At 39.0% G+C, this 288,358-nt stretch overlaps 1 protein-coding gene across 1 annotated transcript; it reads right to left on the minus strand.

Moving 5' to 3' along the window:
* Nucleotides 1-57,274: 57,274 nt before the first annotated feature.
* On the minus strand, nucleotides 57,275-219,342 carry LOC149289629 (docking protein 6-like). The gene is made up of 10 exons (XM_089490430.1): nucleotides 219,277-219,342; nucleotides 147,488-147,595; nucleotides 145,949-146,063; nucleotides 133,872-133,991; nucleotides 116,410-116,599; nucleotides 96,703-96,841; nucleotides 66,910-67,027; nucleotides 60,445-60,518; nucleotides 58,528-58,680; nucleotides 57,275-57,358 (listed from the first exon to the last, which is right to left on the minus strand). Exons 1-10 carry the CDS (start codon nucleotides 219,340-219,342, stop codon nucleotides 57,275-57,277), a joined length of 1,167 nt encoding a protein of 388 aa, XP_089346556.1.
* Nucleotides 219,343-288,358: the final 69,016 nt, after the last annotated feature.

Consider the following 288,358-nt stretch of genomic DNA (forward strand, 5'->3'; position numbering starts at 1 on the left):
GCATTGCTGTTTCAAAGATACAGACAATCTATACCTATAAGGTATTTCCAAACTCAAGACACTTATATTCATATATTTTGGGATATTTTGATCAACCCAGCTACTTACAGACATTAATTATCATAGCAAAATCAGACATAAAATTTGGCATTTTCTTAACGTTTGTTTTTAGTATTTTAATGTATTATTCATATTAAAAGTTACACAATACATCTAAGCAAGGTTTTAAAAAATGTGAAATTTATGTGGGTACAGTTAAAATAAATGTAAAAACGCAAATACCCTCAGTAAAAAATAGGCTTTATTCCATGGTCTTTGTTGTTATCTCTCTAGTTCTTTTAAATTGAATCCTTCCCTTTACAAGCTATGCAGGTAACAATAGCTTTAAGTCTTCGATTACCCTAATATTAGCCTAACATTTTTTTTAACACCAGACAATTGCACTACATGGTAAATTATTTAGAAAAGGTGTTAAAGTGTTACCAACTATGTATATTCTGGTTTGTTTAAAAACCACATCCCTTGTTGTTTTTTCTTCTTCTAGTTAAAAGAGGGTAAAAACTTGTGTGGAGCAATTCTGTTATTGGTTACTAAGTGTAAATGCGTAAGAAGCTGTGAAGGGAAATATTATGTAATTTTAGTTTCTTGTATTAGATTTTTTGTACTTTATTGTCTGGCTGAGAAGATGGAAATTTTTATTGAGTTGTTTTTTATGCACCTGTGAGAGAAAACTTATTTCACCTGGGTTTTTATTCATTTACTGGCAATTTTCTACACACACACAAATATATATATATATATATATTTTTTTATATTTTTTTTATTATTTTTTTATTTTTTTTATTATTATTATTTTTTTTCAAGTGATACAAGGAAGTTTATTTAGTATTTAATGCAATCAGGATATGGAAAGAAATATATATTTTTCAGCCTGCCTACTCCAAATTTTACTTCTTGCATCTGCCACTGAAGTGGATACCATAGTGAGACTCAAAAAGCATTTGACCTTGGACTGCCTATATTCTGGAAATGCAACTGTACTTCAAAATTGGTGGGTTAAAGTCAAGGGATCATCTGAAGAAACACTGTGTTCTGTTAATCCAACCTTTGGTAAATATATTTCTGAAAAGTACAAGGATAAAATTGCATTTGTAAACAAGAGCTTATCTTCTTTGGACATGTCAATAACATTGATTGAAGCCACGGAAGATGACATTGGTACTTACCACTGTTATATAAGTCTACTTTTTTATGGAACACTGAAAAAAACTGTAATTGTACAAGCAGGTAAGACTAATATTACTTTTTATATTTTCTATCCATTGTATGTAAAAAATCATATGTTTAAGACGACCAGATGGTTGCTTAAACTGAACACTGCTTTAACTGCAACCCTGCAGTATATGTTTTTCATAATCTTTTTAGGTTAATAGAACAATTTCGTCATCCTGTTAAAGCTATACAATCGTATATATTCTCTAACCCTTGTGTTCTATACATAACATACAATGCCAATCAACTTACTCCATTATGGGGGACAGTTTAATCACCACATTATTCACAAAGAACATTTGTTTTTATCTTAGAGTTTAATCATAGCTTTTAAATACTGGTGTTTCAAATTAAGTAATGATAATAAAGTGATAAATTAAAAAAAAAAAACTAATTAAAAAAATAAGATTTCCTACAAGGTCCTATTAGTCAAGGGGATCCAACAATCACTGTGAGGGGTGTGAAGCAGAATCAACTACGGGGTATAGTATTTAAAAAGAATCCTGTGGGATGGGGAGTTAAAAGTAAATTTTACTGTTGACAATTTCAGCTCTAGTATTACTTTAAATAAGCACCTTTTTCGTGTAGCATTGTTTTGGCATTTTAAGGATAGGCTTTAAACGGTTATTTCCAACTGTTATAATCTAACTGTTGAGACAAATGGTAGAGGAGTTTCTCATAACCGTTATATTGATTTCTTATGCCTCGATATTGGCGTATCTTGCAATATGGGAAATGATATTAGATTTTTATACACTTGTAATGCGTAAAATATCTGGACAAGGGAAAAGCCAGCTTCCGTAGAAATTGCAGTTTGACTTGACGTTACAAATCCTGTAGTCCAATAATTCATCATTCATGTTTGCTTCCTATGTTGATTCGATCAGGGTAATATAATAACATTTTTAAATAGATACAGCATTACCCTTACCGGAATTAAAACTTTAATCATGTCTCTGTCACATTAAAAATACGCATTTCTTTAAAAATCACAAACACAGGCACTGAGACGTTGTTGCTATAGAAACTGAAAAGTATTCATAGATGGTTCTGTGTTTGATTTTACGTGATTAAACATTAGGAGAAACATATTTGACAGACCTAATAATGTTTTGCGTGGTATATAGAGAGCAATTAATGTTTTATCTTGAATAGCACCTCTTAGTAAGGGTTATTCAACAAGGGATATAACTGTAGCACTTATCTCTTCTTCATTTAAATGAATCAACCTTTTCATATCAGCAAAGCTAAACTTTTTGGATAACATATTCGCTTGCGTCATAGTATGGATTTTGGGAGTAAAGCTATAAAACTTATGGGAACTCAAAGGACAAATTAACTGTTCACGCAGCAACACCCCATTCCCTTCCTTGAAACAAATGCTTTTCATGGGAGAATGGAGAGTCTCAAGTAAAAAGAGGGTTTCCCTTGTAAGCAGGACTGAGTTTTACCAAGGGGACAAAACGAAATATGAAGCATAACTATAATTTGCTAATTACTTTTACCTCTCAAATGTCCTTACTTAGCAGGGCTTAGTCCCTAATTTGAATTCAAATTACGTTGACCCGCTTCATTGTTCATTTCCTGGAGTTCAAAATGTTTGCTGAGAATGAGTGTTCTACACTCTGAAAAGTCTCACTTATGTGTAAACAAAACAGCAGATAATCAGTTTATAAAATTGTGTAAAATGCTATTCACATTTTTCACAATAGTTCACAGAGCCATAGAGTGGGTACAATAATAATGCAATAATGAGCAATCAGTTTATTGCACACTTAGATTTATTCAGTTTTGTAATACATGGGTACAAAAAGGCCAGGTATATGTACGGTTATATTTTGCATTGTTTTCAAATACCTGGCAGATAGGATTAAAATAAATATTTGATGATTCTCTTTAACTATTCCATTGGTTGTTGATGCTACATTTTCACAATCTAATTACCTGGTCACATTTTACAGACAGCTGTTCACAAGTGCAGAGTAACAATGTGATGTGATAACACACCGCCACACCTATTTGATAGACTTGTGTACATGGACAAAAAACAATACTTTTTTTTTTCCTCAATGTCTCCCAACCTGTTCCAAAGTGACAACTAACAACAAAAATTTAAATTTTATGGAATCTGAATGCACAAGTCTACTATCTTGTACGTTGCTATCTCCTGATTTTCAATAGTGAAGTGGGAGATTGTTGACTCTCCAGGGCCTCTATCTAATATATAAAATCTCTGGATGTCTTCTCTTTTGAGTTGACAGGAGAGTTTGTGGGAAAGTTTCTCTGCTACTACACTATACATTATGAAGGGGTAATCATTATGAACCTCGGATTTAAGCTATAGTTAAATTAGTAAGATTTCTCCTAGGTCTCCTCACCCATTTAAAATATTATCCAGAGACATCTGCAAAAACTTACTGTTTCTTAACTTAATGGCCACGCTCCAGCTGCCCTAAACGTCTATAATAATGTCCCTCCGGGTGCCACAACACTTCAGGACCCTTTGTTTTGTGTGTGAGCATGTATGTGTAAGTGAGGTGATATGGAGTGTGTGTTAGTGAGTATGAGTAACTGTAATTAGTGTGTGTTTACGTATGTTGGAAAGGGGGCAAGGGGCAAAGAAGGCCCAGACAAGTTGTTTGAGGGCAATGAAGGCACAGACCAGCTTTTGAAGTTGGGGAGCCCCAGGACAATTTCTGTGGTTGTTGTTATGCCCCTGGCCAATACCTATTACTAGCTCCCTGACTCACAAAGTGAGCTCATTAGGTCTGAATTTCTTAAAACCAACCTTTTCATCTTTGATATTCAATCTCAGCTGCCAAGAGCTGCCAAAATTACAGCACATATTTGTGTGCCTCATGTTCCTAGTGGGTCTTTAGTCAAAGTTCATACATTTTGTTTACAACATACAAAAAGGTGTAAAGATACACAAACTTTAGGGATCTCAAAGATCTTTTCTTCACATAGAATAAAAAAAAAAACACCTTTGTTCACAAAAGTCATGCTTTTAGCTTATGAACGTATTGAGCATTGGACTCGTGACTAGAATCAAATCTAGTGACTAGATTTGGTATAATTTATTTGAAGGGTGTTGGGTGTTGGCTGTCCTATTTGTGCCCAGGAGCATAACGGAGAACAGTGAGCCAATTGTTTTAGATCACCACACTTCGGAAAGGTTGTAACACCTCACGTTCTACCTCTCCCACTCCTTATAACAAAGAGGAAGATGGTGTAGCTGAAGATAAGATAAACACCCCACCCCTGGTTCTGATTTCTGAAGCCTTCATGCCAAATCCAAATCACATTACCATCTGCGGCTCACCTTCTCTAACAATCTCCAGTGCTATTTGTGCTTCTATATTAATAGGAAATAATAACTATTCATTTTAAGTATGTTAACAAAAGATGTTTATTATCCCACATATAAAAGATGGTTTGTATATTATGTTATCATTAAGAAATACAATGATTAATTTCTACTTCATAACAGAAACATAATGACTATAATATTTAGTACAAGTAGTACATCATGCAGCTGTGAAAAAGGCATTTTATTGGACATTCTTTTCATTTTCTATACAGCTAAATAAATTCCAACATAATGCAGTTTGAAAACAATAATTAGATGAATTTCCTAAAGGAAATTAAATTTATAAGACGTACCATCAACAATGATTAAAATGGTTAGGTTTAAATTACAGAAGCTGTAGAATCACAAGAAATTGAAGTTATTTTAATTAGAAAACTAAGATTGTATGCAAACATTTAGTTCAGGTTTGTGCAATCTATTTCTCTACAAGTTACAAATCGTATAGAGGTACATTATTACTGATTTATATAGTACCATAATATTCCGCAGCGCTGCGCAGTGGGCAAACCGCACATAACAAACAGTGCATCGCATAACAACTTGGACTTCCAGAAACAAAATGTGAGACGGGCCCTGGTCATGAATTTCTATTCCATTGTATTTCATTCTGGAATGAAAACTGGATTAGCTCTACAAAGTATGACAATTGCACAATGATTTGACTTCTACTCATTCCCACCTAGATCTAACCCTTTTCCACTCACAGCCGGTGCCACTTCCATTAATAATTGGCTTTGGAGCTTATGAAAATCATCCAGCCACCTCCAATACATTGTTTTATAGTACATAAAAAAAATATTTTGAACTAAATTAAAAGAACAAATGTCTAGGAGATGATCCTGAAGCGCAATGAATAAAAATATGTAACAATAAAATCTAACCTTTTACTGAACGTTTGAAAACACTTAAACTTTACAGTATTTCACACTAGTAAGAAAATTACACATGGGTATTCAAGCGTCAAGAAATGAAGTAAACTTGTAACAAACAAATTGGGGCTAAAATTCTCAGGGATTCTAAACTGAAAGGAAAAGGAAAACATATCGGGGTCTGTGATTATTGCTGGGATACAAAATATATTTTAATTAATTATATTGATATAATACTTGGAACAAGTAAAATGAGAAAAAATAGACACCGTTTGATACTGACTTGATAATTATGGTAAGTCTTAAGGCCACGCGTTCGGGTAAATCTTTTCTGAACTATCTTTCATGTTTATTTACAAGCCTTTTGGATAACATGTTAGATACCAAAAGCCACTTTTTTATTTCTCACTTTTGTGAAATAAAGGGTTTTCATTTTAGCAAAATATTGCATTGAATTCTAGATGAAATATGTTAATACCTATGTGGGTAATATAGAGACCCGGAATTTTAAATGTAAATTTAAATTCTTCATCCTCTGTAATAGTACATTTTAATGAAACGTATGATCTGAAAACATTCTGCATGCAACTTAAAAGGCTATATATCATTGACTTCAATCCTGTCATATGTGACATCACATTTTTGTTACTTTGTATTTTTTTTTTTGTGTAGGTAACACTGACAATATAATTCCATCATCACATCAGTTATTTATGGAGAATGAAAATATCAGTATCTACTTCAGATACAATTTGAATGGAAGTGTGATGCAAATGATTTTGGAAAAGTTCACGACAGATAGGAGGGATCGCATTGCTTCTTGTACACCAGGGCATGGAGGCCCACTTTATGGTTTTGACTATAAAAACAATAAACACAGATTTGTAGATTGCTCTAAAGATTGTAAAAATGTTACCCTCTTAATTTTGAATACTTCCAGAATGGACAAAGGTCACTACAGGGGTCTTTTCAAAACAAACAAAGGAGAAGAGACAGTTGTAATAAAGTTGGATATATATAAAGGTATGGGTTTTTTATAGTTCATAATCCCATAGATTTTTTTTTGTTATTGAGCATAAAGTAGTAAATTGCGTCTCAAAAATTACCAGCTTTTGTCCTCAGAATATCTTTGTTTAGCTACTTACAAGGGCATTATTTTATTTTTCAGTATTTCCTGTTTCAAAGCCCATGTGTATACAATGCAGGTTTAAATTCAAATGTAAATTACCAACGCGTGTAATGCTTGTAAAATTGGGCCAAAACATTTATAATACAAAAATGCTAACTAAATTTATGAATTGTGCTGAAACTTGCTTTCTACAGCTGCAAAAAGGAAAAAGTACTAATGGGTTGTAAAAATCACTAAACGTCTATGCATTGAAACGTAAGTATAATAAAGTTTCTAATTAATAATTGGCAGTATGCTGGGTGGACCGGATATCTCTGGCTATAGCTATTATGATTTATATCACTACATCTTTGTCCACAATATACAGGTCCTTCATGCACGCAAATATGTATTAATGAGAATGACGCATACTACCTTTTTACTGTGGTACAGATGATTAGTTTACTAATAAAATGAATAGCTGTTTGTATTAAGATACTATGCAACCCACAATCATATTGTTTTCTTTCTGTAATCTTCCACCGCCCCCCAAGCATTCTTGTGGTGCTTACAACTATATTCTGTATGACAAGATAAAAAAAATGTGTTTTTTTGTTGTTGTTTTTTTTTTTTTTTTTTTTACATTTTATACAACAGACAACATATACACTATTGTACTAAGTCCTGGCATCAATGATCCAGTCAAAACAGCATATTACTATAGCAGTGAGACGTTACACAATGTTCGCCTTTTAGACAGTTGGAATTTTAACCCCTCAAATTTTACAAGCCACATACTTTTATATGGTTTACAATTCCAGGTCTCTTGATTACCCACATAGGTCTTAACATGATTGATCTGGAACCTGTAACATTACCTCCCGCCTCTGTTTCCATGCCATCAGGAACAATGCTTATTAGAATAAAAAATGAACCCCCCTGAGAGAGATTGTCATTTGCAAATATGGAATTGTTATCAACCTGATATAACATTATTACATTTTCTTGCAAGCATATTGATGTGTATCCAGCTTAAATTAGAATAGCTCCAGGCCATTTTGTTGATACTGTTGTCAACCACATTTCAAGCTGTCCTTTTTTCAATGGTTTGAGGACTGGTAGTTTCAAGAACTTCTCACTGCTCCAGCAGCTTTATCTCCGGCTGCTCGCTCAGAAAGGGTCACATCAGGTCAGAAGGGCCCTTCCTAAACTACTTTGAACCCCGCATAGGGATACACGAGTGTAACAGGGTCACGTGGCATCACGGGACCCCCTGGTGAAACAGTGGCTCCCTGTGCCGGTTCAAAGTAGTTTAGGAAGGGCCCTTCCAACCTGGTGCGACCCTTTCTGAGCGAGCAGCCGGAGATAAAGCTTCTGGAGCAGTGAGAAGTATGCAGGGGCAGGCAGGATGTATGTTGAATGCGTAATGTGTGTGTGTGTGAGCATGGATGTGTACTTGTGTGTGGCTGTGAACATGGATGTGTAATTGTGTGTGTGTGTGTGTGAGCATGGATGTGTAATTGTGTTTGTGAGCATGGATGTGTAATTTGTGTGTGTGTGTGTGAGAGCATGGATGTGTAATTGTGTGTGTGTGTGAGAGAGCATGGATGTGTAAGTGTGTGAAATGGAGTGTGTGTTAGTGAGTATGAGGAAATGGGGCAATTTACGCACCAGGGCCCTGTGGTTTCTAGTTAAGCCCCTGGTTTCAAGGATCAGTTTCAGAGATTAGCTTTAGATCAAGCAGCTTGCTTTAGATTTTAATTAAATAACCCCCTTGTCTATTTGACACAAGTGTCAAAAACACATCACATGGCAGGGTCTTTTTTATTGCTAGTCCTGGAGCTAATCTTAATAAATTTAACCAGGATCTCCATCAATCTGCTTGCAAGGAAATGTAATAATGTTATATCAGGTTGTGAATGGCCTTGGTAATTGATAGCAATCCCCATATTTCTCCACTTGTTTGCAAATGACAATCTCTCTCTCAGGAGGGTTCATGTTTTATTCTAATAAACCGTGTGCATTAAATTATGGATGGATGGATGGAGATAACATAGTACATCTAGGTATTACATTGTTTTTGTACTTGACCTTCTTAAAACATAACTAATTTTGCTAAAACCGGTAATCAAATAATGTTTTTACATGTTTTACATGTCACATATTAATGTATTGTAAACTAGCAGTATTTTTCTACTCTAACAAACAGGTTTAAGGATATCTGTGCCTTAGCACAAGTAAATTGATTTTAACTTGCAAACCAATTATTTTCTAACAGCCAGGGATAGTCTTAGAACTATGTCTGTTAGAGGTACTTGGAGAACCGCTTTCTTAAACACTGTTCTTGTACATGGGTCATAACACCATTTAAGGGGAAACTCTGAACATATATTGTAAGCGCTGCTCTAGTATATGGACCATAACATCATTTAAAGGGAGACTCTGAACATATATTGTAAACATTGTTCTAGTTTATGGACCATAACATAATTTAAAGACAGGCTCTGAACATATATTGTACAGATGAAGCTCTGCGCAGTGTTCAAGCACTATGCAACATTAAGGTTAAATTAACAAAAATAACTGCCTGGTGGCCTGAAGTTTGTCAGATTTATCCCAATGAGTTATCTTACAAATGGCTTATTTTATGCATCCTTTCGCCAGAGGTTTTATCAAAAGCTGCAAACATATATCTAGTGGAAAAATTGCATTTAGCCTTTTGCCTGTAGGGTTGTATCTATATACATTTTTATTTACAAATTCTGAGCATTACGGTTGATCTTGAAGAGCTTTATAGTATGGCAGTATCATAATAAATGTAGTAGATATACTGACACTTCATTAGAAAGTATTGTTAAGTTGGAAGGCATTTTGGAAAAGGTTCTTGTGTATTTTACAATCTAGGTTGGAAGTTGTAAACTTAATTTAAAATAATTGTTTATTTAGTATGGATCTCCACGGTATTGAAGTTTAGAGTTTGGTAGATGGTATAAGTCTTTAGCTTATATAGAGAAATAAAATGAATCTCTTATTAAAGCTGTTGCATGTTCTTTAAAATACATTTATTATATTTTTATTTTTTTTGTTAAGAGATTCCTTATCTTGCTGTCCTTATTTATGGAGTATCTGGAGCATTCACTTTGATTATAGTCATCATCATCATCACATCGCTTTGTATTCAAATGTAAGTACTTTTTAACAATCATAGTGAAGCACACGGTGCTATAGACGGTAAGGTAATTTAAGGATGACACAATTATTGTACCATACAAATGTATACACTATATTTGTTTGAGGTTTTTTTTTAAGGAAAAAATCATCTGAAAAAAGGACCTTGTCTTAAAACTGAGGTACTCCTTTATTCAGATCTCAGATGGCACCGCTGCATACCCAACTATGCCTAGGGACTTGTCACTCACACGCTCTCTCTCACTCTCACTCATGCTGTCATTCACTCTCATACTCTCATTCACACTCTATCACACTCTTATCCGCACTCTCTCATATTTCTTTCAATGTCTTCTCTGTCTCCTTTCCCACTGCTCCACTTCTCTTGCCGCTTCTTTTTCTTCTGTCCTTTTTTCTTCTCTCTTTGTTTGTCTTCTTACTATGCAATAAAACTGTGGATGTATTACATTGCATTACATTTATTTATATAGCTCCAGCAGATTCCCGAGCAGTTCTAGAAAAGGGCAGGGTGCCTGGCCACATGCTCTCCCGCGAGAGAAAAAGCATAATATTCTTCCTTTCAGTGTTCGTGTGTACTGTTATTAAGTTCTTAACAAACAAATACAATATTACAGAACCAATTAATTTTCTGTTGACTCTTGTGTTACTATGTAACAAGCATAGGCATATAATCTGTCACCTCTGGGTGACTTTTCACTAAAGCAACGTGGTTGCTATGCTACCAACATTGTAAAGTTTCTTTCTAAAGCAAATACCCAGCATCTGCATGAATATAAGGTGAAATATGTATATTGTAATCTTACTGCCATCACCAGTTTAGGCCAGCTAGTTATACATAAAGTGTGTGTGTGTGTGTGTGTGTGTGTGTGTGTGTGTGTGTGTGTTCAACCACATCCCAAATGTGTTCTATTGGATTGAGATGTGCCATTGGAGTACAGGGAGCTCATTGTCATGTTCCAGTTTGAGATGATGTAAGCTTTGTGACATGGTGCATTATCCTGCTGGAAGTAGCAATCAGAAGATGGGTACAATGTGGTCATAAAGAGATGGACATAATCAGCAACAATACTCGGGTAGGCTGTCACATTTAAACAATGCTCAATTGGTACTAAGGGGCCCAAATTGTGCCAAATTCCCCCCACACCATTACACCACCACCACCAGCCTGAATCATTGATAAAAGGCAGGATTAATCAATGCTTTCATGTTGTGTACACCAAAGTCTTACCCTGCCATCTGAATGTCGCAGCTGGAATCGAGACTCATCAGACTAGGCAACATTCTTCCAGTCTTCCATTGACCAATTTTGTGCAAATTGTAGCCTCAGTTTCCTGTTCTTAGCTGACAGGAGTGGCACCCGGTGTGGTCTTCTGCTGCTGTAGCCCATCTGCTGCTGTAGCCCATCTGCTTCAAGGTTCGACGTGTTGTGCGTTCAGAGATGGTATTCTGCATGCCTTGGTTGTAACAAGTGGTTATTTGAGTTACTGTTGCCTTTCTGTCATCTCGAACCAGTCTCCCCATTCTCCTCTGACCTCTGACATCAACAAGGCATCAACTGACGCTCACAGGATTTTTTCTTCTTTTTTGGACCGTTCTCTGTAAACCCTAGAGATGGTTGTGCTTGAAAATCCCAGTAGATTAGCAGTTTCTGAAGTACTCAGACCAGCCCGTCTGGCACTAACAACCATGCCAAGTTCAAAGTCGCTGAAATCCCCTGTCTTCCCTATTCTGATGCTTGGCTTGAACTTCAGCAAGTTGTCTTGACCATGTCTACATGCCTAAATGCATGTGATTGGCTGATTAGCTATATGTGTTAACAAGCAATTGAACATGTGTACCTAAGAAAGTGACCAGTGAGTGTACAGTATATTTTTAATATTTGGATAACTAGTTGTGTATTTACTTTAGGAAAAAACTTCTCAATATTGGTAGCATAGCAACAACATTTCTGTATCGAAAAGTCACCTAGAGGTGACAGATTGTATGCCCTTCCTATGCTTGTTACATAGTAACACACATGAGTAAACAGAAAATTAATTGCTTCTGTAATATTTAATTTGCTTGCTAAGAACTTAATGGTAAGCACAAAAAACTGAAAGGAAGAATATTATGTGTTTTACAGAAAATGTACTTAACCCTAAAAACTGTTTATAATTCACAAAAAATACAATTAAATATGAATGTGTGATTGGGGTCATTTTTCCTCCCACAACATTATCAATTATCATTTTTTTTAATGGTAAGAGAGACTTAAAATATGTTAACTGTGTGTTTAAAATAAAGCATGCCATGACAAAAATAATAATAATAATATTAATAACTTTTATTATTATCATCATCATCATAATTATCAAAGGCAATATGCAAATCTGGCAGCACAATTTCAAATGGTAGTTTTAATACAGATCTCTCGGCCATGATTCTAGAAGGTACACTCTTCATATAAGTTCAAGCTATTTAGATTTTTTTAAATATTACACATTTTTAATATGTTTTTGTATAAAGCAAATGTGCAAGACAATAAGAAATTGGGGGGAAAACATGCAATCACTCCAGAATGAAATCCCCACGCTACCTGATATCCCTTCTAATTTATAAGACCTGCAATTGCTCATCTTATGTCCCTTCAAACCCCATTTCCTTATTGACTATTTTAGCCATAATAGTCTTGCCAAATGGAACCTATGCAATTGCTGCATATTTATCAGAAGATTTACTGTATATCCTTGGTTACCGTCTGTAAAATAAGTTAAAATCTAGCACCCTTAGTTTCTGTAATATGTGCAAGAATCATCAGTCATTATTATCAGGTTACATGTCTATACATGTAAAGATTCTAAATCATACTATTTACTAAAATAATCTAAATGGGAGGCCTTTAGGGACGTGGTCTCAAGTCATTCTACTTTTTTGTAGAATTTGGTTTTGAAACTAAGGACATTAATGGCTCAATGTTTAATATATAGCATTGCCTGGGTGTATTTACTGTAGTAATTTTATATGTGATTTACAGCAGGTAGAGTGAGCTCTTATCTGGTTGAGGGAACTTTTAGGTTTAAAATTTCCAGTTGAAGATGATCTGAGCCAGTGATTGATTAAAAATACCTGGTCCCACTAATGACTTAACACAATAGCAGGTACCATCTTGTCTCTTCTGTAATATCCACAGTGCAGTTACAATGCCTGCTCTAGCTCAGATTTTGTCTCTTCTTGTGTGTCTCTGTAGTCTGCTGGTTGGCCACTGGAGGGAGCTGGTGATGAATACACTAGATTAAATATAACTTTCAAAAAGTTTTTATGCAAAACAAAGTTCAAAGTAATAACTGATGTTAATTCTAAATATGTTCGAATAGGAAAAAAAGGAAGGCTGTGTCACCAAATGCTTGCCAAAGTATGGTAAGTTGGTATCAGGTTTTCATATACCTCCTGGTTTTTATTACTTTTAGCCTACTTGTCTTCTTTTTTGTTTTCTTGCTAAGGCTCACTTCTGTTTTTTTGGGGGGTTTTTTAAACAACAAATTTAAATAGCCAATACAGCAAATTATTATTTTTTCATTAGTATCTGTTCAATTATTGTATACCTCATCTTGATACCTGTTAAAAAAAAATGTATGAAAACAACACTCAAAACAGTATTTTCTTTGTTTAACCCCTTAATGACAATTGCCGGTCCTGGCACGGCACGGAAAAGCATGTGCTTTACGACAATTGACGTGCCAGGACCGGCACGTCTTTAAACGGGTGCAGAAAGCGATCTACTATCGCTTTCTGCACCCAAAAAGCGTTGCTGAATGCCTCGACCTCGAGGCATTCAGCAACGCCGCGATCGGCACGAAGGGGCCATCTCTGGCCCCTCCACGGGGCGTCAACATCCGCCATACTTTGTATGGCGGCGGACGCCCGTTTTAAAAGCGTTTAGGAGGCGATCGACGATCGCCTCCTAAACTTAAATGGTGTCGCTGGAATGCCTCGATCAGGAGGCATCCAGCGACACCAAACACTAACCTTTTGATGGGCTGTGACCGCTCCGGAGAGCGGTCACAGCCGCAGCTGCCGGCAATCTTCGCCATCAAGGAAGATGGCCGCCGTCCTGTAACAGGAACCACAAATTTTAAAAGTTCGCTAGATAGTCCAGACCATCTAGAGAACTTTGGCTCCACTTGCAGGTTGAATACAGGTACTGCATTCACCATGCAAGTCAATGGAGCCCAGCTTTCTAATCACAGTGTGATTAGTAAAAATAAATTAAAAAATAAAATAAAATTAATAATAATTAGAAAAAAATAGTAAAAAAACAGTAAAATGTAAAAATCATTTCCCACTGATGTCACTATCAGGGGAACCTCCAAGTTGAAAAAAAATGTAACATTTTTTTTTTTAAAAAATAAAAAAAATATATATATATATAAAAAATATATTTTTGTGAGCAAGTCCTAAAATTAGCATATTAGCTTAAAACAATTCTCGCATGGAAAGAGTTAAAATACTGGCATATTAAATGCCCGTGGGGTGTCTACTTTTAAAAAATGTATGATTTGATGGGGTAAATTGAATGGGCCAGGTTCAACAACGTCCCAATTAACACGGGGGGAAGGATGGCCACACATCTAATTTCCAATTAGAAAAATGCACACGTACCAAATGTGGCCTTTTAGTTCCCCCCAAAAATGACACACCCATGCATGTGGGGTATCACTGCACTCAGGAGATGTTGCTGAACACATTATGGGGTGTCGTGTGACAGCGGCATATACCAGGAGCTGTAAATTCATACATAAAGTAGGTGTGTGTGGGAAAAATACACACACAAAAATATTACTGCAAACTTTGAAAAAATGCTGGTGGTAAAATATGTGCATGCAAAGAGTTAAAATACCAGCATTTAAAATACCCTGTGGTGTCTAGTTTTGAAAAATATATGGTTTTGTTGGGCACACTGAAATGGCCTGGCTCAAAGATGTACCAAATAGGGCATGGGCAGTGGATCCCAAATGCCAAAGTTCAACATTGAAAAAAGCGCATGCCCCAAATGTGGCCCTTTTGCCCCAAAACAGCCAGGCAAAATCATTCATGTGAGGTATCGCTGTACTCAGGAGATGTTGCTGAACACATATTAGGGTGTTTTGTGATAGTGACATATACGAGAACATTTTAATTCATACCTGAATTAAAATGTGTGTGGAAAACCAAATGCAAAAAAATGACTACCACAAAGTTTGACAAAGACTGGTTGTAGATATGGTGCATGGAAAGAGTTAAAATACTAGCATTTGAAATACCCTGGGCTGTCTAGTTTTCAAAAATATATGACTTGATGGGGTAAATTGCATTGGCCGGGTTCAAAGATACCCGAAATGGCACATGGGGGGAAGAATTACCAGATTTGGAAAAAATGGCTTTGAAATAGCAAAACGCTACCTGTACTTATTGCCCCATAATGGGTAGAAAAAAGCAAAAAAAACATAAAAACATTGGGTATTTCTAAACTCAGGACAAATAGTAGAATCTATTTAGCAGGTTTTTTCATTACCTTTTATAGATGAGTAAAAGATTTTTCAACTAAAAGTTAGAAACAGTCATTTTTTTCTAAATTTTTCACCATATTTTATAATTTTTTTAATAGTAAATAATATGATACAATCAAAACAATGTCATCTAAAGAAAGCCCTTCTTGTCCTGAAAAAAACAATATCTAATGTGTGTGGGTTCAGTAAACGGGAAAGAAGAAAATTACAGCTAAACACAAGCAGCGCAGAAATGTTAAAAAGGCCATTGTCACAAAGGGTACAAAAAGTAAAATCAGCCTTTGTCTCGAAGGGGTTAAACAAAACATTTAACCAATCTCATGAAATTACAGGTTTAGTATATAAATCAGTAGTGAGAATCATTTTGTTTGTAATAAAAGCACCTATTTTAAAAAGCTGAAGTGTCATATCAATATTGGTGAACTTCTGTTGGAGAGTGCACAATTAATCTTTCACTAGAACATTCTAGGCTACAGAAATATATTAGGCATGATTTATCAAAGTGGCATAAAGCACTGCACTTTGTGTAATCTAGCACTGTTATATTGTTTTGGTGTGTCGTGTCTTAAATAATAACTACAGTTGTAGTAGTGTAGCGTTCATAGCCCTGGAACATGTGGGCTTAGATATTTGCGACACTATTCCCTCAGTTGATTGGAAGGAACCATTGACATGAAGTGTATAAGACATAATTTCTTAAACCCAAAGTATTGAGGCAGAACAGGTCTAGGTACCAACTGAGGATGCTGCATGCCAGTTGCTGCCAGCACATTTTGTGGCGTCAGTGTCATGGATGAAGATATGTTGCGGCACATCACTTGCTATATGTAGACTTTTGCAGGCAGATGAATTTGACTTGATGTGTAAGCATGTGTGCTGCATGTGTTGAGCATGCTTGATGTGACCCATCTGGAGACCTTTCATACCTCATCTCGTCATTCATCCTCCTGCAGCATCCATGTGATATCCCCAAAAGTAAGAGTCAGAAAATACATCAATTCTGTGTTAAAAGCACTTGAGAATTGTTAATTTTTATCAGAAGACTATCACAATATACATTTGCTATATATATATATATATATATATACTGTACTTTTTCTCTCCTTGTTACATTATTTATTTTTACTTCCTCAATACTCTTGTTGCACAAATATCTTTCTCAGTGTCTCTATGGATTTTTCCATTGTCTAATCCAGTTGAGTTTACTATATCTTCCTCTCATACTCTTCTATGATCTTTTGTCTTTACACACTTCTGTCTCTGTAATGTTCTTGGAATTATTGCTTACAATGCTTGTTTATACTATTCATTTCAGTGCCCAGGACAAAATACTGAAGCAGTTTCTGAAGACCATGTTTATGCTAACGTGATGTTCAAACCATACCATGGATGATAAGACAGTCTGTCCACTTTAATGATCTTTCATATGTTTTATGGAGTATTTAGTTGAGGTGGATACTTTTCCTTGGCCAACACAGAAAAAGATCTAAAGTTTCATAAGCTTTTGAAAAAATCGGAGATCTCTAGCTCAAATGGAAGAAGAGACATGATCAATACAAACTAGTTTTATAAGAAGTTAATTTGTCAGAGGTTTATTTTTTTTATTTATGTCAGTAAATCTTTTTTATTATGTCATTATGCTTTTGTGAATACATATGTATGGCTATTATCATACCTAAGAACTCTGGATTTCACAGGGCGAATCGGAACTGATTGCCCAGGCCTATGGATCTGTCTACTTAATCTCTGTTTGGGTGAAGCGGGGCTGTGTTTGATTCCACTCTTGAACTGTATTGATCCTGCCTCCTCCCAGCCCATATCAAGTCTTTTCAGTGCTAGTTATGCCTGTTTTTTTTTAATAATCACATTAGGTTAGGATGCTGATACATATTTACTACCTAAAAATGGCCAGAGAGAACCTACAAAATTGATATAATTTATTCAAATGCAGCACTATTGTGAGATAAAAGTGTAACATGGGGTAACCTGTGAAAACAGTAATGAAAAATCAAAATTGATTGGAGTCACTATAATAAATCAGTTAGATTAAATCTTAACTTTTAATAACTTCATTACTAAAAAGAATTACACTCACTATATCCATTATAATGACTGTGATAAATAAATACCGGCAAAGAAATGGTTGAAGCAACGCTGGTATAAGTTATACATCATCCTAATGTTGAAGTACGGTGGAGGGAGCAACATGATTTGGAGCTGCTTTGCTGCCTCAAGGCCTATACAGCTTCACATTAGCGAGGGGACAATTAATTTCCAAGTTTATGAAGGTATCATACAGGATAATGTAAGGATGGCCTGCTAGCTGAAGCTGGGTAGAAGTTAGGAATGCTTCTTTCTCAGCAAATCTGTGTTCATTATTCTGGTCTCCCGGTGAACTTCGGCAAAAGGGTGGAGCCTCAGGGTGCCCGGAAGCTCCGCCATTCTCTCATTGATAGCACTTGTACTTTTAAATCGGAGACTTGCAAACAAGGAAACCTGACAATGACCCAAAACACAAATCATACAATTTCAGTAGTAATTCGCAAACCTATATAAAGTGTTCCAAATGGTACATAACCTACATTTCAGTACCAAGATACATCCCAATCTTGATACTAACATAATGAGCACTTTAATAAATATATATGTAGCACATTATATAATATTAAATTCAAACATTCACTGGTAAAGATACATAATGATCAAAATAAAATCAAAGTTATACATTAATGGATGGCTTTAATATATCCACCTCATACCACACAGTATAACAATTATGAATGACAGAAAAAGATCAAATTATATCTTTTCTAAGAATTAAGTATAATTAAACCTTCATTCATTTCCTTAGATGTCAGAGTTGAGAGTTTATATGCCCAGTATGATTCTCACTGTAGTAATTTAGCATTGATCTCCACTTTCTTGGGACCTGACCATGCCTTTCCACAGAATGAAATAATTCAAAATGCCATGATGGAAAATTTTTACATGTCTTGAGAGAAAGGTATCAATAATCACTTAAATAGAAGTTCAAGAATCCTCCTCCTATACAGGTTTTTCCCAACATAGTTAGCACCAGATACACGTGTGAACAACATATGTGGAGGAGAAACTTATGAATCATCCCTATTAACGTTTTGGAAAGTGTTTTAGTTTTACTATATGTACATGCCTTCCGTTTTACACAGAATATTTGCCAGAAGGATGTTTAAGCCAAATGTCTTGGGTTTTTTTAACCATATGATGTTGAACTAAATAGTCCCATTTGTTTCTACCTCTTCTGAAGGTGATCTTTGGTGGTTGGGGCGTCCTTTAGTAGCGAATAAAATTGCCCAAAAGTGATTGATGACTTGCTGTATATTTTTCCAAGCTTATTGTTTAAACATGCAATATTTTCTTACGTTGTGTCAGTGCCCTGTGATGGACCTCCATTATTAATATCAGGCATTGCTCTAATGTTGGGCAGCCACAGTAGGCACATTTCTGGTAAGGAGTGTCTACTGTGCAAGTCAGCTGTTTTATGCAGCAGTGGTTAATTATTTACTTCACATTCATTCCACTTGGATACTAAAATGTGTAGATTATAAATCACTGGATACAGATGGAAATCCTTTAGTTATAGATTAATTCAATTTACACCAGTGTGATTTTAAGCATTTCTTTGCAGGTATCTATCACAGTGATTATAATGGATATACAGAGTGTCATTTTTTAGGTAATTAATTTATTAAAAGTTACATTTTAATCTAATTGATTTATGTTAGAGACTGCTATCAATTTTGATTTTTGATTGCTGATGAATGTTTATGATGGTTGGTTCTATAACAAAGAGTATAACAACAGGAAATTATTTAAGCTACCTAATTCACTCTATTTATGTTCTCCTTGATGAAGATGTCTGTTGGATTGCCGCTTTGGTTGTTATGAGACCTCTGTTGGCATCTGGGATTGAAATAAGAAGAAATGTAGATGATGCAAACGATCTCATTGCATGCTTTTGGCAATTACTGATTGTACATGCTGAGTTTAAATTGGCTAATGCCTTATGTACAGATGTTGTTTTCAAAAAGAAAACTAGAATAACAAATAATTTTGTAATTTGAAAAGTGTTAACAACTGATATGTCTTTACCAGGTATTTTTAAACAACATCCATTGCTTCTAAGAGCTTCATTAGTTCTATCAGATCTGCTATATTGCTACAATCAAAGCGAGATACTGGTAACCAAGAAGGGCATTATCAGATGCTTGGAATGGGTGACTTGTTCACATGCACGGCCACACATTTCACACATCCCCAAATGTCTAAAAATATCTTATACAACGCAGAATTACTTGCACCACAGAATATGTGATATATATATATATATATATATATATATATATATATAATGGTAACATGCCTTTGCAGTCTTTTGTTTGTCGGCAAAACAAATGTAACCCTTCTTGACAGAACACATGGCCACATATTCTCAGAACAGCATATGAAGATCAGAAAATGGACAAACCTGGTGCTAAACAAGTTTATTACTCTTGCAGCTACTTCCCTCAACAAGACAATTAAGATAGCCCATCTTCCACCGTTATCCAGGTGACCGAGGAAGAAAACTACTCTACTACGAGAGACATTGTGGATAAGAACTTTGGTTACAGTAGCCCCCGAGGTTTTAAATGAAGGTTAAAGGAAGTTTTTTGTTTTTTGAATAGAACACTGCAAAACTCAGACTACCACACAGAGAAGAGTGATTCACCACTCCACAGAGCACATTTCCAATGCTCCAAAGTCCAGTGGTGGTGTGCTTTACACCACTCGATCCAATGCTTAGCATTGTACTTAGTTATGTGAGGCTTACATGCATGCAGCTGCTCGGCCATGAAAACCCATTCCATGAAGCTCCTGCTGCACAGTTTTTGTGCTGATATTAATGAAAGTGGACGTTTGAAACTCTTTAGCTGTGGAATCAGCACAGCGTTGGCGACTTGCACACCATGCGCCTCAGAACTCGGTGACCCCGCTCTGACTTTAGGTGGTCTTCCTCTTTTTAAAACATAATGGCAACACTCGTAGCAGTTAATTCAATTAACACAAAGAAATAAAAAAAGGCATGCAACAAGAACCTTGTCATGTGTGCAGCAGTTTGAGCTGGAGTATTTGAGATAGATTGATAGAAAGATAGTGTTTTATTGATCTAAGCATTTGATATTGCCTGGTTTGCCTGACTGAAGGTTTGCTGTTATAGTGAGCACTGCAAAAGTGTTCAATCGGACAGCAATTAAAAATACAATGTTATGTTTACCTAGTTATTAAAATTTGCAGAAATAATGCAAATAAGCATTGAATATAAAGACTTGCTGCAAATACATTTAAAGATTTATGCAGGATATCATCTTACAGTACAAAGCGGTATTAAATTAACTTTCTCTGATTAATATTAATATGTTGGTGTAAACTAGCTTAAGTCCATCTCACAAATAAATAAAATAATATAAATAATATATTAATTATATTAAGTAAATATTAATGTGACAAGCCATGGTCTAAGGGTATGCCAAGATGATGTTTAAAGAGCCATTAAACATTATTTCTAACACTTAAGGAAACTTTACTTGTGTGAAAAGTAGCATTTCTACAATAATTACCTTAAAGTGTGAGTACACAAAAAAAATCAGTTACCCACTTCAGATCACTTCCAGCTAGGCCTTGTGCACCAATGGCCAACAGCGCATCATAGTCAGTTGACTTGTCACTCCAGCAGTAGAGTGCTGCAGTGTGCATCTTCTGGCTGGATGTGCCCGTCCACATGATACATATGCATAAAAATGTAACATGCTGCATAGGCCACACTTTTGACAGCCACCAGCTTTAAAGTGCCAGCGACACCTGGTTATCCCCAGTCTGGACAGAAAGAGATGCCTTTTTTGCACCTCTATCTGCATTATTCTGGCCTCTGTGCCTTTCCGCAAATGGGCAGAGCCATGGGTGCAACTTCTCCCCTGTTCTGCCGAGAGGGTTATACAGTATATGTTTGTATATATTTGTGCATGGATGTCTATGTATAAGTGTATGTGTGCATGGATGTCTATGTATAAGTGTGAGTATGGATGTCTATGTTGAAGTGACCTAGATGTACCACTCTTCATAGCTACATTTGTATATTTTTTAAGAGCTAGCTTAAGAAAACACAAAATAATAGTAACACTACCATTACAGATAATACCTGCATTCTTACATAGGATTCAGTAGGATAGTTTCATCTCACTTTAAATAATGATTGGGCAACTTCATTGAGCTTCTATTCCAGGAATAGCTTGAATAGCCCTGTATAAACCAAATTTAAATCAGTGGAAATTCTTGTATGTTACATCAGGTCAATCCTTCTGGCAGAGATATTTGTGAGGGATAGTCCTATCTAATAAATAGTGAATTTGGGTAATTTAAATCTTACATTTTCCTGCCACCCCTAGCATTAGTGAAAAGACACCATAGTGTTTTATGTGGGAGAAAACATTTCAGTACTTTTCTACTTGCTGCAGTATACATTCACGTCCTGAGCATGACTAAGTACCCAAGGGAAGAAAGTTATGAACAACTAATTAAATACAAACTCTATATTCTCTTGTGCACATCATTCAGCACTCAGCTTTTTATTGAAACATTTAGATAAATGAAATGACACCTGCTCATAGCAACACCACTGCTCACAGATCTCCTTCCTCCCAGACGCTAATAGCTGCCATGCTGACTGCTCGGTAATGGATGGTAGCTTGTATATTACTTGTTACTGTTGGAGTTCCTTTTAGACTTCATTTTCTAAACCACAAAAGCGTGCAAGTGAAAGAATAACAAGGTCAGAACGACATGAAATATATATCAAATTCCAACATTCCTGATGAACTGTCTTAGAATACTTTATGTAATATGATGCAGAGTTTTAAACAGAACATACATACAGTTCCAACAGATATGACTAAAAATGGTGATAATGGTCATACTAATAAAACGCAATATTAAAATTGTATTTGCAAATGCAATGTTTGTTTTGAAGAAAAGCTTTTAAATGGGTACACAATTAGTTTGAACAAATCCACAAAATATGAGACAAGAGGATACGATGTACTTCTAACATCAGGTAATATATAAAATAATAAAAAATGAACCAACACAGACTTTGAGAAGTCTTGTATATAACTTGATGTACTGTGCCAATAACCTGCTGGCAAGAGCAAACAAACAATAAACTGTAAAGTTTAGGTAGTAAAAAACAAAAACAAATATCTATAGAGATATCAGGATGCTCCAGAGATTTGGACACAGACAAGCAATAAAGTAAAGACCGAAACAGCTACAGGAACCAACTTTACTTTCTAAAGCACAATATCATACATAGAACCACAACTAAATCATATACGGTATATTGGAAGTGACTTTATCTTTGCTGTTTCCCACGATGATCTTATATTTGGTACAGAGAGTAAAATGGATAACCTCATACTGTGTGCCAATGGATGTGATGAGGATCTATTGACCAAAATAATTATTATATTAAATTTCTACCATCAAGGGTCGTACAGAAAAGATGGGCCTAGATGCCACTGCTTGGTATACAACACAGGGTGCAACAGGTTCTTAAGTTAACCTGTAGGATTTATATTGAACAACAATTTAGTTGTGTGATAAACAGAAAGGCAGACCTGGAAACAACTGGGTGTAAGGGCAGCATGACAAGGCTAGCCATAACAAACTACAGGTTAATGTTTTGTGTATGATGGAGGCTGCAGGAAGGGCGCAAGGTCAGGAAAAGGACACCAGATCATGTTGAGGATTGTAAATATAGTACCAAGAGGTTGGAACCCAGTCTCTTGATAGACTAACACTGAATATACCGCCATCCGCCCTAGTTATTGGTAGGTAATTGTAATTTCTCACAGCAGCAGAGGGAGTGGATAGAGGACGAGATCCAGCCTAAATATGGTATGTGGACAGTAGTTGATGGGTTACATTATGGTACGGATAGCCAGAAGGTGGTGGTAAATTGAAGTTATGGTAAGAGTGGGCCTTCTGAGCAGGTTGGCTAGGGGATTAATGGTGATTTATGGCTGGCTTAACAGTGAATGCTCTGGCTGGATCTCCAAAAAAGCTAAAGTTCAACCCCAGCCAGGTTGGTTATGAGCGGTCATGGTAAAAAGGGGTTTGTTAAAATGTATATCCACCCTGTACTTCCTGGTAAATAAAGCTGTGGCTTCTCAATCCTAATAGGTGATTTGTGTCTTATTTAAGGTTTTTGCGGTTATACTATGATACTTGACTGCAGCAAGTACATATGTATGAACCTCATCCTCTGGAGGGGGCACTTGTGACCCCAAATTTCCACATTCATGCACTCTCCTACATCCTACATAAATAATGATGAATTGATTTCAAGGTAGGACCAGGATGGGGTGGTGTAGAAATGAGCATGAAAGTTATGCAATTTTTGCTAGCTTATAATCATTTGGCATCTGGCCCTGCAAATTCCAATGTTGTTATCAAATGGATTGCAATGTTATTGGCATATTTCCAGAGGAGTTGCAGGAAGACGTATGCAAATGAACAAAGCTATGCCTGTAATGCAAGCCCTGGTGACTACAGGACATTCATGACAAAGCATGTTACTCCGCATGCTGGGTATGCACTTCACAAACACTACGCTAAAGTGAATCTGCTTTTTGTATCTTCTCACATGGTTCACGATTCTGTTACTTCTAAAATTTGAGCAACAAAGCTTGGATGTGTATAAATCTTAATTCTAAGTAAACTAATTTAAATAAAAGTAGATTACAGTAAATTCGCTGTTTTCTGTTGTAATCATTTATTATCCCCAAAAAGTGCAAACAATCCTGCAGGATTCTATTTTTCTCAAATGAATGCTAAATAGAAATGAGAACACAATCATCAAAATTGCTGCATAACCAAAAGTGTAGGTTACAAATTAAATGCTGATAGTGTCATCCTAATGATTACATTTATGTGATAATTCTGGCTTACACGGACATTTCAGTATTTTTAAAAGAAATCATGTTTTGCTTGATTGATGTCTAGATTAATTTGCTCAATTTAGACATGTATAGGTCAACATAAAAGTGAAATAATTTATAGGAACAATTATTTTCTTGAAACTCAGAAAAGGTTTGGGTATAGATTTGCGACATCTACATTACTTAATAGCATGTGCTTTAAAAAAAAACATCCAAGAAGCAGTGTGTATACTTAAATAAATACATATGGTATAACATACTTACGTGCTACCAGTTTTATTACCAGCTGAACTTTACATCTACCACACTAGAGATGTGTTACAAATGATTGTATTTATTATTTTTATATAAATCATAAATTACATAAAAATAATGTAAATGGGAACATATTGACACATAATGCAAAATGTATATAAGTAACATAAAGTATGTTTTTTAGACATAAGAGTAACACAATTGTCAAGATCTAATGTTTACAGCTGAAAACTACTGCTGAAACAAGATCTCCAACACATTAGACAACTCTTATTATTATATTATGCCCTTGGCATGTGTGAGCATTTGGATGTTTTGGTTTCTTTCTGGGACAGGAAAAATTGAACAGGAATGAAACAAAGACAAATAACTCACAAGACCAGGTACAAGGAAATGCTTGATTTGAATATAACATTTACTCTCTTTGTGCTGTTTGGAAGAGCAACTTCCAGCTACTTTGTGGTGTTTGGAAACCTTGTGACTAGATATCAAGCCTGATCAAGAATTTTACATTCCTACCTTAAACATTATGTTTATTAATATATATATATATATATATTTCTATCCATATCTATATTACTTTTTGGACCTTGGAATAGTGATTATAAAATGAATGTTTTCTTATTTTCTTTCATTTTAAGCTATCACAAATGTACTTTTGGAGCAGAAGTGTAATTGATCCTTGGTGCAAGAAACAAAAACATCAGGCTATACAATTCAAATAATTGCTTCTTTCCTTCAGCTGATTACATTACCATTTAATTTAAGCTCACTATGCACATTGAACATCAGCCTTGAATACTTTTTCAAGTGAAAGGATACATAATCAGGTATAAAATGTAACACAATATACTGTCTTATTAACCTTACAACAAGAATCATATTTTACCTAACTTATTTTCATCCTTTTATATGTGTTTCTTTTGTTTGGTATGGATACAATTTAAGTGCTTGGCTATCCTATTCTTGATAATATGTTCTCTCCTTGACATTTTTTAATAATTTACTGGTCTGCTTGTATGTTTTTACGATGTGTTGATAACCATCCAGAAAGAAAATTATTGAGCTTAAACTGGTTTTCCAGCATATTCTGCACACTAAAGTTCAGTGTATTCTATGGGCTTTCGTGACAATAAGGGCAGTACATTTCTAGGACCACCTACTGCATGTGGAAGTGGTAATCATAAGTACCATGGGTACTTTTAGAATGGACAGTATTCCTTTTTTGAAAGGAAAGATATGATTTAGTATATCAATTGACTAATATGACTTCTATTGGAGTCATGAAAGGGTCTTTCTTTCCAGAAAAAAACATGAATTAAGATGTTTTTTTACTTCCATCAGACTTCAGTGTCATTAGGTATGTCCTGGAATGGCTGGCCATTGTATTTTTAACTATAGCCAAGACATGTACCAGAAATGCACTTTATCTGTATTCCACTACACACAGTCATTGCAATTACCTGTCTCGGAACATTCAAATCTGGTTTTGGCAGGTTTAAAAATGGAAATGGGGGTGTTAAAATATAGCTACCTTCAGAATTGGGCTAAAATCACTGGACCAGCCCTATTGAGGCTTAACAATCTCACATTTGACTGGGGTCAAACATCTTACACAGAACATGATTTATAGGTAGATTTGTTAAGTACAAGTAATGATGCTGATGTAGGCAACAGGATCATTTTAATCATTTGCCTTATTGATTTATTCACTGAACTGTAATTTGTAATTAAGTTGAAATATCTCATAACCTATAAATGCATTGCCTACAGGGACCTCCCGTGTGTCAATAACTATTTAAAGTCAAAATACTTAATTGGAACAAGGATATCTCTAAAAATCTCATGAGTGTTGTGCATTAATGAAAGTGAGTTTGTGAAACATCTATTGAGATTTACTTCCTTAAAGCAAATGAGGATATATGTACTTGCGTGCCTCTAAAGGTATAAAACACAAATTATGTTTTGCCATAGAAGATTCAGTTTTAAGAGCATAATGGGGTTTATCAATGTACACACCCATGCAATGTGTACCAGTTCAGAAATACCATTTGATTGTTTCTGATAAAATCATGCATAATATATACCAGTGTTAACCCTTTCATTTCTGAAGCGTCAGGAAATACTTGGCACACAGTCTGGCATTAAATGTATACATCAGTATTTTGAAGCTAATAGACAAAATTCGTTTTTCCCATTTTTGTTCTGTACCGTGAGTTTTACCCCTGCAACGTGGTGATTATTTTTTTTGAATGCATCCAAGGATGAGTATGCGGAGTCTAGTATTAATGCACTGCAGGTAAAACATTTTTTATGAGGTAGTTAACAGCATTTTTGCATCTACAATGCAAAAACGCAACATGAAATACACCCCCCCCTCTGTATTACATATGGTAAGAGTTTGGATACATGTCTGACTACATAAAGAGACAAACAAAAATGTTTTGTTCTCAATTAAGAAAAAAGTAATGTTTTAGCTTAAGTTCACCATATATAAAATATCACTCTTTTTCAAATATGTATGTAAATGTTATGGGCCTGGGGATTTATACTTTTATTGTAGAAAGGAGGCTGCCATCAATATCTTTGGATTTTATTGCAAATATTCCAGATTTATTTTTGCATATGTTTTTCTTTCATTCTCATTGCTTGCTTTCTCTAAAACACAGCAACAATAAAAGTAGAAATGTCAAGTCTCAGAACTTTTCCACACTTGCTTGAATATTTCTCAGTATCCAATGAATATAAAACGCTGACCCTTCAATGAGTTATTTTGTGAATTACTTTCTGCAACTATATTTGAACTTGTAATGTATAGGACCAGCAAAAGTAAAATCATTTAAATTTGTTTAGAATTTCCATTGTGTGAACTATTTAGGTTTATTCACGGAAGAGGATATTGGCAGGAGACTTACTATTTCATGTCATTGAGGTCACTTTCAATATAAAGCATATTTAAAGCATTAAGACGTGTCATGAGTTGAACTATGCATTATGCAGGGCCAGCTCAGCCCTTAATGCAGAGGAAATATGCTGATGATGTTCCTTATAATGCATAATGTATTCAGGGAGTGAAAATCACAAATGTCTTGCATATTAACAAATCCTGCTGAGAAATGTTTCTACTGATTTGTAATTGAGCATGTTTTCCATTTCAGAATAAGAGTTGCATTAATATACTCTATTACCCTATATGTAAAATTGCGTTTCCAAAATTGCAGATGAAGCAATAAAAATATTATTTAAAGATTATAACCAATTTTAGAAGAACCTTTTTTATTAACAGTATTTTATAATATTATACTAATGTCATATGAATTTTAATGTTGGTGATATAAGAAAATTACTTCTCATGATAATAATTTCTGAGACAAATTTTAACACATTTTTATGACATCAAATGACATAAAAATGACTTATTAAATGTAAAAAAAATGCTATACTTTACATGGCCATTAGGTCTTTGGAAACAATAGTTTTAAATTTAATACAATCATTAGCTACAATTGAAAAGATGGGATCTTGTGTACTGTTATAATTATGGGGGTGTTACTCACATTATACAAATTGTTATATCTAAAACAAACTGATAAAGTGTATTTAAGTGTTGCTGCTAGTTACTGCTTGTTGGAGTTTGCTTATTATCTATAGGTACAGTAACTCACAAAAATGAGTACACCCTCACATTATTGTAAATATTTTATTAAATCTTTTCATGTGACAACACTGAAGAAATGGCACTCTGCTACAATGTAAAGTAGTGAGTGTACAGCCTGTATAACAGTGTAAATTTACTGTCCCCCTCAACACACAGCCATTAATGTCTAAACCTTGGCAACAAAATTGAGTACATCCCTAAGTGGAAATTGTCACGGAAGCCTCCATGCCATGGGCTCCTGGAGGGGACTGAGTGCCAGCCTCCTTACTACAGACTATGGGCCCTGGTGCCACGTTATCCAAATCATAAGAGACTCTAAAGACTGTGGAGCTCGGAAACAGATTTGGGGTTCCTGCATTTTGAGACTGTGACGGCTCCTAGAGTCACCCTACCCCTCAGGTAATGTTATCCTTTTGTATATTATTAATAAAAAAATATTTTATTATTTCCTTATTTCCTAACTGTTTACACACAGCACACTAAGGTCTGGGAGATAATCTAATGAAGACAATGTGTATTCCTCATTTTAGCGGCGTCTGTATCCTTTTGTATTGTTAATCGCTTCACTGCCCCTGTTGTCTCTGGGAGGCAGATTAAAGGGGCGGTTATCCCAATATCTTCCTTTATGTTAATGTGTGATTTTGCTGGATATATCCAGCCGTCTGTGTCTAAAATAAATCAGTTCTTCTCTTGTTGTACCTAAAGACTAGTATTGCCTGGTTATTTGGGTACTGGATAGCAATATCTCTTTACTTTGCTTGGGGATATTGCCTACGGATTGCGGGGAATTATTGTCCTGAAAGGAAAAGTCGCTCTTGGCGGAGAGGGACAACCTGAGGTCTCTGGTCAGTCCATCACAGAAATGTCCAAATTGGGTCCAATTAGCCATTTCCCCTCTCCAGTGTCATGTGACTCGTTAATGTTACAAGGTCTCAGGTGTGAATGGGGAGCAGGTGTGTAAAATATGCTGTTATCGCTCTCAAACTCTCTCATACTGGTCACTGGAAGTTCAACATGGCACCTCATGGCAAAGAACTCTGAGGATCTGAAAAAAAGAATTGTTGCTCTACATAAAGATGGCCTAGGCTATAAGAAGATTGCCAAGACCCTGAAACTGAGCTGCAACCTGTCACAGGACAGGTTGCACTTAGAACAGGCCTTGCCATGGTCGACCAAAGAAGTTGAGTGCACGTGCTCAGCGTCATATCCAGAGGTTGCCTTTGGGAAATAGACGCATGAGTGCTGCCAGCATTGCTGCAGAGGTTGAAGGGGTGGGGGGTCAGCCGGTCAGTGCTCAGACCATACGCCACACACTGCATCAAATTGGTCTGCATGGCTGTCGTCCCAGAAGGAAGCCTCTTCTAAAGGTGATGCACACGAAAGACAGTTTGCTGAAGACAGGCAGACTGGAACTGGGACTGGATTACTGGAACCATGTCCTGTGGTCCGATGTGTCCAAGATAAACTTATTTGGGTTAGATGGTGTCAACTGTGTGTGGCGGCAACCAGGTGAGGAGTACAAAGACAAGTGTGTCTTGCCTACAGTCAAGCATGGTGGTGGGAGTTTCATGGTCTACAGTTCATTGAGGGAACCATAAATGGGAGGGCATGATCCCCTCCCTTCGGAGACTGGGTCACAGGGCAGTATTCCAACATGATAACGACCCCAAACACACCTCCAAGACGACCACTGTCTTGCTAAAGAAGCTAAGGGTAAAGGTGATGGACTGGCCAAGCATGTCTCCAGACCTAAACCCTACTGAGCATCTCTGGGGCATCCTCAAACGGAAGGTGGGGAGCGCAAGGTCTCTAACATCCATCAGCTCCATGATGTCGTCATGGAAGAGTGGAAGAGGACTCCAGTGGCAACCTATGAAGCTGTGGTGAACTCCATGCCCAAGAGGGTTAAGGCAGTGCTGGAAAATAATGGTGGCCACACAAAATATTGATACTTTGGGCCCAATTTGGACATTTCCACTTAGGGGTGTACTCATTTTTGTTGCCAAGGTTTAGACATTAATGGCTGTGTGTTGAGTTATTTGGAGGGGACAGCAAATTTACACTGTTATACAAGCTGTACACTCACTACTTTACATTGTAGCAGAGTGTAATTTCTTCAGTGTTATCACATGAAAAAATATCATAAAATAGTTACAAAAATTTGAGGCATGTACTCATTTTTGTGAGATACTGTATAAGATTAATTATGTTCCACAGGAGCAGCAAGAACTTTACGATGTCTTCTATGAACTATAAAAAACTGAAGGTCCATTATGTAGTGCATTTTGAAACGGTAAAGTTTACATATGTTGTTGGTATTATAATAAAATGTAACATTCTGCATAATGTCAAATATAGTTCAACTTTCAACTGCTGTCTTTAGATACTACCAAAGGATATCATTTCACGCATGTGACAATTGAACTTCACTGTATTGATGTAGAACCAATATCCCCATGAGAGGTCTTCAATTTCATATATTTGGATGATATTACAATAAACGGTATCCATTTAAACCATACATTTTCATGACAGGAGTCCAACAGGCTGGGATAAAAAGTTAAAACACACATCTTGTATTTGTGGTCTTTTAATTGTCTCTTTAAAAACCTCTGTCTCTGTTTTAATTGTAATTTACATTCCGTGAATGACGTGAGTACAAATGACTGGCGGAGCCGACTTTTAAATTCCAGTTTACATTGTCTCTGTGGTCTACGGCTGTCTGGAGATCATTAGAGGATGCATGAGCAGTAGATAGATTCATACCCACTATACAGCGGCAGGGACTGCTGGTGCTTCTTGCCCGGCTCAGTGGAGTATCTGGAAAACGTTTGTGCACCAAACACCTTTGTTGAACGGAAACGGTTACCTGGAGAAAACAGAGCATGACACTGAAGGGTATCTGCAATTGCACACACACTATATATATATATATATATATATATATATATATATATATATATACACATATATATATATATATATATATATATATACATATACACACATATATATATATATATATATATATATATACATATACACACACATATATATATATATACACACACACACATTATAGTCACAAATGGGAAGAAAATGCAAAAAAAATAAAAGAAAAGTACTACTTATACAGATGTGTAATAAAGGTTTTTTATTCCCCAATGGTTTAGGCCACTTTTGATTTAGGAACATTTTACAGGTAAATGAGGTACAAGAGTATTGCACTTGTTTACTTTCTAACTTTTCCGCTATATTTTCTACTTCTTTTCTTTCTCCCTTTTTCCACAAAAGCAACTAAAAAGAAATCAGGCATCTTGAAAACATGAACTTAGCTGATGCACTGTTGTTATAATTTGTAAGGACGCAAACTGTCTGACATCTAGCACAGATATATAAACAATAAGAATGCTATTTTATTTCAGTTTTAGTCACATTTGGTATATGGCATCATAAGCTTTATATGAGACATATGTTGACTTGCAAAATAAACAAAAAATAATGTATATAAGCAATGTTCCCTCTAATTTTTCTTAGGTGGTGGGCGCAGAAAATTTCTCTTGTGCAAAAATTTTCCCAGAGCCAAAATTTTGTGCGCACAATATGCTTCTGCAAATGTTAAATTTAAATTGTTATTCTATATTTTTGGTATAGCTCGCTCATGGTTAATAACACTACATTATAGTGTGATAATGTAGTATTAGTTACACACCATTATTACTTACTGTAATGTTTTTTTAAAGGTGAAATTCTCACTGCATAAGTAAATTATGAGCGAATCACGAGCGGAGGCTCCAGGCCACATAAAGGATAAAAAAAAAATTGGGAAAAACTGTTGTCCGCAGGGGCGTACCTGGAGTATTTGGCACCTGGGGCGGATCCTGTACGTGGGACCCCCACACACACACACACACTTTAAAACTGCATAGCTTCTATCATTAGGCAAACATTGACAGGGGTACCGCATAACTGTTATCATTATTTACTAAGGCAGACATTGACGGTGGTACAACATAACACCTATCACTATATACTGAGGCAGACATTGACGGTGTTACAGCATAACTGCTATCATTATATACTGAGGCAAACATTGACGGTGGTACAGCATAACTGCTAACATTATATAGTGAGGCAAACATTGACAGTGGTACAGCATAACTGCTATCACTATATACTGAGGCAAACATTGACGGTGGTACAGCATAACTGCTATCATTACCGTATTTGCTCGATTATAAGACGACTAGGGCTGCAACAACTAATCGATAAAATCGATAATAATCGATAATGAAAATCGTTGCCAACGAATTTCATTATCGATTAGTTGAATCGATTATTATCGATTATAAAATGAGGGTTTTTTCAGAGCAAACGCTCTGAAAAATCCCCCTCATTATATAAACCGTTTAGTCTGACTCACAGCAGCAGCTCCTACTTACCAGCCCCTCCCTGTAATCACTGTGACAACTGGCCCCGCCCCCTTCCTTCTCCCAGAAGGCCAGAACCACATGGCTGTGACACTCATCTAACTGTAAGTATAACATTAATATTTGGGCTGCTGAAAGTTAGGGGAGGTGGGGTTAATTTAGGGGCAGTTATGGTTAATGGGGTGTTTAGGGTTAATTTAGGGGCAGTTATGGTTAATGGGGTGTTTAGGGGCAGCTATGGTTAATGGGGTGTTTAGGGGCAGCAATGGTTAATGGGGTGTTTAGGGTTAATTTAGGAGCAGCTGTGGTTAATGGGGTGTTTGGGGTTAATTTGAGGCAGTTGTGGTTAATGGGGTGTTTGGGGTTAATTTAGGGGCTGTTGTGGTTGACAGGGTCTTTAGGGTTAATTTAGGGGATGATGTGGTTAATGGGGTGTTTAGGGTTAATTTAGGGGCAGTTATGGTTAATGGGGTGTTTAGGGTTGATTTAGGGTAGTTGTTTTGATGGGGTATTTAGAGTTAATTTAGGGGTAGTTATGGTTAATGGGGTGTTTAGGGTTAATTTAATGATGAGGACTGAGGGTTAATTTAATTAATTTATTAAAGTTAACTTAAGGTGCAGTTAGAGATAAAGGGGGGCCAAACTAAGGGGAATCTAAATCCTGGGGGCAGTGAAGATTAACCCAGTACTTATTTATTAAAGTATGGTGTCAGTGTGCTGTGAACGGGTCTGTGACTCTATGAGGGGACTATGAGATATCTGGGGGTATAAGGCATATCAGGGGAGGACGGAGTGACATATCTGGGGGTATAAGGCATATACAGTATATAAGGCATATGTGGGGAGGGCAGTGTGGCATGTCTGGGGAGGACAGAGTGGTGTATCAGGGTGTATAAGGCATATCTGGGGCCACAGTGGCATATCTGGGGGTAGAGTGGAGTGGCAAATGTGGGGAGGGCAGCGTGGCATGTCTGGGAGGTAGTGTGGCATGTCTGGGGAGGATGGAGTGGTGTATCAGGGGGTATAAGGCGTATCAGGCACAGTGGCATATGTGGGGTGGAGTGGCATATGTGGGAGGCAGCGTGGAGTGGCATATGTGGGAGGCAGCGTGGAGTGGCATATGTGGGAGGCAGCGTGGAGTGGCATATGTGGGAGGCAGCGTGGAGTGGCATATGTGGGAGGCAGCCTGGCAAGCCTGGGCTCAAATGTGCATCAATTGGGGGGGCTGGTTGGGAAATAAAGACAAGAAATGTATTTTATCAAAGTTTTTCTTTTATTCTGCTGTTTGTATTTAACATAATTTGTTTATTAAAAAATTTACATTCATTTTTTTTATCCGATTAATCGATTAATCGACAAAATAATCGGCCAACTAATCGAAAATAATCTAACTAATATGAAAATAATCGTTAGTTGCAGCCCTAAAGACGACCCTGATTATAAGACGACCCCCCAAAATCTGAATATTAATTTAGGAAAAAAAGAAAAAGTCTGATTATAAGACGACCCTATAGGAAAAAAGCTTTACTAGTAAATAATAATTCATGTCTATTTTTTTTTGTTTTTAATTTCCTTTTATTTACCAACCTGCCCCCAGTTATGCTCATCTGCCGCCAGTTATGCACATCTGCCCCCAGGCATGCCTTATACCCTCCTATATGCCACTCTGCCCCATGTTATGCCTTTTAACCCCCTATATGCCACTCTGGCATATAGGGGGTTAAAAGGCATATCATGGGACAGAGTGGCATATAGGGGGACACTTACATACCCAGACACTAATATACCCACCCAGACACTTACCTACCCACTGAGACACTTACACTTACCTACCCACCCAGACACTAACCTACCCACCCAGACACTTACCTACCTACCCAGACACTAATATACTCAGGCACTTCACTCACCGCGATGCCTCAGCAGGCGCTTGCTGCAGCTTCCACGGGATTTCAGCATGACGCTGTGTGACCCCGCTAGGCCCCGCCTCCTCCAGAAATTGAAGAGGTCTACCGGATCTGCTTTGGGACGGCACAGTGCTGCCGGGTCCCGGTCCTGCAGCAATCTCCCCAACCAGCTCTGCTTCCCCACAGTGGGCGGGCTATCCCGGGAGCAGGAAGGTACGCGCGTATTCAACCTCGGCTGCTGCCGGCACTTTCGCCGGCGCTCGGTGATAGACACCGGCAGCAGCTGAGGTTACCGCACAGGAAGATCCAGGTCCCCTGCAGCGATGCGGGGGATCTGGATCTTAGTCTAATAGTCAGACCTCATTTGAGGTCTGATTAGAAGACGACCCCGATTACAAGACGAGCAAATACGGTATATACTGAGGCAAACACTGACAGTGGTACAGCAGAACATCTATCACTATATACTGAGGCACGCACTGACAGTGGTACAACATAACACCTATCACTATAGATTGAGCCAGGCATTGACAATAATGCAGCATAACCCCAATCACTAAATACTAAGCCAAACATTGATGTGGTGTAGGCCTACCACTTTAGTGTCTGGCCTAGTGTATATATATATATATATATATATATATATATATATATATATATATATATATATATATATATATATATATATACATACACATGTATATATATATATATGTGCACCGAAATGAAAATTCTGGACCTGAAAATTTAGCATTCACTTGACTGAAACTGAAAATGACCCCCCCACCTTGAAAAAAACCAAAACACTTTTAATAAAACACACCAAAATTAGACAGAAAAATCAATAACAATATATATATATATATATATATGATTAACAGCAATTACACTCCTATCATGCCCAGGTTCTAGCATGTACTGGTTGCTTGGGCATGATAGGAGTGGGATTGCTGTTAGCAATCATATATATATATATATTAATATTTTTATCGAATTGTTCTGTCTAATTTTGGTGTGTTACTTACTTTTAATAAAGGTGTGGTTAACATACCAAAATTGAACAAAAAAATATATAATTGCTAACAGCAATACTATCATGCTCAGGCAGCCAGTACATGCTGGAACCTGAGCATGATAGGAATATGATTACAGCTTCCCTATGTCATGCTATCCCCCCCACACACTTACACATCCATGCTATCACACACACTCATTCACAAACATTCAGTTTAAACTACAGCATAACACCCATCACTATCACACACTTACTAATTCACTCTCACAGAATGTTTTCCTACCTGTCACTTTTCCTCCTCTTCGTTCTTCCCTCTTCTGTGTCCTCTCCTTCCTTTGCAGTGGAGGCAGTGGGCGTGGCTTCAGTGCTGTGCGCCAGGATATGACAACAAATCCCGACGCACAGCATCAGTTGCCGCGCGCATCGAAAGGACGCAGGATCGGAGGTCTGCATTAACAGACCTCCAGCTCCCTTGATGTTTTTAAAGACGGTTAGAGGGAGATCCTTGATCTCCCAACCGAGCTTGCTCCTCTAGCAGCGGACATTACTGTCCGTCTCTGGAGGGGTGCCGTGCACACAACCAGTAGCGGACCGCCCCCCTTCGGTACGCTACTGGTTGTGCGCACAATTTTTGTTCGTGTGCGCTCCCTCTGAAAGCTATGTGCGCCCGCACAAGCGCACAGCTTAGAGGGAACACTGTATATAAGACAGGAATTTAATTTCTATGAGATGCATAGAAGGTGTTTATTCTCAAACTTACCATTTTGGAATAAATCACTTATTGTTTTGCCAACTCCCCAAAATTCAATCCATATAATTACCGTATAGTCCACAGAATTGTAAATCTTAATTTAAACTGAAATTTAAAAAAAATATATATATATCAATACTCCTTGATCACAGAAGTGGAGTCAACGGTCAATAAGAAATCCGTTACGTTGCCCATTAAACTTGTAGAGGCTAAATAGTCACTCAAAGAAATTCCATAGTAGGTTATATTATTAAATATTATCTTTTTAAATGGAGAACTAGTGAACCATAAGCCATAAATGTGCAGAGCACAACAAGATAGCAAGCGGAAATATTTAAATACTGATTTTATCTCACAAATATATTTCATACATTTTATGGTTTAATTATTCCTGAAAAAAATACATAATTAAAATTATTACTGATCCTGTTAATTTTAACTGATGAAACAAGATGTAACTGCATATTCAATGAATTCAATAGTACATCTGGACACAAGATGAAATGATATTTCCATGATGTGACAAGGTTGTAAGTGTTGTATAATATATTGTTGGAGAGGTCAGGTCCAAGAGTGTAATAGGTAGAGCATTATAAAGCATCTGTACTGAGTACTGTTAAAATGAGTGTCATCAATCAAGTAATCAATATTGCTTTTACTGTTAATAAAAAGGAGTGGAATTTTGTAACAATAGTACTCAATTTATCTTAAACAGATAGGCAAACCTAGCATCTATAAGGTCTAAAGAAGGAGCTAAAGATGAATCCACTGCTATAGGATAACTGTATTCATAATAATACTTGCTATTTTAATGTTTAAAAAGCATTGCAAATGGGAAGAGCAAGACATAATGGCCACACAACTTTGGCCACAGGTGACATCACTTTCACACTTAGTTCTGGCAGCCTGGGAAAGAATGTTATCACATTCATAACATTATATGATTGATGAGGTTTGTTTAATTACATATATAGGGTAATAGATACATTTAATGACATGAGCAGAACAATATTAAAACCTTTTGTGAATACATTTTTACAGTTTGGTTTGCTCTGTATACAACTTAATGTTTTACATTACACAGTAATGTCATTACTTTGTTACAGCACTGATCAAATCCTGTGACCATTCACTATAATAAAGTACAAATTGACCTCAGTTTATTTAATTACAAGTAACCCTATGTCTCACACTCCCATCTTTAGCCTTTACAGACCACATTCAATACGTTTCAATCACTGTACTACACTTCAGTAGTGATTTTCCCCAAACTCATATTATTGGCTCAGTTTGTAAATTCTTACTAAAATGCGCAAAATGTTTTAATCTATGTGTATTAGTCATTATATGTGGTTTAGGTTTGTTGTCTTAGCCTGATCTATTAGACAACACACTGACTCCTTATCATGCTGCCTTGTGGGAAACAATATAGTGGCTCAGTTTTAAACACTCAGTCTGACAATATGACCATTGAGAATGAAAGGACATTTGTGAGAAAGAGAACTATGAGAGAGAGTAGGTGTATGGTGTTTGTCTCTTGGTTTATGGTGTTAGTGTGTGTGTGGGCATATAGTGTTAATATGTTACTGTATCTATCTATCTATCTACTGTGTGTTACAATGGGTAGCACAGATGGAATCTAATGGAGGCAGGAAAGTAGAAGGAATTGTATTTTTGTGAAATGGGAGAAAAAAATACAGCAAAATATATAAAAGTTTCTTTACCATTTTTAAGACACATAATATTGACATAAAAAATGTTCATTATTTGAGTTACAGCATAATATTTCGGCATAGTGACAGAACTGACAGATGTATTGAATGGAATATGTTGGAGCTTTATGAATAATTTATAATAAAAATATACACAACATTAAAATCCAATATTCTGGTATTATTGGCAAGATAAGCAGAAAAATGTGTGAGATCTGCACTTCTATACAACATGTAATAACTGGTATCTGCATAATATACACTGACTTAATATTCTTAGTATATTTACTGAATTTGCTACTATCTTTAAATACAATAAATTGATGAATAATAACTTTAGAATTTTAACGGCATTGACTAAAATGTTATTTATCTATACATATATTTCAATTTCGGTACATTACTATTACAGCAATTGCACAAATGTTTCACTACTATATTATTCTTCGAGTTTGCTTGGGAGTAATATTTTATGGGAGTAAAATCTGCGACATATCCAGGCTCTAGAGCAGGGGTGTCCAACCTGCGGCCCTCCAGCTGCTGCAGGACTACATCTCCCATACTCCTTAGCCAGCCCCTTAGCTAAAGGGGATTAGGGGCAATGTAGTCCTGCAGCAGCTGGAGGGCCGCAGGTTGGACACCCCTGCTCTAGAGCAATAAGGCCTGCTGGTACACAAAACACAAAGTATTACCAAACCCAAATCACAAAAATAAAGCCTAGCTCCCACTGGAACCCTATCTGGCTATACTTTGTTGGACCAACCTCAATACTCACTACACTTCCCTGCTGGACCCAGTAAAGCCGGACTCTGGAAACCTCTACACAGTACACACGGGTCCAGGCAGATTTGCCACACTTGGCTCGGGGGTCTTCTTTAGGGCCTCTTCTTACCCTGGGAGCACAAGTGAACTTCCTCTGATTTTCAGGATTCGAGCCATTTTTATGCCCAGCACCTGTGCCTGATGTAGACTTCAGCAATTTACCTGGGAACTCTCCGTATTTCACCCAGAGACTCTGAGAGAAGCACTGCTTCTCCGGTTGTCTGGGTCGACACCAGAATCCTCCTTGTCAACACCCTGGGAACAGGGCCCCGACACTCATTGCCCATTTGTACCTTTAAATTAGAGTGCTTCCTGTGATGTCAGCAGAAACGCCCACTGATGTCAACGGGAAGTCCCCAGGTATGTTCATCAAGATTCATCCAATCTGTTCAATACTGGAGTTGGAGCAGTAAGGGGCTGTAAGGTTAAGCAATTAAAATCCCCTTTTTATCATATTAGTAAGTGCTGAGAATAGAGCAATACAAACTTTTTACAAATAAATTACAAATTCAACCCTTAGTCTATATGGTTTCTTCGTGTGATAATACCTTTGTACATAGAATGTTTTTGCATTCATGCTATAAATATGATTTTTGAGTGTCTCACTAAAACCGATAAGTGATCATATTGTGTTTTTTAGAAGGTGACAACATACCAATGAACAAGTAGAAGAAGGCTGAAATTGCCAATCATTTTATCTAGTGCTTTCAAAATGATTATTCTTTTTTCTTGTCTTGATCTTTTATTTGTCTTAACGTTACATTAAATAACCTGCCTTCATTTTCAATTCTTTTGAAATGAATGCTTTGGTGCAGTGGAAAAAACAATATACTATCTGGCTTACTATCTTAATATAATGTGTTTGCCTGCTGCCCGAGAAAAAATTATGTTCAAGAGGGATTTCTAACATTTTGTTTTGTTTGTTTTTTTTCTCATTACTATAGCTGGTTTGGCTGTACTGCCAGAGGGCTTGTTCATTTTTTTAAATCTAAATCTCAAGTGTACCACTTATGTGAGTTTAAGTATTGGACATAAAATATAAGTGAAGGAATGGATCTCAAAAAGTTTATAGTGACATCTGAGGTCCTTTGTTTGGGCCATTTTGGAGCTTCTTAATTTCCTTTGGGAAGTAAGATGCTAAATTTATTGCAGGATGACTATAGGTAAAAAATGAAATAGTGTGGTTTCATTGGCTCTAACCTAAGACAACAATAGTTGTGAGACACATATCTCACAGCCTGTGCGGCAGGGTGCTAATCCTCCGCAAGATGGGGAAGGAATGCCTTTTTCTTTGATCAGCTTCTATGATAAAGCGCACAGGGTGGAGCTTCCAACATCACACCTGACAGCCCTAGAAAAAACCCTAGAGTCCCTGGGTCCGGAGCTCAGGTATTTATATACTCTGTCTAGCTGCTGCTGTCTACCTTGCCCTAAGTGCGTCCTTTGTTCTTGGCTCCTGACCCCTTCCTGTCTTCTGGGTTTTCCTTTTTGTCTGCCAACTACCTATTAATATCATACTGTGACCTAGATTATTCTATTTGCCTGCCACCAGCCGCCTGCCTCGGACCTTTTGGATTGTGACCCAGAATTTTCTATTGCCTCTGTGAACTACTGGTGAGTCTACCTATATTTATCTTCTGTGCAGCTTTACTGTGTTCTCTGTGTGTATCAATAGCTGTGTTCTCCTGCATATTGGGCTCTAACTTACGACATACCCCAGGGTCCATTACAGAATACTTGAGCCTAACGTGGAGTCAGCCGGAACTATTAGGGTCATGACACGCTGGTCATCAACTTGCTGCCTTAAAACAGAAGTTCCACGACTTGCATGGCAGACAAAATGACCTCTGCCGCAAGTTGTAAGATACGTTCTGGATGTCCAGCCCCAGAGCCAGTTCATCACTATCAACAACTGGCAGCTCTTCTAGAGGGTGTCACTGACCCAGAACCACAAATCTCCCTACTTGATCAATATACTGGGAATACCAGACCTTCATAACCCTTTCAAGTAATGTTTACATTGAAACCTCGAACCTACACCACCGATTATGTAAAGGTCCAAACCGTGATAACTCTGCTTACGGGAGAACCACAACAATGGGCACATCGCCTTTTGCCCAACCTGGATTCCTGAACTTCCTTTTAGCAAGTCATGGAAGCATTATACGATGATCACCACAGGACCTACACTGCTCAGTGTACTCTACGCTGCCTTAAGGAGGGGGCGTGGTGGGGACCGCGTAACGGAATTCCACCAGTCCGCCGTAGAGACCAGAATGAGTCTGCATTCTTTGATCAATTCCGGCTGGGTCTTTCTAGTACTTTGTAAGGACAAATTGGCCCAGATAGCGTGAACACAAATATCAAATATAACAAATGTAAAAACGTCCTTGGTAAACCATAGCCACCCACTGATGCACTTCTCGCAAATGCCCAAACCTGCGAACACAAAACCAAAATAGGGATGACACAGGGACACCAGGACAACTTGAAAACAAATGAAATAGGAAATAGTTGCACTCACAAATAGATGAGTAGGAATGTGCTCAATATGACAAAAGATGAAACTCTGGCCTGGATAGTTAGTTCTTTCTTCTTCTTTAACGAATATTTCGATAAAAACACAAAAATACCACCAGTGGTATATTATCTAAGAACCACAGGCATACCTCTATGGGCCAAAATGCACAATGTCATGTTTGGTGAAAACCAAACCCAGCATATCAGCATGAACACCTCATACCAACGTTCAAGCATAGTGGTGGAGGAGTGATATCTGGGCTTGGGACGTGGGAAACTTGCAGTCATGAAGTCGATCATGAACACCTCTGCATATATTGAAATGCCGGGTCATCTGTCTGAAAAAAGTTAGTTTGGCCAAAATTGGGTCATGTAACAGCACGCCAGCAAATCTACAACAGAATGGCTGCAAAAGAAACACAACTGAAATGCTGTGGTGGGACCTTAAGAGAGCTGTGCATAAACCTCAATGAAATGTAGCAAAGTTGTAAAGAAGAGTGGGCCAATTTTTTTGCACAACAATGTGAGAGACTGATAAAGTCATACAGAAATGATTACTTCAAAATATTGCTACTAAAAGTGGTTCTACAACATGTTGAATCACAATGTAATATGTCATGTGTTATTTATCTGTGGTTGTATTTATCCAATTTTTAGACCTGCTAAGGAACAGATGATTGTTATTATGCCCTGATATTTAAAAACATAGAATCAAAGAGAGTGTACTGTACTTTTTCACATGACTGAATAGTGTTCCAAAAAGTTTCCAATTGTGTGTTTCTTTTTTAACCCCTTAACGACCTTTGCTGGTTCAGGACCGTCACGGAAAAACGGTCACTTAACTACCTTTGACGGTCCTGAACCATCAAAAAATTAAATAAGCTTAGAAAGTGATCAACGATCACTTTCTTCGCTTAAACGGCGTTCCTGTAATGCCTCGACGTCGAGGCATTCAGTAACGCCGAGATCGGCATCAGGGGCCATGTCTGGCCCCTCCCCGGGGCGTCAACATCCGCCATACATTGTATCTATTTAGCTAGTTTTTTTACTTCCTTTTGTAGGCGAGTAAAAGATTTTTCAAAGAAAAGTCAAAAAAAGTGGTTTTTTTTCAAATTTTCACCATGTTTTATTATTTTTTTTTATAGTAAATAAGGTGATATGATCAAAACATATGGTATCTGAAGAAAGCCCACCTTGCCGTGAAAAAAACAATATATAACATGTGTGGGTAAATGCTTCCAAGCATTTAGTGCAATTCTTTTATTATTGTGTATTGACTGTGATTTCCATAGAATAAAAAATATTTTAAACATTGTGGAATTGTATACACTCACTGGCCACTTTATTAGGTACACCTTGCTAGTACCAGGTTGGACCCCCTTTTGCCTTCAGAACTGCCTTCATTCTTCGTGGCATACTTTCTACAAGGTACTGGAAACATTCCTCAGAGATTGTGGTCCATATGGACATTATGGCATCACCCAGTTGCTGCAGATTTGTCGGCTGCACATCCATGATGCAAATCTCTCGATCCACCACACCCCAAAGGTGCTCTATTGGATTGAGATCTGGTGACATGTTCAAGAAACCAGTTTGAAATTATGTAATCTTTGTGACATGGTGCATTATCCTGCTGGAAGTAGCCATCAGAAGATGGGTACACCATGGTCATAAAGTGATGGACATGGTCAGCAACAATACTCAGGTAGGCTTTCATGTTTAAACAATGCTTAATTGGTACTAAGGGGCCAAAAATTTTCCAAGAACATTTCCACCACACCATTACACCACCACTGCCAGCCTGAACCATTGTTACAAGGCAGGATGGACCTATGCTTTTATGTTTACGCCAAAGTCTGACCTTGCCATCTGAATGTCACAGCTGAAATCAAGACTCATCAGACCAGGCAACGTTCTTCCAGTCTTCCGTTGTGCAATTTAGGTGAGCCTGTGCAAATTGTGGCCTGTTTCCGGTTCTTAGCTGGCAGGGGTGATACCAGTGTGGTCTTCTGCTGCTGTAGCCCATCTGCTTCAGGGTTCAATGTGTTGTGCATTCAGAGATTGTATTCTGCATACCTTGGTTGTAACAAGTAGTTATTTGAGTTACTGTTGCCTTTCTGTTATCTCAAACCACTCTCCCCATTCTCCTCTGACCTCTGACATCAACAAGGCATTTTTGTCCACACAACTGCCGCTTACTGGATATTTTCTCTTTTTCAGACCATAGAGATGGTTGTGCATGAAAATCCCAGCAGATCAGCAGCTTCTGAAATACTCAGATCAGCCTGTCCGTCACCAACAACCATGCCACGTTCAAACCTACTTTCTTCCCTATTCTGATGCTCGGTTTGAACTTCAGCAAGTTGTCCTGTTCATGTCCACATGCCTAAATGCATTGAGTTGCTACCATGTGATTGGCTGATTAGCTATTTGTGTTAACAAGCAATTGAACAGGTGTACCTAATAATGCAGCCAGTGAGTGAGTATATATATATATATATATATATATATATATATATATATATATTATAATACAGGTAACTCTTCAATATTAAACTACAGAATCAAGTATGACAGGAGGGGAAATAAAGCAACAGATGAATAATTCTATTTCACATTGTCAGAGCAGGAGGTGAAAGGCCAAAAAATGAAAAATTTAAAAACATCAAATCTCTATGGAGGTTAAAAAGAAATAAAAACAGAATGGACAAAGAAAAATGGTTTATTGAATTTTTATAGCTACAAATAAATTTAGGAGCAGAGCAAAAACAAACTGAAATAGTTTTATATCCATCATATAAAATAATGTATTATGTTTTTTTTCTATTGCAAATCCTCAGAAATAGAGATATTTGGTTGTAAAAGATGGACATTGTGTACCTTGGTCTTATGAATAAGAACTCCCATATATTTAGTAAAGGATAATAACTCTACTCATAACATTTTCAAAATATCAACAGGGCAAATTAACAGAAATACTTAAGATGACATATTTCTAAGTGCACCCTAGGGCAGAAAAAGTAAGTCTTAATTTAAGTAAAAAAAACCCAAAACACTAATAATACTAAACTGATAGCATACTGAAGTGCTGCTAAGCACTGTGTATCTCTACTATATCAGTGATACAGTGAATATTCTGCCTTAAAAGCTCCTCATTATTCCTTTCATTATTCTTATCTCTTGTGCTTGTTTTAAGGCAGTTAAGGAGGGGTTAAAGCCTCTGGGGGGAAGGTATAGGATGGTCTGCTATTATATAGTGCCAGGTGTACCATTATGAGGAATGTTGTTTGTTGATTCGTCCCAAATAACACATGGGGGCAGAATGACCAGATTTGTAAAAAAAATGGTTTTGAAGTAGCATTACGCTAATTGTACTTATTGCCCTATAACTAACAACAAAACCCTGAAAAACATAAAAACATTGGGTATTTCTAAGCTCAGGACAAATAGTATTTAGCGGTTAGTACAATAGGCACATTTGTACAATTTGTAGCTCAAATACATCTCTGAACGGCATATGCGTAGTCTCAAGCCTTAACAGTACAGTGCTGGTTTCTACTAGAAATCCATAACCTTTATTTATAGCCAGAGTTTTCTTGTCATTTTTCTAATTCACAGTTATGTTTACAAAACGTGTGCACAAGGTTGTGCGGTTATTGCTTCTTGTTTGCTTATGTGCCCTGAAAGTTGAATTGCTTACTAGCGAGTGTGGTTTAAGTATGTGTGCTATTTTTTCATTAGTCTAGATTTTACATGACCTATTGAATTAAGCACACTACTTTACCAGAGGCATATAACCCTGTATTATTTAGAAATGACTGTAGGTATAAACTTGGGAGAAACTATTTGTTGTTTCCATCTTAGCTCTTAACACAGTGGCCTACAGAATATAACTGGATTGCATTCTAAGAGAGTGGACAGGGTGCAATACAGCAGGGTTAATACACAAAATATAATGATGGCAGCGCAAAGTAGCTACAAAACATAGCAGACATCCATTACATTCTCTTTATAGTGACAAGCCATTAAAATTTAGTTCATTCAGCAGAAATCTACTGCCAAGCTGGCAGGATCAGTTTACGTGTCTTTGATGTAAAAGACCTTTCATGGCATGATCTCTGAAAATACTACTTAATTCAATAGGATAATGATCTCATTATGAAATAAGATTGCATGCAAATTGAATTTTTGTCTACATTGATTTTGCTACATTTTAATTAGTTGCAAGCATTTAGCAGACTGCAAGCAGGCCTTCAGAGATATCGTTGACTGTTTCCCTGTCATTAAATGCTTACATACAGACATGTTTGATCTACTACATTATAAACAGGGCTAATATAACCTACAGTTTTGGCTAAAGGTGCATGTCAAAGTGATATTATAAGATATTTCTACCCCTCAATAATGTTATCTTTTTTCTGCACATTTGTTTCAGATTAATAAACATTTGCCAGGAATTAGATTTAGAAATCTTCACCAGGAATTATAGATTTGAGACAAGAGTTGTTGAGGGAAAAGTTATCAGTGCTTTTGTGCCACATAACTATGTATTCATTGCAAAATGAATAAATTGGATAATGACATGATTCAAGATTAATTTCTAGGAAAAGTTTGGGCAGTCATAGTAATAGGCGTGATTAGTAGGTGGAAGTGCACCTTTAATCACATCTGTATCTACATAGTTATTTATGGCAGAACACATCCAACTATATTTATAGAGCATGTCTGGGGAAACATTCTTTAGCCAGATGAGATAATTTACACTGTTCTATGAATGATGAATTAAATGAGAATTCTAAGTAAGACTACAACTGTCAGTGTAAGATAATCATCTTCACTGTGCTATTAAATGTCGTATCAACTGAGAGCACAATTTCTTTTAGCTCATTTATCATGCACAAATAATATATATCCTGCAGCAGCTCAGCCTGACCCGAAAGTTAATTCATAACCACGATATAAAGCAAAACTCTATTTGTCTATTTAAGCGTTAACTAGGTTCAGTAAAATTCAAAACATATTGATTACAGGTCATGCATTTAATTTAGATGCCTTTATAATGAAAATTATAATTGTGTGGCCTACAGTTCATGGCTACTTTATTCCTGGACCATATGCCTAGACTCACCTTGCCCCTCAAATTAATGTTGCCGACCCTTCATTAAGTGTTGTGAGAATGGGGGCTCTGTCAGAAAAAGCTTGCTTGATTAATCTCACAGCATAAGAAAGTTTAATGTAGCAGTGCATTTTTCACATACATGTAATCCCTTTCAGTATATAAAAAAGTTTAGTGTAAAATTTATTGTAAAAATAGTTGTCAAAATATGCAATAATTAATCAATCCTTGTGCTGTTATTCATATATTTTCATTACCTTCACATACAGTAAAATTGTAACTCTTACACGCTTTGGTTTAACTAAAAATCACATTGTAACAAGGGGAATGTGATTTATAACGTTAATTATACAGCAGCATTAAAATATTTATGTGCTTTTAAAAAGTACTTAATAAAATACATATAATCTGTATTTCGATTTTAAATTGCTTGTAAATTTAAAAATGTGAGTTTCAGGTTCACTTCAGTTAGGAAAAAAATGCATATTTAATTGTGTCTAGCTGCCATTATCTTTTAACATTATGTTTTATGATACATTCTGGCCTAGAATAATTTAATTATATGGTTTTTCTTTTAGGATGGAATAACTTTTGAGTATTTATGCTGACACTTTGTTTTATGTTGACATACCATTGAAGCAGCTGGTGTTAATAAATTGTTACTATATCCAACAGACAGTCATAAATGTGATCATGTATCATATAACTACCACTTATAATGTCACAAGGGTCTCAGGAATTTTTAGGCATCATTTTATACTGTGGATTTTTAATGGAACTTTGTACAATAAAACATTAATTACTTGCTGGGGAAGATTATTTTTGTGTTTTTTTACCTATAATAATTAATCAGATCGGGCGACTTGGAAACTAATATTTAGAAAGGCACAGATGGTCTGACATAAACAATAAATTAGCTGAAATATTCATAAACAAAAGTGCATGGGAAAGATTAATTTTTTAAATAAAGAATGCTTTTTATTATATTGCATATGTTAAAGTTTCCACCAATTCGCAGCATCTTATCAGATAGTATGATATGACCTGACATATTATTACAGCCATACTTCAAGGTCAGCTATGGATTTTCAGGAGTACTTTTAAATAGTAAGCATCCATTGAGACCTTTAAAACATTGTAGCAATATTTTGAATGCATTCCAGGCAACAAAAAATATTGATGTCATTATTATTTCCCTAATTCCAAAGAGGAGGCAAAGTTGAGAGGGGTCACATTGTGTTGTGTGACCTCGCAGTGGCAGCTTCCATTGCAAGGCTTCACAATGCAGGCTGAGGCTTCACAATGCTAAGTGAGCTGTGTGAGACTGTGTGTGTGTGTCTGGGTCTGTTAGTGTGGGTGTCTGGGTATGTTAGTTTGTGTTTATTAGTGTGGGTCTCCAGTTGTGTTGTTAATGTGTGTGGTTGTGTTATCAGTGTCTGGGTAGGCATGTGTTAGTGTGAGTGTCTGTGTATCTGAGTATGTTAGTGTGTCTGGGTGTGTTACTGTGTGTCAGCTTATGTTGGTGTGTTAGTGGCTAGACTGTGTTTGTCTGGGTATGTTAGTGTGCATGCATGTTAGTGTGAGTGTTGAGTGGCTGAGTGTGTTAGTGTGAATTTTAGTATATTTTAGTGTGAGTACTCTTCCCAATATCAGGCTCCGGATCTGCACTTTTTTTCAAGATACAAAGTTTCTGTAATCATGTTTTAGTTGCACAGCAGCAAGCTGACAACCCTTACACCTGTTTACAATTATGTTGCAAACTGGAGCTTGAGTGGCCTTAATAAAGACCCTGAAGGGTTGAATATATTGCCTTCTTTTTTATGTTACGCTAACCGTTTAATAACTGAGGACAATAGAGCTTAGAGTACATAGAAGCTTGGGGCGTTTAAAAAATCCTGAACAGCAAAATTGTAACAAACATAAAGCAATTTTTTAATGCTTTACCAATTTATTTCATTTTCTGAGATAGTGACAAAAGATTAATACATTGTTAAACAAGGGAAACTATTAAGGCCTGTTTTAAATTAAAAACATTGACTATGTCCTCCACTGATACAGTGAAACATGTCGGTGCCTATACCTGATTTTAAGCAATTCGGTGTATGGACAAGCTAGACAAATTTTCCTGAACTATGGTACAAAAATACTCCAAAAATACATGTTTTAGGTGGCTGTTGGGTTTTAGGCACTCTACAACAAAAGATTTATTGTGGGGCAAGAAAAAGAATAACTATCCGTAAACGAAGAAGTATAATATATATTATACAGATCCCTTAGAGTAACAGGGAACCTAGGGAGCTGCTAAATATGATTATGTGCACCATACCTGCTTTTCCTAAGATAAATGCATAGGGATCCATCACTGTCAGTTGCTAAACACTAATTCACATTAACATCCTCATGTGCTTATGTCACAAAAAACGGAAATCCTGCACTGTTCGGAAACTTCACATTTGGAATTTAAAGATTCTGGACTAGATGATCCTGTTAGTGCTGGTCTGTTAGAATAATCTTTACTGATATGTTATGAATCAGCCCCTTCCCCCCTAGAATTTAATATGTTTTAATGACTTGGCTGCCAGTTTTAAGTGCCAATCTTGCTATTCTGTACACCATTTTTTTCAAGGTTGTTTACAAATGCACATATTTTATTATTATTCAATTTGTTATGCTTTATTTTAGCAGAACAGTCTGTTCTAACACTTTATATCTCATCTGAGTATTTCTGTTGCTAATAGCAACATATTTGTTTTCACCGCAAGGCTCCTTGAAGCCTGTCAGTATATTACTTATTACAATAGAATACTAGTATACATAGAACATTTTCATGACTGCAACATCTAACATTCTTAAAAATATACTGAACTGATTGCATAACAATTGATGCATTTATACAATGGCTGAGGATATTTATGGATAGATAATTGAGTTATGTTTGGTCTTTAGGTATTAATTTATACTTACACTTTATAATATTTAATTCTTACAAAGGTGCTACATTTGATCATATCAATCACAACAAATCATGGTCCAGGGCAAGTTTCAGGCAGTTTGAGGCAGTCTCAGTTGCCAGATATTTCAAGGGCAAGAGCAGAACATTTCTTCTCTGACCTTACATTTTGAATTAGAAAGTGAGCTCACTGAGTTATGTCAAGAGTCAAAACTGATTACTAGGTCAGTTTGTTTGGATTGACCACAGTCCCCTTCCCAGGTTCTGCCCACTCCCTGTCCCATAAGTATGCCACAACCTTTCCTAGATCTTATAAGCAGTAGAAGAGGGATAGCTCCAGGGCACAGGTCTAGACGTTTCCAGGTATGGCTATGACCCACAATGAGAAAGACACAGGATGTAAGAAGAGCATTTTCTGAACCAATTCTGTTATGGGCTTAAAGGGATTGCATGCCAGTCTACTTATCTGGGACAACCTACAACTTATTTGTTACAATGACATCATTCAGGTAATAAGATTGCTGCAATAGAATGTGTATCATGTTATTTTTTTTGAATTATTAAATAAATCTTAAGACAATAAAAAGTGCATATGCAAGGGAAATGTCATGTAAACTGGAGTGTGTTAACATATTTGTGTAAGCCAACCAGGAACAGAGGGCTGATATCATTGAGCTTGATGGGCTAACCCAGACACTGGTCCAGTGAGATAGTGGCCCAAAACATATTTAGTAGACATGTCCAGTGTTCTGTATAACATATCCAACTCACAAGCAGCAGGGGAAGGAACTAGTTATATTGTGTCTTAAGTCCTAAGTACACTTTGGATACACTTAAACAGTGGCTATATGTGATACTGCACAACAGGGCTTCTGCTAGGGTATAAAATGTTCAACGAAGCACTCCAGTGACCCATACAACACTACAAAGACTGCGTAGTATACTACTCTATAAAACATTTTCATATGCATTATTTCCCTTTAAAAATTAAAAAGGACTTATCTTTAAAGGAAGTTGCAGCTCCAGAGCTGCCGAACACCATTGCTCTGCTGGTTGCAGTTAGCACTAGTTCAAGGTAACGCCCTCCAATTGAAAATTAATTTGTCTCATCAGTGTCACTTTCAAATTTCCCATGAACCAGCATGATAAGTATTCCACATGTGCGCACTGGAAACAGGAGTTGTGATCAACCAAACCAAGTAGGGGGCCAGGAAATAGGGAAAATGCATGGCGGGGGTTCTTACGAATACCTCCATGCACTTGCAAGGCAAAAATGTTAATTTAAAAGGGACATTTGGGTATCATATGCATCAAAGTGCATCTGATAGCTGGAGTGCCCCTCTAACTCACAAAACCGTGTGTTGGTGAGATGGAACATTTTACTTACTTAACAAGGCATTATTAAGGGAAAACCCTGGCAAGTTTTTCTAAGGGTCAAATTGGTTATGCATACTTTAATTGGTAAAATAATTAGTGAATAAATCCCTTTGTCACCTAATGAAATGAGTGGTGTATTAGCTGAACTTTAGTTTCATTGCAACATGACTTAAAGCCATGTTTTTACTGTTTGATAGCATGACAATAATGGCTTCAGATAACAACTGTTTTGTATCCAAAGAAGACCCTGTCTTTGGATTTTCTCTGATTTTTGGTCACATAGCCACTTGTATGTATCCCCAAAATAAACTTGGCATTAATTAACTGATATATGCAGCATTAGTTTTTTCAACATATTATAGTAAAGTTCAGATTTGAAATAAAAGATTTAAGTCTACCTGTTGTCAAACACAGTTTCTTTGGTCACAGTTTGACATTCAGCTTAACCTCCTCCTATACCTGTCACGTTTCACCATGCGCTAGCTGGACTTGTTCAAACTTTGTTGTTTGTTTTTCATTTACCGACCACTAGTGGCCGCCCTTGCCACTCAGACCACTCTGACTAATTATCAGGTCCAGCTGCAGTGGCTTACCTGATCAAGTCAGCCTTGATAAACCTGCCCAGCCCTGCAGTCTGGGCCTTGACATTAATGTTTGAGGACTACCTGTTTGGTTCCTGCCTTGTTCCAGTACCTGCCTTGTTCCAGTACCTGCCTTGTTCCAGTACCTGCCTTGTTCCAGTACCTGCCTTGTTCCAGTACCTGCCTTGTTCCAGTACCTGCCTTGTTCCAGTACCTGCCTTGTTCCAGTACCTGCCTTGTTCCAGTACCTGCCTTGTTCCAGTACCTGCCTTGTTCCAGTACCTGCCGTGTGCCCCGCAAGTGGGCTTATCTGCCGTGTGCCCCGCAAGTGGGCTTATCTGCCATGTGCCCCGCAAGTGGGCTTATCTGCCGTGTGCCCCGCAAGTGGGCTTATCTGCCGTGTGCCCCGCAAGTGGGCTTATCTGCCGTGTGCCCCGCAAGAGGGCTTATCTGCCGTGTGCCCCGCAAGTGGGCTTCCTGCCAAGTTGAGTGACTTTCTTTGTATTTATTGATGTACCATTGCAGTCAATACAACTCTTAATCCAGATCTGTTGTCTGTGGTTTAATCCTGCGCCTGTCTGTAACAACCCCAGACCATAATGCATCGTGGGGTACAGACAGAGCCCCTCGTATCCCCTGCACCTGGGCTCCTTATCAACCTGTGTTCTCAGCTCGTGACAATACCCTATTTTATGTATTAGTTAAAAATATATAACAGATTTTAAAAAGCCATTAATGTGGGGATTCTTGATCAGCAAAAGAGACGGGAAAGTAAGTGTAGCTCTTTTATTGCAAATATCTTTAAATCTACCATATGGTGCATTCCAAAAATGTAAACATAAGTGCAGTTTTCAAGTTTATTTAGCATATAATGGGCATACCGTTAAACCGATAGTATTATAGAAACTGTGCTTTTTCAGCATGTTGAAATGTTAAAGGACATCATACCAAATACACCATCCTTTCTTATAATCTGCATACAAAGGGATATTTCTTATTTTAGGGAAGACAACTGCCATTTATAGCTGTGGTTTGCTGAATAGTTTTCTACTGAACATTTTCCACTGTTTATTAAATGCTGTGCTTCATACTGATGATTATCTAGTACATGATTCTAGGTAATATTAATCATATTCATCCATGGGCATCCACAGGATTTTTACCAGGGAGGGGGCAAAATATCCTCTTCACCTTTCCCCTTTCCCACACCAACACCACCCTGCCTCCTCACCATTGCCTTCCTTTGTTAGCTCAAGAGAGGGGTTTTCTGGTGGGATGCAAACATTAGTTAAAAAAAAAGCATGTACCTGGAAACATTAGTTTACAATAGCTGGGGCGATAAAGATAAGCCAAAAATACCCCAGTTGACAATTCCTATGGTGTTCAGCAAATAATCATGGGAGCTGCAGTCAACAACAAAAAATGTTAGTGTGTAGTGAAGGCCACAGCAACCACAGTCTGGGGTTCACCTAGCATTATGGCTGGCTTAATGTTATTGTAGATGCAGTCAACAAAATGTAGAGTTTGTACTGTAGACTTAGGATACCCCCCACCACAAAGCCCATTTTACAGTTACTAGCTACTATTACTAATCAACTAGCAGTTTTGCTTGAAACAAACAAACAAAAGAACAGTTGTGGCAAAAATTTTCTTTTACATTTCACATGATGTTCAACTAACCAAATCGATGGCTGAGAATCATGAGACTTTGTAGAACAGTGAATTATTAAAGTGGCACTGTTGATTGGACAATTATGATGGTTGCTATGGTAATAAAGCCATTTTTTTAACAAAATAATCATACAATAGAATCAACATTAATAGGATAATGGAATTACAAAGCAATAATAGTACATTAACATTTTGTGTAGAGTTATACTACATGTTTATAAAAAAAATTACAATATTCACACATCTATACTTTAATGGCTATTTAAAAAAAATAAAAAGTAAAAATGGCTTAAATCATGGTAAATATTTAAATAACAATCACCTCATTCCATATGCATTTCATTCATTTTAACAGGACTGAAATCAATTTTTTGCTGAACTTTTTGGACAACAGCATGACAGCAAGGAAAGAAACTAGATAAGATTTGTGTAATTCAATCATTGGGATTTGAGCCATAATCTTAGTCAGCTTTCTTCACACTTTCTACAGCCAAATAATTGGTGTGACATTTCATTTCTCCCCTCTGCAAATTATTCCCAGCCAGGGATCCAGTTGTTTACAAAAGCCTCTGTTCTAGGATAACAAAATAATTACGGTTCGTGTTTTAATAAATAGCTATATTACAGTAGTTGTTCGCTGTTATAAATGTAATTTGTGATAATGAGTGATTAAACTATATAGAGCACTATACATTTTTTCTATTGTATGATATTTTTATAATTAATTATTAATTGGCTTGCCATGAGTCATAAAAGATAACTTGTGAACTGTGCACAGGAGTCAATTTAATATAACCACAGAAATTGCCGCTGATCTTTTCAAGTGGCTTTGAAATGTTTTTTTTTTGTTTTTTTTTTAATTGTCTTTAAACATTTACTTAGCACTTTGTTTTAATTGTATGAGCATGCATGACATACGTAATCTTAAAAAATATATTAATATTAATAAATGTTACCTTGGTCCTTCATTTAAACTCGCTGAATAGACCCCCCTGACATTTCCAGCACAATTGTCAATCAGACAACTCTAAGGAGTGTAAAAGACTGATATAATCATGTTAACCCCTTCAAGAGAAGAGGCAGGGAATCCAGATTTGGAAAAACATAATGTGCAATCGTTTATTGGGTTTACAAAAGATGTAGAAATCTTTTAGATTCAAACCTTGGACTGTTTTGCCTTCAAAAATCTAAAGAATCAAACAGAGGACAAAATGTACCAAGATCTTAAAGAGGAACTCACTTTTGGGATTTAACCCAGCCCAAATTGCAACATCTACATACAACACATTAAACATGACCTGCTATTTTTTTTTACAGAGGTATATGCGAGCTATCATCTTGCAAAACTATGTAATTTTAAAATTGGGGATAACAGATTTACTTAGTAGTGCGAATAATGTCTAGTGCTAGATGATCAAACAATGCAAATAGAGACCTGGCCTTGTTTTGCAAGTCAGTAACCTGGTTTAAATTGGCGTTCCAATGTGGTTTTTCACACATTCAAATAAAGAAAACTTGTCTGTATGCTTTTGGTGAATCAAATCTAAATAATGCAATGATGGAAAATAAAAAATAAAAACAAATAGGTGAAAGAAGCATTTAGTGCTAAATTCAGTTATTCTGTTCTACTTTTAAGGCTTAATCTCTATTTGCAATATATGAATAATTTGTATTGTACTATCAAACTAAAAACCTAATGTACATATAATGTTTATATATCTGAATTTTAAGGCATTCACCACTTCCCCACAAAGTATAATGTAGAACAAAGGAAACAAAAGATAAATGTTGAAATAGTCATAATCTAGTATGTTAGGTAACTGAGTTTGACACACAATCGATTCCAATATATCATGTTTAAAGATTCTACTACTGAGATTTTGAGGAAGCTGTTCAAAGCATGTCTCTATAAAAAATGAATATAATACTTATCTTTAAAGTCTAATCACAGTCAGAATTCTATCAACCCATCTAAGGATAACAAAACCTAAAACTGTCAGGGTTCTGTAAACATACTCTTTATCCAAGAACATGGCTAGTACAGACTACTCTTGAAGACAACTGATCTTTTCATTAAATGGGGAATCTAGAAAACATGGATTATCTCTTACAATGTGAGGTGAGAAAATTTCCACAGAATTGTAAGAATAGTAAAGATTTGAATTCCACTATGCAATTCCACTATACAATAGATATATAAAAAAAATTGTTAAGAAGGAAATAATCCCATCTGCATTTTTCTTTCTTTATTTTGGGAACAAAACCAGTAATAAGAGATGTATGACAACTTGATTTTAACAATGATTTAATGGTCAGTCTTGTCGTTATTACATATACTGTACATCATGTAATTTATAAAATGTGGGATTTACAAAAGTATCATATCTTCAACAGGATTATCAGGGATATGTTATTAAGATTTCTCTTCAAAATCAGGATTCTAAGATAAGGAGTGCATTCATAAAACATGGACATAGGACATTGCTGTCACCAACATGCACTTATATGATTCTATTTTCTATGTGTTTGGAAAAAAATCAGTGTGGTAATTGAATTTATTTTATAGAGGACCATATTTTGCATATACATTTCAAGGTAAGATGAGTGAAGGTTCCTCCTACCTGTTGGGGATGTATAAGAGGGTGTTTTTTGGGGGGAGGCAGTTGTATTGTTGGGTTTAACAACCCATAAAATGGGTGGGAAGTGGACACAGCTAAATACTAAACCTTAAACCTTGTAACCAAAAAGCTATATCAGAGGTCTGTAAATCATCTGTGACATCCATAGCCAGAGAGTTCTTACTTATGACCATGTGCACGCAAGAAACATATTAAATAATCCTGTCCTTAAGGAGCATGAATGGGGATAAAAGCTCAATAGGCCTGTGGAATCAGATGGTGCTGTATAGATAAAATGTAAAGTAATGGGGACAGTTAGGACTGAAAAATTCAAATAGGTCATTAAGCTAAAAGCAGTAAATACTAACTGCCTTGATTTTAACAGCACTTTTATCTGCAACAGTTTTTTAGTGCCCAGTGTAAGACAAATCCAGTGCTTATGCACCTGCATAATCAAAAGAAGGGTTTTCTAAAGGTAGAACAGGTAATTTCAGTGCAAACCATATAATAGGAAGTAGTTAATGTTGAGGTTACAATAAAAGAAATAGGTCACAGAATACAACAAGTTCTTTGGTTATAAGTACCCAATAACTTTGCAAATGATATCCAAAACAAGATTCCACCATCAGCTTTTTATATGCTTATTCATTAAAGTGTAAAATATGCAATCATTGGCAGCCCAATCATTAATGATAAATGGTGCATCCATTTTCAGTTATTTCTTTTTATGTTAAAGGAAGTTGGTTTGCCAAGCAAAAATCTGCTTTTTTGACACTAATGCTAATGTATCTCTATGCTGCTTGAGAAATGAGCCTGATAGATTGCACCAAGCCATTTATTGACATCTGCATTATTGCTTCGCTGCCATATACTTTGTCAATTACCCTTCCAGCATAATGTATGTGTCTAGTATCAACAGTAAAATAAAATAGAAAAAGATCCACTAATATTTAAAATGCAAGGGAATTTAAGTAACCCCTGGACAAAGTAAAGTAAAATATGTCCTAACGCATTCATTGAGCTGTTTTTCTAAACGTAACCTAATTATGTGTATAGAAATAGAAGAAAATGCGTTTACAAATTAAATGGCATAAACTACATTATTCCTCTTCAACAAGTGTTACTAAGTCACAAAGACTTCTAAACATCTTCTAAAGCCCTGTTCCCTAGGGCAGTGAAAACTATAGGGCTAGCCAGGGGACATATGGCATCTTTTGGTCTGGAGGGGCATGTACATTTTTAATACCAATGCTTTATGAAAAAAATCATAATATGCTGTATTAAATAGATACACATTTAACTTTTCCGGCTGATGGCCTCCCTTCTGCATGCAAATGATGCAAGCTGTCATGCTACTACTGTGGGGTCATATAATATTTCATTATATAGGCCTACTGAGCTCAGCCTCCCAGACTGGGCAGGTCCATTCTGATTTGTCCTTTTCAACTTGCCTACACATTAACTACTAACGGTGGGACATAAAACACTGTGTTGGCAGGCATTAAAAACTGTTAACTGAGAAAATATTGGCAATACATCTGTTACTATGCCTTGTGTTTTTTTATGTCCCTGAAAGATTTGTTGTATTGTTCTTTTTCTTCACTGCACCTGCGATATTGCTCAAAACTCTAATACAAATAATTTAGAAGAAAAAGAAAAAAAGTTAAACCGAAAGCCTTAAAGATGCACACAGACCAGGAATTTTCTTTATTTATTTATTTGCTTGAACACAACTGATTCAATCTATTTAATCAATCAATGAAAAAGTTTTTGACTGAGTGGCCTGTTAGCATGATTGTACATAGTACAGTTGGGCAGACTGGATGGGCTGAATGATTCTTATCTGCCGTCACTTTCTATGTTTCTACTTACATTTTGGTAATGCTTATTTTCTTTCTTAAGGTATTTGAGCTGCATGTTACTTTTTTTCTTGAGACCTCATTTGCACTCTAAAAAAAACACTTGCAAAATAAATTTAAAATTATTTTTTTTCGTGCAAGGTCCCCAACTTTTTTTTGTAGAATATTTTATCCAAATTAGCTAGTTATTAATAATTCATTTCATAGGTTTATGTATGAGATACCATGAATCATTAAACAGAGATTGTGCAAGCAGACATGGAGAGGATCAACTAATTCTTCAAGAATTATAATCCTGGTTATGTTCTTAATTTATTTTGACAGGATCCTGCAAGTTTAGCAAAATCCCACTCAGTCTCAGTAGTCCCTGTTGCTCAATCAGTAATACTCTTTTACTACCCTGACTCAAGATGAAGAAGAATGCATTCTGATTGCAGTGATTTTTATTAATATTTAATTTTAGTTTTATACAGAACCATCATATACATGATGGGGAAGCAGGATATAACAATTGGTGTATGACATGTTGACTCACAGAAATGGTGAAAGAGAAGCTCAAACAAGTTTACAATCTAGAAGGAGTTAGATTAGATTACACAAAAGGTAAAAGTGCCACCCTTAGGGACCACCCACAATAGTTAAAAAAAAATAATATTTTTGGGCATAAGTATTGTGGAAAGGCAGGACTGGTGAGTTAAAGGTAGATGGGCGGAAGAGAGTTAACGTGTTCATATATTTTTTGAAGGACTGAAGGCAGGGGTGAACGATGGATTAGCAGAGGGGACAGCCCTTGAGAAATCTTGTAAGCATGCATTAAAAGAAGAGGTCAGGAGATTTTGTATTTCTATTTGGAGATGAGTGAAAATATACAAGTAGGGGGACCACTATGAAGAGCTTTGAAAGTATGAAAGTAAGAGTTAGAAATTGTAAACGAATACTGAAGCATACATGCGCCCAGTAAAGCGATTGACAGAGGTGTTAGTATAGCGATGGGTGAAGAAGATAGGTTTGGCAGCAGCATTCATGATGGATTGTAAAGAGGCAAGAAGGGTATGAGGGACACGAGCTAAGACACAGTTACAATAATCAAGCTGAAAGATAACGAGGGCATGAACAAGAGCCTTAGTTTATATCCTGTGTTAGGCAGGGGCGAATGCGGGCAATGTTTTTCAGATGGAGATGGCAAGTTTTTGAATGGATGTGAGGGTAGAATGAAAAGTGTGAGGCAAGGATGAAACCAAGGCAGTGAGCATGTGGGGAATTGTTGAAGGAATGTTAGCGTTGGAGGGAGGGAAAATAAGAAATTCAGGTTTGGAGAGATTATGTTTTAAGAATCGTGCAAACATCCAGTAAGAAAGATGTCATACAGGTGGTACTGAAAACCAAAGTATAAAATTAGTTTGCCAATGGATGTAAGTGTAAAATGAGAACAGAGGTGTTTGTAGAACTGAACCTTGCGGTACACAAACTGAGAGGGGAAGGGGAGAGGGATTGTTATTTGAAAGGGAGACACTGGAGGTGCGATCCAGTGGTGTAACATGTTCACTGCGTCTGCCACTGCTGCGTTTGAGGTAAGGCAGTGTGAGGGAGAGTATGTATGTATGTATGTATGTGTGTCTGTTATAATGATAATGTACGCATAAGTGTGTATTAACATGAATGCGTAAGTGTTTGGGGGCAAAGATGGTGCAGGCAAGCTTTGTGGTGAGGACTGACAAGCTGTTTGGCAAAGATGGAACAGACAGCGTCACTTTTACAGCAAGGTTTTTACCTCTAGTTGTTTCCTGCTTCCATTGGGCGGATCCAAAATCGCTTTGTAAACAATTTTGGACCAGCACAAGGAGGCAGAAATACAGCAAGGTAATGTTATATGCAAGCCCCATAGATGTAAGCTGTGGATCCTTGCTGTGGAGAGCAGCTTTAAAGGAGCATGTAGAGTGAAAGCTGCGTTTCAGGTAAGGGAGTGCAAAGGAGAGTAGGTATCTATGTATATTTTATGAGAATGTTCACAAAAGTGTGTTTCAATAAGAATACATAAGTGATTGTGTGTTAACACAAATGTGTAGATGTTTGGGGGGCAAAGATGGCCCAGGCAGGCTGTTTGGGGCACTGACAAGCTGTTTGGGGCAAAGATGGCACAGACATGTTTGGGAGCTAAGATGGCACAGGCAGGCTGTTTGGTTGCAAGGATGGCACTGACAAGCTGTTTGGGGGCACAGTAAAACTGTTTGGGGGCAAAGATGACACATACATGCTGTTTGGGGCTAACATGCCACAGACATTTGGTTTGGGGGCTAAAATGACACATACGTGCTGTTATGGGGCTAAGATGGCACAGACATGCTAATTTGGAGGCTGAGATAGACAAGCTGTTTTGGTGGCAAAGGTGGCACTCACAACTGTTTAAGGTGGCACTGTGGGACATGTTGGTTGTGAAGTCGGGTAGCCCAGGGGAAATTTTCACACCAGGGCCCTGTCAATTCTAGCTATGTGTCTGGTAAGAAAGGTAGGATGTGATCCAGGAGACAGATTAAAACTAGAGATTTGTTTTTTAAATTGTAAGATATGAGGGCAGTCTAAATTGTTGGTTTCTAAAAACTTCATTTTTTAGAATAGTTTTCATTCATCACATAGGTATTTTCATTCAAGACATAAAATCTAATGTAACAATTATACAGTAATATTCAGAACTGTTTCACTCATTGGCATACATACCAATTATGTGTAATTAAAATTCTGCATATTAAAATAAAACATAATTGTGTATTATCTAAGAACAAGTATTGTATTATCTTAAGATTTAAATAAAATATATTTCTTCCAAGAATATTATATATAAACATAGTGTAGTGTACCTGCATCCCTGGTTTGATGTCATCAGTCCATGACCAAGAAACCAAGAAGTCTGAAGCGTCTCCCATCAGACACCCTAATGCAGCAAATAAAATTGTGTTGTAAATGTCTACAAAATTACAGACATACATGTGCTGGATAATCATAACTATGCCTATTGCTGAACTTCCACTACGAAATTACTGCCTGGGTTAATTTATACAATTTGAGACACAGGTGCATGCTTTAAGTTATTATGTGAGAAGAAAATTTGGATAGTTTCCCTAGCAACCTAGTTTGGATTTGAGGTGCAACCAAACGTTATGTGAAAACAAGCAATTCTAACAAGCAGTAGGTTCAATTAAAATAATAAACCTGGATGACTGATTTTTTAAGTATAAAAAAATAATGAAATGGTGTGTTACTTTTAGCAAAAAGAAAGAAAAAAAATGAAATAATTCATGTTTAAGGCTATTGCTCTACCTTATCAGAATGTAACACTTTTACAATAAAATAGAAATGTAATGCCTGTTATTACTAAATGTCCAAAAGCTGCACAGAAATAATATTTTAATGTCACATTTTACCCCATTTATATGTCCTCAGGGAATTAATAATGCAAGCTTGTATGTAATATCAGGAAGGACACCAATAGGTGATAGAAATAAAGAATGTCCCTCTGTTCCATCTCAGAATACTGTAATCATGATGGCACATTTAAAATTTTATGTGGAGAGAACTATTGGGTGAGCATGGACTGTGTTTATACTTATTCTGGTTTAGTGCTGACATAATAGGGGAGGGTGATTTAAATACCGGTATGTAATTTATTTTCTCCTATGCATTTTCTGGAATGTTGACACCTTTTATTATTGCAGGTGTAATGCCATTTTCAGAAAAAATAAAATGACCAATGTTGATTTCATTAACATGCCTGACACCATAATAAATAATTTGTTGATGAGTAACAACACCTTAAAGTAAATTCAATAAGATTAAATCTATTAATTGTAAATACTTTATATACAACAGAATGAGAGATGTATAAAAAAGTGACTCTGGGACAAGGTTTGGAAAAGTAATAACGTCCTCAAAGCAAGATTTAGAATACTGTTGCTGCTGTATCATGTCATTGGCGTAAAACCATTCTCAAACTTTGCTCCAAATTTAATTCTTAAAAGTAACCCAAAATTATGTATTTTTTAAGCTGCAAATTTCTACTATATTTTATCAACTGATATTTATGCTGCTTGGTCTTTTTATGTAGATATTTTTACGTTTCAGCATAATCACTTTTGTAAATAAAAACATAAAAAAATAGAAAAAAATAATATTTTTTATACTGTATGCAGAGTAGTGATACATACAGATATGACTGCATGTGAGGCTTTCCAGCTGGCCTTCTCTGTTGACACTGGCTGCCAGGCTGCTTTGAGAAAGCCTACTATTAATGTAACTGCCAGCTAAGTTTATTCAGCCTTGAAAGAACAGATTATACATGCCTGCAGTACTGAGTGAACACGAGTGCTCATTATTAGGTTTAACTTCAAACGTGTACAAAAAATGTTTTTTTGTTCTCTATACATTTGTATACAGTTTCAATATAGCAAATAAAAAAACAGCAAAGAAATGCATGATGTATCTCAATTTTTGCCAGTTGATTCACAATTCGTTCTTGTAAAACAACACACAAACAACTAGATGTTGAAATGAAGAAATAAACCCCTCAACATAAACCCCCTTTTAGTCATAAACAGTATGTTGCCCTTTTTGTTATTTTTATTTTAGGTTATTTATTTATTAAAAAGTTGTAAAATATTGTAATCAGTTGATATTATTATCGAGAAATACATAATTTATAACTGATAAAAATATTTTTTTATTGCTTTGATAAACCTTTATATGAAAATATAATTTATATGAATCCCCCTTTTACCCTCCATCTGCTTATACATTTCCAAAACTGTTCTGACACTCTATATATCAGTTTAAAGGGAGCATCATAGCACAGATGTGAGTTTTATTTGCTGTTTAATAATTAACACCTGACATTCATCCTATTAATATTGCTCTGCTAGTGCATCTACTAGTGCTCATGCAAGTGGTCCTATTACGGCATATGAAGGACATCGGTTTAAACATCCTTTTGTGATCATAAAAAATGTGATTAGTGAAGCAATTCTAGGACATGTTCTGAAAAACGTTCCAGACCCAAATTGCAGCCAAGCTGAATATTTCTAAGGGGGCAGTACAATGCACACTGAAGAGATTTTCTAAAACCAAATCATTTCCATCAAAGCAAGACCAGGCATACCTAAAGATCACTATATCAAGCTAACATAATTAAGGAATAGAAAAGCATCTGCATTCACAATCAATGTCCCACTGAACCAGGAACTTTCTACCCTAGTAAGCAAAACCATAGTCAAAAGACGCCTGACAAAGTGTAGCCTTCACAGGGAGAGTAACAGTCTCAAAACCCCTTCTTCCTGAAATAAACAAGTCTAAACATTTAGCATGAACAAAACAACACAATGATTTCACAGTAGAAGACTGTATAAATATGTTTTGTCTCTATTTTAAAGTAGCACCCAGATTTGCTACAAGAAGATAAATTGCTGCCACTGCAGCCTTCCTTTAATGGATTTTTACTTTTAGAAGTAATTTATTTGCGTAATCACATTTCCATGTCTTCTCTCCCCTACTTTCTCTACTTGTAATCTACAGAAGAGAAAGAGGGCACATGCATCTCTACATGAATCAAGACATTTAAGCTTTTATTTTGCGGTATCTGACACAAACAGAAGATACTTTTCCTCTATAAACATATCAACTACTCAAAAAAGAAAAAAACCCAATCAATTTACTCTGTTTTCAAAGAAGCTGGTTGTCAACTTTATTGATAGTATGAAAAACAAAGAAGTATTAAAATAAAAACAGCATTATTATATCAGCTCATTCAATTTAGTGAATTTGAAATCTAAACATTGACATGCCATAGTTGTTTTTAGCCAAACAGGATGGCATGATATCTACGTAGATAATATACAATGAACAAAAAAACACAGGTTTATGACATTGAGGTCAAGAGAATGGAATACAATACAAAAGATTCCTCTAAGCAGTGGTCATACAGAGTGAAAATGGTGTTGAGATTAGTTTAGAAACCATTACTCGGTTAGGTGGTTCTGATGACTGATAGGTAAGAGGTATTCAGCATCATAATCTTTTTGGAACATTCAAGCTACTCGTCATATTGCCTTGTAATATCTTGCTTACAAGTGTTTCTGCAGTAAAACAAAAAAGGTCACTTCTGTTATTGGTGGTGATCATAAAACCACTTAAGGGCAATTAGTTTTATTTGCATCACATTTGCAAACATAGGATTGGATCACGTTTAAACGTCAAGAAGTAACAGAAGGCTAACATGAGTCACATCACAAGGTTTGTTAATTATTATAAGCATATCTCACTTGCAGTCATCATGTTTGTCATGGGTTGAAGAGAGCCAAATTACCAGTCAACAAAAAGGAACTGAAATAAAAATGACTCTTCTTTTGGACAATGCAGAAAGGACTTACTGCATGGACAATATAATAAAACATATTAAAAATGTGCGTTTTAAATTGGGCCTACGCTCAGTACATGTTTACAACCAAATCAACCTCCCACTTCTATCAGGAACAGATGTATGCATATGTAATGAGCCCCCACTGTCAAATGGGAAATTGGTCCATCTGTGCTGAAACAGAACGGGTTATGAAAGCCACAGACTTTGTATTTTTTGTTTTAAAAAAAACTGCTTGGTGCGACACAGGTTCAACTTTAGCGAGAGTGACAGAAAATATCTGAAAAATTGTTTAAACATATGGTAAATGGAAATATATTGGTTACAGGAAAAGTAGTTACTATTGTCACCTTGGTGGCTTGAGGTTAAGAATGCTAAGTTAGGTTTGTAGGGTCATAACTGACTAATACCAATGTTGTCCGGTTAAAATGTTCTTTTACTTTTTCCAGTGTTATTTAAAAATCTAAATAGATTTGCATTTCTTCAGGGTGCTTCACAACATCCAAATGAAAGTTCATAAATAAACACTTCTATAAACCCATCAATGTATACAAATGTTTTAGTATAGGTATAGCTGGATTGTTATAAAGTTTTTTTTTATAAAAACATTTACAATCAGTTTATTCTTGATCTTTTTTATAAATCTTTTTAAAAACTCATACTATGTGAATGTCTCATTGTACTATACTCACTCCATTTACCCCAAAGCAGTTATTTTATTACTAAGAGGCAACATTACAAGTGGCAAGTGGCAGCCCTGCTTTCCATTTAATAATTTTTCTAGATTTAACCATTATTTGCCAGGATATTTTTCTAAATTCTAAAAACAACTTTTCCATTCATATAAAAAAGTATTAAGTAATATAAAGAGGGCTACTAGTTTTACTTCTTCCTAGAAATTAAATTGCCCTTTATATATATATATATATATATATATATATATATATATATATATAACAAAAGGCACATGGGTACAGCATGTGACATAACAGAATGGGCATGTGCCCTATGTCCCTTATCTAACTGATATAGAAAGTAGCATATAATGTAAATGTTTTCTTTTGTTCACCTGAGGCTTGTTTACCATAAATAGAACAAATGTACCATTCACACTGGATCCACTGGTGTAGGCCTGTTGTCAGTTATGCAGATTGTCCTCTAATCATTTTGTTTAACCCGCCAACACAGAAAGTAGAGTGCATTTAAGAATGTATGAGAATGGCTAGGGCAGTGATACGATTCAAAAAAAGCACTAATGGAGCTATTGTCATTGATTCAATAAGAAATGAAAACATGGCGAATATACAAACTGCTTTCCTAGGTATCAGTTTCTCTTCCTTTGGGTAGGAAGTGTCATTAGGCAACACCCACTACCCTCCTATTGTGAAAATTACATATTGTTGATATATAGGAAACATATACACCATCTGTTAATTTAAGGTTATATTTGTATGCTTGGAAAAAAAAGACAAAGTTCCAAAAGTACCAAAGTTCTGTAACTATAAAACAGAACATCTCTCGAAGCGTACACAAAACAACATAAGTTGGCTTTAGGTGCTACAGTACCTCCACAACTGGACTGAGGTTACCTCAAAACTTATTTTATGGAGCTTGTCTGCACTGGGCCAAGAGCTCGTGTGTTAGGACTCACCTGTCTTCCCTTCCCACAACGTCCCGTTTTCAAACTCTGCAAGCTGCTCCGGCGGCTGCAATCCCCACATGAAGCAGCTTCCTTGTTGACCACGTCGGGGAATGCGCAGTCACGTGATGCGGCGTCTACGCGCACACTTGAGTGACGCATATTTGTGGCCTCGTATGACCTTGCCTGACCCCTTGTGCCTCGTTCTCGGCTACTGCTGCCTGCGGGACTTTCACTATTGCATCACCCTTGGTTGGTGTTTAGTACTTCTGTTCTAGTTTGATCTCATTAGCCCCTTGTGACCCAGACTTTTTAGCCTGGCTCCTTGTTTTCCGATTCGGCTTATTCTGTGTTCTCCTGTTACTGACCTGGCTTGTTTGACCTGCTCCTAGTCTTCTAATTTTGCTTCCGTCCGTACCGTCCTGTTGCTGACCCGGCCTGTCTGACCTTGGTGGCTCTTGCCATTCCAGCCTGTTCTCCTGCATCAGACCTACTCTACTCCACGGGATCCATCGTACATTAGTGTTTGTATTGAATGAACAAAATAGTGTTGGTATTAAACATGCTTTCAACTGTTATATTAGTAACCATAAAATAAAATAATTTAGCCTCACTCTCTGAGCTTAGAGTTTATAAAGAGAAGAACATCTCTAAAATACATTAGAAAATCATAATAGACTCAAACACCACCCAGTCTTATATTTATATAGATTTTGCATAGATTGTGATTTTGCAAGTAAGTTGCATTAAAATAATGCTTGAATTTGGTAACAATTTGTCATTTTTATTTTTTTTCATTCTTTCTGTTTTCTAGAATATAAAAAATAAATATAGGACTGGGTGATGTTTTCATCAGTAGAATGAATGCAAAAGATTATCAACAATGCATACATACACAAATCATACAATAACACATTTATAGCTGTAAGGGAATCTAGCACACTTGGAATATTTTGAAATGTAAAAGATAACTGACTTACCTAAGGATACTGCCACCCACACCATTCTCTAAATAAAATGTGGCACTAAAAAATACTAAAATTGTACTTCAAGTTGCCTGTACAAGTTCCGCAATAAATCGATACTAGTTCCTAAAATGATAGGGGGCTAAAATATCATAGGAAAAAAAGCAGAGTTCCTACTGAGGTTTATGATGTATGATAAAATGAAATGAAAACAAAACCAAAAAACAACCAACTCAAAGGAAAAAACTATTTGAATGAATTCTGCTCTGCATGGAGCAGGCTAACTAGAATAGTGTTTTATTTTTAACCCACTTACCTTGTAAGCTGTAGAACTCACCAACACTGTTCTGTCTGGTGATGTGATGCCAGTAAGCACTCCGGGGAAGGGATATGGACTTGGACAATGTCATTGGTTCAGTCAAAGTAGTCTGAAGCTGTAATACAAGACAGTTATTTAACTTGACTTTATATTCATAAGATATACATTGTATGTAATAACAAACATTGACTAGATTTAAAATGCAGAAAATATGTATGTATGAACATTGGGATAGGTTCCCTCCAAAGTAAAAGCCTTTCATGGGCATTTGCTGCTATTTGTATGCAAAGGACAGGTGAAGTAGTTAGGGACACTTTTAAAAATGATAATAACTATATAGAACCTTTTTTTACAAGCACATTTTTCTTGTATTTTTCAGCCATTTTTGTTCTAAAGCAGCTTGGAGAAAAGCTTATGTATGTATGTATCTGGGACAAAGTTATAAATGTGGGGTCATCACCATAGAAAGTAATGCAGTTTTTCTGTCTCTTCATCCCCTTACTGTTCTTTAGTAGCATGGTCCAAAATATTAGAGATAACCACTATTGACCAATACCTTTAACCCCTTAACGACCAATGACGGGCCAGACATGTCACGCAAAAACGGTCAGTTATCGACCAATGATGTTCCTGGCACGTGCCTAGGGTGTCTAGTTTTCAAAAATATATGATTTTATAAGGTAAATTGAACTGAGCCGCTTCAAAGATGTCCCAAATAGGACATGGTGGCAGAAGGACCATATGTCAAAGTAAAAAAATGCACACTTCCCAAATGTGGCGTTTTACCTCCCAAACAACCCCACAAACCCATGCATGGTTGGTATCACTGCACTCAGGAGATGTTGCTGAACACATATTGCGGTGTAGTTTGACAGTAGCATATACCAAGAGCTATAAATTAATACCTGAAATACAATTTGTGTGAAAAAAATACCAGAAAAATTACCACCACAAACTTTGGCAAAGGCTGCATAGAGAGGGTTAAATACCAGCATTTGAAATAACTTTGGGTGTCTAGTTTTCAAAAATATATGGTTTGACGGGGTAAATTGAATTAGCCAGCTTAAAGGATGGCCTTTTTAGGATATTGGGGCAGTAGGACCAGATGTCAAAGTTCCAAGTTAAAAATGCACACTTCCCAAATGTGGCATTTTACCTCCAAGAAAAACAAACCCATGCATGGGGGGTATCACTGTACTTGGGAGATGTTGCTGAACACATATTGAGGTGTTTGGCTGTGACATATACCAGAAACTGTACATCCATACCTGAAGTTTAATTTAAAAACACAAAACAAATTACTACCCCAAAAATGTTTGACAAAGGGTGGTAGCATGATTAGTGCATGGAGAGGGTTAAAATACCAGCATTTTAAATACCTTGGGGTGTCTAGTTTATATATATGGTTTAATGGGGTAAATTGCATTAGCTGGCTTCAAAGATACCCAAAATAGCACATGGGGAAGAATTACCAGATTTGGAAAAAATGGTTTTGAAATAGCAAAACGCTACTTGTATTTATTGCCCAATAACTTTCAGAAAAAAGCAACAAAACACAAAAACATTGGGTATTTCTAAACTCAGGACAAATAGAAGAATCTATTTAGCAGGTTTTATCAAGTTTTTTAGATGAGTAAATTATTTTATAATTTTGTTATAGGAAATTAGATTATATGATCTGAGGAAAGCCCTTCTTGTCCTGAAAAAAATAATTTATAAATTGTGTGGGTTCACTAAATGGGAGGGGAGAAAATTACAACTAAACATGTTAAAACAGCCTTGGTCACAAAGGGTACAAAAAATAAAAAACAGCCTGGTCCTTAAGGGATTAAACTGTGGGGAGCTAATACATACTCTGAATTCAACATGGATTATTTTTTAAATATGTTAATTGTATACCACCCTCTCAAAATGCTTATCTAGCTATGTTTTTTGAAAAAAAAGTGTTACCTTGGATGGGGAGGGCGAGGGCCCCCCTTTCCCCAACCAGTGTTGGGCTCTATGGTTCCTTATATTATTCTATTACATCCTACCACAATGCACCCCTCTTTGAATAACATTTATTTATTTTACATCCCATCATTTGTAAGTACTCACATCTACTTACAAGTAATTCATTTGTATATACACAAGTTACTTTGCAGATGTTAGCATGTGAGGACATGTAACTTCTGAGTTAGCTCTTAAGCTGACTGGACATGTGACTTTTTAGTCACATGGCCAACAACACAGACTTCCTCAGCATTGATGTAATTAGCTGTTCTACATCACTCTCAGTTCTCTTCAGACCATAATTATGTTGTTAAAAGTGACTTACCCAAGTTCAGAAAAGAGCTTTGGGATGTGTCAGACTCTATTGAAAATGGTCATATGTGCCTCTTTTGAAAATACACATGCCATTTGCAGTTTTTGACAATGGCGCAAAGTATTAACATTGGCTCCACTCTCTTTTACCTGTTATAGTTCTAACATATCTTTCTTGAAAACAGTTACTTTTAGCATTATTATACTCTTGCTGCCTATGGTGAAAGCTAATGGTACTTGAACAGCACTTTGCCTACTGAAATACTTTTATCTAAATAAAACAACATAGAATTTGTACCTTGTATTATAAATTTATATTTTTACAGACACACTAAACCACACAGCTACATGTTTAAACTTCCCCATACATCATAAATCTGATAAGCACTATTATCTTCTATTTTCTTTTTAAAGTATCAAATTACAGTTTTCAAATAAACAGTAAATTAAGAACCATTACTTACTATTTAAATGCATTTAAATATGCCTAGATTTATTTTTAACTCAAAACATTAAGTTTATACATTGCTTAATTTTTTTGGCATAATTAATGATGTTCTTAAATAAATCAAGAATAAAATGTTTGACAGATTACAAATTAGAATTACCAATAATTGTTTTGAAGCCTAAAACATTTTCAAGGCTCCAGAGCACTGAACATAAGTGAGTTATAGAGTGTTTTGGGATTATGAAAAACATGGTTTACAAATAAAATTACTGTTAATCATGGTTTCATAATTCAGTCTAACATTTACACCAAGTTTTGGAATATAACAGAGTCTGCTATTTAATAAAAAAATTGTGAGTTTTCACATAATTAAGTTGTGTTTAATGATGTAATACTTGCAAATTCTGAAGTACAAAGATTACACTATTGACTAAAAGCAGAACTGTCATATCTGAGATAAAACCAAGTTTTATATTATATTTTATAAAATTGTATTTATTGATTACCAGCAGATTATTTAGTGCTTAATATATGCAATAAGCAATATGTTTCTGTTTTGGCATCTACCAGATACAATAATTAAGTAAATACAGGCAGCAATTTTGATACCATATACTGCTCGTATGGTACTCTGTTTCTTCACAATAACCTCAGGTTGGTTTGGCAAAAAGCCTAAAGTGTGTATGTGTGTGTGTGTGTATTGTGTGGCTGTTAACCCCAGGGAGATGATTAGCATGGCATTTGGGCACAGGTGCTATGAAGATCATACATATGGGTCCCTGTGTTGGAGCATTTGGAGAGCAGGGTGGGTTCAGTGGAAAATCCATGCCAGCTCTTCCAAGAGGTTAGAGGTCTGCAGGATCCAGTCCGGGATTACTATGGGGCCTGCATCAGGCCCAGGTGCTGGGCGTTAAAACCTCCTGGAGCCTGAGCTGAGAGAGACTGTTGAGGGAAGAGGAAGTTTCCCTGTGCTCCCAGGGCAAGTGAGGCATTACCTGCCTGGACCTTTTGTGTGCTGTCTGGGGGAGGTTTTCCAGAGCCTGGCTTAGCTGGGTCTGGCTGGGAGGTCAAGTTAGTTTGTGATTAGGCTGATCAGTCTGGGCCAGTTTAGTTAGAGAGGGCTCCAATTGGGAGCTAGGTTTTTCTTTTTATGATTTGGTGTTGGGGTTTGAGCAGTTAAAAATAAAGCACTGGTTTTGCTACAAGATACTGTTCGTGACTCCGACTGCCCTAGAGGACTGTGCTTTAGACCACTAACTGTGGCATTTATGGCCCTCCTGCTACAAGGTTTGTCACATGGTATATACACTCACTGGCCACTTTATTAGGTCCACCTGTTCACACGAATAGCTAATCAACCAACCACATGGTAGGAATTCAATGCATTTAGGCATGTAGATGTAGTCAAGACAACTTGCTGAAGTTCAAACTGAGCATCAGAATGGGGAAGAAAGGGGATTTAACTTTGAACGTTGCATGGTTGTTGTTGCCAGACCATTTATTTTAGAAACTGCTGATCTACTGGGATTTTCACTCACAACCATTTCTAGGGTTTACAGAGAATTGTCCTAAAAAAAGAAAATATCCAGTGGAGGAAAATGCCTTGTTGGTGTCAGAGGTCAGAGGAGAATGGGCAGACTGGTTCGAGATGACAGAAAGGAAACAGTAACTCAAATAACCACTTGTTAAAACCAAGGTATGCAGAATACCGTCTCTGAACGCACAACACTTCAAACCTTGAAACTGAGGCTACAATTCGCACAGGCACACCAAAATTGGACAAGGAAAGACTGAAAGAATGTTGCCTGGTTTGATGAGTCTCAATTCCAGCTGCGACATTCAGATTGCAGGGTCAGACTTTGGCGTAAACAACATGGAAGCATGGATCCATCCTGCCTTGTATCAACTGTTCAGGCTGGTGGTGGTGTAATGGTGTGAGGGATATTTTCTTGGTACACTTTGGGCACCTTAGCACGAATTGAGCATTTCTTAAAAGTGACAGCTTACCTGAGTATTGTTGCTGACCATGTCCATCCCCTAATGACCACAGTGTACCCATATACTGATAGCTATGTCCAGCAGGATACTGCACCATGTCACAAAGCTCATATCATCTCAAACTGGTTTCTTGAACATGACAATGAGTTCACTGTACTCCAATGGTCTCCACAGTCACCAGATCTCAATCCAATAGAGCACCTTTGGGATGTGGTGGAGCAGGAGATTTGCATCATGGACGTACAGCCGACAAATCTGCAGCAACTGCGTGATGCCATCATGTCCATATGGACCAAAATCTCTGAGGAATGTTTCCAGCAGCTTTTAGAAAGTATGCCATGAAGAATGAAGGCAGTTCTGAAGGCAAATGGAGGTCCAACCTGGTACTGGCAAGGTGTACCTAATAATGTGGCCAGTGAGTGTATATAGTGTAATAGTGTTTTTAATCTTTCGGGATTCTTTTCTTTCAGGAATTGTACCAGAGGATTGGAGGAAGGCAGATGTGGTCCCTATTTTCAAAAAGGGTTCAAACTCTATGCCCGGAAATTATAGACCTGTGAGCTTAACTTCTGTGGTTGGGAAAGTATTTGAAGGGCTGTTTAGGGATAATATTCAGGAATTCATTGGGAAGAACAATATTATTAGCAAAAATCTGCATGGTTTTATGAAACATAGGTCCTGTCAAACTAATTTAATTGCATTCTACGAAGAAGTAAGTAGAAGTGTGGATCAGGGTGTGGCAGTGGATGTAATCTACTTGGTTTTTGCCAAGGCGTTTGACACGGTTCCACACAACAGGTTAGTATTCAAACTGAAAGAAATTGGTCTGGATGCAAATTCTTGTTCTTGGGTAGAACATTGGCTTAGAGATAGAGAACAGAGAGTTGTTATAAATGGTAAATATTCAAGCTGGTCAAAAGTGGTTAGTGGTGTCCCTCAGGGTTCTGTTCTGGGACCAATTTTATTAAACATATTTATAAATGACCTGGCAATAGGCGTTGAAAGTCATGTTTCTGTGTTTGCAGATGACACTAAACTAGGTAAAGTAATACAGGGCGAGCGGGATATTACAGTGCTGCAGAGGGATCTAGATAGACTGGGGGAATGGGCACACAAATGGCAGATAAAATTCAATGTAGATAAATATAAATTTATGCACTTCGGGGTACAGAACCCACAAGCAACCAACACCCTAAATGGTAGTGAATTAGGGGTAACGACAAATGAGAAGGATTTGAGAATTGTTATAGACAACAAACTAGGCGACAATGTGCAATGTCAGTCTGCAGTTGCTAAGGCCAGTAAGGTATTGTCGTGTATAAAAAGGGGCATCAAGTCACGGGATAAAAATATAATTTTGCCTCTGTATAAATCAATGGTAAGGCCGCACCTTAAATATGCTGTGCAATTTTGGGCACCTATTCTAAAGAAGGTTATCATAGCACTAGAAAGGGTGCAGAGGTGGGCTACAAAATTAATAAAAGGAATGGAGCACTATAGTTATGAAGAAAGGTTAACAAATTTAAATCTGTTTAGTTTAGAAAAACGTCGCCTCAGAGGGGATATGATAGCATTATATAAATATATTCGGGGCCAATACAAACCATTGTGTGGAAATCTGTTTATAAACAGGACTATGCATAGGACACGTGGTCACGCGTTTAGACTGGAAGAAAGGAGATTTAGTCTAAAGCAGAGGAAAGGGTTTTTTACAGTAAGGACAATAAGGATGTGGATTCTCTGCCTGCAGAGACGTTTAAACAGCAACTGGATGGATACTTGGAAAAACATAATATTCAGGGATATAATCTTTAATTATGGGGAAACAGCTTATTGATCCAAGGAAAAATCTGACTGCCATTTTAGGGTCAAGAAGAAATTTTTTTCCCTGGTTAGTGCAAAATTGGAAAGAGCGAAACTGGGTTTTTTTTGCCTTCTTTTGGATCAACAGCAACAAATTATCAGATATAGGAAAGGCTGAACTTGATGGACGCATGTCTTTTTTCAGCCTATATAACTATGTAACTATAGCAAGTGCTTTCAGCTACATTATACGAAATTAAAGTGTGTTTAATTCATGACTATGGGCCAATTGGAATGGGCATAACAGTTAATTAACCGGTTCCCTTGAAAAAAAAATATCTGAGTTGTATTGGTAGATTGAATTTACCTCTCATGACAAATGAGACAAGCTATGAGTGATTGTGAAAAAGAATAATAGCCCATGATTCTGTGCTAATATTCTGCAGAATATCTGCAATCAAATTTTAGTGGATCACCTTTCTAATCCTGGTTATAACACAATCAATCATAAGCAGTTCTACATTCAACTGTAAAATGTTATTCAGGTACTATGCCTGTCAAAGCATAAGATGCCTGTACATTTCTAGATTAAAATATTTGACTGTTTTGCTAGTCAATCAACACTCAGTCTCACTTGCATAGTAGTGATTTACATTATTTTGTGTGTATATGGGAAGTACCTTAGTTTTAAATATTGATATATTATTGGGATGCTGCTGAACTGACTAGTAGTTATGCACAGCACAAAAGGGGATGAGATTGGGGTACAGGCTATAATTATTTTAAATAATGTCTGGGAAAAAACACTTACCGGAGATAAAACAGTATGTTGGCTTTTTATTGCTTAGCTGACAAAACTAACATAGTATCCCAATGTGTGACTCTTAACTTGGTTGCATTGTTTATCATAAAGCCCGTTATCTTTCCCAGTTCCAACAGATCTATCTTAAAGTCAATTACTTTCGGTATTATTAAATGTTTCCTGCCAGTGGTGAACGATAATGGTACTTGAACAGCACTTTGCCTACTAAAAGAACTTTTACCTAAAGAAAACAACACAGAATTGCTACTTTGTGTTATAAATGTATATTTTTACATCACACACACTATGCTACACAGCTACGCTTTAAAACCTCTCCATACATAATAAATCTGATAACCACTATTATCATGCTGTATTTTTTTTAATCATCAAATTACAGCTTTCAAAATAAACAGTTAATTAAGAACCATTACTTAACTATTTAAATGCATTTAAGTATGCCTAGATTTGTATTGCTACAATTTTTACACAGGAAAACCATTGAGTTTATATATTGGTACTATGATGATCATATTTTAATGGTATGCTTAAAAACACATGAGGCTAATCATTTGTACTGAGTCTCATGCACTATATGGGTTAGGGAAAGGTGCACGCTGCATGGAGTAGCCTAACAGGGGCACTCTGATGGTAGTGGTGAGCTTATGTGCATCTAAATTATTGTTTTAGTTAAATTTTTTTCCGTAATTTTACATAGTCATGTGCTAAACAGTATATGATAGTACAGTATTTTAGCTTACCATACAAAATATAATGGTGAACACAGCACTCACAGACAGGGCGGGACTGGGACTGAAAAGCAGCCCTGGAAAAATTTGGAGACCAGCCCCATATAGTTTATCTCACGGTCAAGCTCCTATACCCACACGCACCCCTTATACATACCCGCGTCACACTATTCGCCATTCTTTTTATCTCATTATTTGGATTAAAATGCCAGAAAGCAAAAGTGTTAAAAGGCCCTAATAAATTAAATACATTACACATAATGGGATCAAAACATTTGCTACTGCGACCATTTTTAGATGAAAAAGTTCCATTTTATTCAGTGGAACAAAACACTGATCACATTATTCTTCACGATATTCTGGTAAGAAACTTTTATTTCTTTATTAATTCATGTAGACAATTTTTTTCCATATTTAATAAAAGCTATGATTGAGACATGTTTGGTTTTTATTTCCTTTCATTTGACAACCTACCCCCGAGTTATGCACCTCTGCCCCCAGGCTTGCCACTCTGCCCCCCTGATATGCCTTCTAACCCCCTATATGCCACTCTGCCTCCAGAAATTCCTTATACCCAATATATGCCACTCTATCCCATGATATGCCTTCTAACCCCCTATATGCCACTCTGCCATATAGGGGGTTAAAAGGCATATCATGGGATAGAGTGGCATATAGCGGGTATAAGGCATTCTGGAGGCAGAGTGGTATAAAGGGGGTTAAAAGGCATATCATGGGGCACTCTGCCTCCAGAAAAGCCTTATGCCCCCCTATATGCCACTCTGCCTCCCTGATATGCTTTATACCCTCCTATATGCCACTCTGCCCCATAATATGCCTTTTAATACCCTATATGCCACTCTGCCTCCAGAAATGCCTTTTACTCCCTGTCACTCTGCCTCCAGAAATGCCTTATACCCCCCATATGCCACTCTGCCTCCCTGATATGCCTCAACCCTCCTATATGCCCCTCTGCCCCGTGATATGCCTTTTAACCCCCTTTTTGCCACTCTACCTCCAGATATGCCTTTTGACCCCCTATATGTCACTCTGCATCCAGAAATGCCTTATACCCCTATATGCCACTCTGTCCCATGATATGCCTTCTAACCCCCTATATGCCACTCTGCCATATAGAGGGTTAAAAGGCATATCATGGGACAGAGTGGCATATAGGGGGTATAAGGCATTTCTGGAGGCAGAGTGGCATAAAGGGGGTTAAAAGGCATATCATGGGGCACTCTGCCTCCAGAAAAGCCTTATACCCCCCCTATATGCCACTCTGCCTCCCTGATATGCCTCAACCCTCCTATATGCCCCTCTGCCCCGTGATATGCCTTTTAACCCCCTTTTTGCCACTCTACCTCCAGATATGCCTTTTGACCCCCTATATGTCACTCTGCATCCAGAAATGCCTTATACCCCTATATGCCACTCTGTCCCATGATATGCCTTCTAACCCCCTATATGCCACTCTGCCATATAGGGGGTTAAAAGGCATATCATGGGACAGAGTGGCATATAGGGGGGTATAAGGCATTTCTGGAGGCAGAGTGGCATGAAGGGGGTTAAAAGGCATATCATGGGGCACTCTGCCTCCAGAAAAGCCTTATGCCCCCTATATGCCACTCTGCCTCCCCGATATGCTTTATACCCTCCTATATACTCCTCTGCCCCATGATATGCCTTTTAACCCCCTTTATGCCACTCTGCCTCCAGATATGCCTTTTGACCCCCTATATGTCACTCTGCATCCAGAAATGCCTTATCCCCTATATGCAACTCTGGCATATAGGGGGTTAAAAGGCATATCATGGGACAGAGTGGCATATAGGGGGGTATAAGGCATTTCTGGAGGCAGAGTGGCATATAGGGGGACACACTTGCATACACACACATGCCGATTTTTTTTTTGTTTTTAACAAATACAAAAAAATATTATACAGTACAAAAAATACATTGGTTTACTGACCTTCTACTTCTCTTGACTTCCGTCCTCTGGTAGCTGCACACTGTTCTCCTCTATGCTGACAGGATGTCACTGACCTGACATCCGGTACTGCAGCAGTCTGAGTGCGAGGGGGCGGAGCTTTCACCCCTCATGCTGCTCCCATCACTATGCAGCCATCAGACTGCTGGGAATGTAATCTAAACGGCCGATGCGTGCTGATGCCGCCGGCCGGAGCTACTTTAACACTTTTTTTTTATTTATATGGTAAGCTGGATCGGCTTGCCATATAAAGTAAAAAAAAAGGTATTAAAGCAGAGCCGGCCGGCGGCATCAGCACGCATTGGCCGTGTAGATTACATTCCCAGCAGTCTGATGGCCGCATAGTGATGGGAGCAGCGTGAGGGGTGAAAGGTCAGTGCGAGGGGGCGGAGCTTTCACCCCTCACGCTGCTCCCATCACTAGATGGCCATCGCACACGGCTGCTGGGTGCTGATGCCGGCCGGCCGCATCAGCACCCAGCGGCCGCTTTGATTAGATTTCGGGCAGCCTGGGGGGCAATTGCCCCCCTGCCCAGCCCGCCCCTGGCGCCGAGGGAGGCCTTCAATGCCATTTGCAGCCGCTCAGCGGCTGTCTTCAGGGTTAGTCTGCCGGCCGCCCAGCCCACGGACCTGCCGGCCCACCGGGAAATTTCCCGGTATCCCGGTGGGCCAGTCCGGCCCTGCTCACAGATATATGACAAAGTGGAAAAATAATATTATACAGAGTTTACAAGCCACTAATGACATGTAAACTTAGATACAGCTTAATGTGTTAACAGCATATGACCCAAGTGGCTGGTCCATGGTGGTCCCCCATGGATAATGAGCCTCTTCGGTGTGCCACTCCTCAATGAGCCAGTTACAAGGGATCTCCCTGATTTCCTCAACCTGTCCAGCTTCCATACACTGCTTTAAAATGTGTTTCCCCTTTCAGTCATGTCTGAAAGTCATGTAGTCATATACACTCACTATGCAACAAAGATGGTGGTGATGGAGGGAAGGGGATTGTGAGGTCCTGCGTCAGGCATAGGGCAGCATCCAAGATCATATTATGCAAACGTAAACGCACCCTGGCAAGTTTGGATGACGGTATCTCCAAAATACAGGAGAAACTACAGCCACTAGAGGGGACTGAGGATTTTGATGATTTATCACGGAAAACTAAAACTAGTCTTATGAAGATAGAAATGGATATTAAAGCTATAAAACAAAAGAAATATATCCAAGATAAAAGGGACTATGATATGAAAGAGGTTAGATATTTTAAGAAACCTAATGCATATGGAGGTGGGAAACAGGAACAGTATAATCTAGAGGTAAATGGAGGTAGATTCCAGCGTCCAGTGGGACACACATCTAGAACCTCCAATGGCAATAGAAATCACAACTACTCCAGTTTCAGGGATGGTGATAATTATAATAGAAAAAACCACACGAACTGGCAGGAGAGGACTGTAAAAGCTAACTCCCAACAAGGGAGATTTAAAGACTCCTCCTCCTTTGGAGGAAGGAGTTTTAATGCTGTTCCACAGCATAATAATTTCAATAGTTCCCCGTCTGGAAGAAGGAATTTGAGGGTTAACAATCCTAATCATATCCCCCTTAAGAATAGATTTGAAGCGTTGGCAAATTACAATGAAGAAGCACAATCTACTTTTTTAGGCTCACGAATATGGAACACCGCCCCCCACCAACACAAAAGGGGCAGGAATTCCGACGAAGGGGATGTAGAGGAGGGCATAGGGTCCAGAATAGGAGGTGAAAAGAGAGGGAGGCCGTTGAACAGGTAGGGATTTTTAATTTATCTCAGTACATTTTGAAACAAGATGAAATTTAATTATTAAATAAGGGATTAAAGTTTGCCCCACATGTAATCTCAATGCATTTAACACTTATATTGACATACACAGATTCTCTGGGAAATTGGCTTTAAAAAAATATTTCTTGAAGCACCCACCACAGAAAGAAAATTCCAGTAATAAAAATAATTACTGTATTTGCTCGATTATAAGACGACCCCAAAATCTGAATATTAATTTAGGAAAAAAAGAAAAAGCCTGAATATAAGATGACCCTATAGGAAAAAAGTTTTACCAGTAAATGTTAATTCATGTAAACTATTACATTTTTTAATGAAAGCTATGATTGAGAAAAATATTTTTTTGTTTTTATTTCCTTGTATTTTCCAACCTGCCCCCCAGTTACGCACATCTGCCCCCAGGCTTGCCACTCCAATATGGCACTGTGGCCCATGATATGCCTTTTAACCCTCCATGTGCCACTGTGCCCCATGATATGCCTTTTAACCCCCTATGTGCCACTCTGCCTCCAGAAATGCCTTATACCCCTATATGCCACTCTGGCATTAAGGGGGTTTAAAGGCATATTATGGGACAGAGTGGCATATAGGGAGGTATAAGGCATTTCAGGAGGCAGAGTGGCGTTCATGGGGGTTAAAAGGCATTTCATAGAGCACTCTGCCTCCAGAAATGCCCTATGCCCCCATTTAACACTCCCCCCCACACACACACACACTTACCGGTGCTTCCAATTTCCTGCTGTATACCGGGGCAGCAGTCTTCCTTCTGTCTCCACCCCATTTAACACTCCCCCACCCCACACACACTTACCGGTGCTTCCAATTTCCTGCTGTATACCGGGGCAGCAGTCTTCCTTACGCTGCAGCCGGATGGAGGTGTGGCTAGCAGTGGGGGTTGTCTGCGTCCATTGCGCAGACCTTCCCCGACTGTCAGAGATCAGAGTTCCCCGCACCGGTGCCGGTGCCGGTGCGGGGAAGTTGTCTACGCGGATCGCGTGGACGTCAACCCGCTGCCCCGGTATACAGCAGGAAATTGGAAGCACCGGTAAGTGTGGGGGGGGGAGTGTTAAATGGGAGGGAGACAGAAGGATCCAGGTCCCCTGCAGCGGTGCGGGGCATCTGGATCTTAGTCTCATAGTCAGACCTCTATTTGAGGTCTGATTATAAGACGACCCCGATTAGAAGACGAGGGGTATTTTTCAGAGCATTTACTCTGAAAAAAACCTCGTCATATAATCGAGCAAATACGGTATGTTTACACTTCACTACGTAATAGATCCAAATTTTACCCACAATTTTGTAAATCTGCACCTATATTAAATTTTGAGCAAAGGGTCACTGAAGATCTGGAAAAGTTAGGTAAAAAGAGTAAATATGTGGGCAGTGACAACTTAACCCCTAGTGAAAAGAAGGCTTTAAATAGCCTAAAAGAGAATAAAACCATAACCATTAAACCGGCTGACAAAGGGGGGAGGATTGTTATCCTCCCCACACAACAATATTCTCTAGAATGTCTTCGCCAACTTACAGATCAAGAAGTATATAAAACTTTAAAAAATGACCCAATTACTTACATCCCTTTTAGACAAGGCCAGGGTACAGGAAATAATTACACACAATGAATATCAATATTTAAACAATTGATATCCTTGCACACCTACATTTTACGTATTGCCTAAAATTCATAAGGATCTAACGCACCCCCCGGGGCGTCCAATAGTCTCTGGCATTGGCTCTATATCAGCCAATCTGTCACAATATGTGGACGTTTGCCTACAACCCCTGGTTAAAAAAACCGCTGCCTATTTAAAAGACACTCCTGACATATTAAGGTTATTGAAAAAGATACATTGGAAGGATTCTTATATTTTTGTCACGTGACATCCTTGTCATACGTGTCATCCTTGTCATGCTTGTCATCCTTGTATACAAACATATCCCACGAAAGGGGCACTACAGCAGTCAAGTACTTCCTTGAAAAGGATACAACATTTCCAGAGGCACAGAAACAGTTTATTCTTAATGCCATTACATGGATTTTACAGAATAATTATTTTAAATATGAGGACACCTTTTATTTGCAATGCCGGGGCACGGCTATGGGCACCCGCTTTGCTCCCAGCTATGCAAATCTCTTCATGTCCCATTGGGAGGACACGCATGTTTTTTCTTCGCACGGCTGGGAGCAGAGCTTGGTGTCCTATAAAAGTTTTATAGACGATATGTTTTTTATATGGGATGGCCTTGAAACTGACTTGATTGAATTTTTAGCTTATTTGAATAGGAATACATGGGGCATAAATTTAACTACGCAATACAGTCCCTTGGAAATAGACTTTTTGGATCTTCATATTTATATAGAAGATGCCACTTTAAAAACAATGACACACTTTAAAAAGGTAGACGTGAACAGTTGTGTACTTTTCAGTAGTGGACACTATACCCCCTGGCTATCAGGAATTCCAAAAAGTCAACTCACCAGAATTAAAAGAAATTGCAGTGATGAAGTAATGTATAAACAACAGTCCAAAAGGATTATGCAAGATCTTTCTAAAAAAGGTTACCCCCATGAAATAATTGAAAAAGCCGCCAGGGAGGTAGACCCAATAGAACAAGCGGCTTTACTGGATACCACAATCAAACCAGATATTGGTTTAGGGTCAGAGACTGCACTGATTCTAGATTTTATTAAAAGTCATCGCCATGTCAAAAAAATTGTTTCCAAACATTGGCATTTATTGTTTGAAGACAAAGAGTTATCTAAAATTTTGTCACATGATCCACGGATAGTATTTAGGGGAGCTAAAAACATCAATAGCAGTCTATGTAGTGTAGGCACCAACATTAAAACACCAAAACACTTCTTAAATTGGGAAAAAGGTTTCTATAGGTGTGGTACATGCTTAGCATGCACTAGCACCAGCTTACAATATAACAAACCAGAATTGCTGGTCAAATCCTTTAGAACCAATAATGAATTCCCTATAAAAACAATTATCACCTGCCATACGAGAAATGTTATTTATATATTGAGTTGTAAGTGTGGACTACAGTATGTAGGCCGCACCATTAGACCATTACATGTCCGAATTGGTGAACACGTGCGAAATATTAGAAAGGGATGTGGTAAACACAGTGTGTCTGCTCACTTTGGCAGCTACCATCAATGTAATCCTAGAGACCTGAGTTTCATGGGAATCTATGCCGTCACTAGAAACTGGAGGGGGGTGATTTTATCAGAAGGATAGGTCAGGAGGAGATGCAGTGGGTCTACCAACTAAAAACATTACATCCATTTGGACTCAACCAAGACTTTGACTTTTTTTATGATCTTTTGAGTCTGATACTGCCTTCTCCATTCTTTCCTTTTTCTGCAGGAATTCTATCCCAGAATATTTACAGATTCTTTGATATATTCAATTGCACAGTATTTTTGAGTTAGTCACCAATGCTGTATTAGTTAGATGTGTTTGTTCGTGACTCAGTACTTTATTGTGATAAAACGAGTATTAAAGTTTTATGCTGCTATGTGTATGCAGGTTATGTGTATAAACAGACTTTGAAGCAGTTTGCACTTTAAATTAACCATTGCAACACCAGTACTCTGCTATAATTATTAACCTTTTGCACGCTATGCAGCACTTTATGAACATATATAATTATTTGCGTCAAAAGACCTGTATGATATATTTGTGGCTATTTCATATGTGATGACCTCATTTAGAACACTGGTATTTTTTAAGTGTTTTATCTATTAACTATATTTTTATGGTAATTGAGTGATTTTGTAAAGAAGGGGTTAATGGACTCAATTAATCAAGTGATCGGTAGAGAAGATGTTAATGGCTCTATAAATGGGAAGACTGGAGGTGGAGAGACTATGCACCTGAGGAAGCCGATTGGTGAAACGCGTTGTGCTGAATACGCCCATTGAGGAAGTGGACACAGAGGAATCCTGTGAGAACCAAGCTGTTATTGCTACAACACAGCATTATTCCGGTCCTCTCCACGGGAGTGTTAAAGTATTCTTATATGTAAGATACTACTTTTTTATTCATATTAAAGCTACTACTTTATTTTAACTCTTTCTCCTCCGGTCTTTTCTGGTACACCGGTACAAAGAAGAAACTCCATTCCCCAGAAGGGGCTCTATGGGCTTCCCAACAGAGGAACCTATTGAAGAATCCACTTTAATGAATTTAAGTATTATTTAATTTAATTTCCGCACATATTGTGGTGTCGTTTGTAAATTTTGCGCAGCACTTTATTTCTTTGTTTTGTGTATTATCTCTTACATACTTGTGGTCAGTGTGTTGGTTCTGCAGCACCAAGGTATTATACTTGTTGTGCCATTACACCAGATATCTGGCATTTTATTTTAACCGCTGAATATCACTCTTTTCTTTTCACAAGATAAATACATCACTGCATATGAGTGCACACAGTGAATTCTTCCTAGGGAATTTAACCCTATGATAAAGACCCTTGATAATTATTGTTTATTTGAAATATTTTTATTACTACCCCTGGATATAGAGGCAAAAGGTCATCATTGTTGTCCTTATTTGCATGCACCTATCATGTGGTTGTGGCAAAACCATGAGATTTCTGAGGGAAATCTGGCTTGTCTGGTGTCTGCAGATGAGTGTTTAATGATGCTTCTACTACCCCCTTACATTTAAGTGGAAGGGTTTTCCATCACCTTTACCCACCATAATTTATGTAATGTATTACCCCTGTTTTAAGCAGTTTATTTGAATCCTTAACATGGTATTAACAAACTTTTCAAGATAAAGTATTTAAGATCTTGCTGTTTACCTGTGTCTTCCATGCAAAAGGTTTAACCATTGAGATGTACTATTGTACTTAAACTTAAGTAACACCCAAGTTAGCGGTTGGAAGGTCAGTCTTTGTTATTCTCTCAATGTTTTTTAGTTGGTTTTATAATCCTTGAGAGTTATGCAGATTTCTACCAATTCAGCTATTCTTTTTCTGCTTATCTAAGATTTACAAAAAAAACTGTCTAGGGCTCCCTTCAATTTGCAAATTTGCAGAGCACAAAGTAGCTGCTATGTTGAGAACAAATATCACTCTTTGTTAGATACATGTTGTCCTTTGCCGCTGTTTTTAAATACATGTTTTTCAATTACTTAAAAGTTAAGCTGTTATAAAATTCACAAAAGCAAAGCTAATTAGGTAAGTATTTTCTGATACAATGACTCTTTCGCTATCTATACGGTGGCAAAAAAGTATGGCAATTTCATATAAATTTGTTACAATAAAGAAAAAAGGTAAATCTGTTTTAACTGATAACACATGTTATTGTATTGCTCTTCTCCATATTGAATACATCATTCAAACATTCCCAGTGTGGATTGGAAAAGGTATGTGAACCCCTACGCTCATCACTTCAACAAAAGCTAATTGGAGTCAGAAGTTAGCAAATATAGATTCCAATCACTAAAGCAGGATGTGTGTTATAGAGCCCATTTTACATTAAAAAACACTCAAAACATTGAGTTTGCTAATCTCAAGAAGCATCTGCTAATGTGATTTAGTACTGTGGCTATTCTCCCGATAACTGGGCGCCCAGCCAAGATTACTCCAAGGGCACATCACAGAATATTCAATGAGGTAAAAAAAGAACCCTAGAAAAACAGCTTCAGGCTTGAATGCATCATGGAAACTGGTTAACATCTCTGTTCGTGGGTCTGCTATGCACAAAACATTGAACAGGTATGGAGTCCATAACAGGACACCACAGAGGAAGCCTTTGCTCTCCAAAAAAACATTGTTGCACATTAGCATTCCCTAATGCTACTGGGAAAATATTTGAGGACTGATGAAACACAGGTTGAATTGTTTGGAAAGAACAAGGAGCATTACTCATAAAAAGTGTACTGCATACCAACATGAAAACATCATCCCAACGGAGAAGAACTATGAAGGGAGCATCATGATTTGGGGCTGCTTTGCTGCCTAAGGGCCTGGACTGCAAGCCAACATTGAGGGTACAATAAAGTCCCAAGTTTATTAAGGTATCATACAGGATAAAGTCGGGATGGCTGTCCACCAGCTGAAGCTCAGTCGAAGTTGGGTGATGCAGCAGCTTACTCACACTCCCTCATGCTCTCTCACACCCCTACTCATGCTCTTGAGCACTCTGTCAATGTCTCTCTACCAGAGCAAAAGGGTGGAGCCTTTGCACATGTCCTTTGCCCAGACTGGAGGAATAGAGGACAGACCGACTATGCGGTGTGGCTTTCTCATTTTCGGAAGTATTCCAAAAGGTCAGAATATTGCACGTGGATTTGCAGAGACAGTGAAGTATTTCTGCTCATTTCTTTCTCAGAAAATCCATTGCATTTGCCTGGTTCATGGAGCTGATGCTGGGAAGAAGCAGACAAAGAAAGAAAACAGAAGACTAAGAGAAGTCACGGAGCTACGGAAAAAGAGATGGAAGAGGTTGGCAGAGAAAGTAAGGAGACATTGAGAAAGAGAGCGAATGAGATAAAGAATGTGAGAGAGCATGAGTGAACAACAATTTCATTTCAGAATGGAAAAAGCCATCCGAAGTTTGTCTCACCCAAAAGAGCAGAAAACTAAATGGACCAATAGACAATATGAAAAAATTTAGATTTTGCATTAATCTTATATATACCGTATTTGCTCGATTATAAGACAAGGTTTTTTCCAGAGCAAATGCTCTGAAAAAGACCCCTCGTCTTATAACCGGGTTGTCTTATAATCAGACCTCAACTAGGTCTGACTATGAGACTAAGATCCAGATCCCCCGCAACGATGCAGGGTACCTGGATCCTCCTGTCTCCCCCCCACACACTTACCGGTACTTCTGAGTCCCCGGTGCTTAGTCCGGGCAGCGTGTAGAGCTCTACGCGATTCGCGTACACAACGTCCGCTGCAGCCGGGAGGAGGTGCGGTTAGCGGCGGGGGTTGTCTGCGTCCATCGTGCAGTTCTCTGACAGCCGGGGAAGGTCTGCGCGATGGACGCAGATAACCCCCGCCGCTAATCGCACCTCATCCCGGCTGCAGCGGACGTTGTGTACGCGAATCGCGTAGAGCTCTACACGCTGCCCGGACTACGCACCGGGGACTCAGAAGCTCCGGTAAGTTTGGAGGAGGGAGGGGGAGGGAGTGTTAAATGGGGGGCATAAGGCATTTCTGGAGGCAGAGTGCTCTGTGAAATGCCTTTTAACCCCCTTAATGCCACTCTGCCTCCAGAAATGCCTTATACCTCCCTATATGCCACGCTGCCCCATAATATGCCTTTTAACCCCCTAAATGCCAGGGTGGCATATAGGGGTATAAGGCAATTCTGAAGGCAGAGTGGCACATAGGGGTCAAAAGACATATCATGGGGCACAGTGGCATTTAGAGGGTTAAAAGGCATATCATGGGGCACAGTGGCATATAGGGGGTATAAGGCATTTCTGGGGCAGAGTGCCAAGCCAGGGGGGCAGATGTGCATAACTGGGGGGGCAGGTTAAAAAAAAATAAAAGGAAATAAAAACAAAATATTTTTCTCAATCATAGCTTTTATTAAAAAAAAATTGTTCACATAGTTTACATGAATGAACATTTACTGGTAAAACTTTTTTCCTATAGGGTCGTCTTATATTCAGGCTTTGGGGGGTCGTCTTATAATCGAGCAAATACGGTATATACATACATGATTATATGATGATTTAGGCTTTTTTTTGTTAGCTATTCACATGTATGTTGTGCATAAACATCCTCGAGTGCTTAACAGATTTAAATAAAACATTTTTATTTATAGAGACTATTTTTTGGAAAGTCCCAAAAAGATATTTTATTGTTGATCAAGTGACCTTTGTGGCTCTGTTACACACTTGCTGTGCCAAGTAACTTCTTGACCCTACTGAAAATGAGCTCTGGTCTTAGTTACGTATTGTGCTTAAAGCAAGCAGTACAAGTCAACTCAGATTAGAAAATGAAACGGTAGTGCTGAGCACATAGAACTTTTTGGTTTACCATGTGGAGCACCCTCAAGTCTCTCAATACATATTATGTGGACTCCATCTTATACTACACTGCTGCTATGCTGCTATATATCTTTCTCTTATGACCAATAGTCCCAGTAACAAAAATTACAAAAATCCTGCAAAATACAGTAGCTTGTGTGTCTCATTCTAATTGTTGTCAATTAATTGTTTGTAGAAACTTAATATAGCAAATATATTCCATGGAATGAAACCACACTATTCCGCTGGGATTTGTAAGGTATAAGGACACAATTTTATATGCTTCCCTTGGATGCATTTCTAACCAGTGGCACAAATCTTTTTTAATGGCTCCCTCAGGGGCCTTTCTGCAGTCACTAGCGGCACTGGATATAAAATGAAATCCCTGCTCCAGGTCACTGGTGCTCAGTTGTTCTCCTGGTCACAAGAGACTGGTGTGTCCTGTTTAATTGCAGGCAAGCATAAACATTTGAGTGATGGGAGATAGAGTTAAAGGGGAAAGGTATAGAATCATGTATGGGACTCCTGACCATTTCAATCCACTGTTGGTTAAATGTTTTAGCACACGTGTTTTATTTGTAAATAATGAAATGACAGAGCCTTTGCATTACTTAATAGAACATATTAGCTGTAATGAATAGAAATCAAATTCCTCCGAGATCGGTTTAATTTTGTTCTCTGCTGCCAATAGGCGTGAGATCAGTTTGCTGGCTTTGTACATTCACAGATGTTTTAAAGCCTGGCATTGAAAAAAATTGATGTAAACTGGATGCCAACGAGAACATAATGCTTTCAGCAGCATATTGAACATGTTTATAAAGCCCAAAAGTCCCAAAAGGGAAACATTGTAAAAGGAAATGTTATTTTTCCCCTTAACATTTCTTTCTAAGACAAATTCAATGCATTACAAAACTCCATCCAAAGAGCATTTTGAAAGATTATAACGAAAAAACAGACTGCTATTCAATTCAGGGTGTTGTGTAACCATGCATTATAAATTAAGATGGTCCTTCTTGTATTATCAACAATCAGAAAACAGATTGCAGATCAACAGAATGCATAAAGATGCTTAATGGAAATATATTTCATATGATTTGAGAAAAGCTCTTTTAATACCTATATTTTGCATGTATTAAAACTCACTATAACACTAGCACTTAATACCCACATTTATTTGGATGAAATAAAACAACAGAATACAACCAATAAAAAGAGGATTATTAAAGTGGAATGAACAATAAACAAAAGCTTAAGTTAAGGACCTCCATTAGAACATTTCGGGGTCCACATCAACTTAAAGGTCTATCAATTATTTTCTCTTGGCCTGACCTTGGGATTTGTTTTGTTTTTCCTTTTTGCCTGTATGTTCTTGCTTGCAAACATACGATGGAACCAAAACTTTGTGGTAGCCTCTACAAGCTCATCATCCTAGATAGTCACCAAGTGTGCCTGTTACTCACCCTCTTCCATTTACAACCTTCTCCACTTCTTTATTTTGCATAGCCACACTCTCTCACCCTGAAGTCTCCAGTTAATGGTAGATTCCACAAACAGTTGATCCTCCACTGAAGCGACCGTCCAAAGGACTCTCTCTAATAGAATGACACTTCCTTGAGGGTCCATCTTCACAGTGACGTTAAGCTTAAGTTATAAATGAAGTATGTCATTGCCAGAAGATATGTCACTGCTTTACTGTAGTCTCTTATGATAGTGTAATTGCATATTACATCTTGGTACCCAAATTAGCTGTGACATAAATTTGTGTTAGAGATGGCACATATCAGACAAAAAAAATAAATTTATATGGTTAAATATTTAATTTTAATTTAATTATTATATTGTACAAGGATCAGAGTTTTTAACCTGTTTATGGCAATGTAGGTATTCATATGAATATAATTCTGTATATTTATGAATGGGCAGGATTACCATCTGTGTGCATATGTGTATGTGACAGGGAATGTATGCTATCTGAATCTGTGTATGTATAAGTGTAATTAATTTGCTTAAGTGTCATTGCATGCACATATGTGTACTGTATAAATGTACAGGTGTATGTAAGTATACATGCACATGTTATGCCTATGTGAGTACGTATGGGCACAGGTATATTTAGAGCTGTGGATACATGTCAGTAAATGCAAAGAAATTAAGAAAGAAGACTAAGAAGAGGCAAGAGAAGAAGTAGAGCTGTGGAAAAGGAGACAGAGAATCAGAAGCAGTTGGAGGAGAAGATAGGGAAACATTAAAAGAGAGAGAGTAGAGAGAGAGCGAATGAGAGTGTCAGAGAACATGACAGAGAGCGCGGGAGTGTGATAAAACATTAGAGAGTGTCAGAGTACGATAATGGAAAAAGCTAATTTTGTCCGAACTGAAAGGGTAGGAAATGAAATTTGTTGTTCGAAAAAAATAAAAAAAATATGAAACAAAATTGAAACAAAAAATGTGTTTGAATAGCTTTTGGTCTATTTGCACAAGTCTAGTTATTTACAAAAAGTTTGACAATTAAGTTATGTATGTTAACTTTAACATTGATGTGCTCTGAAACCCGTGATCCTAAATGTAAGGAGCTGTTGACTTCCAGCTGTTTTTCAGATGAACCCACTAAATGTACTTACAAGTAATTTCATGATTAGTGATTAAACCATACATTTTTAAGATTTAACATGATATTCTGGGGAATCAAGTATTAAAATTTGTCTTTGCATTACCTGATCATAAACATATTTAGACTTGGGTTGGTTAGGCATACTTCTTTTTAGCCAAGACATATATGACTTTTCTTCATACTCTGTTGCACTGCGTTATGCCAGGACTCAATGCTAGAATATGTCAGAGCAAGTTGTCCACCATGTCCATATACAGCCGCAGGAGGTTGGGGGTTAATCCTTTTTTTGTGGTACTTCACTTAGATAAGGCTAGGCAGTACCCCATACAAAGCCAGCCTTTTTTGTGCGGTACTTTTGATTTCCTTCTTTCATTTATTTCTCAGCCATAAGCATACCTGGGATCTTCCAGAGTCTGGGTGCCTTGAGCCCTTGTAACTAGTGCCAGAATGGGCTTAGAGTCTAGATGCAGGGGTAGCGTGTGACTCTACGTAAGGTGAGCACTTTCCACCAGGGGCTGAATACTTGGCCTTGAGCACACACAAACTGAGGCCTTGTTTTCCACGGGAAGCCAAGCAGAGTAGTAGTAATAACAGGTGTAAAGTATGGGTCTATGATTCAGAATGCTCAGAAAACAACCTGCGATAAATGGATTGGAGAATAGCAAGATGGTCTGGAAACAAGACAAATTCAGGAACAACACAAGGCAAATCTTAAAATACAAGGCAACTAGCAAAATGTACCAGCCCTGATCGCTGTGAGGTTAGGGTTTATAAAACCCAAGGGCTCATTAAGCAATAGCCAGCACCTGAGCATGATGGATACCTTAGTTTCTGTCGGTTTTGTTTTATGTGTGTGAATGTTATTGCTCAATTTACAGAGATAAACAACCTGTTTTGCTGGGATTGGTAAAGAGGTCTTTAACTTGATAGAGACTGCCACTGAACTATTTGTCATATTTCATCATACTTATATGCTTTATCTACAGGCAAATTAGCACATATACCTAATGAACAGAACGTTAAATGAATTGGGTAAATACTGCCCATAGAGTGCATACAAATCAAGTTTATGTATTTAAATGTCTTTAAAAACAAATCATTACAAAACTTTTTCAGTCTATATTGATATAGAATTAGAAGTATTCATGTTTATTCAGCTATTTGTTTTCTTTTAATCGTGGCTTTAACAAAAATGACTGCATAGTATTTTTTATTTTAAATGGGGTACTGAATCTAAAATATTTCGAACAACAGATTAATTTTGATTAATTATTCTATCAAGTTCAATTATAATGCTAGTAGCCACATTTCAACAATGTGGAAAATGAGTCCTTTTCGCTAAACAGGGCTATTATCCAAATTTTATATTTTACTTATTGTATAGATAATATTATTTTAAACTTTCTATTATAAAACTAAAATGCATTCCATGATGCCAGGCAATTGAATAGCAGTAATATCAGCATTATGTTAATACAGTTTTAATTATATAAATAGCAGAAAGCACCCTTACTATTTAATTCCAGCAAGGATTAACACTAATCCCTTTGGATTGTGTGTAATAAATAATAGGGCACCCACTAATTTCTCAGTTGGAGAATCATGGCTAACATTTTACCAATTAATTAACATAATGATTCACTCTCATTTAAAACATGTTTATAAGCTTTATTTTTCTTGCTGTGATAAAGCTAATCTTAAACATACAAGAAGAACAAAGCAGATCGCAACTGCTTAACAAAAAACATAATTGTGTAAAATGCCATTATTCTTATGGATACTGCAAGGTGTATTTTATATTAATAATCTTCTTTTCGCATTATTAATGCTAGACTAGTTTATCAAAGAGAGTGCAGTAACTAGCAAAAAAGAGACTAGAAAAGCATATGTATGGTCAAATATTTGAAGCTAATTTTTAAACTGCTATTCTGAACAACTGAAACATTTAAGGAGTTATTCACTAAAAGTGTGATGAAGCATGAGAGTTGGCATATATTGAGCTGGTCCTAAATAATGTCATAGTTTATTCAATGAGGTGGATTTTACACAGGACCATTTAAGTACATTTATTGAGCAGGAGCTCAGCAAGATTTACCCTTCATAATGTATGCTGAAGATGAAATTCCAACTTTGCAGAAAACACCTGCCAACTCTCCCTTTAGTTAATAAACCCCTCAGTTGCCCTGACGAGTTATACTACAGCTTTGGGAAAATACTTTGGGAAAACAGGCTTTTTCTCTGCTGAAACATTCCAGAAGCAATGATGACCATGTGTCAGCTATGGCAGGAAGAACAAACAGCAGTTTTCTTTCATTACCTCAAACAAACACATTTTTAAAGTTTAGTAGCTTTGTTGGATTTCTTGCGGCTATAAATAATTATGGTTAGGGTACCAATTAAAGTTACCAATATCCCCAGAAGGAAATTTCAGTGTAACATACAATTCCAATGGCCATAAAACGTCACGGGTAATTACTTTTAATAAGATCATTACTATTGGTAGCATTAACTATGCTAGAAAATACATGGGTTTTTTTTATACTTGGACATTTTTGATGTAGAAACAACCCAACCAGTGTAATATTAGACTTGTGCATTTGTCGTCATACCAAACTTTATTTTTTACAAATGTTGCCAATTTTGTGCACAAATCTCCAATAATGAGGATGGCCCCCAACAAACAAACAAAAATGAATGGCAAAGCTAAGGCATCTCTCCCCCTCCCTCTCCCACATTTTCTGGGGGATTTACCAGTTAATTAGAATATGCTACATTTGTTGGGGTCAGACAGGCTTATACAAGCTGTGGTTGCCATTTTGTTCCAAGAAAATGAGGTTAGGGTTTAATGTGTTCCTAAGGGCCAAGAATCTAACTGGTGCTACGTATTAAGTACTGGCAAATACAAGCTCTACAGGAAACAATCATGGACAGGATGCCAGAGGTTACATACAGTAAAAGCTATAGTCCTAACTTAATCACAGATGTTAAACAACTAACATGCTACATGTGTAGCATGTATGCAGTGAAAACCATTAAGCTCGGCACATTGCCCCATGACAATCAAGGCTTCATCCTATCTTTTAACCTCTTTAGTCAAGTGAGGATTCTATTGTATTTTAGGGTATCTGAGTGAGGCAAAATTTTCTTCTTTTTAAGCCACTGTTTGTTACTCTTGGGGATTCTTGTGCTGCTCCTACTGTAGTAGAACGCACTAAAATTTTAAAACAGAACCCTTGGACTTTCTATTATTATTTAAGTTTAGGAAGTTTTACTTAATGTCAGGAAGATTTACCGTATTTTTCGCTCCATAAGACGCAGTTTTTTTCCTCCCAAAGTAGGATGAAAAATCAGCCGCGTCTTATGGAGCGAAGATGCAGGCAGGGAGGGGGCAACGATATACCGTATTGGCTCGAATATAGGCCGCACTTTTTCCCCCCACTTTAAGACTTTAAAGTGGGGGTGCGGCCTATATTCGGGGTCTAGCGCCCGACGCCCGGGACATGCAGTCCCGGGCGCCGGGCAGGCAGCGGGGTTAGGATACAGATCCCCCACAGCGGTGCAGGGGACCTGCATCCTACTCCCCGATACGCTCAGACAGCCTCCCCTGCCAGCACTTCCCACGGGGGGGGGGTGCCGGCACGGGAGGTTGTCTAAGCGCATCGTGCGGATGCGTTTTACCTCTGCACCCCCCGCGGACTTACCGGAGCAGACTCCCGGGTGTCTTGCGGGGGACGTCTACGCAATACAACTTCCGGTGCCGGATGTGCCGCACCGGAAGTTGTATTGCGTAGATGTCCCCCGCCGGCCCCGCAACACACCCGGGAGTCTGCTCCGGTAAGTTGGGGAGGGGGGGGCAGCGTATCTCGGGGAGGGAGGACAGTGGTAGCATATCTCGGGGAGGGAGGACAGTGGCAGCGTATCTCGGGGAGGGAGGACAGTGGCAGCGTATCTCGGGGAGGGAGGACAGTGGCAGCGTATCTCGGGGAGGGAGGACAGTGGTAGCATATGTCGGGGGGCGGGGGGGGCAGAGTGGCAGTATGTTTTTTGGTGCTTTTTTAAAGAAAAAAACTTTTTCTTTAAAAAAGCACCAAACTTTTAGGGTGCGGCCTATATACGGGGGCGGCCTATATCCGAGCCAATACGGTACTCACCAAAAGTGTCCCGGACAGTCTCTGTCTCGCTTCGCCGTCCAGGGGAGGTCTTCATCTGGAGACCGCCGCCTCTCCTCTTCTCTGGTCCGTTGCGACGGCTAAGGGCGGACTGGATGGAGAGGACGGGGGGATTTGACGCAAGCGCCGTGTCACGTATGGCGCCGGCGCATGCGCAGTACGGCGCTTGTAGCCCAACTACACTTCCCATCATGTCTGACCAGCTTTTTTCTGTGCAGGCATGACGGGAGGATGATGTCCTTTTTTTATAGCCCATTTTTTAGCTCAAAATATTTTTTCCTTTTTTTTCTCCTCTAAAATCTAGGTGCGTCTTATCAGCAGGTGCGTCTTATAGAGCGAAAAATACGGTACATTACTGAGAGGGTAGTGGATAAGTGGAAGAGCCTCTCAGCTCAAGTAGAAACAGCAGAATTCATATGCAAATAATAATTAACCACTACAATGCCTGTAAGGAAAGCTGTGCAAAAAAATTACCTCTGCAGACAAGCAAGGATTATATTATAATTTAGGGTAGTTTCTGTTGCAGGGACTATCCCTTCCCTATCTTCTGCCAGTTTCATGTCTGCAGCTTCACATTTTTTAAACACTGACTCCTTCTAACCCATCTCTCACACTCCCCCTCATATCTCTCCTGTATGTATAGTCTCTGCAGTTGCACAGAGAGATCACAGGAGACCAGACAGCGGCTGAAGAACGTTAATGAGCAATTGGAGGGGCAGATACATAGCAGAGAAGAGAGCAAGGGCACAGGGAAAGAGGTCAAAAAAGGTTGTGAAGAAGGGGTAGAGAGGAGCCTAGATGGTTAAGGGCAGAGGGCACAGGGTGACCTAGATGGAAAGTGCAGGGGCCCCAGACAGGATTGAGGGGGAGGGCAGGGGACAGAGAGACAGAATTAAAAAAATACCTCTGAATTTTGCCCGAACCAAGAAAGCAGGAAAAAAATTAAAGAACTGAGACAAAAACAAAAAAAAAATGTGCAAAATGATTTTAGGCCTTGTGCTTGAGTAAAATATTTTTATGTCTATAATGTTGTGTTTAACTTGCGCCTCTTACACATTCAGTAGGGATAAGTTGTCTCCTCATGACTCAAAGCTAAATGGTAAAAAAAAATAAACTTTCTAGGATTCCAAAGGCTACAAATAGATCTAAAACCTACAAATGTTCTCTTTGGCTAATAAAGAGGGGCTTAATAATGCCAGCCCGTTTACTCCTTAAAGGGATTACCTTTGAGACCTTGACACAGCTTTAGAGGTCAAAAGCTAGTAATATAGAATACATAGAATACTGACCAAACACCCAATGTATACTGAAAGACAATCATTAAAAATGAGATTATACTAGCAAAATAAAACACATTCATCATTGGTGTCATTGTTAAATATTCATATCTGCTTACAATGCATTTCAGAAATGATTACAGTACAAGTATTGGCAATTAAAGTAATATTTCTACTTTGCTTAGAACTTGGACAGAGCGGGCATGTGAAGCTACAATGTGTTCAATGAATGTTTATATTTCTTATGTTTCTTAACTGGCAATCTGGTAGCTCAACCATCTACTTCACGGATATAGCCAAATACATGCCGGAATCTGCTTTAGACTTTTCTCAACTATGCCTTATACATAATCAAATTACACTAAGCAGAATCTGGTAGTTACCCTCAAGTTCGCTGTTTAATGTTTACTATCCTATCATGGCTGGTCTACCCATCAAGTAGGCTAAACACTTGTTCATTGATATCACATGAAGCAGTAGGGAATTGTATTATATGCAGCTGTTTCAAAATGTTTTAAGGCATATTGTCAAGCTATGCAATAGTTATCTAAACTAAGAATTAAAGATAATGTAAATGTGAAATACGTACACATATTAATGGATAACAAAATGCTTTGCTTAAAGTTTTCTTTGTAAGTGTCCATAGTAAGAACCTTAGAATATTTTCCTTGAAACATGTCAGTCAATCACAATAATGAAAGAATATCTACTATATTTACTCTTTAATGTAGAGAACAATAAAATGCATCCATTCTTGGTTTTGGCATATATAAACACATTGTACTTAATATACTTATATACTTAATGTACTACACCTAAAATATTTTATCAAACAATAGATTGAACTAAAGTAGAAACTTTAATAGTCATTGGTATTGACCTTGATTAATGTCACACTAATGTTACTCTAAACTATTTTCTTTATACTAGTGCAAAAGAAAACATTTCAACAGAAATACAATAAAACACTTGTCAAGCGTTCTGTCCAAATAATCTCAAATAAAGATTTAAACCATACACAATACAAATAAAAGACAAATCTCTATTTCTCCACACATCATTGCAAATAGCAAAAAATGGACACACACTAACAAAAGCGTATTTATACAAGTAGTACATTTCTGCATCAGAAAACATACACTATGTGTACCAATAAACATATATTGAAAGCCAATGTATATTTATACCCTCTTATTTAACATTATAATGAAGATTAGTTTTACGCTAGTGAAACAAGGAAGGTTTTATTAAATCTCTGTGATAGAGAAATATAAAAACAATTGGTTTATATTACCATTACGGCAGTAAATAAGCAAGCAATCTTCACATATACAGGAAGGTAAGGTAAAATGAAATTATGTAAAATGGGTCACTTATTTGAAATTAAATTAGAACAGCTATTGTATAACTAATTTTCTTTAAAAAATGATGCATACTATGGTAATCCATTATATTGATTATATAAACGTAATATATGTAATATAATGAACACTACATTATGTAATTATCTAAAGTGTAGTCCTTTCCTAGTACACGTAAAGATGGTAGAAGTGTGTAGTTTACAGAGCATGATGATAACAACATTGTGCAGCAGGGCTGTTTAAAAGAAAGGAATTTTTACCAGCATTAATTTAAATGACCAAAACATAATAATGCATAGACAAATGAATGACTGAGGTTGCCAAGATGTTATTTGAAATAAGGTCCATATGCAATCCTAATGTATCTCTGTTCTCAGCTTTATGTAAAATGAGAAAAGCCTGTATGGAGACATGGAAATCATCCAAATTTACACAAGAAGAATGCAAAACATGGACGTACCCTTGCCTTCTTCTCCAGCTCCATCATAAGTCTTTCATGCTGTTCTGCAATTGCCAGTGTAGCTGAATGGACCTTCTGATAGATCATCTCACCTTCTCTGGTTTGGAATGTAAAGAGCCCTTCCCCTGTGTCACACATTCTATAATATGAAAGAAGGAAAAAAACAAAACATTGATGAATAACTATTGTGCATAACATGTCAAGTTCCATACTCTAAAGTCTCATACATAATACTCATATTATTTCCCTTTTAAAGAAGATTTAGGAGGGAATATCTTATGTACAAGTGCAAAATAAGATGGATTCCTAAAAAATTAGTTCCAAATTAAGCTTGCATATTAGACATGGGCACATATTACACCCAAGATAAAAACACAGAATTTTAAGTTGTTCTTGCTAGCCCTACATATTAATGAAGCCATGAGAGCTTCTGGATGCCTGGAAGCTCCTTGAATCTTCCCTGGTACGAGTTTGGAAACTTTACCAATGATAGTTACTAATCAACTTTTTGACAACACAAGACTTTCAAGTCAACTGTGATGTAAATGCAAAATAAGACATTTGTTCTTTTGTCAACATACTTTATAAAATAAACGTTGATATTTGTTATCATGAGTGTGTAATGTTAGTATGACATAATGTGACAGAAAAAAGAAACACAAGGTGATTTTTAAGATACAAAAAAAGCATTTTCAGGAAAGATTAGATGCCTTAGAAAAAGAATGCTAACCTTATTTTATATTGTACTGTCATTACATTATGCATATTTTGTACTCAGGAAAAAAAAAACATTTATAACCATTGTTAATCCATCTACCAACATGTCCTAGATATTTTTATCTCTATGTAAAATACAAAAAAATTATAAATTCCGAAACCCATGTTTTCCTTGGATGAAAAGATTTTAACTCAATGGCTTTCTTATGCACAAAGGGTCTACTTTGACAAGTTCCCATTTATAAAAGATCAGGTTGAGCCTTCAAAATGTATCGTTAAATATGTGAGATTACATTCAAAATTCCTAAATGTATTAAACATTCACACGGTTTTCTTACAGGAAAACCCATTGCGGTTGTCCTTTCATAATGCATAGCGAAATGGTTCATCTCTTATTAACTTATTTACAAAAACTCTTTTCTACATATGGATGCATGTCATACAATTTATGTCCCTGGACATTGTTAGGTGTCCATTACAGAATAAAATAGAAATATTATAGTAAAACGTGCTGATGTCTTGAGGATCTTATACAACAGAAATTGTTCTTAGTAGTTACTTACAGTTCCAACCTTTCTGGGCACAGAGCAATATTGATATAAGTCGGAGGTCCTCAGGAATCTCATAAAAAGCTATACCACGCAAACCAGCTCCAAAATAAAGGTGGACTAGTTTCAAGTTTATTTGGGGCTAAAATGTGTGGTATTGACTTAAATGAAATTACGGACAACAAGTAATTATTAACTTCATAGAACACATTGCACTATGACTGCAGAGTAAACATTTTTAACAAAAATCTCTATCCCTTTTAATTAATTTTAATTAGTACTTTAAACTAAATCTTTCTTAAGAACATATATATAATAGTACAACGATTTGACTGCATACTTGAAAAAAAATCATACAAATATTTATTTAAAACGTTAGGCTATTGTGCTAAATTATTAAAAGAAGAAATATTTGTTTTGCGCTACATGAAATGTTAATGCTGCTTGTGTACAGACTTCTCATAAAAGCAAACTACCGGGTTTGTTTAGAGCTGAAGTATTCCTTAGAGGAACTGACATGGCATTCCATTACAAGGTATTACAAACTAAAACAAAAGTATTGATTACCACTACAGTACTGTGGGTTTTTCCATTATAATTAGTTGTTTTCAGTAAATGGAATAAAACTCACATTATTAGGTACTACTATTTTACAAATCTGATTTAAATAATGAAATTAATAGAACTAAGAATATAACTTTTTTTGGATTGTACATGCACGGCATTTGAAATGATATAAGCAATTATTAGTCAAGTCATCCTTCAAAAGGGACTGACTGCAGAAAGGTCGATGGGTTATATTGTTTTGCTTTCTGCTTTTCTCAGGATTTTATCAAGATCGTTTATTTTCTGGGCTACAAAACAGGATTGTTGAAATAAACATTATATATATATAAGACGGACTGTTCTTCAAACTACACTTTAAAATGGATCTGCTCTTTAATATACATTAATATGAATACTGTTCTATAATATTTAAAGCAACTATAACATGATACGTGAAGTGTAATGCCATAGATAACATGCCAATCCTTTTAGTTGAAAACAATTTAGATTTTTACAAAAACTATACAGTTAATTTATTATTTTACCACAGACAAATTGTAGTTTAGGAGAATTAAATGTGATGTATACAATATTCCATAATTATAAGAACAGACACATTTAATAGCAGATGATGGAAAGTTTGACATTGTCAAGTAGAAACATGGCTACTAGCGCTTGAGAACATATAACATATGTTTACATTTAATAGAATTCTTACATTTTATGATATTGTTCCAATATATTAATACAACTCACAATGAGGATCAACCTAGCGAATTAGTAAACAAAACACAAACAAACTCTCATTATAAAGACTGGGTTTCATAAACAAACATACTTACTAAATGTTCCATTATTTTTTTTTTGCATTACTTAAAAAGAGAAAAAGAGAACGTCTTTTGTGCCTTTGCTACTATATGTTAATGATTAAGAACAAAGACCTGTTTTGAGTACATGGTAGGGGGAATGGATTTTGTTATTAAGAAACTCCCAAAGGGTAATGTGAGTTTTAAATGTTTGGTGATTGAATTGATAGCAAGAGAAAATGGAGTCTTTCATTGTCTTAACTATAGCAGCCCTGCCACAGTGTCCATATATATATCCATATATCTAAGACATGTACTACTACTACTACTACTACTACTACTAATAATAATAATAATAAATATTAGTAACAAATATTGAATATGTCTGACTGGTATTTTTGCTGCCTTAAAAAGACTCATCTAGAATAATGTGCTTATTAAAATACTGGCAATAGAAAGGAAACTGTGAAAACAGGACCAAACAAGGGTAATTGGTTATCAGACTTCAGTTGTGTAAACATTGTACCTGAGGGCCTTTCATTGTATTGATGTTTTATCGTTCCTACATGGTCTTTTATTTTCCATAAGGGACAGTGTTTCACATCACTTTTATAGGTTTTATTAATTTAAACATGTGAAAATGCGAAAGAGAAGTTAAAATTTCACTTTGCTTAGTATTAGTGTTTACTTGTTGAGCTGATGACCCATAAAACAAATACTAGTAGTATATAATAGAGTATTAAAGCAAAAGTTTACAAAGCTAAGCTTCAGGGCTGACAAGCACTTCCCAAAATTATAGCAAATGGCTACTAAAAATAAATGAAATATTGACTACTTGGAGATAAATGATGCAGATCAGAAATCCAATAAGTCTTAATTTTCTAGACTGTGATAATAGAATTTCAATTTGTCAAACACCTCATAATATGAAACACTTATAGAATATCCAAATCATACTTTAGCAACCTTTTGTCACACTGTTTGATTTTATTCATGCAATAATATGAGAAATGCATGTTTTGCATACAAATGACACAAGGGCATTAAATGACACATTAACAGGATATTTATTGAAGTGCGAAATTGAATATCAATAAAGACAATTTATTGGTCAACGCAAAAGAGAAAATCACCTCGTAAAGCAAGGAAGTTTTGCTAGCGAAAGAATGGTAGATAAATGGAACAGTCTCCCATAAGAAGTGGTAGATGCTAACACAGTGAGGGAATTTAACCCCTTTTGGACTGGGACTTTTTTATTCCCTAAGGACCAGAGTTTGTTAAACCATGATTTCCCTTTTCCATATTTGATGGACCTGCACAATTTATACATTGTTTTGTTGAGGAGATGTAGGATATAAAGTTAAATAAAAACACCCAACATTTTTGTCGGTCGCATTCATCCTTTATATAGCAGTACGCGGTGTGGTCATCCTCTGTGCGTCTGCTAGTCAGTGCTGCTAAACCATATATATATATATATATGACATCATATCAGGCATAATACTGGCTGGAAGATGCACAGAGGAAGAATGCATCACAGACTGTCAGACTCAGAGCCAGAGGACAAAGATGTGTGCGGAAATATGTTTGTAGGAACATCAAGGGGTGTGTTAAGGGAGGGTGTGAAGATGATAATGGTTGGGTATGGAGATGATGTTAGGGGCATGAAGGTGGAGGGGAATGATTGTTATGCTATTTGAAGTGATGATGTTAGAGGGTGGAAATTTTGGAGGTTGGGGCATAATGATCTTGGTAGGGGATGTGAATTGAGTTATGATGTGGGGGGTATGATGATGGTCAGGGTAGTCGTTCCCCCCTTTGCAGCTATTGCAGCTTCCACTCTTTTGTGAAGGCTTTCCACAAGATTTTGGAGTGTTATTGTGGGAATTTTTGCCCATTCATCCAGTAGCGCATTTGTGCGTTCAGGCACTGATTTTGGATGAGAAGGCATGTCTCGCAATTTCCATTCCAGTTCATCCCAAATGTGTAAACCCCTTCAGGACCGGCGTTCTTGTACTGCGTCTTGAAGACCGCAGTTTTCTTTAAATATTTAAATTCCATGCTCGTGATTCGCTTCAAAGCGATCACGTGCACAGAATTGAGGGGGAGTGGCTACAGATCTATTGTGTGAATACATTGTCTACTGTTTCCAGCAGAAATCCTTGGTGTGCTCTTTTACTTTAAAGATGCACCCAGATAATGATTTAAATCCTTGCAACTGTGTGCAGCGTTATTTGAACTATATATGTTTTTTTATCTAGAGCCTAAAAAAACTCAGTAAAAGGCACTACATAAATTGTTGTTTTTCTATAACATATATAGTAATGATAGCAATAATTCTATGTACTTAAATATCTCAGGTATTCATTACTTACATTATAATACATATATAATAATATTAACATGCACAAGAGTACCAATGTGAGGAGTACTTCAGGCTAGCACTAGCTTAGAATAGATACTGTCCACATCCTTATGTATAAGTAGTTTTATTCTTTTCTCAGCCACAGCAAAAATAATCACCCACAAACAATAAATAAATATAAGTCAAGACTATACTGCCCTAACTACCTTTGAACCTGGTAACGATAGATGAACTACTGTCAGTATATATATATTTTTTATCTGAAAACATTTAGGCAGGTTTTGATATCATATAAACCTTATACACATATAATATGCAGCATGTGAAGGCCAATCTTGATGTATGGATGCCACATCAGAGGGCGCAGAGGAGAAATCTTATGTATCATAACAAATTTATCATAATTCTGCATCAATATAATTGATATTTTTAACAAAGAAGCAAGACATTCACATATTTAGTTTGTTAGTGTGTGTAGATTTGAATCGATTTCTTGTGTCACAAGATCTTTTTTCACTTTGGGCAAAAATATATTCTTTAATATATACATATATATTGATTTATTTCAGTCTTTCCCTATAACTTTAACAGGAAAAATAAAGCTTTTTCAAGTGACACTCCAATGACTTCTTTGCGTATAATGCATTAATGGGATGAACCATAGGAAGTGGTTTATTTCTCTACTATATAGGTTAATTGACTGCGACATTTCTCACCAATACCAGGCTGGCCTGCAGAAGAATGACAGACAAATGAAAGATATTTGTCAGATGTAATGCCTGCAGCAAGGGCTGCACTTTCGGCTTCAAATAACTCTGGCATCTGTGTATCTTCTATAGAGAAAATTAATATATCAACCTTAGGTCACATAAAAGGAGAGAGTTTTCAAAGCATTGTGTCAGTACTTATTCCAGAGTCAGCAATTGTTAGGGTTCAATAAATACTACTACTAATGCTTAGATATGTTTAATTATAGTTTTTTTTCCAGGAGTTGAAAAGGAAATGTAAGAAGTAGTCTTTATTTGTTTGTCTTAATGGCCTCTATGCCTCTGTAGAATGAATAGACTTTGATATTATATGAGCATCCTTCAAAGACCAACATCTGTCAGAGCATGAAGTTGAAACGTGTGTAAGGAAATTGGGTACATGACTGGACTGTAAAATACACTCTCAGTTGGGAACACAATAATTGTGTATTCTGCTTACATTTTCTTAAATTTACTTTGAAGTCAGGCAAAGTATGACTGTCAGTTTAAGACTAGACATATCTGTTTTCACTTCTTACGTGTACCTGACCAATACATTAATCTCATGCAAGCATACACAAGCAACACACGTTAGTAGTACTGAAGTCTTCAAGGTAGGAGCTTCTGTGATGCACACTATTGGGTGCTCTGCAAAGAATAGCAAGAGACAGAACTGACTTGGCACTAGGATTCAAAAACCCAGAGATGCTGCTATACACTACCCTGGTGTGCTCCTCGCTTGACACTCAGCTGTTTAGTGGTCCTGTTGGCCTCTTCACTGTTGGGATCATCAAAGTCCCTGTCCACTTATCCTGGGGCCACCTCTAACTCCCCCAGGTTGGGGTCAGGTCTGTTAAAATAATTTAATTTTAGGGGCCATCCAGGTATGATCATCCATGACCTTGACATTTGGCCCAAGGGAAGGGGCCAGGCAAAAAATTATAAAGAAATGGTTACCCCCCATGCAAACTCACATTTCTTATTCCAAAGCAACCTGTGGGTTAATGAATTGTCAAATTACTTGGGTTTTTAAACGCTCATGTGAGTTACCAATAAATAATCTGCTAGCTGGTCTAGACTTTAGTCTAACTTGTGCGATTCTGCTTCTGCAAACACGCATTTCCTGCCCACTCACAAGCACTCACAATTTAGTGAATAGCGCTTCCCATATCTATCTCCCCTTATCTAACCTACACGTAGGCTTTGCAGCTTTGGCCAGAATGTACCTTGTTTGTTATGGTTAAATATCTTATACACTTTGTTTTCTCTTCCCAATTAGGTATTTCTATGAGTCATTGTTTGCTACTTGCAAAATGTGTTTTCTTGCGCTACAACATATCCTACCTGTAGGAACTTTAAGTGCTTCTGAAAAGGCCAACCACTTCAATTAAGCATTCATGTCTTTACTAATATCTGCATTACAAATCAGACAATCACAAATATTTCTATAAGTAAATGTATATATTTCTATACATTTCTATAAGTAAAAAACAATATTTAAAACTGTATATTCATTCTAATTAGTCTATTAGTTCTCACAAGTAGAGACCTCAGAACCTTCTACTAAATGTAATTGCCCATTTCATTTTGCATAACCCTACTGAGAATGAAACATAGTTTATATTAGCTTTAAATAGTAGATGCTGTACTCCAATGCACAGTATACAATAACATTTCATAAAGACGGGTAAGTGTATAAGAACACAACAGTTTTCATTCAAGCATATTTCATTACCATTGCATTTATGTGTAGGTAGACAGAGCTATTGTATAGAACAGTATATAAAGAAACTCATATTTTACAGCATATTTTTTGTCAGAGGAAGCAATTCAGAAATATGGGCCTTACTAGGATTTAACCCTTTAATGCAGAGGTCAAGACAAACAACCCCTTTTAGTAAATTAAACTAATAGATGTGGCTGTACACACATGTAGATTGCACACACAGTTTATGTAGATGACAGTACCCAACAGGTCACAGGTAAAGAAGACACAATAAGAGGTTCAATTCTATTTATATGCTAAAGAAAGAAAAACACAGGTAGAAAATATAAGTGCTTACATGAATGGTACTCTTTGTGCCCTCCCAGTGCCGTTGTTATAATCCTGAGAGAGTGATAGGAGCTGTAATCCAAATCATGAGCTCATATTTTATTTTTTTCTCATAAAAAGAGTTTTCTTACAGTGGGAATAACATAAAAAATTCTGATCCCTTCATTTACTTGTGCTGTTATTCCTACTTTTTATTTAAAAAAAACCGCATTGTTACCATAGTAGTTAGCAGTCATACTGGTAACTGCTTCATTGGCCAATTTCCTTTGTCTCAGACCCATCTTTCGTCTCTGCACCACAGAAGAAGCCTCTGCATTTAAAAGCAAACTCAAGGTACCCGCCTTTAACAGAAGTCTTGTGTGTACCTTTAAGTATGCAAGACTTAAACCGTGAAGGTAAATAAAGGCTTAAAAATGTAAGGACGCCACTATGAAGGAGATACACAGATGGCCTCCAGCGCCCAGTTTGCCTGCTACTTATCACCTACGTAGCTGGCACTACAGAGGTTAACGAATACTCAGCCAAATAAAAAAAAGCAGGCCCATATAGGTTAAAGGCTTGGTGACAGGGCTGGGCTTTATCAAGACGTTTGTAGTCTCATTGTGACCTACTGACGGCTGCTTAGAAACCATCTCTAAAAATAATGCATTTTACTTGTGCTTCTTGAACAAGAAATGGGGAAAATGTAGAGCACGGAAAAATAACCTCAAAAAAACCCTCTGCTCTTTACAATCAAGTGACACGTATAATGTATAAAAGCATAATTTTGACATTTTAGTAAACCACTGCTCTTATTGCAAATTACAGCAATTAGCTTACTTTTTGGATAATAACATCCCTTGATATCCAAGCCTTCTAGCTAGATAATAATGTCAATATTAATCAAGTCGATGTTTACATTGATGCAAAAATGTAACCAGCTGTAGGGCTCTCAACGTTGTTATATAGTTAAGTTCTCAAAGGAGAATATGACCTTTATCTGTCTCAAAAAACAAATGCTGGAAGTCAGAGGAGCCCTTGATAGGCACTATAAATACACTATTCTGGTCAAGACATTCAGCGTTCCTTCAAAGGGATGATTGCTATGCCGTGATCAGGTTATAAGAGCAAATTGCTTATAATGATGTCTATTTTCATGACACCTCAATGGATAAAATAAGAAAGTATACACAATTCATTTCCCCATTCCAGATCATAATGGCTGGTACAGATATCTACATGATGGACATGTGCATTAATGGTTTCCTACAATTATTGAATAACATAAAATACAAAAAATAGGACAGCAGGCTAACAGCTACATATATATTTGTATATGATATGTGTAGAGCACAAGTCCATGCGAGTATTGTGTTAATGAACAGATGTTCTAAGATTCATGTTTATCTTTATTAAATGTCTAGATACTTTTGGTGAATATGAATCTCTACAGCAATAATCCCCAAGTGGTAGGCTGCAAATTAGAGGCTCTAGTCCATTAAGGAAAATAAATCTATGATTTAATTAAGATCCTTAACATTGACAAGCTCACACAGCATAGTCTCTAGTGGCAGGTTTATACAAAACACCACTCAATATAGTGATGCATAGCAGACCACCTTACATATTTTGTGATATGTCCACTGACTCATAGTCTGCAGAAATATACTTCATTTGGGTGAGTATATTGACCAGCTTTTGTAATGCTGCAGCATATTTCCAACAAAAGATCTGCACAGGGCAGATTGCTGCACTGATCTCATCCTTGTAAAACAAACAGCCCTATAGCATTAACTAAACCCTTACTTTGTGCCATCTTTACCATATGTTTTAAATTGATATTGTATATACAGTATATATATATATATATATATATAATCAGGGCCGGCCTTAGGGGTGTGCGATGAGAGCGGGAGGCATCCGTCTTCTCGCTCTGCCGCGGTGCCGGCATTTCATGTTGAGCGCCGGAATAGAACTTCACGAGCAACCGCTCGGCGCCCCTGCCCGGGACTTAACTTAAAACATCGTTTTTTTAAAAAACTTTACTTAACATCATTCATGTTAAATAAAGTTTAAAAAAAAAACGATGCTTTAATCTAAGTCCCGGGCAGGGGCGCCGAGCGGTTGCTCGTGAAGTTCTATTCCGGCGCTCAACATGAAATGCCGGCACCGCGGCAGAGCGAGAAGACGGATGCCTCCCGCTCTCACCGCAAGACTCCGGCAACAAGATAAGTGTGTGTGTGTGTGGGGGGGTTGTAGTTTGAAGGGGCAGAGGGGGGGGTTATAGTTTGAAGGGGCAGAGAGGGGGGGTCTAGTTTGAAGGGGCAGAGGGGGGGTTGTAGTTTGAAGGGGCAGAGAGGGGGGTTGTAGTTTGAAGGGGCGGGAGGGTGTAGTTTGAAGGGGCAGAGGGGGGGTGTAGTTTGAAGGGGCAGAGGGGGGGTGTAGTTTGAAGGGGCAGGGGGGGTAGTTTGAAGGGGCAGGGGGGGGTAGTTTGAAGGGGCAGAGGGGAGGGGAGGGGTAGGTTGAGGGGGGTAGTTTGAAGAGGCAGAGAGGGGGGTAGTGGGGGGGCGCCAGAGGAGTAGTCCGCACAGGGCGCCACAACGCCTAAGGCCGGCTCTGTATATAATAGATAGATAGATAGATAGGTCCGGCACTGAGTATGAAGGCTATATTAAAAACTCTTAAAGTAAAAAGAAAATACATTATTAGTCTTTTACTGTGATTATTGACAAAAATAAACCCAAACATTTGTACATTTTTTCTCTCTTGGTTTAACATTAAAACATTCTACACCACCCCTGATGACCTCTACTACGTACCAAACCAACTGAACATTAAAATCTGCAGAAACATACCAAAACACAAGAAAATTATGTAAAAATAAGAAAACATGCATACAAATGGCGTGATCAAACATCGCAGCACAAATCTAAGATTTCAGGTCCTACCTCTCACAATGTAGTTTACACATACAGGGAATTTACAGGCGATTGTATTAAAATTGTTAATCCACTGATTTATTCATTAGTTAAGTGCTGTTAGTGTAGAACAAACCTGAAAACCTATCTTCTGGAGTGTTACTATAGCAACTACAGGCAAGATCAGTTAATGTAACATGGCTATATGAAATGCAAGCTGTATATTTAGAAATCCCAGTATACCTCTGCATCACAGTTAATTTGATAGAAAAGTACCACCATTTTAAATATTCAAACCTATAAATGCATCCGATACTGTCCTAGATAAATACATAAAGCTGCCCATTTTTGGAGGGAAAGTGGACTGGGAGGGAGGCTTGCAGCAATGCTGCTCCCATGACCCGCAGTTTCTCTGTGGTGACCCAGAGACCCGGAGGAGCGGGGCTTTAACCGGAGTCCCAAGGACAACCCAAAAGAGTTCCCCAGCATGACTGTGAGATATAGAGAGTAAAGTAAAAATATTAAAAATATTGTAAAAATGTCCACCTTCCCATAACCATGAATGCCACTGGTGGGGGGTGAAGGGGGGGCGTTGTTGAGGTCCTTCCAAGCACCCCTTGAGCGTCATTTGGCACCCAACAAATGATGCCATCCAAAAAATAACATAATGAAATAGCCTAACCCAAAAACAGTCATATATTGTTAGCACATCAGTAAGACTTGAGTGTGAACAGCATGTTCTTGATGGGTCAGTTTTCCAATATCAACATTGCAATGAGTTCTCAGATTTATTATTGTTGACCATTATTAGTCAATATATTGATAAATAACAATGATTCATCACATCCTAACTGTGGAAGGGAATATTAGAATGGTTTCTAATCAATACCAGTGGAGAGTAAAGTTGATGTACCATTCATAAGTAAAATATGTTTAAAAAACTAGAGCATATGAACGTCTGATCGCATTTGCATGCAGCTAATTCATGTCTCAGATTTTACATATAATACATACTGTAGCTGTGCTTCTGTTATAGGGAGTTTGAGTAATGGGATGTTAATGGACACTCATTGGATCATTTGCATGTCATTATCCAAGCTAACACCAGAAGGAATACTGATCTAAATTACCTAAGGACTGTTTGCTTAAATAGAATTACCATGTGTGGGGAAAAATCATAAAAAAAATATCAAAATCCGTTTATTGCTTATTCAGAAGCATAAGATAATTTGTTTAAATCATTCACTCTTTCCATGTAAGTAAAATCCATTGAATTTTACATTGTTTAATGAGATCTTACCGATTTGGATTTTCAGGTACGTTCCAACACTTTGGTTACATATATTTTCACCCTATGTTTTGCATTTTAGTGCATTTATTAAACAAGCACTGTCCTCATTGCAGCTTCTGTTCACATTCTAATTAAAGCGTCTCTAGTAAGTAAAAAGAAGAGACAGTCTACTTTTGCTTGGACACCAAAGTATCTTTTATAGAATGTGTGTTAGAATGAATGCAGGGGTGTGTGTGTTAGCATGTGTGCATTTGTGTAAGTGTGTTTTAGAGGGAGCATGTGGTTGCATGAATGTGTAATTGTGTAAGCATGTTTGTAGGTGTCAGTGTGTGTAGGCGTCCGTGTGTTAGCATGAATGTGTTATTGTGAAATTGTGTGCTGGTGTGTATCTTAGGTCAAAGGGCCGATAAGGCCACATGGCTTTACCTGCCCCCTCCCCAGGACAGAAAGTGCCAGCTCTTCCCTGACAATTTAAATTGATGGAAGTTTTTCAAAAAGTAATAGCAATTATTTTGAAGTAAATATTTTTTACAAAGGAAAGTTAGCAAGCATTTTACAATGTTTTTTACATTTTGTTGTACCTGATAAACCATTAAGTGTTAGGTGGAATTGTTTTTTTTAATCTGTTTCAGAAAAACTCTGAATGATTAATGCAGCTGGTCGTGAGTCTTGAAGTTGGTTTGTTGCTCCTCCACCTCTATTATAATTTACTATACTTCAGTAAGAAAAGCACTTTCATGTAAAATGCTAAGCTAAATCTTTACGGCATTCAATCACAGCAAAAAGGAGAAAAATAGACAGGATTAAACATAAAAATAAAAATCCAAGCAGCGAATGAGAAATGACCCGCAAGTAAAGAACAAGAGAAATCCGAATATAATATGAAAGGAGGACAAGGTAGTTTAATCAGGAATCAATGTTTCATACTTCCGTATCAGATCAATCACTCTATTCTTCCCCTGCAAATTGTGCTATAACTCTGTTTCATGAAACAACAACTATATTTCAAAAAATGTGAAATGCCTATTTGTATTTGTGACAGGGTGCATTCTCATTGAAAATTGTATTTGAGCTACAGACACTTGCTGTGTTTAAATAGAATATTTAATGCAATAAAAGTTATTTCATGTAATTGGGCCTGTTCTCCTTCCTTGCTTCTTACACTTGATTCAAATGCATGGTTCAACCAAGCTTGTATTAGAAGTGCGATCCAAAGCTGAACTGGCTAAATCCTCCTTTTTCCACCTTTGGGTCCTCACACATGTCCCGTATCCAGTAGGTGAGTCCAGATTTTGCCAACAAAGCCCCTGATGGATACAGGATTTAAATATTGATACTGAAGAATAACTAGTCAGTAAACTTGTTGTTATAGGCCCTAATTGACGTTTAGGAAGCATGGCAAGCTGTCACATTCACAACTTTGTCATGACTTCATTCAATTATTAAAGCTACCTATAGCCAGTGTTTTTCAGTGTATATATTTCAGTACAAATTTGGTTTAAAAGTAAAGGATCTTCAACCGCAGGGGAGCTTTGATCTGGGGCAAAATATGTCAAAACAGAATAACAATCACTCTCCATTGCATAATTATATTCCTTTCTTTACAAGATGTATGAGAACCAAAGGGAAGCAGTGACTAAACAAAAACAGAAGAATAAGTTAATGGGAAGAACTGATAACTGAACTTGACAGTTCTGTGCACAACAGAGTATTATGCTCTCACAGGTTGTGGGGGTTGTTTTATTACTAGTGGTACCAACTATTGTATTTGCAAATATCTTTTCAGGCAAGAAAAATATTCCTATTAAATGTAAAAATGTGTATTATCTCTGTATTGAGGGTTGTATTTTACTGTTACCAGTTACTAGGATACAGTAATAGTATGACTTTATTATTATTTTCATAAAGATAGATACAATTATATAAGCTAGTTACAAAACAAAAAAGCATCAATACTGAATCATTGCCTAAATTAGGAAAAATAAGAAAAATATGCATTAAAGGCATTTCCTTCAAAACATTGAGGTGAGGTATGGGCCACCATTAGCTGTCCAGCTACAGTGAATTAAATTTAGTTAACCAACTGAGCAAGCAAGGATTTTTTTGGTGCCCCGGGTGGATGTGTCTATACTACTAACTCTTCCCCTTAACAAACATAAAACTTCTAACCACACCCATTTTCCATGGCAACCACTCCACCTCTTCGAACCCCAACTTCCCACAGTGCCATCTTTGTGCCCAAACAACTTGCCAGTGCCATTTAATCTCTGTCAACAGTATACTCTTTGTGAGTGACTGCATACAGGAACAAGATTATCCACTTTTTCCAGTTCAGAAATAGTACCAAAGCATTACTAGCTGTATACATTCAATATGTATACATACAATACAGTTAAATAATAAATGATCCCAACAAAGCCCACTTGATATGGCAGACCAGATATTTGCTTACAATTTAAACAAATATAATCTAATAAAATAAGTAAACATTAAATAAAAGGCTAAAATGTGTTTACACTATTGAATATTTCTGAGGCCTACTTGTAAAAAAATTTAATTTAAAGATGCTGTATCTTTTGTGGCCTCTGTTCCTCCTTCCCTGATGAGAAGGTGGTAGATAAGTGGAACAGTCTCCCAGCAGAGGTGGTAAAAGCAATACAATGAGGGAATTTTAACACGCATGGGATAGGCACTCCTGAATCAAAGACAAGACCACGGATTGATTAAAAGACAACTGTAGTAAGAAAAATGTTTTATTTAAATGCCTCAAACACCAATGACAACATAATTAAAGTAAAACTTTTATGAAAGCATATAGGACATGCCTTTTTTCAGTATCTATATTCCCCATATAGAATTCTCGGCACATCCACATTGCCTAAAATATCAGAAGATGGGCATCCCAATATGTTTCACGCATTTACTGCTGCCATTTTTGCTACTTGTGCAGGCATTAAAATTAATAGCGGCATACATTTTGTATATTGGCAGTTTTCCTTTTGAGCATGATTTTTAATCTCTTACACAAAGTCTGACCTTCGTAGCTGTTCAAATATACAAATTAATAGTTACTTGGTTAAATTTATGTTTAGCCACTGTTGCCCTTTCAAAATACAAGCACAAGCTCTTCACCCCTCACATCAGCCTCTATGCAGCCCTGATATAGACCATAAGCTGGTAATAAAACATTTTTATACACAACCTACCTCAGGGTTATCCAGGCCTGCCCCAAAAATACTGTTTTACCAGCAGTAACTTTTGAATGTGTCATCACCTATAAACAGGCTGTCTGTGAGGTATTCAAAAGAAAAGTTACCCTTCTCTTACATGCATACAGGGGTGTAAAAATTATGGTCGCAAGAGTCACAACTGTGACAGAGTTTGGCATTATAGGGGGCCTGGGGGACCCCTGCAATAACTGGTCCCACTTGTCTGTCCCTTTAAACCCCCTAGCTGCAGGTATAAACTGCACCTATCAGCTTTAAAGGGGACTGATCATCTGAATGGATAATCTCTCACACTCTCTCCCTGCACGCTGGATTAATTAGACATCACATCCACTTCCTGCATACCACAAGCAGGCTATTTGGGGGCACTGGCAAGCTGTTTGGTGGTGAAGATGGCGCAGGAAGGCTATTTGGGGGCAAAGATGGCACAGACAGCCTGTTCGGGGCACTGACAAGCTGCTTGGGGATAAAGATGGCACAGACAAGCTGCTTTTGGACAAAAATGGCACCGACAAATGGTTTGGGAGCCAGGGCCGGACTGGGACTGAAAAGCAGCCCTGGAAAAATTTGGAGACTAGCCCCATATAGTTTATCTCACGGTCAGGCTCTTATACCCACACGCACCCCTTATACATACCCGCGTCACACTATTCACCATTCTTTTTATCTCATTATTTGTATTAAAATGCCAGAAAGCAAAAGTGTTAAAAGGCCCTAATAAATTAAATACATTACACATAATGGGATCAAAACATTTGCTACTGCGAACATTTTTAGATGAAAAAGTTCCATTTTATTCAGTGGAACAAAACACTGATCACATTATTCTTCACCATATTCTGGTAAGAAACTTTTATTTCTTTATTAATTCATGTAGACTATTTTTTTCCATATTTAATAAAAGCTATGATTGAGACATGTTTGGTTTTTATTTCCTTTCATTTGACAACCTACCCCCGAGTTATGCACCTCTGCCCCCAGGCTTGCCACTCTGCCCCCCTGATATGCCTTCTAACCCCCTATATGCCACTCTGCCTCCAGAAATGCCTTATACCCCCTATATGCCACTCTGTCCCATGATATGCCTTCTAACCCCCTATATGCCACTCTGCCATATAGCGGGTTAAAAGGCATATCATGGAACAGAGTGGCATATAGGGGGTATAAGGCATTCTGGAGGCAGAGTGGCATAAAGGGGGTTAAAAGGCATATCATGGGGCACTCTGCCTCCAGAAAAGCCTTATACCCCCCTATATGCCACTCTGCCTCCCTGATATGCCTCAACCCTCCTATATGCCCCTCTGCCCCGTGATATGCCTTTTAACCCCCTTTTTGCCACTCTACCTCCAGATATTTCTTTTGACCCCCTATATGTCACTGCATCCAGAAATGCCTTATACCCCTATATGCCACTCTGTCCCATGATATGCCTTCTAACCCCCTATATGCCACTCTGACATATAGGGGGTTAAAAGGCATATCATGGGACACAGTGGCATATAGGGGGGGTATAAGGCATTTCTGGAGGCAGAGTGGCATGAAGGGGGTTAAAAGGCATATCATGGGGCACTCTGCCTCCAGAAAAGCCTTATGCCCCCTATATGCCACTCTGCCTCCCCGATATGCTTTATACCCTCCTATATGCTCCTTTGCCCCATGAAATGTCTTTTAACCCCCTTTATGCCAGTCTGCCTCCAGATATGCCTTTTGACCCCCTATATGTCATTCTGCATCCAGAAATGCCTTATACCCCTATATGCAACTCTGGCATATAGGGGGTTAAAAGGCATATATCATGGGACAGAGTGGCATATAGGGGGGTATAAGGCATTTATGGAGGCAGAGTGGCATATAGGGGGACACACTTACATACACACACATGCCGAAAATATTATACAGTAAAAAAAAAATACATTGGTTTACTCACCTTCTACTTCTCTTGACTTCCTGGTAGCTGCACACTGTTCTCCTCTATGCTGACAGGATGTCACTGACCTGACATCCGGTGCTGCAGCAGTCTGATAGCGAGGGGGCGGAGCTTCCACCTCACGCTGCTCCCATCACTATGCAGCCATCAGACTGCTGGGAATGTAATCTAAACGGCCGCTGCGTGCTGATGCTGCCGGCCGGAGCTACTTTAACACTTTTTTTTAATTTATATGGTAAGCTGGATCGGCTTGCCATATAAAGTAAAAAAAAAAAGTATTAAAGCAGAGGCGGCCGGCAGTGTCAGCACGCATCGGCCGTTTAGATTACATTCCCAGCAGTCTGATGGCCGCATAGTGATGGGAAAAGCGTGAGGGGTGAAAGGTCAGTGCGAGGGGGCGGAGCTTTCACCCCTCACGCTGCTCCCATCACTAGACGGCCATCGCACACGGCTGCTGGGTGCTGATGCCGGCCGGCCGCATCAGCACCCAGCGGCCGCTTTGATTAGATTTCGGCTGTCTTCGGGGTTAGTCTGTCGGCCGCCCAGCCCACGGACCTGCCGGCCCACCGGGAATTTTCCCGGTATCCCGGTGGGCCAGTCCGGCCCTGTTGGGAGCACACACACACAAGCTGTTTGGGGACAAAGATGGCACAGACACATACCTGGGCTCACATGTTAGGAATAGGAATCCTTAGGAAGAAAGGATTGTAAGTAATAGCAGATGTCTTTTAAATTCACACATAACTATGTGTAAACAAAATATATATAATATAATGTACCATATTTGCTCGATTATAAGACGACCCTGATTATAAGACGACCCCCCAAAATCTGAATATTAATTTATGAAAAAAAGAAAAAGCCTGAATATAAGATGACCCTATAGGAAAAAAAGTTTTACCAGTACATGTTAATTCATGTAAACTATGTGAACAATCAGGGCCGGCCCGACAATGGAGCCGAGTGGGGCAACCGCTCCAGGCGGCACTTTTGAAGGGGCAGCACTTTGCCGCCCCAAGCCCTTTTTTTTTTAAAGCGAAAAAGAGAGAAAGGGGCGCCGAGTGGTTTTCGCTTACCAAGCTGTCAGTACACGTTCGGCGCCCCCTCTCTCCTCTGCGGCGAGTCTCCCTGTTCGGTCTCGGTGCCGGCTTGTAATGCTGAGTGCCGGAAGATTACCTCATTTCCGGCGCTCAGCATTACAACCCGGCACCGAGACCGAACAGGGAGACTCGCCGCAGGAGTCTGCCACTGTGCCCCATGATATGCCTTTTAACCCCCTTAATGCCACTCTGCCTCCAGAATTGCCTTATACCCCTATATGCCACTCTGGCATTTAGGGGGTTAAAAGGCATATTATTGGGCAGAGTGGGAGGTATAAGGTATTTCAGGAGGCAGAGTGGTTTATAGAGGGTTAAAAGGCATTTCTGGAGGCAGAGTGGCATTAAGGGGGTTAAAAGGCATTTCACAGAGCCCTCTGCCTCCAGAAATGCCTTATGCCCCCCCATTTAACACTCCCTCCCCTCCCTCCTCCAAACTTACCGATGCTTCTGAGTCCCCGATGCTTAGTCCGGGAAGCGTGTAGAGCTCTACGCGATTCGCGTAGACAACTTCCGCTTGAGGGAAAGTTGTCTACGTGAATCGCGTAGAGCTCTACACGCTGGCCGGACTAAGCCCTGGGGACTCAGAAGCACCGGTAAGTTGGGGGGGGGGCATAACACAGGAGGATCCGGGTCCCCTGCATCTGGGTCCCCGGTGCTTAGTCCGGGCAGCGTGTAGAGCTCTACGCAGTCACATAGAGCTCTACACGCTGCCCGGACTAAGCACCGGAGACTCAGAAGCACCGGTAAGTTGGGGGGGGGGGCATAACACAGGAGGATCCAGGTCCCCTGCATTGCTGCGGGGGATCTGGATCTTAGTCTGATAGTCAGACCTATTTGAGGTCTGATTATAAGACGAGGGGTATTTTTCAGAGCATTTGCTCTGGAAAAAACCTTGTCTTATAATCGAGCAAATACGGTATATATTTATTTTTTCTGCCTTTAGTCATTTTCTGCATTACCTTCCTTCGAGTTACCTCCTCAACAACAGAGAGGGATATTGAACAATACCTTTACAAATGCAATAGAAGGCTGTTTAATTGCAGTAGCAGGGCCTTAATCAACAACAGAAGGCAAAGTTTAAAATACCTCTACAAATTGAATACATTTCACTTTTTGGATGATATACAGCTTTGATTACATGACACTCCTGATTACAAGATAAACATCATGTTATCCATTATAGTAGGCTTCTGCTTATGAAGATTATTCTTAACATACAATTGCCATTTTAAAATAAAAAATAAAATTTAAAAAAATATATCTTTTTGTCTCATGCATTTGGTAACTTTTGGTGGTTTTATACATATCCCACGGGAACAGAAGCAGAAAATAAGCAACAATGTTTGACTTTTGCAGTTCACGGACGCTTACAATAACGTCTGGGTTCTACCTACACTAGCTTGCAGAAAGATAATTCTGTAATTTCTGTAGTTGTCCATGAACACAAAAATATACTTATTTACCTTATTGACATAAGCTCTTACCTTCCTGATTCAAATGTAAACCATGTTGAATCCCTGCCGTACCTCCTTAACGAACTAAGAGGCCACATTACAAGCTTCACTTTTGCATTGTGAATGTCCCATAGATAGATGTTTTCATGTGTGATTTGCATTGTACATTCCCCATAGATGTCTAAATTTGGCGTTGGCATAAGATATACATTGAATCGCTCTAGAAAAAGAGGAAAAATGGGTCAGATTCAAATTAAGGTTAATTTGTCTTATTGCTGAAAACTCAGGAAATACTTCACAAAACAAAGCTTCTTTCTTTTCTTTCTTTAAAGAAGATACTTTATTTACCTACATTGAATGAATACACATAAATCATAGGTAACTAAACACGTTATTTCAGCTTGCACAATTACTATTGTATTTTTCCTGAAATCCCATGTAAGAAATGACAACAAAAATGTAGAATTAGTCTCATATTGTTACACTTACCGAGTTAGTTTCAACTAAACTAAATTATTGCTTTGTGTAATAAGATTGCGTTTCTACACATGACAATACAAGAAAAGGCATGGGAAAGTATACAATGATTGAAAGAGGTAATTCATTATTTTGTATAGAAGACCTTTTCCTGTTCTAAATATATGTGGCATGTTGTGAAAGATCTTCGTGTCCCAGGAGCAGAAACAAGACAAGTCCTCAATGACTGAAGTAAAAGTTAATATTTGGGGATTCTCAGCAAACATTTAGCTCCGGATCTGTGCAGCCAATAAACAGGCCCCTAACTGCTGTTGAACTAAAACTCCAATAATTCTTACCCATCCGAATTTCATCTAAACTGGAGGGGCAGGAAACAACCTCCAGTTTAGATGAAATTCGGAGGGCTTGTTCTATTCAGAAAATGGCATTTGTTGTCATTCCCCCTCATTCATCACTGTGCGTCCTACAGGGGCAGCCTCTCTCCTATTCCCCCAAGAGGTAGGAAGACATGGCGAGAGAGTGTGAGTGATAGAGAACGAAAAAAAACAAATTGCAAACAAAAAATCTGAGCTTTCTGGTTACTTTTTATTTGCTTCATTTGGGGTCCCTCCTCTTTTTCGGGCATTTGAACAAGTTAATGAAATTGGCAAATTTTGTTAAACAAAAAATTTGTACAAATCCAAATGCACAACATTCTGTTTTATACTTTACTGAATGGTGTGGGTGCTGGTACATGTAGCATTCCAATATGGCTACCTTGCACATTTACACAGACTGCCTTTTGTTCAATCCAATAATGTTGTACACATTACAACCGAACAGCATTCTGTGAAATAGCAGAGAGGATTGTGAGAGTGCTTGTAACCATGTTTGTAGTTTTCATCTCTCTCAGCATAGAGATAATTTGTGTGAGGGATTTCAAATTTAAAATATATTTTTACCTTTACATTTCCTAGCCAATTGGCTAGCACAATGTATTGGTGAAAAGTTACCCCTACAAAACGATACATTTTTTTCAATGGCAGATGCACATTAAACAATATAAAAAGGGATCGGACTTTCATTTTTATTTTTTTCAAATATACTACCCTTACATGTTATCACGAAGAGAAGACCCCCACAGTGATAAAAAAATATAATATTTATTTAGCACAGAAATGTAGAAGGAAAAATCTTACAAAGCCCAACCAAGAGTTTTCAGTTTTGTTATGTTTTATAGCCAAATGTTTTTTAAAAGTCCAGTAAACTAAAAGAACGTTAGTGGATCTCACTTTCATCATTTTCATTGGTAGACTTAATACTGGAGCACCAAGCAAACTACATAATAGAATTCTCTGCTAGTTTTTACACCACCTTAACAGGCTTTTAGCTTATAAATATATCACTTAAACCCTTTCTTAACTATTTCACAGGGTTTTTTAGTATCCTACTGTACATTTGTTTTGCCATTTTAACCATACGTTGATTTAATCAAGATTTCTGGTTTAAGGCTGGGGATAGTGAATGGAGGGTGGAGTGTAGTTAAAATGGTGTCAGCACAGTTATATAACTAATGCTTGTCACTTCCATTGTAAATGATGATTGGCCAAAGTAAAAAATTAAGGAAAAAACTTCCACAGGTTGATGGACCAATCTATCACAGCCATAACCATTAATGAAAACACTTCTTGGTTTTTTTGGCTACTTCTATCCGTCATTGATATGTACCCTCTTATACACAGTCCCTCCCACGTTACCTCATCAACGAGTAGCAAAAAGACTTGTAATGATGCCAAAATGGCTTGTAATTGTGGAGGCTAAAGGTGGCAACAAAATTTTGGCAGTTTTGTGGGGGTTTGCCCTTTTTTGGGCAAATTCACGAAAGAGGCAAGTTTTGCTAAAAAAAACAAAAACAAGTTTGTAGAAATCTGAATGCACTAATATCCAATATTTATTTCAGCTATGTAACATCAATTTAGAACAATATAAAATAGAAAAAGTTTCTGCAAAACATGAAAATAGCTGTTTGTTCACCACGTTCGTCTCCTCTAACAAAATAAGGTAATTGCAGATTTAAGGTAGCAGCGAGTTAGCTAAATCTTTTTTTGCTTCTTTCTGCACATATATAAATGAGCTGAAAGTAATAGCTAGCTTTGCTCATATGAGCATAACATATATTTGAGTTGAGTGCCTGATGCGGAATGAATGAAGCAATTTATTTTGAAGGAACAATACACAATATCATTATGTTTTATTAACTAAATTTTGAATTGTCCTTTTTCCAGCTGTGCATTCAGTTTTTGTCTATATACTTATTTTGAATAAGATTGTTTCACATTTGCTTGGATACATGAATTTACATAACAGGTTTATAACAGGAATGTGTGACATTTTCATTCCTTTAAGAGAGACCCTGTAATATTTTAGTGGACTCTAAAGAGGAATCTTGGGACTGTTGACAAAGAAGCCAAAGGTTATTTTGATTCTTCAGACATTACATTACACTTATTTATAGAGTGCCAGCAGATTCCGTAGCACTATTGCAACAAGAGGACAAAAGTAACAATAAAACCTGCTCTTGCAATTTTACAATCCGTTAGGATTCTGAGGGAAAACTAATGAGAGGGACTGCTTGGATTAGGATGATTTTATTGTAGCAAAGGTATTGTGGAGACATTGAACATGAGAAGAATATTTGGTTTCCTCAGGATGCAGGTGAAGGGAATTAGGTGAGATGATATGCTTCTCTGAATAGGTGGGCTTTAAATAAACATTTAAGCTTAGGAGTTAGTAGAAAAGAGTTTAATAAAACAGGATATTTGTACAACACTAGTAAAATCCTGGATAAGTGAGTGGAGTGGAGTGAGTGGAGTGAAAAAGCAGTAACGGTAGAAGACAAACACAAGTTGCAGAAAGAGTGAAGAGGGGGGGGGGGATAGGAGAATATTTGGCCATGACAGCAGAGGTATAGGGGTGCAATGTGGTTAAGGAGTTTGTAGGTCAGGAGTTTAAGCTTAATTCTGGAGAGAATGGGGAGCCAATAAAGGGACTGGCTTAATGAGTCAGCAGATAAAGCGTGATTGGATATAAAAATAGGTCTGTGCATCCAGATTCCTATGAACCTTATTTTTTGTTTGTAAGAATCTCCAAAAATGAGGAGGATCCCCAACAAAACAAACAAAAATAAATGGCAAAATGTACTTAAATGTTATTTGTTTTCGTGCTATCTATCCCATCTATCCCTCTTGCAATTTAATTACAAGATGTTACTTTTTTGGGGGTCATGCAGGCTTAGAGGTTTTTACACACACATTCATTATATATATATATATATATATATATATATATATATATAGTTATACCATATTTGCTCTAATATAAGACAAGGTCATCTTATAATCAAACCTCTGTTTGAGGTCCGACTAGAAGACTAAGATCCAGATCCCCCACAGCTCTGCAGGGGACCTGGATCCTTCTCTCTGGCAGCCGGTGGACGTCTGCATGATGCGCGCAACCTCCACTACTGCTGGGCACTTCTGCAAGGGCTTCTATGGCGAAGCGCCGGGATGACATGACCTTCTGGTGCTCCACCATAGAAGCCCCAGCGTTCACTGACTGCCAGAGAGGAAGATTCCTTGCAGCACTGCAGGGGACCTGGATCCTCCTACGCAATGCACGTAGACAACCTCCGCTGCTACCCGGCACTTCTGCCAGGGCATATCAGAGGGGCAGAGTGTCACATAGGGGGGTATAATGCATTTATGGGGGCAGAGTGGCATTTAGGGGATATAAGCCATATCTGGGGGGGCAGAGTGGCATATCAGGGAGGCAGAGTGGTATATAGGGGGTATAAGGCATATCTGGGAGGGCAGAGTAGCAAACCGGGGGCAGATGTGCATAACTGGGGGACAGGTTGGCAAATATTAAAAATATAGTTTTTATTAAATATGAAAAAATGTTTGTGTGAATTAATATTTACTAGTAAAACTATAAGGTAATCTTACATTCAGACTTTTGTTTCTAAATTAATATTCAAATTTGGGGGGTCGTCTTATAATCGACAGTGTGTGTGTGTGTATATATATATATATATATATATATATATATATATATATATATATATATATATATATATATATATATATATATATTAGTAGAAGTATTATTAAAAACCTCATCTACAGACACCAGACAAGCCAGAAGGCTTGTTTTTCTCTCAGAAATCTCATGGTGCTGCCACAACCACAAGGGATTCTGGGTAGGCACATGAGTGGTTGTGGCAGAACTATGAGATTCCTGAGGGAAAAACAAGCCTTCTGGCTTGTCTGGTGTCTGTAGATGAGTGTTTAATAATACTTCTACTACCCCTTAAATTTAAATGGAGGGGTTTCCATCACCTTTACCCACCATAACTTATGTAATGGTATTTCTTACCTACTCCAAGCCTCAACTATTAAGCCAGTATCACAACCTCATGCTGACGAGTCCCATGAAGGATGAAACAGCTGTCAATGAGCGGTGATCTGGCTATTGCACCTCTTCCCGAGTTTTGTCTTAAGGCTGTCTTGTACAGCGGGCAATTACTTTCAAGGGATCCATGTATAAAGTGCATATAGAGGCAAAGGTGATAATTGTTAACCTTATTTGCATGCGCCTACCCAGAATCCCTTGTGGTTGTGGCAGCACCATGAGATTTCTGAGGGAAAAACAAGCCTTCTGGCTTGTCTGGTGTCTGTAGATGAGTGTTTAATAATACTTCAACTACCATCACCTTTACCCACCATAACTTATGTAATGGCATATATATTTCAACCAAAAAAGCAGGATTTAATAGTGTAATGCAAAGATAAGGAACTTGATAAGGAACTTGATAACGACTTGAGGAAGCCCACGGGCGAAATGCTTATCGGTGACTAGGAAGCTATAGTTGGGTGTGTGATTCCTATATCACCCTACAAGGGTGAGTTCTTATTTTACGCTCCACTCACTGATGGTGGGTCGCACCACCATTACCTTTGTTTATACTATTGTTATTGTGGGATAGTGGGATTCTCATAGAGTGTTGTAGCATGTGTATGCTTTTACCTATTGTTTTTACTTTTGTAGGTATAGAAAATTGCTAAAATGCTATATATTTTATATAAATTTTACAGCTAATCCAGTGTTAGATCAGGACACTGCTCTGGTTTGAATATGTTTCCCCAGAGAAAATCCCAAATAAAAGTAAAATAAAGTAATTACAGGAATGAAGGAGGGAGGGGCCTAGGATGGGAAATGTCATTTAAGCACTTAATGTGTTTTGAGAAGATCATACATTTAAAATATTAATGGTGTCATGCCATTCTGATACTGGAGAGGTTAAATGTAATTTTACTTACCATTTTCTCCTCAGGTGTTTTGCAAGTGATAAAGTCTGATAGGTTTACTTTTTTTTTTTTAAAGTGAAGCAGTCTACAGTTGAAAGGGTTAATGGAGCTAGTTATGTTCTTACTCCTTACTCCTTATTTGTGTAATGATCTGTGTCAGGACTGTATCTATAACAAGGGGACATCCTCTACGGCTGGAGGAAAGAAGGTTTCTACACCAGCACAGACGGGGGTTCTTTACAGTAAGAGCGGTGAGACTATGGAACTCTCTGCCAGAGGAAGTGGTAATGGTAAACTCAATAAAAGAGTTCAAAAGGAGCCTGGACGTGTTTCTTGAAAGCAATAATATTACAAGTTATGGATATTAGATTAATAGGGACAGAATGTTGATCCAGGGATTTATTCTAATTGCCATATTTGGAGTCGGGAAGGAATTTTCCCCCTGGTATGGGGCAATTGGCATTTGCTTCATAAGGGTTTTTTGCCTTCCTCTGGATCAACACAGTAGGGACACAATATGTATATAGGTTGAACTTGATGGACTTGATGGTCATTTTTCAACCTTATGAACTATGTTACTATGTTAGAGCATTGATTGCAGCACTCTGGCAGAGCAGGGCCAATGACGTGCCAGACATGTCACTAAAAAATGGTCAGTTGACGACCAATGACGTGTCTGGCACGTCATGGCATTAGATGAGTCTCAAAAGCTTTTTTGCTCAAACAGTATTTGACTGGGTTCACATTTGTCCAAATAGGACATAGGGGCATGATGACAATTTGAAAAATGCACACCACCAAAATCTGGCCCTTAAACAACCCAAAACCTATGAACAGTTTTGTATTAGTTATCAGGAGATGTCGCCGAACACATATTTGTGTGTTGTATGGCAGTAACACATGCCCGGAGCTGTAATTTCATACCTAAAGTAAAATGTGTGTGTGGGAAAAAACAAGGAAACAACAAAGAAATGACTACCAAAAACTGATAACGACTGGTAGTACAATAAATACACCTGGATGTCTAATTTTCAAAAGCATATAGTTTGATCGGGGGGAAATTGATTTGTCCAACTTCCAAATATGTCCCAAACAGGACATGGAGTTCCAAGTTGAAAAATGTGTGCTATATATTTTTGGAAACTAGACATCTCAGGGTATTTCAACTCTTTTGAGTCACTAATTCTACCACCAGCCTGTGCCAATGTTTTTGGAAGTAGTTTCTTTAGTGCCACCCACACACATTGTTCTTTGGCTGTGACACATACAGGAGCTGTAAATCCATACCTAAACAACACCCCAATATGTGTTTGGCAACATCCTGAACACAGTAATAGCACACATGCATAGGTTTGTTTAGTTGTTTGCAGGCTAAAATTACCCCATTAAACCGCAGGTTATTTCAAATGCTAGTATTTGAACTCTTTCTATGCACTCATTCTACCACCAGCCTTTGTCAAACTTTATGGTAGTAATTGTTTTTTTTTTTAAAAAAATGTAAACACATTTTACTTCAGGTATGAATTTACAGCTCCTGGCATATGCCACTGTCAAACAACACCTCGATATGTGTTCAGCAACATCTCCTAAGCACAGTGGTATCCATGCATGGGTTTGTTGGGTTGTTTGGGGGATAATATGACACATTTGGGGAATACACAATGTAGTTTTTGAACTTGGAATTTTGACATGTTGAAAATTCTTACCCATGTCCAATTTGGGACATCATTGAAGCCAACCAATTCAATTTATCCTATCAAATCATATATTTTTGAAAAACAGATCAAATGCTGGTATTTTAACTCTTTCAATAGACACATCTTACCACCACCCTTTGTCAAAGTTTTTGGTAGTAATTTTGTTGCGTTTTTTCCCACACACATTTTACTTCAGGTATGAATGTGCGTGCACACGTGTCACTGTCAAACACCTCAATGTGTATTCAGCAACATCTCCCGAGTAGAGTGATACCACCCATGCATGGGTTTGTACACACACACATATATATAATATATATATATATATATATATATATATATATATATATAAATATATAAAGATTTGTATGATGGCCCCCATACAAAACTAGGTTATCAACCTATAAACAACAAGAATGAAAAAGGGCAAGGGGGCCATGCTGTCAATTTACAGTAATCCACCAACAAGACTTTTAGTACTCAAATGGTTAACAAGCATTAAGATTACCACAAGGTTACAGTTGATTTGACAGGTACAGAATTGGTTTACCCAAGGGAAACAATTAGCTTTAAATAAGGCTGGGACCAAAGAAGTAAAATATAACATTCTGACATGTATTTCATACCGTATTCTCCACATCATTTTGAATATAACATATATTAGGACATTTGTGCATTGAATAAACGAAATAAATAACCATGAAGGGCCAAGAGCCTCTCTACTTTAGCAGCAAATCCTGCATACAAAAAAGTTTGAGAAATATGGCCCAGGCCAGGCTATTTTTCAGGCTTTACTTACACTCTTGGGGTAATCTAAAATATAAATGTTTAAATCTCTAATCATGGCTTTTACAACATATGACAACCTTTTCCATCAGACAACACCAGAATGAAATTTGTATGCACAACCCCATCAATATATAAAACCTGATACCCAGGCAAGACACTGCAGGCAATATATTTTTTTTATTTAAAATGTGCCTACATCTCACATCACCATGTCTAATTTTTTTTTTCTTTTGCAGATGCATTTCATTAACCAATAAGCTCAGCAGCCCCTGGTTTGAATATTTGATGTATGTATGACAAGATGAAACCATTCATTTGAAAGAGTAGCATCTGCTGTTGCTGTGTTCAGAGCATTTTTTAAAAAAAATCTTCCTTGCAAATTCTGTTTGCCAAAATAAAAGACAGGGATATGCGTCACAAAATATATATGCATCAGACTATGCACATACAGCCAATAACATGCTCTCTTGATGTAACTCTTGGAAAGCCAGATAATAAGCAATGCACTTCAGACATGAATAATTTTTCATATAAAAACTTCAGCTACAATTTATTTATAAGCAGGTGATTGGCAAATTGCACAATTACACTTCTCAGTGTCAGAAACAAAAATAAGGAGTTAATTAAATTTTGCCATCTTTTGCTAAATTAAACAAAAATACACATCATGATTATACAACCCAAAAACACTCTACTTGAAAGAAAGGGTTTTTTTTGTTTTTTTTTTAAATTGTTTTCAAAATTATTTAACAAAATCACCTCCAGGCACAAGACATAGAAACATTGATGGATAGAATATGCTCCTTTATGATATGCCTCTGTCATTAAGCACATGTCTAGTAAGACACATTTTTCCATGGCTCATGAATTTTGTTACCATGTGATTTTAACTGAGCTTCAGTTCTGAGTTTTATTTACAAATAAAGTCTAAATAGTATATTATTGAATGTTTATCCCAAATACAGTTACAAAACACAGTATTAAGCTGCATGTACATATTTAGCATTAATTAGGACACCTGTGTAATAGAGTAAAAACCATTTTCAAATCTAAAGTTTTGGTGTGTTTTAGGTTGTATATTGGCTTAACAATTGGTTGTTAAAATCACATGCTACACCGATATACACATTTTTAAATATTTATTAATGCAAAGACATTGTGTAAGTGTTGATGAATGTTGAATTTATTCCATAGTGCACAGGTGATCCAATATTCCACAAAGTATTATATTTTATAATGAGATGTTGTATCTAGCATTATACCTGATATAAAACTCCACAATGATTTCCACCAACGGTTGCCAGAGTGGACACTTATTAATTCTTTATGAATTCCTGGCTACTCTTTCAAATACCTAAGGCCTGCCAGCATGTAGAATTCATACGCCGACATAATTATCTGAATTCAGCATATGATTTCTACCTATTGTCAGACTACATACTACCCAGGAACACTTATGAAAGACTGGTCTACAGCATATTTGGAATGGTTCAATTTTAATTTCCTTATGTGAAAAATGTAGAAATTGTTTGCCATTCAACTACATGTCTAAAAACAAAGCTTGCAATCATGGAGGATTGTGACCTGTGAAAAGTTATACACAAATCACTAAGAAACAACTTCAGCTACATCCTTAATTGGCTTTGCAGATTATACGTAAAGTCAATGAAAGCTATGTTTAGAAATCCTTAGACAAGTCTAATTAAATGTAACACCCTATACAAAAGTAAAACAAATACTCACTACATGTTCAAAGGAATTTAAAGACAGTATGCCACAGGCAACTTAACCATTTCAATGGCATGTTAATTTCGGTAAATATGTCCTGGCATTGAAAATGCTTACATTTAAAATGTATTTTACTTTTTTTATATTTTTGTCATCTGTTATGGTTCACTAAATTTCAAGGTGTTCTGACAGAAAAGTATCATTGCCCCTTCAACCACATCAATACTAATTATTTGGCTATGTGATACAAATGTGTCTTGGCAGAAGAAGTAGGTTTTTACCAATTAAGACTGAAGTCCAGGCAAATACATTCTTTCAAGCTAAATAGTAGTTCAAATACAAGAAACGTACACCAATGTCAAAGTATTTTCACAATACAATAATATGCAAATAGTATGTAAAGAAGTACAGAACACTTACAGGAATAATTGCACATGTGCAAAAAAACACTGTAAGGACAATCTCCTTTAAATGCTTCAATCAGTAGTCCTTCAAAAAAGTTTATTAATCAATAAATTAATAGGTATTAATAAGTAAATAAAGATGTGCAAAAATGCTAGAATAATGTCCTCTAATGTCCTCAATGAGTTTCGCCCCACACAAGCTTCATCAAGAGGAACAAGATGCTGTAGTTATTCAATCCCAGTGTCACTGACATCCTGTTTACATAGAAAACGGCAGTCTGCAGCTACCAGAGGACTGAAGGTCAAGATGAAAAAGCCCCACAGTGGAAGAAGTAGAAGGTCAGTAAATAAATGTTTTTTTGTACAAAGTGTATAATACTTTTTTTTTTATTTGTAAAAATAAATAAATCTGTGTGTGTATGTAAATGTGTCCATGGAGGGGAAAGTAATCTCTGTGTCTGCATGTGTAAGATTGTGTGTGTATGTAAGATTGTGTGTAAGTTTGTCTGTGGAGGGGGACAAACATAATGTTTTTTTTATTCTTGAATTAAAAAAATCTGTGAGGTTGTGTGTGTGCTGTGTGTATGCACATGTGTTTAAGTCTGTGTGTAAGTGTGTCTGTGTTTGTAAGTGTGTAAGTGGAGAGGGACAAACTGCATTTTTTTATTCCAAAAAAAAGAAATCTGTGTGTGCCTCTAAGTGTGTGTGAGGTTGCCTCTGCGTGTCTGCAAGTGTGTGTGTAAGTTTGTCTCTCTGTGTATAAGTGCATCTTTGTAAGTGTGTCTGTGGAGGGGGACAAACAACATAATTTTTTTTGTATTCTTCATTTTGTAAGGTTGTCTGTATGTAAGTGTGTGTCTGTGTGTAAGTGTGCCTGGCTGTGTGCCTAAGTGTGTCTGTATAAGTGTGCCTGTGGAGGGGGACAAACCGCATAAAGTTTTTTTATTTATTTAAAAAATGGAGATTGATATTTTATTTATTTTTATATAGATATATTTGTATAGACAAATACTTTATATATAAACACTTATATATATAGACACACAAGTTCAGCTCCCCAGTGTCGCCTCTCTCACCATCCAGCCCCTCCAGTGTCACCTTTGTCCCCAATCAGCCCCTCCCAGTGTCACCTCTGTCCCCAATCAGCCCCTCCCAGTGTCACCTCTTTCCCCAATAAGCCCCTCCCAGTGTCACCTCTGTCCTCATTCACCCCCCCATGTCATTGCTGCCCCCATTGAGCTCACCAGTGTCAGGCTTTGTCCCCAATCAGCCCTTCCAGTGAATTAATATTTGAGAGTGTATGGGCCCAATTTAAGGTATGATCCTGGTAGGGTACTCATATTAGCCTTTACAATTTCCCTGCTGCTGTGTACTATACTTTCCATAATTCTCAGCCAGTATCATGGGGGACATTTAACTGGCTGAGCATCAAGGGGACATTAGGTTTTGCTATATTTACCATCCTTTGTTGCTATTAAATTTAATTATGTTAAACCAAATCTGAATCATATTTGACTTGCTTTATTACATCAACATGCGTTAGAAAATCAGGAAAAGGTGGGCATGTATGGTGGGCTGATTCGGTGGCACAATGGGCCACTTGACTTGACTTGCCCCCCCAGGCCTTAGGCTGCTAGCCCTCCCCTGGGTGGGGTCCAGGTCAGAATGGCCCTTTCTAAACTATTTTGAATTGATATAAAGAGACAGGAACAAGGGGTCACCGGGGTCGCACCGGGTCCCCTAGAGGCACGGGCCCGCCACAGTTGCGACGGCTGCAATCCCTGTCGTTTCTCCAGTGCGTTTTGTAATTAACAATAAATGAATACTTTATTTTGGCCTATTCTTTTGTGTTTTGACATTTTTCTATATCCATGTTATGATACCAGTCTACCAGGGCATCACAGCAAGATGACAAATAGGAATGATCTGACTTTCCTAAATCTGTGATTTAACCAGACATTCACTTATGGTGATCTTCCCAATTAACAAATCCTAACAAGCAGGACCATCCTATATAGAGTGTAAAAAAGGGTATTCAGCCCAGGACTCGGGCTCAAGGAAGCCTGAATGTATCATATTCGACACTACGTCCCAGTCACCACAGAAAAAAAAAATATAACAAATTAAAGAAAATAAAGTATAGCTTTAAATTGGTGTACGTATTAGTCATATTGTCTATTAGACTGCTTAGGAAAACACGCATTCATTTGGCATGATATAGTTAACAAACTGTTGGGACGTGTTTTAGTTATATACATTCTGTACGATCATTTTTATTGTTATTGAATATTTTCACTTTATCTATTCTATGCGGTGTAACCTTTTATGTGTTTTGCTAATTGTCATTATTAGGTTATTAGGAGAATTAATAATTTAGAAATTTATAAGAAAAAAATTATTTTTTTGTATCATGTGACATTGTATAGGTGATTGATAAGGATTACTAACAAAATCTTAAAATTCCTGTACTGCAGAAACAGACACCCCATGGCTCATCCTAATATTTTGATTTCCATACATGCAAATATATAGCAGTCATTTTTTGCTAAATACCCAGTACTGTATATACTGTGGGAGATCACCCATATTTAATGTACGTGTTACAAAAAAGTGGTCTTTTGCAAAATGTCTGACAACAATATTTTAAGGGGAACTTAACTACCATTGCAGTAATAGAGATCACAGTCACGTAAAACATACAAAGCCATATTGTGGAGATTAATGAATGTGGCAAGCCAAGGTGACAAAAGGACCAAGTCTTCATTTTATAACCTGATATGATTTATTGGCCTGGGTTATTGAAGTACAAGTGGCTATTACTGAATTCCTTTTACTTCCCAAAAGTCATCTCAAGTCAATCTAGGTCAATTATGGATTTGGTCCATGTTCACTTATATACAGTTCATTTGGGTTCAAAAATATATAAGCTAGAAGCCTCAGATTTGATTTTCCTTTGGCCTTTAGGACAGTATATTTTTAGGGATAGTATGCCCTGTGTTTGGAACTGACCCCCACGCCTACCAGAATTACAAAGTAAATTTAGTGTAATATTTTTAATACTGTATTTGCTCGATTATAAGACGAGGTTTTTTCAGAGCAAATGCTCTGAAAAATACCCCTCGTCTTATAATCGGGGTCGTCTTATAATCAGACCTCAAATAGGTCTGACTATGAGACGACTAAGATCCAGATCCCCCGCAGCTGTAGGGGACCTGGATCCTCCTGTCTCCCCCGCCTGCCCCACTTACCGGTACTTCTGAGTCCCCGGTGTGTAGCTGGGGCAGCGTGTAGATGTCTACACGATTCGCGTAGACAACTTTCGCTGCAGCAAGAAGGAGGTGTGGCTAGCAGCAGGGGTTGTCTGCGTCCATCGCGCAGACCTTTCCCGGTTGTCAGAGATCAGAGTTCCCCGCATTTAAATTAACATTTACTGGTAAAACTTTTTTCCTATAGGGTCGTCTTATATTCAGGCTTTTTCTTTTTTTCCTAAATTAATATTCAGATTGGGGGGGTCGTCTTATAATCAGGGTCGTCTTATAATCGAGCAAATACGGTAATTGGTTCATTTTTTTAAATGCATGTACCCAAAAGTGTACCCAAATGTTATTTCCAGGTCTAATGAAATAAGCACAATAATAGATTGACAGTGATGAACTGATTTATTATTATTATTTTCATATCGTAAAGGGCAAATGTTTTATATTTTATTTCATAAAACAAGTAGCTTGGGATAGCTGTGTTAGTCCAGTGTAAATTGAAAAAATGAGCACTGCAATATAAAATAATACCTTTTTATTAAACTAACTTTCCATTTTAAGGACAAGCTTATCAACCTCCCTTTATCAAAAGCAATACTAATGGCAAAACATCTAATTAAGTCATGAGTTACGTTACAGTATACAACTTAAGGAGAATGATAGAGACTGATAAGGTATAGGTCAATGTCCACCATATATAATATGGCGACAGACACCTGATTAAAAAGCTTAAATGGTGTCACTGAAATGCATCGACAGTGAGGCATTCAGACACCGAGCACCCACCCAAGGATGCACTTTAACTGCTTTGGAGAGTGGTCACAAGTGCCATCGCAAGAGATTTTGGCTCTCGCAAGATGGCAGTTCCCATTAAAAAATTAAAAAATAAAGCATGGTTTAAATGCATGGTTTGATGCAGTAAATTGAATTGGCTGGTTTCAAGATGTCACAAATAGGACATGAGCATAGACTGACTAGATGTCACAACTCCAAGTTGAAAAACTGAATTCACCATGTCCCAAATGTGCTCTTTTAGCCCTCAAATAACTTGGCAAACCTATGCATGGGTGTACTGTACTCAAGAGATCTTGCTGGACACATATTGGGGTGTTATTTCGATATGACACATATCAGGAGCTGTAAATTTTTACCTGAAGTACAATTTGTGTGGAAAAAAACCCACAAAATAAATTACTACCACAAAGTTTGACAAAGGCTCGTAGTAGAATTAGTACATGGGAAGAGTTAAAATACCAGTATTTGAAATACCTTGGGGTATCTCGTTTTCACAAATATATGGTTTGATAAGGGTTAGTTGTATTAATCAGCTTCAAAGAAGTCCCAAATATGACATGGAGACAGGGTTACCAGATTTGAAAAAAGTTTTGTAATAGCCAAATGCTATTTGTACTTTTTGCCCTATAACTTGCAAACCTCCCCATAAAAACATTGGTTATTTCTAAACTTAGGACAAATCGTATTTATTATTATTATTTATTGTTTTATATAGCACCATCAAATTCCGTAGCGCTGTATAATGGGTGGACAGGGCATAACAAGTAGTATAATTTGACTTACAGAGACAACAGGTGGGGAAGAGCTCAGATGAGCTTACAATCTAGAGGGTGTTAGGGTGTATTACACAATAGGTAAAAGTACAGTTGTTAGGGATGGACCAGTCACACTAGTAAAAGTATTGCAGGAAAGGGACTAGGAAAGGAGAGCTAAAGGAATATGGGAGGGCGTTAATGTGCAATGTTGTTAGCGTCCTTAAAGAAGTGGGTCTTGGGGGATTTTTTGAAAAAATAAAGTCATGGAGAAAGATGGATAGGTTGGGGGAGAGCATTCCAGAGGATAGGGGCAGGAGAGCTAGAAATCAGAGGGAGTACATACAATTATAAGGGACTTATAACCACTACTTACAGAGGGCACATTAGCTTTCAGAAAACCACCCAACTGGGAAGTTAAACTGGCCCATAGATAAAATTGCTGAGGAAAATACAGGTATGGAATTCACTGCCAAGTGAGGGGGTGCTATCAAATACAATAGATGCCTTCAAAAAGACCATTTTAGAGCCTTTTGAAGTCAAGAAGGATTTTTGGGCAAATTTCTTAACTGGGGTTTTTTTGCCTCTTTTGGATATGTAGGAGGGTTGAACTTGATGGAGTTAAATTACTACAGAATGTTACTGTCCCCATCATCTTGTATTGTAACTAGCTGCCCTGTCATGTTCAGCCCCTAGTATGCTCCCTCCAACCCCTGCCATGCCCCATCAGTGCCTGTAATCCCCCTTCAGCTCCTGCGTTGTCCCTATCAGCCCTGCCATGCCTCCCAGACCCTGTCATGTACCCACCAGCCCCTACCATGTTCTCCCAGCCAGTGTTATATCCCCTCCAGCCCCTGTGTTGTCCCACCACCCCTGGCATGTCTACCCTAGCCCCTGCCATTTACCCCCTGTCAAGTACAACCCAGCTACTGCCATGTCCCCATGTTTTGTCCCCACCAGTACCTATAACCCCCCTCCAACTTGCCTACCTTTTTTCAGGAGAGGGGAACTGTTCCCTTGCAGTCTGATTTAGAAGGATGTATACATCTATACATTAGAAGGATGTATGTCTGAACATTCATCCTTCAATCGCTTGTCCTTAAGCCATTGCCTCGCCCACTCATTTTGGTCTGTTATTAAAGTTACCCAGTCAACAAAACATCAGGCTACTGTGACAAGGTTTCATATGCATACATATACCTTATACCTAGGAACACATAACAAAACTATCATAAAATCTTTAGATACTACAGATACTTAACTATGAACAAAATTTTAATGAAAACATAGAGGTTATGTTATTTTGTACTTTTGTATAATACATTATACTATCTGGATATATTTTTTTAAGAAAGGGGAAATTATTGTAATATGTGAGTATTTACAGTGTTTAATCGGATCGTTTTCAGTTTTGTACTTTCTCTGCTAATGTCAGATGAAACAAGAATAATGTCTCATGGTAATAATATGTACCAGTTAGGCATGGCTTCCCATTTTCCCTGGTGTTCATGGAATAAAGTAATTATCAGACTAATATATCTTTCTTTACTATTGTGCTTAAAGCTGATGAGCAAAGCAAATTTAAATGACATTGTATCTTCAAAGTATAAACAAAAAACTTGATAAATACTCAGTAAATTACATGATTACTTTTCCTTAAGGCAGAGTATACTGTAAGTGTTAAATGAAATAACAGGGAGTGTGCTTTTCCTAGTGCAGAATTATCTTTTTTTGAAAACCTATAGAAAATTGATTTAACATAAGTATCTCTGTAAACATTGCTGCTTGCTCTGAGAAAAATACAGCCGGTAGCACAGGAACAGACACAGAAGATAAAGTAACATTTCATTTAGTAAAATGTAGCTGTGAATACAGAAAATGAAGCATGCACTAAAATACTCTAGATTTAAGGAAGTACATATTATGTTTCTTAATGAATCTGCAAAAGAATTATGTCTCAGGGGTGACGAGCAGACAAATGCTTTACTCCAGTTGATACAATAATAGCAAAACAGCTAGTGCACCAACAGCTGGCCATCCTGGTACTATAGCATTTACTGTGAGAGTTCCTGAGGCATAATAAAACCTAATGACATGTTGACTTTATAGAGAGAGATGGCAAAATAACTTTGATAGAAAAATAAGCAGTCTTTCATTTTCTCTTGGAAAATTTTACAGCTAGCGTTTGATTTTCCCTTACCATTACTTCCTTAAAGTCTATAAAATGACAAAATAAGTTATAACTCACCATTTTGCTCCCTCTGTACTCCTGCTGCAAGTAGGTCAGGTTCACCGAGGCTTATATCATTAAGCCTGGTTCCTAGACATTCCATACATAAGGACTTGCACCATTCCTCTGCTTCTAACTCTGTAAACAATAATATACAAAATATTTCAAAATGAAACAATCAAAACTATATATTTTTTGTTTTATTGTCACTGTGTCAGCACTTTAAAGCATAGGAAAATGCGAAAGTATTCAGAATAGTGGTTTACATTTGCATACATGAAAAATATTGAATGGCAACAAATGTAAGCAATTTATGAGCACAATACTGATACCAATATAAAGGATTACTCACATTAGCATAATGAAATGTCAGATAGTTACATCTCCAGAAAATAATATTAACGAAAATCCAATCAAATTGTTAAATAGCATATTGGTTGTTATATCAATTAAAATACTTACATGGTTAAACAGGAAATTTCCCACAAGGTAATGCTGGTAAAATGCAACCATATCCAAAGGCGGTGGCTTTGTTTATTGTTATTTATTTATTGTTTACTGCAGTTCCATACATGACCACAGAATAGCGCTGTGCCAACACACACAGACCCCTATAAACTATATATTTTTTGTGTTTATACTTGAGGAAAATTTAAGAGCAATACATGCAATAGTGGAGGACTGCCTTTTATTAAAACGTTGTATTTATAAATGTAATAATTTATCATAGTCATCCAGCACTCACCCACTCATGGACAATGTGTAATTATACATAGCATTGCAGTTTGTTAGCTAAGGATCGACAGCATACAACTTAAGCGCGTATATAATATAAACAGACAAATTGGAAAGAAGTGCAAATTAATGAAATGTATTGGTATTTACTCCACAGTATAAAAGCCACTGGTAAAGATTTGCAACATTTTTTTATTGAAATATTTGTTTCAGACTACAGAGCATAACATTAAATTCAGTTTTAGAACACAATACGAATGTTTTCTCCTTTTTTTTATTTGCGCACTGAAAAAGATTGACTCTGCAACACCTTCCTATCTAATAAAAAGGCACAGCCGTACAATGCAATTAATTATATATCTTGCACATTCAAACACTGTATATGTGTCATTAAATAATTGGAGGAAAACAAGTTTGTTTTGTCAGAATTAATAACATTATCATAGCTACACTTATTTATTGTGTTGCTTGTTATGGGTAGGTAATGATTACTCTGAAGCAGAGGTACTTTGCATACAGGTGCGTAAATTGTCAGCACTATAGCAGTACCAAAAAAAAAAAGTCATATTTGTTATAAATATATGCTTGTAAGAATGAGGTGACGAGTATAATGTCTATATATCTATAAGTACCAACCATTTGCTCTTTTTTTTTTTTACAAGAAAACCCTTTGTTACACATTTGAGTTTTGCTTTGTTAAACAGAACAAACTAAGCCAGTAATAAAATAAAATAGATATTCTATCTATCTATCTATCTATCATCTATCTATCTGATGTAATGTAAGATGTACTTACATTTTAGAAACACACCTTAAAAACTACCTTAAACTAATAAAAAAATAACATGAATTAGCCTGACAGTGTCTTTACTGAGGAACAGATGTGGCCTTAGGTAGAAAAAGGCAGTGTTTATGGGGGCTTAATAGTCACCATATATCTGCTCATCCACTCATCTTAATTTTCTCCACATTGTTTATACAACACCCATTATGGCGTATCTCAGTGACATGATAGCAGCGATCATTGGGTGGCTGGGGGTAGCTTCAAGATAGGATGGGTACCATTATAGGTAGCAACCAGTTTTCCACCACCATCCCTGTCAGGGCCTGTTACAACACTTACACATACACGCATCTTAAGTTTGTAGTTTGTAGTCATTATGTATGTATATATTGTAGCTATGGAATTACTGCTCCTGAAGTAATAGGTATTAGTGATACTTTGTTTTACCCCGTGCTCTCTTTTTATTTCAGAACTGATTTAATTAGATTTTTGAACATATTGTTTACTAGTCATAATTCATTGCATACATTTGTAGTTTATAATGGATTATTACAGTATATGCCAAAAAAATGCGATTTAGGATACATATTTTGTTTATAATACATTGTTCATTTCATATGTATTTCCTGTGTTTTTCTTGCCAAATACTTTAGTCAATTTGTCATCATTTCACTGAATCACATATTGTGTTGGCTGTTTTATTCAGAATAATTTTGGTAAAGCTATTTAAGATATTCAATAAGAAATTGAGTTTCATCCATTTTTTTATATGTTTGCATCATTTTGGTTTTGTTTTTTGAAAGATTGAGATCTGAGACAAACACTCTCAGTTCTTATTAACATGCAAATATTAATCAAGTCATATATTAGAGGTTTAGGGGATTTAGGGAGGGTTAGGTTTCAACTTCTTCGCTTCACTATACATTCTGAAGAGCCAACACTAGTTTTTGCTGCAGAAAGAGCCGGGCTGACCCTGGACAAAGTATAGTAAATTTGGTGAGATTTCTCCAAGGTCTTATAGAATTGTGCATTGAACAGGGCCAGTGCAACCCTTCACACCAGAGTGGTCTCTTCTGAGTGAATATTAAAGCAACAGAATTAAAACTCTACTACAATTTTACCAGACTAAGTTTTGTTATATAATTATAAATAATTATATATCGATACACACACACATATGCATTTATCATTACCCAAATAAACTGCTTCTTAACAATCTATAGTGTGAGTTGTCCTTAGGTCAGGGCCAGTAACATGTTTTAAAAGGCCCTATGCAAAAATATTGACTAGTCACATCAATCATTGCATGAAATAAGCTACACAATATATACCGTATATCTACAATATAATTTTTCAGTTTTGAATTCACAATTCCTTTTTTGTAAAAAAAGAAAAAGAAGAAAAGAGAGCGAAAGAGAACAAAACTTATACATTTTAAGTTTTGTTCTGTTTTAAGAATAATTACTGAATCTATAAAATTAATAGATCACTAAATGCATGAATAAGTAGCTTGATTCTTTCTGTATAGTTAACAACATAAATTAAATTCCTCAGTGCGATCTCTTCTAGTATGTGGAGCTGAGGGTAATACTTCATATTGCAAATTAAACACAACAGCACAGCAGTGACTTACAATTATTTTGCATAATTAAAAACATTTATCTTGTTATTCAGTTAATTATAGATTTGTCTCTGTTGGAATACAGCAATAACCTGTCTTTATAGCACTGTTTTCTAAAAGCATACTGTATTAAGGAGGATTCATTAAAAGGACATATCAATGGGTTCATATATTTTACCACTAAAATACCCATTCAGCAGTATTTTAATGACCACAGGAATTTGTCATTCAATTATGATTTAATAAAATGCATTTCTGCTCTACTGGTTTGCAATAACAGTGAATTATTCCTAATTCTGCCACCACACTGGGGGCATTTATTATTTTAGTTGTAAATTATTTTTATATAAAATATTTATTTAAACACAAAAATATGTACGTTAAAAAGTATGATTTTTTGGTTACATTACAAAATCTCTGTGGAGACTTATCTTTAACTATGGGAAAAAAATCTGTTAAGGGTACTGTTCCACTTACTCTGGTGAATATTTTATAGTTATAGAGACATCTTATGATATTAGAATACTCAATTCCTGTCCATAAATATTTTTTTTCAGGGAAGGCTTAGATCTAGCCTTAAACAAGACAGAAGAAGAGGGACATGTTGAAGTTCATTGGCAGCAATACATAAACAAATAAATAAAATACTTTTTTTAATAAGTTTCAGTGTTATTTTTATATATTTAATATATCTGAGCAATATATGCAAACTCAGTTCATTTTACATTTCTATGCTTAATATGATAGGGCATCCAAATTTACATGGAACAACACCTGAAGTATCAGGGTACATCATACACTCAAGTGCCAAAAGTTAAAAAAGTTATACTGGTCTGTTATCTTCATCGATTTCCAAAGTGGACCCGCCACTTTTCTAAAATTTCTTATTGGTTTTGACTTAATTTGCATAATAATTCCTCCCTTTGAATAAAAATGATATGTCCTGGTAGGCCCATTGTCTCAGGGTAGCTGCCTTAGAGTGCCACATATCAAAATACTATGTCTAAATGAAGACTCTCACGCTATCATTGGTATCTATTAATTTCAACAATTTATAACAACGTGCATAGCAACAACATGTTTTTTGCATGTTTGTGACACATATTCAGGGCCAGATTAAGGCAAGGGCCTCCTACCAGCCCGGGTTGGTACATGTTCCGGATTGCCCAGGACAGTCCCGCAATGCATTGTCCTGGAATTGAAACGCCATCTTTTTTTTTCTGACGCGGAGGAGAGAGAGGGGTGCCGAGCGGTGGCTCATAAAGTTTTCTGCAACCGCTCGGCACCCCTCAGTCACTTCTGCGAGGCCTCTAGTTGGATCGCAGTGCCGATATGTAATGCTGATTCTGGCACTCAGTAGAGTGCATCGCGGCAGAGCAGGGAGACAGAGGCCTCACGCTCTCACCTCGGGAAGGTAAGTGAACTACAAAGGGGGAAGAGGGTAGATAGTCAGAAGAGAGGGAGAGGGTGTAGATAGTGAGAAGGGAGGGAGAGGAGGTAGATAGTGAGAAAGAGGGTAGTAAGAGTATTGAAATAAATAGTGAGAATGAGTGAGATAATGAATGAATTAGTCTGAGGATGAATTGTGTAAATGAACGAGAGTATGAATTAATGTGTGGATGAATTGTGTGAATGCGTGAGAGTATGAATTAATGTGTGGATGAACTGTGTGAATGCGTGAGAGTATGAATTAATGTGTGGATAAATTGTGTGAATGAGTGAGAGTATGAATTAGTGTGTGGATGAACTGTGTGAATGAGTGAGAGTATGAATTAATGTGTGGATGAATTGTGTGAATGAGTGAGAGTATGGATTAAGGGTGTGGATGAATTGTCTGAATGAGTGAGAGAATGAATGAATTAATGAATCTAATAAAATGAGAAAATATAAAAGATGTAGTAGGTATATTAAAATGAACATTTGTCATGTGAATTATGCCCAATCCGATATTACTGGGGGCCTCACAGTACCTGTAGCCCAGGGGCCTACAATGTCTTAATCCGGTCCTGCACATATTTCCTTTTAAATAACATTTTTACCCAAGTAGCTGTTTGAGTAAGAATTTGCAGAGAACATTGACACAATTTTGACATAATAGTATATAGGTACTATATATTAAATGTGGCATGATCAACCAATGGTTTGTGAGAAATGTGGCAGATTAACTTAATTGATATGTTTAGTATAAATTAATATATAATTTAACTGGAGGTATTCATGATTATACAATGCATTTTTTTTTTTTTTACACCAATGTCTCAACAGTCGTTATTTTGCATCTTAAATCGGTCTGTCACAAAATTCACTCACAAAGACTTTTTTCCTTACATACTGACCTAAAAACCTCTCCATGTTTCAGTGTGATAGATAAAAACCCTATTATAGATAATCTTGTATCAGCTGAAACAGAGATAACTACTTTTCCTGCTTCTCAGTTCTATTTTTTCCAGATGCTGATGCTAACAAACCTTTACAGGAGGACTGAAAATAACTTTTCCTACATAATATTTAAACAGTGAAATTACAGGTCAAAGCAGTGTGGTATATGCTATTTTAAATAGAGAAAGAATAGTAATGAAAACTTTATAGTATAAAAATAGATGAATTTTATTATATATTGCATATATCTAGCCTGTACATTATATATATATATATATATATATATATATATATATATATATATATATATATATATATATATATATATATATATATATATATAATAGGTACCTAAAGGGAAACTGTCACATTCATGATTGTCTGAAATTCAAATTCTTTTGCCTTACATACAACATATCGATACAAAACTAAAAGCAATTCAATTGAGAATACTTGACATTGATTAGATAAATTGCAGATATTGTTGCCAAACTGAAAAGGGGGGAAAAGACCTTGTTACAGAGTATTAGTAATTGGGCCCAACAAGTTGGAACAAATTTGCATTATGCCATCATATTCACAAAGGTTTGCGCTCTAATGGAAACACCTCTTTGAGTTGCCATGTAAATAACATAAGAAAAATAGAACCTATCTACATAAAAGAATGAATCATATACACAAATACACCATGCAAGAAGCCAAAAAGAATGATTCAATTCTTAAACACTCCACCAACAACCAGTATCATGAAGGCGTAAAAGGTTATTTTTAGGTTGATACATGTATATAGCGTTAATATTTCCCTCCAGGAATCATATTCTAGTCATTGTTATTTATTTTGGTCTTGGTGGTAATTAAGTAAAAACATATATGTAAAAAGTGTAATTTAACATTAAAATACCAAACTTCAGAAATTAGTTTAAGTTGATTATTATATCTAAGCTACTTTACCTCAAATTAGTTTTCATAATTACATTGCATGCAGTCCTTAAACCAAGTGTTTCAACTGAGCCACAGCTGTTATGTAGTCACTTAGAAGATGGATAATCTGTTACCTAAATGCCAATAGCATATCAACAATTAATATGACCCTACTATGGTATTAGGTTGCATACTGCATAATCTGTAGCCACTACTAATCTGTTACACAAATTCACATTGGTCCTTTATGACTGCAAGTCATACATGGTTTTGTAAGTTTTCCAATAGTCTGAGATATGAGAATGCCAGTGTACATTGAGAACATATTTAGATATATACATATCCCAGAAAAGATACCAGTCATACATTAATTCTTATGTCCAAGGAAGGATTTACCAAAAATATTGTCTAGTTGTAGAATGTTTAATAATAATAAGATAAGATAAGTAAGATAAAATGCATTGGTCTGTGATTAAAATAATGCTGCACATGTTTCTGAATGATCTGCACGGTTGATGCATGTGGAGGATGAAGTCCCACAGAAATCCAACAAAAAAGAGACATATGGAAACAATGTTTATAGGGTTATGTAGATACAGCTGGTGTTATCAATGGGATTGTGTTTAATTCACTAAGTAATATTTTTTTTTATATTAAACAGTAGACTTGTGCATACAGATTCATATGTATTGCAATTTAAACTAATTTTGACAACTTTGGCAATTCATACAAACCCCTCAAAAATTAGGAGGGACCCCCAACGAAACAAACACTAACACTTTTGTTGGTGCTTTCACTCACACAGACACTCACCCACTCTCTCATTCACACTCTATCCCACTCTCTCTGAATGTCTCTCTACCTTGTCCACCGACCTCTTCTGCAACCCTGTCTCTGTGCCAAACACTTCTGTTTCTTATCTTGCATCTTCTTGTTTTTCTATCTTCTTTTTTCTGTGTTCTTTTTTTACCTCTTCCATTGCTCAAAAAAGTCTTCTTCCTTTGTCTACTTCTCTGTGGACAACTGAAGATTGCCTCCCAGTGAACGTCCTCAAAATGGAGGCGCTTCTGGGCAATCGGGGGAGTGTGTGTGCCTGGAAGCTCTGTGATTTTGAGGAAGTTTACATAAGGTCATGTCCACGGTGAAGCGGACAGAGAAAGAAGATAGAAAAACAAGAAGATATGAAAGAAGAGGAAGATGCAAGAAAAGAAGCGGAGCTGTGCTGCACGGAGACGGTAACACGGAAACAGACGGTGGAGAAGGAAGGGAGACATCCGAGGGAGCATTAATGAGAGCGTGAGAGCGCGTGAAAGATCATGAGTGAGTAAATAAGTGTGAATGACAACGAATTTTGTTTCCAAATGGAAAAAAATTATTTTCATCTCAAAATAATTGGACCAAAAATTAGTCTGAATCACTTTTGGTCCATTTGCACAAGTCAATTGTGCTGAAGTTTAAAAATAAATTTTAAAAAGTTGCATTCATTACCGGAGATCATTACCTTAATCACTTAACATTTTCATTATTATAATTAAGTAAATATGCTCTACAATTGATAACATATTCTCATCTCTTAACTGCTTCTTTCATCTGATAATGCATAAATAATAACAGAGAAAACTATTTATTGATCTTCCAAGCTAGATTCAAACAGAGGAGGAAATAAGAAGCTAATTGGATTCATCATATTTATTAAAATATATCAATAAAATAGATTAAATTCCAAACCCTATAGTTTGATCATCAACAGCAATAAGCAACTTACTGTAGTAATAGAGGTGGACATAATGAAGATGATGAAACAGGAATACATGATGTTAAGATGGCTACTCCCATGTAATATATATGTATATATAGTTACATAGGCTGCAAAAAGACATGCGTCCATCAAGTTCAGCCTTTTCACTGCAGTGAAAAAGTATTCATTTTAATATGAGAAAAAACACAGCTGTAAAATGATCATCTCATTTATTGAAGGTAAAGTTAATCAAGAGTTATATCACCAATGTGAAAAAGTAATTTCCCCCCTAAACCTAAACCTAATAACTGGCAGGAACAACTGCAATCAAACCCACAGTGGTTTAAATACAATAAAACAATAATAACCAACAATGAGTCTTTTACATTTTTGTGGAGGAATTACAGCCTACTTTTCTTTGTAGAATTCTTTCAATTCAGCCACATTGGATGATTATCAAGCATGACACAGCATCTCAAGCATGGGCGCATGGGCACATGGGCAGATCCCCACCAGTAAATCATGTGGGGGACCAATAATGAAGAAATCCCCCAGGGCCACAGGAATCCCCCCCAATAGAAACGCCGTACGGCACCCAGGTGGAGGAGAGAGAGGGGCGCCGAGCGGTTGCTCATGAAAGAGTTTTCAGCAACCGCTCGGCCCTCTTCTCTCTCCTCTGCTCCCTGCCGCCACCCCCCTCAGCGCTGCTCTGACTGCAGTGGTGGGAGCGCAAGGCCTCTGTCCTGGTGCAGGCACTTCACGCTGAGCACTGGAATATGACATCATATTCCAGAGCTCAGCAGTGAAGCTGCTCGCACCGTGGCAGAGCAGCGACACACCACGTGTTCCCACCACAGGACTTCAGCGCGGTAAGTGAACTACAAAAGGGGATAGGGAGAGGGTATATAGGGAGGAGGGGTAGATACTGAGAAAAGGGGTTAGATAGAAAGAGTCAGTAGATAGTGAGAGGGGGTAGATAGATGAGGTAGATAGTGAGAAGGTAGAGAGTGGGTAGATAGTGAGATGGGGTACCAAGACTGCACAGACAGGGTGTTTATGGGACAAAGACAGCACAGGGCGGGCTGTTTGGGGACAAAAATGGCTCACGCTGGGCTGTTTGGGGACAAAGTTGCCTCACTCTGGACTGTCATTTGTTTGTGAGTAAGGTTCTATGTGGGGAATGTGGATGCCAGTACTGGCCTTTGCGGTATGCAACCTGTGATCTATGCCTGTATTTTAGGGGTTTTTATCTATACATTTAATGCTAAATTTTAATGTGAATTCCAGTTGATTTATCACACGTAAACTCAGCATTAAAAGGTATAGCTAAACCTCCTAAATTACAGGCATAGATCACAGGTTGCACACCCCAAAACCAGATTACACACACACATATTACAGCCCAGCCTGAGCCATCTGTTTGTCCCTAAACAGCCCACCCTTTGCCATCTTTGTCCCATTAACACTGTGCATGTGCCATCTTTGCCTTTCCACAAAGCACTTAAACATCCATGATATGCAGAAACACTTACATACTCACTCATTCACTTTCATTTACACCAATCATTTACACATATTCGCATTCTCACAAATCATTCAAGCAATTCATCCGCACATTAATTCATTCATTATCTCATTCACTCATTCACTCTATTTATTTCAATATTCTTATTATCCCATTTCTCACTATTTATTCTACTTTTCACTATCTACCCCCTTTTCCCCTTCTCACTATCTACCCCCTCTCCCACTTCTCACCCTTCTCACTGATTACCACCTCTCGCACTTATTACCCTTCTCACTATCTATCCCCTCTCCCACCTCTCACTGCCTCCCCCCCTCTGCTCCTTCTCACTATCTACCTCCTCTCCCTACTTCTCATTATCTATCCCCTCTCCCCACTTCTCATTATCTACCCTCCCCCTCTGCACTTCACTTACCCTGTTGCAGGAGTCCTACAGTGGGAGCGCGAGGCCTCTGTCTCACTGCTCTGCTGCGGGCTAGATGCCTCATGGAGGAGAGTGAGGGGCACCGAGCAATTGCTGAAAACTTCATGAGCAACTGCTCGGCGCCCCTCTCCTCCACGGCAAAAAAAACAACAAAAAACAGTGTCTCAATCCGGGTCAACCCTATGGCTCCCCTGCTGCCATGGCGCCCTACTGCCGGCCCCGTATATATATATATATATATATATATATATATATATATATATATATATATATAATATGCACTAAATAATCACACGTAATGAAATGTAAGCAATATATATATAATTATATATATATATATATTGCTTACATTTCATTACGTGTGATTATTTAGTGCATATTTAGATTTAGAATGTACGAGTAGTGAAGAATGACAACCAAATATCAGTATTTTGATGATGGTAAATATGATACATTCAATGAATTAGTTATTCATGCAAATTTCACCATAGCACTATATACTGCAGAAAACAAAAATTGTTTTAAAAACTATTTTTGCCATTTCAATGATATATTTGATTGAATAGATATGATTATGAATATATATATATATATATATATATATATTCATAATGGAACATATATTTTTTCTCAATTCATCAAGGGGCAGCAAGGAAATACCCTATATTCTGATACTTTGTTACAATTTTTTGTTATTTGCCTTCTCTAGAAATAAACTTGAATTCTGGTCATGTACATTTATATGCTCTTGGTACCAAGCAAATACTAATGCTGCAGGAACCGAAAACTTTTAAAATACTTTTTGATTTATTTTGCTCTTGAATAACTGCATGCTTATAAGGAAAACTGTTTTATTATATTGTAACTATTTTTTTCAGCTGGAGTAATGACCTGCAAAGTTCAGTATATTAGTTTGCAACATATCATTGCAAACTATTGTTAGATGTAAACAAAGTAACATATCTCGATTAATAGAAAAGAAAAAGCAAATAATATTTATTTGTTAAAATGCAACAGCATTTCTACTATAGCCTCATATCTACATTTTTTAGAAACTAATCTTAAAGAATAGCCATTAATCTTGTGTGTGAGGACCACTGAAAGGTCAATTTTTTTACTCAAACTTCTAAACTTGCAACATCTGGGAAGTACTGGAATAATTTTAACATTATGATTTAAATCATATTTAAGCTGTTTGATTTTGTTTTAACATACTGTGATTTGGTTAAAAAAATCATACTTAAATTGGAATGGTGTATATATATATATATGATATATATATATATATATATATATATATTATATGTATATATATATATATATATATATATAATTTATTGATAGAGATCTAAGGGACACCATCCATTTTTGTGTTATTTATTTTTAATCTCACTTTAAAAAAAAAAAAAGTGCTATGGTTCTAGCAAGTTACAATTTATAATTGCAATTTTCAGGGGTTGCCAAATCTGAAAGTAGCTTGTTTTTTTAACCCCTTAACAACAAAGCCCGTACATGTGAAGTTTGGACTTCAGCCCAAGTTATGGGAATTTGCAGATGAAAACATTGTTTAGTCAAAAGACCTTTTCAACTAATGACCTGGAGCATACTTTTGTGCACTCAGAAACCTTGGGGTCCTATGACCTGGGGGATACAGACCTGATGTTCTTAAAGCAGACCACTGTGATGCTGCAAGAAGATTAGGGTCTAGTGAAAGCTGAGCAGTACAAATAAACATCTAGCTAGGTTAGATGTGACCACTCGATGTGACTACAAAAAATGATCCCCTCAGTTGGGCTACACGAGTAATCTTTCTTAATGCTGCTACGACAGTGGTGCTCTCCATTAGAAATCTATCTATCTTTCTATCTCCCTCTCTCTCTATCTACCTTTTGCCCACTTGTTACAACATTATTGTATTTAAACAAGCACACATTTTCTCATTCACAAGATATTTTAGTAATTGCTTACCTGACTCACAGGCAAATGTCTTTGAAGTCTCATCATAAAAGATAATTGCTACCGCATGCTTCTTAGTCTCTCGAGGCAGTCTTGTTATAGTTTTGATGTTGTGCAGTTCTGTTACCTTGAAAAAAAAAGAAAAGCTTATGTTTGTTTCCTGTAAGACTCAAAAACCCATCTAAGTTATGATGTCAAAACCCTTTGTCAAATTAAATAAATTAAATATATGGTTATATTTCTGAATGCTATATAGTTTTTATTTCTAGTGCTGCCATTATCATTTACTGTTTCATTACGCACAAAACATGAATAAGGAAATCTTGTTAGAATAATATGATTATATTTTTTAAGTCAGAAGCTAAATTAAAATATTTTAATAACAACTAATAATGGCAAAAATATATAGCTTTAAAATGGTTCTATAATGTGGGGTTATGTTTCGTTCATTTTTGCTAACATTACCACATTGTTTTAATAAGAGTGGTTTATCATATGGTTTGTTACAAAATCTTCATTAAAATTTTCCTTCACCTCCATACTTTGGATATGTGTAGTAATTTTTTTCTTTTGTTTAAAGCCATCTTTAATTCGAACTGGATATCATAGAGGCAATTTTCAGGAATTTCATTCTCCCCTTCTTGCATGTCTGCCTCTCTGGTCCATATTATTATAATATTATTATTATTAGGAACATGGATCACCAGCCACCGCCACGGAGAAGAGGAGACCCCCCTCCGTCAGCCAGCAGCCTCAGCCGCCGCCTTGGAGGAGAGGGAGACCTCCCCCGCCAGCCTGCAGCCTCAGCCACCGCCACGGAGGAGAGGGTGGTAAGACCCAGTACTGCAGGCACCTTTACTTATAGGTTACGGTCTTGCCACACTCAAGATGGATCATCTTCAGTGTTTGACCTTGGCTTGTTCCTGTTATTCTGACCTCTGGATTCCTGACCCTGGCTTGCTTATCGTTTATTCTGACCTATGGTACCCAGACCTCAGCTTGACCTTGATCCAGTCTGCTCCCTGTGTTCTACCTGCATCAGTGTCTCCAACCTCGCTGTGTGTGACAAAATGTATGCATTCTTTACTTTAGCACAAATACTTGAATACTTCTTTCAATATAATCAGATCATTGATAAATACATTAAAAATAATAGGTCCAAAGGAGAGGCCCTTACGGTACTCCACCTAAAATTTTCATCCAACTGAAAATGTTACATTAACTCTCTATAGTCTGTCTTTCAACTAATCCTCCCTCCAAATACACATGCTTTCCCCCAATCATATGTGTTTTCATTTATATAGAAACCTATTGAGTGGTGAAATATCAAGTCTTTGCAAATTCCAGACCACATCCACTTCAGCCTGTTTGTCTTTTCTGTTTGTATGGTGACGCACTGTTCCATAAAAGGCAAGTTGGTTTGACATGACCTGGCTACTTTAAAATCTTAATCATTGTTTTAAATGAAAGTATATAAAAACTATAAATCTAACTATAAATGCATATCAAGTGGCATCAGTGAAAACAGGTACATACATAATAAATTTGTACCTTGTGAAATGTCCTAAAATATGCAGCTTTCTCATCTGTAAACTTTTCTAGTCTTCTTGGGCCTTTACTTGAAGCCTTCTTAAAAACTAGCCAACAGCGTCTATAAATCTGGAAGAAAGGTAAATATTTATATTATAACCAAACTATTGTTAGGCATTTATCACTTTTGTGTAAGGACATGAGAAATATTTCACAATATTAAAAAAGTTGTTGTAATAATTGTATTATTCCATATTTATGGATCTTAAAATAGTTTCTATAATTAAATGACACACACAGTAATTGCATCACTATTGCAGTGCAGCATGTAATATATTTTATGTTTGCTTATAAATATTTCCTTGATGAAAACCATGCTGCATGAACCTCCTCTATATATAGGCTTGCCAGTTTGTTCTACTAGGTTTCCTGTGAGTCACTAAACATTATTGGATAACATAATAAGGGTACCTTCAACATTTATTTGATTTTTATTAATTGTATTAAATTAAAATATAGCAACTAATACAGTATACAAATACTAATACAGTGAACAAACCCCAAAATGTTCTTTAACTATATAAATAGTAAAAAGGTTAACAATGAAAGCGTTGGCCCCTTAAAAAGTAATGAGGGAGAAGTTATAGACGGGGATCAGGAAAAAGCTAATCTATTAAATATATTCTTCTCTGCTGTATTCACAGAGGAAAATGAAATGCCAGGTAATATACAGCAGGATGAGATAACTGCCCCAGTACATGTCGCCTGTCTAACCCAGGAAGAAGTGCAGTGCCGCCTAAAAAAAATCAAAATAGACAAATCACCAGGTCCAGATGGCATTCACCCCCGCGTTCTAAGGGAGTTAAGTAATGTAATAGACAGACCCCTATTTCTAATATTCAAGGACTCTATAGTGACAGGGTCTGTTCCCCAGGACTGGCGCATAGCAAATGTTGTGCCAATATTCAAAAAGGGGACAAAAAGTGACCCGGGGAATTATAGGCCTGTTAGTTTAACTTCTGTTGTGTGTAAACTGTTTGAGGGTTTCCTAAGAGATGCTATTTTGGAGTATCTCAATGAAAATAAGTGTATGACTCCATATCAGCATGGGTTTACAAGGGATCGGTCCTGTCAAACTAACCTGATCAGCTTTTATGAGGAGGTGAGCTCAAGACTGGATCGGGGTGAATCGCTGGATGTCGTATATCTTGATTTTTCCAAAGCATTTGATACGGTGCCACATAAAAGGCTCGTACATAAAATGAGAATGCTTGGGCTGGGGGAGAATGTGTGTATGTGGGTAAGTAACTGGCTCAGTGATAGGAAACAGAGGGTGGTTATTAATGGTACATACTCTGAGTGGGTGACTGTTGCTAGTGGGGTACCACAGGGGTCAGTTTTGGGTCCTATTCTTTTTAATATATTTATTAATGACCTTGTAGAGGGATTGCATAGTAAAGTATCAATCTTTGCAGACGATACTAAGCTCTGTAACGTGGTTAACACAATAGAGGACAGCGCACGATTACAAATGGATCTGCATAGGTTGGAGGCTTGGGCTGGGATGTGGCAGATGAGGTTCAACACAGATAAATGTAAGGTTATGCACATGGGGAAGAAAAATCCAGGCTGGGAATATGTATTAAATGGGAAAACACTGGGGACGACTGACATGGAAAAGGACTTAGGAGTTTTAGTTAACAGTAAATTTACCTGTAGCGACCAGTGTCAGGCAGCTGCTGCTAAGGCAAATAAAATCATGGGGTGCATCAAAAGGGGCATAGATGCCCACGACAAGGAAATAATTCTACCCCTGTACAAGTCACTAGTCAGACCACACATGGAATACTGTGTACAGTACTGGGCACCAGTGTACAAGAAAGATATAGTGGAGCTGGAGAGGGTTCAAAGACGGGCAACCAGAGTAATAAGGGGAATGGGAGGACTACAGTACCCAGAAAGATTATCAGAATTGGGGTTATTTAGTTTGGAAAAAAGACGGCTTAGGGGGGACTTAATAACTATGTATAAATATATAAGGGGACAGTACAGAGATCACTCCCAGGACCTATTTATACCCAGGACTGTATCTATAACAAGGGGACATCCTCTACGGCTGGAGGAAAGAAGGTTTCTACACCAGCACAGACGGGGGTTCTTTACAGTAAGAGCGGTGAGATTATGGAACTCTCTGCCAGAGGAAGTGGTGATGGTAAACTCAATAAAAGAGTTCAAAAGGAGCCTGGACGTGTTTCTTGAAAGCAATAATATTACAAGTTATGGATATTAGATTAATAGGGACAGAACGTTGATCCAGGGATTTATTCTGATTGCCATATTTGGAGTCGGGAAGGAATTTTCCCCCGGTATGGGGCAATTGGCATCTGCTTCATAAGGGTTTTTTGCCTTCCTCTGGATCAACACAGTAGGGACACAATATGTATATAGGTTGAACTTGATGGACTTTGGTCTTTTTTCAACCTTATGAACTATGTTACTATGTTACTATGTTACTATGTAATTATGACATCTAATTTGAGGCTTCCATTTGTTTACGGCAATAAACTAGTTCACTTACTAATCTGTTTAAATATACAGTCATTTATTATCGGCATATATTGTACACATAGTTAAATGTATATTTCCATTTTAGCACTTTGGTAGGGTCATATTAAACAGTAGTGTCATGGGTGATAGGTAAGGATGACTTTAGACTACTGCCAAAAGAAACTATAACATTGCATATACAGTATGAAGAAGGTAAGGTGCATTGATATTATTTAAAAACATAATTTTCTGTATGAAGAACACCTGGATTTTATGTATACTCAACCCACTTGATATTTGTGTTTAATTTTTCTTTTAATATTTCGTTATTTTAAAAAAAAAATCATGCATGAAAATTTTAAGCCTTTACCAAAATGTTACTGAATATGTTCGATGGACAGGTTTAGTTGTGTGGAGTCAATATCAACTTAATTTAAGGATCTTCTGGGTATTTTTTTTCCCTTCACTGAATGAAGCTGTTTATTTCAGCACCCTGGAGAGCAATGTCATGTCTTCACCCCCGGAGGAGAGCTACATTTTAGAAATGACAAGGTTCTTAGGACCTGTTATAACGCAGGTAATTAAATAATGCATTTAGTCTAGTTAGACAGTGAGAGGATTTAAACATTCATGGGATTGGCATTTGAATATAAAGAATAAAGAATATAAATCCAGGTTAAGGTTTGTGACTTTGCAGCAGAAGTAGTGGACAGACTAGATGGCTGATAAAAACAGTTCCAACCTTTTAATTCTTTCTACAAACTCAAAACTGTTCTATTTAAAACATTAAGATTTTCGTGTTTTTAATAGAAGTGCTTTGGTCCAATTCCGGAAATATTGTTCTAGTACATTTCTAGAAAAAAAACAATGCAATAATATTTATTCTTCATCTAACTGTGCACAGTTTTTTTATTAAAAGAATAAAACAGAGCTTTCAGATGTTGCACATGTATTAAATGTTTCCATGATTTAAACCGAAATAAAATGGATATGCATATAAAAAAAAAATCTGAGAAAAAAAATCAAAAAAATCAAGAAATCACTTTGATTAAATTTTACGTGCGAGTTTCTTTTATGTTACTGGATCAAAAAATAATTTCTCCATAACACATGTGGATTATTCATATATATTTTAAGAATGATCCAGGACTCATAATAGAAATATACAAACAGTTGACTAATTGTAAGCTTTAGTTAAAGGCTAATTCTATATTAGCTTTATTAACATTCTTACTGACATATTGGACTTATTTTAACTTGAGCCAATAAAAAATAATGATAATTTGTTGTTACTATGACAACTTGATAATGAGCCAGCTGGCTCACCCATTACTGTTGGATCATTCATTGGAGGATGACAGATACTTATCCTTAGCCAAACGTTTTAACCTATTAGGCAAGAATCCCACTGGCACTGAAATCCTATGAGTCTACTGCAATCTCTAAAAACTAAAGCTTTTATTTCATTTGGCTATAACATGGACTGCAGTGATATGAATTTGTATGATAAATTACATGGGTTTCTAAGGTAGCAGGGAAGCCAGATGTTTTTCTATTTTTGTTATACCAAGGTGGTGTTCTTTAATGTCAGAAGAAATAATGAGCTGCTTAGGACAAATTAATTTTGTTCTGCTCTAAGGGAACACACCATACCTAAGAAACCTAAGTTCCCAGCAGGAGCAGTTTTAGGGCCAGTAACATGTAGGGAGCCTCATCTCCAGCACGAATGATGACTCTACTTACATCAATTAAAGAAGACAATACTCAAATTCCGAACTTATACCCTCGACATAATGTATGATGATTATATATAGACTCTCTTACTTGCATATGCACATCTTTTGTCTCTTTTGACCCCCATAAGCATATATAAGTCAGCAGTCTGTTTCTCTACCCCATTCTACCTTAGACTCTCTCCAACTTAATATTATTATAATTTCTCATTAAAACACCATTTCTTCTCTCCTACTACATTATTTTGTATGAACTTTATCCCAGAATCACACTAACCCTCACAAAACAACTTGCAGATTCACTAATTTACGAGATGTTTATGGGGGCATGCAAGTGTCTGTAACTTAAAATTTAGTGAATTTCAGGCAAAATAGAGGTCTACAAGTCCCCCTATTAACCAAGTAGATGTGCACAGGATGGGGTAATTAATTAAAGGGCTCACATTTTAGTGAATAGATATCTGTGCATGCTTATTTTGTTTAGGCTGTAGTGTTCTGTACAGTGCAGGGATATTATCACTCTTAACCCACATTGACATATAGTTATGGCACTGAATTCAGCATTTCTAAGAACTGGCTAGGGCTGGCAAAGACAGAGAACTTTGCAGGATGAAACTCTTTTCCTGGGGTGATTTTAAAGTCAGCTTTGCTCTAAGTTTATAGTCATATTTAACAGGTGCATGTAGAATATACAGCAGCATTTTGAAACAGTCCAGTTCTCATGCTTTAGCAATTGTTGTCAGCAATGGTTGAAATCTATCTTCTATCATATTATGGGTCTCCATACCTTTTACAGCAGCTGTTGTCAGTAAAGCACAGGGGTGTTGTAGCTTTTTGATTGTTCCCAGCAGCACTTTGCACTGCACAACCTGTACAGATATGCTTTGCTTTATGACTGAGAAGCTCGGATTATATTCCTAACTAAAACTACAATAACTTGTTTTTCCTCTGCTGCATACAAGTGAGTGCATCTGTGCACAAGAGGGTTAACCTCGCTAAAAAAAATTCTAATGAGAAATCCAAGCTAGGGTTTAACCCATGTCAATCAGCTACATGTAATTAACATTACTTTAACATGTATGCAGTTGCATTATTCTTGCAATACCCAAAGGTGCCAATGTTTATCTCAGGCCAAACAAAAGCAATACTGCTGTATTGGCTGCAGAGAACCTAGTAATATGTTCCGACATAACTTACTTACATCATTCCTTCCTTGAAAACATGAAAAAACAATAATGAGGTCCTTATTGGTAATGATTGCATCAGTAGGTATCAACAACAATGTCTAAACCAGTCAGTTTATACATTTAATAAACTGACTATTCCAGAATCCCTTTTTAGATTTTGTTAGTTAACTGCACCCTTAAACCTTGCAGAAGGGAAAATCTGTACTGCAGAGGACATTTCTCATCAATATATAATTACACAACTTTCAATGATTATCTCTTCTGTATACAGCACGATCCCTACATACTAATAACTACCTATTTAAACCCGCATCTGTTTTTCTTCTTTGCAAGCCTATAACTTTAAATATCTAATCCTTTTACTACTTATTAGAAAACATATCACATACTATTACACACAAACTATTATGAGAATATTATCTATTTAAGAACTCAATGTTTATAACAATCAAATTGTTGTGACTTACTACCTTTTATCAATACATTTTCTAAATCCAAAGTTCCAATCTTTAAATTTCTAATTGAAGCATAATAATTCATTACATGGATGTGACCTGTCATGGTAATTCAAAATCATGTATAATAGGATAATTAAACTTTACTTGCATGCAACATTGAAAACATATTTTTATCTTTCCAAAGTACATCACTGTCTATTAACATGAGTCAGACAGTGACAAAGGGATGAATGTTACTTCTAGCTTGACCTAATTATCAAATGACATTTGAATAACAGGACCTCCAACTGTTCTGCAAAATAATAAAATATTAACTTCTTAAGGCAAATGATGATGTTGTCTTTACATACTATGTATTGGTATTGAGTGCTTCTTATTTCCTGTTAAAATCCTTGCTTTAAAGTGAATAGTCCTATGGCATCCCAGACAATCATTGAATTTTATGGGTGTTTGGAAATATTGCACATGGCTGGTGCAATAGAAAAAAGGACAATCTGATAAGGAATCACTTTACTAAAATAAACTACCATCTTTGCCCGATTATAAGAAAATGCTCTGAAGAATATCTCCCCTCAGGGAGGCAGAGAGAGACAAACAGAAATAAAAACAAAAAAAAAAGATTCAGGCTTTTTCATTTTTTTCCTAAATTAATATTCAAATTTTGGGTCATCTTCAATTGAGCAATCTTCAATCTTCAATCATCAGGGTCATCTTCTAATTGACCAAATACGGTAGGTACAATACAGAAAGACAGGTCCTTTACTTTCGGAGTATGGAAATACTCTCTAAATAATCTGTAGCGAAAATATTGTAAAAAATAAAATTAAAAAAGACCATAACATTTTGCATCAAACTGTAAAGCACTTGAGATAAGCGTTGAACTTGCTCCTTTGTGGAACTTCTGTACAATGATGTTGCCCCAGTTTAGATATAGCAAACCACAATAAAATAATAAGTATCCTTTATTTTATAATAAGTCCGCCCTTTCCCAGATACAGTTGCAAGACAATTCTGCTTCCATTCTATTTCCCTCAAGCACTAAAATAATTATGCAAATCAGAGTAGCGTTGAACATATCTATTCAAACCTGTTCTGCTAGCCTGCTTAAACATCTTCACTAGTAGCAGCCCACAGCAATACCACTTAAAAACAAGCTTTTATTACACTGACAACAAAGGCTTCCTGAAGTGATAACCATTGTGTGTAGTCACCAAAAAGAACAGGTTAAACATTCTTTGCTTGTCACTCCATTAGTAATTTAATAATTACACCATGTAGAGCACATGTAGCTATGAAAAAAAGTTGTTTATACACAGTATATATGAAATTCCATGTTGATTTAAAATATGCTTACTGAATTGTGCTTTGCGAGGAGCAGGGCTAGCCACATGTGAGGGCAGGGCTAGTAACATGAGGGGCATGGTTAGTTGTTCTAGAGGCAGGGCTAGGTATTGAGAGAGATGAGGCAAGCCCCAGATTTCACTTAAAGGGTTGGTAATAGGAGGGGAAGTAGGTGTGGCCAAATACATAGAAAAAAAAGGAGAGTGACCTGGACACCTAAGGAAGTAGTGCTTCACCAAGACACTCCAAGTAAGATGACTTAAGGTGCCTCCCTCTCTTCACATCTATCCTGTTGTGAATCAAAATGCCTCTGTGTCTCTAAATTTGTCATTCCACATGTGTAAAATTTGAAAACGTAGGTTTTCACATAAATAAGCCAGTGATATTGCATACAAATTAACAGCTTGCACAAGTCCTGGTATATATAATAAAAATATAAAAAGCTGTTACTAGTGCCAGTATCAAAGGATCCACTTGCGCTTTAAAATGTCTTTGTGTGAACCCTAGCATCTGAAGGAAGAAAAGGTGGAGATAATGAGAAAGAAGAAAGGGATATAATGAAAATTAAAGATGAGGAAAGTTGCAGAGAAAACAAGAAAGGAAAGAGATAATGAATAAGGGAAGAGTTAATATGAAGGATGAGAAATGTGGCAAAGGGGGGATAAATTGAAAGGAGATAATGGAGAGAGATAAAGAGAAAAGGGAGAGAGATATAGAGAGAGATGGCAGGAGATCTGGGCGCTGGGGAAATCCTATGTGGAATATGGGTGCCACGGCCGGCCTTTGGGGATGTCCAACCTGTGATCTATACCTGCAGTGTAGGTGCCATCAACACAGGGGGCGGTATACATGGGACAGAGCCAAGTCAAAATGAGTTTTTTCCTAGGGTGACAAAAATGCTTCCGGCATTGCATACAATGTGCTACTACAAATGTGCAATGTGCTACTTAGCATAAAAAACTCAGAGATAGTAATAATTAGGATAATCAACAATAAGTACCCACTACAAAATGTATCTCCTAACATCTACAATGTTATAATAATATTAATTAGAGCAGTACCGGGTAAGATAAACAAATCCATTACTCATGTTTTAAAAGTACTATTGGCTAGTCAGCAGAACAAATGTGATGTTATCACACCCATGCTGTGTGTAAAAAATCAAACACAACAAGTTAATGGATAAATGCATCTGCTATGGAATGTTGCATCAGTGATGACATCAATTCCGATTTCGCCACTTAAATGTCTCTGCGAAACAGCATAATCAATACAGCTTTGAAGAACAGGGGACCAAGAGTTAGGTTGTTCATTAAAATCAAATACTGTTTTCAGGTCAACGAAGGTAACATTTTACTTGTAGCATTCAGTTTTAAAGTTTTAGCTTGATTTCGACGCTGACTACAACATTTGAGTTGCATTATTTACAATTTAAATATGTTATACTTTAAAGGGACACTCAGCCATGATTGGCACTTCATTCAATATGCATTTCCCCATCCCTAGCTAGATATTGTGCAGGAGATGGAGCAAACGCATCTCCTTACGCTTGATACACTCACATCCAGACTCCAGGGCTTGGTCAGTGAACACTATTGTGGACCCCCATATGCATGTGTAGAAAGTTCTCCCACTGATTTGAAGCAGCCAATCACTGTCAAGAACAGTCAGAGTATGGATGAGGAGGGTAACTACAGCAGCGGGGCTGTAGCTTCTATCAGGTAAGTGCTTTACAATGCATTCTTCAATAGCCAGTATGTCAGACACATTAAACTGTCACTTCAAAAAATGTATGTTCTCAGGTCTGCAAGTACTATTGAATAAGGAAAGATTTTAAGGAGTTTGAGTTTAGGGTGAGGGGCTATCCCAAACAAAAGCGGGGAGAAAAAAAAGATAAAGTATTGCTACGTTAAGCCAATGGGGATAGAGAAAGAGGGGAGGATGTAGGTAGGACTTCTCTTGGATATTAACATGATAGCATAAACTCAACTAACCACATTTGATTATTTAGATTTTGATCCTGCAATGTCTTTGAAGAGAATTAGAGTGTCTCACGGAAAATTAAGTTTTATTCATGTACATGTTGTGCTGGAATCTAACTGTTTGGAGCTCAGTAAAAGCTAGGCATTGTCACAGTGTTTAATGAACTTCAGCCCCATAGACAGATAAAGGTCTACAGTATATTCGATAAAATATTTGAGAAAATGTTACTTTTATCATAACAATACAATATATTTTTTGAAAAAATTGAATCATTATGCCTATGGAGTTTTAGCATGACTGCATCTCTAAGGAAGCTATTGATACGTAAGACGAGTGTACAGTATGTGTATAAAATGCAGTCTAATTCATTAAACTCAATGTATTTCTCAGTTCAATCAGCAAAGCTTGACCTTTGCAGCAATAATACAATGTAGTCATAAAATGAACATGAACTGTTAAGCTAGCTCCTATGGTTCTATTGGCAACTACTGACAGTTTCCTGCAATGTAACAATTTTTAGACCAGTGCGTAACCAATACACATCATTGTGCAGATGAATTACAGTATAATAGACAAAGAGAAATTCTGTAGTGTACGACAGGACATGATCGGTTCCATGGAGGGTTTTACAGTGATAATCAAGCTGATGAGATAATCGCAGTGTGTCACTCAGAAATATTACAGTCCTATAAAAAACAAATGTGTGGTAAGCCATTGCAATTATTTTAGAAATTACTAGCATATACTATGTTGACATAATTTTAGGCGTGTAACTAAACATCTACATGTTCTTCGTACCTGGTTAGTGTTTATTATAAAAAAATCTCAGCTCTGGTTACCATTATGTTTCTATATATCTCTGGTTATATAACACCCAGGCAAGAGATGAGAAATGTCACCTTGTTGCAATATGGAAGGCCAAAGCAAGGAAGTTTCCCCTGCAAGAAGGGCCAATTCTGTTTGAACAAATGCATTGTTAATACTGTAAAACACAATTCAAAGAGTTTTCTATGTGTTATGCATGGCCAACCAAGTCCTTTTAACAGTAGGAACGTGTTTAGATTGGCCCTTTATAATGTGTGTTGGTGCCATGAAATGTTTCAACAAATGAATGAACCAATATGTTTGTATAGCACAACACTTTAAATAATAAAATTATTAATTATCATCCCAGAGAACTTAAATGTAAAAGTAACAATGTTGAACAAGGTACCATAGTCCCCAAGGGGAGTCATGCTTGACCAATCTTTAGAAATGCTTGCTTTCTGTCCAAAGAGTGGAAAATACCAAATTTGGCATTGTTTTCTTGTGAAATATACCCATTGGTCACTTGTTTTTTGTGCAAATTTTAATTTAAACTGTTCCAGTTTTAGAACTCTTGACATGTCAACGATTTTCATTATTGATTATTATCGATTTTATCGATTAGTTGTTGCAGCCCTAGAGGCCACCATAGGAGAGAGCAGTGGAAGAGGCACTTTTACAAGAGGTTAGCCAAGTTTCAGTTAGAGCAAGAAGGTGCAGGGAACTTTAGAGATGAAAGTGGTTGTGTATGGCTGTTAGATTGTTACACACAGAACATGCATTCCATAGAGCAATGGTGGGAGGGCAAGGCATTATTGATGTTTCTGAAAAGTTGAGTGGCAGAGGATAGGGAAAGGATCAACAAGGATTTCCTGGGATTTATGGCGATATCCCCAGCTGCCAAAAGTTGAAGAAGAGAGTGGGAGAAGGTGGGAGTAGGACTTGTGTGAGCAGAGAGATTGCTGGGAGTTGAGCAAAAGAGATAATGTCAAGGTGAAAAGTGCCTGGGATGAGAAAAGGGGAGAAGAAAGTAATGAGGGAGCAATACAGATATAGTGCGGTGGTGCTGGAGTCTATTGACAACAAAGGAATTGATAAAAGGAACAACAAGATTGTAGACATGGTACTTAGAGAATGATGGTGATGGAAGTAAAATGGTAGCGAAACAAACGCAATAAACCAGTATGGCAGCAGTTGATGAAGGATCAGAGAAGTATTAGGGCACACAGGTGGAAAGTTGCCTGTGCCTCCTGGAGGATTGTGCTTCCAAATTCAGTTCAGATATAAGAGGTGGCTGCTTGTTAGGTTTTTACCAACTGATTAATTATATTAATATATTTAATAGTAACAACAAAAAGTTGTTGTCAACAACAGCAATAATTTTAGAATACATAGAAAAGATAGGTACTTCCCAGTGCTTAGCAATGCTCACCATTATTCAATTATTTTTTGGTACAATGTCCTGTCAAAAAAACCCATCTATAATTTATTAAGATGTCCTGCATTTTACACATATTCAGAGGTTTGTTAAATCTTATTTAAATATTTTGTTAGAACTGAACGAAATCTGCAATATAATAACAATAATAATAATAATAGATTGTTGTGCATCAAGGATCAGTTTTATTACAGGAAATGTTAAATGTGCATAGCAAAAAAAAAGATAATAATGGATTCACTAAGCAGCATCCTCATCAAAATCCACTTATGAATTTGGGCTTCCTAAATTTGTAGCAGATGCTTAGCCTTCTATTTATCACATTTGCAAAACAAAAAAAAAAAGATAAAGGAGGATACATAATGTATTTTTTTCAAAATGCTAAATTGTGTTCCTTATATTCTTTAAATTGAGTAAAGATCAGTGGGGTAAAAATCAATAACACTTGTAAAGAAGGCTCATTTTATTACTACATATTGTAAAATGAAAAAGCTAACTTTATGCTTACTTAACACTAACCCCTTCTTAAAGCTGCACATTAATCGACATGAAGGTAATTATGTACAGATCTGGTTGTTTCACTTCGTGGAAGCCATGTCTGCAAGGAATGGCGAGTTAGAGGGTAGAGCAGGACCCATTTTCCACATACCAATTTAAGAAGCAGGAGAGAGTTAGCCCTTTTTTGATGAATAGAAATCGGCCACAGGGCTTTATTCACTAATGCAGACAAAGAAGACAAGAGATGTTCAGGAAAGTTACAGAGTTCCTGAACAGAAAGAGTCTACTACCTACAAGAAGAAGGGTAACTGCAACTTGATACAGATAATAAAATATCAATGGTTAGATTTCATTGAACTGTTGTTATTGGTTTAACTCCTCCATATGGGGAATAGATTTGTAGACCAGAATAAAACTGTATGGCAACTCCATCTATTTTTGTTTGGGTCATATATAACGTTCTTAATAACTTAAGGAAACCATAGCAAATTGCCAACAAACAAAATCTTACAGCTTACAGCTCTAAGCTTACAGCTTTCTTTGTGGTTTTATGGGTACCATAAGGGCTCTCAGTCAGCAATCCACTCAAATTTCATTAGTTTATTTCTCATATGTTGGAAAGTTCACATCATATGGTGTTATTCATAATATTCCAGATCATGCTTGGTTTTTTGTTTATTTATTTTTTCTCTTCTTTGTACTGTAATTTCAAGCTACAGTACATCGCCAACATTGCAAGATCTCACTTTCAAAATGTAATGATCTTTTTCTCAAGATTTACATTGTATATCTTTGCAATCTTTGCAGACGATACTAAGCTCTGTAACGTGGTTAACACAATAGAGGACAGTGCACGATTACAAATGGATCTGCATAGGTTGGAGGCTTGGGCTGGGATGTGGCAGATGAGGTTCAACACAGATAAATGTAAGGTTATGCACATGGGGAAGAAAAATCCAGGCTGGGAATATGTATTAAATGGGAAAACACTGGGGACGACTGACATGGAAAAGGACTTAGGAGTTTTAGTTAACAGTAAATTTACCTGTAGCAACCAGTGTCAGGCAGCTGCTGCTAAGGCAAATAAAATCATGGGGTGCATCAAAAGGGGCATAGATGCCCACGACAAGGAAATAATTCTACCACTGTACAAGTCACTAGTCAGACCACACATGGAATACTGTGTACAGTACTGGGCACCAGTGTACAAGAAAGATATAGTGGAGCTGGAGAGGGTTCAAAGACGGGCAACCAGAGTAATAAGGGGAATGGGAGGACTACAGTACCCAGAAAGATTATCAGAATTAGGGTTATTTAGTTTGGAAAAAAGACGGTTTAGGGGGGATTTAATAACTATGTATAAATATATAAGGGGACAGTACAGAGATCACTCCCAGGACCTATTTATACCCAGGACTGTATCTATAACAAGGGGACATCCTCTACGGTTGGAGGAAAGAAGGTTTCTACACCAGCACAGACGGGGGTTCTTTACAGTAAGAGCGGTGAGATTATGGAACTCTCTGCCAGAGGAAGTGGTTATGGCAAACTCAATAAAAGAGTTCAAAAGGAGCCTGGACGTGTTTCTTGAAAGCAATAATATTACAAGTTATGGATATTAGATTAATAGGGACAGAACGTTGATCCAGGGATTTATTCTGATTGCCATATTTGGAGTCGGGAAGGAATTTTCCCCCTGGTATGGGGCAATTGGCATCTGCTTCATAAGGGTTTTTTTGCCTTCCTCTGGATCAACACAGTAGGGACACAATATGTATATAGGTTGAACTTGATGGACTTTGGTCTTTTTTCAACCTTATGAACTATGTTACTATAACGAGTGTTTGTCATGTCACTAGCTTTATCTTTCCAAGTAAAAAAAAGTCACATATCCAACATTTTAAGTGGTCATGCAACTCAAATTAAGCAAATAAAAATAGCAGTGACAATATTTTTAAACATAACATATTCGACTGGCTTTTCTTTCTTAAAACTGAATCCCATTTCAAGAAACACACAAAAGAATAGTCTGCAAAATGTGTCTTTAGGTAGGGTTGACCTGTGAAGAACTCCATTACAGAGTCTGGGTCAATGTGACCTTCCACTTAGCTAAAGATTACATTCCATTATGCACCTACTGTCCTAGCAGTTCTTCACAAACCTCATGTTGACAGCTGAAAATGTATCTGCTTTTGTTTTGTTTGCAGAAAATACTTTTTGTCTTTTTACATTTTAGTTGTGTGTTTGGGAACACTGACGGCTAAAGGAAGAACCTCAGTACTTCTATTATTCTGTGCCTACTTATAACTTCTGCTACATGTATGCCAGAGGAAATTATGAGCTGACATGAGTGCCCTCTGGCATCAGCTGCCCTTCACTGATTGATGCCAGAGGAGGCCCCTGCCAGCGACCAATAGAGTCGCTCGTGCGGACCTTTAACTCCTGGAGCCTACCCAGGGCAAGTTTTGATGTCCAGAGTTAAAGGTCCGTACGAGTGACTCTATTGGTCACAGGCAGAGAGCTGCTCTGGCATCAATCAATGAAGGGCAGCTGAGGAAGCTGGGCTATAAGACATCCTATAGCAGGTGTAGGTGCGGTGAGGGAACCATTGCCCCAATGTTGGAAAATGTGTAATTTATCAAAAGAAATATTTACAAAATGTAATGGTAGTTTAATATTGTAGAACGTAAACTTGCAAGCAGGACCCTCTCCACCTAATGTATCGCTTAGTCTGAGTCTTAATCTGTCTTAGTCTGTCAATTCTAGTTGAATTATATGTATTGTAAGAAGCTATGCGTAAACTGTTGGCAATACAATGAAATAAAATATAATAAAAAACAATAATATAATAATAACATCCCACCTATTATACATTCCACCTTTCATGACAAACTTTACATTTCTATAATTAGAAATATCTATTCTAGTAGTGCGTTCCATCCCGCAGTGACAGGGACATCTCTATAGCATAAGTATGGGGAAACCTGACCATAACACCTATATAAGCTTGTTAGAAATCCCATTCCAAATCCATGACCACTAATATGGAGTTGACCTCAACTCTTTGCAGCTAAAACAGCCTTTACTCTTCTGAGAAGGCTTTCCACATTTGTGAAGTCAGGCACTGATGTTGGAGGAAAAGGCCTGGCTTGTAATTGGCTTTCCAATTCATCCTAAAGGTTCAATGGGGGTTGTGATGTAACCCTCCATCACTGGGGCCACTGGAGAGGCCTGACTGCCAGCCTCCTCCTTATTGTTTATGGGCCCTGGGTTTGTAAAGACTTTTGTGGCTACCCCCAGCAGTATATCATCTCATCACTGGCTGAGGGGATTATCTCTGTCAGACAGCCAGGATCTGCAAGCAGGGAGTGACTGCCATTGTTTTCATTTAATATTAGACCCCTCCACCCCATGGTGCATTATTATGTTGTCCCCTTCCCCCCAGTTCCACTACTACAGACATTTACCCCGGCCATCCCTGGACCTGGTTTTGGCCAGTAATAGATAGTGGAGGTTGGGACCCTATTGTATTGTTAATCCCGTTACTGCCCTGTTGTCTCTGGGAGGCAGATTATGTGTGTTTTGCTGGATATATCCAGCCATATGTGTGAGAAATAAATCAGTCTTCGTTTGGTTTTACCCTACACTGAGTCTCGGCTAGTGACTGGGGAACTGGGGAAAGTGTGCTGTCCCAGGCTAAGGGAGCACAGGACAGCAGAGGTAGTCGGTTGGACTAGCCAGATCCGTGACAGGGTTAAAATTAGGGCTTGGTGCAGGCCTTACTTTTGTGCTTGATTTTATATACCTCTTAGCAATAGGTGGGGATGAAATGCCTAAACGTAATAAATGGGAGAGGTATTCCGTCATACAAAAAATTATATATATGCAGAATTAAAGCACGAAGAAGTATACATTTGTTTCTGTTTTACTGGCTCTTTTCTAAATTACATCTTTTAGCATTTCTGTCAGTTTCACATTATGAAAATGAAAACTCTGTTATAACTAAACACCCTTGTGAATAAAACTCTTTATATATAACTTGATCATTACAGAGACATTACAAAGAATATGTATTCATAGCAGATAAAAATAATAAATAATTTGAAAAATAAGGATAGCAAAACCATCAAACTCATGCCACATTGTCATCTTTCACATTATTACTTTGAAACATGAATGCCAAAACATTGTTTTCTTGTGGGAGGGATGTTGTTTGTTTGTTTTAACATCTCTTTTGCAGTAATCATTCTTTATGCAAAATTATTGCACAGTCACATTTTGATAGTATCCGCAAGCAGGATAATGAATGACTGGTTTATACCAGCTTATTGAATAAAACCATTAGTCCAGGAAATATGTGAGTCATATCTCATTTTGGCAGGAAAGCCGATAAAGGCCTCCATTTACAGGTTTTAATTGTATTGCTTGATGTCTTTGCTTTTACTGTAATTCAAACATATTATTAATAAAAAGTGAAACAAACTTTGCTCATGGGACTTCAAGCTGAAAGCAGGAATTACATTACCTGGTTGATCGTTGATTGTCTTTTACAGCATATGGATCCTCATCCTTGCTCACGAATCACAAGTCCAAGGTAAGTGCAAAAAGATTTATACTATTAGCATATGATTAAGCTCTATTCCACATGAAACGTGTAAGGCGTGATCATCATTGCATGTCCTGCTGTATATTGCCCGTTCCCATGTTTGTTTCGGGCGAATATTCGTATACGTTCTTCGTATTCATTTTTGTTCATTTTCTGCCTGTTTTCTAGCAGGGGTTAATACAGGGTTAACATTGTAACAGTAAGCTGCAGCTTTGTTTCCAGGATTTTAGAAGTCCATAAGGGCGACTCTATTGGTCGCTTGCAGGGGTCTCCTCTGGCATCAACCAATAAAGGGCAGCTGCTTTTCATTGGTTGATGTCAGATGAGCCCCCTACTGGCGACCAATAGAGTCGCTCTTACGGATCTTTAACTCCTAGTACGATCCTACGGATTCCTGTAAACCCCAGCAATACTACAAAGACATAAGATAGGGTAGAGGCAGTGACTTGTATGAGGGGAAGGGAGATTAGCTAGGAGATATTTAGGAAGACGAACACAAAGAAACGAAGGTTCTTCTTGTTGTGCATCTTCCTCTTTGTGTATATTTATCCGCCGTCATATTTGTTTATTTGGTAAAATACGAGTGCACAAGTATTATATAAATTAAATATAATTTTGAGACCCAGTATGTTCATGCAAACAGTAAATGGATCACAGATATTGATTCAGTGTGGCCAGTCAAATGCAAAACCACAAGCTAACAACCACCTAAGTTTCTCATAATTATTTAATGCATTCTTTAAACAGAACAGAAATGAATAATTAAATATTCAGTGCTCACTGGAGATCTTAGCTTGAACAATATATGTTTAGCAACAGTATACAAAGATCGATGTAAAGCTGCTTTTTAATTAAAAGTAATCTTGATAACCATTTTTGTTAATTTAAAATTGATTGAGAGAACTAGAATGGTTCTAGAAATACTGGTTTGTTTATATCTTCATTTTTTTTACACACATTTATCTTTATATAGCTATTACATTTTTGAAATTTGAATAACGGATCTAGTAGAAAATAAGGTTTATGCACATATCAATGTTTATTGATAGCTGTGAGAGATGCAGATAAACCATAAAAAAATATATTAAAACAATATAAGAATTTGGACTGATTTCCATAATGGAAAGGAATAGTTAGCCCAACTAGTCAGTGTAAAAATATGTTTTTGATAAATTCAATTTAGGAAATTAAACAGAAGAGATATATTAAAACCCCATAAAGTAATTGTTTTTAGCTAGCATTTAAACATGCAAAGCACTTTAATATCCCAGTGACATTTAAAAATTGAAATAAACTATTTGATGAGGCATTACCTGTTGTAGAATGCATAGCAGGTATTACAACATAAAGGTCATAATTCTGGATGGAATTTCAAACTTTAAAAGGAGAATCTATGTTCCAAGTAAATTCGTTTTTAGGCATTTTTTCAAAACTAGCTTTCTGTATTTGGATGATATATTTTGTGCTTAGCAGAATCTAAGTTAAATGAAAAATATATAAATATATAATATTTATGTTTTAGACATGCCGTTTATAATGTGAATTATAATTCTTTTCATTTCTATTCATTATAAGTGTTAATAAACTGCATCTTAAACTTTAGCTACTTAAGTATTTTCCTAATGAATACTACTTACTACTCCTGTGTTACTGGGGTTCTATAGTATATTGTATATCCCCTTAATGACAAAGCTTGTACATGTATTGTCTTTAATAGGTTTAAGCACAACCCATTTCACATATTAAGAGGATGCCATGCTTCCAACTTTGTGGGAACAGTTTTGGGAAGGCCCTTTTCTATTCCTGCAGAGTGTACCCCAGTGGATAAAGCAAGGCCAATAAAGACATGGGTGTGTGCCAGTCAAGTTCTTTCATTCACCTGACCTAAACCCCCTCGGACAACTTTGGGATGAACTGGAACAGAGCTTGTAAACCAGGCCATCTTGTCCAACATCACTGCGTGACATCACAAATGCTCTGCTGGATTAGTGGGCAAAATTCCCACAGAATCACTCTATAAGTGAGTCCATTATCTCAATTAGCTGCTGTACCAAAGCATCTTCTTTAATTTTGAATACACACAGGCTGAGCTTAGACCATAAGATGCCCAACAAAGGTCCTCACTCCACAAACACATACATTTGACAGTCAGAAATAACAAAAATAGACTTATACAGTATAACTCCTTCTCCTAATATATGGCATCAAGGTGTTTGGATAAGAATTTGTACCCCAACCCTCAGCCTGAATAGATGTTGTAGAGCACTTTAGCACATCCTAACGGGACCATTCAATAAAGTTTGTTAGCAGCACTGTCTAGAGTCTGCTCCTTCATTTGTAAGAGTTTAAAACTCAAATAGAAAGCAACCAGTGCTTACCGTATTAGTATGTTTAGTGAATGTAACTATTATTAGTGCAAGGAAAGTTCAATCCAAACAAAAGGAAAGGCAATTGGACTGGAGAAAACATAACAAAAATAGTATTCTGTCTATGGCCCAACAGGGACAAAGATGTAAAAAAAAAAATCCCATTGCATTAGCTGACTTTTTCATATGTAAACCTAAGTTGGAAAACACTTTTAATGTTGATGAAACTTTGATTTAACTGTTAAATGCCTTTTTTAACGTTTTGACATTAGTGCTTATTAGCTACAGCTGTTAAAAATTTCAGTACATTTTCTTAATTTTCGATTAAAAAAGGCACATCTAAAACTTAAAAGAGTGGATGATTTACTGCTAATACAAGCTGACTAAATTTAATCTCATTTAAACTGGGAATGCAAAACAAGTTAATGGGTATAAGGAGATTTCTTCTCCAACATTACAAGAGATGACATTTTGTGAAATGTTGTGGATTAAAGAGTGCAGAGTTATGCTAAGTAGTTTGTTAACTGGAGGGAGGAAGTGACAGTTCCTATGACAGTAAGAGACAGGTTTTCCAGCCACTATTAACTGAATCACGTTGATATAATAACTGTAGTTCCCGCCTTTAACCCCATGACTGAAAACACTTCTTGGTATTTAAAGGTGAATTTCCATTACAATTTATTAATACTATTAAAAATATTTTTTCAAAATATTCTGCTACACTTTAATATTTCCAAGAACAATTAATACAAAAAATTCAAAATTATCCTTTTGGGGGTGAATTTGCTGTAGAAAATACTAAAAAAAAATAGAAATACATAGGCAAACTGGGTCTACCATGTAGATAAACTAGGTTGCTCCGTAGTGAGCTGAGCAAGTGTGGGTGCCAATACCATGTTTTCACCTATTTTTTGTTCATGTATAAAATATTTTAACGAGAAGGACCCATTGTCCTGGATTCGCATGTTTACCTAAAGCACTGAAAGCCCTATGGGCTGTCATAGCTGCTATACAAGTACTGAAAAATGTGCAGACATTTAGCGTTGGCGAGAGAGAAAAAAAATGCAGTGTCAGTCTGTAATCTGTAGATTTATGGTCTACAGAAAGGTAGACCCATATTGTAAAAAGAAAAAAAAAATACCTAAAGAAATCTAATCAGATCTACATGAATAACCCCCCTACTGTTTCATTCTATGTGTCTTTGAGAACGTGTTGGCAATTAATTTAGTATTTAACATAATAGTATTTAAATAGGTCATTTTACAGTACACAATTTTTAATTGTGATGACTTTAGTATAGGCAAAAAATCTGTTTAAACGTAAATAAACAGAACACGTTTTAGGACCACAAATGCTGAGAATATCTGCCAAGAACACAACCTAAGGAATAATGATAAACATATGCATATTTATTTTAGTTTGAAATAGCATTTTCATTAATTTAATTATACATATGCAAAAATTAAAGTTGAATACTGTTTAAAGTGAAATATGAAATTAGTTTTGAATTAATTTATATTTTTCAGCAAAACTTACACATATCTTTCTTCTCTAGGATATTACTGATTTTTAAAGGTCATAATTGACATTTCAGGTAACCTCCACATTAGGAAAAGAAGAAGCATTACTAATCCCTGTTTCAATCATTTTTCTTCAATAGGAACTCATGCAGAGAATCCACTGGTAAAGACAACATGTATTTGAAGGTCAGTTGGATATAATGTCACTCCTGATTTGAGAAACAAGTGAAGCCATCATTTGGAAATCATCATGACCAACTTGATATGTCAAACGGAAGGGGGAAAAAAAGATAAACTACAGTAAAAGATGAAACATATGTTTTTAGAAGATATGGTAAGTATTGCATTTTAGAATTCCAGCCATAACATATGTACCCAATCAGTACCAGGTTCAATAATGTGCCTTAGCTTTTCTCAATGTCAAACAAGCAATTAAAATATAAGGATATACTATAAATGCTCTTGAGGAATATTTGCCTGAGGCTATTGAGCTTTAAAAAATGCTATTTAAAAAACTGCCAATCTTAGTCTCTGATATTTCTTGATATATGCACCTTGTTGCATTATCAGTGTCATGGGAAAACAAAACATATGACCTATGTGGCATTTCACAAAAATGACTTCTCAAGATTTGTCATAGTAGACAGTAGCCCGTTTGAACTTTATTAGTTATATTATATAACATTATATTAGTTATATATAAACCTAAAGGAATTTGATAGAAAATATATAAGCATGTACTATTCTAAAGACCAGCTAATTTTAATTGTGAGATTTCTTGTTGCATTTTAATGAGATATGTTAGTTAGACAATGAAGTTAATGTGCTTAAGAGATCTACTAAACTGTAATTTATACTATCAATTATACCTGAAAGTAGTAGGAGGTTAATAAATAGAAAAAGAAACAAAGCAAAGAGAGAAGAGTATGAGAAAATAAAAGGTTTACAAAAAACAACAACAACAGAGCTATAGATTACAGACAAGAGGTGATTCTAGGTCATTATCGCTTGAGATGAAAGTGATGATATTACAGATCCCGATGCTACAGATGTATGTTCTGTTTGTAATCTCCAGTTACACTGTAGTTATTTTTATGTTACCAATTGCTGGAAATTCAAAAATGCAACCCAGGGAGTGGTAATTTATCATTGAATGGACTACATAAATTATGCATGGGTAAAGCATTAATGTGATGTCAAATTTGTATATATATTGCATTTTTTTAGTTTGAATATGTGTTTGTGCCGGTAAAATATGAATACCACATGATGAATCAATGTAAATGCCAAAGTTGGAATCTCCATATCACAACTGCCAAATAAAATATTTCTACAGATCATTTTCTACATTGGGTATACCAATTTGGATGGACCACCTGACTATCCCGATACTGGTAGAGACAACTCCCAGCAGGACATGAGTCTTGCTTTTGGAACTATCCCAAACAATTTTGAAAAGTCGCCAGTTATAAAACTGGTGATCTTGTATAATTATAAGAAATATAAGGCACTCTATCTGATAACCTGTGTCAAAATCCCATGCAGTCTGAGTAACATCTGAAAAGTTTGTTATCTCTGTTTAATACAATAGTAGAGAATCTAGTACATTTCCCACTAAAATAATCAAAGAAAAACAAAAGGATTTCATGATTTTCACATATATCACTATTTGAGTCTCTCTCTCTCTCTCGCTCTACAACATGACCAAAAAATTTACAATTTAAAAAAGAAGCTGGTTGAAAAACTGCTTGTGATTTGCTGTACTGAAGCAGTGATAGCTAAATATTGACTCTCGCATTACCAGAACAATTCGCAAAAGTTGTTCTCTGATGACAGTGGTATGCCACACGCCTTTTACTTTATGATATGCGTTAACATTCATAGGGTGCTAAAGCTAAACTAAGGCAGGGCACTACTTGGAAGCCACTAGCATCTCAATGTAACCCGGCCCCCTTCCCCAAAAAACATAAAGTGAAAAGAATATCTGGGATAAAGTATTTGTTTGATGTGTATGTATGCAAAGTATTACACTGTTTTTCTCTACGTGGTTGAATTTCAATACCTAAAGGATGCAGTGGGTCTAGAGCCTAAAGTGTATTTTATATTGCTTAACATGAGCCCCTCTTTTGTAAATATGTGCTTACAAGTCACCCAGGTGTACATGGTATATACATTTCATGTACTATAATACTAGAATTTATGGCAGAAAATCTGACAGAAAAAAAGACCAGGACACAACATATGTTATTAGGGGCACATATTCTCTTCCTGATAAATGTATATATAGTAACAAAATAATAGTCTTCTTGTTAATGTATTTTATATTACCTGGTTCATGTTAAAATAGAGAAAATCCTAATTCTGAGATAAGATCACATAGCATTGGAAGAAGTATCAAATAGACTTTAACAAGTGCAAACATTTAATAATTTTCAATCACTGCTTTTTTTTTTCTTTTATAGTTTATCCCTTGGAGTAAAGTTTTCTAGATCATAAAAATCCCCTTTGCTGCATTGAGAATCCAGCAGCGATCAGAGAACTTTTTTACAGATATATTATTAGTACACAGCACGTTCACATATTATAAGAAAGTGTTCAAATCCAATAGGACCTGCATTTTGCCAAAAATACATGATGGAGAAATATATAATAACAGAAATAGAGATCTTTGGTGTATAATTGTTATTGAATATTGAAAATAATTGTCTCAAATATTATAATTACAAATGTTTAGACATTCCTAGCGAAACAAGCTAAATGGAAAATGATTTAAGTAAATTAAAAGAATAGTTGAGAGCGTGGCTGTTGCAGTTTAACAGATAAATGTAAAATAATATACTTGGGATGTAAAAATCCCAAGGCATAATATAGCATTGGGGCACTGATCTGTCTTTGGCAGCAGAAGAGAGAGAGTTGGGAGTAGTTATTTCTGAAGACTTAATGGTAAGCAGGTAATGCAGTAAAGCATCAGAAAGAGCAAGCAGGGTATTGGGTTGCATAGCAAGAGGCACTAGTAGCAGGAAGAGAAGTGGTAGAGGTTAATGCAGTGATGGAGTATAAAAGGAGATGGGATAGGCATAAAAATATCTTCAATCTATGATAGGATCAAGGACTGATTAAGGTCTGAGTTTTTACATCAGGAAAAATGGGCAGACTACATTGGCCAAAAGGTTCTTATCTGCCATCAAATTCTGTTTCTATCGGGAGTTGTTAACTAGGGCAAATTATATTTTATAATGCTTGTATTGTTCTAGGGAAACCATTATTGTGATTTTACCCAGCACTTACCGCCACTTTACACTTTTGGTCCTTCTTTAGTATTTTCATGCCATTTCTATGTTACTGAGAGCACAACATTTTTCTGCTTTAAAATATACATTAAGCATTCTCAATGATAAAACATAGATATGGATGTTGATGTCAAACTAAGAATTGTTTACAAATTTTATAAACAATGTATTTTGATTCTAAATTTCTTTAAACTCTCAAAAGGTTTGTTGTTTAAAGGGATGAAAAGCTTTTACTCTGGATTTGCAAGACTGTTCTTTGAGTTTTACATAATCCCTCATCAAAAAGATTAAGCAGTAAATACTCTAAATAAATATATAAAATACCAAAAATCCTTAAACCTAAAGAGAGTTATAAAGATAAAACAGTTCTTACTGCAAATATTTTTCTGCTTTATTTCAATAAAGTAAAGTAATAGATGGCAAAGAGCAAAGGCAGGATAGTATAATACCTGTGATAAATGTATTACACATTCATCTCAGTATTTTATAGTCTATAGGGAAATCTAAAGATATAGAAAGTTAGACATTTATCCTAAATTGTGTAACTGAGTGAGCATGTCAGTTTGTATATAAAAAAAATTGTATAAAAACAATATATTCTATCTATAAAAGAAAAAAAAAACACTGTGCGGACGTGCTACCAAAAATTTCAATGGAAAATACTAGCCTAGAGCACTCTATAAGTATATAAACAGCAAGCAAATAATATTTATTCTATAGTATATATATATATATATATATATATATATATATATATATATATATATATATATATATATATATGATAAGTAGCATACCATCACAAAAGTATGATAAAGCACACTGCTGTAGCAATTACTGTTGGGGAACCTGCAGGTACTTCTAATGTAGAGTAATCAACTGCAGCCTAATTACTGATTTGTATTATGTTTACTAGTCACATATGGTTTTCTTTCACTCTGCTTGCATTTTTCTAACTGTTTTATCTAATTTATTTGCTCTTGGTCCAATCTTTTTAACATAGCACTGCATATTTGAGACATTTCATTGTAACACACACATACCAAAGGGGCAAAAGTGATGGCAAAGCCTTCCATTTATAATTAAGAGGGCATTATTATTATTATCACAGTGTTTCTTTTTTTCCTTCAGAATCCCATCACCAAAAGCCATAACTACAAACCGGACCTTACAGTGTGTGTAAGAAGCCATTATGATTTGAACCAGCAACCCTGAATATGAAAGGCATTGCAATGCTGGACTCTCTAACTCCCCATGCACATGAGATTTCTATCTGTTTCTGACTCACCTGCTGTTCATAACTGCTGCCTTTATAACCCCTCAAAAAAAGGGGGGGGGATTCCATCTCAAGGTACATATTTTGTGATGAGTATTTTGTACTAACAATGAAATATTGTCTAAGCTAGAAGCCAAACTGCAAATTTACTAAAATTAGCTAAATTAAGCCAAAACTAAATCCCAATAATTTTTGCTTTCCATTCTATTTTTTACATAGTAAATCACACAGTATTCCATAACTAATTTTTAGGTGCTTAGTTCCTTAGCAAACCAAACTCTTGGGATTGTCACTAGATCAGTTTGTCACTCTCAGGAATACACTCAAAATCAATACAAATACTTGTTTAGTGAATAATAAGGGACAGTGTGATACGATAAAAAATATTGATCTCTTCTGGCGCATAAAAAATATAGTACATGGCTTGGAGCAACTGTTTCATATTTAGATATCCATTGCACAACTACTTATTACCTGAGGGTTGTTTTGAAAACAATACAAATCAAAACATAAAACATACCGTTTCTATTTTGTATTATTTTTAATTCAGAATTCTCACTTTTTATGATGACATTTCCCAGCCTTAACTGGTGCTAGATAGCATTGCATAACACATAAAAAATTACTAAAGTAAGGCACCAAGCAGGGCCGGCCTTTGTGGTGCGCCGCCAGCAGCGTACCTAGCGGGGGGGGGGGGGGGCGGTCCGCACCGGGTGCCGCTCATCAGGGGGGCACCCGGCACCCCTCCAGAGACGGACAGTAATGTCCTCCGCTGGAGGAGCAGGCTCGCAAGGGAGCGGTATCGGAGGTCTTTAACAGACCTCCGGCTCCCTTGAGTGATTTTAAGCCGGTTCAAGGATCTCCCTTGAACCCGGCTTAAAATCACTCAAGGGAGCCGGAGGTCTGTTAAAGACCTCCGATACCGCTCCCTTGTGATCCGCGCGGCAACAGCTGCTGTGCACCGGGGTTTGTTGTCAGATCCCGGCGCACAACACTGAAGCCGCGCCCACCGCTGTCCGTGCCCTCTGACCCGGAAGAAGACAGAAGAACTGAAGAAGAGGAGCGAAGAGAAGGAAAAGGAGCTGTAAGGAGAAAAGGGGGAAGGTAGGAAAGCATTCAGTGAGAGTGAGAGTGGATTGGTATATGTGTGGATTGGTGTATGTGTGGATTAGTGTATGTGTGGATTAGTGTATGTGTGGATTAGTGTATGTGTGGATTGGTATGTGTGTGGATTGATAAATGTGGATTGGTATATATGTGTGGATTAGTGTATATGTGTGGATTGGTATATATGGGTGGATTGGTATATATGTGTGGATTGGTATATGTGTGGATTGGTATACGTGTGGATTGGTATACGTGTGGATTGGTATACGTGTGGATTGGTATGTGTGTGGATTGGTATGTGTGTGGATTGGTATATATGTGTGGATTAGTGTATATGTGTGGATTGGTATGCGTATGGATTGGTATACGTGTGGATTGGTATACGTGTGGATTGGTATATATGTGGATTGGTATACGTGTGGATTGGTATATATGTGGATTAGTATATGTGTGAGAGTGATGGGTGTTATGCTGTACCATTTCCAATGACTTTCATGATCTAATTATGCTCTAAAAGTACATCATAACTCCCATCATTCTATACTGTTCCATACAGTGGCAGAGCTGGGAGTCAGAGGCCTTGCACCCCCACCGCAGGACTCCTGAAAGGTAAGTGAACTTCAAAGAGGGAAAGGGTAGATAGGGAGAAGGGAGTGAGACAGGGGAAAGGGGGTAGATAGGGAGAAGGGAGTGAGAAGGGGTAGATAGGGCAGAAGAGAGTGAGAAGGGGTAGATAGGGCAATCGTACTCCTATCATGCCAAGTCTGCGAGTACATCCTGGAATCTGGGTATGCCTGGGCATGATAGGAATGTGATTGCTGTTAATCATATATATATATATATATATATATATATATATATATATATATATATATATATAATATTGTTATTTCATTGTTTTGTCCTATTTTGGTGTGTTACTTACTTTAAATAAAAGTATTAGATTTTTTTATGGTGTGAGGGGGTCATATTCGGTTTTGGCCAGGTAAATGCTGCACTTTCGGTTTCAGTCCAGAATTCGTTTCGGTACATCCCTACTACTAAGCCAGACAATGAAGTGGTAGGCCTACACCACATCAATGTTTGGCATAGTATATAGTGATTGGGGTTTTGTTACAAGTTTTGTTACAAGTTTTTATTCCTTTCTTTTTTTGGGATGGGGGGGCGCCAGAGGAGTAGTCCGCAGAGGGCCATCATCCATCATTTGCATCCTAACTTGATGTCCACGCAAACTAGTTTTGATGCATGGTGAGGAACAATTTATATCTGAGTTACAGGGAATGACAATGACATCCCTTACACTGCAACCTTTGCCAAGCTAGCTCTAAAAATAACCGATTTGTCAAACTATCACGACCTTTCATATGGTTGTAAGGGATATGTAACAACAATCAATCAATCAATCAATAAATATTTAATAAAAAACAACACATTACACAAACATTGGATAAAAACAGGACGCTATTTAGTATTACAAATAATACAAACCAATGTAACCAAAACCTCAAATCACCATATACATCTATAGTCCTTGGCCCATAACCAGAGTTCAACAACTTTTAAAATATTAACCTCTTGCCAACAGCCCTGAAAGTCAGCTTGCAAACATAGCTATTGACCAGTTCAGCTACCCGTTACAAATGGTCCTATCAACTGGTCACCATAATTTGCAGATTCAAATTGAAAGTATAACAACCAACTTCTGATATATATACCATCTACTCTATACAGCCTTTCACAGTCTTCATCCAATTCTGTATGTCTGAAACTAAGACCATCTTCTATAAACATAAATTTTTCCATGGGTCTATTCAATTTGCACGTAACCCTCTCAAAGGCTTTTAAACCCAGATTAACCTCAGGATAATATCTGAACATATTAGCAAAGCATTGCTCAAATATGCCGATAACACCTCATCACAAATCAAGAGCTCCTAACACCCAACCAGAATATCATAACCTTACTTTTATCAAATCCTCTCTTCATAGTTTCTTCCGGCATCCTCTTCGTTGTGCCCAGTAAAACAATGTCCCACAATCCATATCATTTTAGGGTCTGACCCAAAAGAAAATAGTTAACTTTTAATTTGGTCTGATACAAATTTTGAACTGGTCAGACTCCCTTCTACCCAGGCCCGGACTGGCCATCGAGCAAACCGGGCGTTTGCCCGGTGGGCCGGGCCGGATTGACTTAGGGGCTGATGGAGCGGCAGCATTAATGCAGGGCATAAGGGGCACCTGCCCCTTAAGCCCGCCGCAGCTGCGACCGGGTCCGCCACTTTAAGGGGTCGGGAAGCCCCCACCAGGGCCGGCCGTATGGGTGTGCGGCCGCACAGGGTTTAAATAAAAACATCGGGGGTTTTTTTTTTTACTTTATTTAACATCCTCCATGTTAAATAAAGTTTTTGTTAACTTTATTTAACATGGAGGATGTTAAATAAAGTTAAAAAAAAACTGTGCGGCCGCAGACCCCTAAGGCCGGCCCTGGTGGGGGCTTCCCGGCCCCTTAGAGTGGCGGCCCCTTAGAGTGGCGGCCCCGGTCGCAGTTGCGGCGGGCTTAAGGGGCAGGTGCCCCTTATGCCCTGCGTTAATGCGGCCGTAGAGGCCGCATAGGCCCAGTCAGTCTGGTCCTGCCGCGGGCCCGGCCGCAGTTGCTGCTTGCTCCAGCAACAAGGTAAGTAGGGTGAGGGAAGGGGGTGCGGTGAGAAGGGGCAGAGGGGGGTTAGATAGTGAGAAATGGGGAGAGGGGATAGATAGTGAGAGGGGGTACATAGTGAAAAGGGGTACATAGTGAAAAGGGGGAACAGTGAGAAGGCGCAGATAAGATGGGGAGAGGGGGTAGTGTGAATGCGTATGAGAATGAATGAATGAATAAATGTGTGGATGAATTGTGTGAATGCGTATGACAATTAATGAATTCATGTGTGGATGAATTGCTTGAATGATTTGTGAGACTGCATTAATGAATGTGTTAATCATTTGTGTGAATGAGTGAGTAAATGCAAAGATGGTACATGAAGGGTGGGCTTTAACAATAAATAAATAAATAAATATGGGCTGCTCGGGCTTAAATGCCCGGGCCTATTTTTTGTCCCAGTCCGGGCCTGCTTCTACCTAACCTCTTAATGACCTACCTGTCCAAACTCAATAGAACAGCCTGTATAGCTGCCCCAATCCAAAAAGAAGGAGACGAAAAATTTCCATAATCTAAACCCATTGCTACTCCACATCTCTATAGAACCCTTCTAAATTGAAAACTTGCCAAAGGCAAACCAGACCCATGGATTAACCAATTACCTATAACTTTTGGACGAATCACATTAAACATTTCTGCAGCCTTGACAGGACAAATCTGAACACCATCTACCTCGCTCAGCTCTACCCAGCAGCCTATACCTCTTATTTGTTTTTGAAAACAACATTACGCTATCACTACAAACCATATCCACCTTTCTTTTTAGCTGCTACTAATTCACTGATACTGAATGCCCCAAAAAAGCCACAATAAAAGCTGTCCTAAAGAGACAGCACTAACATTTGTGGCAACAAACCTTGACCAAGACTTCTACCAAAACTTGCACCATCTCAAAGAAGGTTATCTTCTATATAATTTACACATTACGCTGCCTTATCCTTTTTTACACCTGTTCAATCAGGAAATCTTTAAACATTGGTTGTCTATCTGGCAGTTTTAAGAAAACTAAGACATTGACAGACCTTAATTAATCAAACCAAAAACAAACTCCAACACCCCTTCCACACCAACCTCAAATTCATCTACGCATCTACATAACTCCCAACAATTCAAAATATGAAAAATGTTTTTTTTTAAATCTTGCAGAACTCACCAATACAAGCAATTGTACTTTACAATGTCGTGCTTGCATCGCCACTTCATTTTTGTCAGCACAGTCATGCATATTAAAAATAACCAACACATTGAATTCAACCAAACCAATTTATTAAAAATATATATATTTAAATAATCTTATACAACAGCAAAGGCAGATCAGCCTTAACACTGGTACTAATCCACGCTACTTACGCTGAAAATATTTCTCAGCAACATGCATTATCAAACATCAGAGCCCCAGCCAGGTAATATCACACAGTAACATGCATTATCTATATCAGAGCCCTAGCGAGGTAATATCACACAGTAACATGCATTATCATATATCAGAGCCCCAGCCAGGTAATATCACACAGTAACATGCATTACATATATATCAGAGCCCTAGCCAGGTAATATCACACAGCAACATGCATTATCTATATCAGAGCCCTAGCCAGGTAATATCACACAGTAACATGCAATATATATATCAGAGCCACACCGACACCCAAACACACACACACACACACACACACACACACCTGGACAGGCTCTGCTACACCAACACCCACATCTGGATGGGCTAAGCTACTACACATAAAAATGTATTTGCCACACTGCTTTTGTGTTGCCCCTTGTGAATCTCTCCCAGCCACCCCTCCCTTTTGTATTGATTTATCATGTAATGGCCCCAGCAGTCCTCTTGTGTATTGTTGACCCCACAACCTTGTGTATTGCCTCCAGTAAGGCCTTAATTATGTTTTCATGCCTCCTGCCAGCCCCCCTTTATGTGATACCCCTAACCCCCTTGTGTGTTGCACACAGCCAGCCCCCCATTGTGTATTTATACCACCAGTCAGCCCCTTTTTAGTATAGATGTAAGTGATGCCCCTAGCCAGCCCCTTGTGTATTAATGCCCCCACAACCTTGTGTCCCTTGCCTTCCCCCACTGTGTATGTATGTCCCCAGCCAGCAGTACCTTTAGTCTTGATTTATATAATCCTCATTCTGTATTGTTGCCCCCAATGCTTTGAGTAATCATGCCCCCCCAACCAGCCCCTATTTGTTTAGAACCATAACTATTACCTTTTTCCTGACTTTCATGCCTGCTCCGTCCTCTCCTCCACGGGACTGACTGCCACACGAGGAACTCTATTGACCCCGTGAGCCAGCCTCCTCCAGTGTCGGATCGCATCTAAAAGTGGGAAGGACAAAGAGCCTCGCAGAAGCGGCACGGCACACACAAGCCAGCTCCTTATCAAATTGCTCAGTTTCTGTGCTCCACTGGCCAGCCCATGGGACGGCAAAGCGGGACAGAGGTAGGGACAGGCTAGACTGCGGGACAAGTCCCAAAATCGTTACTGTCCCGCATCTATTATTCATAAAGCCTGACCAAGCTATCCAAGCCTTAGCTTATGCTGCCTATGTTCCTGTAGATCATGATTTAGCAATCAAAAAACGTTACCATCATTTTTATATCATTCCAGCACCGACTTAGACACTGGAAGCAAAGATAATATTAGTCATTCCAAATTTTCTTCTTAATTGACTTAAATGCGAACCCAGAGGAGAGATTTCACATGAAAGAGCCTCTTTCATGCAGGCCTCATTAATTACATTGGATCTTACCGCAACACTGGGGACACTAACCTCAGAATTTAACCAAGCCTGAGCTGGATTGGGCCTTGCAAACCTTCTAAAATTCTCACTAACAAACCCACTGCTTCATTTAGCTTCTCAATATTAATCATATTGCTCTTAGTTCTGGCTGATGCAGCTCTGCTTTGCTACCTCCTCCTGGACTGTTTCCAGCAGTTGCTCAGACCTTGGTACTGCCAGTACTTGTTGCCTGCATGATCCAGCTGCTTGCTATAGCCTTCCTCCGACTGCAGGGGATGTTTCTTCTTCCTACTTGGCGCCCCGTCCTTTTGGCGAACGGGAAATGGTTTATTCTGGCTTGCAGACGCCTTCCTAGGCCTTCTTGCAGGTCTGTCCGGTACCACTGACATCATAGCGATGCTTGGGCTTCTTCATTTGCGGCGTGAACATCTTCACGCGAGAACCCCCCCATTTAAATAATTCATACTAAAGTACTCACCTAGTATGTTAAAATGCATTTTCTTTGGTGAGGCTGTTTGAGACATTAAATTGTCACTTTAAGATTATTTTATCTTAAAAGGCTCACATAAATAGATAAATGTATTTCTAAATAAGGTGGAATTCCTGGAGATATTAGCAAGTTAAGTGTTATCTGTGTCACAACTTACCTCTCCGGAGAAGCCTTGTCCAGACGCCGTCCCTCACATTTGCGGCATAGCAGCAAACCTAGTGTAGCTACTTCTAGCCACACGTCTCCTAGCAACCTGGAGGGGGCGTGACCAGGCTGGCAGATGACTGGGGGCGTTGCTTGGGCAATCTCCAGTGTAGTTCCGGGGGCGTGGCTTGGTGTGACTCCTAATTTAAAAGGCCTGCTGGTCTGCTGCACTTTACCCTTGTGTGGTCTTCGAGTCTGACGTGCTGCTATTTGCTCCTACTCTGATTACTACTCCGTGTACCGAATCCTGGCTTGTCTGAATAACTCCTCCGTGTACCGAATCCTGGCTTGATTTCTACACTCCGTTTTGCAGTTCCGGTGCTACCTCCACTGTCTACGCTACAGCCATCTACTCCTCAGAGACTGCCTTTATTTATTTGCCTATACCCTGCCTTCTGGCTGCTCAATACCTCTTCGGCCCTTGGTGTGCCATTTGGGCCTTCCCATTTGGTATCACTCTGGGTGAAGTTGCGGCGTTTTAAGTTTCGGGGTATAGGTACGTGACAATCTGGTCTTCCATTGTACTCAAGTCCTTACCCTACCTAGAAAAAATATTTCCTTAAATAAAGGATGTCCACTCAATTGAGCTCACTCCATCCGAGCCAGCTTGGTAGAAAAAATACAGGACTTTTCATCCCTCAATGGCGCGAAATGATTTATCAGGTTTTTTATATTCAGAACTATCAATACGGGGAACATCCTAAATGTCCAAAATAGTACTGAATTTGCTCTGAAAAATACCCCTTGTCTTATTATACCCCCTATATGCCACTCTGCCCCATGATAAGCCTTTTAACCCCCTATATGCCAGAGTGGCATATAGGTGTATAAGGCATTTCTGGAGGCAGAGTGGCATACAGGGGTTATAAAGCATTTCTGGAGGCAGAGTTGCATATAGGGGGTTAAAAGGCATATCATGGGGCAGAGTGGCATACAGGAGGGTATAAAGCATATCAGGGAGGCAGAGTGGCATATAGTGGGTATAAGGCATATCTGAGTGGGCAGAGTAGCAAGCTGTGGGGCAGATGCGCATAACTGGGGGCAGGTTGGCAAATAAAAGGAAATAAAAACAAAAAAAACATTTTTTCTCAATTATAGCTTTTATTAAATATGAAATTTTTTTACATGAATTAATATTAACTAGTTAAACTTTTTTCCTATAGGGTAGTCTTATATTCAGACTTTTTCTTTTTTTCCTAAATTAATATTTAGATTTGGGGGGGGTCATCTTATAATCGAGGTAAAATATTTTACTTCTACTATTAATAAGTATGCATTTTGTCTGCAAATTGTATTTAAGTTTTCCATTCTGGTTGTACTGTTCAATGTGGATCCAAATTAATTATATAACAAACTGTTATATCATAGGGTAACTTTTAATACAAATTGAAAAAAAAATTAAAAAATAGATTAAGATTACATAAAGATATTTAGGATTTCATTACCTACCATAATTGTAGACTCTAAACATTTTTCTCCTGATGCCCTTTGATGGTTAATTTGTATCTTGTTAATTAAATGCATGTCTTAGAACTAGCACAGACGTTTAGAAATATAAAGAGTGTTAGGTATGTGACCTAGAATATCCTTGTCTTAACAGTTTCCACAGCAAAAGGGTATAAATTAGAAAATACAGTAATGGGGCAGTGAGTAAGCTGGATAAAGAGTTTAAGGTTACAACATGTAGAAGAAACAACCTCAGTTAAATAAGACAAATTGTTTTTGCTGCATATAATTCCTTAAGGGCAAAAAATCCAATACAATCACAACACGATAGCAAAGAATGAGAATAGTTCACTTGGCAACATCTCCAATGCCTGTAACAAGAGTTATTGGGATTTATCAATCTGACACTAGAGGCTAATATGTAAAGTATTCAAAATATTGTTTGTATGTGCTCTCTTTTTATCACTTGTTACGTAATTTACGTACATAATAATCCTGCATTCTTTATATAATTCTGTAGCAAAGTGTATTCAGTTACTTTCAATACTTAATGATTACAATAAATCTTATTTTGCATTTTTTTCTGTTACATAACTTCTAAGAATTCTTAGATTATGTTCCAGGATGGGAAAAAGTTCTGCTTACTGGTGCGAACAAGGTAAATGAATTTAGCTTTTTGTAAGTTTCACTAAAAATACCATGTCTGGTGAGAAAACCCAAATATGCATTATTAAACATAATGGAACATGACATGTAAGTATAGGCATTATGTCCATGCATAATACTATAATAAAAGCTTTGCACACATATCTTCCAACTGTTCAAATTTACTTTTTCCGCCCATACTGAAAAAAACGGAACTCTTTACTAAATCCTAGTCATATTATCTTACAAGGAACTAAGGAATACTTTTTTGGAATACTATGTGTTTTTTTTAACTTCACCAAAAATTTAAAATACAAAACACCTTATGTATTATATATGCAAAAAATGTAAATTTGCAGCGTTTACACCACTAGTGTTGGTATAAAGTATAACAAGGTATGAACAATTAAAACTTAACATTATTATTATTTATATAAAGCATGTTTGCTCCCCTTCATGCAGTGGCGACTCTAGAAACAATATATAGGGGGGGCACACAAGATACCACAGTCAAACTGGGGGGGCATTAATAATTTCCACCATTAAATCATACCACTGAAAAAACACACACACACACATATATATATATATATATATATATATATATATATTGCCAATGATACTTTTGTTATTGGCCAATACAATACTTGTACATTCAACATGGGAAGCCTGAAGCCACAATTTAGAAAGACTAATCCTTGAAATCCTTTAAACAACATAATACCTTAACTTTTGCACTAAATGATTTCAGGGCCTAATATTAGATCTTGCTGCTGATATATATAAATATTAGATCCTGCTGCTGATATATATATATATTAGCCCCTGCTGCCCATATATATTAATATTAGCCCCAGTTGCCAATATATATATTAATATTAGTCCCTGCTGCCGATATATATATAAATATATATATAAATATCAGACCCTGCTGCCGATAGCAGGTATAGATCAACACATTAACACACAAACCCAGCTTTGCATGTATAGATCAATTGAAATTCACTTGTGATCTCAGCACTGAAGGTATATATCAAATAAACTGAATCAGACATACAAATCCTGTATTTGCAGGTATACAATAATAATATATGAAATGTAGCATTGCAGGTATAGATCAAATAAATACATGGAAACAGCATTGCAGGTATTAATCAACTGAACAAGACATACAAACCCTGTATTTGCAGGTATACATAAATAATGTATGGAAACATAGCATAGCAGATATGGATCTACAGAATAACACAAACCCAGCTTTGCAGGTACAGATCAATTGGAATTCACATAAAAACACAGCATTAAAGGTATATTTAAAACCCCTAAATTACAGGGATAGATCACAGGTTGCACACCCCAACCACGCTGCCCACATAGAACCTGGTCAGCACCCAGATAACACACATAAGATTTGCCATCTTTGTCCCATATACACCCTGCCTGTGCCATCTTGGTCCCCAAGGCTCAAACATCCTGCTAGTGCCATCTTTGCCCTTACACAATTATACATCTATGATACACACAAACACATTAACTCATGCTCTCCCTCATTCAGACAACTCATCCACATATTAACTCATGCTCTCCCTCATTCAGACAAATCATCCACATATTAACTCATGCTCTCCCTCATTCAGACAATTCATCCACATATTAACTCATGTTCTCCCTCATTCAGGCAATTCATCCATTTTAAGAAACTACACCCCTTGGAGCTTCAAATGAGGGGCTACATGTATTTCTAGGAAAAAAGTTGAGTGCACAAATAATGATGGAATATGTCGCTTTGGCTAGAAAATATGTTTTTTATAACCATAGCGACATGTTCATTTTTGTCTTGCGCACTCCAGGTTTGTACTAGAAACACATGCAGCCCCTCATTTGATGCGCCAAAGGGATGTCGTTTTTGCAAATGTGTACTTTTTGAGCCATAATTTAACTTCCTACGTGAGCAGTAATGCCACGTCAAGGCTTTAACCCTAATTACTGACCATTCGCACGCCTTTCATATCTCCATTCACTTGCAGAAGCACACACCATTCTTTCCCGTTACAATCCCAAAGAAATGATGGTAAAGGGAGAAAAATAAAATCACTTTTACAGCAAAAATACGTTTTGCAGTAAAAATGCAAGGCGCTCCAGGGATGAGATGGTTACTCACGTACCGCACGGGCTAAATGGCTGATTTTAATAATATTTGCAGTTCATCAGGATTTCAAAAATTGCCTCCCTCTACCGTTGGCTAAATTTAACCCCATGATCAAAGGCATAATAGGATTTCAAATTAGTATCGGCCATTTTTAAAAAGGGAATGTAACTTTTTATAGCTATATGATCACTGTGGTAACATTGGCTACCACAGTGATCATTTAGCTAGAATACTTAAACTTTTTTTTTGAAAGTTAAACTACTTTATGTTTAAATAATTAAATTTGGGGGTCTCTAGGCAATTTTGATCTTTTTTTATCTGCCTTTAGAGACCCCCAAATCCATTTTTTTTACATTTTTAACTTAATATTTGTTATTCTTTTTTTACAATTACATGCCCCCATTTACAGCATGCCCCCATACCTCTTTAACTGACAATTGTCAGTTGTTAATAAAGTTGCGCGGTGACGTCATCGCATCATTGCGCGAGACGGCACCGGGTGGATCGGGTGGCCCCGGTGATGCCCTTCAGTTTGAGGGGCAGATCGCCGGGGTAGGTGGTGATGGAGGTCCACAGACCTCCATCAAGGTATGGTAGTGCTACTGACGGCAAGGTGCCGTCGTTAGCACCTGACTGGGACTGTCCTGGGTGGTTACAAATTCGGCGGGGGGGGCAAGGAATAACCAAGGGGGGGCAATTGCCCCCCCTTACACCCCTGTAGCGACGCCACTGCCTTCATGTATATATGTAAAAGGTGTTGTCAATTTCTCTGTGGTGCTAACATCATTTTTACAAATTTAATTGAGCGCATCCCTCATTGTAATTTCAATTAAGCAAATCTGTGTGATAACCAACCCATTCTGGATCTGATAATTTACTAGCGCTTTAAATAATTAGCTGTTAATAAATACATAATAAGAAAGGAAGAAATAATACTGTAATTTACATTTGGACATTTTAATTGCTTCCACAACATGCTGATGTCTCAATGATTAAAGATTAATACATATTAACAGCAATGCTACTACTAGTACTGCTACTACTACTACTAACAACTACTACTAACTAGTACTACTAACAATAATAGTAATAAAATTGTTTGTCAGAGTATGGGAGTGTGTCTATGTCGGAGTAAGCGTGTGGAATCAGAGTGAGTGTGTTAAAGTAAGTTTTCATATTAGTGTGTGTTAGGGGCATGGGCTTGCTGAACATTTTAGTAGGCATTCTGTGAACTTTCTCCAGAATGTCCCTATCCAACTGGTAATATCCAATACTCTGAGGTCTGACCAGAGAGATGTAAAGTGGCACAGCCACCACTGTCTTTTTGTTACAAATGCTTCTAGCTATACAACCAAACAACCTGCTTGGATTTTTTTCAATGCTTTGTTGTATTGTCTGCTTAGGTCCACATAAATAATTACTCTCAAGTCCCTTTCCTATGTTGTTGCAGACAGCATAGCACTCCTAAAGCTATATTTTGCCTTTGGATTTTTATCTCCCAAGTGCATTTTACATTTGTCAACATTAACCTGCAACTGCCTCTTGACTATTCTTTTTTACTAAAATCATTAGCCATTTGCTTTGTTCCACTGGAAGCCTCTATCCTGTTGCAGACCTTTATCTTATCTGCAAAAAGATATATTTTACCTTTGAGACCTTTTGTAATATTGCTAATAACAATATTAAAATATATTGGCCTTGGTATTGATGAGGCTTTCCTTTCTCCTGTAGTGTAAGAACTTCTGTACTGCGTAATTATCTGCTCTGGCCTTGCAAATGCGTAAAAGACCAGAGCAACTAGCACAAAATGCCTATGTGTATGTAAGTGAACAAAACAGTAACACACAGGCTAATAAAAATTAACAAGGAAGTTAGGGAGAACAAATGCCTGCTTTTTTTTTCAGTGACTGTCTCTGAACTACTAACTCTTATAGTACGGATTAGTTATACAAGGTGCTGTAAAATGTAGTTACATTGGCAGCTGTAAGGCTGAAGTGGAGGTCTCAGAGGTATCTTGCAAACAGGTTGTGGATTTCCTTAGAATCCTGGTTTAGAGGAAAATCCAGTTGAAATCTTTGATGGGTTGGAAGGCATGAGGTTTCTGAATAACATCTTTCCATAGTATACCTACAGCATATATGGTCCCTTAAGGGCTTTGGGGTGCCCCTTACAGGTAAGGCCAGAATAATGATCTGATATGCAAAGGGTATTGCATCAAACTACTTTTGCACTTGAACACAAATAACGCTTTTTTAACAGAAAAAGGTTGAAAATTCCACCTTTGCATTAATATGCCATAACATTTTTATTGTACAGCTATGAAAAATAGCGTATTTGTTCATTGCAAAGAATGGATTCTATAATATCAGAAAATGAAACCTAGATGCTAACATCCTTTGATTTCCGGGGAGCAAAGTCATTAAAACCTATTTTGAAGAGTAGAGTTGTTTTAGTACTAACGAGTCGTGGGTTCTTCATGTTTTCAAGTTAATTCTTTATCACTTTTTCAAAATGACCCTTCATACTGCGGTTGTGTAGGCACAACTGTTTATGATATGAAACACATACATTTGGGAACACAGCTTTCCTTTTTTTAAATGATCTCTGTGAGTATCAGCTACAAGTTCCCACGGCAACCATATGAGCTAGAAAAACAAAACAATTTTTAGCCCGCGGTTGTCAGATTGGAAATGTTCTGGTTTTGAAAAGCACCTTTCTGACCCCAAAACTCAACTACTCTTCTATTGTCATTTTACGTATCGTATCTGAATATATTGTGTGCATTGTACTGTCTGTCCTGACTGTCAGTCTCACAATGAAAAACAGAAATTACTTCAGTATTAATAGTTGTTCACATTCTGCAATATCCAGACTTCCAACTTGTTAAAATGCCCCACTTGCCTTTTTTAGATACATCTTTATTTGTTTCTGACTTTAGCTCCCACCAGGGCCTTAGAGTTGGCAAATGGGTTCTGACTGGTTTTGTAAAAGCTCTATCTGATTTACACTGAGCTTGGTAAAGGAATATGAAATGATATATGTTCTTTAAGGAAAGGATTTACTTAAATAATTAAAAAAAAACATTTTATAGTTTTCCAGGATGTAAATTCAGGACAATGGGCATTTATTATTCAGTTTCTTTCACATCCTTACTTAAGCAAGCATAGTATCAACGTGATTATATATATATACATATCATTACATAAGTTACCCAGAATCCCTTGTGGTTGTGAAAGCACCATGAGATTTCTGAGGGAAAAGCAAGCCTTCTGGCTTGTCTGGTGTCTGTAGATGAGTGTTTAATAATACTTCTACTACCCCTTAAATTTAAGTGGAAGGGTTTCCATCACCTTTTACCCACCATAACTTATGTAATGATATTTCTTAGCTACCCCAAGCCTCAACTATTAAGCCAGTATCACAACCTCATGCTGACGAGTCCCATGAAGGACGAAACAGCTGTCCATGAGTGGTGATCTGGCTGTTGTACCTCCACCTGAGTTTTGTCTAAAGGCTGTCTTGTACAGCGGGCAATTACTTTCAAGGGATCCATGTATAAAGTGGATATAGAGGCAAAGAAAACGCAAACATAGCGGCAAGAAGGAGGAGGAGGAGGACGAGGACAGCGAGACTGAGACGAGCCCCACCAGGAGCTCTGTCCAGAAGAGGGCGCCACCACCAGCCCCCACCGTCCCCTCTCCTCCCGAGCCCGCAAATGACGACGACGACACGCTGGAAAAGATGGTCCAGGACCTGACCCCGTCGGATGAGCCAGCCACCGAGACCGAGGCTCTGATCCTCAACCAGCTGGACAACGACAACCAGGTCTCCCTCCTGGAACAGATGCTAGACGAGGCCGCCTGGACCCCCATGAACCCCATCGACCACGGCGGGGAAGATCCTCCCCCACCAGGGGAAGGAGGTGGTAACTAGTGCCTCTGTTTGAGCTGACCTTCTTTTTTCTCCCAACTAATGGCGTCAATTTCTATTTTCTCCATTAATGTAAGGAGCATGAAGGACCAGTTCCGGAGGCGCGGTTTACTAACCTTCCTTTCTTCTCAGCAGTGTGATGTATATATGTTGCAGGAATGTGCTTTACCCTTCTCTCGTTCGTATCGCCATCTATGCAGGGAATGGTCTCACGGCCCGTCCTTTTGGTCCGGCGGGAACGGCTGCAAGTCGGCGGGAGTTGCTATCCTGATCCGAGGAGCCAACTTCACGGTGGACGCTGTCCAGGAGATGGTCTGCGGCAGACTTCTAGTCGTGAACGGATCCTGGGCGGGGGAGCCTGTCAGGCTCATCACCGTGTACGCCTCCCCGGAAAAGAAGCAACGCCTGGAGCTACTCCAGAACCTGCAGACCCAGCTGACCACCGCCAGGACCATAGTGATAGGCGGGGACTTCAACTGCCCGATCGAGGAAGGAGGGCGCACCTCCACCCACGCAACAAAACTGGACGTGACTTCGAAACTGCTCAGAGAGATTGTCACAGAGGCATCCTTAAAGGACGCTATGGGCTCCATCGGGACCGGCTCCGTGAACTATTCTTGGAGCCGGATGGCTCTGTGCGTTCCCGGATAGACTTTGTGTTCACCTCTCGAGCGGTAGAGCATCAGCAGTGCTCCATGGTGCCCTGCTACTTCTCAGACCACAGGGCTGTTCGACTCCAGTGTGCCCTGGGCAAAGGGTTTCCTCCCGGTCCAGGCTCCTGGAAGCTGAACTGTGCCCTGTTAGAGAGGCAGGAAATCGTGGATGAGCTGCGTAATGTATATTCTGATTGTGTCAGTACCAAGTATCTGTTCCCCACTGTAACCCAGTGGTGGGAGTTTACTAAAGTAAAGCTGCGCTCTTTCTTTCAGGCTAAAGGAAGACTCCAGGCGTGTGAGAGGAAGAGGAAATTCAGACGGCTGCAACGCAAGCTGCAGTCCCTGTTGGACCTCCAACAGTGCGGATGGGACGTGTACGAGGAGCTGGAGGAGACCAAGGATGGCCTGAAAAGCCACTTTGAGGAGGAATCCAGGCAAATCGTCTTCCGTTCCAAGGTGGAGAACCTGGAGAAGGGTGAGAAATGCAACTCTTTCTTTTTCAGGAAGCTCCACTCCGCCCACACGCCCCTGACGGAAATGAGAGACAGCGAAGGTGTGGTACGACAGGGGAAGGAGGAGGTCCAGAAAGTGGTCGTCGACTACTACCGAGATCTCTACTCCCCCAAAGACACAGACCCGGAGGCTGCCGAACGGTTCCTGTCAGGTATCACTAACACCATTGATCCCGCAGGCCGCGCAGCCATGGACGCCCCCTTGACGCTGGAGGAGCTGCACTCTGCCGCCAAATCCTTCAGGAAGGGCAGGACACCGGGCAGTGACGGTCTCCCAGCCGAGTTGTACACAACGCTGTGGGACCTCATCGGCCCGGACCTCCTCGACCTGTACGAGGAGATGGTGGTGGAGGGCAGGATGCCCCCCACGCTGAGAGAGGGAATGATCACGATCCTGTACAAGCGGAAGGGGGAGAGATGCGACCTGAAAAATTGGCGTCCCATCTCTCTCCTGAACGTGGACTACAAGATCCTCGCCAAGGTACTAGCCACCAGGTTGAAAAAAGTCATCGGGCAGATCGTCCACCCCGACCAGACCTGCGGCATCCCAGGACGCCGGATCGCGGACAGCCTGGCCCTCATCAGGGACACGATCTACTACATCAAGGACCGCAACGTCCGTGACGCTCTGGTCACCCTAGACCAAGAGAAGGCATTTGATCGACTGTCTCATGGTTTTATGGGTCAGGTACTGCGGAGGTTTGGGCTGGGGGAGATGTTCTGCTCTTACGCTAACCTGATGTACCTTGATATCCGCAGCTCGGTGCTGGTGAACGGCTGGAAGACTGACCCCTTCCCGGTCCTCTCTGGGGTCAGGCAAGGCTGCCCTCTCTCACCTCTTCTTTTTGTCTGTTGTATAGAGCTCTTCGCCGAGTGCATCAGACGGAATCCAGAGATCAGAGGGATCACCGCGCCGGGCAGAGACAAGAAGGAGATAAAGTGCTCGCTCTACATGGACGACGTTACCATCTTCTGCGCGGATCGCCGGTCGGTGAGAGCGCTCGTCCAGACGTGCGAGGACTTCAGCCGAGCTTCAGGCGCAAAGGTCAACTGCGGGAAGTCGGAGACCATGCTGTTCGGGCAGTGGGACCTGACTTCTGAGCCGATCCCGTTTCCCGTCAAAACCGACTTCCTAAAGATCCTGGGAGTCTGGTTCGGCAGAGACGGCGCGGCCCTGAAAAGCTGGGAGGAGAGACTCAACAAAGTAAAGCAGAAATTTGGGCTGTGGAGCCTCAGAGACCTCACCATCGAAGGGAAAGTGCTGGTGCTGCGCAACGAGATTCTTCCCGTGCTGCAGTACGTGGCTCAGGCCTGGCCCTTGCTGGTCACCATTCACCGAGCCATCAACCGAGCAGTTTTCCACTTCATCTGGGGCTCCAAAATGGACAGAGTAAAGTGCGCAGTGATGTACAAGGAAGCCGGCAAGGGAGGCAAAGGAGTGCCTGACATCCCTACCATGCTGAGGACCTTCTTTGTGTGCAACTGCGTGCGCAGGACTCTCAGAGACGTAGCGAGAGGCTCTGCTGGAAACTCCATGTCTCGCTTCTTCCTGCTGCCCCTGTGGAGGCAGCTCAAGTGGGAAAAGTGGGATAGCTCCGTCCCTTACAATTGGACCATGCCCTGGTTCTACTCGGACGTGGGCAAATTTGTAAGGGAGCACCAACTGGAGGGAGTTAAACCAGATTTGTGGTTACCCCACGTGATCCACAAGTTCATCAGAGCCAAAGACACTATCGAGAACATCCCAGGGCTCCCCGACGCCACAGCCAAGACTGTCTGGGCTAACGTGTCGTCGAGCAGGCTAACCAACAGGCATAAAGACATGGCATGGATGGCCATTCAGGGAGGCCTCCCCCTAAGGACATTTATGCATGCCAGGGGGCTGTGCAGATATAGACACTGCCCATAGTGCATTGTGGAGGAGGAGACTTCCCTTCACTTGTTCTGGCAGTGCCCGTTTGCACAGGCTTTGTTCAGAGCCCTGGAGCTGGATCTCAAGGACTCTATCGAGAGAAAGTACCTGTCTTACCATTCGGTACTTTACGGACTTTTTCCAGGAACACACACGGAGAGCGCCATTGAGGATGCTTAGTGTCTCATGTGCTGTGTAAAGGACGCTCTATGGTTTGCCAGGAACCGCCTGGTGCTGAGGAGGGAGCAGGTCACAGTCCGTGACTGCCGCAGGCTTATCCACAGCCTGCTGAGAGACTACTCTCTCAAGGACAGTCTAGAGGCTGAAGACTAGCCCCATTCTCCTCGCCCCCCCCCCATTTCCCCAGGTTATGTTCCACCAAGTGCTAACCATATGTGCCACGTCTGGAAATGTAATTGTACACCGCTTCTACTGAGCTTTCCGTAACTGAAGTCGTACTGTAACGTGTATTGCCCTGCGCTGCGTCGCAGTACTGCTTATCGTCTACCTGTACCGATAATACCGATTTATGTACTCCTGCTAAAACAGGTTGATGTCTGTTTTATCATAATCAGTTTGTATAATAAACTTAAATACAAAAAAAAAAAAAAAAGCTGTCCATGAGTGGTGATCTGGCTATTGTACCTCCTCCTGAGTTTTGTCTAAAGGCTGTCTTATACAGCGGGCAATGACTTTCAAGGGATCCATGTATAAAGTGGATATAGAGGCAAAGGTGATAATTGTTAACCTTATTTGCATGTGCCTACTGTAAAAGATTCTAACACATTTAACATCTATTTTAACCCTAGTAATATGAAATGGACCATATATAATTATTGGTATAGGCAATAGTCAAAGATATGTAATCATTGTTCATAAATAAATGATTATTAAGATATATTAATAGGTTTCAATAATAAGCTTCAGGGTTTCCTTGACCTTAAATATAGAATGAAGGATTTGCTGAACAGGCATTCTATAGATAGGATAGAAGCTTGCTAATGCATGGTATAGTTGTAACTCTAAAAGGGCATTACAGTATACGTAGAGTGACCACCTAAAATAGGGTTTCGACGTACAAAGATCTTAGTGAGCATGTTTACCCAATTAGGTGAAGACCAATACCCTGACATCACTATCCAATCCACATATAAGCTAGGCTTTTGTAAGACATGGAGAGGCATGGGAAGAGAGGTCGAGAGAAGATGTACTTGCCATCCACGGACTCTTCACGTCCCAACACTCCCTCCCTCCATCCTCAGGAATGCATAGGACAGATGTCATGAACTAAATTCCTCTCCAAGTTTTTGTAAGACTTGTTTCGTATTTTTGTTATCTACTTTTTATATTCTTCGTCTATTTTTGTTCGTATTAAATGTTTCACCTTTGTTTGCATCTAAGTGACTCTGCCTATTTTTGACGCACATACATTTATATGTGTTCCAATTATTTGAAGTTTGTATTTGGCCCTATATACATTTTATTACATATCTGGCGAGCCAGCCCTGCGTATTTCTTCCTGACCTTTGCCCTCCAGCTTGCTCAGGGGGAAGGGCAGATATATCTGTACACTTTTTGCAAACTGTCGGGAGATAATTAAGAAAAGGACTTTTGAGGATACAGACTTCCAGATTTTATTGGAACACGTGCTAAGAGACGCTATTGACGGCAGACGCAAGAAAGCCATACAGCGTGATACAACAGCCATTCAAGGAGAGTTCATTAAGAAGGGTAAGTCATGGATTTTATAAAAATATATGCTAACAAAAGTAAAATAACTTTTCAATTTGATAATTGTCCTACTAATGCACAGTTATGGGCTAGTATGTACAAACAATGTGAGCTAGAGAATATGAAATTGGATAAGAAATTGTTATGTATTGATAAACTTAAGAAGAAACTGCAAAATGTCCTAAGCATGTTTAAAACGTTTAATGAATTGATTGTGGAGGATTTACAACCTAGACAAAGTATTTGCACGATTAACAAAGTTGTACCAGAATCTAACCCTGATGACAGTACTGACGACTTTAACAGCTGTCCCGACTGTTTTGTTTTAGCTCAGCAATTAGAGAACTTGGAGAGAGATATGGACAGACAAACGGCTAGAATTAACTCAGAATGACTGTCACAAGCCACAAACTAATCCTACTAATTCTGAATAAATTGATACTACTAACCAAAGGTTGATACAGAAGCTTAATTAAGTGTGACTAATCAAGCTTTGCCTATAACATCTAACTCACCTGTTTGCACGATTGTAGGTTTTAGTGGAAAATGTAATACTTCAGCAACTTTGGTTACTGGTGTTTTGTTTGAGATTCCTGGCTATTTGTGTACTGAAATTGATATCTGGCATTGTCCTAGCTCAGAAAATATCTTAGGGGCTGATGTAATGAGAGAACGAGGCTGGGTCATTGACTTAGGGAATCAAGTGATTTGGAGAAGTAATAACCTAAAAGGGCCTGTAGTAATTGATCCAAGTGACTACAGTGTAGTGGCCGTTATCAATTTAATTGAGGAGGTATCCCCAAATCATGTATGGCCACAAATGGATTGTAATGACTTGACTCTTGTAGAAATTGTGCAGAAACATCCCTCGTTATGGGCTCAATCTAAGAATGAGGTAGGGACGATGAAAGATGTTGTTGTCAAAGTGGAAGGAACAGATCCCATAGCTCAGAAACAGTACCGATTGCCTCCAGATTCAATTGAGCCTTTGTCCAAAATTATTGAAGAACTACTTCAACAAGGCGTCATACGCAAATCAAATTCGGTGACAAACTATCCGTTATGGGCAGTTAAGAAACCAGATAATTCTTATAGAATGCTTCTAGATCTGCGTATGTTTAATAAATGTACCCCAAATGTGGCACCAATTGTAGCAGATACCCCTGACTTCATGTCTTGATTGAATGCTAAAGCGAAGTTTTTCTCGGTACTGGATATCAGTAATGGTTTTTTCAGTATTCAGATAGAGAGGAGTTGTTAATACAAATTTACTTTTACTTTTCTGAATGAGCAATATGTATTTTGCAGATTACCACAAGGGGCACACATGTCACCTAGTCTGTTTCATCAGGCATTGGCAAAAGTATTATCAAAATTCTCAAGGCAAGATTGTATTCTACAGTATGTTGATGATATCTTGTTGGCAACAGAGAGTAGAGAGGAACACCTCATCTTGTTAGCAGAATTGTTTGATCTGTTGTATGAGTCAGGATTGAAATTAAATCCAAGGAAGGTCCAATTACTGAAACAAGAGGTTCAGTACTTGGGAGTTTTGATAAATCCAAATCACATGTGTTGAGATATTTCAGGGGGATTATCCATCTCTTTTTAGAAAAGAAGTAGAGGAAACTGATGAACCTGTATTTGTAGATTGTTCTAGATTTTGCTTGAAAGGTCGAGCTATTCAGCATAGACTACCAGGACATTTTTCTGCCCAGAGAGCAGAAGTTGAAGCTGTTAAAACAGTATTGGAAATTAACGAGAAAGAAAGCAATGATCCTTTGGTAATCTATAGCGATAGTTCATATGTCGTATGATCACTAACAGACTACTTACCTGTGTGGAAAAAACGAGGTTTTGTGGATTCATCTAACAAAATGTTAAGTCATGTTGATACATTGCAGACTATTTTTGAGCTTGCTTCTAAAAATCCTAACCGATATGCTATTGTCAAGGTACCAGGCCATAGCAGAGGGACTAGTGATTTAGCTTTGAGAAATGAGAAAGCAGATTCTCTAGTAAAGGAAGCAGCTTTGACAGAAGAGATAGTGATGGAACTAGAACGGTTGGAAGTACTACCAGTAAAGAGTAAGGAAGCAAATTTACCTTCATTCATCGATAAAGATGAAAGATGCGTTCATTATAGAATGTAAGAATAAAATAACACCTCCCTTTGTTTGTGAGAACGGAGTGGTGTGTTATGAGATGCAAGGTAATTTACTTCCACTTGCAGACGGAATTCACCCGCTATAAGATGTAAAGATTAGGTCATGTGGGTCAGCAAAAGTTGCTGGAAAACTTCAAAGATAAGTTTTATTGGGACAAAAAGGTGGACTCTGTACAAAATGTTGTTCAGTCATGTCTCATTTGTGCTCAAGTAAACCCCAGGCCTAAAGGACAAAAGTCTCCACTTCTAAGAATTGCACCTGCAGATGGTTCGTGGTCTATACTGCAGATTGACTACATAGGTCTCCTACTTCAGGTAACCAAGGTCTCAGGTATGCATTGGTTGTGGTAAATGTATTTTATAAGTAGGTAGAATTGTAGCCTGTCAGGAATGATGATGCTTTGTCTACGGCAAAAGCATTAAGGAATCATGTTGTACTTGGGGAATCCCAAGGATGATTGCTTCTGACAGAAGGAGCCATTTTACTGGCAAAGTCATGCAGGCTGTTTGCGCAATCCTGGGGGTATGTCAACAATTCCATGTTCCATACCATCCTCAGTCCGCAGGTATTGTAGAAAGAATGAACAGAACGATTAAGTCTAGAATTGCAAAAATGTTACTTGATAAAGGAAATAGTTGGGTTGATGCAGTACCTCTAGTATTGACGAGTATTAGGGGAACAAGTTCCTCAACTACCCAGTATACACCTTTTTGAATTAATGACAGGAAGGAAAATGCCATTGATCTTTCCTTATGAACAATTTTTGTCTACTCCACAGAAAGATGCCATTGCAAGAACTAAGTGGTTACAGGTACTTCAAGAGAATTTAAAAACAATTCTTCCCCATGCAGCATCTAGAATGCAGCGTATGGTACCGCCTCACTCTTCTAAATTTGTGAGAGGAGCATCAGTAATGATTAAGACTTTTAGGAAGGCGGGACCTTGGGAAAGCAATTGAGAAGGACCGTTTGAAATAATCGACACAATGGATCAAGATCCTTGTTCAAAAACAGAAAAAACTGTGAAAAATACCCGTAGGCAGCAGAAGCTGTGGGTACATGTTGACCAGTGTAAATTATATGTTTCTAACTAAATTCTGTTCTTGCAGGAACACAGTTCTGCAAGAAAATGGAGAAACAAAGCAGTTAACTAATGAAAGGAGAACCTCCAGAGAAACAGCAATACAAGAATCGTGACATCAAGATAGCATAGTTTTTTGATAGCTGTGTTGTTTGAACAGTACCAAAAGCCAATTGAAATTGATGATCAGACAAAGGATTTACCACAGAAGATATTGTTATTGCATAAGATAAGAGAAGTTCGGGTGGATCAACTCCTGATATTGGACATTGATACATCAAGAGACATTGTTGGACAAATTAGATTCGGTTATGGCTCCAGAGATCAACCTTGTTTGACTATATTTTTTGAGCATACCTCAGAGATCACGGTTCATGCAACAGTAGGACCAAAAGCCAAATTCACACAGTCACAGGGGAATTATACCCATAATAATCAGACAGGTGTTTGGGAATGTCATCCTACTGAGTCCATGTGGTGGTTTATAACAATTAAGGGAGAAGAACATGCACAATGGACAGGTGATGTTACCAATGAAATGTTAACATCAGGGAAAATGGGGAGATCAAAGACAGAGATTTGGCATAAAACTCAGTCTTATGGTAAAATCTTGGATCCTTCACTGCTTTCTATATCAGCAGGGGATGATGATTGGACTAGGGTTTGGAACTTTCAGGTGGAAAGAGAAATAGCTATGGTCAAAGTATCTTTTGTGTTTACGGTAACTAATTCTATAGCACCTGAAGTTAGAGTTAATCCCCATAGTGTGAAAAGCCAAGAGGAATTGAAACCTATAGAACTACAATGTGGGACAAGGTTACTATTACCCCAGGAAGCATCACTCGTTTGGTCAAAAGGGAAAACATCTTTAGGAAGTTTTACAAATAATCCAACTCGTATACTTCATAAGGGTCAAATGGGGGATGTACATTGGAATGGTATACATTTTATGCTTAGATTAGATAGTCCAACTCGTAAAGACTCTGGGATATATGAATGTTGTGTATTACTGAAAGGAGATTACAAACACTGTGACAGAGCAAATGTCAGTGTTTGGTCCCCTGAAGACAATTTGTGTACTGGTACTAGACTCAAACCATCCAATCCTTTTCAGGTTAATTACTTTCAATCTAAGCCATTGTTGAGGAATGGATCGTTTGTAACCCTAGTTTGGACTTTTAACATGACTGATTGGAAAATATCCACTTGGTTTCCTCAATGTTTGTCACACCTTACTAACATGGAAAAAGGTCTTGCTCAATGGTTTGGACAAAATCCATTGAGAATGGCAAGAAGTAGACGAGGTATTATTGAGGGAATCTTGGGGGGTGTTGGTTCGGTAGGAAGCTTACTTAATACTATGGATATAAATACTCTTAAATCCGATTTGGGATCCGTGAGTTATGTTGGAAGTCAGGGAGCAAAAGTACAAAAAGGGTTAAATCAGTTATTGGAAAAAATGGTTCTAAGTTCTGCTACTGTGATTGGGTCGTCTGTATCTCACTTACAGGATGCCACTTTAGACTTAATAGAGAGTCAAGAGGAGAATCAAGTGTCAAGGGCATGCCTGGAAATACAGATAGAATATTCCACTAATCTAAAGATGATTGCACAGGCTTTACAGAGTGGTATTATACCTTTGGGTTTGTTGAAAAGCTTACATGACAAATATAGTTTTGGTCTGGGTCATATTGATTTGTGGATTAATAAATGGATGGGTTGTGATCAGGATTTTTGTATAGGGACATCTTTAATCCCAGTGGCAGGAGTTGAACAAGTAGTGGTACCAGTAACAGTTTTAGGAATTCCAGTCAGTGACACACAATTGATTCATTATAATTTAAGGTATACAGATTTTGTATTTGATGGGGAAAATCTGGAACAATTAGATGTTTCAGCTTGTCTTCATTTTGTTTCTAAAGTAATATGTCTTCCAGGGCAAGAAAAGGTTGTCTATCATTCTTGTTTTCACAATCATTCATCATGTGAAGCCAGGATTGAAAGTGTTACATCTGTGCATGAATTAATGACTCAAGTAAAGATAGGGAAAGTTTGTTTTCAAGTAATGAAGGAGGAGTCATTGGTCAGAGCATTCTTTTCAAATTGTATGCATAATGATACTCTTCACAGAGGATTATATTGCATAGAAGGTGATTTGAAAAAGTTGGAGATAGATGGGAAAAAGTTTAATGTCTCCACTATAGGTACAGAGCGTTTAAGAACACTACCTCAGCAATTTAATCTGACACAGATAGACCATTTTCCTTGGAAAACATGGACAGAGGAAATAAAGAAAGATAAGGGATTATTGGCCATATTAAAGCAACAATTGAAAGATGCAGAAATTGTTTTCCAACATAAACAAGGTGAATTAGAAAAAATTCAACATCAATGGAATGATATGTCTGGAGTTAATTGTTGGTCAAATTTAAAAAAAATCAGTAAATATGTGGTCACAATCTTCGGTAAAATCCGCAGCTGGTAATATATTGTCAAATCCGATTGTTATTATAGCTATACTTGTTTTATTATGTATTGTCTATCAAAGTTTTCTTATGTGTAGTGTATGTGTATGTGTAGTAAGATGTATAAACAAGTTAAGTATGAAGTATATAAGGGAGATGGAATATTAAGGGAATTGATAAAAAGAGCACAATCCTCTCATTCCATAACAAATGTAGAGAAAAGGGTGTCTCATGCTAATGATTATCATATGGTCCCAAGTAAAGTGTGATGTGATGGTAGTATAAGTGTGATACGAATGTGATACGAATGGTGAGTAAATGTGTGTATTTGAAAATATATGATAAGGATATTATCCTATCATCAGGGGGAATTGTAAAAGATTCTAACACATTTAACATCTATTTTAACCCTAGTAATATGAAATGGACCATATATAATTATTGGTATAGGCAATAGTCAAAGATATGTAATCATTGTTCATAAATAAATGATTATTAAGATATATTAATAGGTTTCAATAATAAGCTTCAGGGTTTCCTTGACCTTAAATATAGAATGAAGGATTTGCTGAACAGGCATTCTATAGATAGGATAGAAGCTTGCTAATGCATGGTATAGTTGTAACTCTAAAAGGGCATTACAGTATACGTAGAGTGACCACCTAAAATAGGGTTTCGACGTACAAAGATCTTAGTGAGCATGTTTACCCAATTAGGTGAAGACCAATACCCTGACATCACTATCCAATCCACATATAAGCTAGGCTTTTGTAAGACATGGAGAGGCATGGGAAGAGAGGTCGAGAGAAGATGTACTTGCCATCCACGGACTCTTCACGTCCCAACACTCCCTCCCTCCATCCTCAGGAATGCATAGGACAGATGTCATGAACTAAATTCCTCTCCAAGTTTTTGTAAGACTTGTTTCGTATTTTTGTTATCTACTTTTTATATTCTTCGTCTATTTTTGTTCGTATTAAATGTTTCACCTTTGTTTGCATCTAAGTGACTCTGCCTATTTTTGACGCACATACATTTATATGTGTTCCAATTATTTGAAGTTTGTATTTGGCCCTATATATATATATATTTTATTACACCTACCCAGAATCCCTTGTGGTTGTGAAAGCACCATGAGATTTCTGAGGGAAAAGCAAGCCTTCTGGCTTGTCTGGTGTCTGTAGATGAGTGTTTAATAATACTTATACTACCCCTTATATATACATACAAATATTAAGATTTGATTTAGTGAGTAGTAGAACCTCTGCTTTTCCATTTGTAGCTCAGTGCAAAAAGTTGCAATCATGCCATTAAAGGTGCTCCGCCACCTACTCATTCATAATTTTTACTTAAAATACTTAATTGTCAAGTGATGGAAAAACAAGAACTGATATCTTGCTGCCAAAAACAGTAAAGGATTTCTTTGATATTCCTGTGCAGTTTTTATTTGATTAACCCCTTAAGGACCAGGCTGTTGTATCAGTTTGTCTTAGTCTGTCAATTCTCCTCTTGTCATACCCCTTGAATATATGTATTGTATTAAGCATTGCATAGATTGTTGGTGCTATATAAATAAAAGATAATAATAAATAATAATAATATTTTTGTACCCTTCGTGACCAAGGCTGTTTTAACACTTTTGCGGTGCTCTGTAGCTGTAATTTTCTCCTCTTCTATTTAGTGTACTCACACAAGAAAAATAATAAAGTGATAAAAAATTGAAGAAACAAAAAAGCATTTTTTCCTCACTTTGAATTGAAAAATATTTAACTCATCTACAAAAGCTAATGAAAATTTGTCCTGCGTTTAGAAATACACAATTATTTTATGTTTTTACATGTTATAGGGCAATAAGTACAAGAAGCATTTTTCTATTTCAAAACCATTTTTTCCATCTTTGAAGCTGGCCAATGTAATTTAGCTCCATTAAACCATATATTTTGGAAAACTAGACACCCCAGGGTATTTTAAATGCTGGTATTTTAACCCTTTTCATGCACGAGATTCTAAAAGCAGCCTTTGCCAAAGCCTGTGGTATTTTTTTTTTCTTCTTCACACAAATTGTACTTCAGTTGTTAACGTATAGCTCCTGGTATATGTCACTGTCAAACAACACCCCAATATGTGTTCAGCAACATCTCCCAAGTACAGTGATGCCAACCATGCATGGGTTTGTCGGGTTGTTTGGGAGGTAAAATGCCAAATCATATATTTTTGAAAGCTAGACACCCCAGGATATTTTAAATGGTGGTATTTTAACCCTTTCCATGAACTAATTTTACCACCAACCTTTGTCCACATTTGTGGAAGTATTTTATTTTGTGTTTTTTTTATCATACAAGTACTTCAGGTATAAATTTACAGTATATGTCACTGTCAAACAACACCCCAATATGTGTTAAGCAAGATCTCCTGAGTACAGTGATACCCAAAGAATGGGTTTGTTGGGTTGTTTGGGAAGTAAAATGCCACATTTGGGAAGTGCACACTTTTCAACTTGGAACTTAACAGCTGGTCCTACTGCACATCACTGGTCATTAAGCGGTTAAACCTTTGGAGGAAGAAACAAAAGTACAGATTGGCTAATATTTATTTGCTTAACATACTAGAGAATGCGTGTAAAATGTTAAGTCTAAGTGGAAAAACACCTCTTAAACATGCACACTTACTTCTCTATTTCATGCAGTTTCCTCTGGCTCATCTCTCAACTACCTTTCTTTAGCTTTTTTGGCCTTTTCAAGCTGTTTTTTCTACTTTAGTTTTAATTTTAACCATTATCATGCAGTCTCCCTTTTTTTAGATCACATTCCTGTCATTCTCTTGGTTGTATTTTGCAGTTTCATATACCCCGTCTGTTTTTGAGATCTTATTTGCACACTTATTTTACTCTTGCTTCAGTGGCTATTAGTATCACTATGTTTTTGTCTCTACTTTCTATTTTCTTGGCAGTAACATTGGCAGTAAAAAATGGCCCGTACTGAAAAACTCAGTGCCCTTAAATGTGGCACTGTCATAGGATGCAACCTTTGCCACAATTCAGTTTGTGAAATTTCTGCAATTAGATCTACCCTAGTCCACTATAAGTATTATTATTATTATTATTGTAAAACAGAAGTGTATAGGAACAAAAACAGTTCAGCCATGAACTGGTAGATCATGCACATTCACAGAGTGTGGCCACTGAGTGCTGCAGCATGTTGCGTGTAAAAATTGCCTGTCCTATGTAGCATCACTCACTAAAAACTGCCTCGAGTTGAAAGCAACGTAAGCACTGTGCATCGGGAGCTTCATGAAATGGGTTTCCATACCCAAGCAGCTGCACACGAGCCAAAGATCACTACGTGCAAAGCCAAGCGTCAGCTGGTGTGAGGAAACGTGTTCTCTGGAGTGATGAATCATGCTTCACTATCTGGAAGTCTGAAGGACAAATCTAGGTTTGAGTTTGTCAGGAGAACACTACATAGAGGAATGCATAGTGTCTACTGTAAAGTTTGTTGGAGGAGGAATAGTGGTCTGGAGATGTTTTCTGTGATTCCAGAAAAGAATAATGTTAATGCTACAACACACAAAGACATTTTAGACAACTGTATACTTTGTTGCAACCTTTCCTGTTTCCTGGGTGTGCCCCTCTGCACAAAGCAAGGCCCATAAATTCATGGTTTGTGGAGTTTGGGGTGTACGAACTCCAGTACCCTGACCTTAACTCCACTGATCACCTTTGAGATGAATTGGAACACCAATTTAAATCAAGGTCTTCTCGTGTCTGAGCTCATAAGTACTTGTGGAAAGCCTTCCCAGAGGTTGGAAGCTTTTATAGCTGCAAGGGGGCGGCAATTCCATATTAATGTCAATAATTTTGGAATGGGATGTCCAACAAGCTCATGTAGGTGTGACGACCATGCGCCCACATACTTTTGGTCATACAGCGTTATAATATTTCCTGACATGCAGGGTCAGGGAGGGAGAATACCTCACTTACCAGCAAGTAAGAATGCAAGCAATACCACCATGTTGCAAAACCTTATAGGATCACTGCTTTGTGGGATGGATGGATAGAAGAAGGCGCACCACCACTACTGGGGCCTGGAGCATTCACTTTGCACCACAGTTATTCCAGCACTGCTTGCAGGATATTGTTCTGTGTGCTTTATCATTATAGGGTTTCAGTTATATGTATATATTTTTAGTTGAAGTGGCACAAAATATCAAGTCTTCCTGTTTTCATCTTTTCCTGTGTTCACTACATTCTATTTTGTCCATTTTCTTCATGGAATGGTCAGTGGTCACTTTATGGGCTTTTAGATTCAACATCGCTTGGAGGTTTCCTACCTTCTCCCACATAATAATTCGTATTTCTAATATTCCACTGGGTGTTCTTTAATGGGCAGGTGTTTTAAGTTTACTTTCTCTAGAATCCTTCACAATAATACAAGTATGGAGAGGAGCCTTGTTTGAGTATCTGGATTGGGTTAAGATGTCTAAACACTTGAAAATGCCTTGTTGGAATCCCCTATAGCTTAATGTCAGAGGCAATGTTCCCTCTAATTTTTCTTGGGTGATGTGCGCAGAAAATTTCTGTTGTGCAAAATTTTTCCCAGAGCCAAAATTTTGTGCGCACAATATGCTTCTACAGTCCATATAAAGTTGGTGGAGCTGAAAAAAAAAAATCACATTGCAAGGGGGTGGAGCTATATATTTCCAACCCTTTTGACTCCATGGTCTATTCACAGCTTAGAGGGAACGCTGGTCAGAGGTATCTTGGAGAAAATGATGCACCAGCTCAGGGGCATCAAATCCAAACCTGCTGAACCAGACCCACTTTTTCTATATCTTTTGTTTCAAATGTCTACTTCAGAATTTGAAATGCCCATAGTTTATAGACACATGTAGTGCTTTATTTGCTTATGTTCGATATATTGTTTTGTTTTGCCTGCTCTTCCTACTTTACCCCGGTTGTATTGATGAGCACTCTGTGTAGCTGAACTGCTGTGAGACATTATTGGTGCAATAATCCCCTAAGGATAATGCATTTATAGCCCTAACGTTGGCTCATTATACTCTTAATCACAAGGACTAATGGGCAGGAATTTTCTTGTTTGAAACAGGGCCATTATCTTGAAATCCCTGTAGACAGGGTCTTTACTTAGTACATTAGTTTATAAACCTTTTTCTCAGTGCCTAGCTTTGCATCATGGTATAATTAACATTGTAATGGCAGAAAAAGAGCCTATAAACAAAAAATTCATCTTAAGAAAAATCCTACATGGTCCCTTCGCATCCGGGTAAAAAGGAAAGTACTAAGTAGTTTTCAGTAGACGGCACATATACTAAATTATAGATAATAAAATATTACATATTGTTCATGTGTAATGATGTATAAGAATAATACTAAGAAGTAAGGGGTGGCCAGGGAATAGGATCAAACAATGCAGCAGTACACCTAATGTTGTATAAAAGACACAAACAGAAAAGGATAAACATTGTGCAAGAATGACCAACATGTATGTATAAACCATATTCAAAAAATTAGTCACATCCAATATGCACTGTAAAAATCAGAAACTGAACTACAACCAGTGGTATATGTTCTGTACTTGGAGAACATTAGCCTGCAGGGGCCTACTAAATGCTGAATAGAACAAATTTTAACACATATCATATACTGTCACTACCAGCGCATTAACTAATGCTGCATCAGGGCCCTTTAGTTTGCAGTTCTTGTTCATGATAAAAAAATAAAACAGTTTTGCTATGACTTGACAAGACTAGAATCATTTTATAAATGAAGACACAATGATGGCATCAGGTGGTGATCTTGCTGGCAGATAATCCTTCTATACAAACTGGTTCCCCAGTTTTCAAATTAATAAGCAATTGGGTGGGTTAGTTTATGGGTTAATTTATATAACAGGGGTGTCCAACCTGCGGCCCTCCAGCTGCTGCAGGACTCCCATAATACTCTTTCAGCTAAGGGGCTGGCTGAGGAGTATGGGATTTGTAGCAGCTGAAGCAGCTGGAGGGCCGCAGGTTGGACACCCCTGTGATTTAATAAGAAGTTTCTGTAAAGCAACAACATATCGGTTCAGAATCTCTAGAACAGCTACTACACAGAGCTACATAATCTCTTATAGGATGGCACAGCTAGCATTAAAGTGTATTTGCTTTTTCAGTACACTGGAGTCTATTTAGTAACAAGTCAAAAATTAAAGGTTATCTTGATAGACCAGAATTGACTAAAAATGATAGTTGTAAGTACACGTGACTGGATTAGATTGAAAATTTTGTGAGTTACAGGTGAGAGCATCCAAGTTCAATTACAACTTGCATGACCTCACCTGCAAATTGCAAAATTGTCTATTAAAAAACAATCTCTTCAAGCTCTATTAACTTCAAAGCAAAAAAAAACCTACAAAAGTGGTAATCAGTGTCCTCTCTCTAGGCAGTTGTCCCATCCTTGGGATAATTCAATCGGAGAGGCCCTTGCAAGAATCAAAAAGGTTCACATAGTTACATAGGCTGGAAAAAAACATGCGTCCATCAAGTTCAGCCTTTACCATATCTGTTAATTGCTTGCTGTTGACCCAACAGAAGGCAAAAAACCCAGTTATGGCTCTTTGCAATTTTGCACAAACTAGGGAAAACAAATTCCTTCTTAACCCGAGAATGGCAGTCAGATCTCGCCTTGGATCAAGAAGCTGTTTCCCCATAATATAAAAAATATATCCCTGAATATTATGTTTTTTCACGTATTCATCCAGTTGTTGTTTAAATGTCTGTACAGACTCTGATAAAACTACCTCTGCAGGCAGAGAATTCCATATCCTTATTGTCCTTACTGTAAAAAAACCCTTTCCTTTGCCTTAGACTAAATGTGTGACCACATGTCCTATGCGTCGTCCTCTTTATGAATAGGTTTTCAGACAATGGTTTGTATTGGCCCCGAATATATTTATATAATGTGTTCATATTTTTCTAAACTAAACCGATTTAAATTAGTTAACCTTTCTTCAATTTCTTTTATTAATTTTGCACCTCTGCACCTTTTTCCTGTGCTATAATATCCTTCTTTAGAATAGGTGCCCAAAATTGCACAGCATATTCAAGGTGTGGTCTTACCATTGATTTAAAAAGGCAATATTATATTTTTATCCCTTGTGCCTTGATGCCCCTTTTTATACATGACAATACCTTACTGGCCTTAGTAACTGCTGACATTGAACATTATTGCCTAGTTTGTTGTCTATAACAATTCCCAAATCCTTCTCGTTTGTTGTTATCCCTAATTCACTACCATTTAAGGTGTAAGTTGCTTGTGCATTCCTTATCCTAAAGTGCATAACTTTGCATTTATCTACATTACCTTTTATCTGCCATTTGTGTGCCCAGTCCCCCAGTCTATCTAAATCTCTCTGCAGCAAAGTAATATCCTGCTCACATTGTTTACTTTACAGAGTTTAGATAATTTATAAATATGTTGAATAAAATTGGTCCCAGAACAGAACCCTGAGGGACACCACTTACCACTTTTCAACATTGAAAAATGTGCATGCCTCAAATGTGCATGCCTTTTGCCCCAAAACAGCCAGGCAAACCAGTGCATGGGGGGTATCACTGTACTCGGGGGATGTTGCTAAACACACATTGAGGTTTTGTGAAGCTATAAATTCATACATGAAGTAAAATGTGTGTGAAAAAACACGCAAAACTACCATGACTACCACAAAGTTTGACTGGCGGTAGCATTAGTGCATGAAAAGAGTTAAAATATTAACATTTTAAATACCCTGGAGTGTCTAGTCTTCAAAAATATATGGTTTGATGGGGTAAATTGTATTGGCCAGCTCCAAAGATACCCGAAATGGCACATGGGAAAGATTTATCTAATTTGGAAAAAATTGTTTTGAAATAGCAAAACGCTTCTTCTACTTATTGCCCCATAATGTGCAGAAAAAAGCAAAAAAAAAAAAAACAACAACATTAGGTATTTCTAAATTCAGGACAAATATTTAGCAGGTTTTTTCATTAGCTTTTATAGATGAGTAAAATATTTTTCAAGTAAAAGTTAGAAAAAGTCCTTTTTTTCTAAATTTGTCACCAGATTTTATACTTTTTTAATGGTAAATGATATGATACAAAACAATGACATCTAAAGAAAGCCCTTCTTGTCATGAAAAAACAATATATAACTTGCGTGGGTTCAGTAAACGAGAGAGAAGAAAACTAAAGCTAAACATGAGCAATGCAGAAACAGCCTTTGTCACAGCGCCATCTAGCGAATGGCAAAATCACTCTGAGTGGCGGTTGCGACCGCTCTCCGGAACGTGACGGTGCATCTTGGGGTGGGAGTTCGGTGTCGCTGAATGCCTCGTGATCCAGGCATTTCAACGACATCGTTGATCGCGGACGTTGACGCCCCAGGGAGGGGCCAGACACGGCCCCTGATGCTGATCGCGGTGTTGCTGAATGTTTCAATGTCAATGCATTACAGCAACACCATTTGGGTGCAGAAAGCAAACGTAGATCGCTTTCTGCACCCATTTGAAATCATGACGGTCCAGGCACGTCAATAGTCGTTGACCCTTCCTTTTTGGGTGACGTGCCAATTGTCATTAACGGGTTAAAATAGCCTACTTCAAAAGAGAATATCTCTTTTTTTCGAAATCAAGTTTTATTGAGGGTTTTCCAAAATTTCAAAAGGAGGAGGAAAGAGGACGGGGTACAGAAGAAAAATAGGGGAGAGGGGGAGTAGGGGCAGGGGAGGGAAACACGGAATCATCCATAGCAGCCAGTGTACAGAACAAGACATTGCACATCATACAGTTATAGAGGCAAAACGATGAAAGTAAAAGGCATGCAACCAAGGAGCAAATGAGACGCATCAAAGAACTAGACGAGGCGGCTCTGGGGCTGGACCGCAAGGAAACAAGGCACAATGCGGAAGGAAGCCTAAAAGGCGCCCCTGGCCACATAAGCGAGCCAGTGGAACCACGTGGCCGTGTATCTCTCTCTCTGCTTCAATGAGACGGCAGTGAGATCTTCAATGATCCTAATCTCCTCCACGCGGGACACCCAATCCCGAAGCGACGGGGACCTAGTTTGCTTCCATAATAAGGGAATGAGGCTCTTAGCAGCATCCAATAAATGGCGAACAACAGACGTCTTGTAGCTGGCGACCGAGTGTGTAGTGTGATGCAACAGCATGGGCATGGCCCGGAACGGCGGGGGGGAATCAGAGAGCTCGGAAAGCACTCGGTGAACGTCTGACCAAAAGACCCTGACGCCGGGGCAATCCCACCAGATGTGGAGCAATGAACCCTCGTCCCTCCCACATCGCCAGCATCTATCAGGGGTATTGGGGAACATAAGGCGGAGCCGCTGGGGCGTCCGATACCAACGTGAAAGAAGTTTGTAGTTCGTCTCCTGGGTTTTAGAAGCCCTGGAGCTCTTGTGTGTAAAGAGAAAGATCCTCTCCCAGTCCGCATCTGTAAGGAGCACGTCACATTGGGATTCCCAGACAAGGCAGAAAGATGGCCTCGAGGCCTGTGCAGAATCCAGAAGGAGCGAGTAGAGCAAGGAGACAGCCCCTTCCGGCGGGCGATCCCCAACACACCAGGTTTCAAAGCGAGTCGGGTCCCTGTGCAGGAAGTGCCGATTAGGAAGGTGAGTAATATAGTGCGTCACTTGATGATAGGTAAAGCGCTCCAGCCACGTAGGGCTAGCGCCCGTGAGCAACACCTCCAAGGGTAAAACACGACCACCCCTCAGGAGCCCATGAATACGAACAGGCAAGGGCAGCCCCAGGAACCCTCGGTCGCCCCAGGTTCGCCCCGGAGCAAAGTCCGGATTGTCCCACAGGGGCAACAAAGGCGAAGGCGACGAAGAGAACGGGGCACCACGGCCCACCGCCCTCCACACCGCCATAGTCGCAGAGATAAAAGGGTGTGCGCCTACTCCGCGGCCCGTCCCGGGGCCCCAGACCGCGTGCAACACCCTACCCCGCTCGGAGCCCAACTCCAGAGCCACCCAAGGTTTGGCGTGCGCAGGCGAGATGTTCCAATCTATGATCCGGAGGAGCTGGGTGGCCTGATAATATTTATGGAAGTCCGGCAGCGCGAGCCCTCCCCTGGATTTGGAGCGGACCAGCTGCGAAAACTTCTGCCTAGGGCTCCTGCCCCCCCAAACGAAACCCGCGACCGCGCGACGGAGAGAAACAAAGAAACCCCGGGGTATCCGAATTGGCAACGTCTGGAATAGATACAGGACCCGGGGCAGCAAGTTCATTTTCACTACGTTGACCCGTCCCATCCATGAGAGGAAGAGAGGCGACCACCGCTTAAGGTCCTCCGTCAGTCTGAGCAGTAAAGGGGCAAAGTTAGCACGAAAGAGATGGGCCGGGTCAGATGTCAGCCAGACCCCTAAATACTTCATCTGCCCCGGACACCAGCGAAAGGGAAAGCTAGAGGCAAGGTGCGGGACCTGAGGCGAGGGCACCGAAATGTTTAGTATTTCAGATTTAGAGAAATTGATTTTCAGATTCGAGAGCTCCCCATAAGAGCGAAATTCCTCCAGAATGTTGGGCAGGGAAACTACCGGGCGATCGACCACAAAGAGGAGGTCATCCGCATAGGCGGCCACCTTGTGGTGCACGCCCCCATCACTAAAGCCTAATATATCGGGATTGGAGCGGATGGCTTCAAGGAAGGGCTCCAAGGTGAGAACGAACAACAGAGGGGATAAGGGACAACCCTGCCTCGTGCCATTCCCGATCGAGACCGGGGGTGATAGAACTCCATTGACCCGGACGCGGGCCGTGGGGGAGTCATAAAGGGCCGAAACCCACTTCAACATGACAGGACCCAGCCCCTGGTGGTGCAGAGTGGCGTGCAGAAACGCCCAGTCCACCCTGTCGAACGCCTTTTCGGCATCGGTGGACAGGAGCAGAATGTGGCGAGCCTCCGCCCGCGCCCTGTGGACGATATTCAAAAGGCGAATAGTGTTATCACGGGCCTCGCGGCGGGGAACGAACCCCGTCTGGTCCGGGTGGACCAGCCGGGGAAGGAAACGAGCCAGTCGTAGCGCAACGGTCTTGGCAAGGAGCTTAAGGTCGGCATTCAGCAATGAGATGGGCCTGTAGCTCTGACAGAGGCAGGGGTCCTTGCCCTCCTTAAGCAGCACCGTGACTGTGGCCGCCAATGTCTGGGGGGGAAACCTATGGCCCTCTTGAATGGAATTGACAGCTCTAAGGAAATGGGGAAGGAGCCTCTCCGAGAAAGTCCTATAGTACCCCAAAGGCAACCCGTCCGGACCCGGGCACTTCCCACTCTGGGAAGCCTTCAGCGCCGCAGAGAGCTCCTCAGCAGAGATCGGCTCCTCGAGCGAGGCCGCCTCGTCAGGAGCGAGTTTGCGCTTAATGTGACGGGAGAGATACCGATGGAGCAATTCGTGCCTGGACGGCGAGCCCAAAGGGGACCCCGGTTGGCGGATATTATAGAGGGATGTGTAGTAGGCGTGAAACGCCTCCACTATTTTGGAGGGAAAGGGGGACACCGCGCCAGCAACGGTCTTAATCCTATGTATATGTGTGAGCCTCTTATGCGGATTCAGCGTCCGCGCCAGGAGCCTACCACACTTGTTGCCATGCTCCTGAAAAAAACGACGATTGTACAGCGAAGTCCGCCGGAAACGAGAGTTCAAAACGTCTGCAAGTTGGCCCCTTAGGGAGGACAGCTCGCCGTACGAAGCATCAGAGAGGGTGTGTTTATGAATGGCCTCCAGGTGCGCGATGCGTGAGGTGAGGCGCTCTATCTCCTGGGCGCCAGCCCTCTTTCGCTGCGCCCCATGCCGTATAAAAAATCCCCGAATCACACATTTGTGAGCCTCCCAGACAACCAGAGGGGGCGTCTCCTGCGTAGAGTTCTCGCTAAAGTACCGCTCTAGCTCCAACCCCGTCTGAGCCACCAAAGTCTCATCTAGCAAAAAGGAGTCATTGAGTCTCCACGTCCACTCCCCAGGCTTAGATAGAGGCGAAGTCAGAGATAAGCAGACAGGAGAATGGTCCGACCAAGTCATCGGCAAGATCGTGCAAGACAATAAGAGGTCAAGATGGGACTGGGAGAGGAAAATGTAATCAATCCGGGAATACCGGTTATGAGGCGCGGAATAGAAAGTGTAGTCGCGGGCCTCCGGGTTTAGGGCACGCCAACCATCGACCAGGCGGAGCTCCGCTAGGGATTTACGCATGGAGCGCAACTGGTTCTCCGGGGTACTACAGGTACCAGAGGAGGTATCGAAGCGAGGAACCAGAGGGGCATTCAAGTCTCCACCGACTAGCAGTACGCCTTCACTAAACTCAGAGAGTAGGGACCGAAAGGAGCGGAGGGCGGTGTGTTGGCTCCTATTAGGGAGGTAGATGCTGGCGAATGTGTACATGACCCCAGAAATAAGACCCTTCACGATAGTGTATCTACCGGATTCATCCAGGAGAGTGCCCTTAAGCTCAAAAGGCACCGATCTAGCAAACAGGACTGCAGTCCCCTTGGCCTTGGCCTCTGGATTGTTGCTAAAAAAGCCGGTGGGGAAATGCCTGTCCCGGAAGCCAGGAGCCTGTCCCTCTTTAAAGTGCGTCTCCTGCACAAAAACTACCGAGGCCCTATGGGAGCGAAATTCTCTGAGAGCCCTTGACCGCTTCTCAGGAAGATTAAGGCCCTTGGCGTTTACCGAGTAAAGGGTCAACGGAGTCGGACGACAGGCCATCTATATGAGGATGAAAGGGGGAAAGGGGAAAGGGGAGGAAATGAGAGCGACAGGAAGGAGGAAAAGTAGGAGAGGGCGATAACAAGAAGAGGGGAGAGAGTAAAGGAGTAGTAGGGAGAATGTGTCGCGTACTGGTAGGAAACCTGCGCCTCAGCCGAGGAAGACAGGACCACCAGTATCGAGTGTGGTGACACCAAAGCCCCGCGGGGCAAGTGAGGCTAGGAGACAAAGAAGTGAACGTTGCAGCAGCAACAACGCAACGGTGAGTAACAAATAAAGTAGTGTGCGAGGAACACACCACCCGCACAGTAGAACAATCGCGGACATTATAACGCCAGCAAGAATAACGAAAGCAGACACCGTGATGCTTGTGAGTATAGAAAGTGGTACAATATTAACAGACCAAAAAACAGCATCAAGTGTGCAGAGCATAGGTCGACATGGTTCATGAAACGAACAAACCGATAAATCGAACCGTAATGGGCCAGAGGGTCCAGCAGAGCATAGTGGCACCCCGGTGGCGGAAAATAAAAAAAATCTAAATAAAATATATATTTAGAGATACATATATATTCATACATACATATATATAGAAATAGAAATAATATACGGGACCATACAGAGGAGTGAGTGAGTGTGTGCAGAGAAAGCTCCGGTAGAGACTATAGGAAAGCATAACTGTCCAGAGGCCTATAGAGCCATTCGTAATAGAAAGTGGTACAATATTAACAGACCAAAAAACAGCATCAAGTGTGCAGAGCATAGGTCGACATGGTTCATGAAACGAACAAACCGATAAATCTAACCGTAATGGGCCAGAGGGTCCAGCAGAGCATAGGGGCACCCCGGTGGCGGAAAATAAAAAAAAATCTAAATAAAATATATATTTAGATATACATATATATTCATACATACATATATATAGAAATAGAAATAATATACGGGACCATACAGAGGAGTGAGTGAGTGTGTGCAGAGAAAGCTCCGGTAGAGACTATAGGAAAGCATAACTGTCCAGAGGCCTATAGAGCCATTCGTGTCAATAGAGGGGGAGGGGAGTCAAAAAACAGACGAAGCCCAGCAAAACGCCGAGATCTCCCGGACAGCAGTAGCGGCAGGCCCGAAATAGAACACACACACAAGAAAAACAAAAAATACAAAACAAAACAAACACACAAACAAACAAACAAACAAACAAAAAAACAAAAAAAAAAGGGGGGGGAACACAAACGGAAATAGCACAAAACAAAAAGGCAAGCAAAACGGTGGCTCACGTGGGCCATGGGAACACATGGCGGGCAGCGTCCTAAACACGGCGAGGCCCGGCAAGGAGAGTCCCACAAACGACCGCGGCGGTCACGACGGGCAGGCTGGCACCCACAGAGCAGGGAAGCAAAGTCCCGAAAGCAAAGTCCAGCCAGCTCCGAGCGCTTCGCAGCAGGAGCACCCAGAGAGCAGGGCCCATCAATCCTCCGGTGGTCGGGGACGATCCTCACCGCCGTGTCGAGCGGAGCTCGTGCGTCGGTCACCTCCTGTCCCGTCGCGCAAACGCGGCGTCCTGGGTCCCGGGTCCCTGTTGAGCCAGTCGTCCGTTTCGATCGCCGGCAGGTCCAAGGCCCGGAGAAACAGCGGTACGTCCGCGGGGGCCCGCACAGTGGCCGTCGTAGCACCGTTGCGTGCCACCAGGGCGAAGGGGTGCCCCCAACGGTAGGCGATCTTGCGATCCTGCAGCATCGCTGTAACCGGGCGGAGTGCCCTCCTGGCCTGGAGCGTATATCGGGAGAGGTCCTGATATAGGGAAATCTTATGGCCCTCAAAGGACCAAAAACGTTGGGCCCTCGCCTTCGCCATAATCTCCTCCTTGAGCGCGAAGCTATGGAGGCAGCAAATTATGTCTCTGGGAGGATCCCCGGGGCCCCCTCCATACCTCAGGGCCCTATGAGCCCGGTCGAACTTGATCGGCTTGTCATCGGGGCCGTCGGGCCTGCCCAAAATCGAGGAGAAGAGGGAGTGTAGGATGCGCTTGAGGTCCTCAGGCCGTTCGCCCTCCGGTAAGCCCCGCACTCGGATGTTGGACCTCCGGCCCCCGGTTGTCAAGGTCCTCCAGGTGGGAGAACAGCGTAGCGAGTTGCGAGGAGCAGGACCTTTGGAAGGCAGCAAACCGTCGGTCCACATCCCGCGCCCGGACCTCATTAGCAGAGAGCCTCGTATCGAGGCGCGAAATGTCCGCCCGCATGGCCGTAACCTCGGCGCGCACCGTCTCCTTCACCTCGGCAACCAGGAGGCTGAAGTCATCCTTCGTCGGCAGTGACGAAAAGATGCGGCGCCAGTCGCGCGAGGTAAGCTCAGGTGGATCGTCCGTGCGTTGCGGGGAAGGGCAGCCCTCCGAAGATTGAGAGCACGTGGGGGTCGGCGCCATGACAGGCCCCTCCGGCTCCGAGTGTAGAAGACGCCGGCGGGTGTCTGCCGCTGGTCCCCGGCGTGGCAGGCTCGGTGGGAGCCTTCTTGATTCGTCCCATGTCAGGTAGAACAGGCGTTAATCGGCGAAAGTAAGAGCGGGTGGTGCGGAGCTCTCGGATTATGCGGCCATCTTCCTTGCCTGGCTAACCACGCCCCCCAAAAGAGAATATCTCTATGCTGAAGCAACCAAGTTTCCTGAATCATCCTAAGCCCTCTGCAGACCACCATCTGAAATCAAGCACGCATGGGGGGGGGGCTTGGGGGGGGGCTTGCAAGAATCAAAAAGCTTTTCTGAAATATCCTAAGCCATTTGCAGATCACCATCTGAACCCAACCACTCTGCGAAGCCCTAGCAAGAATCAAAAAGATATTCAATTACATTTGGACTTTTCTTTGCAATATATGCAAGAAAGTTTACTTGTTCATATTTTGTATATTTTAAGAATTTTTTTTCATGTATATGTACCAAATGTGTATTTTGGGGGGATTGTTTCTCTTTTAGCAAAATGTTGTTTAGCTGGGGAAAGTACATTCCTTTATCTTTACCCCCACCATCTGGCCTCCTACAGTCATAACCCCGCCCCTTTTCCAACCTAAAACTATCTTCTCACATTAATCTCTCTCTTTCCCCTCTTAAAGCTTTCCTGAAACATCCCATGCCCTCTGCAGATCACCATCTGAAACCAAGCACTAACACACCCACTCACCACCATTTAGCCCTACTTACTGCTACTACTCACTTTTTTCACCTCTCCTTTACTCCATACTACTCCCTTTGATTGTAAGCTAACAAGCCTACCATTCCTGCCAGGAACTTTGTATAAAAGTACCATAAGGCTAGATGGCAAGCTCACAGCAGGGTTCTGAGCTCCTGTTGTGTCTGTATGTATTAATGTATATTTGTTATGTATGTGTTAACTGCCCCAATTAAATTGTACAGCACTGCTTAATTTGGTAATTAAAGGTAATTATAAATAATAATAACTTATGTTTTAATGAATGTATATTTTACCATTTGCTTTAGCTCTGCTACCGTGTAGTCGAATGTATACAAGGCTGGTGTTACTTTCAGCAAGCCTAAATACGTGTGGGCAAAAATGAATTTGGTAGATGGCTGCAGCATTTGCAGCATCAGCCCAAAAGTGTCACTCCTGGAACATGCCTGTCTGCTTAGATGCAAGCATCAGACACTAAGATGAAGAAGGTTCCACCTGCCATAGCTCCCTCTACACACAAATAAAAACCACACAAACATTAATTAATAAAAATTTTTGACAGGGAACGTAATTACTTTATGTATCCTGACTCATATTCAAGGAGCATAGGCATTTTTATTATTGATTATTTATTATTTAAATAATATTTATATTTCTTAACTTTAATTTACAAACAAATCAAATATATATTTCATGTTATTACTATGTCATAACTTCCAAATATTGTTCTTCAGACAGACCATCTTTGGGACTCAAACCATCCTATTCCTCTCTAATTTCCTCATGTCTCTATTATCTAGGAGATCAGAATGTTTGCTGTGTATAAGTGTTCTACAGTCCTGAAAATCATAATAATGTTTATAGCAATAGTAGAAAATGTAGATCAGTTAGAAAGTATCACAAATGCCTCACCCCTTAGCTTGTTTATGTTTAAATGTTTTTGTTTTGTGCACTTGGCACAATGTTACAGAATGTGTACCCTAATATTAATGAAACTCAGACATGAGAAATCTGAAACAGAATTGTGAATCACAATATACAGCTGTCCAAGTGCAGAACGAATTGGCGCCATAGCTGTGCCAACAGCAAAGCCACCTGAAATTACAGAGTTCTTATGAAGTGGGAAAAGCAATAGCAAGAGCTTAACATTTGTGACACAGTAACATGGGGTTAAACCAGTGGTGCTGACAAACATAATCACACAAAAGCCAATGATGCTCAAGGTTCTCCAACACAAATGATTTTACTGATCAAATACAATCCATGATGTTGCGTCATTAAATCACATTGACTAATTCACATTCCATAAACAAAATGTGGTTAAACAGCACAAACAACATTTTAAGTAGCCTGGCCATCACAACCATAAAGCATTCTTCTTATTCACAGCAGAGCAAATTATCAGAGCGTGCAGCTGCCAGTACAGAACCGAGGCATATAAACCACATATGGCTGCTTCCGAATGTAAATATGCAGGAAGCATTACATTCAACAATTTGTGCGCCAGCGCAGACAGCAAGTGCAGATCAGATCATCATGGATTCTATGCCTTTCAGTGCCCAATTAAGGAGAAAAGACATTTGTGAAGCACCAAAAATTTGCAGTTTAACTCTATGATTGTATATATGTCCTGATGAAAGTCAGTAATGACTGAAACGTCGACTTGACTTTGAATAAAATGAAATTGTCAATTTAAAGACCTAGAGTGCTGACCATCTTTTTGAAAGTGTTTTATATGGAAACTGCTGGTTACTAGCACCGGGCTTGGAATATTTGGAATGGTGTGCAATGGACTCTGTGAGTAAATATATATATATATATATATGTTTGGTCCACTATGAAAATCTTAATCATAAGAATAAAAAAATATAGCAAAATCAGAAATGTTTGAATTTATTTCACAGACAGGCACAACTGCATATGCATAGTATGTTTAAACCCTGGTAAAAGAACAGTATGCACTCTTTTACTCTGCATGTTTCCAAGGTTAATATGAAAATATACAAAAACATGGAATGTTCATATTTGTTAATAACACCTTGCCGATTGTTTGAATGTTTTTTTCGTTCTTTGCCGATGAGTTGCCATTTTTATGTTAGGAAGAGAAAAGGCCATCTTTCTACTTGCTTTAAGGCTCAAAGTATACTTTTAGTGGCAAAGGGCTACAAGAATTGAATACAAAGTTCTACATGAACAGATAATTAGAGTATTTTAAATAATTTCCTTTCATATTACTGCTCCTTTCAAAACTCATTTAGCTCCACACAGTCGTACGTTCTATTACTGAATATTGAATAGTCCCTGAAAGAAAAATGGTGTATTTCTATATTTACATGTCTAAATTATAATTATGGCAATATGAATTTTCTGGTGGGCATGATGGAACCCTAAAATCCTATCAACCATAAAAAGCTGATTATTGGGGTTGCTGTCTACAGCTGCTGCAGTATATATCATGTATATTATATATGGAGACTGAGGTGCATAAGAAATCCCATGATATCTTACTCTTACTAAGTATGAATATCGGACATCATTAAACAGTTAAGTTCAACATGTACATTGTGTATCATGTTATTGCTAAATACACTTTTAGGTAGCCTCATTGATGTTTTTTTTCATATTAGCAGAGACATTGAAATAAAGGAATCATCCATATAGAATAATAAAGCAGTGAGTCACTGAGTTTTCACAGAAGATTAAATAAAGCACTTCACTATGTCATCAGCTCATCCTTGAGTGTAAGGCTACTGTTGATTTTAGAGCACAAGATGCAGTTCTGTATTTTCTCTTCCACATCTTGCAAAAGGTCATTATATCTTTATTTAAACCACACAGGAGAGGAAAGAGGGGGCGAATCATCACACTCAATAGAATGATTTCAGAAACAAAACCTGTTTTATGTTATTGCATATTGCCTACACATACAGTGAATTTACTCCTATGTTGCCTTTTTTTTCCAACACTGAATTTCTTAATATGTAAGAAAAAGAGCAGCCCATTAATAGTAAACATCCCTGAAACAGAAAAGTTATATAAATTATATGGTATAAAGTATTTATTATAACTTGTGATAATTATAGCCTTTATTTAAAAATAAAAATATTCAAAATAGAATATGTGCACAGTCAACTCCATACTCGTATGGGGTATAACATATATGTTGACATATTGATCCTATATTGCCATTTACAAACTGATTTAGAGCATGACTTAGTGGGTATTATGTTCAAAGGGCAAATCTGGTGAAACAGCAGCCCTTTTACCCCTATGCCTCAGAAGAATTCTTTACATATAACCCCCATGTGTATATGTACTTAATCTTTTGTTCTGGTTCTGCATCTCTCCTATTAACAGAAGGATTCAGCTACATATGTCAATACCAGCATCATACATCAACTAAGACAATTACTGTACTATAACCATGTTCTAAAATAGATATTAGCATTTATCAAAGAAAACATACTATTTATATAAAAATATATCTCAAGGTAATGTCAACCAAACACCGCTGTTTGTCACTCACAGATACAATATTCTTTAAATACACTGGCTAAAGAACATCAAAATGATAAAACAAATCTGAAATTTATAGATTTCCTTGCAGTATGACAAGTGCCTCATGTCACTGATGTAAACATGTATTTGTTGATAAGGGGAATCTTCTTGAGTTCCAGGCATCCTGAAGAATGTTGGGAGTTCTGAGTATCACAGGCTTATCTGACTTACTAAGGGACATGGTTCATTATTTGACAAAAGTCCTTCAGATAATACAGGTGCTAGACTGTGTCTTCAACCTGCTGGTATTTTTCTTACAGCAACACACAGCCCCAGTCAGATGTTTAATCATTCAGCCCTGTGCCCAAGACAACCATCACCTGCATTATTGCCAACCTTTGTCCTCATACACATTTTTTGTTCCACGTGTATTTTAAAGCTGCGGTTTTAACCCAATGCTTTATATACAACACACAAAAGTAAATGACACTTTGCATGCACAGCATGCAACAACAATCTATACCACTAACCTCTATTAGAATTCTTAATAACCAAAAAAAACCCCACAATCTAACATGTTCTATAAAACATAATTAATTAAAAACATACAATAGGTAATTATGTATCTTGATAAGGATATTACTTTTGCAGATATTATATGTGCAGATGCACTGTTTTGGTGAGAATTCTTAAGCATCACTTAAGGGTATGCATTTCATTGGAATTACTCTCAACTCAACCCAACCCAACCCAACCAGATGATGAACACATTTTCATAGATCACTCATTTTTAAAGTTCTTTGTGAATTTAGGCCTTGAGTAATTATTTCCCATTGCTGCAGTCTTCTTTCATAACTATTTACTTACTTTGAAATGTGGCATATTTGTATATATTTATTTATTTATTATAACCACTGGGAAATCTTCATACGGATCCATACCTGACAAAGTAGCATTTTACTGACATAACAATGCCCTGATGACTATACCCTGTTGAACCCAATGTAGGTGATCAGTCTTGACACATACTTCAGACTAAGAAATAACAATATATATATATATAATATATATATATATATATATATATATATACAGAAGTACTAAAGTAATGTAAAGCTAGGACCCAGTTCCCCAGTGCAAATCCCACAGCATGAATGCTTCTCCCTTGTTTCTGCTCACATCAGTTCCACAGCACTGATCTCAATCCTGCTGCACAGAAAGCACCTACCCCTTCACTGCCTATAGGAATTACAGTGGGGTTGTACTACAGAAAGGGCTAAAGGCAGTCATGTAATACAATATCTGCAAAACACAATCGCCAAGACATAAAGAGAAAATATTGCAATTTACCAGAATTTACAAATATATCATGAAATCGTGACTCACCCCAAGCTTTTTGCTTCGTATTTTTACATAACCTTGTTTTACAATATCATTGAAGTTAGATGCCATGGCTAGTGCTGGGCTTTCTCTGGCTGTTCTGCTGTGGTCCGTCTCTGTGTATCTATCAGAGGTTGCTTCATGTACACTCCCACCCTGAGCTACTGCAAGTCTAGCAACAGTAGGGCTGGCTGAGCCGTCTCTGTGACAAGGAGACTAACAGCAGAGCGGGCTGGGCTGTCTCTGTGACAAGGAGACTAACAGCAGCACTGGCTGGGCTGTCTCTGTGACAAGGAGACTAACAGCACCACTGGCTGGGCTGTCTCTGTGAGAAGGAGACTAACAGCAGCACTGGCTGGGCTGTCTCTGTGACAAGGTGTCTAACAGCAGCACCGGCTGGGCTGTCTCTGTGACAAGGAGACTAACAGCAGCACCGGCTGGGCTGTCTCTGTGACAAGGAGACTAACAGCAGCACTGGCTGGGCTTTCTCTGTGACAAGGAGGCTAACAGCAGCACTGACTGGGCTGTCTCTGTGACAAGGTGTCTAACAGCAGCACTGGCTGGGCTGTCTCTGTGAAAAGGAGACTAACAGCAGCACTGGCTGGGCTGTCTCTGTGACAAGGAGACTAACAGCAGCACTGGCTGGGCTGTCTCTGTGACAGGGAGACTAACAGCAGCACTGGCTGGGCTGTCTCTGTGACAAGGAGCCCAGGAACAGACCTGGTTTCACTGAGTGAGTTGTGTCTGTGTCACAGGCTGACTAGCAGAAGCAGTCAGTCAGACAGTGGGCTATGCTTCCTTTTTTTCCTCTGTTATTTACTGAATATCTAAACTGCAACACAAAAAAATGTGGATAAAATGGTAAGGTGGCATAATTTTTTTTAAATGAATAATGAAGAAAAAAAAGATGTTTTTGTTTGCTTTCTTTGTCCCAATTTGTGAGGGGAGTTTTGAAAGTGAAAAACCTCCTAAACGTGCAATAATATTTGGTAAATGTTACATGCATGTATAGCCTCCTTATAACATGGTTTGGCCTAAACAAACAGATATTACCGTACAAAGCTTGGTTAAAAAAAAATGCATTGGCATTATTTAGAAATCAATACACAGAAATCAATGTTAACCCTCTGTGGACAACTTATTACAACTGTGTGTCCCGTGTTTAATAAAACATAGCTTTTCTCTAATTAGCTCGTGTGTAAAAGTGGGAGAGATATTAATTACTTTTAGTGCATAGAGTGCATTTTAATATGCCAGTGGAGAGAAGACCCTTAATAGAGTTAAAGATCTCTTTTCATCACATTAGTATGAAACCCACAAATTCAGTTACAGATGATGGTATCTCCAGAATGGGGGAAAAAATATTTTAAAAAAATGTATGTGCCATCTAATGCTCTTGAGGCTCCCTGCATATTTTTTGTAGATGGAAAGCAGTAGTTTTGAGTACGGTGGGCCCAACAGAATACCCATGTCTGTAATGAGTGCAAGAAGAACTTGTTTATGGTTTCTGGAATTTGTCATCCATTTAATCCCTTGACTCTCCTACTGTTTATGGGCTATGTACAGTTCATAAGACTTTTTTAAATGAGCACTGTATCCCATGCCTATTCCTCCAATCCAGGTTTACATTTTTATTTTACTACTTCGATTTACTCTTTTAGCACTATATTCTGTTACCTGGCTAAGAAATGTACCGTAATTGTTTATCTCTATTTATCCATTGCCATCTAAAGGAGAATCTGCAGTTTGTTTTTTTTGGCAATAGATAAAAAATACCAGCAAGTGTTCTGCTTTACCATGATGCATTTCATTACAAACTAGTTTTTAGATAATGGCTAGTGTTGATCTGCAAGGATGTGTGCCTTCTGTTGGTAAGGCTCTAAAATATGAAACGCCATGTTTAGCTCCAGGGGTAATCTTTGTCACTCATTTTTGGCTACATGAAATCAAATATTGTTTAATTATTAGAAACACAGCATATAATAATAATAATAATAATAAATATATTTTATTTGTTTACATCTATTCAAGGGGTATGACAAGACTAAAATTTACAAACTAAGACAAACCGATACATTAGGTGGAGAGGGCCCTGCTCATAAGCTGTGGCCCAACCAATGTGAAGTGAAGGATATTCCCAACTCATGGTCTGCAGTCCACCAAAAGTCACCGCCCTGGTGGTCTCAGAGTACAAAAAGTGTGAAAGAAAGCATGTGTATAAAACTGAATGTAATTGTTAATGTGATACAAGAATGGATCAGGACTGGCCAAAGACATTGTGCTGTCTGGGGCCAAGGATGAAACGCTGCCTCCCCCACACCACAACCAAGCCATGCCCACATCCATGGTTATATCATGATTAATAAATTCACTCTCACTCACACTCTCATTAACACATTCCCTCTCAATGTCTTCCTACCTTCTCTGCCTACTGCTTCCATGTTCTTATCTCCTTTCCGGCAGCTTTGCCTCTTCTCTTGTTTCTTTTTATTCTACTGTCTTCTTTCTCTGTCTTCTTTCTTCGGCAGATGGAAGAATCAGGACAATTATCCAAAACAATAAAAATCATTAAGTATAGAAAATATTTCAAATAATAAAATTATGTGAAAATAAACAACATTTTTTGATATATTTATATACCTATGAAACACAGTCCAAGAGTAGCATATTGTGAAATCTTACATTAAACTCTACAGAAACGTATCTGAAATATCCTAGCTCATTACAAGAGCATAATGCTAATAAAACCTGTTTCATGGAAAGTTCTGTTATTTCCAAACTAATTAAATAAATATTCAATTGCAATTGCTGGAAAAATAGTCTGTCATATTAGTAGTATCGATACTGAATTATAAGCACTCAGAAAGGGCAACCTACTAAGTTAGGCAGTTATTAAAATTAATACATGGATGGATCCCAGGCTGCAGATGGGGGACTGACAGAAGTCTAACCACATAAATACAATTGAAATAACCCACAAATACTAACATAGGATTATTAAAACAAAATAAAGGGAAAAGGCTTGCCAGGTGAACCAAAACTAATATCCTAATGACTACATTTACAGTCTATCAAATAGGCATAATCGTTATGATTACCAAAATTTCACGGTACTTATCTATCTGGGTGTGGATAATGGATTTTGAGCTGCCCATCTGTAGAGGTGCTACAGAAGTTGCTTACATATTTCTAGCCATGCTATTATTTCTGTGTCTTGTACCAATATGTACCATATTGTATGTGCTGCCCCAAAATAATTAAATTAGTCAAACTTACTAATATCTCATTACATCAATTAAATTAACAACCACATAACTAATTATGTGCTTATAAACTGTTATTTTACTGTATATTCTAGGTTTTTTTTTAAAACAGGCCATAGGGAAGGCATAAGTCGAACTGGATAGCACATCACCTGTTACAAATGTATTCCACATCCTTTTTTGTCCTTAGTGTAAATAACTATTTTCACTTCTTTATGTAAAAATCCCATTCTTCAAGTCAGAATGGATAACGACTTGTTCTTTGTACAGTCCTTTTAATAAACAGGTCATCAGTGTGACGGGAATGACATCCGCCAGACCATCCTTCCTTCTCCCCATGGCCAACGGCAACACAAAACTTCAACCGTCAGGCAGGACTAGCGTCGACAGCAGGAAACATAGCTCTTTGAGAACCTCAGCAGCATAGCAATACAGTGCTTTACCGCCCTGACTAGGGCAGCACCAAAGCACCTAATAACAAGACAGATGTCAGGACCTGGGCGAGCAGGTCGGGTAGGAACCCAGTAGCAGGGGATACTTGGGGTACTGTCTGTCCTTCATAGCTGAGGGAAAATAAAAACTGGCGCAAAGGAAGACATCACAGACAGAATATAGAGATATAGTCTATATTGAGGTAACTGGCAGGACAAGTAAGTACGGCAATAAGCCCAGTTGCAGGGCACTCGCCTTGGGAGTCCACTGGGAGGGCGTACGGCAGGAAGCCCACTTGCAGGGCACTCGGCTTGGGAGCCCACTGGAGGGGCTGATGGCAGGAATCCCACTGGAGGGGCTGATGGCAGGAATCCCACTGGAGGGGCTGATGACAGGAAGCCCACTGGAAAGGCTGAGGGCAGGAAGCCCACTGGAAGGGCTGAAGGCTGGGGGCCCACTGGCAGGGCAGATGGCTGGAGGCCCACTGGCAAGGCAGACGGCTGGAGGCCCACTGGCAGGGCAGACGGCTGGAAGCCCACTGGCAGGGCAGACGGCTGAAGGCCCACTGGCAGGGCAGATGACCCACTGGCAGGGCAGACGGCTGGAGGCCCACTGGCAGGGCAGACAGCAGGAAGCCCACTTACAGGGTACTCGGCTTGGGAGTCCACTGGTGGTGCGCACGGCAGGAAGCCCAGTTGCAGAGCACTCGGCTTGGGAGTCCACTTGGCTTGGGAGTCCACTGGCAGGGAGTACAGCAGGAAGCCCACTTGCAGGGCACTCGGCTTGGGAGTCCACTGGCGGGGCGCATGGCAGGAAGCCCAGTTGCAGAGCACTCGGCTTGGGAGTCCACTGGCGGGACGTACAGCAGGAAGCCCAGTTGCAGGGCTCTCGGCTTGGGAGTCCATTGGCAGGGCGTACAGCAGGAAGCCCACTTGAAGGGCACTCGGCTTGGGAGTCCACTGGCGGGGCGTAAAGCAGGAAGCCCACTGGAGGGACTGATGGCAGGAATCCCACTGAAGGGGCTGACGGCAGGAAGCCCACTGGAAGGGCTGAAGGCAGGAGGCCCAATGGAAGGGCTGAAGGCTGGAGGCCCACTGGCAGGGCACACGGCTGGAAGCCCACTGGCAGGGCAAACGGCTGGAAGCCCACTGGCAGGGCAGATGGCTGGAGGCCCACTGGCAGGGCAGACGGCTGGAGGCCCACTGGCAGGGCAGATGGCTGGAGGCCAACTGGCAGGGCAGACGGCTGGAATAATACAGGGATAGGTACAGGGCCAGAGCAAAGCGGTCCTCATAGGTTAATGCCAAAGCCCTGACTGAAGGGCAGGTTAATATAGGCAGGACAGGTAATCAGGCTCAGCTGTCTCATACAATCAATAACGGGTACTTAAGAGAGGGAAGAGTGGCCACTAGTGGTTGCCTGAAGAACATGAGCAGCACAAAGTTTTGAATATTTCAAGCTATAAAGGGTGGAACCTGAAAACAGAACTCATATTAAGTTAAAACAGGAACTAACTTTATTGAGAAAACAATCACCACCAGGCTCCAACAGCCTTTCAATAGGCTGGCGGTGAGTTACAACCAGCATGCATCACACCATATGTAAAACACAATATGCAGATCATATGCAAATTAGTTATAACAGAAAACCACACAGGAGGAAGGGGAACTGGGAAATAGGTACAGGGTGACTAAAACATAAATCCAAGCAAGGGAACCAGATATTGCACTGCAATTAGTGTCCACTGTCGCTTGCTGCAATCCAGGGGTCCACCGTCTATAACGGGAAATACAGCCTTCAGGCGCCCCCCAAGTACCAAGTCACGGAGGCTTCAGTCACAATCAAAGAGTGGTGGTCCAGGTAAGTATGTGTACAATGAGCATAATGATTGTCTTTTATGTATTGTAAACAAAATCAACTTTTCTTCTCTTTCTCCATCACTGCACTTTTTCAAGCCACTGTTCTTTTTAAGAACAGATGCCTACACTTGCTCTGCATATTAAAGGTGGGGTCTTATCATTGACTTATATAGAGGTAATATTATATTTTCCTCATGAGTCAAGACCTCTTTTCTATTCTATTTGACCAAATGTTCTCAAAGGAAGTAATCTGTAGCTCAGACTGTGTTACCTTACTTAGCTTTGTGTCATCTGCGGACATTGATACATGGCATTAAATGCCCACTGCATGATTGTTAATAAAGACAAAAAGAACACTGAGGTACTCATCTTACCACTCTCGGTTGAAAAATTGTCAATTAACAAGGACTCTATGTTTAAGCCAATTGTAAATCTAGGTACAAGCGATACTGTCTATCTCTTCCAATTTGTACAGTAACCTTATGTGAAACTGTATCATTGTACGCTTTAGCAAAATCTACAAAATATTGTGATGCTGTGGCATCACTTGTATCTCAGCAACAATCAATTACGTGGGAAATCATGTCTGTCCCCCATTGCAGGCTATTGTGTATCAACTGAAAATAAATAATGCATTACACCTAACACATATTATAAAATTTTATATATATATATATATATATATATATATATATATATATATATATACAGACTGATCAGCCATAACAATATGACCACCTGCCTAAAATTGCATAGGTCCCCCTTTGCAGCCAAAAGAGCCCTGACCCGTAGAGGCCTAGACTCCACTAGACCTCTGAAGGTGTGCTGTTGTATCTGGCACCAAGACGTTAGCAGCAGATCCTTTAAGTCCTGTAAGTTGCGATGGGCCTCCATGGATGCCTCCTGGTGCCATGTGTTCTCCAGGTAAGTGATGCACATGCACCCGGCCATCCACATGATGCTTCTTTTGCTCCATGGTATATATATATATATATATACACACTAGAGTTGTACATTCGGATTTTTACGAATTACATTATATATATATATATATATATATATATATATATAGTGCATAGACCACACACAATTCATAAAGAGGTTATCGTGACAAATATTTTTATGTGAGTGGAAAGTGAGAGTATTTTGCAATGTATTTTTAGATATAGACTGTGAGATTAAACAGTGATAGAATAAAGACCACAAACAGATCACCAACTTCACATACTACACCCACTTATTTAAATTTTAATGCAATCTGCAAATTACCACATAACATTGCAAACATAAAAAGTACATAAATATCTTGGTTTCAATGGATCCAATCATATTTTGCTGCATATAATGAAACTGTGCAAAATAATTATAGTCACAAAGGATATATCTGTACATGGACAGAATTCCATTTGAATGATTAATATTAGGGCTTTCTAGTAAATGGAACTTTTAACAAGAGTTGGCAAAGGAACACCTCAGGGTGCCATTGTGGACCTACTTCATTTACATATACGTATTAATGATCTGGGAATTGGCATTGAACATAGTGTCTTTGGAGATAACAGTAAAATAATAAAGTAAGATGTTAATGTTTCCAGTGAAATTTAGATAGAATAAAGTATAGTGCTAATAAATGTGAAATGAAATTCACAAGGACAGAGATACATTTAAAGTAAATCACATCAGATTGGAATGTATATGAACAACAAAGAGACATCTTTAATGCGGAAGTTTGTTTTGTGGGTTGATAATAACCAGTTGGTGGCATGGGCAGATCCAGCGGAGTCAAGAGGGAAAAAACAAGGACAGTGCTGTTATAAAGTAGTAAGTCTAGAATTCTGGACTTTATGTCCCTAGTTTCCATGAGGAGTTGTTCAGTGAGGTCAAGTAACATTGTATTGCAATGCACAATAGAAGTCTGGCAGCACACACTGTGTGCGAGCTGAATTGAAGACTGGGGTAAGGGAGCTGCATAAGGGGGGGGTGTCTGAGTCTGTTAGTGAGTATGTGTGTCTGGGTATGTTGGTGTGTATGTGCGTCTGTGTATGTAAGTGTGTGTTTATGTGTCTTTGTATGTGTGTGAGTGTATATTAGTGTGTATGTCTGGGTATGTTTGTGTGTGTGTGTGTGTTGGTATATAAGTATTTGTGTCTGTGTGTGTATGTTAGTGCGTGTGTATAGTATGAATATTATGGTACGTATCTGTTGTGTAAGTGCTGTGTTAATGCAAATGTGTGTGCGTGTGTGTTAGTGTGAATGTCTGGGTGTGTGATAGCTTGAGTGTCTCACCTGAGATCAGGCTTTCTGCCACTGGTTGGTATTATAGTTGTGTAGTCGATTGAATACCTAGTGTTTTGCAGGTGAAGCAATGTGCTGGAAAGTTTACCTGCAGGTTTTCATGGATGTCCTTACCTAATGATTCATTGAGTAAGCACCAGCTGTTGTATTGCTGGATTACTAACATGTCATGTTAATGGTGTATTAGCACATATATACCGGTACCCCTGTTTCAAAGTGTATAAACATCTTGCTGCCTACCATAACTTTTTTTCATCATTTCTCTTGACTGTGCCATAAAGAAACAGAATAATTTTACCTTATTGCATTATAGCATGCTTCTTTCTTTGGATTCAGAGCTCAATGGACCACGGGCAAGTAAGTTTAATTTTAAAAGGGTATATTAATATATATATATATATTAGAAAGCCTAATTTCTAGATATTGCAAAGCACGAAAAAAAACAAACTAGGGGACCGCACAACCTAAAAAGCAAAAAAGGCATACACATCCCGGGTTGCTGCTCAAATAATAATGACCAATAAATACACAAAACAAAGGAAGAATTCAGCTCATACCCAGCGAATACCATTCAAAATCACAGATCTAAGGCATAAGTATTGGAGATTCTGTCACACTATAATGTGTCCAGAGAAGGCTTTAAATTGCTTAAGAGTCACATTTGGGTTAAAATACATAAATATAGCCATAAAAAAATTAAATAGGACTTGCCAAACTCAGGGTACTTTGAAGTTGTGGCGGGCTACGCAACATATGGCCATGTAGTGTGGTGGAATCCACAATACTTATGTAACTTTGCAAAGTTAAGCCATGCTGCCATGTTCCTTTCAGAGGGAGACAAGGCTTTCTCCTGGCAACTCTTCCAAACAAACCATATATGTTCACTCTTTTTCTAATTCTACTGTCATGAACTTTAACATTTAACACACTAACTAAGGCCTATAGAGTCTGAGGTTTAACTCTTGTGTTGTTTGCAATTTCTCTGAGCATTGCACGGTCTGACCTTGGGGTGAATTTGCTGGGACGTCCACTCTTGGGAAGATTGGCAATTCTCTTGATTGTTTTTTAACTTTTTAAAAACTTTTGAATAATTTCTCACTGTATAATGATTAAATTGTTTGGAAATGGCCTTAAAACTCTTCCTAGATTGATGGGAACCAAAAATTGCTTCTCTAAGATCATTGCTGATGGTTTTCCTTCTTGGCATTATGTAAACACGCACCTGAATGCTCCAAACTAGCAAACTGCAAAAACTTTAGCTTTTATAAGTGGTACACTTTCTGATGATCAATCAATCAAGGACATGTGATTAGCAGCACCTCTCTGCTAATTAGTAATTTAATTCCTATGGAAGCAAAATGGGTGTTCTAAGTTTTTCACACATGGCCTCTCAATTTTGGCTTTATTTGAATATGTCATGTGTTGTATTTACCTATTTTTTAGACTTGCTAAGGAACAGATGATTGTTATTATGTCCTAATATGTAAAACCACATAATTCAAAGAAGTTGTACTTTCTTTTTCACACAACTGTATGTCACTGGCAAAAAACACACAACTACCACAAATGTTGGTGGTTTTCCAAAAATAAATTGTTTGATGCGGTAAATTAATTTTGCCAAATTCAAAGCCCAGGGTAACCAGATTTGAAAATAGCAATACACTACTTTGATGTATTGCTCTATAAAGCAAGTTATGCTTTTATAGAGGTAAAATTTAAAAGTCCGAAAAAATACTTTTTTCAATTTACACCATTAGAAACACTCATTTACAGACACCATCAATGTATAAAGTGGATATAGAGGCGTAGGTGATAATTGTTAACCTTATTTGCATGCACCTACCCATTCTGGTAGGATTCTCCCTTGTGGTTGTGGCAGCACCATGAGATTTCTGAGGGAAAAACAAGCCTTCTGGCTTGTCTGGTGTCTGTAGATTTAACAATGCTTCTACTACCCCTTAAATTTTAGTGGAAGGGTTTTCCATCACCTCTACCCACCATAACTTGTGTAATGGTATATATATAAATATATATATATATATATATATATATATATATATATATATATATATATATATATATATATATAATTTTTATTTTTTTAATAGAAAATTAGATTTTGGTAATGGTATCATAAAAAAAAACTTCTTGTCCTGAAAATATATATAATGTGTGTGGGTACACTAAAAATAGAGCTAAACAGCAACACTGTAAAAATGCTAAAACAGTCTTTGTCCCAAAGTGTACTACAAGTAAACAATAGTCTTGCCATTAAGAGGTTAATAAAAACAGTCTCCTTGTAATATACTGTACATACAGTGGGCACAAGACCATTTTTCTGCTGTTACTATCTATCTTACTGCCATTGTTGCTATCATTTGGAAGATTTGCGTTAAAAGTTTTCTTTATTTGTTAACTTTAAGTAATGAATTTTGCATCTGCATTTCATTCTCAGTAAAACCCTTAATAACACAAGTCATCTTTGATTAATTAAAAATAAAATTATGCATTTTCATTTTTACGAATACTGCAAGTAGTTTAAAAACAGATTTTGAAGCAGGATAGATTATCAAAGGTACGCAAACATTTTGCTGAGTGCCTAATCTCACCATTCAAGTATGAGATTACACATTCAGTAACGTGTGTGTACATATTTATTTAATTTCCAATAATTAATTACTTTTTTAAAACACCATCTGTTTTTTTTACTGTATGTACCTGCAGTTTCAGATTGCGACCATGATTATTTTATTTATGAAGATAGGTGAAATGTTTATTTTATAAATAAAAGTATTAAACCATTAGATGACTTGGCTTGATGACCAAGCTTCTGGTTCTGATTCGGCTTCATCTTGGTCTCCTGGTTTGACCCGGCTTGTCCACTACGCCACTTCTGCGTTCCTGTCTCTCCTGGCACGATCCGCCATTCACAAATACTCATTCATACAGCTGAAGCTTTAAGACAAGCTATAAGTCATATTTAGTTTTGAAGTCTAATTCAACGTTCAGGTCACATCAAGGTCCCTTACTGATGACGGTATGGAATTGGGGATTTTTTACACTACTGCTGCTGAGTTTCTTTACGTTGAAAATCCAGTAATACCCTGGATTTTTGCCCCAAACACACAAATTATTATTATTATAGTGATCGTTCCAGACCCATTATATCTGGAGAGGGTTCACTAGATGAACATATCTCAATGTGGGTAGATCATCACTTACAAGAACTTGTATTCAGGATACTAAACATCTACTACACATATTAGAATCGATCTGCTGGAATGAAGGATATCATTGGTTGACAGTTGATGTCACATAATTATATTCATGTATTCCACATAATAAGGGTCTTCAAGCTGTAGAAATTTTGTCTAAGACATTATACAGATTACTCCAGTAAGTCTTCTGATTTTTTTGTTGCTTTCTATTGAATATTTATTGATTTATTTTCTTTTTAGTTATGTCTTCTATCTCCAAAGATGTAGGACAGTCATGGGGGCCAGGTTTGCACCCTCATAAGCCAATCTTTTGTGGGCTGGTGGGCTTTTATGGGCTCCCACATATATGGAGATGGCAATATATTTTGATTGTCTATTATTTTGTACTATAGATACATTGATGATTTGATTATTATTTGGAAAGACAGTGTAGGCAAGGCCCTTTTGTGTGTCGAATACCTGAATAACAATGACTTAAATCTCAAATTTAGTAATTCACTCAGTAATAAAGAAATACATTTTTGGATTTGACGGCTAATAATTTACATATTAAGGTTAATACTCAAACCTTTAGGAAGCTGCATATAGGTAACACACTTGCATGCTAGAGCATGCCATCCACTACACTTATGTTAAAGTATTCCGAAAGGTCAGTATCTTTGATTGAAATGTAATTGCACTTCAGAACATGTATATCAGAGGCAGGCACAAAAATGATCTGTGGAGAGAGGCTATTGTAGACAATCATTATTAAAAATCAAAAGGGTTGTAGATGAACTAAATAGGAAGGATTTACTCAAATATGATTACAAAAATGTCAATAAAGGTGGTCCTAAAAAGTATGATAAGATCATACATTGTTATATGTTAGAATTAGATGCAATTAATGTTGTTTCATTTAGTGTTACCATACCCAGTAGTCATCAGTCATGCTCAGTAGGCTAAGTTTATTTTAATACAAAATCTGTATTGGACTTAATTGTATAAAGGATTGGACACACCCTTTCCTCTTTATATCCATCTGTCCTGGAGAGGAAGTTGAACCCAAGATTAAGCCTGAGGATCAATTTGTGAGTGACTTCCAGTCTGATTCGTGCTTTTTAAACTCATAAAAATAAATGTTACGTTTTATCCAAAGGTCCTGTCTCATTGAGATTTGTTTTGCATGGTCCTTTATTCAACCTTGCTTCAAATATTAATTATTTAGCAAATATTCATTTGGTGGTAGTGGGGATATATCACAATTAGGACTGCATCTACAATCAGCAAAGTAAAATTTACAGGCATATATACACTCGTGTTATCCTTATAAGACATCTTAGTGTGTGTATTAGTGTGAGTGCCCCTCTCGATAAAAACGAGACTGCACTAATAGCTTAAAATAGAAACTGCTCCTAGGTAGGAATAAAACACTATGGAAGGGTGTCATGGGGGCAGTAGAGGGGTGGACATTTGGTGTGAAGGGAGCATTTAGTGATTGTGTTTATTTGTAAAGGATTGTTAGCGTATGTGTATGGCTAAGAGAGATTGTGTATATATATATATATATATATATATATATATGCATATATTTTTTTTAAATGTACAAAAAAACCCACTGTATATAGCATTAATAAGGCTTAAAAAGCAATCAAAGGTTGCTTCTTTTCTTAACCTCGATGTTGAGGCATTCAGCAACACCAAAATTTGCAGCAGGAGCCCCTCCTTGTGGCATCAACATCTGCCACATACAACATGGTGGTGGTCACATGATTAAAAAGAGGTTCCTAAGCTTCAATGGTATTGCTGAAATTCCTCAATAGTGAGGAATTCAGCCACACCGAAAATAAAAAGTAAAAAAAAAAAAAAAAAATGTAACATGTAAAAATAATTATCAGAAGAACCATCCATTTCCAACAAGATTAAAAAAGTTAAAAGGTTAAAAAAGTCTAACAATAAAAAAAGGAAAAAGTTCATTTTTATGAGCAAGTACTGTTGCTTCCCACAAATCCTGGCATGAAAAGAGTTAAAATACTAGTATTTGAAATACCCTGCAGTGTAATTTAAAAGATGTCCCAAATAGGACCAGATAGTAAAAATGTAAATAACCTCCAAACAACCCGACAAACGCATGCATGGGTGGTATTACTGTACTCAAGATGTTGCTGAACACATATTGGGGTGTTGTTTGAAAGTGATATTTACCAGGAGCTGTAAATGTAAACCTGAAAACCAAAAACTTTGACAAAGGCTGGCAGTAGAATTAGTGCACGGAAAGTGTAAAGTACCAGCATTTGAAATATTCTGGGGTGCCAGAGTTTTTAAAAATATATGGTTTGTGTCACGCACAGCGAGGTTGGAGACACTGATACAGGTAGGACACAAGGAACAGATACGTTCAAGATCAAGCCGAGGTCAGGGTACCAGAGATCACGAAATACAAATAACAAGCCAAGGTCAGGAATCCAGAAGTCAGGAGTAACGATAACATCACTTCCAGTTTGGTGGAATCCGGCAGCCATCTTGAGTGTGGCTAGACTGTAGTCTATAAGTATAGATACCTGCGGTTCTGGGTCTAACCACCAGAGGGCGTGTGGAGGTAGATGGAGGTCTTCCTCTCCTCCGTGGAGGTTGCTGTGGCTGCTGGCTAGCTGAGGGAGGTCTCCCTCTCCTCCGTGGAGGCTGCTGTGGCTGCAAGCTGGCAGAGGGGGGTCTCCATCTCCTCAGTGGAGGTTGCGGTAGCTGCAGGCTGGCAGAGGGAGGTCTCCCTCTCCTCCGTACCAGCGGCTGCTGATTCAGGTTGGTGACACCAAGTAACATTCTATTCTGACTTTTTTTAGACAATACCATTAATTTCTTAAACTAAACAGACACTGAAGACCCACCATAAGTACCTCAAGGTGAACTCTTATGACAGGTTGAGAAACACAATCTAAAGGATGGAAACAATAACTCTGTAACTATTCACATACAATGTATTCGTGTTTATGTATGTATCTAGTTTGAATATATTCCTTGAAGAACCAGTTATGCTGTTGCCCTTAGTGGTCATTGTTTACATGCAAAACATGGTTATATGTTTCTACTTATATATTCCATTTTAAACAATCTATCATTTCTTAAGGAAGTTTTGCATATATTTTGCCCTACAGATGCTAATCTTTGGCTATCATAATAATAAATACCCATTAAATATACACAACTGTTTTAATGTAAATATAAGTATGCCATTTATTCTACTCTTATCCTTTCAAATGATTTAGCTAATCCATTATATCTATATAGTTTGCATTGAGGTTTTTTAACACACAAATGATTCAGAAAAAGTCAGTAAAATCACTATGGATTTTTATACTGCAACACACTTCATGAAGAGGATTCTAAGAATAATTTGCCTTGTTTACTATCTCACTTTCTTATAGTATCTTAGTTTTATAAATCATTTTTATGTATCCCCATAACCAAGCTTTTCTCTCCTTTTTCACTCCTGTGGTAAAATCTTAAAGCTGTTTGGTGTGGGAATGTCAGTGAGCGTAATTAATAAAGTTAATCTTAAATAAAAGTCTCCAGAAGCCATTGCTTCTACTGTTTGCTCTTTCTGAAGGAAGACAGATATTGAATCAAAGGAGGTGGCTAGGGAGGAGGAAGCAAACATATTTCCAAATTTCCCAGGGTTATAGATTATGGAAAATCTATTAAGCACACTTTTAATAAATTGAATTATGTTTTATATTTTGCAATCCACAAGTAAAGACTAGTTAAACGTTCCCAGGGGAATTTTACAATTTGTGTTAAATAGAAGTAAAAACATAATGAAGGTTGATGGTGGTGGATTCACCATAAAGCACAGAGGGCATGTTGCTTAAACTTTATTGGGAGAGGGGCTTACTATTAGCTTTATTAACTTCTATCTATTATACTTGTGCAAATAGATCAAAAATTATTCCGATTAATTTTTCATGTAGTTTTGGGTCCATTCGTTTTCAGTCAACAAATTTTACTTCCTGCCTTTTCGGCTTTGACAAAATGCAGAGCCTAAGACAACTTTTCCGTCTCATTCTCTGCAGGACTACTACTCTGGTAAGTAATAAGATTAACCATAAGTGGTCACAACAGGGCAGGAAACCAGTGCCAGTTGACAAGATTCAAGCAATGACCACTGAGTCCGCATAGGATGTTGTGAATCCTCTTCAATCTTCTGATGAAGAGGAGTGTACATACATGTATAGTAGCGAGGATGAGCTGAATAGATGTAACACCTGTCCATTCATTAGTCAACAATAGAAGGGTAGGATCCAAAGGGACCAGGATAATAAGAATACTGTGCGTGAAAGTACACAAGATGAAGTGAATGCAGTTGTCAGGGGGTATACTCAGACTGAATTAACTGAATTAGCTAAAATGTTTAAGCAGAATGTGGGTGAAAGTATGGGAGAATTGGTTTTGCGTTTGTGGCATGGCAGAGTGGGAGGGCCCAGATATGGATGATTACATGGTAAGTATGCATAATTGATTTTTGAGAGCTGCATTATTTGGGAGCCTCCTTATTATCTCTTCTTGGGAAACAGTGAGAAGGTGCCCCATTTTACCACACTTTTAGCTGGGATTGGGGATTTACAGCAATAATCTAAAACTAGCAAAGGTGTGTCTGCAACTAACATGGCAGGGGAGAGGGTGACATTGGAAAAGTTGGATAAGCAGAGAAAGATAAGCAGTGATATAGATAGGACTAAAATATCATGTTACCATTTATTAAAAGCTGAGCTACCTAGGGACGATATAAATGGTATTTTCACCTTGGATATGCTTCAAAAATAGAAAACAATTCTTAAATGAGTTAACAAAAATGTACAGCAACATGCTGCATGCAAAGACCCATTTGAAGATCTTAACTTCTAACAACATCATGCGCTTCCCTTTCCCCTATTAAAAATCAACACCCCCTGTAACCACACCCAAGGATGACTACCAGGAAAGACACCAAACTTCACTTATAAAGATACCCCCAACTCATTAAAAAGAGCGGCAGGTGGGGTGTGGTCTGGATGGCGATCTGAGCGGACGCAAGGTGAAGGAGCTCCGCACTTAACCAGACAACTTGCATTGTATCTGCATTCATCCGTGGCTGTTTTTGCCCTGAAAACCCACCTGGGTTGCTCCACGCACATGTCGGGTCACCGCTCGAAAAAATCCACGAAAATGCCTAGTTTTTTGAGCCGAAACTTCGCAAGAAGCACTCATCGGGCCTACCTCGTGATCCTGAGGAGGACTCTGATGCTTCCACAGGCCCAGCCTTATCCTCCCGATCCAGGCCTCTGACACCATCAGACATCCAGCCTGATGAACTGGCTCAAGACACACACTTATCTCTCACACCATGAAATCGCTCTTATGAGAAATGCGGGAACAGCTTCGCCAAGACTTTCAGGATATTGCGAACTCCATCCGCCGTGATCTTGATGGCTTGGGCGACCGCACAGACCACCTGGAGAGGCGCATGGAAGAATTTGCCGATGTTCACAACACCCTTGCGGACGACCACACCGCACTTAAAACAGAGCTGGCTCACCTCCAGATGAAGGTGATGGACCTGGAGGACCGCTCCGCCGAAACAACATACGCCTGCGGGGCATCCCAGAAGACATAGGCCAGGAAGCCTTGCATGATTTTGTCACAGACCTCTTCAAGCACCTCCTGGGTGAAGGTAATAACGCTGAGATACGCCTTGACAGATTGCACTGCGCTTCTAGGCCCAAAGCACTCTCACAGAAATTTCCTCGGGATGTTTTAACCAGGGTACATTTTTATGACACCAAGGACAAGATTATGCAAGCAGCCAGACACAAACCAGACCTACCTTCCCGCTTTCAGAACATCATGCTGCTCACTGACCTCTCGCAACTTACCCTCCTGCGACACCGTTCCTTTGCCCCGGTGTCGAGCCTCTTGCGGTCCAAGCAGATCTCCTACAGATGGGGCTACCCCATCTGCCTCATCATCGTCAAGGATGGCACCACGACGATTATACACACCCAGAGGACGGCATGGCTCTTCTGCGCAAATGGGGGATAGACCCGGACACAGACCCCTCTCCACACCCTCTAGCCACGCCGATGGAGAAGATCTCCCCACAGAAAAAATTGAAGCGGGACTGGTCCACGAAAACCTGAAGCAACGCTCTCCAGGATGATAACCTGTGACACTTTACACGCGAGTTGGGCCTTCTGTCGCACCCTCGGTCCAGAGCCGCTGCGCCCATAGTTATGTTTCATCTTTCTGTTTGGTCTTTTACACGTTTATTTTATTCGCACCATACACATAATATCGACCCATTCGGTCGCTCCCGGTTCTTGGCTCTCCTATTTTGCGCACCAGGTGCCCTCGTGCTAGGGGTTTGGCTCATATAAGCTCATGTCTCTCCTCACTCAACCATCGGGATACTTCCCGGTCCCTACTACGGGGCATTGCTTACCTGCACCTCACACATCAACCCACATTTTTTCCCTTTCGATGCCGGCTACATACGCACTCTCTCATCTCACACTCCACACACACCCACGCATATTTCTGGCTGCGCGGACTCCTACTGTTCATATCTCTAACAATCACACCCTCCCACCCCCCGGTGCTATCTACATCTTTAGCACACTTACCTTCACTATGGACATTTTGTCCTAGTTTTGCATTTTTATTGTTTTGTACACCTTTTCTTTATGTTTTTAAAATGCGATGTACATGACTTGCGCTGTTTCATATTGTATTACCGCGTCTTGACTGGTCGGGTGTGGTCGGCTAAGCGGTTTCCCTCCACAGTCCGTGTTTTAGAGCTCAGCTCCCCTGCGGGTCCTTTCTACCTTACCGTCCTTCACACCACCTGCCTATGGCTGACTTAAATATACTTTCTATCAACGCTAAGGGTCTTAATTCACCCCAGAAGCGACACTCCTTATGGGCAGAGGCCAAGGCCCATAAGGCCAATATCATCTGTGTTCAAGAAACGCATTTCAAAAAGTCAAGCAAGATCACTTTATTATCCAAACGCTTCACATGGCAATATCATTCCATGGCCGCCACTAAACGGGCGGGTGTCTCGATCCTCTTATCAAATATTCTGTCATTTTCTTTGTTACGTAAATGCCCCGACCCGCAGGGACGCTACCTCATATTGGTGTGTGACATTAACTCTATTCGTTATACCATAGCTTCCTACTATGCTCCCAACACCTCCCAAACACAATTTTTCAACTTGTTTTTGACAAAATTAGATTAAATTAGATTAGATCAGGTTATCCTATCCGGGGACTTGAATACCGCCCTTCAACCTTCACTGGACAGCTCCACCCACATTCAGACCCCCCTACAATCAGTCAGGTCGTGCACCATAGGTTCGATATCCTGGTCCGATCATGCCCCGCTCCTACTATCCCTTAAACTTTCCCATCCCATCTCTGGAAAAGGCAGCTGGCGCCTTAATGACAGCCTACTGCTCAACCAAGCACATAAGGAACAAATACAGACGCACCTCACACACTACTTCCAGGACAACCTTGCCCCTGATTCCCCTGTGGACATACTATGGAACGCTCATAAGGCGGTCATATGCGGTAGACTCATCAGTCTAGCTTCCCATCTCAAAAAACAATCAGGCATTACGAAAACCTCCCTACTTCTTCAACTTCATGATTGTGAATCCCTCCATAAACGCCACCCGACTGACTCTCTCTTACGTAACATCAAGCACATCAAATTCCAACTATCAGAAATTAATGCCCGCTCCACGGCTTATGCGCTGCTGAAGCTCAAACAAAAATTCTATGCGAAAGGCAATAAAAGCCGACTCCCTCCTGGCTAAGAAACTAAGACACACTCTCTTATTATCCCGCCCTTCTCACATCATAGACCACAATGGCCAGGCCATTCGAAATCCTTCCCAAATGGTGGAGACCTTTGCTACCTACTACTCAAAATTATATAATCTTAAACATGATGCCTCTATCTCTCAGCCATCACATGGGGAAATCCGCGCTTATCTTGACTCCACGCCCTTGCCCTCTCTCGCACCTGATCTCTCCGAATCCCTTGCTTTACCCATAGAACTACGCGAGATTGAGAGAGCCGTTTGCCAACTCAAGAGGGGCTCGGCCCCGGGTCAGGATGGATTCACAGCTGCGTAGTACCGTGCCTTCTTGCCTATCTTAGGTCCCCATCTTTTAACTCTCTTCCGCTCATTCATGTCATCGGGCATCATTCCCCCCGAAAAAAAGGGCTCATGTCGTCACCTTGCCCAAACCGGGTAAACCGGCTACTAAGTGCCCCAATTTTTGACCCATCTCACTCCTCAATACCGACATCAAAATTTACGCAAAGATTCTAGCTAACAGGTTAGCCCCCCTGCTCCCTTCCCTTCTCCATCCAGACCAGGTGGGATTCGTCATGGGCCGCCAACCCTCCGACAACACCCGCAAATTTATAAATTTCCTTTGGGACGCAGCTAAACACAAACACCCCAGCCTATTCATTTCCTTCGACGCTGAAAAGGCGTTCGATAGGCTCCATTGGCATTTTTTGACACACACTCTTCATAAATTCCGCTTTCCCCCTTCACTTATACAGGCAATCATGGCGCTCTATACATCTCCCACGGCCTGTATATCGATGATGGGCTTCTTATCCTCCCCGTCCTCCATCACCAACGGTACACGTCAGTGTTGCCCCTTATCCCCTCAGTTGTACACGCTCGCGCTAGAACCGCTCACGGCCAATATTCATTTAGACCCCCTAATATCGGGATTCCCCTTGCCCAATGGTACCACTAGCAAATTGTGGTTATTTGATGATGACATTCTGGCCTCTGTCACCTTCCCGGAACGTTCCCTCCCCGCCCTTTTTTCTCAATTGACCCTCTATTCCAAGGTCTCCTATCAAACAATCAATATCGCCAACACGCAGGCAATGTGTCTCCATCTGGACCCCGGCCGTAAAGCCCACCTCTCTTCCACTTATAAATTCGAGTGGAGGTCATCTCACCTCTCCTACCTAGGTATTAAGCTGCCCAAATCTTTACACGACCTCAACAACCTCAACATCGTGAAAATCTGGGATTCTGTCAAACGTGACATCATCAGGTGGCATGGCTTTGAGCTGTCTTGGCTGGGTAGGGTGAATGCCCTGAAAATGACAGCCCTCCCTCAACTACTATATGTGCTACGGACAATTCCAGTGAAACTCCCCCAAGGTCTCTTACACTCTACTACAACATTTTTGTTGCTTTCACACGGGTAAAAAGCAGATCCAGGATCTACAGGGCGGTCTGGGTGTCTGGGTGTCCCTCATATAGAATCCTACCACGAAGCTTGCATGCTATCGCAGACATTCCTATTCCTCTCAAACATCCACCCACCAAACTGGACCTCCCAGGAAAATAACATTACTTCCCCATTCACGGTAGACCAACTCTTGTGGCTACATCGCAACAAACGACCACGACTCCCTTCTTCTTTGCCCCCAACAACTAGACACACCTTTGACACATGGGACAGGGCGGCTTAGCATTTTTCCTCTCTACATCGACTCACCCGTATCACCCCCCTGCGGACTCTGGAATTACTCATTCCGTATCTACAGATCTCCCACTGGGTTTGCCCCCATTTTTGCACGATAGGTGACCTATACGTGAACAGTGTGCTAGCCCCCTTCTCGCATTTTACTTCCACACACGACATTCCACATCATGACTTTTTTAAATATCTCCAGATCCGCCATCTGCTTGGCTCGCTGCCCTCTTGGCTTGCTGCCCTCTCCTGTGTGTCACTCATCCCTGGTCCTCCACCAACTATCTTCCTTGCGCGAATCAGCCCCCAGGTTCCCAACAGTGGCGTGCCCCCCCAACTGAAACGCCGTCTTTTTTTTTTTTTTTTTATAGACGCGGAGGCAGGGGCGGGCTGGGCATGGGGGCAATTGCCCATTTAAGTGGCCGTCTTTAATGCCGGCACACCGAGATACCATTGCAGCCGATGTGGCTGCGAGTCTTAAAGCGGCGGTTAGACACGCTGGCCGCTTTAAAATCATTAAGCTGCCAGCGTGCCTGCACAGTGCCGCCCAGTGTCCTTTTCTGTGTGACTCCACCCCCTTGAGCGGCACGTCACATCGGCAATGTGATGGGCCGCTAAAAGGGACGGAGTCACACGGAACAGTTCCTCGTGACAGGTAGAAGAGCACGTTGGAAGACAGCAGCAGTGAAGGATGCGGCAAAAACGTAAGTATTAAAAAAAATAAAAAAGTTGGGGTAATAGGAGGAAGGGGAGCCATATTCAAAGGGGGGGCTGCATTGGGACAACAATTAAATACAAAATGGGGGTGGCTAGGGGGTAAAAGTACACAACAGGGTGGTTGGGGCACCACATAAATCAATACACAAGGGTGTTGGGGCATGATGTACAAAGGGGGCTGGCTGGGGGCATAAATCCACATGGGGCAATACACAAGGGGCATAATGTACAAAGGGGGCTGTCTGGGGGCACAAATCCACAGCAAACCAGTGTGGAAAGCATTTTGGATGTGGGTGTCAGTGTGGCAGAGCCTGTCCTGGTGTGTGTGTGTTTGGGGGGTAGGTGTGGCAGAGCCTGTCCTGGTGTGTGTGTGTTTGGGTGTCGGTGTGGCAGAGCCTGTCCTGGTGTGTGTGTGTTTGGGTGTCAGTATGGCAGAGCCTGTCCTGGTATCTGTGTGGCAGAGCCTGTCCTGGTGTGTCTGTTTGGGTGTCTGTGTGGCAGAGCCTGTCCTGGTGTGTGTGTTTGGGTGTCGGTGTTGCAGAGCCTGTACTGGTGTCAGGGCGGGCTGTTTGGGGACAAAGTTTGCTCACTCTCGACTGTATTTTGTTAATGTTATCTTGGTGCTGGTCGGGTTCTATGTGGGCAGTGTGGACACCAGGGCTGGTGATCTGCATCCTGTGAGCTATTCCTGTAATTTAGGGGGTTTTATCTATACCGTTAATGCTTAGTTGTTATGTGATTTCCAGTTAATCTGTACCTGCATAGCTGGGTTTGTGTGTTATTCTGTTGATCTGTATCTGCTATGCTATGCTTTCATACATTATTTATGTATACCTGCAAATACAGGGTTTGTATTTCTTATTCAGTTGATCTATATATGCACGTGCTGTTTCCATGTGTTGTTTATTTGATCTATACCTGAACTACAGGGTGTAAGTAACAGAGCGGTATGGTTTAGTGAATGAGGGGATAAAGGGATGATTACAGGGGAGAGGACCTCTCAATGTCATGGTGCAGTCAGAAGGACTGACTCTCACTGTCTTCCCCTGATCTGCAGTCAGTGTGGCAAATATATTTTTTTGGTGTGGTAGCGGAGGGAGTGATTGCATGCAAGGGAGCATTGAGCGGGGCCCAAGGAAATGCTTGGGTAGGGTCCAATTTTTTCACTATAAAATATATTGGCAACAGGGTCTAATATTTATATATATATATTGGCAGCAGGGGCAAATATATATATATATATTGGCAGCAGGGGCAAATATTTATATATGTTTTGGCAGCAGGGTTTAATATTTATATATATATTGGCAGCAGGGTCTAATATTAATATATATCGGCAGCAGGGTATAATATAAGTATATATCCGCAGCAGGGGCTAATATTAATATATATCCGCAGCAGGGGTTAATATTAATATATATCCGCAGCAGGGGCTAATATTAATATATATCGGAAGCAGGGTGTAATATTTCTATATATCTGCAGCAGGGTCTAATATTTATATATATATATTGGCAGCAGGGGCTAATATTAAAGAATGAAAAATAAATGCCAGTTCAGCTGTTATTTTAAAATCATATTTCAATCACTTCAAAGAGAAAAGTACATATGATGTAGTTAAAAATGCACGTCTAACGCATATATATATATATATTATATGTACCGTTTTATAATTGGCCCCCCTACTTTGTTCCCTGGGCCCCCATGTGCCCCCCCTACATATGAAAGCTGGAGACGCCACTGGTTCTCAAAGGCCATTTCCATGTGGTATTCCCTTTTAATCGCCCGCTTCTCCACCCGTAAACTACCTCATATGCTCGCCTGGGAGAGGGAACTGCACACAGAGATTCCCCTGGAATCGTGGTTGGAGGCGGAGGAGGCAATGCGGGGGGTCACCCACTGCACCAACCACATAGAGCTTAAAAAAAAACTCAGTTGCCACTGGTATCTCACCCCGGTCCATCTCTCACACATGTGGGACAATCATTCTAGGCTGTGCTGGAGGGGATGCGGTCAAATAGGCTCCATGCTTCACATATGGTGGAGCTGTCCAGTGCTGAAGCCACTCTGGAGGGAAATGTTCGCTATGCTGCGCCGCATTTTTCACTGCCCCTTTGACTTTCTTCCGGAACTGGCCCTGCTACATATGTTCCCTGACCCTATTCCACACCCAACTCGCAAACTCCTCATACACGTTCTCTTGGCTACTAAATTGTGCATAGCCAGACGGTGGAAATCGTCTGTCCCCCCCCACCTCCACCGATGTTGTCTCAACTATTGAAAAGCACAGAATCTTAGAAAAAATGTCCCATGACGCTTCCTGCACCACACACTCATACTTGAAAACATGGACCCCTTGGCTTACTAGCCAGATCCTTTCTGAATACTGCTGATCCTATGACACGCGCCTTCCTTTACATGTTTCTAGTTTGGGCCTGACCACACCCGACCAGTACCTCTCTCGGTCCTTGCCGACTGATAACTGTGTAGATGGGGTTTCCCAATGCATCGCCATACCGTATCTTTATTTCTTTATTTTTTTATTTTTTTTTTGTTTGGCTCCTATTGCCACTTGTTTTGTTTGTTAAACATTTGTGATTCTGATTTGCAACATTTGATCTCACTGTACTTAAATGAGAAAACAACACCGGATCCGACTAGATTGGGGGGTTCTCCGCTACAGGCTGGTTTCGACCTTTCATCCTCTCTGAATGCTCACGCTTTCTCGGCCTCCTCGGAGTCTCCCGCCTAATACCATTTCGCTGTCTCGGACTCATGTTTCTTTCCGCCGCTCGAGATACTGCTGTACCGTCCTGCGTGACGGTGGTCTCTTTTTCTATGTGCACTGATGACACTTTTTCTGTATTGTACTAAGGTTCCGGTGAATAAAAACTTTTTAATCGAAAAAAGAGCCGCAGGTGAGGCATTTGTATCCATTTGGTGATTTGATGTCTAATGAAATGATGGAATGGGATAAGATATCATGCCAAAGACTAACCAACAGGCTTCCAGTAGTCCACATGTCCCCTTGACCGCTAGTGACAAATATGTCTCTGACTGGTGGGAGAAGGGGCTTTGTCCATTCGTTTTCAGACAACGTATTTCGGTACCTGCTCTCTTATTTTCCCGAAAACATTGGAAGGGCTTTTTCAATTTGTTGTCACTCATTCACGCTCTCTCATAAAAAAGTATTGGGGACATAATGATATACTTAGAAACATATGCACATGAGTTGCGTGGAGTTAGAATGTGCGTGAGTGTATGCTGTTAGCATGTGTTCGCATTTTGCTGTGTGTTAGCATGTAGTTTAGTGTATGGCCAGTGTATATTAGTTTATGATGTATGAATGCAAAAAAATTACTAACACAAAGTTTGACAAGGGCTGGTGGTAGAATTAGTCCATAGAAATAGTACAAATACTAGCATTGAAATACCCTGAGGCATCCAGTTTTAAAAACTATGTCTCATATTTTATATTTTTTATAGTAATATAATAAACATATAAGATCAACACAAAGGTATCTAAAGAAAGCCCTTCCTAACAAAATTACCACTAAACATAAGCACTGCATAAATCTTAGAACTATTGTCACAAAGGCAAAAAAAACCCAGCTCTGTCCTTAAAGTGTTAAGGTTTGTAAGTCTTTCGTAGTATTTTTTTATTACTGAGATCGCATACAATTTTAGTGGCCCTTCCTTGAATTCTGTTTAAATTATTTATATACTCCTAAAATCAAGGTATCGAGAACTGGACAAAGTATTCTGAGTAAGATCCCAATAGTGATCTATAAAGTGACGTTCCTACATCCTTCCTTCTACTTTTGATACAACCTATTTTCTTTTGGTTTGTCCTGACTGTTCCACTGGTCACCTTTACAATCAGAATCATAAATCCCCAAGTCTATAGTTGGTTTTTTTTAAATATTTTGTCATTTTGATTTATCTTACCTTTTGTATCAGCCCTGCTACAAATCTTTGTCACACTTTCTGGTAATATCACTGATGAATATATTAAAAAGAACAAGCCCTAAGAATAATTGTAACATTTCCTTCCTTTCCACATATTCTTTTAACTATGACCTTCTGCTACCTATCATTTAAGCATTGGCTTAAGACCATGTAATACAATTCAATGTAAGCCATCTGGACAGATTTGTCCATTTTTAATATTGACAAAAAACTTTTTTCTTTAAACGGAGGCATGCTCACTGTATTCTATTAAGCTGTCCCAGCCATAGATTTGTTCTCACCCCAGAGCAGACATAATTAGATAGCCTGCAATACCCTGATCCCCCTTAACAAAAGAATTTGATTACATCTTTACTTTTGAATCGTTCTCTATCGTTTCCCAATCCAGACTGCTTGCGTTTCCTTCAAGGTTACGGTTCCAAAATTGCTTCCAATGCTACAGTTACAAAGTTACAGTTTTTACTAGCTCCTATAGCTGCTGCACACTCTGTAATAGGTTCTGTCCTAGCAGAGAATTACCGTATTTGCTCGATTAAAAGACAAGGTTTTTTCCAGAGCAAATGCTTGTAAAATCTTATAATCGGAGTCGTCTTACTGGTGCTTCAAACTCCCCGGTGTGTAGCCGGGGGAAGCGTGTAGCCGGAAGGAGATGCGGTTAGCAGCGGGGGTTGTCTGCGTCCATCGCGCAGACCTTCGCTGTCACTGAGGAGAGTTCCGCGCACCGGTGCAGGGAATTCTGACCGTCGGGGAAGGTCTGCGCGATGGACGCAGACAACCCCCGCTGCTAACCGCACCTCCTTCCGGCTACACGCCAAATCTGTATTTTTTCTTCTTTCTTCTTAGATGTTTCTGGTTGTCCATGATTTATATTATCTGTGATATTAGGCCTGTGATAAAAAAAAAGCGCCCGATAGTTCAGGTTGTGTGTCTTGTTACATTGATATCTGAGTCTAACGCAGATTCATCAGTACTGATGTCTACTGTTTGGAAATTGGGGCATCTTATTTTAGGTTTGTGTCCAGTTTTTCCTGTAGAAGGGGGTACCAGACAGTCATCTATATACTTGATGTGTCATACTTTGCTCAATTCCTGGTGTTTGAAATGTTTGAAATGTAAGAGATCATGCTTGTATTTATTCACCCCTTGTTCTTAATTATAGATGGTTGCAAAGAGGGTAGCTGATGAGTAGTAGCATGTTTTTCCTCCAGTTTTGACCAACAACAGTTTCTTTCACGCCTCCTTAATTACTATGACCATGATGTTCAATGATCACAGAATTTCAAGCCACATGTACTCACATCATCTACGATACTAATAAATGTGCAAGTTGTAGCATATGAGCATATTCATCATACCTGTAGCAAAGACAGTCAATTAAATGTTTTAGGGATGTATTTCCTATAATCTCATGACATGCTAGTTTTGGGCTGAGAAAATGGAGAAATGACGGCTGAGCACCCTAGCTTAGCCCCATAAGTCATATTTTAATTCTACCACTACTGTATATTAATATCAACCCTTTCCATAGTGACGCCTGCAAGAACAAAGATGCGTGAAAAGATGGGGTTTTTTTTACCCCCGAGGTAACTGGATATTTCCTGAAGCCATTGGGGTAATATGACTTTATGGGCAGTGTGGTATAAGCATCACAGGGCAAGCAATACAAATGAGTATACAATTGTATACAATGTGTATACAATTTTTCCACAGACATTTCCATTTTAGATTTTCAAGTATGTGTGAAGGTTTCTGTTTACCAGAAGATCTATAATAAATTAATAATTAAGAAATCATAAAAATTAGAGTTCCCAGGCTTAGTGCTGAAATGGTATTTTATACTTTACATATCTGTTTATTATGTCCCTCTCAAGATCTACTTGTATTTGTCTCTTGATTGTTCTACAACATTTATACAGTGTAAAATGAAATGCAGTACGATTAATGTAATGCAATATTGTACTAAGCTATGAAAAATTACCCAACAGCCTCAATGATTTGTTGCGACTTGAAGCAGGCAAGTTGAGTCATGATATATAATGATATAGAATGACTGTCAAAAAGAAGAGAATTTACAGTCACACTACAAATTATTACACATGTAATACTAGATAACATATAAGCAATGACTCTTTTCACATTGTTACATAGGCTGTTTAGTTAATGTGATATAAGGCACACATACATGACATTTTTGTTATATGAGTTTCAAATCCAGTCAAAGAAAAATAATCTTAATCTTTCATACTTAATTAATTATACTCTTATTTTCTACATTCATGGGTCGGTCTTGTTACAAGGTGTCCCAGGCAGCTGGATGAGGTGCCAAGCAGTGGTGTAATATTCTTAGAGAGGCAGGTCTGAACTCACGGCAGCTGGGTCTCACCCAAATGCCTGTGCCCATGTTTCCTATCTTGATCTCTTTTGTTTGTAAGAGCTCAGAATGCATGGAGCATATGTGCATATCACAATGTTCTACAACAATGATTTGATAAAGCATCAAGGCAAAACAGAATATGTATTTATAAATTTCTGCATAAGGCTTCATAAATTTGTGTAAAAATGGGGGGGGGGTATTCTTACCTGGGGTGCCATTTGGTCCTGTGTAAATTAGTTTGCTCCCCCTGTTGATGTTCCTAAAGTACCTATTTATGCATTAATACTTCTCATTAGCATTGCAATTAATACATCAGGTGTGGTTTAGTTAATTATGGTTGACTGTACTTACAGCTGCTAAATAATAAGGAGATAATGGTACTTTTATATGTGTTTTTGTTATATTAAACATAATTGGTGACACCAGATTATTCAATCCTTAAACTACAGGCCTTGTTATCACATATGGGACTGATGTATAACTGGAAGAAATCATATGCAAATATTAGAAATGTGCACTCTTTGGTTAACAAATTTATCTGTATATTTTGTTAGTGATACAAAGGAACAGATCATGTCACAAAGGAGGATTTGAAAAATATTTGCATAACTTTAAACAGAAGCAAAATATTTCACATATTAATTCATTAAATTCCTTTTCAATAATGTAATTATTTAGTAACTTCCTTTAGGACTTTTTACTGTATGCTACAAATAATGTAACTACAAACTAGTTACTTATTTCACCAACATCAACATCCCAGTAAACATTATGCACGTTAATAAACAAGGGTAAAATTAAACATGAACTATTATGTTGTTTTTTTCTTAATTTAATGTGCTTGAAATGATCACATAAGCAATACAATTTCAACCACAAAAACTGCCTGGTCAGTCCTATCAATTTCTATAGGTTTTGTTATTTAACAAATACTTTTGGTACATTAGCCAACTTAATATTGGAACTTAGCCATAATACATTAGGATATGACAGAAATTGAGCCTTGTTCCAGAAGTGATGGCAGCTTTCTCAACCACCAAGCTACAGCAAAAGATTTGTGCTAGAGGAAATGTAATTTTTTTTTTTATCATTCCTTCAATTATCAGTTCAATAGCTGTCTGTAGCAAAACTTGTCTATTAAAGTGCTTGACTTTTGAGATTTGGCCATTAAAATTTGTCTCATGTGATTAAATTTGGACACATATAGCTTTAGCTCTTTATCAGACAGAATGCTTGGTGTAGCCACGTGTTATCTGCCCATATAGACGTACTGTCCATGGTCCTGACTGAAGTGTTTGGAAATGTAAGGATGATTCAACCATCTTGATGATTTGGCGGAAAAGAACAGCCTTTGTGCTATGTGCCAACATATACTTAATGGCAATTAATATATAGGCATTAGAAGCGTCTGTCTTTAGCTTTAATCATTGCCTTTCACACCACAAAATGCTGTATAGGTTAAATATAGTTCGCTTGTGAAGAACATACTACAAAATCATGCATAGAAAAATGTGATTAGATGTTTACATTGATTATTTTTTGGCATAAATATGGTATATATACTAAGGCACTAATCTCATCCCCTTTCTTATTTTTTAAGACTTTCTGTTTGTGAATTATTTTTGTGAAACTCTCAGACAGTAAATTGAACTGAAATTCAAAAGAAATGTCTATCTAAGTCTGAGTTGAATTCCCAAAGTTATAATTCAAGGAATAACAATGTTTACCAGTTGATGCTCTGCTGAACCGTAATATGTCTAATGCTGTCATGCTAGACTACAGGAGTTTTCTTTTCAATAATATACGCTTTCAGCACTTCTAATAGGTCTGAAAAATATAAATTGATTATTGCACTTTGCAAAACACATAATTTCATAACAGGTCACTATTTTAATCAATCTATCTGGCAAACTTATAAAGTGGTTAGGAAGGTGAAATATTAATAACAAGGAAATAAGTACGTATAAATACAAATACCAACTATGTAAAATATTGCAGATATTGAACTTTGCAGTGTGCTTAACCCCTTAACGACAAGACTTTCCGGTGTTGGCGTTTAGCTGTGATTTTCTTCTTTCAGATTTAGTGCACCCACACACATTATATATTGTTTTTTTCAGGACAAGCAGGGCTTTCTTCAGATACCATTATTATATGATATCATATCATCTAATTTACTATAAAAATTATAAAATATGGTGGATTTATAAAAGGACTTTTTCACCCTTTTATTTGAAAAATCTTTTACTTAACTTCAAAAACTAATAAAAATCTGCTAAATAGAATCTACTATTTGTCCTGAGTTTAGAGATATGTTTTTTTGCAAGTTATAGGGCAATAAGTACAAGTAGCGTTTTGGTCATTCTGCCCCATGCGCTATTTGGGACATCTTTGAAGCCGGCCAATGAAATTTACCCCATCAAACCATATATATTTGAACCATATATATTTGAAAACTAGACACCCCAGGATATTTCAAATGCAAGTATTTGAACTCTTTCCATGCACTAATTTTACCACCAGCCTTTGTTAAACTTTATGGCAGTAATTTTTTTTTTTTTTTTCCACACACATTGTACTTCAGGTATGAATTTACCGCTCCTGGTATACGCCAGTGTCAAACAACAACCCATGTGTTAACCAACATCTCCCGAGCACAGTGATACCTCACATGCATTGGTTTGTTGGGTTGTTTGGGGGATAATAGGCCACATTTGGGAGGTGTGCATTTTTTTAAATTGGAATTTTGACCTATTTGTGTGTCCTATTTGGGAGATCTTTCAAGCCAGCCAATTCAATTTACCCCATAAAATCATATATTTTTGAACAATATACACCCCTGGGAATTTCAAATGCTGGCATTTTAACTTTTTCCATGTACACATTTTACCACCTGCCTTTGTTACAGTTTGTCATAATATTTTCTTGTGTGTTTCTTGCCATATACCAGGTATGTCCAAACTTTTTTCGTGCCAGATTTGATGAAGTGAACATGTGCAAGGGCCAACCATTTTGCCTGACATTCTTTGAACCATTAAAATTAAATGCAAATTAACAATTTTATGAAAAGTTTATTAAAAACGGCATACTTTTCATTTTGTAACTTGGATGACAAATCTAAACAGTTGTTAAATCACTCTGCCTTTAATATAAAAAAAACAGATCTATATTTGGGCAACTTATCTGTGGGGCCTTATCAGTCCGGAACGCGGGCCGCAATCCGGACTTTGGACATGCCTGCCATATACATTGTACTTCCGGTACGAATTTACCACTCCTGGTATATGTCAAACAACACCTCCATATGTGTTCAGTGATACCCCACATGCATGGGTTTGTTGGGTTATTTGGGAGGTAAAAGACCACCCCTGTGAGGTGTGCAATTTTTGGAATTTGGAATCTGGTCAGTCTTTGCCCATGTTCTATTTTTGGGACAAAACTAGGCACCCTATGGGCATTTAACATGCCAATATTTTATCTCTTTTTATGTAACAATTTTTGTGAAGATATAGCACTAATTTTAGGACTTTTTTTGGTGGGATATTATTTATCATTTCTTTTCTTTTTTTTTATTTAATCTTTCAAGCAGTCACAGGGCGATCGGGGTAGGGGGTTGTGTTACTGTATGCCTCAATATTGAGGCATGTCAGCATCACCAATTACGCTTAGGAAACGATTGCTGGTCGATTTCTAAGCTCTTTTTTATCCGGCAGCCCTCATGGGAGGGCTTTCCTCCCATAATCCATGGCTAGCTTCCGCGGATACTGCAAAGCCTCTGATCGCGGTAAAAACATCACAATTGCGGCGATTGCAGGTATTTGAAAGCAGCCCATACATGTATGGGCTTTGTCACAAATGCATTGCATCATGACCCTGTACATTTAAGAGCTTTGTGGTGAAGAGGTTAAAGTAACATGATGAACATCGATAGTATAGATCATTAATATCACACTGGCCCTTTGTATCTTTTAGGTTTCATAATATATCAAAAGACTAATTACACTTGTGCATAACAGTGTATATTAATATAGTTAATGTCTCCCTCTTGTAGCTTTCATGAAACATCACAAACAGTCTGCAAACCACTATCTGAAGAGAGGCCCTTGCAATAATCAAAAAGGCTTTCCTTGAAACATTCCTAGCCCTCTGAAAACCACTATCTGAAACCAAGCACTAACAAACTCAACACCCCGCATTATTTTATTTATACATCCTAGTCTGCATTTTGGAGAGAAGGGAGGGCCAGTGCTCCACTTCACAGTTTACTTCCAGCAGATGGAGAATGCAGTCCGGGTGTTCTGTATCTCCCAGGTGGGTCATCACCTGTTGGCAATGAGCACCAGGAGGCAGCTACAAAGTTCCCTGTGAGGGATTCAGTAGGAGGAGGGAGTGATCCAAGCTGTGTGTAAGACTGCATTTATCTCCACAAGCCTTTTACAGGAATATTTCTTGAAAAGAAAAGATCTGTGCTACATTTTGTTTTTGTTGGCAGCAGGTGGGCCGTCCAACTATAGTCAGCTTCAATTGTTAGTGCTCAGAGAGCAACGCTTTTCTTTTGTTTGTTTTACATTTATATTTTGTTTGCTGGATCTTTTCATAAAAAGCACTATTACTACAGCAATACAACTTCGTGTGGTATTTCCATCACTAAGACTGTGTGGTTATATGATCTTAGCTCACAAATATATATATATATATATATATATATATATATATATATATATATATTTAATATATAAACCATCATTTAGTATGAAATAAAACTAAAAAAGTTGAATTTTTTTTTTATGGATTTACCTATAAAAACTATATGTAAGCATTGTAAATGAAAGAAAAAAAACAAAATCTACTTGGGTATGTGTCCTGATTCTGGGAACACCTCATATACCTGTTAATGTAATCAATTTCGATTAATATGGGGTTTTAATATTAATGATGTGCTTCAATGTTTTTTTTCTTCTACTTTTTCACATTTCTTGCATGTATGAGGATGAGTATGAAGATTTCTATTTTTCTTGCATAAATGGTATGGGTTTTGGTAAAGTTCCTTCCCTGGGTTTTGGGGGAAATAACTAACCGCATAGTGCAGGGGTGTCCAAGTTTTTTCTGCAGTGGGCCACTTCATCAGAATTGTATATGTGCGAGGGCCACACTCATTTTTCACTGTGAGAAAATATGGCCTTTAATAAGGTATGCAGGTTAAAATAAAGTAAATGACACAAAACCTTTACTTTTACTCTTGCTGATTTCTGGACCTAGAAAGTTTTGTGACCACAAATTCAGGATTCTGGATAAGTAAAAATGAAATAGTTCTATTTACTCTACAGATGCACCAAAATGAAAATTCTGGACCAAAACTGACAATTCAGGGTTAACTTAGCCGAAACCGAAAACGACCTCCACCTTTAAAAATAATAAAAAAATCCCACACCTTTAATAAAAGTAAGTTACACACCAAAATTGTACAAAAATTGTAATAATGTTATATATATATATATATATATATATATATATATATATATATATATATATATATATATATATATATATATATATATAAAAAACAGCAGTGTCAGTCATACCCAGATTCCAGCATGTACTGGTTGGCTGGACATGATAGGAGTGTGATTGCTGTCAATAATCATATATAAATTAATATTGTTATTGTATTCTTTGTCCAATTTTGGTGTGTTAACCACACTTTTATTAAAAGTAAGTAACACATCACAATTGGCTAGATGTTAGGGTTAGGTTACAGTTAGTGTATAGAATAAGCAATAGGGATAATGATCAGATTCGCTCACTGGCTGTTAATCAATTAGATTGATCAATTATCATTAACCTAACAGGTCATTAATCAGTGGTCACCAGACTAGTGCAAATTAGGACACATTTTTCCAAACAATTAGGAATTTTTTTGCAAAAACAATTAGGAAATATTTTTCATTTTGTCTTTGGTCCATCTGTTTTCAGACAATTAATTTCATATTCCGCCCTTTTGATTTGGACAAAATTTGGAGTGCTTTTTACAGGTGGAAATTCACTCTCATATTATCTCTCACGCTCTTTCACACTCTCACGCTCTCTCACTCACTCATACTATCATTCACATTCTCTTTTGCTCTCTCTAAATGTCTCTCTACCCTATCATCTTATCTTTGATCTAATGTTAAGTTGCTAACTGTTGTACATTAATTCAATCAACCTTTATATACACAGGTAATGAGTAGGCAGATATTAAGAACAGGAAACCGATTAGATTAAGTTGTCCCTTCCGCTTTATGATGCAGATCTCAGCTTCCAAGGTGATTAAAATGATATCCAGAAAAACACAAGTTATGAGATTTTTTTTTAATAATTAAATAAGTTATGTTAACAGCTGTGACATTCACAGTACCCCTTAATGACATCCCCAATTTCATAAAAACAAGAATATTACATTTTTGAGGTTGAAGTGTTTTTAAATCAAAAGAGGAGAATATTAACCATGAGGGTTTAGTATATGTTTTATATGATAGCAACCGTGGAAATTATTTCTTAGTTATGGTATAGCAAATTAAATTTCCATATAAATTAGCATTATCTTCATTTCATTTATCGTGTGAGTACAAATGAGAAATAAAAGTTAGACAGGATTCATAAATTACTAACAAAATCTGTTCAAGAATATATGCAAATGAAAAAAGTTTCAGGCTTGTGGTTTGATTCATTATTATATTAATTTAATTATAAATCCCGTAAGGCTACATCTTTGTTTCTGATCTTAAAACAACTTGAAGGATAGCATACCCTCATAGGCTTTTCGCACTTAATTTGCCTCAATGACATCTCTTTTTATGAATCAAACAGACATGCTCCCTAATGTCTTTATTGTGTTCAGTGTGTTTCAAAATTATTATATGACTTCAATTTTCATTACATTATGAGAGGTATTGTGAAACTCATAAAATGTGTTAAAATTGCTTTCTTTTCTCAAAAAAAAAAGACAGAATTGATAATTTATTCATGATAAATTAATACTTTTAGGAGAAAAAAGTTCTGAAACTCAGATGGTTATTTAAGCAAGACCAATTATTTTGTGCACGTATCAAATTATTACCATATTGCTAGATACACTTTTTTTTAATATGTCCATCAACCAAACAAATTGCAGATCAAAGCATGTGGAACAATAACAAGGCATTCAAAAGCTTATGATGTGTTTTAAAAGCAGATATTGTTTACCTATTTTAACTTCCAAATACACTTTTCTTAAATTTTAGGTAAAAAAAAGGAGACAACATTACTAAAACTTTCTGTTAAATATATTTTTATATATCATATACACATAAAGTTTTGGATTATTGCTGCTCATTTAATATCTGTTGATATTTAATAGAGTCCATGATGCCATATATCCTAAAAAAATTGTCCAGGTCCTCTGCAAATGGGCCAAAAATGATTCGGACAAATTATTTGGTTAGTTTTTGACCCATTCTTTTTCGAGCAATGAATTTCATTCCCTGCCCATCATTTTGCCCTCACATGAACTGAGGGCAATATGGTGGTGCTTACAGTGATGTCCTCTTCCCTGATGGGAGGATTGAGGAGGACAGACAAAAAAAAAAGATTAGGAATTGAATAGAGGAGAGAGAAGACAAGGGAGAAGATAGAAGAAGAAAATGCAGAAGATGTGGAAGTGGTCCGCATGTGAGAGTGAACAAGAATTAGAGTGTGAGTGAATGTGGATGCAAATTTTGAGCTTTTTGCTTCGTGTTAGTCCAATTCATGTTTTATGGGCTTTTTAGGAATCACAGAATTTACCAAAATTCTGTAAATTTGCATTTCAAGTCTAGTGTTTCCTAATATTAATACCCCTGTGAAACAGCAAGTCACAGTTAAACAATTGTACAGGTGTACTAAAGATGTAAAATATCAGCAGGAATATACTTCAACTTTATTTTTATCATATGAATTCATAGGGCTGCCAATAATTGTGACACGCATATACACTCACTGACAACTCTACTAGGTACACCTTGCTAGTACCGGGTTGGACCCCTTTCTGCCTTCAGAACTGCATTCATTCTTCATGGCATATGTTCTACAAGGTTCCTCAGAGATTTTGGTCCATATGGACATCATGCAGTTGCGGCAGATTTGTTGGCTGCACATCCATGATGCGAATCCTCTCGTTCCACCACATCCCAAAGGTGCTCTATTGGATTGAGATCTGGTAACAGTGAAGGCCATTGGAGTACAGTGAACTCATTGTGATGTTCAAGAAACCATACTGAGATGATGTGAGCTTTGTGACATGGAAGTAGCCATCAGAAGATGGGTACACTGTGGTCATAAAGGGATGGACATGGTCAGCAACAATACTCAGGTGGGCTGTCGCGTTTAAACAATGTTCAATTGATTCATAATTACAAAGAAGAGATAAAGTGATAGAAACAAAGGGGCATATTCTACCTTTTAGATCCTTTTTAATGTAAGAATACTCTTTGTGAGTAGCCTTGTAGGATCTATAATTAAAGTAATACAGTAATTAATACATTTGAATGCCTAAAACTTAGCTTTGTCATATGTAGCTATACAAACAGTTGTGTTTTATTTTTAATTCGTGCTGTTGCACTTATATTTCTAATTAACAAGAACACAGTGAATAAAAAAATAATCATGCTCATTTGTATGGAAATCATATTTGCTCTACCATTATTAAAACTAATGAATTTTGACCCATATTTCTGAGAAATCTTATGTTGTCCTGTTCATAAAAATATATTTAAAAACTTATCCGTGTACCTTTCATAACCAATAGCCACTAGGGATACTGAACAGGCACACATTAACATTCCCAGGGAGACACACATATACATGCTCAGGTAGACATACATACCCAGACACACACACCAATATACACACCCAGACAGACACACACTAAAATATATACCCAAGCAGACACCGACGTGCATACCCAGGCAGACACACACTAACATGCATAGCCAAGCAGACTGACTCTGATGTCCATACCCAGACACACAATAACCAACTTAGACACACACTAACATAGAGAGGTAGACCCACTTACAAATACAGGCAGGCACTAACATACATACAGACACTGCCATGCACACTCAGACAGATACACACAAACATACATACCCAGACAGACACACAAAAACATGCACATCCAGGCAGACAGACACATACATGCAGCTCACTTACTCTGTGACACCTTAGCTGCCCTATAAGCTGCTGCGCTACCTCTGCGGAGCCACAGAACACGTCTCCACCCGCCACAGTCTAAATCCGGAGAGCAATAATCATAGGCAGTCCAGTCCACTACAGAAGTGGTGCCCCCGTGTAAATCTGCACCCTAGGCCCGCACCTACATTGTCTATAGGTACCACCGGCCCTCCGCACACTCACAGAGCAGGGCTGCTAAGTAGGAAAGCATAGAACCCTGACATTAACCCCACTGAACAACTTGGGGATGAGTTGGAACACTGATTACGACGCTAGTGTCTGACTTAACAAATACTCTTTTGGCTGAATGATCCCACACTTTTCTACAGCGTTGCCGACTAGGTGAGGTAGCTATGGCCACTAATAACACAGTAGACAAGAGTAGCTTACACGTAATAAGAGAGGTTTTCACTGATAACTAGGGTGCAGAGGGCATCGGATCAAGAGAGGCAACTAGCAAGTCTACTACAATACAAGCCATAATCCAAAAATGTGTGCCAGGGTCAAAATCCTGTCAGTTTGAAAGGGACAGGGAGGGTCTGCATGTGTAAGGGAGGATAACAGGGAAAAAGGATGGAGAACAGGACTGGGAGCAGGTGACAAAACACATGAAAAATATACACTCTCAGCTAGCTTGGTTAGACCACCTAAAACAACTTGACATCCTTAAAAAAAGGCTCTGAGTTTAAGTAGCCTGAGTATGCCTACTAGGAGTTAAGTTGTAAAGATAATTTATTGATAGGTTGGAGTCAAGGGTGATACCAAGGCAGCAAATATGTGGAGACAATGATAGTACTATTGATATTGAAGAAACCATGTTAGCATTGGAAGGAGGGGAGATAAGGCATTTTGGAGATTGAGTTTTGGGAATCAGCCAGTTTGAAACAGAGGAAAGGCAGTTAGTGACATGATTGAGGAGCTGTGGTAAGAGAAGAATAGATAGATCTGAGTGTCATGTCACAGGTGGTACTGAAAGCCAAAAGAAGAAATTAATTTGCTAAGAAAGGTAGTGTAAAATGAAAAATGAAGAGGTTCTACAACTGAGCCTTGGGCTACACCAACTAAGGGGGAAAGAAACAATTACTGGAAAGGGGGAAATTGAAAGAGCAGTGTTACCGAGAGTAATATTGTCAGGCGTTTGAACATTACCAAAAGCAGCAGAAAGGTCCAGAAGCAAAACCAGAGTGGTGGCCTTTGGACTTGGATGAGCAAAGTAATGTTGAGTGGGGAATCCAGATTAAAAAGGGTTGAATAATGATTTGCAGTCGAGAACCTAGATTAGTCAAATGTACATAAACTATTCAAGCAGTTTGGAGGTGAAAGGAAGTAGGTAGTATTACAGCTGGACAGGGGCCAAGGAAGGCTTTTTCCAAGAAGGACATTATGATAGCATGCTTGAATAACCTTGGTTAGAACTAAATGGAGAGAAAAAGATTGAAGAGTCAAGTTAGTCTAGAGACTTGAGTGGATGGGAGAGAGTGTGTAAAATGACAGGGAGTAGAATCAAGGAGACATACAACTGGGCAAGAGAAAATAAGACCAAAACCCCTCTTCTCCAGAGAAAACTAGTTTAATGGAGAGGAGTAAGGATTGTTCAGGGTTTTAAAAGGAAGAGAGTCAAGAAGAGGATAAGGGCAGAAGGGATACTGTGCAAATATTTCTTATCTAATTATCTAAATGTTATCATTAAAGTAAGTGTCAGAGTCACTAAGGCTAGTGGAAGAAATATTCATGACAGGGCTAAGAAGGGATTTGAAGGTACTGAATAGGGCTTTAGGGTTATGAGACAAAGATGCATTAAGGGAGTGAAATAGGGTAGAGAGTAGTGTAATAGGAACATAGCATTCAGTTATAATGCAGTAAGTCATAGAGTAAGACATGGAATGAGACTTCAGCAGCTACATTTAGCAGTACAGGAGTAACTTTGTAGATGTCTGATTAATGTGTGTCAGGGTTGGAGAAGTGAGTTTCATAAAGACCATTAGTGGTCGGGGTTATGTCCTCAATAGCAGATGCAAGGGAGACATTACAGAGAGGTAACTTTGGATATGGCACATTTTAGGTGGGAGAAAGAAGAGGTATTAGATTGGTTGAGAATTTCTGGAGCACATGGTAGAAAAACAAACATGCAGGGTGTGACCATTATTATGAGTAGGGAAGTTAATATACTGAGATCAAAAGAGAATGTAATTTAGAGGTCATAAGGCCCAGGGGGGTGTCTACTGGCATTTTTAAGTCACCAATGATGAGAGAGGGGATGTCGGAGGAGCCATGAAGAGAAGTGGTTATTAGACTGGTACAGATGGACTTCAAACCAATTTGGACTCATTTTTTTTTTCATTTTTGGTCCATTTGTTTTAGAATAACAAATTAATTTTCTGATCTTTTGGTTTGGATGAAATTTGGAGGGCGTTTCCCATTCAGAAAATAACTTTATTGCCACTCACTCTCAAATGCTCTCTCTGACTCAATCACTTTCACTCTCAGACAATTCTCTGATCCCTACATGCAGAATCTGTACACACAATTATATCTAAAAATATACTAGCTACAAGTTAAATCCTGCCATCTATCGCGCTCTCCAATTTGCTTCAATAATCAACATATATACACAATTTGGATCACAAAAATAGTATATAGCAAAACATCATAGTGTAATCCATAAATTTCAATATATGATATATAAATGCACTCACAAACACAGTGAAGTGAAAAGTCTCTCAATAGATTCAATCTGGTTCAGATCTTCTCAGACCCAATGATATTAGATTGATAAGCAAAGAAAAAGTGGTGGGTGTAAATGAATAATATAATTCCAAGAATATATTTTAGGAAGAAATATAAAAAATCATATAATATACAGCTTTTTTTACAGATTAATTTTGCGATTGGCACATGGTAATATTACCAGGTTAAATTAAGACAATTTACATTTATTAAATCTAATAATATTTTTCTTCCACAAGATGTCACTAGTGACTATTAGCTAGTTTCTAGTCCCGGCTGTCTTTGTAATGTAATAGGGGCTAATATTGTGACAGGGATTCATTACTATCCTAGTTTTCCCAGCTGATCATGTAGTTTTCTATAAGGTTAAGCTCCTTACTTTTAATATAACTTACCTGCTCTACCTAGGGCTATGGGTGTTGCGCTGGTCCCACTAGTATCTCAATCTAGTATGACTGGGTGAGCTCATCTCCCTTTACTCCTTCTACCTGTGGAACATAACTGAAAAGGGCTTCCTTGTTCTCCTAGGCCCTGTCCAACTCCTCTTCCCAACCAACTCCAGTACAACTCTTCTGTCCCTCCTTCCCTTGATACCACTCTCAAACATTCTCTAGTCAACCCCAATTAGTGTTACCACTTAGTCCCACAGGCTAATCCTTAGTAATCTTTACTACAAAGTTCAAAAAAGCAACTGCTCATGACCTAGACAGGCATACAGCTGTCCCCTTTCCCACTGTTTGTCTTACAATAAGCTTCCTGACCACTGTGTGTCAGGGGCAAAGAAGCTACAGGTAAAACACAGGCTTTCAACTATGCATTAAAAATTATATTTATGTTTACACATGTATGCAGCATCATCATTTAATGCAATGTGATTATTTGTATCATTGGCACAAGTTAGGATACCATATTAGAATTATATGATTACATGGATGTTTATTATCCACCCAAATGTGTACAATATGCAGATGTAATAATGTAGAATGCTGTCAGCTGCTGGATATACTCTGCCACAAGTTACCCGTAAAAGCAAAGCAAGGTGCTGCGTTAATCCAGTAGGCTGTCAGACGTTTAAAGAGTTAGCCTATATCTAGAGTTAGCCTATATTTACCAGTTAAATGCTTCAGTCTTAGGAGAAGGCTAAAACAGTGTTCAAATGCAGACTAAATTCACAAAAAACTATTCTGTGTATGGACAATGTGCTGACCAACTGGATGCTGCCATTGTGGGTGCATCTCAAATAACAGTTAACTTGTGCAATTATGGAAAAAAACCAGAATATTTATATAAAGTAGCATAGTAATTTACGTTGAAAAGTCCTTCATGTTCAGCATTGTTGCTGTATCTGCTGATGTTGGAAATACTCCACAAGCAGAGTAAATATCAGTAAAATGTTGAATAACCCAATGTAATCTGGTACACACTACTTTAACAGATGTCGCCTGTAGTTTGCACATAAAGGCTGACAACAGTTAAAGAAATAGAGATAACTATATGTACCAGCCCTTAAAAATAGACAGTAGTCTATAGGTGCCACCTGGTGGATATTTTTGCAAAATAATTATTGCATGGAATTGTAAATCTCTATATCAAAATTGTCCATATGGAACAGTTGCTTAAGTTAAACTCTGATCAAAGTAGGAATGCTACAGTTTTAAAGTCCAAGAAATATCCTATTGAATGTAATTCAGAAGTGATCTCAGCTGTGTTGAATTGTCACAGATACGAGCAACGAAAACAACGGCAACAAACGCCAATAACAAACCTATAACCCCTTCATGATGTTCCATGCCAACATAAATATATGTTTACATTATACGTGAAGCTTCAAGCATGGGGGGTGAACCAATGCTTGATTGGACAGAAACTGATCAAACTCAAGACTTACAGTACATTAATATACTTAGGGGTATTTCAGTCAAACCAAATACTTGTCATAGTAGGGTTTTTTATTTTAATATAATATTCTCATAACATTTTTGGCTATACATCTAAACATTGCATTACATTCTATTACAGTTATTTATATAGTGCCAGCAGATTCTGTAGCGCTGTTTCAAGATGGTATGAAAACAAAGCCCGAGGGATGATTCAATTATATGGATACGCTAACAATTAATTTTGGTCAAACTTATCAAAACCTCGTAAAAATGAGAAAAGAAATCTCCATGTTCTGGTGCAAACTACCCTCAGCAAAGAAGTAGGAGCTCCAGCATTTAACTACTCAATACAGGGAAATGCTTGCAATAAAAAACAAAAAAACAACACAATGGACTAAATCTAAATAATTTTTATCTAAATTACTTTTAATATAACAGATTCATGAGAGTGAGAGATCTAGCGATAGATCTAGATATACATGGGTAGGCTGGCTGGGGGCATTTTAAAAAAGGACATACCCACTTGCGCAGGCGTTGACCCTGCAGTAAAAGCATGGCTACTCGTACACTGTGTGCAAGCAGCTATAAAGAAGGCTTAATAAATATTAATATATTTTATTTACATTACAAACTACCATCTTAGGAGTAACAACCACTTGATATAGCAATTTAGGTTTATTTGCAGAAACAGCAACCACAACAAATAAAATGAGCAAAAATGTTTGCTTTTAATTAAGCACCAAACAACACAAGTCATCTACTTATTAGTGTATTGGCAAAAATAAAAAGTATAACAAAAATTTAACAAAACTAAGTGCTTTTATCAGAAATTGTGGTGGTCTAGTTTATGTGCTTAACAAGCCTGTATTTTAAACCCTGTCTCACATGTCTAACAGGTGAACAAGAGTTATCTCAAACATGGAACTCCAACAAAAGGTCCGTTTAACAATGGTCAAGCCTTTGCAAATATCACTTAGTCTAATCATATTTTTAGCCTTGGGCTATTTAACATGTTTAAAAAAGATACACATATTTTATCAAACTGGCCAGGCATGCCTCCCATACGTGTGTATATATATATATATATATATATATATATATATATATATATATATTGTGACAGTGTAAACCCCAGGGAGATGCTTAGTGTGGCATTTGGGTACAGGTGCTATCCAGGTCATAAATATGGGCCCCTGGGGTGGAGCAATTGGAGAGCAGGGTGGGCCAATGCTCCGTTTCCCCATGCTGTGGAAATTCCATGCCGGGTTTTCCAGGAGGCAAGAAATCTGCAGGATCTGGTCCGGGATTCCTATGGGGCCGGCATCAGGCACAGGTGCTGGACATTAAAAACCCCTGGAGCTTGATACTCAGAGAGACTGTTGGGGGAAGAGGAAGTTCCCTGTGCTCCCAGGGCAAGGAGAGGCCCTGAAGAAGACAATCCCTGAGCCAAGTGAGGCAATACCTGCCTGGACATTTTGTGTGCTGTCTGGGGGAGGTTTTCCAGAGCCTGGCGTAGCTGGGTCTGGCTGGGAGGTTGAGTAAGTGGGTGATTAGGCTGGTCAGTCTGGACCAGCATAGTTCAGTTAGAGAGGGCTCCAATTGGGAGCTAGGTTTTCTTTTTATGATTTGGTTTTTGGGGTTTCAGCAATTAAAAATAAAGATCTATTTTGTTACAAGCTGGTGTTTCCGAGACTGATTGCCCTAGAGGACTGTGCTTAGGATCCCTAAAAGTGACATGTATGGCCCTCCTGGTATAGGGTTTGTCACAATATATATATATATATATATATATATATATATATATATATATATAATGTACAATAAATGTGCCAATTGCTCCCATGTGCGTTTCACCTCTGTGGCTGGAAACACCAATGGTGGTGCACTTACATCTAATAGGATAGCATACCAGTAAACACAATATGTAGTGTTTCTTATAGAAATACTACGTTTTTGTATGCGAAAATGTATTGAATCTTTTTATATGAATCTAACAAAAAATAAATAAAAAAATACACCAATCAGACAAAATATGGGCACTGACAGGTGAAGTTAATAACACTGATATCTTAGGTATGCTTACCTGGAGAACACATGGCACTAGGATGCATCCATGGAAGCCTCACCTCGCAGCTTACAGGACTTAAAGGATCTGCTGCTAACATATTTGTGCCAGATACCATGGCACACCTTCAGAGGTCTAGTGGAGTCCACGCCTCAACGGGTCAGGGCTGTTTTGGTGGCAAAAGGGGGACCTACACAATATTAGGCAGGTGGTCGTAATGTTATGACTGATCAGTGTATAAACATGACCAGTGGTCCATGTCTGGACTAACCTTTACACTTGGGATGAACCTCAAGAGATCTTGTGTCTCTGTAGTGGCACAAGAGAGCTAAAATTTGGGGACCCAGTGTAGGACAGGCTGTAAAAGAACTTGTCTGTTCTTGGTGAGCCTCTCATCCTTTTTGTGCATGGCATTTCACTCTTTGTGGATCTCTTGGGGTTCACCACAAGTGTAAAGGCGAGTCCAGACATGGACCCGCTTGCTGCCTTGTGCCTAGAGAGACAACAACCGTACCCAACTGACAAGGCCCATGAAGGCCGGCACTTACGTCTGATGTTGTTGGTTTCCTCATGCAGAGGAAATTTGCTTCACATTCAGTTCTGAACTGCCCTTTTGAGTATGATCAGACTGATATGTAGTTGGAGATTTTTCCGCTGTAATGGCACAAGAGAGCTAAAAATTGAGATGCTCCCAAACAGGGACACAACCTAGCACAGGCTATGAAGCAGCTGTCTTTTCCTGGTCATCCTCTTCTTGTATTGCATATAAGAAAGGCCTCTATATTTCCATAATGACTATGTTGGGAAGCATTTACATTATGGCTACCATACTCGTGTCTCAAGTAGAACAGAGTGGGTTCAAAAATAATATTTTAAAATAGGAATCTGTATTTAAGTCAATTGCTTAGTTGTCTCCACTGTATATTCAATATTAAGTATAGAAGGTTTATAATATCAGTGACGTGCTTGGGCCTGCAAACAAAGTTGTTTTACATTTTGTTTATGAATAACATCTGGAAACACTAAAGAAAACTTTGTCATTGAGAATGAATATGATAAAGAAAAAGTTACAGAACTGTTAAACAAGGAAATGTCATCACAATGTCTTTCAGACTTGATGACTCCGCATTCTAAAACTCTTGTGTAAACCACATTTATTTAATCCAAAAAAAGACAATTTGCCTTAATTTCCAAAATCAGTATTACTTGCCATTGTTTAGAATGTCAGATGCAAGCTGCTTAAAGATGTGTTATGCAGACTTACATGGTATCAACTTAATAACAGTAAAGCTGGAGAAAAACAGTGAATAATGGGAAATGCAAAGGAATTAAGAACTTTAATACACACTGTATCCAGTAAGTAACACAACAGCAAAGCAGTTAAACTCAAATGTCTAATTTGTTCAAAAACATAGGGGTGGATCATGTTTAGTTGGGGCTTCTCCAAGATAATTATACACACACACACACACACACACCAAGTAGGGTGACCACATATCCTGGACAGCCTGGATTCTGGGAGAGTACACTGTCCCTGAATAAGACGTTGCAAAGTATGGACAGTGCTGTATCTTGGCCTAGGCCAGCACTTTACAGAGGGCGGCCAGAGGCACCTCCTCTGTGGTGGGCTGGTCAGTGTAGGGATATGATGTCATATCTTGACACTCTGCATTACTAACTTACTCACGGCACTCTGCAGTGAGGTTGGGCACACTATGACAGAGGCCTGCAAGAAGAAGGACTTCAGAAAGGAGAAAAGCAAGTGATGGGGAGAGATAGTATAGAGTAGATTGAAAAAGGGGAGGTATATGAACATGAGGAGTGAGAAAGGCAAGAGAAGGTAGAAATAATAAGAAAGCAGAGGGATGAGGAGAAGGGGGAACAATATTGAAAAATGGGTGTGATAATAAATAAGAGGAGAGATGGATTAAAGGGAGGGAAGAGATATAGAGGAGAGATGGTAGACTAGAGAGAGATGGGTAGAGATAATGGGAAAAAGTGGAGAATAAGAAAGGGAAGAGAGAGAGGAGGTGAGAGATATGGGGAAAGAGGAGAGCTGAAGTCAAATAGGAAGACAGATAAAGTGAAATAGGAGAGACAAGATATAAAATAGAGGGGAAAGATTATAAAAAGGGGTAAAATAAAAGAGGAGAGGTAACACAGAAAGGGGAGATATTTGTTAGAAAACAGAGAGATAAACAGAAAGAGGAGGGATATAAACAAATAGAAGAGAAATAGGGGAAAGGGTGAGGTAAAGAGAAAAAAGAACTGATAGAGAGAGGGCTATCAGGTAAAGAGAACAAAGACATAAAAAGGAGATCTAAAGAGGAAGAGGAGGAGACATAATGGGAGAAAGGGGTAAATAGAAGTGGGATAAAGAAAAAAGGAAGCAAAGGGAGAGATAAATAGAAAGAGGAGGAGAGATAAAAAGAATGAAAAGAAAGAAGGGGGGAGATATAGAGAGGCGGGTAATAAGAAAGAGGAGAAATGGGCAGAAAAGGGATAAATAATGAGGTGGGGGAAATTATGAGAGAGTTTTGAAAGAGATTAAATGTTAGGGCAAGTAAGGGCAAGCGAGTATGTGGATGCAAGGCAGGTATAAGCCTGGATGTGAATGTGAATGTACTTAAGGGCAGGCATTTGCAAGAGTGTATGTGTGTGTGTGTTTTGGGTCTAAAGGTTATAGAATGAATAACGGGTGCATGTGAACCAGACTAAGAGGAGCCCTGAGACTCTGAGAGGAGGCCACTGTGGGCGCAATCTGGGTGCTGGGTAAATCCTGTGGATGCAATTTGGGCAAGTCCCGTGCCTGTGTGTATCTGGTTGCGGGGGCAAGTCCTTATGTGTTCAGTCTGGGTGCTAAGTCATTTTGTGTTCAATCTGGGTGCTGTGGCAAGTCATATGTGTGCAATCTGGGTGCCAAGAAAGTCCTATGAGTGCAATCTGGGTGTCAGGGCTGGCCTCTAGGGTTTGTGACCTAAAATCAATACCAGTTTAGTATTTCCATACATTACTTTTTTAATCTATACTTTCAGAGCTGAGTTTGCTTGTGATTTTTCAGTTGATCTATACCTGCAATGCTGTGTTTCCATGTGGTGTTTATTAGATCTATACCTGAACCACATGGGTGGGGTGTTTCACAGTGAAGGAAAGGACAAAGGGCACCATCAACACAGGTGGGGATGGGTTATGTGTACGATGCCTAAAGTGGCAAAAAGACCTGCAGCAACACTGCCCCACCCTTGTGCTCAATATTTTTTGAGGGTGGCACCACTACCACTAACCCCTTAATAACCTATGACGGGCCAGGCATGTCACGCTAAAAGGTCAGTTAATGACCAATGACGTTCCTGGCACGCCATGGTATTCAACAAGCTTAGATGGTGTTGCTGTAATGCCTCAATATCAAGGCATTCAGCAAGACTGAGATCAGCACCTCCCCGGGGCGTCAACGTCCGTTTTAAAAGAGTTTAGGAGGTGATCAACGAGCGGTAAATTCATACCTGAAGTACAATTTGTGTGATAAAAAACACAAAATAAATTACTACCACAAAGTTTGACAAAGGGTGGTAGTCGAATTAGTGCATGGAAAGGGTTGGGAAGACCTTCTAGAAGATTTTCGAGTGTTTCTGTGGGAATTTTTGCCCGTTTAACCAGAAGGCCTGGCTGTTCGATTGTTTTGTCAGGGTTCTGAGCTCAGTCAGGTTCTTCCCCACCAAACTCATTCAATCATGTCTTTATGGACCTTCCCTAAACTCTTCCCACAAAGTTGGAACCATAGCATTGTCCAAAAATATCTTGGCATGTTATCCTCAGCATGGAAGAATGCTAGTCAAAAATTATAAGGTAATTTATATATTCTAACAAAATAATTTGCTCTACTTCTGGGTTGAACAAGCCACTTCCAGAAAAGCCACAAATAATCACAGGACATTTTAGCATCTTCCCAGCTATTTCATGTATAGATAAAAAGTCTCCTCATCCACTGAATTAATCATTATACAGGGTCAGCTTAGCCCTGAAAATGTGCCAGCGTTCACCCTTTGTAACGAATAGTAAAGTTAGAGAGTTAAAACCATACCTCTCCTGCCAACCCTCCCATTAGCGAATAAATGCCACAAGCACAAAAGCATTAACTTACAATATAATATAGCTGCACATTTATTAAAACTATAAAATTATTTCAGTTAGTTAGATTTCGCTCTAGAAAATGAAAAATAAGCCATATGATAACAGATGTAAAAAAAACCAAAAAAAACACATACATTGTCAAGATCTATTAAAAAATCTAATGCATAAGTATCTAAATACAATTATTTTTTGAGGTCTAAAAAAATGTTTCTCCACACCATCTACTGCTTTTGGCAGTGTTAATATTTTATTTGATTTCAATTTTCTAATTATGCCTAAATAAAAAGTAATATGTTTAGGCAAACTCACCAGTTCCCCTACAAATGATATTGCTGGATGGTGTGTAATTTAGATTTTATAGCAAGACAGGAGGCTTCATATTTTGCATAACCTTCTTTACTGATTACCTCCAGCAGCAAAGGAGTTAACAACAAACAATAAAAACAACCAATCAGAAACAAGTAAAGTCTATATCAATCTCAGCAAACTGCAGCTCCTCCTCTTTCTTTGCTGCTTGCCTCCAAAGGTGAGAACTTTCCATGTACATTATATTATTAATATTCTTAAGTTTTTTCCAGATTGCGAATCTTATATTCTTTTGTGTAGTTTTTATCTACCTAATTATCATTCTTTGGTTTTATTTTACATCCTAACGTTTATTGTTTTTCTCATTTGACCCTTGCTTTATTCTTACCAATCCTTTCCGTTATCTGTCCCCGTGGTCCACCTCGTCGGCCCACGTGTTTTGTTGCCTTCCTCTCTCCTCCCTCGGCGGATCTTATCCGTCCGGTGGTGAGTTTTTCTCTCCCTTTCCCTCGCGTGGGCAGTGCTCTGCCCTGGTGGTTCCTCCTGTCTCGCTCGGTACCGCGCGTTTTTTTTCTAAACCGCACCGGCACCGTTGCTTCCTAGACCATCGCGCGGCTGCTTTATTCAGCCGCCTCGTGGTCGTTCGGTTCTCCGCGGTCGGCGGTATTCCTGTTGCCGCACATCGTGCGTTCGTTCCCGCCACCGCGCCGCGTGTCTGGGCCTTGTTTTAGCGCTAGGGGCTTATCTGCCGCCTGGCACTCCCGTTTTTCTTAGGCCCTCGCCCCACGTGGCCTTTGTAGACCCATTTAGTGGGGCTGTTGCTTGATTATTTGGTCTTTTGTTTTGTTTTTGTTTTTTTGCCACTACAGGTTTTTGTTTTCCCTTTAGGTTTTTTTACTATATATATATATATATATATATATATATATATATATATATATATATCAATCATACATGTCTGCCTCTTCATGGATGTAGGTGAACCCTATACCCCTGTATGTGTCTAGGCTTTGGCCTAGCTTGCACCACTTTGACACTGGATAATTCCCTCTGTTTCCTCTGCAGCCATTTATTACTGTCCTTACTGAGATAAAAGTTACAGGGGTGAACCCCCCTTTTTGTTGTCTGCCACGTGCTTTCTCCTGGGTGAACCCCACGCACGTTTCAGGGGTGAACCCCCCAAGATTCCTCCGTTAATCATGGTTTCTGTTTGTGTTTTTTCCACCACAGAGACACATTAATCTGCATGCACTATGTCTGAGGAATCCAACACACAGATTCCTGCCGCCTTTCAGGCCTGGCTCCACTCTGCCTTGGCTGCATCTCTGCCCGCTGCTTTGGCCGAAGTCTAGTCTTCACGCCCGGATCACCCGGTTGCCTCCCCCGCTCGGGACGACGGTTTTGAGGCGAACGCCTCTCTCTCCCCGGCAGACCCGGAGGCCTCGCGCAAAAGGGCCTGGAATGACATTCCTCCCACTGCAGACAAGGGCAAGGCCCCTTTAAAGAAAATCAGGAGAGTAGCTCTTCCCTCCTACCAGGAGCCCGAAGCCTCGCCATTCCATGACCTGGCCGCGGAATATGAGACCCTCGATGAATATCATGTGGGTTCCTCGGGCCTCGCCTCACCTCCTATTGCAGATCCAGCTAAGGTTCCCGTTCCAGAACGCGCCGGTCCCTCTACGGCTGTTCAGGATCAACCTTTCAACATCACGGATGAGAACTGGTCCCGACGCCAACGGTCTGTTGTTTGGCGAATGCTTCCTCAAGGACCTTAACCAACACGTGAACGCCTTTACGTCTCTCAACAAGGTGCAGGTGTCCATGCGGCGAGTCTTCCGGTCTGGGAATCGTTTTTCCTCCAAGGCTGGTCGGCAGAGGGGTCGTGCCGCCAGCAGAGCGGCCTGCTTCGGCGCAAGACCCCGTTTCCAGGCGGAGGCTACCACCTCGTACCGCACGCAGTACCGCTACCCGGACACCCGTGGTGCCTACAGAGGACGAGGCTACACGCACTTCCGTGGCAGATCATCAGCTGGTAATCGTTGTTCCCTTACTCCCTCATATTCCTGTCGCGGGCCGTCTGGCTCATTTCTCTCATGTTTAGGCTTCCCTCACTTCGGATCCTTGGGTCCTTCAGACCGTGGCGGGTTTTCGACTCGAGTTCCTTTCGGCTCCTTTCCAGTCCTCCCCTCCATCTTTCCCCAGGCTTTCTTGCGACGCCGCGGCGCTAGTGCATGCAGAGCTTGCTTCCCTGCACGACAAAGGGGCGATAGAACGGGTTGCGGGGCCCCCATGCTTCCTCACCAATGTCTTTCTTGTGCGCAAGAAGTCGGGCTAGTTCCGCCCTGTCATCAACCTGCGCTCCCTCAACTCGCACATAGTGTACAGGCACTTCAAGATGGAGGGCATCCATCTGTTGCGCGACATCCTCGACCTAAAGGATGCTTACCTTACAGTGCCCATTCATGTGGACGACCGGAGATTCCTCCAGTTCCATTGGTCGGGCCGGCTTTGGCAGTTCACGTGCCTCCCCTTCGGCCTGAGTTCCGCGCCCTGGTGTTTTACCAAACTCCTCAAGCTGGTCATGGAGTCCCTCCGCGCCCGCGGCTTTCGCTCCAACATCTATCTCGACGACGTGCTCCTTATGGCTCGCGACGTGGATACTCTTCGACGGGACACCTCCCTCACGGTCCAGCCCTTTCAGGACCTGGGGTTCGCAATCAACCAGACGAAATCTGTCTTAGTCCCCACTCAGACCATTCAGTTCCTCGGCTTCACCGTGGACTCGGTGGCGACAGTGCTAAGGCTTCCTCCTTCCAAGGTCATCTCCATCAAGAAGGAGATTCAGCGGCTACTCAGGCGCTCCCTTGTGTCCCTCCGGGACCTGGCCAGGGTAATAGGTTTACTTTCCGCATCCATTCAGGCCATCTTCCCGGGACCGTTACACTACAGGGCCCTTCAACGTCTAAAGACACAGCGCCTTCAGGAGTCCCTTTCCTACAACCGTGTGATTCCTCTGTCGGACGAGGCCCGCTTGGAGCTTCGTTGGTGGTTGACTCACATGGACACCTGGAACGGCCGGGCCATTTTCGGGTCGTCCCCAGACTTCGTCCTCGATTCAGACGCCAGCCTGGGTGGCTGGGGGGCGGCTTGCGGCGACTCGGCTACCGGGGGTTTTTGAACCCCCGAGGAGCGAGACTTGCACATCAACTGCCTGGAGTTGCTGGCCGGGACTTTCGCGGTGCGCAGTTTCACGAAGAACGTTACCCACTGTTCCCTTGTCCTTCGCATGGACAACGTGTTCGCGGTGCGTTATATCAACCACCTTGGGGGTCCCAGGTCCAAGCTCCTTACAGAGCTTACCAAGGACCTTTACCAATACCGCCTGGACAACCACTTGTCCATAAGGGCGGAGTACCTTCCCGGCAAGGACAACCAGGTGGCGGACTGGTTCTCCCAGCACTGGAGGGATGCGAGCGACTGACGTCTCCTTCCCAGCATGTTTCACTCCCTTCACCTCTCTCGCGGTCCTCTCCACTTAGACCTTTTTGCGTCCCGGGCCAACAGGCAGACCGACGCTTTCTTCAGCTGGCTGCCGGATCCTCTCTCCCTAGCAGTGGACGCGTTTCTCCAGCCCTGGCCTCCCCAGGGAGCTTACGCCTTTCCTCCATTCGCCATGATCCTTCGGACTCTCCACGCTCTCCGCCGGCAGGGGTGACGATTGTTTTGGTGACTCCGCTTTGGAGGTCTCAGCCCTGGTTTCCCCTCTTGTTGGAGATGTCTTGCGAGGATCCTCTGATTCTTCCGTGCTCTTGGGACCTGCTTCTGGATCCCGAGGGGAACCCTCATCCCCTCGTCCTTCAGGACCGGTTGCTTCTCGTGGACTGGACTGTTTCAGGGGTTCCTGGCAGGTGTCGGGCTTATCGTCTACGGCTCGCGACCTACTCTGGGGATCCTGGGCTCCCGGCACCAGGAGGTCTTATCTCCAAGCTTGGGGCGTCTGGTGTCGCTGGTGTGTGGCGCAGCGCTACGATCCCTTTACGGCACCTATAGTTGCGGTGTTAAATTTCTTTGCCCATCTGTTCAACTTATTTCGCTCGGCCATCTCTGCGGCTCATGTCCCGTTGCACGGTTTCGGGGTTGGCAAGAATCCGTCGGTTTGCCGTCTCCTTCGCGTCATTCGCGTTGCACGCCCTCCGTCTGCTCGGTACTCTACCTTTTGGGACGTCTCGCGGGTTCTCGACTTTCTGGAGGGTTGGCCGGATAACGACCGCCTGTCCTTCAGACAGCTCTCCGCTAAAACGGCGCTTCTCTTATGTCTCGTGTCTTTCTGGCGGGTGTCGGACATCCGCGCTTTTGACGTTAATTCGTTTTCTTTTTCCCCGGAGGGCGTCCTGGTTTCGGTCCGGCGCCGGACTAAGTCTCGTTCTTTTTCGGTCTCGTACCCGTACTTTCCAGATCGTCCGCGTCTTTGTGTCGCTAACTGTGTCCAGTACTATCTTGCCGTCTCTCTTCCGTTTCGTTCCTCGTCTTGCGGTCCTCTGTTTATCTCTTATGTTCGCCTTTTAAACCGGTTTCTGCACCTACTCTCGCTAGGTGGATCCGGTGGATCCTTAGTCTCGCCGGTATCGACGGACCTTTTGGGGCGCATTCAGTCCGGGGCGCTGCAGCCTCGGCTGCTTTCTCCGCGGGCTCTTCCCTGTCGGACGTTTTGGCGGCGGCGGACTGGTCTCGGGAATCTACGTTCCGAACCTTTTACTTTCGTCCCGCTGCGCATGCCGCCTTTTCTCTTCTGTCGGGGCGTTAAAAATACAAAATATGAAGCCTCCTGTCTTGCTATAAAATTGGGGATTAACCTAGCCTTGGTGTAGAGTTAATCTAAATTTTATTAAAGACAGGAGGCGAGTATTTCCCCCCCCTTTACTGCCCTGCCCTTGTGACTCTGTTATTGGTATTTATTGTGTGTGTTTCACGTGTTTATTTTCTTATCTTGTTTTGGGGGCTGTGTCCATATTTTTTATGTGGTTGCACTTGTGTTTGTTTTTATGCATGCGCGACTATTCAGTTCGCTTGGTGCTCTCATTTCTGCACTTTCTCCTTTCAGGACATCCTTCTGCGACTTAGTTTGCTGACTGCGGGATGCTGAGGCTTTTCCTTCCTTTTTCGATGGTTCCGGTTCCATTCCCGTTCTGTTCCTGTTTCGGCATCTTCGCAAAGAAAGAGGAGGAGCTGCAGTTTGCTGAGATTGATATAGACTTTACTTGTTTCTGATTGGTTGTTTTTATTGTTTGTTGTTAACTCCTTTGCTGCTGGAGGTAATCAGTAAAGAAGGTTATGCAAAATACTCGCCTCCTGTCTTTAATAAAATTTAGATTAACTCTACACCAAGGCTAGGTTAATCTCCAATTTCTTTTAGTTACTATTCCACCAGAGGTCGCTGTAATTCATTATATGGATGGCTGTTTAAAACACCAATTATCGTTTTTATTATAGCATTGCATAGATACATAGCTGCAGATATAATTTAGAGCCAAAACAAAAGCTAATGATATACTTAATCAACTGGCTATTCATCCAATTATTTTTTGCGCAAACCACTTTCGGATAAAAATTCTTCCAGCCTCCCTTGTATCTCTGCATCTCTACTGTAATAGGCTTCAATTTCACTGTTAATATTAGACTTGGGCACCAGGGGGCTCTTCGTCTTCGTGCTCGTCTTCGGCAAAAAAAACCCCTTCGTATTCCGCGAATATTCGCCTGGTCCTGTCTTCTCTTGGGGCGAATATTCGCGGACATTCTTCGTGTTCGGGTTTTCTTCGTTTTCCCCGGTTAAGGGGTTAAAACGGGGTTAAAGCCGCTCTGGCGCCAGGAGTTTAAATGTCCGTATGAGCAACTCTATTGGTCGTCAGCAGGGGGCTCGTCTGCCATTGGTTGATGGCAGATGAGCCCCCTGCTGGCGACCAATAGGGTCGCTCGTTCAGACTGTTAAACTCCTGGTGCCGTAATTGTCCGACAGATCCCGCTGGTCTCCCTGTTCTATCATTTATTAACTGATAGAACAGGGAGACCAGTGGGATGTGCCGGGTAAGTTGCAGCATTGGGGTTTTAAAAGTCTGCACGAGCCACTCTGTTGGTCGCTCGTGCAGACTTTTAAAACCCCAATGCTGCAACTTACCCGGCACATCCCACTGGTCTCCCTCCCTGTTCAATTAATTAAATGTCCATACGAGCGAACAATAAAGTCGCTCGTATGGACATGTAACTAATGGAACAGGGAGGGAGACCAGTGGCATCGGCAGGGTAAGTTGCAGCATTGAGGTTTTAAAACCCCAATGCTGCAACTTGCCCTGCAGATGCCACTGGTCTTTAACTAATTGAACAGGGAGGGAGACCAGTGGCATCTGCAGGGTAAGTTGCAGCATTGGGGTTTTAAAACCCCAATGCTGCAATTTACCCGGCACATTCCACTGGTCTCCCTCCCTGTTTAATTAATTAAATGTCCGTACGAGCGAACAATAAAGTCGCTCGTACGGACATTTAACTAATTGAACAGGGAGGGAGACCAGTGGCATCGGCAGGGTAAGTTGCAGCATTGGGGTTTTAAAACCCCAATGCTGCAACTTACCCGGCACATCCCACTGGTCTCCCTCCTTGTTCAATTAATTAAATGTCCGTACGAGCGAACAATAAAGGTTAACTTTATTTTTTAAAGGGTTAAGGGGCCGTGCAAGTCAGCCTATTGGTCGCTTGCACGGCCCTTTAACCTATGGATTTCCGCTCCCGTTAACCCCTTCGATGCTGTGTTAGATAACGCAGCATCGAAGGGGTTAACGGGAGCGGAAATCCATAGGTTCGCTGGCAGGGGTTACAAAGACCGTGCGAGTGAGCCTATTGGTCACCTGCAGGGTCTTCCTCTGGCATCAACCAATTGGTTGATGCCAGAGGAGGTCCCTGTAGGCGACCAATAAGCTCATTCGCACTGCCCTGTAACCCGTGACGGCGAACCTGCGGATTTCCACTTCCGGGAACTGCCACGACGCCGCAAAGACAAGGTAAGTTAGAAGAGGGGGGGAGAATGGTAGACGAAGACGAAGACAATCACGAAGATCTTCGTGGTGTGCGTCTTCGTCTTCGCCTACGTTTTACCGCCGCCGTCTTCTCTTCGGCGTGTCTTCGGAACGAACACGAAAACGCACTCTTCGTGTTCGTTTCCATGTTCGCCCGAAGACGAATGCACAAGTCTAGTTAATATTAAATTTATTCAAATGCATTTCTTCAGATCATGCACAAACATTTGTAAGGACACTATACATTTTCTGTTTACCTCTGAGGGGAGCATGGTAAGTTAATAGTCCCAGAACACATGTAAATTTACTGAGAACTTTGAATACTGCATTGGTTATTACAAACTTAAATTAGTAGAAAGACAAATCCCTACATCCAGTAAACAGCCTAGGTTGTAACCTTACAATCTAGAAGATTACACTGTAACTAATAAAACTGTATAGTAGGCTTTTATGACTAGGGAAATAATAACCAATGCACATACCTGGGAATTCTCAAGGGTCAGGGGTCTTGACACGCCCCGCTCCCCGCCCATTTTCCCTTTAAATGGGGGTGTTTCCCGTGGGCAATCTTGTCAGCGTCACGCAAGGGAAGGCTCCTGGTGGCCGGAGCCCAGAAGTTCCCAGGTATGCCAATGCAAGATGTTTTCACATACACACTGATTCACATATGCACACAGTGTTACATACACATAAAATATATTTTAATATATATATATATATATATATATATATATATAACCTCCACACTGACGTCTACCCGCTGCCGTGACTACACACCAGGGAGTCAGAAGCACCGGTAAGTTTTGGGGGGGGTGTTAAATGGGGGGACATAAGTCATTTCTGTAGGCAGAGTGCTCAATGATATGCCTTTTAACTCCCTTAATGCCACGCTGCCTCCAGAAATGCCTTATACCTCCCTATATGCCACTCTGCCCCATAATATGCATTTTAACCCCTAAGCCTATCACGAGAGACCTCCTTCATTCAGAATTCTCATTCCGAGATTGAGGCTATCCAGGACCTGTGGGATTGTCCCAGGCAATCCGGGTCATGTGGTCACCCTAATGGTGCCAGGTTTGTAATTTTTGAGGATTCTGAGGGTTTTATGTTTCAGGAATTTGCCTGAACTCAGACCTTTTGTGTCATGTTATCAAGGGTCCCCCCCCCCGCATAGGAAAAATTCCAAACCTCCAGTTTTCAGGGGTCAACTAAATCATTAATGTGATGTCTAGGCCAGATTAAGGAGCGTTGGGCCCTGGAGCAATCACACAGGAATAGTCCCTTATTTGGATTTCCTGCCTTTAGCAAGATTTTTTTCCCTCTGCTATCTGCCTCATGAGGTATTTTTTTTTTCCTTCTGTTATAGTCCTCCCTCTTAAGTGATTTATTTTGCAGGATCATTTGCTGATATATTTTTCTATCTTTTTTCCTTTTATTTTGCTTGTGTGTCTTTTCTATTTTTTTACTCATATATATATATATATATATATATATACATATATACTGTTACTCACCTGTTCCCGCGTTGCCGCAACAGCCGCCGCAAAGGAGAGGGAGACCCCCCCTCCAACGCACGGCCACCTCCACAGCAGCCGCCACCAGGGAGACCCCCCTCCAATGCACGCCCATTTGTCTCCCCTGCTCCCTGGGTGCTGTGTGGATGAATTGTAAGAATGGGTGAGAGAATTAATGTGTGGATTAATTGTGTGAATGCATGAGAGAATAAATAAAATTAATGTCTGTATGAATTGTGTGAATGAATGAGATAATGAATGAATTAATGTGTGGATAAATTGTGTGAAAGAGAGAATTAATGAATTCATGTGTGGATGAACTGTGAAAATGCATTGTGAGAATGCCTTAATGAATATGTGTAAATGATTAGTGTGAATGAGTGAGAGAATGACTAATTGTGTGAAGCAATTGTGTAAATGAGAGTGATTGAGCGAGTGTGTAAGTGTTTTGTGTGTATCATAGATGTATAAGTGATTTGGGGAAAGGCAAAGATGGCACAAGCAGGGTGTTTGAGCTCTAGGGACCAAGATGGCATGGACAGGGTGTTTATGGGACAAAGATGACACAGGCCAGGCTGTAATTTGTGTGTGTAATCTGGGTGCTGGTCAAGCTCTATGTGGACACCAGTGCTGGCCTTTGGGATGTGCAACCTGTGATCCATGCCTGTAATTAACCCCTTAATGACAAAGCCTTTACATGTACGGGCTCAAAATGCATTGTTTTCAAAAGGTTTAGGAACCGCCCATTGTCCTTAAGGGGTAAAGGTTTTTTTTTTCTATACCTTATGCGGAGTTTATGTGTGATTTCCAGTTGATCTATACCTGAAAGACAGATTTGTGTTTCCATACCTTATTTAGGTATACCTGCAAATACAGGGTTTGTATATCTTATTTATTTGATCTATACCTTCAGTGATCCCCAGTTGATCTATACCTGCAAAGCTGGGGTTGTGTGTTAGTCTGTTGGACTATTCCTCCCAGAGCCGGCCTTAGGCTCAACATGAGATGCCGGCACCGCGACGGAGTCACAGAGAGTAAGGGGCGCCGAGCGTTTGCTGAGAACTTCACGAGCAACCGCTCGGCGCCCCTGCCCGGGACTTAAATTAAAGCATTGTTGTTTTTTTTTTTGTTTTTTTTTAAACCTTTATTTAACATGAATGATGTTAAATAAAGTTTAAAAAAAAACCAAAAAAAAAACCCAGATGTTTTAACTTAAGTCCCGGGCAGGCGCCCCTGCTACCATGGCGCCCTGTGCGGTCGCACAGGTCGCACACCCCTAAGGCCGGCCCTGATTCCTCCAATGCTATAAATGCATCTGCACAGTTACTTAGAACTGTTACATCTTTCTCTGTGTGCTGTGTGAGCTGATGCAGCTGTTTGTCTGTGACACAAAGATAATCTGCTTGATTGATCTGTCAAATGCCAGTTCAGATGCTTCAGCATTAACTTTCAATTTATGAAATATTCTGCTCAGATGAGAGCTGGGTACTCTGGAGGAAAAACAACTGACTGACCTTCTTGCATTAGACAGAATCTTAAGCCATTTTTGTAATGTAACAGACTTTGTAACATCATAGTACTTCAATGCCTGGTCTTCTGAAGGGCCCACATATCTCAGACAAGTGGCCTCTCCTTTTCAGTTCACCCCACTTGACATGGAGCTCAAGTCAGGGGAGTGAGATGACCATGGTAGGACCATGATTTTGTAGTCAGCAAACCACTTTTGTGTTGATTTTCATGCATGTTTTGGTTTATTGTCCTGCTAGAAGATCCAACTACGGCCCATTTTAAGCTTTCTGCCATAGACAGTCAGGTGTTCCATGATGACATGTATCCTAACAAAATGTCATGGTTATCTGGCAGAAAAACAGCCCCATAACATTAAAGAGCCACCATATTTAACCTTGGGAATGAGGTACTTTTCCATATGACCACCATTTCTATGTGCCAAACCCACTTCTGGTGGGTATTTTCCAAAAGATCTGTTTTTGTTTCATCTGGCCATCGACCTTATCCCATTTGAATCAGTAGCATCTGGCAAACTCAAGACAGTTGAGTTTGTTTTTGGATGAGAGTAGAGGCTTTTTTCTTGAATTTGTGTTGATGTCATATTGTAGTTTTGGAGACTTTCTGACCCCAAGACCTAACTTCTGCAATTCTCTAGCTGTGATCAGGGGCGTAACTAGAAGCCTCAGGGCCCCGGTGCGAGAATCTGTTAAGGGCCCCCCCCCAACCCAATCTACCCTCCTCTCACACCATCTACCCTCTCTCCCCCCTTCTCAGGCTACATTTTTGTTTTTTGGTTTTATTTCCTTTTATTTGTCAACCTGCCCCCCACCAGTTATGCATATCTGCCCCAGGCTGCCCCTGATATGCCTTTTAACCCCCTATATGCCCCTCTGCCATATAGGGGGTTAAAAGGCATATCATGGGACAGAGTAGCATATAGGGGGGTATAAGGCATTTCTGGAGGCAGAGTAGCATATAGGGGGTTAAAAGGCATAGAGACAGAGTGGTATATAGGGGGTTAAAGGGCATTTATAGAGGCAGAGTGGCTAAAGGGGGTTAAAAGGCATATCATGGGGCACTCTGCCTCCTGATTGGGGACAGAGGTGACACTGGGGAGCTGAATGGGGACAGGGGTGACACTGGGAGGGGCTCATTGGGGATAGAGATTACATGGGGGGCTGAAAGGGGACAGAGGTGGCACTGGGGAGCTGAACTTGTAAACACATACAGACACAGAGATTTCTTTTTTTTGTTGAGTCATTTAAAAATAATTTAAAAAAGCATTATGTTGTTTGTCCCCCACGGACACACTTACATACACACACATACCGATTGTTTTTGTTTTAAAAAAAATACAAAAAAATTATACAGTTTGTACAAAAATAAATTAGTTTACTGACCTTCTACTTCTTCTACTTTGGGGCTTTTTCAGCTTGACCTCTGTCCTCTGGTAGCTGCAGACTGCCGTTCTCTATTCTGACAGGATGTCACTGACACGACATCCGGTGCTCCAGCAGTCTGAGTGCGAGGGGGCGGATCTTTCACCTCTCACCCTGCTCTCAGTCCCATTATCACTAGGTGGCCATCAGATTGCTGGAAATATAAATCTAAACGGCCGCTGCATGCTGATGCCGCCGGCCGGAGCTACTTTAATCCTTTATTTATTTATTTAATATGCCAGATAGGCTTGCCATATTAAAAATAAATAAATAAAGTATTAAAGTAGCGCCGGCCGGCAGCATCAGCACGCAGCGGCCGTTTAAATTAGATTTCCAACAATCTGATGGCTGCATAGTGATGAGAGCAGCGTGAGGGGAGAAAGGTCTGTGCGAGGGGGCGGAGATTTCACCCCTCAGGCTGCTCCCATCACTAGGCGGCCATCAGATTGTTGGAAATCTGGGGTGCTGATGCGGCTGGTCGGCGCTACTTTAATACTTTTTAAAAAAAAAAATAATATGGCAAGCCGGATCGGATAAAAAAAAAGTATTAAAGTAGCGCCAGCCGCCCTGAGTGGCAGAACTCCAGGGCCCGGTCGCAGTCGCGACCCCGGTAGTTCTACAATGATATTACCAACAATGCACATAGGAAAGTGGAAGTATTAATATGGTAACTAGTAGCAACAAGGTCATAGCATTACACAGGTGTCTCTGGAATCCCAAATTACCCAAGCTAGGTGTTCCATGCATAAGGTGAACAGAAGAATTGAGAGAGAATACCCTCATCTTCTGCTGTTTCCTTTTGATTATTGACGTGTTATATTTGAAGTACATCTGCATGGTTATCTCTAAATTCCTACCAGTCTATTTTATGTGTACGGATTTTGGTTGAACTTCTCCATTACACACCACTTCCTGAGTTTAGATATGTTAGTGCTTCATTCATTAGACAACAAAAGATTCAGAGGCTTGTTAGACCTTACATGTGCATGTTATAGTTAGAACATTAATGGATTCTACAGAGCTTACAGTGCACAAAGACGCTCACTGAAACCTATCAGAGCTTCAAAGTAAAATGCAAATTCAGCAGGAATTAATACCAAACATCTACAGGGTAAAGCCTAGTTCCCTTTAGTCACGCAGCTCTTTTGTTATATGTGTTTGATGAAACTGCAGTTATACAACTTGTATTTATATATATATATATATATATATATATATATATATTATATATATACACAGTATGACCTTTTAGTGGCTATATAATTAAAATTCAGTTTTTCCATCCCAACAAGATTGCCCATTTAAGTGAGCATGTTGGGGGGTTGACTCAGTTGAGGGATTGTTGGTATAAAACAGTTCCCTAACACCCAGGAGAGCAGCTCATCCAGGAGGAAGGGAAGCCCAGGCAGGTGGTAGGGGATTCTATTATTAAGAGAACAGACAGGGTAATCCGTGGCTCTGATCATAGCAATCCAATGGTTTGCCGTCTCCTGGGTGCCTGGGTTCGGCATGTTGTAGACTGTGGATAGATTATTGGGAGGGTCTGGTGAGGATCCAGCTGTCTTGTTGCACATGGGCACCAATCACATATGAAGAGGAAGATGGAGAGTCCTAAAAGGTAATTCTAGGGATTTAGGGAGTAGGATTAAAAAAGGACCTCCAAGGTAGTATCCTCAGAGATACTACCTGTGCCATGTGCTACACCAGAAAGACAGCGGGAGATTAGCCAGCTAAATACATGTCTTAAATCTTGGTGTAAGAAGGAGGGCCTTGGGTTTTTAGAGCACTGGGCTGATTTTGCTTTGGGATACAATCTGTATAGTCATGCTGGATCACCATATTTTATTTTTTTGGATAGGAAATTAGATGATAAACAAAAAAAGTGGTATCTAAAGAAAGCCCTTCTTGTTCTAAAAAGATTATGTAAAACTTGTGTGCGTACACTATATTGGAGAAATGAAAATTACAGCTAACCATGAGCACCACAAAAGTGTTAAAACAGCCTTGGTCGCGAAGGGTACAAAAATAAAATAACAGTCCAGTTCTTGAGGAGCTAACTAAATACTAATTTGCACGTAACAGTTGCTTATAATTTAGAATTCAAGAAATGCCAGAAATCCTACGGAGTATTTATACCTTCCTAGTTAACGATCTTACAGGAGAAAACTCTTAACAAAAAAAAAAAGAAAAGATAAAAATAAAGACAAGAAAAGAGAACACAATAAACCCCAAAGAAAGAGGCAGGCACTTCCAAGGTAGATGGAGTCAGGGTCCTAGTATAAATAGGAGGACAAGGAAATACAAATTATGAAGTTCATGACTCATCTCGTCCTACCAACAGATAGTATCAAAAGTATCACTATCACGATTGAGATTAGCCAAAATACCCTCTAAATATACCAGGTTTAGCCGAATGGACCCCATCGGATCACATTGCCGAGTGTATCAAATTTTGGATTCGCAGGCCCCTGGATAAAGAAGTTCGCCAGCAGCTCCGGTCTGAATGCCCCAGGCCTACCGTTCCGGCCAAGGTCACCAGCACTCCTGAGTTCGACCAATCATTCGTTACATTCCTTATGCGGCATAGAAAGGACCCCAGGAAGGGGATTGACCTTGGTCTGCGCTCCACTTAAGACAAGCTCTTGGATGTCACGGGTCCTCTTACACACATCTTTCAGATGGCTGACAAGGCCCTTCTTGATGGATCTCCATTGGATCCCCATTTGGTCCGCGAATGGACCCAGAGAGCCCTTTGCCTTTTGCAGAATGCTAATTGCGCCCTATCAGCCGAACACCGTAAAGCGGCTCTCTTCAAGCTTGATGCTAAGTTGGTGGAGTTGGCCCCCAAGGAGCTGGGTCCTGAAGTGAACGGGTTGCTCTTCGGAGAAAAATTCCTCAAGGATCTCACGCATCACGTTACAGTCTTCACCTCCTTGGACAAGGCGCAGACATCTTTAAAGAAAGTCTTCAGGTCGGGAGACCGTTTTTCCGCCAGAGCTGGCCGGCAGAGGGGTCGTGCCGCCAGCAGATCAGCCTCCTTCGGCTCAAGACCCCGGTACCCGGACTTGGCTAACACCTTCCGGTCCCGTTTCCGCACACCATTCCAGCGTGGTGCCTACCGTGGTAGAGGATCTTTGTCCTTTGGGGGAAGACTGCGTCAGGTAAGAATCACTCCTGTTTATCCTTCTCTACCTATTGCGGGCAGGCTAGCCCATTTTTTCCATGCTTGGTCGGCCCTTTCCTCTGACCCTTGGGTTCTTCAGACGGTCCTAGGGTTTCGTCTGGAGTTCGCGTCGGTCCCGGTCCAGGTGTCTCCTCCTTGTTCCCCTTGGTTTGCGCGCGCAGCGGCTGCCCTCGTCCATTCAGAACTCTGCTCGCTCCGGGACAAAGGGGCCATAGAACGGGCGACGGGTTCCCCTCGTTTCTTAAGCAACATCTTTCTAGTGCGCAAGAAGTCGGGAGACTTTCATCCCGTCATAAATCTGCTGGCCCTCAACGCGTTCATAGTTTACCGTCATTTCAAGATGGAAGGTCTCCATCTCCTCCAGGACCTCTTGCGTACCAACGACTAAAGGACGCCTACCTTACCGTTCCCATGCACCCGGACGACGGGGGTTTTCTGCAGTTCCATTGCCGAAACCGCCTCTGGCAGTTCTCTTGTCTCCCGGTCGGCCTCAGCTCGGCTCCCTGGTGCTTCACGAAGCTACTAAAGCTGGTTATGGAATTTCTTCGTACACGGGGCATCCATGCCATCATCTATTTAGACGACATCCTTCTGATGGCGGGCGACGTGGAGACCCTTCTTCGCGACACCTTGACCACGGTCCGTCTCCTTCAAGATCTGGGGTTCATTATCAACGTGGAGAAGTCATCTCTCTCCCCCACTCAGACTGTCCAATTCCTGGGTTTCACGGTGGATTCTGTGGCAGCAGTATTCAGACTACCGGCCACAAAAGTCCAATCCATAAAAAAAGGAGATTCGTCGCCTGCTCAGTCGTCGCTGCGTTTCACTTCGGAACCTCGCAAGGGTTATTGGCCTCCTATCCTCATCCATCCAGGCGATCTTCCTGGGCCCTCTCCACTATGGGGCCCTTCAGCGCTTAAAAACTTTCCACCTTCGCGCGTCGGGTTCCTACGATCACCTTATCACTCTTTCGGATGAAGCACGTCTGGAACTCCGCTGGTGGCTGGGGCACATGGAGGCCTGGAACGGTCGTGCCATTTTCGGCTCGGTTCCAGACTTTGTTCTGGACTCCGACGCCAGTCTGTTGGGCTGGGGAACGGCCTGTGGCCTGGAGGCCACGGGAGGTCCGTAGACCTCGGCCTTCACATCAATTGTCTCGAGCTGATAGCCGGCTCCTTCACAGTATGCAGTTTCACCAAAAACCTTACGCACTGCTCCCTGGTTCTACGCATGGACAACGTGTCCGCGGTGAGATACATCAATCGCCTGGGGGGGCTCTCGCTCGCGACTTCTGACCGAGCTTACCAAGGATCTCTATCAATATTGTCTGGACAATCATCTGTCCATTCGGGCGGAGTATCTACCCGGGACGGACACTTTGGTAGCGGACTGGTTCTCACGCCACCGGAGGGACGCCAGTGACTGTCGTCTACTCCCCTCGGTTTTTCACGCCATTGAGCTTCGACACGGTCTCTTTCATCTGGATCTCTTTGTGTCCCGGACCAACTGTCAGACTCAAGCGTTTTTCAGCTGGCTGCCGGATCCGCTCTCGCTAGCTGCGGACGCGTTCCTTCAGTCGTGGCCTCCCAGAGGAGCTTATGCGTTTCCATTCCATTCTCCATGATCCTTTGGGCTCTCCACACCCTAGCTCGTCAGGGTGTGACGATCGTTCTGCTGACCCCCTTCTGGAGAATTCAACCTTGGTTCCCGTTGCTCCTGGAAATGTCATGTGTGGATACCCTTCTTCTCCCATCGTTGGGGGACCTCTTGCTGGACCCAGAAGGGCATTCTCACCCTCTGGTCCTGCAGGATCGCCTGTCCCTGGTGGCCTGGACAGTTTCCGGGGATCCTGGGAAATGTCAGGGTTATCGGCAACGGCTCGAGATCTACTCTGGGGATCCTGGGCTCCCCACACCAGAAAATCCTACCTCCAGGCTTGGAAGGTCTGGGGTCGCTGGTGTATGGAACAGCGTTGTGATCCCTTTATGGCCCCTATATCGATCATTATCATTTTTTTAGCTCACCTTTTTTCCCCAGGGGAAGTCGTACAGGACCATCAACCTGTTTAGGCCGGCCATCTTCCAGACCTCCTTTACCTCGCTATGCATCTTTTTGGGACGTTTCCAAAGCCCTTGAGTTCCTGGAGCTCTGGCTGGACAACGACCATTTGTCTCTCTGTCAATTGTCTGCCAAGCTTGCCTTGCTTCTTTGTCTCGTGTCGTTCCGTCGCGTTTCCGATGTTCTGGCCTTTGATGTTTCTTCTTTTTGTTTCTCCCCTACGGGTGTTTCCGTTCGTGTCTCACGCCGGACTAAATCTCATTCGCCATCGGTTTCTTATCCTTACTTCCCGGACAGACCTCGGTTGTGTGTGGCACGTTGCGTTTTAGCTTACATTCACGCATCTAAACCTTTTCGCTCCTCTGGTTCGGGTCCTCTGTTCATCTCCTACGTTCGCCCTTTTCGCCCGGTTTCGAGTCCCACCTTGGCCAGGTGGGTTTGCTGGATCCTTCAGTTGGCTGATGTTCCGTACTCTTTTGGGGCCCACTCGGTTAAGGGTGCGGCTGCTTTCTCTGTGGGCAGTTCCATGGCCGACATCATGTCGGCGGCGGACTGGTCTGGAGAGTCCACGTTCCAGACTTTTTACTTTCGCCCCCAGTCTCATGCTTCTTTTAGTTTTATGGCTGGGTGTTAAAATTGCAAAATACAAAGCCTCCTGTCTTGCTGTAAAATTGGAGATTAATCTGAATTTTATTAAAGACAGGAGGCGAGTATTCCCCCCCCCCCTTTTTTGTCTTCCCTCTCAGTTTTTTTTCTATTTTTTCGCCTTTTCGGGGGTTACTAGTATGTGTTTATTGGCAGTATTTATTTCATTGTGTGTTATCAATTTTCTAATTGTTTTTCACGTGCCTCTCTTTTTTATTACCAGGTATTTCTTGTTGTAATTGCCTGTACTCTCACGTATTTGTTCTCCTTTTCAGGCCGGTCCTCTGCTATCTGAGGTGCTCGTGGATCCTGTTTGTTGAGTTTCTGCTGGGATGTTTGCTGTTTTCCTGTTCGGCTTATCCCGGCAAAGAAAGAGGAGGAGTGACCGGACTTTGTATCATAGGGTCTTTGGGCTCTGTTCTTCTTGGTTATTGTTCTTTTATTGTTAACTGTTTTACTGCTGGAGGTTATTCAGTAAAGGAAGTTATGCAAAATACTCGCCTCCTGTCTTTAATAAAATTCAGATTAATCTCCAATTGCTTGTAAAGATGTGGCTCATGTAATCTATACTGTTCCCCAATCAATTTTAGAACTTAATTTGTTAACGTTTCTTGGTTTTGAGATTTTAGCTCATGGATAAGGAACAACCAGCAATGAATTGCTAGAAGCAATTATAAAGTATTATTAGATTGCTAAATTATGCTCAACTCTTTGTAGAGGATTATAATGAACCTTTGCATGTCTCAAATTAGGAATGAACAGAACAAAATTCCATTAAAATGATGAGGATACTTTTCTTAAAAACTCTTATAAAAGCAATGTTGACAACCACACAAAAATATACTGTTATCGAAACAAATTTGTATGTTTATAAAATCCATGTGAAAATATTCCTTTTGCATTGTTATCTTATGTGTATAAGTATACAGAAAGAAAATACACTCTCTTTACAGAAATTACTGATGGCCATTTCTGTTGTATTACTTAAAAGTCATGAAGTACCTCAAAAACAGACTATAGCTATACATACATACGTTGCTCAAGTAAAAGGAACATAAAAGTGTTTGGTTGAGATGGTTTTCTACCATAGATGATCCCCAGTAAAATTTTGGGTTGTGATAAAACATTTTATAGCAATATATTATACAGACGGATCAGCTGTTAAATTTACTAAACCAAATGTTAACAAATCTGCTGACTGTGGGATTGTTAAATAATCCACACCAAAACCTTGAGAGTTGTATGCAAGCGTTTATTCAGCTCAATATGCTCAGATTTATGCCTTTACTCTTGCAAGAAAACATGCTTGATAAAAGACCAGTCTTCATTGTCACTGATTCAGCTTATTTACACTTTGAGTTCTAATAATTTTTTATAATTTTGATAACAACAATACTAAGTATTAATAATTAATAATTCTAATATTTTTTTAACACAAGCCACTGCAACACATTGCATATAAAGAGAAAGCCCTATTTGTCCTGAAAAATATAGAATGTGTGGGTACGCTAAGCCAGAATGAGGGAAATTACGGCTGAACAAGGACATAGCCGAAATTGAGAAAAATGTATTCTACTCACAAAGTAGCTTAATCCACTGAACGCCGCTAGGGACGTACAGGTACGTCTACAAAAACGGTGGCAACATGCTCTTCTTTACTGTAACGTAAGGAAGTTCTACTTTACTCAGAGGGTGGTGGATAAATAGAACAGTCTTCCAGTAGAAGTGGTGGAGGCTAAAAAAGTGAGGGAATTTAAGCAGGAAAGGGATAGACATAGGGCTGAAACAACTAATCGATAAAATCGATAATAATCGATAATGAAAATTATTACCTCAGAGATCGGATTATAACACTAGAATCCAGATCCCCCGCAACGCTGCAGGGGACCTGGATTCCCCTCACTTCCGTCTCTCTCTGACTCCTCCCCCCTCCCATACACTGCTCTGCCTCTCTCCCGACTCCCTGGTGTTTTGTGAACCTCCGTTGCTGACAGGCACTTTCACTGCAGCTTCATAGAAGCCTCAGCGTAAGTGAAGGTGAGTAATGGAGGCTGTCTGTGCACATCGGGCACAACCGGCCGACAGAGAATCGAGGTCTCCTGCAGAGGATCATCCTCTCTGTCAGCCGGTGGGGGTCTGCATCACACAGACAGCCTCCGTTACTGCCCTTCACTTACGCTGAGGCTTCTATGAAGCTGCAGTGAAAGCGCCTGTCAGCAACCGAGGTTCACAAAATACCAGGGAGTCGGGAGAGAGGCAGAGTGGTGTATGGGAGGGGGGAGGAGTCAGAGGGGTGAATGGGAGCCAACCTCCCATACACCACTCTGGCTCCTCCCCCTCCCATACGCCACTCTGCCTCTCTACCCGGCTCCCTTGTGTCTTGTGAACCTCTATTGCTGACAGGAGGCAGAGTGGTGTATGGGTGAGTTATAGTGGTGTATGGGGGGGTATAATGAATTTCAGAGTGGCATATCTGGGGGAGGCAGAGTGGTGAATCAGGGAGAATTTCAGGGTGGTGCAGGGTATTTATGGGGAGCGGAGTGGCATATCAGGGTGCACAGTGGCATATAGGGAGGTATAAGGCATAAATGGGGGCGAGTGGCATATTGGAAGTTATAAGGCATATCAGGGGGGCATAAGACATATCTGAGGGTAAAAGGTATATCAGGGGGCTCAGTAGGATATCACTGGCATATAAGGAGTATAAGGCATATCGGGGGCACAGTGGCATATCAGGGGCACAGTGGAATCTCTGGCATATAAGAGGTATAAGGCATATATGGGGCAGAGTGGCAAGCTGGGGGTCAGATGTGCATAACTGGGGGCAGTTTGGTAAATAAAAGAAAATATAAACAAGGCTTTTTTTCTCAGTTTTTATTAAATATGAAAAATAGTTAACATATGAATTAATATTCACTAATAACTTTGTACACTGTGTTTGGGTTCTTGTAGCTTTTATGTCAGTAAAATAAGAAGGTGAATAGCAAGAGGCCATTGCAATAAAGAGATGAAAGTGTAAATTGTACGTTTTTTATTACATTATTTTAAATAAATAAAAATTGCATTTTTTATCCGATTAATCGAAAAAATCATCGGCCAACTAATCGATTATTAAAATAATCGTTAGTTGCAGCCCTAGATAGACATAAAGCTTTCCTCACTAAAGGACCTGACCAAAGACTGTTAGGGGTTTAAACCTCTTACATCAGGAAAAATGGCTAGATGAGCCGAATGGTTCTTATCTGCCGTCAAATTCTGTGTTTATACAAGAGAAAATAGGAAATCTTGCGGGAGAGCTGTATTTGAGCTATAATGAAGGCCTAATCCTAGAGAGCTGTTACAGGAAGAGCTTGGCTGGACCTGTATGTCTCAATAAATCAGTGATATTTATTCTGCCTACTAACCCATTAAACTATACATTGTGAAGGGCCAGCTCAGCACTTTTTGATGGAGAAACCTGCCAGCACTTGCCCTTCAGAGTAAATAGTGAACCACAACTCTCGTGCAAAGAATGCAAATAAACCCCTCTGAGTTTAATAAAAAGCAAAGGACACTATTTACACGGGTAACTTTATATCAAATATAAGATCCAGATCCCATCATCAGGCTCAATATGAAATGGCCAGGTATGGATGTAATGGCGCTCAAAGGTTCAGACAATATCAAAATAATTCAAAT

Source organism: Sceloporus occidentalis, unplaced genomic scaffold, assembly GCF_023333645.1.
Source record: "Sceloporus occidentalis isolate IW3139 unplaced genomic scaffold, rSceOcc1.0.p SCAF_44, whole genome shotgun sequence".
Lineage (NCBI taxonomy): Eukaryota > Metazoa > Chordata > Lepidosauria > Squamata > Phrynosomatidae > Sceloporus > Sceloporus occidentalis.

Excerpts from the sequence above, each read along its gene's own strand:
- LOC149289629 (XM_089490430.1), bottom strand. The coding sequence starts at position 219,342 with ATGGCATCTAACTTCAATGATATTGTAAAACAAGGTTATGTAAAAATA. Across the intron at positions 147,596-219,276 it reads TACGAAGCAAAAAGCTTGGG|ATTTATAGACGCTGTTGGCT; the intron begins GTGAGTCACGAT and ends CCTTTCTTCCAG. Across the intron at positions 133,992-145,948 it reads GACATTTGCCTGTGAGTCAG|AGTTAGAAGCAGAGGAATGG; the intron begins GTAAGCAATTAC and ends TATTGTTTACAG.